General features: G+C 34.1%; 27 protein-coding genes, 1 long non-coding RNA gene and 1 pseudogene across 40 annotated transcripts in view; 14 read left to right on the top strand and 15 right to left on the bottom strand.

Annotated features, from left to right (window-relative positions):
• Positions 1-11,039: 11,039 nt before the first annotated feature.
• Positions 11,040-11,915, top strand: LOC118062245 (protein FANTASTIC FOUR 2). Its single transcript, XM_035075981.2, has one exon. The coding sequence runs from the start codon at positions 11,040-11,042 to the stop codon at positions 11,913-11,915; it is 876 nt and encodes a 291-aa protein (XP_034931872.1).
• Positions 11,916-24,578: 12,663 nt separating this feature from the next.
• On the bottom strand, positions 24,579-30,360 carry LOC118062291 (mitochondrial Rho GTPase 2-like; annotated as a pseudogene).
• Positions 30,361-30,472: 112 nt separating this feature from the next.
• LOC118061700 (pentatricopeptide repeat-containing protein At4g02820, mitochondrial) lies at positions 30,473-32,496 on the top strand. 3 transcript variants are annotated; one of them, XM_035075234.2, is made up of 3 exons: positions 30,473-30,777; positions 30,902-32,167; positions 32,265-32,496. In XM_035075234.2, exons 1-2 carry the CDS (start codon positions 30,499-30,501, stop codon positions 32,162-32,164), a joined length of 1,542 nt encoding a protein of 513 aa, XP_034931125.1. In that variant the 5' UTR covers positions 30,473-30,498; the 3' UTR covers positions 32,165-32,167; positions 32,265-32,496. The 3 variants fall into 3 exon arrangements, with proteins under 3 accessions (XP_034931125.1, XP_034931124.1, XP_073265448.1); XM_035075233.2 differs by having other exon boundaries at positions 30,902-32,496; XM_073409347.1 differs by having other exon boundaries at positions 30,636-30,777; positions 30,894-32,496.
• Positions 32,497-39,309: 6,813 nt separating this feature from the next.
• LOC118062239 (uncharacterized) lies at positions 39,310-41,815 on the top strand. Its single transcript, XM_035075975.2, has 5 exons — positions 39,310-39,524; positions 39,660-39,752; positions 41,061-41,232; positions 41,348-41,437; positions 41,533-41,815. The coding sequence occupies exons 1-5, from the start codon at positions 39,432-39,434 to the stop codon at positions 41,673-41,675; spliced, it is 591 nt and encodes a 196-aa protein (XP_034931866.1). The 5' UTR covers positions 39,310-39,431; the 3' UTR covers positions 41,676-41,815.
• A 163-nt stretch (positions 41,816-41,978) lies between these two features.
• On the bottom strand, positions 41,979-44,658 carry LOC118062238 (uncharacterized). Its single transcript, XM_035075973.2, has 7 exons — positions 44,340-44,658; positions 44,077-44,134; positions 43,694-43,999; positions 43,546-43,594; positions 43,367-43,461; positions 42,741-42,862; positions 41,979-42,301 (listed from the first exon to the last, which is right to left on the bottom strand). Exons 1-7 carry the CDS (start codon positions 44,471-44,473, stop codon positions 42,244-42,246), a joined length of 822 nt encoding a protein of 273 aa, XP_034931864.1. The 5' UTR covers positions 44,474-44,658; the 3' UTR covers positions 41,979-42,243.
• A 1,622-nt stretch (positions 44,659-46,280) lies between these two features.
• On the bottom strand, positions 46,281-55,876 carry LOC118061844 (basic helix-loop-helix protein A-like). The gene is given in 9 exon segments (XM_035075441.2): positions 46,281-46,579; positions 46,704-47,626; positions 50,992-51,544; positions 51,646-51,702; positions 51,839-51,853; positions 52,915-53,011; positions 54,751-55,005; positions 55,197-55,375; positions 55,552-55,876. Coding segments are annotated over 8 exon segments (2,085 nt in total). The 5' UTR covers positions 55,301-55,375; positions 55,552-55,876; the 3' UTR covers positions 46,281-46,498.
• A 19,941-nt stretch (positions 55,877-75,817) lies between these two features.
• LOC118061704 (aluminum-activated malate transporter 14) lies at positions 75,818-78,364 on the top strand. The gene is made up of 6 exons (XM_035075238.2): positions 75,818-76,176; positions 76,294-76,434; positions 76,937-77,209; positions 77,353-77,471; positions 77,618-77,761; positions 77,855-78,364. The coding sequence occupies exons 1-6, from the start codon at positions 75,900-75,902 to the stop codon at positions 78,176-78,178; spliced, it is 1,278 nt and encodes a 425-aa protein (XP_034931129.1). The 5' UTR covers positions 75,818-75,899; the 3' UTR covers positions 78,179-78,364.
• A 2,372-nt stretch (positions 78,365-80,736) lies between these two features.
• On the top strand, positions 80,737-81,138 carry LOC118062292 (antifungal protein ginkbilobin-like protein). The gene has a single exon (XM_035076014.1). It carries the CDS (start codon positions 80,737-80,739, stop codon positions 81,136-81,138), a length of 402 nt encoding a protein of 133 aa, XP_034931905.1.
• Positions 81,139-92,485: 11,347 nt separating this feature from the next.
• On the bottom strand, positions 92,486-94,491 carry LOC118061705 (F-box protein At2g27310). The gene is made up of 2 exons (XM_035075239.2): positions 94,177-94,491; positions 92,486-93,748 (listed from the first exon to the last, which is right to left on the bottom strand). The coding sequence occupies exon 2, from the start codon at positions 93,735-93,737 to the stop codon at positions 92,610-92,612; it is 1,128 nt and encodes a 375-aa protein (XP_034931130.1). The 5' UTR covers positions 93,738-93,748; positions 94,177-94,491; the 3' UTR covers positions 92,486-92,609.
• Positions 94,492-99,176: 4,685 nt separating this feature from the next.
• Positions 99,177-99,975, bottom strand: LOC118061707 (outer envelope membrane protein 7-like). The gene has a single exon (XM_035075242.2). It carries the CDS (start codon positions 99,682-99,684, stop codon positions 99,451-99,453), a length of 234 nt encoding a protein of 77 aa, XP_034931133.1. The 5' UTR covers positions 99,685-99,975; the 3' UTR covers positions 99,177-99,450.
• Positions 99,976-100,702: 727 nt separating this feature from the next.
• Positions 100,703-103,287, bottom strand: LOC118061708 (small nuclear ribonucleoprotein SmD1b). The gene is made up of 4 exons (XM_073409513.1): positions 103,100-103,287; positions 102,930-103,006; positions 101,121-101,312; positions 100,703-101,013 (listed from the first exon to the last, which is right to left on the bottom strand). Exons 1-4 carry the CDS (start codon positions 103,111-103,113, stop codon positions 100,958-100,960), a joined length of 339 nt encoding a protein of 112 aa, XP_073265614.1. The 5' UTR covers positions 103,114-103,287; the 3' UTR covers positions 100,703-100,957.
• A 5,976-nt stretch (positions 103,288-109,263) lies between these two features.
• LOC118061709 (auxin response factor 6) lies at positions 109,264-118,679 on the top strand. Its single transcript, XM_035075245.2, has 14 exons — positions 109,264-109,428; positions 109,680-109,792; positions 110,226-110,324; positions 110,403-110,459; positions 110,539-110,697; positions 110,818-110,902; positions 111,877-111,967; positions 112,360-112,524; positions 112,606-112,728; positions 115,675-115,750; positions 115,868-116,015; positions 116,126-117,288; positions 117,780-117,970; positions 118,177-118,679. The coding sequence occupies exons 1-14, from the start codon at positions 109,368-109,370 to the stop codon at positions 118,388-118,390; spliced, it is 2,745 nt and encodes a 914-aa protein (XP_034931136.1). The 5' UTR covers positions 109,264-109,367; the 3' UTR covers positions 118,391-118,679.
• Positions 118,680-118,820: 141 nt separating this feature from the next.
• On the top strand, positions 118,821-122,312 carry LOC118061710 (protein DETOXIFICATION 41-like). The gene is made up of 8 exons (XM_035075246.2): positions 118,821-119,770; positions 120,093-120,637; positions 120,734-120,820; positions 120,909-120,965; positions 121,134-121,372; positions 121,462-121,580; positions 121,765-121,851; positions 121,943-122,312. Exons 1-8 carry the CDS (start codon positions 119,459-119,461, stop codon positions 122,012-122,014), a joined length of 1,518 nt encoding a protein of 505 aa, XP_034931137.1. The 5' UTR covers positions 118,821-119,458; the 3' UTR covers positions 122,015-122,312.
• A 5,909-nt stretch (positions 122,313-128,221) lies between these two features.
• Positions 128,222-131,181, top strand: LOC118061711 (protein DETOXIFICATION 41-like). The gene is made up of 8 exons (XM_073409365.1): positions 128,222-128,570; positions 128,895-129,439; positions 129,536-129,622; positions 129,711-129,767; positions 129,936-130,174; positions 130,264-130,382; positions 130,561-130,647; positions 130,739-131,181. Exons 1-8 carry the CDS (start codon positions 128,262-128,264, stop codon positions 130,808-130,810), a joined length of 1,515 nt encoding a protein of 504 aa, XP_073265466.1. The 5' UTR covers positions 128,222-128,261; the 3' UTR covers positions 130,811-131,181.
• A 1,786-nt stretch (positions 131,182-132,967) lies between these two features.
• Positions 132,968-137,236, bottom strand: LOC118061712 (polyamine oxidase 2). Its single transcript, XM_035075248.2, has 9 exons — positions 136,702-137,236; positions 135,822-136,029; positions 135,632-135,745; positions 135,123-135,210; positions 134,758-134,843; positions 134,564-134,666; positions 134,306-134,403; positions 133,763-134,192; positions 132,968-133,631 (listed from the first exon to the last, which is right to left on the bottom strand). The coding sequence occupies exons 1-9, from the start codon at positions 136,742-136,744 to the stop codon at positions 133,320-133,322; spliced, it is 1,482 nt and encodes a 493-aa protein (XP_034931139.1). The 5' UTR covers positions 136,745-137,236; the 3' UTR covers positions 132,968-133,319.
• An 11,316-nt stretch (positions 137,237-148,552) lies between these two features.
• LOC118061713 (transcription factor PIF4-like) lies at positions 148,553-153,444 on the bottom strand. 5 transcript variants are annotated; one of them, XM_035075255.2, is made up of 10 exons: positions 153,045-153,444; positions 152,905-152,957; positions 152,241-152,332; positions 151,276-152,143; positions 151,097-151,195; positions 150,951-151,016; positions 150,375-150,440; positions 149,993-150,289; positions 149,726-149,855; positions 148,553-148,820 (listed from the first exon to the last, which is right to left on the bottom strand). In XM_035075255.2, exons 3-10 carry the CDS (start codon positions 152,309-152,311, stop codon positions 148,816-148,818), a joined length of 1,602 nt encoding a protein of 533 aa, XP_034931146.1. In that variant the 5' UTR covers positions 152,312-152,332; positions 152,905-152,957; positions 153,045-153,444; the 3' UTR covers positions 148,553-148,815. The 5 variants fall into 5 exon arrangements, with proteins under 5 accessions (XP_034931146.1, XP_034931140.1, XP_034931141.1 ...); XM_035075249.2 differs by lacking the exon at positions 152,905-152,957 and having other exon boundaries at positions 153,040-153,444; XM_035075250.2 differs by lacking the exon at positions 152,905-152,957.
• A 2,308-nt stretch (positions 153,445-155,752) lies between these two features.
• LOC118061714 (uncharacterized oxidoreductase At1g06690, chloroplastic-like) lies at positions 155,753-158,590 on the bottom strand. The gene is made up of 10 exons (XM_035075256.2): positions 158,223-158,590; positions 157,717-157,808; positions 157,578-157,618; positions 157,324-157,488; positions 157,206-157,228; positions 156,993-157,064; positions 156,668-156,835; positions 156,364-156,446; positions 156,214-156,276; positions 155,753-156,109 (listed from the first exon to the last, which is right to left on the bottom strand). Exons 1-10 carry the CDS (start codon positions 158,440-158,442, stop codon positions 155,924-155,926), a joined length of 1,113 nt encoding a protein of 370 aa, XP_034931147.1. The 5' UTR covers positions 158,443-158,590; the 3' UTR covers positions 155,753-155,923.
• A 3,049-nt stretch (positions 158,591-161,639) lies between these two features.
• On the bottom strand, positions 161,640-164,648 carry LOC118061715 (uncharacterized oxidoreductase At1g06690, chloroplastic-like). The gene is made up of 10 exons (XM_035075257.2): positions 164,318-164,648; positions 163,637-163,728; positions 163,516-163,556; positions 163,246-163,410; positions 163,134-163,156; positions 162,882-162,953; positions 162,483-162,650; positions 162,181-162,263; positions 162,042-162,104; positions 161,640-161,907 (listed from the first exon to the last, which is right to left on the bottom strand). The coding sequence occupies exons 1-10, from the start codon at positions 164,532-164,534 to the stop codon at positions 161,722-161,724; spliced, it is 1,110 nt and encodes a 369-aa protein (XP_034931148.1). The 5' UTR covers positions 164,535-164,648; the 3' UTR covers positions 161,640-161,721.
• Positions 164,649-171,260: 6,612 nt separating this feature from the next.
• On the bottom strand, positions 171,261-172,637 carry LOC118061716 (uncharacterized). Its single transcript, XR_004689623.1, has 2 exons — positions 171,895-172,637; positions 171,261-171,816 (listed from the first exon to the last, which is right to left on the bottom strand). It is a non-coding gene; the product is annotated as an uncharacterized lncRNA (long non-coding RNA).
• A 1,193-nt stretch (positions 172,638-173,830) lies between these two features.
• Positions 173,831-177,283, bottom strand: LOC118061717 (reticulon-like protein B8). 3 transcript variants are annotated; one of them, XM_035075258.2, is made up of 7 exons: positions 177,051-177,283; positions 176,512-176,675; positions 176,209-176,398; positions 175,934-176,114; positions 175,696-175,837; positions 174,556-174,625; positions 173,831-174,186 (listed from the first exon to the last, which is right to left on the bottom strand). In XM_035075258.2, exons 2-7 carry the CDS (start codon positions 176,524-176,526, stop codon positions 174,017-174,019), a joined length of 768 nt encoding a protein of 255 aa, XP_034931149.1. In that variant the 5' UTR covers positions 176,527-176,675; positions 177,051-177,283; the 3' UTR covers positions 173,831-174,016. The 3 variants fall into 3 exon arrangements, with proteins under 3 accessions (XP_034931149.1, XP_034931150.1, XP_073265188.1); XM_035075259.2 differs by lacking the exon at positions 176,512-176,675; XM_073409087.1 differs by lacking the exons at positions 176,512-176,675; positions 177,051-177,283 and adding an exon at positions 176,707-177,018.
• A 5,599-nt stretch (positions 177,284-182,882) lies between these two features.
• LOC118061721 (oxygen-evolving enhancer protein 2, chloroplastic) lies at positions 182,883-184,476 on the top strand. Its single transcript, XM_035075267.2, has 4 exons — positions 182,883-183,247; positions 183,502-183,734; positions 183,901-183,951; positions 184,157-184,476. The coding sequence occupies exons 1-4, from the start codon at positions 183,004-183,006 to the stop codon at positions 184,415-184,417; spliced, it is 789 nt and encodes a 262-aa protein (XP_034931158.1). The 5' UTR covers positions 182,883-183,003; the 3' UTR covers positions 184,418-184,476.
• Positions 184,477-185,136: 660 nt separating this feature from the next.
• Positions 185,137-192,819, bottom strand: LOC118061720 (WD repeat-containing protein 26 homolog). Of its 2 annotated transcripts, none has more exons than XM_035075264.2 (6): positions 192,678-192,819; positions 190,855-190,941; positions 189,484-190,378; positions 188,288-188,389; positions 187,271-187,900; positions 185,137-185,510 (listed from the first exon to the last, which is right to left on the bottom strand). In XM_035075264.2, the coding sequence occupies exons 3-6, from the start codon at positions 190,279-190,281 to the stop codon at positions 185,295-185,297; spliced, it is 1,746 nt and encodes a 581-aa protein (XP_034931155.1). In that variant the 5' UTR covers positions 190,282-190,378; positions 190,855-190,941; positions 192,678-192,819; the 3' UTR covers positions 185,137-185,294. The 2 variants fall into 2 exon arrangements, with proteins under 2 accessions (XP_034931155.1, XP_034931156.1); XM_035075265.2 differs by having other exon boundaries at positions 192,388-192,796.
• Positions 192,820-193,071: 252 nt separating this feature from the next.
• LOC118061718 (DExH-box ATP-dependent RNA helicase DExH6) lies at positions 193,072-201,471 on the top strand. 2 transcript variants are annotated; one of them, XM_073409468.1, is made up of 15 exons: positions 193,072-193,248; positions 193,342-193,510; positions 194,269-194,359; positions 194,502-194,814; positions 195,020-195,094; positions 195,335-195,379; positions 195,993-196,083; positions 196,180-196,238; positions 197,424-197,582; positions 197,923-197,975; positions 198,208-198,241; positions 198,363-198,452; positions 198,547-199,551; positions 199,653-200,744; positions 200,890-201,471. In XM_073409468.1, exons 2-15 carry the CDS (start codon positions 193,360-193,362, stop codon positions 201,280-201,282), a joined length of 3,651 nt encoding a protein of 1,216 aa, XP_073265569.1. In that variant the 5' UTR covers positions 193,072-193,248; positions 193,342-193,359; the 3' UTR covers positions 201,283-201,471. The 2 variants fall into 2 exon arrangements, with proteins under 2 accessions (XP_073265569.1, XP_034931151.1); XM_035075260.2 differs by having other exon boundaries at positions 193,072-193,510.
• A 142-nt stretch (positions 201,472-201,613) lies between these two features.
• LOC118061719 (disease resistance protein RPV1) lies at positions 201,614-207,336 on the top strand. Of its 2 annotated transcripts, XM_035075262.2 has the most exons (6): positions 201,614-202,917; positions 203,698-204,793; positions 204,885-205,157; positions 205,262-206,176; positions 206,293-206,921; positions 207,123-207,336. In XM_035075262.2, the coding sequence occupies exons 1-6, from the start codon at positions 202,433-202,435 to the stop codon at positions 207,175-207,177; spliced, it is 3,453 nt and encodes a 1,150-aa protein (XP_034931153.1). In that variant the 5' UTR covers positions 201,614-202,432; the 3' UTR covers positions 207,178-207,336. The 2 variants fall into 2 exon arrangements, with proteins under 2 accessions (XP_034931153.1, XP_034931154.1); XM_035075263.2 differs by lacking the exon at positions 205,262-206,176.
• Positions 207,337-210,138: 2,802 nt separating this feature from the next.
• On the bottom strand, positions 210,139-211,829 carry LOC118061722 (small ribosomal subunit protein eS12). The gene is made up of 5 exons (XM_035075269.2): positions 211,729-211,829; positions 211,563-211,614; positions 211,128-211,437; positions 210,434-210,499; positions 210,139-210,336 (listed from the first exon to the last, which is right to left on the bottom strand). The coding sequence occupies exons 2-5, from the start codon at positions 211,568-211,570 to the stop codon at positions 210,277-210,279; spliced, it is 444 nt and encodes a 147-aa protein (XP_034931160.1). The 5' UTR covers positions 211,571-211,614; positions 211,729-211,829; the 3' UTR covers positions 210,139-210,276.
• Positions 211,830-212,899: 1,070 nt separating this feature from the next.
• LOC118061723 (photosystem II repair protein PSB27-H1, chloroplastic) lies at positions 212,900-213,661 on the bottom strand. The gene has a single exon (XM_035075270.2). The coding sequence runs from the start codon at positions 213,644-213,646 to the stop codon at positions 213,002-213,004; it is 645 nt and encodes a 214-aa protein (XP_034931161.1). The 5' UTR covers positions 213,647-213,661; the 3' UTR covers positions 212,900-213,001.
• A 2,170-nt stretch (positions 213,662-215,831) lies between these two features.
• Positions 215,832-234,441, top strand: LOC118061725 (BTB/POZ domain and ankyrin repeat-containing protein NPR1). Of its 2 annotated transcripts, XM_035075272.2 has the most exons (4): positions 215,854-217,225; positions 231,918-232,650; positions 233,154-233,342; positions 233,967-234,441. In XM_035075272.2, the coding sequence occupies exons 1-4, from the start codon at positions 216,677-216,679 to the stop codon at positions 234,230-234,232; spliced, it is 1,737 nt and encodes a 578-aa protein (XP_034931163.1). In that variant the 5' UTR covers positions 215,854-216,676; the 3' UTR covers positions 234,233-234,441. The 2 variants fall into 2 exon arrangements, with proteins under 2 accessions (XP_073265580.1, XP_034931163.1); XM_073409479.1 differs by lacking the exon at positions 233,967-234,441 and having other exon boundaries at positions 215,832-217,225; positions 231,918-232,736; positions 233,154-233,336.
• LOC118061724 (uncharacterized) lies at positions 220,342-223,599 on the top strand. The gene is made up of 3 exons (XM_035075271.2): positions 220,342-222,138; positions 222,231-222,407; positions 222,496-223,599. Exons 1-3 carry the CDS (start codon positions 220,342-220,344, stop codon positions 223,333-223,335), a joined length of 2,814 nt encoding a protein of 937 aa, XP_034931162.2. The 3' UTR covers positions 223,336-223,599.
• A 5,395-nt stretch (positions 234,442-239,836) lies between the features above and the next one.
• The window catches only part of LOC118061727 (uncharacterized), a 4,069-nt gene continuing 3,983 nt past the window's right edge, over positions 239,837-239,922 (top strand). Inside the window, exon 1 of the mRNA XM_035075273.2 lies at positions 239,837-239,922. This exon is cut by the window's right edge and continues 73 nt beyond it. The gene's annotated coding sequence lies outside the window, so the exon portion shown is untranslated.

Here is a 239,922-nt window from a genome sequence, read left to right as displayed (position 1 = left end):
GGCATTATTAACCTTTTTATTTTTTAGGAACAACTAATTAAGTCTAATTCTATCTATTTCTTTCATGCCAATGTCAATGAATGCATTGACATCATTAGCCTTCCTATATCCCAAGAACAACTAGTCAATTCCAATTCCATTTCTTTCACTTTTTATTCTTTCATTTATCAATCATTAACAATACATTTTTAAAAAATAATAGTTAAACAATTCAAACAATACAAATATTAAAAAATTAACCACAATCTCGAGTTTTAATGGTTCACACAAGTTGATATTTTTTATTTTTCTTTATCATCACCCAACAATTTTTTATTGATAATTTTTCTTTGTTGTTTTTTGAGTTTACCTTTTATGCAATCGGTCCCAGTCTCATGATCATAGTCACGAGTTTCAATGGTTCACACAAGTTGACTTTGTTTTTTTTATTCCTTTTTAAAAATTAATTTTTATTTTTATTTTTATCATTTATTTTTTGCATATTTATTTTTATGATTTTTTCTTCTTTGCTTCACATATTTTTTTTTTTGTGAAATCAAGTGTTTTAATCTTAGCTAGCTCTTTATCAAATATCTATTTATTTAATTAGGTGTATGTATAAGCATTTTAACTTATACCTGAGAAATTTTTTTTATGTTCCAAATATGCGGTGCAAAAGCTTATTTACTTATTTTTTAATTAAAAAAAAATATTGACTCGTAGCGAAATACGAGCCACATGGCAAATAATGATTTAAAGCTCGCCACATGTGTCAAAGAAAATTTCACAAATATAATTGGAGAAAGAATATAATCCATAATCTAATAATAATAATAATAATAATAATAATCTCCATGGAATATATATATATATATATATATATATATATATATATATATTATCCATCTATTTATATTAAATAACTAATATAATGTTGCTAATTATACATAATCATACAACGAGCACTGTAAAATTTGTCAGTGTGAGGAATAAACATTGCATTGGGTATAATCGTCATTTGCACTGTCGCTTTAACATAAAGTGAGTAACGCGGGAGTGACAGATGTTTTTTACAAATGGTAAGTAACGTGTAAAAACCAGTTACATGCTACGAGCGCCTATACAATTAGTTGATTTAATTTTTATTAAGAAAAAATAATTAAATTAAATTTTTTTTTAAAAAAAATTAATATCAGTTTAAACTAGTTTAACTCGGTTTTGGTTTAATTTTTTCAGTTTGGACTTGATTTGGCTCTGTTTTTTTAATTTGACTTAATTTTTTTTTGTTTAGGTTAGGTTTGGTTTGGTATAGTTTTTTCAGTTTTAAGCTTATAAAAACTAAGACAAACTAGTTTAATCTAACTGTTTTAATTTAATTGATTTTTCAATATCTTTACTCGCTGCTATTTTCAGCTAACCGGAAAAGGGGAATCTTTTGATTCGGCTAGCCCGCGCCCTTATTATTGATGATGTGCCCTGTACCGGGCTCGTTTCATGATGGCCGCATGGCCATATCCCTTGTCCTTTCAATTGTTTTTTTTTTTTTTTAATTTCTTTGTAAAGTAGCTTAGTACTCTGTTTCGATATTTTCTTGTATCAGTGCATGAAACTAATCCGTAAAACGCGTTGACGTGGAAACGACCTCAAAGTTAAAATATGATATTCATGCTGATTGTTTTTTTCTGATATATTTTGTTTTTAAATTAGAAATCAAAATTTAAATATTACTGTGGATCAATCTTGCAAGATAGAGTTCTTAAAAAACATGATGTGATGACAAAAAACTTGAAATCTGTATAACAAATTACGAGTTGAAGTTAAAACGTGTATTTTTTATAAAAACTTAAAACAATAAGAGTTTTATTTGTTTATTTAAATCTATAAAATATATTTTTTTGAGAGGTAAGGTTACCTTAAATAAAAAAAAAAAAATCTTGCAGAGCTATGATTGATTTGATTTCGAGTTTCAAAAATTACAGTCGAGAAGTGAGTGGTTTGGTTTTTGGTTGCCAAATATCATTCCCTCCGTACTTCCCAAAATCATCTCATACACGTACGCTCATCAATTGAAGCAAGTAAACTGTTACCTTCCTCCTGCAGCCTAGCCTCCACATCTTATCATTCTCATCCTCTCCTTTACCGTCCTATATTATGGTTGAGTGTGCAAAGTTGAAATGTTATTTCTTGTGTTTGCGGTTCACGAAGATTTTTAATTTTTTTAAAACAATTAAATTATTTTATTTATTTTTATATAGTTTTGATGTGCTGATGTTAAAAATAAAATTTAAAAAATAAAAAAATATTATTTTAATATATTTTTACATAAAAAAAACTTTGAAAAACATTTACCGTACTTCCAAACGTGTTAGAGAATAATATAAATCATATATTGAGATTTCATTTAATAGTTTAAACTATTGGGATGAGATAATTATTTGACATGGTATCAGAGCCTTGATGACCAAGCGGTCACGAGTTTGAATCTTATCATTCCTATTTATTTAATAAAAATTAAACACAGGGTAATGTGGACTTTTACAAGTTTCAAGGCTTTCACTTGAGAGGTTCTATTAGAGAATAATATAAATCATATCTTGGGATCGCACATAATATTTTAAGCTATTGAGTTGAGATGATTCTTTGACATGGTATCAGAACCTTAATAATCAAGCGGTCACGAATTCGAATCTCACTACACCTATTTATTTGAAAAAATAATAAGCATAAGGTAATGAGGGCATGTGTAAATTTCAAGATCAAATGACTTTCATTTGAAGAGGTGTTTTAGAAAATAATATAAATCATATCTTGAGACTTTACCTATCAATCTAAATTATTGGGTTAAGATGTTTCTTTAACAAAATATACCCGAAATCAAGATAAGGTTATGGTGGCAAAGGAAGGATCATAGTAAAACAGTACTTTACAACAATTTCATAACTTCTATCCTTATCTCCCCGTGCTTAACCAGAACCTGGCCTCTTGGGCAAAATGATACAAGTGTGGATTCTGCCTTTTAGAGGGGTGGAAAAAACGAAAAACCTTTTAACCACAACCGTTGAGAATGTGGGAGGCGCAGCGACCGCGACGCCCCGTTCCCTTCTTGACTTAATGCCAAGTTTCTCTGTACAAGAGTTCTCTATGTGTTCTGCATGTGGTTCTCTCTTCCAAAAACATGTTATATGATTGTTTTGAAATTTCATTTTCATTTACACAAGTGAATTGACAAGAGCAAAGAAAAACCGTGTTAAATTTGACAGTCTTGCTTTCCCACTTCTCAAGCAATTTCTCGAGAAAAAAACAAACATAGTTTTTGTCCAAGAAAAGAAAGAGAGATAAAGAGAAGTGGCATAGTTTTTAATAAAAAAAATATTTATATTTTTTTACTTAGAATTAAAATTTGAGAGTCTCTAGTCTGATTTGCTGTCAATTTTTTATGATTTAAATTCTATTTGGAATTTATATCAATACACTTGAAACAATTTCAAATTTCAAATTTAATTCAATTCCAAGAATTATAAAAAGTAATATTAATTGTTGACAATACTTTTAAAAAAAAAAACCCTTGACTATAACAATAACTATCCTCGATTTTTTTGTTTTTTTTTTTCCCAAAATACCCTTTTCCCTAATCAAATTTCTCTCCCTTGCCCCCTTTCTCCTTTTTTTCTATTTTTTTAAATAAAATTATAAAACAAATTAACTTCTACCTGTTTCTTAAGTCGAATGAAGTTCAATTCGGGGTTTTATTCAAGAAGAGTTGGTTGGACGCCCCTTAACTTTTTATAATAACAATTTTCATCTCTTTAGTTTTCATTTTCCAGTGCAAGTCCTTCAAGTATTTTTTTTTTTACAAAAACTAAGTCAATCTAACAAATATTCAAATATAATCACATGAAGTCATTAAAAATCCCAACATCCCACGGTCAAAATATCAACTAAAATGCTAAATGAAATAATTTTCCGAAGGGATTAAGTTGTGATAATGATGACAATTTTAAATTACATAAAAGTAAAAAGAATATAATAACAGTGAAATCAGGTGATCACGTCATTTTGAATATTTTCTTTAAACTATTTTTTATTTAGTTAATTTACTTTTTCTAAATTATACATGACCAGCATTTCACGGGAGTCAGATAAATGTTTTTGTAGAAAAAAACTGAAATGCAAGACTTTTCAATGTATTTTTTTACAAATAAAATCAAATCATAATCATAAATCAAAAAGACCTATACATGCACTTAATTAAATAAATAAAAAATTATATGTGCCAAAAAATATATAAAAAAATATTAATATGTTTATTTGACTTGCCTCACTGTAGGTGATAATTTTTTCTAACATAAAAAAATAAATGTTTAGGTGTTTTTAACATTTTTGATATTGAGTAAAAAATATAATTGTAAATAAAACAACCAATACTTACGTATAATAAAATAAAGTGAAGATTATATGTATTAATAAAAAAAATATAAGACCTTAAGTTATTTTTAACATTGTAAAAAAAATAAGAAAATAAGGTAATGTTACAATTACTGTAGTAAAACATAGTTTTTTTTAAAAATATATATATAAAGAAAAAATTAAAAAATTAAAAAATACAAATTATAAAAGAATTAAGATAAAAACAAAAAGAAAGGTATAGATAAGTCAAATGTAGAGTAGAGTGATAAATATCATAAGTGTAAAGAATAAAAAAAATAATTTTTTTTAAATAAAACATGTAAAGAAAAAAAAAAGGACAAACTATAAAAAAATTATAGAAGAAAGAAGATAAGAAAAAAAATAGTGGTAATAAGTATAAAATGATAAATATACCAAATAAAAAAATTCTAAATAATTTTTTTAATTAAAACCTAAAAAGTTACAGATTTATCACCACTATAATATAAGAATTACAAAAATTTATAATATGCTACTTTTACTGTTAACAACATTTCTTTTTAGTATATACTAGTTATATGACCTATAGATGCCGCAGTCATTTTTTTTTTGTATAAAAAATATATATAAAAACTAAGATTTAAAAATGTTAAGTTTTTCTGCAAAGCTATACCTAAGAGTCTTGGGTTTGACCGCAACGCATGATCTAAAAGTAATATTTATAATATTAATAATAACATTACACTTGCATAACCCAAGTTTAAGTGAGCTTAGGCTGCAATACGAACCCAAGAATATTAGATGTGGGTCTGGCTATAAGGTCGTGTTATAAAAGTGTGATAATTAAATATATTAATTAAAAAGAAAAAAAACCATTAGGAAGAAAAAAACTAATGAAGAAAAAGAAAAAAAAAAATCTAAATCAACTGGATTAACCCTTCAAATCAGGTTAACCCGTAAAACCTGGGATTCATGTCATGAAAGTTTGATAACTAAATAGAAAAAAAAATTTCAACGGGTTAAACAAAAAAAAATTAACAAACTAAACTAAATGAAAAAAATTGATTGAAAAGGAAAAAAGAAAAAAAAAAATTTTGGGGTTAACTTGTCAAATCAGGTTAAAATAAAAAGTTTCATGAAAGTTATAACTAAATAAAAAGTTTTTTTCACATTAACAAACTAAATTAAACAAAATAAAATTCATTAAAAGAAAAAAAAAACACAAAGAAAAAAGCGCAAAAAAACAAACAAACCATAAAGGTATGAAAAAAACAGGAAAAAAAATGACAAAAAAAAAAAAAAACAGTTAAGAGTTTCATTATGCACTGTGTGCACAGTGAAACACTAATATTTAAAAGGTATGGGAAAGCTACAGTACTTTCCCCACACCTTTTAGAATATTACTTAATAATAATAATAATAATATAATAACGTGTATGATAAATTAGATACAAAATAACATAAAGTCAAAAAAGTGACTGGCGATTTGATGTATAGTTTAAGAATCTTGCATCCATCACAATAAAATTATTAAAACCTGTCTATATGTTAGGTGGTCCAATAATAAAAATTTGAAATTAAAGAATTTATTTATTTTTATCTCAAGCACTATCAGAAAATTGATAAATACAAATAGAAATACTGAGAGAATTACAGTGGAAAAAAAATTTAAAACAAAGCAAAAAAAAAATGATGGCGTGTTATTTTTACCAACGAAATTGCTAACGGAATTTATTCCATCGGTAAATCCGTTGGTAAATTGTGAACACTTTTGATGATGTCAATTACAAAGGGAATCATCAACGGAATTTTCCGTCGGTATTTTCCATATAGCTCCAGAACTATTCACTTTCCAATTGTACTGTTAATTGTTGTTTTTTATGGACAAAATCACCGACGGATTGAAAAGTTGTCGGTGTTATTTGGCAGTTTTTTTAAAAATTCAATTGATTTAAAATTTTCATTTAAATATTATAAACGGAATCACCGACGGATTGAAAAATCGTCGGTAATTGTTGGCGGTTTCTGAAAAATTTTTATGAAATTAAAATTTTAATTTAAATATTACTAATGGAATTACCGAAGGAATAATTAAAAAAATATTAATATTCAATTATCTGTCGGTAAATCTGTCATTAACGCGCCCCCCAATAAAAAACCTGAATCCGCTTATTTCACAAGAGACAAACTCATTTCTTCTTCTTCTTCTTCTTCTTCTTCTTTTTCTTCTTCACTATATGTAAAAAACTTCAATATCTATTTCTTTCTCTTCTTATCTCTTTCTCTTTTTCTCGATGCTCGGGTATGTCTTCTTCTTCTTTCTTCTTTTATCCTTTTAGTTTTTTTTTTTTAACTAATATTCTTTATGAAATTTTCTCTCTCTCCTTAGCTTCACTTGCAAGTATATTAAGGTAAAATTTTTCTGTTTTCTTCTTTTGATTTTTTTCACTATATTTGTTTTTTATTTTATTTTTAATTGTTTTTGTTCTTAATAATTGTATAAATGTTGTTGTGAGATTTTTTTTTTCATATGAGATAAATTTTTAGTTGATTTATTTATAGGATTTTTAAATTTTTAGCAATTGCAACTTCATTTTTTTCATATGAATTTTTTTAGTTGAATTTATTTATTTATTTTTTGCAAATTTGTTTGAGTTGATTTTCTTATTCTTTTTTCCAAAAATTTTGAGTATATATTATACAGTGTTAATTTATGTTAATTTAATTATTTTATAATTTTATAAAATGAATTTTTTTAAATAATTACCGACGGAAATTTCCGTCGGTATATCCGTTTCGTTGGTAAATCCATCGGTAATAAAAAAAATATTATTACCGACATGTCTGTTCAGTCAATAAATCCGTCGGTAAATAATATTTTTTTTATTACCAATGGAATTTACCGATAGACAAATAATTACCGATGAAAGATTTATCGATGGAAGCATTTCTATCGGTAAATTAATTACTGACGGAATATGTGTCTTATGCCGACGGAAAAATTCCGTCGGTAAAACTATTAAATCTTGTAGTGAAGTTCGAGCTTTGTGGTTATTAATATGATTGGCCACTGGAGGCTTACATGTAACTTTAAGAACTGGTGGAAATAATGAAAGTGCATGCAAGCTGACTTGAACATGTATATTAATAATAATAAAAAAATTAAAACTTTCTCAACCACTATCGCAGACGTGTTTTAACTTCTAACTTTAGATTTCATGATTTTTTGTATGTACATCGTTTTACTTGACTAATTGTAAATCAATTGATTTTTTTTAAAAATTAAACCATTTCAATTTGTATCAGATAGTGGTTTCGGGAATGTTATCATTTTTAAAAGTTCAGTTTTCAAATAGCCTAAGCTACTCTCACTGAAATCAATCAAATAAATATGATTTTGAAAAACAATTGTTGGAGGGACCTACATAAATAAAATAAAAAAAAATAAAGTAACAGAGTTTCAGCAGACCAAAAGCTAGGGGACTGTATAGAGAGATGACTTCTGCTACGTCGCAAAAGACAGATTAAATTTTTCTAACATAAAAAAAAAATTAAGGGATTAAAACCTGAGTTAATTCAGGTTAATTTAACTAATATATAAATCGAGATATTAGATTAAGATAATTTTATAAAAAATAAAAATAATCATAAAATTCAATATTCAATAATCTAATGTTAAATGATGAAACATATCAAAAAAAGAATTATTGAATAAAAAATTAGAATCAACTTGTGCTAACTTGACTAACTCACCATCCACGATATGTAATCGAGACAAAAAAATTACTTTTTTAGAAAAAAAACTAAAAAATAAAAGTTAAATTAATAAAAAAATACACAAAAAAAAAACTGAATAAACTCAAGTTGACTTGACTTACCCTAGGATAATATCACATAAACAAATTAAAAGAAATCATAGAGTTCAAGGGCCTATAATTTAATGTAAATGGATAAAATTTAAAAAAAATCAATTAAAAAAATATATCAAGAAAAAAAAATTCAAGTCAACCTAAGTTTAACATGATTTATATTTTATCTAGAATGTGAGATCATGATAGCCTCTATAAAAAAAAAAAAAACCTATTAACAAAGCTAAAGGTCTAATAACTCAATGTTAAATAATAAAATAAAAAAAATATTTTTTTTTTAAAAGGATTGAACTTAAACTGTTCTAATATCCCAAACTAGTGATCAAGGTTATAAGATCAGATTACTTTGTAGAAGACAGACACAATAAAATCATGAAAATAAATTTTTTATTATAAAAAATAAAAAAATAAAATAAATAATAATTAATAGAATGAAGATCAAATATGATATAAAAAATTAATTAAAAAGAAAATAATTAAAAACTAAATTAAAAAGCAAAACAAGAACACTAGGTTTTGACCTTAAAATAAGACCAAAGTATTTTAATTAATAATAATTATTATAATAATAATTCTACGGGTACCCCACGTACTCACACTAGGTTTTGACCCTAAAATATCAACTCACCATATAAAATAAAAGGAGGTAGGGGAAAGGAATCCCATATCAAAGAGAATCTTGCATTTTTGTTTCGGTCGCTCTATTGTTTTCTCATGTCACGAAAGCCAGATGTTTCCTCTCTAATCCAGGAATTTCTTTGAGCAGTTAGCATTTAGAATCCCACCGATTCCTTCTTCTTTTTGTAGTCAAATAGTTTTTAAAATAAATGTATACTTCGTATGCATGTTTTTGATTGGAAGGCACAATCATAAATTTTGAACGGACTAATTTTATTCTTTACAAAAATATAAAGTTATCTAAATAAATAAAAAAAATTCTTTGGATGCATGTCATGTTCTGTTTTTTCTTTAATATTTTTTTTTAAGAGGAATACCAAATAGGGAATGCTTCAAATCCCCCCCCCCGAGAATTTACCCTTTTATTTACAAGAATATTAAAAAAAACTACAAATATATTAATGAATTCGAATTTCTTACCCCTAGCAGACAGTTTTATACTTCTATATGTTTTCACCGCTCTTGAAAGTTTTTCTGCTTTTTTTTTTTGCTGACTGAGAGACCCATGAAATAACTTCACATAGAAATTGGGCTCCTGAACATGAGTTTACAGCATAGACTTTTAATCCGAACCTAATCGTTGAGCTTGACCGGTGGTTACAAGTTCATCCGAAAAAACAAGCCTCTCATAGAATAAAAAACCCTTGTATGCTCAAGCCATTCAATTTACGAGAGAAAATACGAGAAAATATATGTATGAGCTTGAGATTTTTTCTTGCTTACTTGATCATATAAAGTGTTTACAGACATCAATTTATTTCAGAACATAAGAGAGTTGTACAATAATTAATCGGTGAAAAGGTTGGTTAACTCCGTCGATCATAGTATCTGTGCTCTGTTACTGGTGATTATTAATGTCGTGCTGGCAAGACATAACCTTCGCGAGGAAGGAGACACCTGTTTCCCATGAAATACGCGCGGTGCTGGAAAAACGATGGTATTTACGTTGTGCTACTGGTTACAAGTGTGATACTGACCCTGTCCTGTGTAAAAAGTGTGGACTTGCGAAGACTTTGCATATAAAACTTTGTGTATGGAAGCGGTGCACGGCACTGCATCCTGACATTTCAATCTAAAATATATTGCTGTGTGTTCAAATATGGTTTACAGAGCCCGTGAGGCGAGAAGAAATGGAAAAAAGATATGGAAGGAGGAGAGAGAATTTGGATAGGCAAGTCTAGCTATTAGTGACTAGAATCTCTCTGGGTCTCTGGGCTAGACCTAAGCCGCTACATAGAATTATGTAGCCATGAATGCCTATATGTTTTTTTTCTATACCATCACCGAACTACCTCTACCATTTTTCAGGTTAAGTTTCTTTTTTCAACGTGTATAAGACTGGAAAGTTGAATAATTAAAGGGTATAAAAGGGTTTTTTATTTTTGTATTTTTTTGATATAAAAAATAAATTTTAAAAATAAAAAAATATCATTTTAATACTAAAAATATTTTAAAAAATAACTATAATCATATTTTTAAATACCTTCCAAAAGCTACTGATGGAATTTGAAAGAGCATTTATAAAAACACACTACTGCCAATGTTTTTTTTTAACTAATAAATTCTTCCTTTTGTTTTCCTTACAAATCATATCCTTAGCAAATAGCAACTTAGCTGACTCAATATGATTCTCACTTTATTCGTTGATCTATTCACATGGATTATAATGAATTTATAATGAATAGTATAATAAGTCTGACTCACATGATAATTCTCATTGCTAGTCCATAAAAAAAAAAGAAAAAAAAAAGAGGAGAGAGGATTATTTATATTGTAAAAAAAGTTTAAACTATCGTCATGACCTCAATTCTTTCCAACTACTTTTAACTAGTGGTGCCGCCCTGCCGCTTTCTATCCTTCTATAAATTCATGCGCAGCTCCTTACATTTCCCTTTCATCTTCACTCCTAATTTCTTTCTCTCTTGTAATCTCTCCTCGAGCCCCATAGATCATCTCCAATCTCACCAAAACCGAAACGCGGGTTCTGTTTGAAAGCACCTCTTCGATCTCAAATTCATTCCCATAAACCTCCCAAATCCCACAATTTCAATAAGAAAACAAAAGCCTCCCCTGTTTCAGATCATTCATTTCCTCTGTTTTTTACCTTCCACATTTCTATTGTGAAAAATGTCCTCCTCAAGCTCCTGTCCAGGCCTCCAATCATGCCTAGAGCCGGTCTCCCTCGTAGAAACACGTGTTTTGAGGATCAAATTGGCTCCATCCAAATCCAATGATTCTCGCTCTTCAACAAGTGGCAAGCCTTTTGTCACTGACTCAGACAAAAATGCTGACATGGGCGGCTGGAGTTTCCTCCAGTCTATTGCTAACAATACCTCTCAGACCACCAAAGAGAACGACAAAGTCTACGTCCCTCCGAATTTTAAGCGCTCCTCTTCCATGCTCAACGAAAAGAGCCTGGAAATGTGTACCGAAAGCTTGGGGAGTGAAACAGGCAGCGAGATGAGTGAAAGCAGCGACGATATGGCTGTCCTTCCATTAGAAAATGTGAATTATGAGACTAGAGAAACACCAAAATCGCGTGAAGCAAGAAGAACGAGTCGAAGTGTTAGCTTCCCACCTCCTTTGAGCTCGATTAGTGGCTCCAACAATGTCCGAGTGATGCCTCACCGAGAAGGTGGAAGGCTAGTCCTGGAAGCAGTGACCATCTCTTCTTGCCATGCTTATTTACATGCAGAGAGAACCGATGGCCGGCTCCGGCTGCATTTGATGAATCACTGCTCTTCTAATAACTTTGACAGTGAAGAGGAAGAAGCAGAGTCTGGTGAGGAAATTGTAGTTGAAGAAGACGGTGATGATGATCAAAGTGGAGATGATGAAGCTGAGGGTGGTGATGGTATTTGGGGAGAGGAGTTGGAGGGAAGTAGTGTAAATACTGGGGGTGAAATGGGGATGGGGAACTTGGCTAGACCACGAAGGTGCAAGGAAGGTGGGAGCAGCAGCAAAAGCTTGCTTAACTGGGAGCCATTTTGGGTGGCTACTTGAAGCCTTTGTGCCTTGTCTCTCTATTAGTTTCTTTCATTATAAGTTTACTATATATCCTACCTCGTATTTAATTAACTTTCATCAGTGATTAATTACAAGTTTAGTCATCGAACTCCTTGGATTTTGTAAAATATGCTAATGGTAGTTATTGGAATTTATTAGTCTCTCTCCTCGGTCTCTTTATTTACCACCGTGGATCATTGATTCTCTTGTATTAAGTACATATAATATGCCCACTCTGTCTAAAACTACCCTTAAGAAGAGAAATTCAGCATTTAAGATTTGTCAACTGCCATAACCTTAAAAGCATATATAATCATCACCTTCCATGGCTCCAAAGCATAACCAGCTGGTTCCAACATAAATCTTGATCAGGACGTATGGCAGGGAAGCAATATTTCTGGACCATCTTGGGCGGGGAAGGAGAAATTTATGCTTCGAAAGGCCGGAGCATCGAGGCAATAAATTAAATGAACTTACCAAGTCATGCACGTAGGGATGATGGTCACTTTGCAATACACGCGGAGGAGAATCAAAAGATAAAAAGTTGTGTTAAAAAAAGAAGAGGAGGAATTAAGAGTGGCTTCTTGATGATTTATATAAATCAATCTTTGCTCGTTTTTCAATTGAAGTTTTTTCTCTCTTCCTTGTATGAAATGTTAATGTTGATAGTGGCATTCTGGTAGTTTGGATGCTCCAACGGTAAACAGATTGCAAGTTGAGGTGTACGGATAGAGTACGAATGCCCAGTAACTTTCAACAAGACCTAGGTCCCAGTGAAGATAGCAACATGGACCTCGCCTCAGCACGCACATGATCATCCATGTGTCTTTTTTCGCTTTGCTCAGATCCTAACATGCATGGATTGCTGTTTGCATCATCGATTTACACACTGGTTTCATGACTTTCCCCATATTTACAGCAACTTCTCTCCAAAATCAGACGTGCAGAAAAGGCTAGAACGGTCAATTCATAAGCGTATGGGGGTAACCTAACAAGAGCCGAAACTTTTTGAAGTTTCAAATGGATGGTTACATGGGCCAGGCGATTGAGAGAGAGGGTAGGATTCCTTAAAGGAGGAGGGCTAGAGGCTAGAGGCTAGAGGGCAGGAGCACTGTCCAGTCGTGGAGTTTGGGCATCCATACGTTAAGGTTCTTTCATGGGGTGTTGGGGTTAGTTCGGGGAATGGATAGCACATGCATCATTGCGTCTCAAACATCATGTGCTTTGAGAATCTTATAGATTTTTTGTGTTTAAGCACATATTCTCCCACCATATTATGTCATAGAAACAGAAAAAAAAAAAAAACAAATATCCCAAGCATCTTCTGTTCGAACAGCATGCCGCCCCTTTTTCATGATCACATGAAGTATTTTGTCTAAAGAGATGCTCGTATACGAGAAAATTAAATTAGAGTTTAAATTACCCTCACGTAGTTATACTTTGCATCTTTATTGTTCTTTTCTTACCACCAAACTTAACCATTCTCGTTTTAAGAGACGAAGAAATATCAATGTACTTATGAAAATGATGTTTGTGTTAGAAACAAATGTATGATAAAAATCCAGATGAAACAAAACAGCACTGAAATGAGTGGTGGTGAGTCTTGGCTGATATTCTCGATATCGACCGCGATGCAAAGCGACATGGAATTTTTTTTTTTTTTTTTGTATTGGTAAGTTAGTAAGTTTGCCATTTCTTACAGTTCCATATATATATATATATATATATATATATATATATATATATATATATATATATATATATATATATATATATATATAATGCGTGTAAAATGAATACTCACGGTGCCTGACATGTATCTTTGGAGGTGGATTGCAAGTTGCGTTGATGGGTTCAGGAGAGTCCTTTAGCATGCCATGTGACAGAAAAGAGAGAGAGAGAGATGGACAATCATATCAAGGAAGATTGAAAGAGGTTCAGCTTCCATATAATTTGTTCAAAGAAAAAAAGAAGCATATGCATAAATTACTAGTGTATATATGCCCTAGAATTATTAATATAACATGATCAGTTCTTGGTATTGAAGATCAGTTGAGTTAGATTCTCTTGAAAAGATTATGGAATTTTGTGGGAGGTGAAGTAACTTCATAATTCTTATTGGATTGTTACATCTTAATGGCTCAATTAATATATTAAATCCAGATTCTGTTCGAAATACTTAATTAAATTATAGATAATAAATCCTTTATTTTTTATTTGTTTATCTATTCCACAAATGATATATATATATCATCATTATTATTATTATAAAATATACTAAAGAGCTACATAATTTACTCTTTTCTTACACCCAGAGACCCTATATTATGATTCCATTACAATATTTAAACTGACTTTTTTGTTAGATAGCCTTTCATGTTCTTTTCTTTTTTTCATTTATTTTTTTAAATATAATTATAAAGTTATCTCTAAAGACTAAAATGATAGTTTAAAAAATGTCCACTTATGCCATACATTTTTTTCACCCATTCATAATTTGTTTTACTCTGTATATAATTTAAGTCATTAAAATTATTTTTCTTTAAATTAATATTTTTTTTATGTTTTTAGATAATTTTGATGCGTTAATATCAAAAAATAATTTTTAAAAAATAAAAAAAAATTATTTTGATCCATTTTCAAAACCTAAATTTGTCTGCCTCAATGGAATTATTATACAATCGAATTAATTCTAGATTCTCCCAGCAGATATACAGGCAAGACTTCTAAGAAGCAAATCCCTCGATCGATTTTGTTCTCATTATTCGATCTTATAATCTTGTTTGCACCTTTTGTTTTCCTTGCATGCCAAGATTTCTCCAACAGTACCAGTAAGGATGTGTGGATTAATGCAAGTATTAGCCTCTTCACTACCCATAATTTTCCGTGGTCGATATATATAATGATCGATACACATGCAACTTGGTATATATACGAGAAACCCAATTATAATTGTTTTCTCTATTGATTACAACGGTATAACTATAGAGTTAAACTCAAGTAATGAAATGCACGTATGCTTTGTGATGAGCTTACATAAAAATGAAATGGAAAGCTAGTCATCGATCGATCCACCAACAAACAAGAGAAATTAGTAGTCTTTTCAATAGAATTCATGAAACCCCACCACTCTGCCCACCCAACCATGCATGGACACAATAAGCACCACAAACCCTACCAAGCGAAGATACAAAACTTGCCATCCTGTTCTCCATTTTCTGTGATTTAAGCTCCAAGCTCTTCAACGTGCTGACTCATTCTTCGTTAAATCCAATCTGCAAAGCTAAGTTCTGGCTGTCCTTGTCCATATAATATATGTGCATGGCATGCCATTAGCTACACCTGCAATTGGCACCACATAAATATATATCATTTATACACGACAAATAGTATTGAGGAGGGCCGCACCTATTCGAACCTCATACAAGAAAACATGGCTGGTGGTCGACGACCTTGTCATATGCCAACCAGGAAGGTTGGATTTATCTTTTTTCTTTTTTTTTTTTTTTTTTTTGTGGCATTCAAATCGTGCATGCTACCCATTTCGAACAAGTCCTACGTGTTCAAGTGGATTGTTCTCCACACATGCGTATATGTATCTGATTCTGAGTGGAACTTTCCTTTTCATTCCATTTATCAGTATGCAATGCTTTATATATAGTTGTTGGACATCCACGCCATCAATCTACCCAGTCTCTGATCATCTTTCATCAACCCGCCATTCAATCTTGATTTTCATAGGGCAATTAACAAATCATGATTTTGACTGAGAACTTGACTGCCTCAGCAAATTCGAATATGTTTAAGATATGTATGGCCCAAAATAAAATGCGAAATACAATACTGTTCCTCGTTAAAAAAAGGAGACCAATTAATAAATAAGTTAAAATAAGATGAGGTTACATTGTTTAATTTCCCAAAAGAAAACGAAAAAAAGCATCCAATCTCTAATTATATACAATGAAAGAAGCTAGTTTTAAAATTTAAAATTAATTTTTTATATTTTTAGATCATTTTGATGTGTTGATGTTAAAAATTAGTTTTTTAAAATTAAAATCATATTATTTTAATATATTTTTTAGTCAAAAAAACATTACCATACTATAACTATGTATTTGGACTTTATAATATATAGTAATTAATTTTTAATTAAATAAATGGAATAATTAAGAAAAGAAGGGAACATTTGCAATCGATGATCTTTCAGAAAAAGAAGAAATAAAGGAAGGGAAAAAAATTGAAGAAAACAGGGACCATAAAACAGACAAAACACATTAACATGGCCCATGGACACGCTTGGTTTTCGACCAAAACCTATGCGGAGTTCATTGGTGCTTATCTTTTCAACGTCACGTTTTGGTGTTGGCGGTTTTGAAGACGTTGCCAAACAGGACCGATCAAATCTTAACTTGTTGACCTTCCACGGTGAAGCCCAAATATATCAAATTTAGAACACCAATACTTGTTCATAATTGTCAGACTTATCCAGGATTTATTATTTTTTTTAAAAAAACCTTGAATAGCTGAGTTGTTGGGTAAAACGTGCGGATCACTGGGTTAATTAATATCAATTATTTTTATTAAAATAATAATAATAATATTTTTTTTATATAAAATATTGACCCAAATGTATTTCATCTAGAATAATTAAATCATTAAAAATTTAATTGGTTGGATTCATTTGAGATATTAGATATTTAGTCTGATTTAGTTAAGAATTTGGCCTAGACAAGCTCTAATATGAATGCATTACTAATCATTATCAAATATGAGTTGTCTCAAAGAAAATGTTTGGAATCTTTATTCCGCAATTTCAAGTTTTTTATTTTTATAATTGCACCTTCGAAGATCTATTGAATATTTAATAGCGTGTTTGTTTTTTTATTTAAATATTTTTTTAGAAAATTTTTAATTTTTTTGTTACTTCAAAGTAATTTTTTATTATGATTTTATATTATTTTAATGAGGTGGTGTCAAGAATAAATTTTAAAAAATTAAAAAAAATATATTTTTATGCATTTCCAAGCTAAAAAAACACTTTAAAAAAACAACCACTACTATAATCTTCAAACACTACCTTAAAAAACACAATATTTTGAGTTGGTTAACTCATTATAGAGCTTATTTGTTTTTACGTTTCAAAAGCGCTTTTAAAAAAAATTATATTTTTTAATTTTTGTGTTTTTAGATTATTTTGATATACTGATATTAAAAATAAATTTTAAAAAGTAAAAATATATTTTAATGCATCTTTAAATAAAAATTTTTAAAAAGTAATCATTAAACCAATACCAAACATACTTATATATAATGTGTCTGGCTAACTTCTAACATGTTTGAGAATGTGGTTGCGGTTGTTTTTCAAAGTGCTTTTCATACTAAAATTCATATCAAAACGATATATTTTTTATTTTTTAAAAATTATTTTTTGAGAGATCAGTAATCAAAACATTCCAAAACAAACAAAAAAAAATAATTTTTAATAAAAAAAAATTTAAAATTTTTAAAAACACGTATTAACCAGCATTCTCAAACTACCTTTACCCATCGTCCACCATGAATTTCCCGTAGAAATAAAGTTTGCTTAAAATATTAAAAAAAGAAAAAAAGAAACAGAAGCTCAATCAAAATCGAGGAATTACTGGAAACCCTGGGAATCCATGTGGACAAGGCTTATCCTGGGTGTGTGATACAGTCTCCTAGAGGCGCGTGTAGATAACTAGCAACATTTCATTTCATTTCATGGAAAATAATTGAGGGAAAATTAAAAGTCATGCTATGAGGTAGGGGTGGACCAAATTCTGGGCTTTTTTCCTGTGATGGCTGACAAATTAGAGATCACAGAGGATCCATGAAAGTATCCAATCAGGGCCCACAACTCACAAACCTTGAGAGATTCTGTAATCTAGTCTCCCTGTTCGGTATCTTCAGATTTCTTGTCATCTCTCGTTTTCCCTTTCCGTTTTCTTTTTTCTTTTTGGGAACTGGTCATCTCTCAATCATACATGACCCCCAAGTCTCGGCTCGCTGAGGCCTGAAGAAATCCAGAAAGACATGCTTCTTCATATGAGGATGTCGTCTTCACCTGCCGTTCCAAGAAGAAAAAAGGAAAAAGAAAAAGGAAAAAGAGGATGTCTTCATTGGCTGTGGGCCACTAGCAAGACTTGGGTTGAGTGGGGCCAGGTATCAATCATGGTGGGGGATTCCCAGCCGTCCATGTTTCCCACCTGCTTAGCAAGCTACAGGTTATCCTTTGGTAGATGGTTAAAACTTTTGGAAACATGCATTCCATGTTCATGGTTGGCTAACATAAGCACTCATTTATCGTTGATACGGACTAAAACCTTTTGATTTATTGGATCATGCAAATACAATTTGTTTATCTCAAGTAAAAAAAACATATGAAATTTTGATGCTCACTTTTATAATTAATCTCCACCCATTTTTATAACAAATGCTTATTTTTATAATTATTCTCCATCACAGTCGACTAACAATATTTAGTATAATTAGTCTTCATTCAATACAATATACTATATTCTTTATAGTTAGTTTCTGTCCAATCAACCGTCTATATTTAATATAATTAGTCTTCATCCAAACAACCAATTATATTTTATATAACTTTTCATAATTCATTTTAAAACCCGTTGCACATATATAAAGAGATTTTTCACAAAAACATTTCTCAAAATAAAATGTAAATGTGATGGACATTACCTAACAGTCTGTATAATACTCCCTCAACCATAGTTCAACCTTCATATCTTTCCTAATATTCAAGGAAACGTCTAGAATTAGTACCCAAATCAATCATATTATTCATACTTATTAAAATGCATCATCATTCTTTTTACTAAACACATTAATCAAGATCCCAAACATGAAATCATTCGAGTTACAAACTTATCATCAAATTCAGGCATACAATATCATTTAACCACCCAAGACTTACACAAGACTACAAATTTTCATATTTATATTTTTCTATATTTAACCAGCATAGTCAAATTAACCGCTTCATTCTATATAGATTATCATCAAAATTTAACACCACATCATCATCATCATCATACTAATCAATCTAAGCATAATAAAATTATCTAGTTACATAATTCCATAACTTTTCATATTTTTATTTTCCATGTTTAACCCACAAAAGTAATATCAATTGAATTATTCCACATTAATTACCATAAAAATTAAACTCATTATCATAATCCTACCAATCATTTCAAGCATAATGACATTATCTAAAATACCAAACTAACACAATCCCACCACTCTATATTTAACCAACATAATCAATTTTAACCAATTTTATTTCACATTAATTACAATCAAATTGAACCACATTATCATCATTAATTCCATTCAATTAAGCATATAATACATTATGTAGAACACCAATCTTACACAATTTATTCAAATTTCCAAATTCCCCTAAAATATCAAATCATGGCCGGCTATTTAGGTTTTAATTTTCTAAAATTAGTTTTCAATCTCTCCCTTTTGATCTATACACGTGTCTTCACAATCCCTAATTGCTATAAATGAATACAATTTAACATTTCCATTAAAATCTACATAAAACCTAACAATTCAAAATTAGGAATTTTCATCCCCCCATCCAAAACCGATAAAAAAAGTGTAATGTATTTAAAAAAAAAGCCTCTCGCCACAACTAACTTATCTAATCTTGTGGGCCCATTTCAACAATTCAAAATTCCTCCTATTTCTCCTTCAATTTGCACTCTCTTATATATATATATAATATATATATATAATATATATATATATATCTCGATTTATTTCCACATAATGTGTCTCAAGGGCATAATTAGGTTTTGCTTTGCAGGGGCCCGGCGGCATCCACAAAATTTAGAAAAAAATCTCAATTTTGACCATTAAATGTTTCAATTTGCCCAGCACTTGCCTAAATTGCAGGAAGTGAAGAGCATATTATCATATATCTATCAAGTCATGGTCAGATTCTGTCTCTTACGAATATACAATGGAAATGTGTGTAATGTGAAGACAAATATATTTGATATGATGCACGCATGGAGTAAACAGTCAAAAGCACGCCATGCCCATATATCAAGCAAAACATAAGGCTGAGACAATGGTGCAGATAGCGGATCGATGTTTTTTTTTTTGGATCAATGTTGTTCTTGGGAGATGATGGATCGCCATCAGTGAAATGAGAGATCTTCTTTAACTCTTTCTTTGTCAAGTTGATTTACCAGAATCCAACCCTTTCACATCATCCGCTTCTCATTTTCACGAGATGCTCAGTCGATTTCACGCATCTCTTAATTAAAGGAGATCTTCCCTTTGCCCTAGCTGATACCTCTGCTCTCTTTCACTCATCAAAACCTGACTTTCCCTACCAGCATTGATCATATTATTGAAGACGAACACGTTTTAAAGATCCGTATCAGCTGCATGAATCTGCACCCATATCTCCAAAGTGACTGCGCTATGCTGCTACCATGAATGGTGCTCATGAAGTGTTCAATCAATGAACACAACCAAACACTGTGCGCCAAGAAAAGCAGGTCTATGGTGACTACTGAAATAATTATTGTTGTCAAATAGCTAGCCGCATGGTTGATAAGCTCGTTTGGTAGGTTCACCCAAAATTTCTAAGATTTAAAGATCTTATGGGGTTGAGTTTTTAGTTGAAATAAACAAGTTCTAAAAATGGATGAATCGACACTGGGGAAGAAAAACATGCTAGCGTTTTAATAAAATATTCATCTAGATTTTAGTAACCTATATTTTTTTTTTGGGCAGTCTTGGTTTCGAGTCGAGTATGAAAACTATTTCTAGTGTTTGTTTGACAGCCATTTTACCTACTCTATGAAACAACCATCTACAGGTTTTTTTTTTCCCTACGCAGAAGAGAAGATGCCATTAGTTAGTGAAGAGGCTCATCTCTATCTATATTAAAACTCATTAACTTGTTAAGAGGGCTATTAAAAACAGAATAATACTTCAATTTTCTGAAAAATTGGAAAAAACTGGAACTTTCTATTTAAATGCAGTATTTCTCCCTCTGGAAAACTGAAGAACTACTTTTCTAGTTTTCAAATTTATATTGAGTTGGGAAACACACTTTAGAGGTTTTTCATAGTTTTTTCAAACACAAGTTTTTCTATTTAAACTTGTATATATTTGTTATAAATTTAATATTTATTATAAATCTAATTATTATTTTGTGAGTTAATAGTATAACATTTTTTTATGATAATTTTTTAATTTAAATGAAATAAAATATATTCTAAAATCGGCCCCCTGCTTTCATGCTTCAGGCCAATACCAATATAATTTCAAATTCAGATGAATGTCTATAAATGGCCATAAAATTATAAAATGAAGATTTATTCCTACAAATTGTGATTTCAAGTTCATATTTGGATGCAATTTATTTAATTTTAATAGCAATGACTAACATTTAATCTGTAATTTTTTATTTTTATTTTTATTTTTATTATTAATGATGCTATTACCGTTAAAATTGTAAGGGTTGTTAGATGATGGCAAATGATAGAAAATTTACGGTAAACAAGTCCCATCAAGGAAACAAATATGGAAAACAACAAGTGGCGAGCAAAGGGACTGTCTCCTACAAAAATAGCCCGAGGAGGATTCAAGAGTCCTTGCCCCTAAGTACCCCATCCGACGTGATCATCGCTATATCACTTTGTCCAATCAAGTTTCTTTTTCCATGGAGAGGGAAAAAAACAGTTCTTTGATTATGGATTTATGGCAAGAAATTAGTGCTCGAAAGTGCTGGCAGAGGCTCCATTATACCCATTGTTATGCACATGACGAAATATTTAAATGGATTTCATGGGGTGAAAAGGTTGCCTTCGCCATGCTCAAGAACACGATTCGGCCGGAGGAGAAATGAGTTTGGCGTTGATGAATCGCTTAACAATGGTGTGGTCTTAATCCAAAGACAGTTCCAAAAATAAGGAGCTTTATAAGATTCCATTTTCTATGGAGAGAGGAGACATAGATTCATATGAGTTATGAGATGGAGAATTCAATTCCCAAAAGTGAGTATTAGGACATTGGATTTCAGTTCATTTATAATAATTTTACTTAGAAAGACTATGTAATTATTAAATAAAATATATAGATAATCTATAAATAATCCAAATTTTTTGTATTGGGGTGAATGACTTAAAATTATGGCTATAAATACAAAGTACAAAGTAATCAGTAATTTCCTTCCTCTTAAAATGGTGAAAGAGACATTATAAAAAACCCTTAAATCATCAAATAAAATATCTATATTGAATTTTTTCTTTGAAGATTCAAAAAGTCAAATTACACATCTTTATAGCACTCACTGGTAAGGTAACCAATTCAATCAAAACATATGCGCCTGCAATTTCCAATCATGACCGTACAACCACTCAACCTCTAACATCCACATGAAAAAAAGAGAACCAAGTAACATTCTCTATATATCTAAAATTGACAAATTGGATATATACCAAGTCTGGATAAGATTTAACTTGGATTTACAAATAAAAAATATTGGGAGATACAAATAATCCCCAAGAATGGACCATTAAAAACTGTTTAAGAAAGTTATTAGGTATTACTGATCACTTATGGGCCATACTCATCTTGAGGTGATTGGTTTTTCAGATTTGGATTTAATTGATTATATAGAACATGAAAGCCTACTTCAAAATACATTTTTCAAGAGTGTTACTTAATGATTACTTTTTCTTTCAATCACCCAATAATTATAACAATTCATAGCATTGAAATATTAGACTTTATCAATAAAAACAATAAGAAAGTTGCAATAACCAAGAAAAATACTTTAATACCGATATCTAAATTAATCAATGTCAATTTAATAGTAAATTCACTTTCATATGAAGCAAACGTTACATTATGCATAAGAACTTATTCAATTCTTCTAATAAATAAACTAATAAAAATCAACAAATAATCAATAATAAAATTTATTCACTTGAGAGCCTAAAACACCAATTCAACCTTTAATATTTATTTATTAATTTTATTCCCCATTAAATCATTATAAAAAAAAAATATAACCGGTGGACGCAAGTCAGTTTACTTATATAAATAATTACAATAGTAAAGAATATAAAGTGTTTACGACCACACAGTAATAATTACAACTAAAACTACCTTTTCATTTCAGATTTTAATTGTTTATAACTACTTTAAGCAATTCATTTCAACCCTCTCCCACTGAATCAAGTTTACCTGTGTGGCTGGGGGCAAAGGCCCGCCATACCCTCAGTCCGGTTTAGACCACAAACCGTGGCTTCTTAAACACAACCATTACCGGGAAGAACGGAAAGGTGTGCCTGAAAAGGTGATTTTCTTATATACAATATAACACAAACTGAGACGCGCGCACATAGATACAGATTATAAAGAGAGAGAGGTTTGATAGGCCACCACGGCAAAAGGAGACGGTCCACAAGTCGTGTAGTCTTCAACAATGTTCCCAAAAGCCATAAATCCTAGCAATGAACTAAGAGAAAGAATTGACAGAGGAATTAGCAAATTATAGATAGAAAAAAAAATCAGAACATGAATTAGAAGGTTATTGCAGTGTGGTTGAAGAATTGGATGTTTTATAATACACGGGTTCTACCATGAGCTTCAAATTGAAAAGCTTGGAAAAGCCTTCCTTCAAGTTTCAAAGCCCAAGCAAATAGCAGGAAGTTATGATTGGTCAAAATCATATGAACTACCTAGGAGAATTTTTTCTCCTTCCACTGTAGGCATGTAAAGCTGCCCAATTCCAGCACAGCAAAAAGCCAGCGCCAACTGCACATTAAAACACAGTTGGAAGACCAATTCATGCAGACATGGGTTAGCATGATACGAGTGTCGGGTTGTGTTCATGCCATCAAGTGTAGTGAGTTTTCCTTTCTCCCCAGTGGAAGGGGTGGGAAAGCATAACCTGACATAAACAGGAGAGAAGTTGAATTGACAAAGCTGTGGAACTTGCTTGCGTTTCCTCCTGCCACAGTTTTCCAGGAAATGTTCAATGAGGGTGTTCGGCGACTTAAGAATCCCTGCAGAAAACATTATTCATATCTCCCGAGCTTTGAGCTGATAGGAATAGAAGCCCCTATTCCGCTCTTGGCAAACCTGAAAGACGAATTTGGAACTATCACCAAAGCATTAGCTTAAAAATAATAACAAGTGACGGGCAATGTGCATGTGAAGTTGCTAGGATTTTACTTTTGGTACGCTAAAGTTTCGGAAATTGGGCATGCCAAGATGAGGTTTCATGACAGAATGTATACCTTACTGATTTTTGGCACCACCTCATTGGATGTGGATCCAAGTCATCCTTAGCAGCATATAATGAACAAGGCACCCCCATAACCACTTTTCTTCTCCATGCTAGCAACCTCTACAAGAAGTTCATTTGACCTTTTCCATGGAATATTCCATATCCGAACTGGCCAATAAGGAATTATTTATTTGGTCATGCATGATATCTGATATTTTAAAGAGAGGAAATTAAACGAGTATAAGAGAAACTATTACAATAGTATATTTCCCTTGAGATAATGCCATTCAACACAACTTTAAAAGGATATGTGCAGTGGAAACTCCCTAGAGGGCACGTGCATTTTGGTGGAGGATGGAGCAGAGCAATAGTTAGAAGAATTTGGTAAAATGAAGATAACATGCACCAATCAGAGTCATATTATTGAGACAGACACAATACATGGTCATAAAAGAGATCATCTACCAGCTAATGGACCACCAATAAATACAAGGGAGTCAAACTTGCCTTGCTAAAAATCACCAGTCAGATTTACCTGTCATAAACAAATACAGCAACATCAGAGGACGACAGAGATTCTTTATTGGATAGAAATTTTTTCACTCCGTCTTCTGGCATCTCTCGTAAAATAAGAGTCTTCTTATTCCCCTGCAAGGACAACTGCATGACCATATAGCTTATGTCTATGATACTTTGATGAAGATGACCCGGTACATTCCTTAATATCAGATCATAAATACACATTGAAACATAATTTGCATTCATGTTTTGAAAAAGACCTGTTTAGAATGCTATTCTATAGAACTAACCACCCAACAGAGTGCTACCCATACGTACCCCAAGCCGGTCAACAACATTCACTGCATAGCGCTCACCAGCTGTCAGTTCATGACTTTCCGAGAATGGCCTGTGTTGGAATTGGCGGCAGAAAATTACTATTGCTTAGTAGAAAGCAGAACTAAAAAAATAAAACAACTGGAAACAAAACTAGGTTCTCCTTGAATGACTCAGAGAAGTTAACAGATGAAATTATCTGGAGCATATTGGCTACAATGGACATGACATAGGTTCGAGACAATACCTTCCTAAGAATGAATTCAACAGAGTGGACTTTCCAGCATTTTTAGGGCCAAAAACTAAGCAGTGGAAAACATTTCTTTCTGTTTGTTGCTTCTTACGATCAACGGATCTTCTCCGAGTAACATGAAGTGCTGAAGCAGGATTTCCTCCATATCCAATGTATAGCAAATTAGCCAAACTACCTCGTGGATCCAGCATGGTCATAAGAGCCCACTGCAAACAATGTTCAATATAAATAAATTTGACAGATAGCACAAGAAGATTTAAAGTAATGGACTTAAAAGTGACGAGATAAAAAATGGATGTAGACAAATATTTATAAAGAAGTCTTCCATTTTGTAGAGAAAATGAGGATATTCTTCCCCAAAAACACAGAAAAGAGATAAGAAAAGTAGAGAAAGACACAGAAAGAGATAAACAGTAACCGCAGGTCAAATTTTTAGTTCGAGGAAACAATATAGAAGATACGCAATTATAGCAAAACAACTCTGAAGCAGTATTTAAAGATAGGCCTCTCCCAGACAAATTGGAGAAGCACCAACCAAGCTTCCATCATAATAAGATAGCCAGAGTAGAAGATTCATCTGAATAAGGACTCCATAACTTTCACAGAATACTGGCACCAAGTGTTTTACCAAGTTATAAGCATATCATCACCACGGGTTCATTTAATAGTATCTTTTGTAAGACTCCAAAAACATCCATTATTTTTTCATGTTTAAGAGGACTTTTCAGAAGGCTGATGTCAGATGTTTCCACGCATCATGCCTTCACCACCATCAAACAACAAAAGGAATAGAATCGGGGCATGTGGCAAGAAAAGTAAATTCTTTAAGGTGGCCAGAGAAAGCTGTTGTCACATAGTATAACATGTTGGAATGCGTTAAAGCCACCAAGAATGAGCAGGAACTAGATAAAGAGTAGTTAGCACTGCAAACCTCAGATAGAAAACCCTTCAGAGTTAAATTTCCCTGTGTGGTTCTCTCCTGCAGCATCCTTTAAGGAGCCTCAACCCCAAGGACTGAAATATAGAAATGAATAAACATTTACAAGTACTATGTAAACAGAAGAAACCTCAATGACAGCAATTTGCAAGACCCTAGGAAACTTGAAAAAAAAAAAGCAGATTGGAAAACGGATAATATTTAGTCCTTGCTTCCAATGCAGATGCAGTCAAAAGAAAATAACTTCCAACAGAAACTGAGAGGAAATGTAGCTATGCCTAATACCCTCAATGCTATATCCTAGATAATTGTTGGCAATGCTGTGAAGCGATACAGAGAAAAAACAATGTTCTTCTTGTATTTGCAGTTGTCATTCAAAAACAAATTACTGTATTTGCAATCAAAGCTTCCCTTTGACAGAAAAAACAATAAATTTGAGGTCTTGCAGTAGCAGCTGCAACAGGAAAGAGATGACAAGCCAATTTTTCATATCTTCATGCTTGCTTCTCATCATCCTAATATCATAGGTTCCTCCTCATAATTAACAAGATTCAAAGTCCTCCAGAGATTAGACAATCAGGAAGCAGCCCTTATGCAGCATTGCAAAACTACCTTTAAAGAAACAAGAAATGGACGTGCCAAACCTGCTTTGCTTGTTACCAGTTTTCAACCATTGATCAATAGAATTTTGTTTCGATATTCTATCTACAGGAAGCATACCTTAAAATATTTTTTGACATAACAATGAAATATTCCCAAACTCTTAGGAAGGAGGAAAAATACATGCCTAGAAAAATATCCTATATTTTGTTTTATTTTTGTAGAATTTAGAATTGGATCAAATATCTACTCATTAACCGAATCCAGAATAGAAGGAAAACTGCAAGATGTAGTAAATCTGCAGCTATGCTTGTTCATTTTATGATTTTGTTCTGAGATATAAATGTTTATTGCTCTTTGCATTGAAGTGGCATTTTCATGAGCTTTCTATTTTGTAACATTCAGATAAATTTAAATACGAAAAATTTGGCTCTTTCATTCCAATCCTTGAACATATGGTTTTATCATTTAGAGTTTATATGGAGTTCAGCTTTGCATGATTTTTTGCGTTAGAGGCAAAAAATAGTTGAAATAAGCTAACTTGTGTATATATATATAGTACTTGCAGAGATAGGTGGGGCACTCTATTGTTTTAGTGTTGGGTAAATGCTCATGCATAGTACAGGACAATATGTGAATTTCTGCCCCACGTCCTACCATCACCTTGTCCAATCCCATGGACAAGCATCAGAAGTATTTTTTTTCCATACCATCCCTCCCCTTTATAGTTAGAGCCAAAAACACCCTAGTCCTATTCTTGTCTGGATAAGTCCAGTCCTGTCTTGAAATAAAACTAGGCTGCATACTGTTTTCGAAGCAGGTTCAAATTGTCTAAATTTAGACCCACATGAAGCATGGGGATGCAAGGTTTTATTTTGTTCAAACTCCCATTATAAACTGATGACGTGTAAGTTTAAAATGAGAAACATGTATTCTTTCATCATCACATATGATGTGTAAGCAGTAGAATTAGATGCATGGAATTTGTGGATTTATTACTCGTATCATTTTTCACCCAACAGATACCAATGCACCCAAGAAAATATAACAGTGAACAAACACTGGCAAATTATAGAAAAGAAAATCAGGGAACAAAAGCAAATAACAAGACTTACTTTTCTGGAGCAGTTGAAAATAGCTCATCAAGCTGAGTAGGCTTTAAGGCTCCATACTATTAATAGTAAAGATTGAAACATTAGAAATTCTTTTGGAGGTAAATTACATGTGAACGGAAAAAGAAAACAAACTTCCAGGAAGTGGCGATCAATAATCTGGTAACAGTTAATACATACATTATTGGTATCAAACAATCGGAACACCCGACGAACAAACTCTACAGCTTCAATTGTCAACTCTATACTCTGCATGATGACAGAACAAACTCTACAAGAATTAATAAGAGCCAACACCAGACAAGCAGTCAATAATGACATATCAGTCACACACACCACCTGATCAGGAGCATGCTTTGATGGAGCTGGAAGAAAATCATCTCTGAGTTTTAAATCATTGCCGTAGCCAAATTTTCTCAAAACAGCCCAAGTAGTTTCAAGGCGCCCTTTATCTATGAAAAGAGAATGGAGAAACAGGAACCCTTCAAGGGTAAGCCCCAGGTCGTTGACCCCTTCTTTCTTCTTTTCTTGCACAACTCTTCTCACACCCACTATTTCAGCAGGCTGCAGTGGAGCGTCAAAACATTTAACCTGGTTACCATTATTGCACATGTCAGAATCCCCAGCAACAGAATTGAAAAGTAGTTTTGGGCTTCTTAAAGGGTACCCTGCCTAGCATTAGAGGGGTTTTCAAAGAAGTTACTCTAATTGATATTCAGTGGATTGGGGTCCCTCAATTTCTTAATTTCTGGTTCCTTTTTACTAGAAGGAAATCGTATTCTCCGTTTTGGATTATCATTCTCATTATTTTTAATAATATAGTTTGCCATTATGAGAAAAGTGGATATTTAATAATTTTTATTGTTTGTTGTAATATTCAATTTTGTCCATGAAGAATGTAAAAGAGTAGAAAAGGGGGAAACCTGAAAATCATCTCAAACTCTGGCATCATTGAGTGCACCATCCATGTCACTATCACATAGAGTAAATATCCTTCTCAATGCCCTTATACATCGGGTTTGCAAAGCTTGAGTGTCTTGATCAAACAAAGGTGCTGTTGGATGAAGTACAGCTTTTTGAGCATAATAGAAAACGTCAGGGACCTACATATAGTTAACTTTGGTTCTTAAGTTCTAACCTTTTATACTGCTACCATGTGAGTTTCAACGCAGAAAATAATAAGGTTAATGTTCTAATAAAGCATGACAACACCTCTATATGAACCAAAAAGTTCTGCCTTCCAACACAAAAGGCTCAAAAATTTGGAAGCCTGGTCATCAAAACAGAACTAGTTGCAGGAAAAAATCCCTTAGTTCTTTATCCTTTTCTACTTTTATAGCTCTCGACATCACTACCAACTTTCCGTTCTCTTACAACATTTTACAATTCATCATAACAAAACGAAACAAAACAGAAGAGCGCTCTATGCATGTCTCAATAAATTCTTAGATGTAATTGTTTGCTATGAAATTCAATTGCCTCTATCCAGAGAATAAATACCTGCATGAGGGTAACAGCAGAGCACTCTATACAGGTCTCAATCTCCCTATACTGTTGCATGATTGGTCCCATAACCGGCTCGAGGCTAATCGGCTGGTTCTCATCTCTCAAATCTGCTTTGCAACCCACCACTATCACGGTACTTCACCTAAAACAAAAAAAAAACAAAGTAACATTACATTCACCAGCTAATAACCTACATTATAATTACAAAAATTGTAAATAAGAAAACAGAAAAAGAAAAGAAAAGAAACCTCTAATCGACGAAATTCCTGAAGCCAAAAACTACTCAAACGAGTAAGCGTCAACGGAAAATCACACGCGTTAAGTTAATATAATAACATCAGCTCGCTTATCAATTCTTCATTTAGCTTTCTCTACTCTCCAAGCTTTAACAAATTCAAGCAAACTAACTTTTAACTAACATTAAAAATACGTATACAATGCGTATGTGTGTATAAAATACAGAAATGCTTACCTTGCAGAAGTGTCGATGATAGTCATAGGAACGCGATCGGGGAAGAAATCGGCAGGGAGGCGAGTGGGTGGAAGCACGGGAGATAGGTTTTCCGGGAAAGATTCGGTGGCTGCCGCCGCAATCAAACTCGATTTTCCTGTTCCACGGTCTCCGACGACTACGATTCTCACGCCGGTCTTTCCGCCGGCGGCAGCAGAATTCCCGTCTGGCATTGAATCTTTTTAATAATAAAAAAAATAGAGAGCGCGACTGCAAAACGAGGGAATCAAGAAATTAAAAAAGAATAACACGATGGGAGAGCCTGCTATTTATATTTAGTAATTTATTTTTTTAATTCATTTTGTGAGTGGGCACCAAGCTTGGCCACCGAGTTCGTTGGAGATTTGAGATTTTCAAAGTTATCTCGCGCGTCTAGTGAAGCTAGAAGCCTAGAACTAGCTTTGTTTTCTTTCTTGGGCTTTATTGTTTAGGGCTCAATCAATTAAAGCCTCATATAGGCCCATGAATTTTGTTTAAATATCCAGCCCAGTTTTAAACCTCGGCCTGCATTTTGGAAATGTTGGTGCGGAACGTGCGGGGAACCCTTGCAGCCGCCGCGCGGCAGTTCTCGGCTGCAGCAGTGACGGAGAAGGGTATTGTTAGCGGAGGAGAAGGGAAAAAGAGTGGTGGTGGAGACACGCTTGGAAGGAGGCTGTTTAGTTTGGTGTATGGAAAACGGAGTGCAGTAATAACAATAAGGAAATGGAAGGAAGAGGGACACAATGTCCGAAAGTACGAGCTGAACCGGATTGTTAGAGAGCTCCGTAAGCTGAAGCGGTACAAGCACGCCCTCGAGGTCAGAATCAGATTGATTGTCTTTGCTTTAGTTTTTAGAACTGTTTGTTTTAATTTGGGAGGCTGCTGTTAATCTTAGAGTGCTTTTGTTGTGATTTTTACCTGATTAGTTATTAGATATGTAGGTATGTGAATGGATGACAAAGCAGTCCGATATAAAGCTTGTACCGGGTGATTATGCTGTTCATTTGGACTTGATTGCGAAAATTCGTGGTCTAAATAGTGCAGAGAAGTTCTTTGAAGATATTCCTGATAAAATGAGGGATTATCAAGCATGTTCAGCTCTTCTCCATGTTTATGTCCAGAACAAATCGATCTCCAAAGCGGAGGCTTTGATGGAGAAAATGTCTGAATGTGGGTTCTTGAAGAATGCTCTTCCTTACAACCATATGCTATCAGTGTATGTTGCAAATGGGCAGTTGGAAAAGGTCGCGGAGATCATTCAAGAGTTGAAGAAAAAGACTTCACCCGATGTTGTTACTTATAATATGTGGTTAACTGCGTGTGCCTCGCAAAACGATGTGGAAACAGCAGAGAAAGTCTTTATGGAGCTGAAGAAGTCAAAATTAGATCCAGATTGGGTAACGTATAGTACCTTAACCAACTTGTATATCAAAAGGGAATGCCTTGAAAAAGCAGCGTATACTCTGAAGGAAGTGGAGAAGAGAGCTTCAAAGAAAAATCGAGTCACCTACTCCTCTCTTCTCAGTTTGCATGCGAACATGAAGGATAAGGACGGGCTACATCGAACCTGGAATAAGATGAAGTCGGTGTTTAATAAAATGAATGATGCTGAATATAATTGTATGATATCTTCACTTGTTAAACTTGGGGAGTTTGGAGGAGCAGAGAATCTCTACAATGAGTGGGAATCAGTTTCTGCAACTCGAGATTCTAGGGTTTCAAACATAGTTCTTGCTAGTTATATCAATAGAAATCAGATGGAAGACGCTGAAAATTTTTGCCAGCGCATGGTGCAAAAGGGCATCACTCCCTGCTATACTACCTGGGAGCTTCTTACTTGTGGTCACCTGAAAACGGAGCAGATGGAAAAGGTTTTAGAGAATTTTAAGAAAGCCTTATGTAGTGTAAGGAAATGGACTCCTGATAAAAGGTTGATTGGAGATATATTCAAGAATCTGGAGGAGCGGGGCGACATTGAAGGAGCAGAGAAACTACTGGTTATACTTCGGGATGCTGGCCATGTGAGTACCGTGATATATAATTCTCTTCTACGAACCTATGCGAAAGCAGGTAAGATGCCAGTTATAATTGAGGAGCGTATGCAGAAGGATAATGTGGAGTTAGATGACGAAACACATAAGCTCATACAGACAACTAGCACCATGTGTGTGAGTGAAGTTTCAAGTTTGCCTATTCTGAAATAAACGGTATACTCTCTCATCTAAATTCAGCATTAGTAACCTGTGATATTCTGCTATTCAGTTTGGGCTCCTGATAATTTGCATTTGAATTTAATTTTGATAGTCCGCATTTCCCATGGTGCATCAGAGTTCCTTGAAATCCTTTTGGATGGAATAAAGGGCCATGGTTGGTCATCTCCTCCACTCTTATATCCTGGTCTTCCCCACACCGCCTTATTCATTAGGGTTCTACCAATAGATAGTTATTATTCAAGTGGACAATTACTGAATACATCACTAGGCACTAGTAATGACTCTGTTTAAGCATTAATCTCATATTCTGTGTTTTTCTTCCATTTTTTTATCTGTATCTCTGTAATGGAATTTGTCATGGTTATGCCCTTGATTGACCGCCTTATTCAATAAGGTCTGTCCAATAGACAGTTGGTCGGAGTTGATGGGGAGTATTCTTATATTCAACCAGATTAAAACAGAGTTAGTGAACTTTTGAACTGAATTAAGGGCAGAGAGGATCGGGTTGTGCATGGCCGTGGATCCTTGCAGGCTGTTTTATAAACAATGACATTGATGAATAGGGAGAGAGATTGGGGTTGAATAGCCATTTGAAGTGGATTAGTTCCGGTTTAGTTTAGCGTAACATCATAGCAAGTGGTTGGATAATCGAAACATTCGTTCAGTGGTTGGGAAAATATCCTAATAGGAAGCCATAATTCTCTTCAGAAAATACAGTTTCCAGTAAAAAAGTTGCCCCACTACTACAAACTATAAACTATACGGGGAAAGACATTTTTTATGCGTGCTGTCTGTGTTTGATAATGTCGTGTATATCTGGCTCTTAAAAATTTTGAAATCTTTTTTATATTTATTTAAAATAAAAAAAAATTATGTTACCAAATTGTTTTAATATACTAATTTCAAAAATAATTTTTTTTAAAAATAAAAAAAATTATTTTAAATATATTTTTAAATAAAAAAGTATTTTAAACTGTTATTGCAATAATAATCTCAAATAGACCATAATGAATACTAGATTTTTTTTCCCACCCCACCTGCAAGGTGGGTCAATTTGTTTTTTAAAAAAATGATGGTAATGAGTGAACTTGAATTTATGTTAATTCATGATTTGGGATAAAAGATTAAAAAATATATATATTGAAAGATAAGGTTTAATAGCTTAAAGTTAAAGAATGAAAGAAAAAAAATTTGAAATTAAATTGATTACTTTTTAAAACCAGTAATTTTGATTATGAGATCAAGATGATTATACAAAAGATTAAAAAAAAAAATTGAATAAATTTTTTAAATTTAAAAGGAAAACAAATAGTAATTAATATAATAAGAATAAAACAATAAGGACTAAATTTAGCATAAACACTAATGAAAGAAAATAATGAGGGATTTAATAATAAAAAAAAGGGATAAAAAAAAAAAGCAATTAAAAAATGATAACCAAAATTAAAAAAATAAAATGAAATAAAAATGTTGAAGAATAAAATTAAAAAAGTACAAAAACCAAATTAAGAAAAGATAACAAAATCTGAAAAAAGAAGAAGGAAATGAAATAAAAAACCATGAAAATGATAAAAAAAAAAAATCAAAAATCAAGAGAATAAGTAATTACTCTATGCAATAAATATGTAAAAATAAAATTCTATCCTTAATTGTGTGTTCATTTTTTTGGACATTGAATGGCTTATTAGTTGTTTTATTATGGATTGTACTGTGCACAATCCACAATAAAATACTGATGAGTTTTAGTTTTATTTATAATGCTAAAAGTTATTAACTAGTTTAACCCAATATGAAGATAATATGTTTAATTCTTGGATATTAAGTAAGGTTTAAGAAAAAATAAAAGGTGTAACTAAAGTTCTGTTCACCAACATCCATGCTACGGTAGATTACAACAAAACAACAAAACACATTTTTTTTTCTATTCTGGTTCTTTGGTTTTTTTCAATTTGATTCCTTTTTTTTTTTTATTGGCTCCTTTAAAGTTGTATTTATTTGGAATTTGACTTTGCTATTTGTTTTGGATGCCTAGCTTATGGAGTCTTAGGGTATCAAATAAAAGAAGAAAAATAAAATCTCCTCGTGGATTCCTAGTTTAGATCTATCAAATGAAATTTTGTTGATTAAAATGATTAAAGCTACGTGGATTGAATGTGAAATATAGACAAATATACAACCTTTTTTTATTTAAATAATCAAGGCTGAATTGCATGGTCATGTAAAAGTTCAACCTTGATTTTTTCTGATCACTCAATTTCTTGTTTTTTCTTTCAATTTAATCCTTTTAAATTTAGTTTATTTAGGATTCGACTTAACATTTTTTTTGAGTGCTTATAAAAGGAGATCTTGTGGCATCGAGGAAAAATTCGAACATGCGTTCAATGCTTGGTTTTGTAAAATTATGTTCAATTGCATTGGTATAAAACAATTAAGGATTGAGGGACCAAATTTAAAAATAAAAATAAATAAAATAAGGAGTATGGTAAAAATTAAAGACAAAGGCACACACACGTATTAGCGTGTGAAGAAAGTTGTTACACTCTAGTGGTGTATACGACTTCCTCTAGTATTGAACCAACACCTTCCTTGGTGTCTCTAGACACATCTCAACAAACACATTTTGATGATGTTGCGTGTGTTGGTGTTGCAGGTGCGTGGCGGTAGATTTTCCTTTTTTTATCCTCTCTCTTTTCTCTATCCTCTCCTTCTTTTTTACTTCATTCTAAGGGTTTTGTTATTTTATTTTCATGTCAAATATGGTCCTTATAATTTTTTTTTTTGTTATTTGTTTTGTTTTAAATCTTTTTTATTGATTTTTGGTTTTCAATTCCATCCCTTATTGTTGGGTTGATTGAGAATTGAACTTCATGATTATTTTCAACTTGTCTTCTATAAGGTGATCCCAGCCTCACCACCATAGTTATGGGTTCAAAAAGTTAGCTTGTGTTGACTTTAGTCTTTGTTTAGATCCTTTTTTAAAATTAATTTTTTTTTAATCTCATCTTTTAACATATGGTTAGTTGGGGATGAGGCTTCATTTTTTTTTTCTCTTTCTTTTCTATAGGTTGTCTTGATTTCAAGACCTAATTTACAAGTTTGGTGAGTTAATATAAGTTGGCCTCAGGTTTTTTTTAATTGATTTTTTTTTAGTTTCACCTTTCAGCATTGAGTGAGTTTGGGCATTGAATAACTTCATAATTCTTTTCAATATGCTTTTTATAATGTTATTTTGATCTCGCGATCCAAGTTGCTAGTTTGGAAAGTTAGCTCAAGTTTACTTCGGTTATTTTTTAATGTTATTTTTTAATTATTTTTCTTCTAAATTTCATTGTTTAACGTTTGGTAGATTGAAAATTGAGTTTCATGATTTTTTTTTTAATTTGCCTTATATTAAGTTTTCATGTTCTCATGAATTGGACTACAAGTAAGCTAACTCGTTTTTTTTTTTTCTTTTTTTAATTATTTCATCTTTCAATGATGGGTTAAGTGAGAGAAGGGCTTTATAATTGTTTTTTTGTTTGCTTTTTATAAGATATTCTCGTTCTCGTGACTCGAGTCATAAGTTTAGTTAGTTGGTAATTGAGCTTTGTGATTTTATTTATTTATTTTCTATTAGATAATCCTCGTTTCGTAGTTTATTGGCTTAACTTGAATTAACTTAAATTGTTTTTTTTTTTTTTTTCATTTTTCTTTTGAAATTGTTTCCTTTTTATTTTTGTCCTTTAGCAATGGGTTGCTTGGGAGTTGGACTTCAATTTTTTTTTTATTATTATTATTTTGCTTTCTTTAGGGTATTCTCATTCTCCTGACTGAGGTCGAGTGTTTAGTTGATTGAGAATTACGCTTTGTTATGTTTTTATTTGCTTTTGGTTTTTGTGACCCGAGTGAAGGGTTTGTCAAGGTGATTCAGATTTGTTTTCTTTTAAAATTATTTCTTTTATGATTTCATCTTTCAATAATAGATTGGTTGAGACCTTCACGATTTGATTGCTATAAGGTGACATAATTCTCATAACTTAAATTGTAGGTTTATTCAAGTTATATATATATATATATATATATATATATATATATATATATATATATATATATAATTGGCCTTCCTAATTGTTTGACTTTGCATTCTATGACATCATCACTTTCTTATGATCTTATTTGCAATATTTTTAAGTTAATTGGTGTTTGGTATAGATTTATTTAATATGTCGTTGTCTTAATATTTTTTTAAATTTTTTGTCTAATATGTTATTATTTCATTATTGCAAAAGAGTGTTGTCCTATAAAAAATTGATTTTTATTTCATAATTGATTGCTAACAAACATGCTAGCTATATCTTTATATATATATATATATATAATTTAACCCGTTACACGGGATAAATATCTAGTTTATAAGTATCTAGTTATAGTCTAAGTGGCAAACCCTCTCCCTCTATTAGGAAAAATAATGGTTTTGACGTCTAATTATATATATCATATGCAGCTGAAAACTGAGTAGGAATGCAAATCCGACCATGAAAAAATTAGTCAACGAAAAAAATCCACTTCCGCCAAAGACGGCAGACAAATCTCCAAACAACTCGAGAAGAAGAACAAGTAGTTCACCAGTATCGTATGCTTTAGATTATCAAAGTAGATCAGAATAGAAGCCCGAATTTTACAAGTCAAAACATGAAAATTAAAAAGAGTCATCTATAGATTAATTCTTTACTCATTTAGGCTTTTGACACGTGTATGATATCCTCTGTGGGGCACTCTTACCTAAACCAAACAAAACATTTCATGACGCTGGAGTTTCGTGTGATGGTATTGGTTGTTAAGAAGAACAGCTACCAGCTCCAACATGCTAGGCTACTCTTTTGGGATAATTTGTCACCATGTAATAATCTGTTCAACTGATCACCGAATTATATATGTATAGAGTATTTAGCTACTAGTACCACGTTGCGTGTGGAGATGTCGTGTAATCACCAACCAATTAATGTATCAAAACCAAAATGATCATAAATTGAAAAACAGGTTTGTTTCTGTTTGGGAATACAGTCGCATTACCTCAAATTTCAAGAAAAATATTTGGTAAAAAATTGTTTTTTTATAAATATTTTTAGATTATTTTAATATACTGATATTAAAAATAATTTTTAAAAAAATAAAAAAAATATTATTTTATATATTTCTAAACTAAAAATACTTAGAATCGCAATCACTACTACGATTCCAAACAAACCCTTTAATGATAATGGGATAGTGAGTTTTACAACAGGTGTACTTAGGAGTGCGTTCGAACTATGTTTTCAAAAAAGTTGATTTTTTTTTTTATTTTAAGTTAATTTTTATTGTTTTTGGATTGTTTGGATGTCTAGATATCAAAAATAAAATTTTAAAAATAAAAAATATATTAATTTGATGCATTTATGATTAAAAAAAACTTTAAAAAATAATTTTTACTGCACTTCCAAGCTAACCCTAACTGTAACATTATTTTAGAGACAAAAGAGGGGTTAACCAAACTCAACCCAACCCAATCTACGGTCCACTTCTTATTGCTTTTGGTTTCTTTATCGGTTTAGTGATTGAAATATATACCCTTCAATATATATTATCTCAAAATTATATACCAGTAATTAACTACACCATACCAGTACTCGATCTTCAATTTTACCTCTTAGATTCTGAAAAGAAGTACTTTTTTGAGAAGTTAGAAAATATACATACAACATGCATGCAAACGTATATATAATTCTTTGGGTTTTTTTTTTTTTTCTTATTCTGAGCAATAAACTTTTTTTATTGGGACTTACCTTAGGAATTTTTTCGGGCATTCAGAGTTTTGAAATGTACAAAATCAGATAATTAAGAGTGATCTAATTTTATTTTTTTTGACTAAAATTTGATGAAATTTCAGATCAAGTAAAAACGGTCACAATAACTAATAAAACCATCTTACTTTCCAATCAAATAATATACTATTTTCTGGAAAATATATAAGACACCAAAGGTATAGTTTAATAATATTTAAAGTATCTCCATGTGGTTTTATATTGAAGTCATGTAGTTATTAATATTGATAGCTATTAAATACTTAACTGATTGTTAGTTTCAGGATCTGCAAAAATTAATTGAGATATATATAAATTAACCTGAATATCTTATATAAATAAATATAAATAATAATATCAAAAGTAAAAGCAGTTTCACAATGAATTCAACTAACATATTTATAAAACACATCAGGAGAATACAAAACGTTATGGATATATTAAAAGATCAAAGAAGGTTTATTATTTGTTTACCCACACATGATCATATATTTACTAGTATGAACTATGCAAGATTTGATACCATAAATCTATACGACATTGTGTGTGTGTGTGAGATGTATTTAAGACGCTTGTTATTCATGCGAAGATCATAAGAAAAAAAAGTATTTAAAGATGATGATTTGTTTAAAACACGAATGAAAAAAATACAAACCCAAACAATAAAAATAAAACTATTAGGCTAAGTAATTTCTTTAATTATTAGGTTGTTGTTAAACTTAATCCGAGAGATCTAGTCGGCATAAAACACAAAGTTATGAATTACAAAATTAACTAATATTTTTATAAAAAATAATCAAAATAAAATATTTTTAATTTTTTTTTTATAGTCAACAAGTTTTGATGAAGTCGTGAATTAATTCAAATTTTTAATTAAGTTATATTAAATTAATTTTTATCTATTTTTATATTAAATTTAGTCTAAATCAGGTCTAAATTGATTCATCGAACAATTCCAGTTTTTTTAACTATAATAAAAAGGCTGTAGGTGGTCAGATTAGTAAATTTTTAAGTCCAAAGCACCAAATAAGTAGGGTAAATGTCTTAAAAGGTAAGGTGGTTTTATGCTTAAATCTAGTCCGAAATTAAGGGTCAGTTAAAGCAATTGGAGGACGCAAATCATACGCTTACAGGAACAGCAACCATTAGGCAACTAAAAATCGTCATCATTTCGTCCATATCTCTTGGAAAACATTGTGCACGCGCTGAAGAAGAGAGTGATTAATATCTTGTTAAAAAGGTCCCACCATCTATCATTTATCGCCCCCTCTTTCCACGTAACTATTTAGTTAGGTTGCAGGTCAGAAGTTGGAGCTTAAAAGCCTCCATCTCTCTACTCCAGAACAAGAAAGGAACTAAAATTATAATCCAAGCCTGAAGAGTGAAGCCGGAAACCTCCCTTTGCTTTTCTCTCCCTTTTGTCCTTCTCTCTGCGTTCAATGGCCGGTATTGACGATGGAGAAGTTGGATTTGAAGAAGCAATTTCATGCCTACCTTCTCATGTTCTAGATGAGGCTATATGGGACTCCAAGGTATAATATATACACGTACACATGATACACAAATATTATCATTCAAATGAATCACAGTTCAAGTTTTTGTCTGTCTTTACTCTTTAGGTTTCTAAGTTTTTGTTTTTGAAGTTTCGGGGCCATGTTTTGTTTTAGGAATATGTGAAGCAACACCACCACCACCACCACCACCACCACCACCATCAATATCACAGTCTTCCCAAATTGCCTCAAGACCCACATCCACAGGTATGCGCTTCTTTCCTTCTTGTTGCTTCCACTTCCAGAAAGTGTTTTATATATATATATATATATATATATATATATATATATATTCTCAGTTCAAACGTTTGTTTTCGTTTATTGAATATTGAGGAAAATTATATATTGCTATAATATGATTAATTAATGCTACTGAAGTCAGGGTTTCACTTAAGCGAATGCTAGCTTCTGGTTGCTTAAACGTCCATAACCCAATAACTAGGAAATGAAAGTGAATGTATGATTGATTTTGAAGCCTAATGGCCATTCGATCGGTTTTCAACCATTTATGGCCTTGATTTAGCGCCCCCAGCAAAGAGTCTCGATGATGATGTTATCGCTTCAAAGGGTCCTTTGCACGCTTCTACATTTTGGTGTAATTAAGGTGGAAGGAAGAGACGTTAGATGGAATAGAGACATGAATGTTGATGGCGTGTCATTTCTTACACGCATGCATGAAATCTGAAAGACAGGACATGCAATTAATAGAAAGATGGCTACTAGACTGCAGGTAAAACGTGATAGGACTGCTTATAGATGAGTGGGTTACGATAATGTCAGTAGCCTCTTGTCCTCGCAAATAAGTGGTATTAATTTTCAACAGTTACAAACCAAAACGACATGCATTATTTTTTTTTCCCTCTGTCACTCGGGATTATATATGGATAAATTATTGTGGTTGATGGTGAGATAAGCTTGAGAATTTGGGATATGTCAAAAGCGGCTTTCCGAGAAGCGGCTTGCCGTTGGTATCGGAATTCTTCCGATTTGTCATCATACGTGATATATAGAAAGTTTTCTCAAAGAACCAAATCACATAGGCCTATGTACCCAACTCGATCCCACGGATGGTGAGTTAAGATAAAGATGGAAGACAATTTTACACAAAACATCACACAAATTAATGTAAACACACTGGATCATATATTTTTTTTTAAAAAATTCTGAGGGAGTTGAGTAGCCGACCGTATACGTTTTTAACCACGAAAAAGAGGAGAAAACCAAGATGCTTACTGATAACATAGAATAATATCCTGCAGAGAGCAAGACCTTCTAAATGATTTTATTGCACTAATTCGGGTGAAATACTGTAGGGTTTACAGTAAAATGTTTTTGAGTGTTTTCATAGTGGTTCTTTCTTTCTGTTAACGACCGAGGTCGTAAATCTCTTCTCTGAAACCAATTTTGCTAAATAATAGAAGTATAGAAGATATCATCATTTAAAAATATTCCTTTAAAATATCTGTGGACTCCAGTAATGAAACTTTATAACCCCACCTGCTTGTGTTCTATCAGCGCCCAAAGTCCAGCCCAAGACCCGGTTGTAGAACAAAATACGCCACTAACTGGGCATCGGGGGGCCCTGGAATGCAAGCTGTTTTTCTAGATTCGGGTAAAAAATCATCAGGGACTGGAGTTTTTCTTCCACAAAGGGCAGGAACCAACATGCAATCTAGCAAGAAGCCAGGTACTGCATCTTTGATGGAATGACGCGAACGTCTGATACCACAACTGTGATCCTGCTAAAATGAAGAGGCACTGAAAACATCATAACTGATGTCCTGTCTTTCTTGATTGTGCAGCTTGCGCTCCTGTTCTCCTCCCCGCACGTGTTGTTCAAGCTCTAAATATCAATGTGCATGAAATAGGCTTGCACTTATCACCCCGGCAAGGTTAGGCTAGGCTAGCCTTTTTGCTCTTCTCTTCTATGCGTATAGCTTTTCTTGGCTTTATGATTAATTTGTTGCCAGCTATTGTCTTATTGCAGATGCCAAAAATAAATCAAAAGGCAGAGACTGCAATTCTTTCAAGAATAAAAAGAGCAAGGACGTGTCAGCACAATGCGCTGTTGCATTAAATAATGAGAATTCTTCACCAGAGATATTTCTTCCCAAAGAGTGGACTTATTAATCCCCAAAGGGACTGCCATGTCACAGTGCATAAAAGCAAGAGCTCTCATTATGTTGCGCTGTTAAATATCTTGTACAATGTAAATTGAATAATAATAACAGCACGCTATCTCCTTTATTGTTTATCCGAAGCTTCATTGGCATGAGACTTCTTTTATAGCTTGCATGCAAGTAAGATATTGGTAGGACAGCACTGGGTTTAATCTTGAAAAAATTTCCAATGATAGGATTGAAGTCTCTGGTGGGTATTATATTAACAAGCTATATTTTGATCGTCTGATTGATGATCTTGTAAACTAAAAGGTCAAGCAAATAGCATAAGGATAGCATACAAATTTCTAGTCGAGTAAGAATACCAAGGGAAGCTACCAAACATCAAATTTCTAGTCGAGTAGTAATGCATCACAGATCTGCAGAATTTTTTACTGTCAAGGCTGGTGAACAAATTTGACTACAGATAAGATAAGGACAGTTACTTACAAACGCTGCTGCATAGGTGTATTGTATTTTAAGGGAAGCATGATCAGAAGAGGCACAAGAAAAGCTGCTCTACAATGATGAAAACACTGTCATTCTTCTGTTGGGATCTTGAATGCAAGGCCCTTGACTACATGGCGACATTGAAACCTGCGAGAGAAACTCACTTTACTTTATGATGTGAAATTATCTCGTGACCCATACAATCTCATACAGCATCAAGAAGCCGGTGTCAGAAATTGCTTCAATTCTCCTCAGTTTCTAGATTATGAAACTTGTAAAGTTAAAACATTCTATTACATAAAAAGAAAGGGGCCTTTTCTTTTCTGGAATTGCAAGAGGCACAGACCAAACGATGCTGGATTGTATTTTCCCTACCTTACTCATTTCTGACCATGAAGCTGACAAAACTAATCTATCCACTAAATCATTTTGGGGTGGTTCACTCATTATTAATGTTAATTAATTTTCTGCTCTTCAAATTATTCAACTGATATGGGTTGTCAATCTTCTACTATAGAATTGAAGCTCAAGTTCAGATAATAGAAAACCTATTGATGATATCAAAACAGCAGTCATTGTCCCATACCAGATTAAATCATTTGAAGCAGATTCTCTCGAATTTCTGGAGCTGCTGGTTTGAGAACCACATTCAGGAGCATCCATTTCCAGAACTTTTCTACACTTAATTTGCAGCCTGGAAGGCACAATCTGCCCAAAAATGCAATCAAACAAAACAATCATATGATATTAATGCAAGATTGCCCTTGATCTAAAAAATCAGATTAAGAATATGATAGGCGGCCTTCCAATAATGACAACGGCTGAGAAGCACTGATTCTATGATCTCAGAGATATTTTATTTTGGTGACAATCAGAAACTGTTCTGAAGACATCAGTTAAAACATGTAAGATGTGCCTCATACAAGGACGGAACATGCATGCAAAAAAGAGAATGCAGCCAAAATTAACGTCTTTGTATGAAATTCATTGTTTCATCAACATGATTGTTCCATTAGAGTATTGTAAAGATCAAAACATTGCTAGCCAATTCAGCAGTAAGAATAAGTGGATTTATTTCTAAGCAAAGTAGGATGCATGATTTTAGTATGATTGCAATAGTGGTTGTTTCTTAAAGTGATATATAATATCTCAGAAAGTAAAACTCATGCAACTAAAAGCACAACAAAGCTTTTTGGTTAGCTCGATCTATACCTTTTTACTGTATCTGAAGTCACGTTTTGGAAGAAAATGCAGGGGCAAGTTGAAAGAAGATGGAGCTTTAATCAACAGAAACAATTTAGTAGGACCTATGGAAATAAAGAAACACGGAAACATCAGAGTTTCCTCCCAGCAGATTAACTAATAATGACAGGACAAGCTTTACCAGATACCTGGATACGAACTAGATCCAGCACCCTTCGAGATCAATGCACGAACAGCCTGTCAAAAGACATTTGACCTATCAAAATTTTATAAAATTTTGTCAAATTTGCAACTTAATATGAAATTACAAATAACATAGGTACACATATGGCAAACCTTTCTTGAAAGCCCTTCTGCAACTTTGCTTTTAGCAAAACCACCATCATCTCTTGGGACAGCATTTCCACGCGAAAAGCACAATTCATAGACATGCTGGGGCCGTATTGGACTAGCCCCAAGTACTAAAATCACTTCCTCGATGCAAAGAACCTCACTAATTATGAGTTGCAACGCACTCTCGAGCCCACCAACTGTGTTCACCAATTTCTCCAGTCTCTTAATCCCATGTTTCACCTCTCTCATTCTACTAATGTGATTTCTTCGAACAGATGCCTTTAATTCAGTTTTTGTAATTGTCGTCTCCTATACATAACAATTCTTTGGCTTCTAACAATAACAATAACAATAACAATAAAAATAATATGTAGTTGATAACATACCAGCTCTTTATACTCTGTTTGCAAGGAATCAAATTCAAGACTAATATCCTGAAAAATCCTGCATTATCAAGAAATAAAAGATTTCTTAGAGCATTTTCTAATTCCCTTCTCTTAATCAATACCTTCATATTAACAGTATAATTTGGAAAATTTACTAAGAAAAATTATTTCATAAAAACCTGATCGGCGTCTGCAATATCAGTTATCGTTCTTGAGAAGAATTAAAATTGAATTAGGGGAAGCAGAAGAGAGAAGTTACTTACGAAGGGATTTGCTGGTGCATATAGAGAACAAAACCGAAAACGCTTTTGATAACATGGAATATGACTGAGTTGTCGATCGAGTCAGCGTTGGTCTCGATCTCTGTGAACTCCATATCCGATGAGCTTCCTTCCATCGTCGTTCGCTTTGGTTGAGAGATGCTTTCGCCTTTCGGCTTATTTGAATAGATGTTTGGGAGGGACGGGAGCGCCCACGAGAAATGGGCTTTTATTACTGGGCTTGGCCTAATTCTATAAATAATGCTGCTAAAATTCTACTTTATAATTATATATTCGATTATTTTTTAAAATATATTTTGTTTAAAAATATATGATTTTTTTTATATTAACAATAAAAAAAATTAATTTAAAATACAAAAAAATTTCAAAATTTTATAAAACATGATTTAGCGTAAAAAAATAGCTAAATGTATGATTTGGCAAATCAGCTTTTGAATATTTCTCTACAGAATAAATAATGAAAAATTATATTTTATATCATATAATTTAATTATTTTTTTCATTTTATTTATATCCTACATTTTATAAATTTATAAAACCTTACATCCTCCCTTTATTCCAGGGCATATAAAAATCAAATTATTTATAGAATTATTATTATATTTCAATTAATAACTAAAAATCTTTTATATTAAATATTATAAAGATAAAAAAAAACTTTCCACCCTTTACTGTTTTATCCTTCATTTTCTTTAGAATTACCTAAGAAACCATAACCAAGGACGGAACTAGGTGGAGGGAAGCAGTGGCCGGACCGTGCAAAATATTTTAAATTTTTTATTATTTAGTATTTAAATATGGAATAATATATTATTTTTATTTTTAAATAAATAAAATTTTTAATAATATATGTTTGACATTTCTTATTAAATACTACTAACTCCGCCCCTGTCTATAATCAAGAAATTTACAATTAACCTGCATCAAAATTTATTAACTCTCCTTTTATATATATATATATATATATATATATACAACAGCCAAGCGGCAACCAGGTTAGCTGCTTTGAGCAAATCAAAAAGTTTTAAAGTTGTATTATTTTTTAAAGTATATTTTATTTAAAAATATATTAAAATAATATTTTTTTTATTTTTTAAAAATTATTTTTAACATTAAAATAAAAAAAAATTAAAATTAAAAAATTAAAATTTTGACATATATCCATTTGGGTTGCAATCCCAAACGGATCCCGTATGGCTTTTCCCAGAACCAGTAAAACCGTCTATCATTATTGTGCATTTTGCACCCAACTTAACTTTGTTAATCCTTGACTCCACGAACTTATCGTAAAAGGAATCCATGTCTTTTTCTTCAGAGAGAGAGAGGGAGGGAGGGAGGGAGAGGGAGCCCAATAAAGCTAAATTCTTAATACCCAATATCTGCAGAGACATGAAGAGTTGATTCTTGGAATTTACTTGCTAATCTCGTATTCTGTTAATCACTTTGATCAAGTGGTCTTAAGGGGTTTCTTTGACGGTGGAATTAGGGTTTGGAGATGGGTTAAGACTTATGGTGCTTGTATAAGAGAAATTTATCCTCTGTTTTGGTTTTTTAGTCTTTAAGAGGCGTGGGCGATTCGATTTAGAAGAAGAAAAAAACGGGTGTCGGGGCTATTATAATTGTTTTTAGAAATTTCTGCTTGAGGCTACCTCCAAAAGCTAAAAGGATAAAGACCTTAAACAGTTCCCGCCCTGTGCTAAATGCTGCAAACTGGCATAAAATGATGCTCAGACAAGTTGCAATGCTTTGTTAGTTAAAAAAAAAAAAAAGACGTTCCATTTGTTTGGCGCATTTCGAGTACAATTTACAACGCAGTTTTGCCTGTGCTGTTAATTTTGTCTCTCTTTCCCCTTTTCTTTTATCCTGCTGCTTTCTTCTGTGTTAGTGCAGGGAAGAAAATTGGTTGGTCTGATTTACACTATATATAGAAAGCCAATTTAATGTCGGCTTTTCTCGTAATCTGCTGAATATCATACAAGCTTTGTTTACTTATATTACATTTTTCAGGGATAACCACTTGATCATAACGAGGGTCAGAACAATATACTAAGCTATGCACAGCTAATTAGCAGAATTTATCAGAAAGGAAAAAGTCAGCTAGTTGGTTTTCCCCTTGATATATGTAGTAAGAGTCTCTCTACTCAATCATGGGGTATTATTTTATGTATTGCTCTCTTCACCTCCACAATGCTCACCTTCTTTCCATTAACATTCTCCTTCACCTGCCAGCATAAACTCATGGAGTTAGTCAAGGCAGATAGCTCTCATATTTTTGTATTTACAGACAAAAGAAAAGGAAGAAGATGATGATGAAGGTGTTTTGTATGGGAGAAATTAAAGGCATACCTTGGCCCTCAATTCCCCTGCAAAGATCCCATTGTTCAGAGAAGACTGCACCGCGGTGGTTTCTATCCTGAGCTCCCTTAGCATTTGCATTATGTCTAACAAAAGCCCCTCTCTAAAACTACATTCCAACTCTAACAATGCGTCACTCTCTATTATGGACACCTCTACGCTGGTCTCCGGCTCCTTATGGACCACCGGCTCTGGCTGTGGCAAGGCCCCCACCGTTTTGGGCTTGGCAGCACCTCCAGCACTATCCTCTACGACCCTCATTTTCCTCTTATCTGGCACAGGCCCAAGACTGCTCGCCCGATCCACCACTGTGACCCCACTCTTTTGCTTTTTCGAACTATCGGAAGTAGAAGTCCTCTGTGGACGGTCCACCGATCTTGGGCGGTGCTCACTCTCCATCTGTTTATTACGCGTCTCCAAATCCTGGATTTTTTGACGGAGTTGCTTCACGTATTCAATTGTGTCCCCTAATATTGATGCTTTGTCCATTTTGGTCACGAAGGGCACTAGCGACCTTAGCATTATAAACCTCTCGTTTAACTTCTCTCTCCGGCGTCGTTCTGCTAGCACGTGATTGGCACTGAGCTCATCCTGTGGGGTCCCCTTGCGGAACCGACTGGCTGCTTCACCGTCACGTGACTTTGGGGAATTGTCTTCGCGGCTTTTGCTGTGGAGGTGTGGTACGCTAAAGAGAATGCATTTTAGGAGCCACTGAGAGGTTGTCTCTACTGACACGTGGTAGAGGTGGTCAGAGCGGTTTGTCCACCTGGAAAAGGCTGATTGGTGGTAGCGTGCCTCGTAAACAATGGACGATGGCTCTGCTGCCAGCCATTCCGGTTAGCTTTGGAGGATGGTCGATATGGTTTGGGAGTAGTGCGTGTCCTCTTGCGCCAAGTCTTCTAGTGGAGGTGGTCCTGCAAAAATAAAGCTAATTATTTTAAGTACAGTAGCTCTTTTGTTGGATTACGCTGATGATATGGGTCAATGAATTGTCAATACACCGTGAATTTCGGTTTTGCATTGGTTACTTGAAACTTCGCTGGCGGCGCCACCCAAGAATATGTTCAACTTTAAAGAAACGGCAATCAAACAGACGTAAGCAGCTTGAGCTTGCTCAAAGCACACGGAAACAACAACACAACTAAAAAAAAAGTACAAACAATTTATAATTTTGTTATATAATATCATCACATAAAAATTTTATAACTGATTTTTTTTTCTCAACTACAATCTAAATAATTCTATATATAGTCTATCTTGAAGACAAATGAACTCTAATAACTATTAATGGGTTTATTCAAGGGATTTCTAAAATAACTAAATAAAATAAAATTACGGAGCACAATATTTTATACCTTAAACTACATAGGAAAAAAAACATCAATAAAGAAACTATTTGCCTAAACTATATAGGAATTGAAAAAACTAAAAAAACCAATAATTTGTCACAAAAATCCTATTGCACCAGCTTTCTCGGGTGGGAAACAACTCATCATCGAATTCAAAAAAAATTTTTCTTGATTATGTGTTAGTCCAATCAAATGTGGTCAACCCTTCACATAATCAAACTTTCCATTAAAAATATCATACCTTCTAGCAACATGCTCAGTCTTTCTAATAACTGAACCAATCTTATTGTTATGGTGAAAATCATGTGTGACAACTCTTATAGCAACCTTCTCAAACTCTAACTCAACCAGCGCACTACAAGGACCAAACAATCTCTTTTACTTATTTTTAATATTGATCATTACTAACAAGAAATGTGCTAATTTTTCCAAAATAAAAACTTTTTAACATCTGCTTCACATATTTTAATGGAGAATAAAAAAAAATCAACTTTGACCCTATAAGCTCTAGAATTGTCCTAAAACACTGTAAGGTAGAGCTTCCACAATATATTTCATAAAAAATCTCATCTAAAAACCACATCTAATTTGATTCCCTTCTTATGGGTGTTTTAACTATTAAAATTAGATTCTATTTGCTCATTATTTTACTAGTGTTGTGGTAGTGGTGCTACTTAAATGACGTAACATGAACATATTTTCCATACTTAGGGTCATCACATACTAGATTTATGCATTGAAATCTTCTCTTTTAGTATCATCTTCCTTATTCTCTTTGAATTTTGGTTAGTTGATTCCAATACAAGAATGAAATAGCATTATAAAAAAAAATCAATTTCGACATTAGATTCTTCATAAAATTTCTCTTGTAGACCTCAATTAAGAGACCACTTCTTCTACTTACATCTCTTAAACAAGTTCTTAAAATTAGATATGGATTTTTGATCACTTTTCTCATGATATTTTTTTTTCTCTTTCATCTTTGCCCATCGACAAGATAATTTTTCAACTTGCATCTACAAGTTTATCATTATCAATCAACAAGTTAGTTTTACAATCTATCTCTGCACACATATATTCTATTATCAGTTCCAAAACGTCTATATTTTCTATTGTTATCTTCTACACAAGAACATCCCATGCCATGGTTGTTCAATAACATTAGCAGCTACCCATTAATAATCATTACGCTAATTCTGAAACAAGCTCTTAAAATTACTTATGGATTCATGATCACTCTCCTCTAGCTTTCCTTTTTTCATCTCAGCCAATTGACAATATAATTCTCCAACTTGCCTCAACAAGTTTATCTCATAAACTGATGGGTTAATTTTGCATTTTATCTTCATTTATTTTCTATCACTAGTTCCTAAACACCTCTTTCTTAAGGGGAAACCTTCCCATCCCTTTCTATATGAGAATGCCCTATTATACAACCTCTTATGCCCATGGTTATTTAATTGCACTTAACAATAAACCACCAAGAATTGTTGGGTTAATTCTAAATTGGTTCTTGAAATTGATTTTAGATTTATTCAAATTTTTTTTATGTGGGGTTATCTTGACTTTACAACCGAGTTATGAATTTAGCATGCTAGCTTAAGTTAAGTTTTTTTGTCTTTTTTTAATTTGAGTTTTTTTTTCAATTCGTATCCTTCAACATTTGATTCGTTAATAATTGAGCTTTTTGATTTTTTTCTATCTTTATAAGGATATCTCATTTCCATTCAATTTTTACTTTTTATTAAATGAGATCTTCAAGAATTTTTAAGGATATTTAGAGGATGTCTTTTTATAATATTAACAAATATTTATTTTTCTATTAGTCATTGTCATTTTTTTTTAGTTTTTTTTTGTCCTTGGCTTTGTTTTATATAATCATGTTATTAAAATAACCGGACTTCTTGAACCCATTTGAATCAACTCTTTTAAATTTTTTTTTATTATCATAGCATTTTTTTTTTTTGCGCTAAGAAAAATTTAACCTAGCCAACAATATATTGCAAAACACATATCTATTATAGATGAAAGTAGATTTCATTTGCGAGCTTCAGTTTTATTTGTTAATTCTCTGAAAATGTTTTGTTCTTACTTTAGCTAAATATTGGACACAATGACCCGTTTCAATTTCATTGTGCTCTGCATTCTCCATCATTGATGCTGGATGATTTTTAGAGCAAACTATTTAACTAGCCCTGCTCATTTATTTGGACTTGAAAAAAAATATGTTGGATGTTAAAAAAGAAATGTATAGGCATTACTATATCCTTTTCATCTGCATGTAAACTTTTGTTTAGGAAATCAAAGTTCATTGCATATAAAGTAAAAAAAAAAAAATCAAGCATTAACATGAAGATATTTTTAAAAGACCTAAGTCAACCCGAGCTAATTCACAACTCAGACTATAAAACTAATTAGCTCAATAACATTATTTTTTTAAAATAATTTTTATTTAATTATATGATAAAAAAATATGCATTATAAAAAAAAATTATATGAAGTTAAAAAAATAATGATGGACTTCCAAAAAAACTTACTAATATTGTAACTTTATTGGAGAACAAACTAAAAAAAATGAATGGTATTTAATAAAATAACATCTAAAATATTTTTTTAATTAAAGATTTTAACAATTTACTATATTTATAATATTTTATATTAAATCTTTTTTTTTTAATAAATTTAAATCAAAGAAAACCTAAGTTATTAGACCCATCATCAGGAGATATTGTAAATGAGCAGTGAGTGGCCCATGACTACAGGTCCACAACCCTAACCATCAAAATTTAATTTGGAACCCAATTTATGATCATCTCTCCTAGAAAGAATATTTGAGGTATGCATGCACTATCATTCATTTTTTTACCTCTTATTTGAAATTAAGAAGAAGGGAGAAGGAAAAAATAATAATACTAGTACCATTTTTTTACCTGAAGCTGATGGCTGAAGGTTGCCACTGAAAGGGTTGTCTTGCAACATTGTCCACCTCCGAGCGGACTCCGCTTTATGCGAGTCAGCTCGGCTCCGGTGATCCATCAAGTTGTCTGGACCAGTCAAAGGAAAATCCGAGTCCAAGTTATTAGACCCATCATCAGGAGAACCAAGCCTGATATCCTCAGACATCTCAAGTTGCATCAACTCGCTCGGCTCAGCTGCTGCAACTTGATGAGGGTTTTGAGCTTGTCTCGGTTCCAAGTGATCAATATCGCGACAGGTTTCGGCTTCTGAGTCTGAATCATGTTCCTCCTCCTCCTCATCTTCTTCGTCATCCTCATCAATTTGTTCGGCATTGGCTGATGGCTCTGCAGCCACATAGAAGGGAGGAATGGGTGGAGGGTGGAAACGAGGGTGGTCATGAGAGGAGGTGGCAGGGCTGGAAGTGGAGTGCTCGGATAAAGCTGGTTTTGGGGGAGTAAGGTGGCGGTGGTGGTGGTCACTAAAGAAGGTTTTTACGTGTTGGATAAGTCCAAGATCCTCTTGAACCTACAATTACATATTACGATCACCAATTGATATATACAATTTGAAGTCCTTAAACAAAAAAAAATACATTGAGGAAAAATATAGTAGCAGAATTTGTTCACCTTGTCTGTTGTGCCAAATTCAACAACACCATCGAGAAGAGGGATGCACACCACAGTCTGCATGAATATATTTATTTATATAAGTTAAAAATATGAAAAAATGAAAGTTATAACATGGAAGAAGAAAGAAAAGAAAGAACATGACAAGTATATACTTAGAACAGGATGTAATAGCATTGGCAAATAGATTTACCTGTACACGAGCACTCTAGTACAACATTATGATCGATCGGGAAGAGGTTCATGATCAGAAACGAGAGAGAAGATGGTTAGCATTTGTTTTCTAGTGAAAAAAATAAACAGTTTGAAAATTGAAATTGAGAATGAAACGATGAAAAGAATAACATGCGAGCCATTTATTAAAAATCTTGTTTTAGTTTTTTTTTGGTATTTATTTTCTAGTTTAGCTTTTAATCGAGTTAATCTATTTCTTCTGTTTTTTCCTTACACATGATCGATCGGTAAGAGGTTCATGCATCTTGCTGAGTGTGTAGACAATATAGACGCATATATCAAGTTACAAATCTAGCTGGAAAGGAAGGAAAGAATTCAGAGCTACTAATTAGACTGGAATATTTCATAATTGTAAATCATAGAAAGATTTTTGGTGATTCTTTTGAGAGAATCATAGCTGAAAATGGGATGTGTGTTCCCCCATTTTCAGTATAAATAAAGGCCATGAGAGTAGCTAGAGCAAGCAACAGGAAGCAGCTTTGGGCAGCAGCTGCAGTAGCAGCATAGAGATAAAGCGAAGTGTGAGGCAAGAGTTAAGGTATTTCTCCTCCTCCATTACCGTAAATTGTATTTTTCTTTTTATCTAATTCACTAATATGAAAATAAAAATATGTTTGGTCTAAAAAATAGAAATAAAAACATAGAATAAATCTATTATAGGATATTTTTGGAATCAAATTTATAGACTTCCAAAATAGAAAATACATGGAGATATATCTTTTTTATTCCACTGTCTCTATTTCTTCTGTCACGAAATATTAACCAAATATTACCTCAAGTACCATTGATTATTTTTATAATCATAATAATATTTCTAGCTAATTCAATAAATATTGGATATTCAAACGCCATCCCAGTATTGAACTATATGTCGGATTATTGCGTGTAGGATATATATATAGAATTACAAGGCAGGTCTCCATGCACATATATTCAATTTAATTAGTTAGGCTAGCTAGCAGGTTATATAATACCATAAGTTTAAGCCATTAATTTAACTTGGAGAGTCAAAATGAAGGCAGAAGCAAATAATACCTTGGCAAGGATTGCTCTAGAGAAAGTTTTGCTATCAATCTCGTTTGCACCAGTAAGCCATACGTGTTTTCTCCTTGCGTAGGCCTTTCCTGGTAACCTGCACGTACGTAAAATCCATACACATTATGTGCCATTAAATGATGTTTGGGAGTGTGGTAGCTATTATTTTTCAAATAATTTTTCGTGCTGAAAAGTATGTCAATAATATTTTTTTAGTTTTTAAAAATTATTTTTGATATTAGCACATCAAAACGATCCAGAAAGTATAAACCGCACTTAATTTTAGCAAAAAAAAAATTAAAATTTTCAAAAATAGATTGAACGATAGTGCCCAAACAAGCACTAGGTCTTCTTTACTTGCATGAACAGATTACATATTTGCCAGAAAGGGGATATATATTTCTTAGAGACGAAGAAATATATATATATATATATATATATATATATATATATATATATATATATATATATATGACCTGGCTCAACACTTCATGGACAGCAATCGATCGATTATTTGATAACCTAGGTCCTACAAGTTGTTACATTAATGGAGTTCATAATCAAGAGGAGACATGGAAGTATGGGGTGAAATCATGCATGGAGCTAGCAATTAAGCTCAAGTGAGAAGGAGAGTTGCCAAATATACATCCCATTTTATAAGGGCACTGGCTTAATTTGTGCCTTATCAAAATAAATGGCATCTATGGTTAGTACTAAGTATGAAGTTACTAACGACCCAATTTTGAAACTTTTAATTTATCAAAGTTTGAAAGTGTATTTGTTTAAGAGATATATTGCATTACCTTGTAAAAAAAACATGTATTACAGGTTTTCAATAAGATTCACTGTACGACACATCTTGGAAACAAAAACATCTAGAAAGGCAATAATTTTGTCGTTAAAGAGTATTTGAAAAATGTAATAGCGGTCATTTTTTATTTTCAAAACATATTAAAATAATATTTTAAAAAATATATATTTTTAATATTAGCATATTAAAATGATCTAAAAACATTAAAAAAATATTAATTTAAAATAAATAGTGTTATTTTTTTTATTTTTTTAAAAAAATATTTTTCAAACACAATATCAAACACTTCCTCAAATCTCTAGCTTAGCCTTCTTCGACCATAACTTGTTGCACTTTCTGGAACATTTTTAACAAAAATCCAAGATGTTCTTCCTAGGAAATTAAGAAGACGACATTAAAGCCCACTCACCTAATCCCCATGTTGCGAACTGAAAAAGTAATATCTACACTTCCAAAAGTGATATACTTACCAACGATCATAAGTCAGCTTCTTCTCAGGAACTATTAAATCGAAAACAGTTTTTTCTTATCATTATTTTTATCTGTCTGGAAAGCTATCATAAAGGATCCTACGCCCTATCTTAATTACTCCCCTACAATGTACTCTCCAGCCTTTTCGTCATTTACACCCATCAGACGGCCACCATTTCTTATTATGAGGGGAAGGTTTTGGTGTCTATATACATTATTTCTTCACATTGGCAGAAAAAATAAAATTGAATTCAATGCCACTAAATTAAATATTAAGTTTCTTGGATTGGAAACATTTGAATTCTATTGTGCCAAAAGTTTCAGAGAGGTTGAGAGAGAGTATGTTCTACAAGTATAACTAGGCGTTGATTTCTTCATGATAACTAGCATAATACAACAAACGAACTCAATATCACCCACATATATATATTCTACTTCTACTTACAGACTGATTCACTGGGTTTCACTTCAATATCAGGAAATTTACATTGAAGTAAATCAAATAACTGGAAATTAAGAAAAAAGATGGAAAAGAAACAGAAACACAAACTTACCCAACACCAGGAGGGAAAGAGAAGGAAACACACATCAGATAAAACCACTCAGTCTCCGTCAAGTCCTCCGGTGACAAGGCGGCGCAAGGTCGACGTGCTGGCTGGTTGGTCTCTCCTATAGATAATGAATCATAGAGCTCTCTAAGCTGCTGACTCCTTTGCAAGGAGGCTTCTTCAGTCGTAACCTCTATTGGTTGCACTGTTTTTCTAGTCTTGATTGGCCCATTGTAATACCCATCTCCCCACACTAAGATCCTGAACAACAGTACGCAGTTCTCAATAACACAAACTTATAAATTCATTGAGATTGACATTATAATTCTCCAAAACCCAGATTGTATTTGATACATGTGAACATGATGGAATATTTTGGAGTTTTACTTATCAATCTATCATCATACATAAAACATATAAAGGATGCATTATTTCTGGAAGAAAAATATTACCCTTGTTGTGGACACATTTGCCAAAAGAGACTGTATGTCCATTGAACCGATTGCACTGCAGCCTGTAACATAGTCTGCAAGCGGCTACTAGGAGGGGTAGCCATTCTTGCAACTGTATATTGATCACCACCAGAGAGATACCTCTTCTCCTTCTAATACTCCAGCTCCTGCTCTCTACTCTAACAAAATCAGTCGAATAAAATAGGTCAAAAATGAAAAAAAAAAAAAAAAAACAATTCGGTCTTCTTTCTTATACAAGGACTAAAAACACATAGGAAAGGAACTCAATCAGGATCTGAACTAAAATCAGACCCTTGAATACCAACCAAGCAAGGGAGAAAGAATTGGAAAGTACTTTTTAAGGAAACAGAAAGAAGAAGAGAGGAAGGTGCAGTGGTAGAGCGCGGACTTGCAGGTAATTAAGACAAGAGAGACAAACAAAAGAAAGAAGGGCAGATGTGTGCATGATTTTGAGGAGATTCTAGCTCCAACTACTATTCCTACAATGATCACTTGCCCAACATAGATTGCCCCGCCCACCAGACCTTGTCAGATGATGATGAATCCATAAAAGGGTTATGAGTGGCCTTTAGCTACCTTGCTCTGTATGTATGTATTGTTGAAGATAAAGATTCTTTGGGCAGAAATATATATGTATATAAACGCAATGAGAGAAGAGATTGGAAGAAGGAAAGAGAAACAATGTCACTGTTCTTCGATACAAGAGAGAAAATTAGACATACTTTGAGGTTTTGACTGGTTGTTCTACCAGACAGTTTGATATTACTCTTTTCTACTGTTTTATATCTGCCATGATAAGGTGTAAGCGCTGGTTTGTTAGTTGGTGTGTTCGCGAGCGCGTGCTCGTTTGGTGAGGGATCATATTTGTTTAGGTGGCAAAGACTGGGCGTTGGGATCAGTGGTAAAAGGAATTGGAGTTTCTGGAGGAGAGAATGCGGATTGGATTGAAACATTTGCCCCTTCTTTTGTACTAATATATAATCAATTATTAAATCTATGATTTCTTAAACAAGTGTCTATATCCTTGTGCCGTGTTTCTCGATATCGTATAATTAAGGATTTTAGAATATTTGACTAGTTACACTAATTATATCAATTATTAATCTATTTTTATTTAATTATGTAGCAATTAAAATGCAATTTGTTTTTCTTTTTTAAATCAAGATGATAATTTGTAAAAAAAAAATTGAGATAATTATATAATAGATCAATTCAAGTCAACTTTAGTTAACTCATCAAACAAATAACCTGAGTAATGAGCTCTAATGGTTCAATTATAGTTTTTTTTTTATTTAATTAATGATAAAAAATAAAAATTAAATCAAAATAAATAAAATATTAAAAGATAAGATTGAAAAAAAATAATAAAATTCAATGTTAAATAATAAAATAAAAAAATAAAAAAATCCATAAAAATACAGGCTTAGGTGGCCCAACACATCAAGGCCTTAAAAAGGCCTAGTGCATGGGCATTGACAACCCTCCTAGGCAATATTTTTTCTTATATAAGGTTCCTCCACCTTTTATTTTTTTATATAAAAAAACAAGTGATGCGCTGTATGCTGTTTGCTACCTAACCCATAATCCAGCCACCATTGAGGTGGTTAAAAAATTAGAAGTGGAGTTTTTTGGGATAAAAAAATCCATTTTCATCCAAAAACAACTACTAAACACCATAAAAATCTTCCTAAATCACATGTCAACCTTAAAAATATTCATGTATATGCTATGTAGCAAATCGGTTAATTAAACATGACACTGACTTTATTAACGAAAACTCATATTTATTAGTAATAAAGGTTTTTTTATTTTTAATATTCATTGATATTTGATAAATGAATCTATAAATAAATTTATTGGAACAAAAATGTTTTTCAAAGATTTTTTTGGAAGTTTTTATAATTATGATATTTTTATTGCATTAAAGTATTGTTTCTAATTAAATGTTTATGATATAAGCTTTATGAAGACTAGATATTAATATGAACTTGAGACTAGTACATATTATGTTCTTTATTTTATGAAATGAAGTAGTTGTTTTCATAACTAGTTCATTTATTTGGGATATCTAGAACTAATATGAAGGTATTTGTCAAATGATATATACACTAAAACTAGCCTTGCATTGGAATTCTATATAGAGAGATCACTAGTGTCTACGAAATGGCTCATATGAAAGTTGTATAAGTGATACTTATACTTGAGATCACTAAGTTATCTTTTATATATATAAACACTTATGCTTTGACCTTTACTATATGTTATCTTAATCAATGGTAATAAATGAGCATATATTGGATATAATATGAATTATATAAAGGTATTTAAGTGATCAAGAAATGATTCATCATTGTCGTGGGTTGCGCCGAGATGTCGTCGATGACAACAAAGGCTTTTGTCGTGCTTCTCTGATGAGGTGTTATGTTGAAAAGGTTTTTGAATTTATTCATAAAATTATGATTAATGTTCAGGAGTCACCACCTAATTTTATGGTCACGAGGAACCTATGTTCTATGAGAGTCTGGGTAAGGGATTGGTTGTGCAAGATGAAGATGCATCACCCCCAGTGCACCCTATCTAAGGTACGCTGCATTGTTGTTTGATTGTTTTTTCTAAGTCGGGTTTCTATTTGTTGGTTTTTTCTAAGAGTCAAGGTAGATCTCTCTTCATGAAAAAATCTCTACCTTGTTGGGTTAAATCCTAATCGTTTTAAAGTTCAAATTTTAGCATCATTTACACCTTGTATCTTTAATACCTGAAGGGTATACTTTATCATGTAATTTTACACCCACATATATTAAAGTCTACGGACCCTAGGAAAAAAAAGATTGGAAATAAGTTTTTGATATTTTGGGTAAAACCCTAATTGATGATCATAAACTTGGTTATGATATCCTTTTTTTTTTTTTTTTTTGAAAGATAAGAAAGATGCAAAAGTATTTTATGAAAATATACTTGGAAAATTTTTAGGATTTGGTTGTATGCATGAAAATAAAATATATTTTCTTTCTTTTTTGTTTTTGAAATGAGAAATTAATTTAAAAGTTTTTGAGAATTTATTTTTTTGAAAATATTTTGATTTATTTTTTTGAAATATTTTGGAGAAAAACCTGGTATTTTAATACCAGATTTATATTTTACAGTGTAAATTTACAACTTGATATTATACCAAAATTATTAGAAAATATTTGAGAAAAAAAAAACTAGAAAGATATAGTTAAATATTAAGAATAAGACCTAATATATTTGTGAGAGAACCATCACATAATGACGAGTAATTGTGCATTAATGTAATTGTAAAAAGTTTTTCATCAGGAATAAAAAATAATTTTAATACCATACAAGGACCACATAATTTTCCAAAAAATGATTAATTGGTAAGTAAAATTAAAATATAAAAAAAAATATTTTTCTTAAAAAATTATAAAAACTAAAATGAAACTTTATAAAAAAACTTCATTGTGCTACCAAAATCAATCAACATCGATTGAAAATATAGTGGGGTTGTGTTTTTAATTGTTTTTTACTTAAAAATATATTAAATTATTATATATGTATATATAATAATTTTTTAACATAATACATTAAAACAATTTGAAAGTATTAAAAAAATAAAACAAAAAAAATCAAATCCTAAACAAAATAGTATTTTGACTGTACTACTACACATAAAAGGCCCGCGGTCTAACTTTGTAGGCAAGGGACTTTTTGTTGATTTGATAAACAAACAATAAAGAACACCACGTTAGTTTTGTCAGAAGGGTACAATTTTTATTTTTTTTTGAGCATTTATTAATTGATTTAGCTGTGCTTGTGCAAAAGGAGCAGAAACCAATTTGCATCCGACCCGAGTCCAATTTACCGAATTCATGCGCCCTATATAAAGCAACCTCATGGCTAGGGCTCCATTCAAACAAATTTCGAGATCGACAGTTTGGGCCTCGTTTTTCTGAATCATCTTAGCAACAATAAGCCGAGGGCTGGAAGGGGTGGGCCTCGGCCTCTCTCCATTCAAACAAGAAAAAATTGCTTCGAAAAACACGCGAGCTCAAAACATGAATACAAAAAATAGAAAAAGAAATCATATGATGCAACAAAAAAAAAAAAAAGAAGAAAAAAAAGGAGGAAATCGCCCCTTTCTCTATCAAAAAAACTACATGGAATTTCCTTAATTTTGGATGGAAAGTATTACCACCTCTCTTCTTTTAAAAAAACAAAAACTATATGATCGTGATCTGCACAAGAAAAGATCAGATGTTTTGATAAGACATGGAAGTACCAAATACAGAGACATTCAGTAGTGATGAAGAATAAGATCTGAGTTCCTTCACAGTATTCGTTAGAGTGGATCTGAAATGTCTACAAGGCTTAATAAAGACAACTTCCCCGCATTAGCCATGCGTTCCTTCAAACTGACAGCGCTAATTTTATTTTTTTTTGGTGATATCGATGATGTATAATTTTTAAAAAATTTTTTAATGTTTTTCATTTAATTCAAAAAAACTAACTTTAAATAAGATGTTTTTGAGCTTAAAAAAAAAACTATTTAGGTTTTGAAAAAACTATTATGCAAAAAACAGATCAAATTCTTACATTTATAGGCTGGACAACCTAATCAGTTAGAAGAAATAATTTTTCATGAAACAAATCTAAACCTACATTTAAGTTGACAAAAAAATAATATTTTGAAGTATGAAAATTTATTTTACAAGAAACTCAAACATGTGTGTAAAACCTTGACCTAAATTTCTAGTATTAATAAAAATCTAAATTTAACCCGGGAAATAATGGGTTAATTGGAAAATAAAATAAGGATGTATATGTGTGTGTGTAATAATTTTGTTAATTGCCAATATATCCCTCCTTTACATTTATTTTTTTATGTTTCTCAGGTAATATTTTGCAATTCCATCATGTTGTTTTAACCGAATTTAAGCTAGGCTATTTTGAATTTCAATTAATTATATCCCAGTACTTTTTTTTTTGTATCATTTCTATTTAATTTTTATTTTTATTTCTGTATTTTTTTTTTACTTTTTTCTTGTTTTTCATATATTTATTTATGTATATTTTAATCTTTCAGACTCATTTCATTTTATTTAGTATCTCCTCATTTTATTTGTAATTATGCATGTGTGCTACCAGCCTTGAGAAGAGAGAGAGAGAGTAAATTATTCATTCCCTTAAGCTTAATCTTGGGAAAACCTAGGAAAAACTAAATATTTATACAAGTGTAATAAGTTAAGTCGGTAACTTGGATGTTACTATTATAGAGGAAACTCTACTGATATTTAAAAAAAAATAAAAAAATATATATAAAAAAAATTCCATTATTTTCTCTATGAAGATATGATTGTCTTAGAAAAACTAGGATTGATATAATGCGTATTGATTGAAGCCCAAAGCCTTTTATTTAGGTCATCTTTCATCTAAAAACATGGATTCTATTTGGATCCAATTTTAACTTTTTATATTTTCACTAAATAAAACACTACGATGGCTTGTTTCTTTTTAATGTGAGATAAAAGGTTTTAGATAGTTACGAGTTTTTCTAAATTATATTAACCAAAGTTTCTTTAAAATCAATTTTTCATTCACTTATAATTCACACACACAAAAGGAAATAAGAATTGGGCTCCCCTAAAAGCCCATTAGATTGGACCTGGAGTGTTATACAAGGACCAATCAAGAAAACATCTTTAGATTGCTCTTACATCCCTTTTGGACTAATTGTGCATCCTCTTATACAGAATCGAGGAGCATCTCTCTGATCTTATTACAAGTCCTTCACAATAAAAATTAACTGCGTCTTCCCTAACAGGGCTTATACCCATGTATCCAATACTACTACACCTTGAGTTAAATACCCTTGGTTCGCTTGACACCAGCTATGGAAAGGAAACGAAACAAATATATATTAAATGCCCACACATCATCTTCCTATGATAAAGCTCACATAATAAAGGACACTTATGAATCATGATCCCATTATTTTCACTCAATAGTGAACTCCTAACCTTATCTTCATCTTCATGCAAATTAGTGTCATGAGTTATTGATATAAGAACATCCATGAGCCACAGGTAAAGGGTTTGGAGGTTCAACTCATATTCTTTTCTTCAACCTCTCTAACACCATCTCTTTCCTTACATATTATTCGCAAACAAACACAACATAGTCTTGAAGATTTATTTTGCACGTGTTCATAAAATCCAAGTCCAACCATCTCAATCTTACAGTCCATCCATCAGCCTTCAAAAAACCCAAATACATTAGGGTTTTTCCTCAAGCTCGTAAAGTAACTTAGAGGGACTAGCTAGTAACGAGGACAAGGAGCAGCAGCATCATATCAATCTCATTAGCTTTATGAACTAGCTAGCTAGCTAGAAGTGCATGGTTTGGTGGACTCTCCACTTGGGATTTCTTATCTTTTACCAGCTCGTTTCCTTGCTCAGTATTTTGCCTGGATTGACACATTGAAGACAACTGCAAGCGCTTTTTGCTGTCGCCCGCACTCCCCGGCCTGGGAAAGCGCAGCTTCACATGGCCAAGGATTTTCTGCCTTTCACTAATGGTCGACAGCTGATCTCCGGTGAAAAGAAATCTCCCACCATATGACTGAACCTGGTACTATCTTGGTTGCCGAGTAAATGGCTTTGCTTTAAGTCATTCCATAGTCTTGCCGTTAACTGAGGACTCCCTGAATTTTTCTTGCAAAATTTCTATTTTATCATCGAGTTTATTACTACATCAGTTTACAATTTTTAATGGAGTTTAGTTGACGTTACTAGCAGGGGTGAGTGAAAAAATAAAAACATCAATTAAATCAAGAAAATTAAAAAATAAAAATTAATTAAAAAAACTAATCAAAAATAAATTGATTAAAATTAAAAAAAAAAAAAACTGATCGGTTTGTTTTATAAATTTAAAATAAAAAAAATTTAAAATAAAAAAAATTAAATTTAAAAAAAACCAAACCAAACTAAAAAAATTAAGCTAAACTAATTTAAATAGATTTTTATTATAAAACACCTAATGAAAACCAGTTGATATAAATTAATTTTATTTTTTTTATAAAAACATTGATTTAATTTAATATTTTTTGAAAAAAACTGAAACGAACTCAAAATAATACTATTATTATTCCCACATTTTTTTAGACCAATCCCCGCTTGCTTCGACATGCATTGAAAGAAATTTCAACTAATGATGATACCATTAATTAGATTTGACGCAGGTGGTGGTCGAGTCAGAGTAATATCTGATGATTTTGTCTCAGAATGAATATTAACATTGTTCATTTTAAATTCATGGTTCTCTAAGAAAATCAAAATAAAAAATATTATTCCATTATTATATTTATTTGTTATAATTGATCCAAAGGAGTATATACGAAACTTTATATTTTTGTTAAGAATATACATGAAATTATGTATTATATCTTAAAAAATAATATAATTATATTTTAAAATTTCATTTAAAAACTTAATCTAAGATATGAATTTATATTATCTTTATAATATATTCTCTTCAAATAAAAAATATTAAACTTGAAATTTGTACAGACTTAATTATTTTATGTTTAATTTTTATTTAAATAAATAAAAATAATAAAATTTAAAATCATTAATTATTTGATATAAAAATAATTTAAAAAATTTTAAATTATTAAATAAAAATTTAGAATATAATTTATTTATATTATTCATAGTTATCGTAAAAGTTTGTCGATTTTCATTTACTGATGTTACAGTTTTAATGTACAATTTTATACTTTCATTGAATTTATTTAACTAGTGTCTCCTTTGCACTATACATGAAAAGAAAGATGTTACAGCTATCTTATTCCAGAAGGTTTTTGACGTGCAAGTGGACAACCACTTTAACGAGGGCATGTGAAAGTTCAAGTGATTAGCAGAAATGTTCTTGCAATTTGCAGACATCGTCAGTGCAGACAGCACCATCGCCATCCAAGAAATTGTACTGAACAATTTACAGATTATGCCACCATCCCACTTCTTTTTATCGTTGGGATAAAGGATGAGACGTGATCTGGGCTACCTGCAGGGAAAGCTCATTGTCTTCCATTTTCATTTCTTACAATCAAAAATAAATTCCAAAGGAAGAATTCATCTGCAGTCTCCTCTGTGACCCTTTTTGCAAAAGAAGAGTGCTGCTGGACTAATTAATGCACGCCCGCTAGTATAGAAACAGGCCTCTACCCTTTTTGTTTTTAATTATCATTGGTAATTAATATATATATATATATATATATAAAGCCAAAAATTAGGTCCTAATTAATAGACTGTGCGAAGTGCCTGATATCCCCAGCAGCCCAGTGATTAGTGCTCATGTTTGGCCAGCGCGGAGCAGTGAAAAAATGATGGAAGTGCTCTGGGACTGTATCACATTGTGGCGATTCTACTTGACGCGATAACGATTAGGTAGATAGAGCGGCACTACTCAGTTCTAGATGCAGTGCATGGCTGCCCCCATGTTTAGTAGAATGATTATAATTATTTTTAAAATATTTTTTATTTAAAAAATAAAAATTAATTAGTTTGATATTAATATATTAAAATAATTTGAAAACATCAAAAAATATTAATTTAAAAAAATAAAACATTTTAATTTTTTTAAAAAATATTTTTAAAACACAAAAACAAATAATTAAATCATATCTTACATAGATGATTAATTAAATTAAGAGTTAATTAGGTAATCTGGCCTCAAAAAGGTTTCACTTTCTTTTTTATTTTATTTTTTTCATTTTCGGTTTTTGAGAGATTTAATGGATCTTAAACAACAAAATAGAACAACTCTCGTTACAATTAAATGGAAAAAAAAAAAAAAAAAAAAACTAGAGTTTTTAGAAGTCCAATCTAGCAATCACAATTTTCTCCTCTCCTCGACACAGCCCAAGAAAAATTAGTGAATCGCATTAATCAACGAGAATAATCTTTAACTAATATTTGTGTCTTGGCCAGACAAAAGCAGGTTGCAAGCAATACGGGTTAAATTCATTGAGTGAAAAAACGCCGGCGATATGCACTCCTCCTGTACTGTGGGATCAGGTGGATGCCGGTGTATCGAATATATATATATTATATATTATCAGGTGGGTTACCTCTCTTTTTTAAAAAAATGATTTTTAATTAAATTAATTATTTAAATATAAACATGATATATTCACTTTATAATATTTTATTTAATTTTCTTTCATGGTTGTTGCTTGGTGCCACCTGTTTTGTTGTTTTTATGCAAGCTTTTACAGTGGCGTTGCAGTTGTTTAGTAGCGTTGTAATTGTTTTTGATACTCTTTCTAGTGATAGGCTTCTGTACATGATGGAGCAAATATGAATTTCTAATTATTATTTTTTGAATATAATATTGGTGATTTAATATTTTTAAAGTATTTTTTCTAGTGTACATAAAAGAAAATTATTTCTTAATATCTTTATTTTTTAAAAAGATTAAAAAAAATATCTTACCCGTGATAGCTACGTTCAAGAATATAGTAATTTCTAAGCTATATACATGCCATAGAGGCAAAAATGCACTCACACTTTGCAAGATAATATCTTATAAGAGCCAGATATGCACCGTGGCAAAACGGGAGCAATGAAACTATTATTTAACTAATATTTTTGTATTGGCCAGACAAAAGCAGGTTGCAAGCAATATCGTATTTTCTATTATTCTTGATGGGATTGAGGAGGATAAAAAAGGTTGGAAATGCACTCCTTCTGTACTGTGGGATCAGGTGGATCGACTTTACATAATACTATGATATAATATTCCTGATTTATAACATGCTCGACTCATCATATTTTAAATTTATTTTTTTATAATAATAAATTTAATAATTTAATAATTTATATAGTTATTAATTTCATGCAGAATTAGTCAAAAATATCTATTAATTAAAAATAAAATATTCCTGATTTCTTACCCTTCACACACAACACACACAACATCAAATATATTTTAGTATTAGGGTGTTTATAAACATGATAATAATTTTTTTTAATATATTTATTTATTTATTTTTTTATTTAAAAAAATTTATTTTAATATCATCCCATTAAAATAATTTAAAAATATTAAAAAATAATTTAAAATAAAAAATATTCTTAAAACTCAGTCGTGGTCTACCTGACTTGTTATCAGTGTACGGATGATTTCCGTGGCACGGACTTAGAAAGTTTATAATTGGTTGTTGATTACGCGGACCATACACGGTATGCGAAGAAAAATAAATTTCAGCTGATTCACATTGCAATTCAAGTACATTGCTTACAACGGCTCACGTCAGGGACTATAATTTGGACAAGTACCAAATTGGAATTGGAGGTGGCAGGCATTACCTAACTAGGTGGCCAATTGAGTTTTGAGAGGAAAACGTAATTATCCACTTGAATAAAAGATTTTTATCTAATTCCAAACATTTGTATTCCATTGGTCTAAGAAAAAATATTTTTTTTATTAATAAAAAAATATTTTTTAATCGATTATAAGAACATATTTTTTCATATTGCTATGTTATATTTTTTTTTAAATTAATAATTGTTTTATATACCGATTCTCAAGATTTAAATTAAAAAAATCTAAAAAAATAACATTTATTTTTTAATGATCAAACTAACTGATGAATCAATATTTTATATGTTCTTTAAAAACACTAAAACAATGTCTAAAAAGGTTCGATAACAGGGCAGTAACATACCAATAAGTTAGTCTAGCGAGCGGTCAGACTCAACAAACTTGAATTCAACCATGTGTTAATCCCAAATAAGCATGGGTCTTGCAAGCTACCTGATTCAATATACTTGAGTTCGACCACATGCTGAGTTCAAGTAAACATGAATTTGGTTACTTGTTAGATCCAACAAACTTGGTTCAATCATGTACCGAGCCCAAATAAATATGGGTCTAGTAATTTGTCAAATCCAATGTACTTAGTTTCAGCCACATGCCAAGACCTAATTAAGCGTGGATTTGGTGAGTTGTCAAACTCAATATACTTGAGTTCACCCATATGTGAAGCATAAGTAAACATGGATCAGGAAACATGTTAGACCCAACATATTGAGTTCTACCATGTGCTAAGCCCAAGTAAACGTGAGTCTGACGAACCACTACTCCCAATATATTTGGGTTGAAACCATGTGCTAAGCCCAAATAAGTGTGGTTTTGACGAGCTGTCACACCCAACATATTTAGGTTCGAACATGTGTTGAGCCTAAGTAAATGTGGGTCTAACGACTTAACAAACCCAATAAATTTGGATTCAGCCACATAATGAGCTCAAGATGTTAGACTTAACGCTATAAGGCTCGATCAAATACTGAGTCTAAGAAAACATGGGTCTAACGAGCTGCCAAACCCATCACACCTAGACTTGGCTATGCTCTAAGCATAATTGGTTTATAGGTAGTTGTAGACCTGTTTTACGGTCATAAGGCTTTGTTTATTTATTCTTAAAATTTTTAACATTAACTATTCATATTAGGAATATTTGTCTCCCTATATCTATGAGCGTAAAAGGTCTCTCAATTGCCTAACATGTTTTCATCACATTAATGAAGTGTAAGGGTTATTTGTCCCCTAATAATGATGTATAAATGATTTTTATCTCTCATTAATTTTATCAAGAGAAAATAACTATCCAACCCCTACACTCCATCTAAACAACAAGGTTTAAACCCTTTAAAACCATTCCATGTAAAGAATTCAACAATTTCTATTCTCCAAGCATTCATACTTCATTTCTTAAAGCATTTATCATACTAAAACAAGAACAAAAATATATGTTCTTAAAATTTAAAGCTCATTTTAGCATTTATTAAAATTTCTTACAAAAAATCATTGATTTTATCATCAAAAGATTTCTAAAACTTAATAAAAATTTGTTTTGCAAGTATTAGGTCTTTACAACCAATCATCTATTTCTTGAGTTTTGAATAAGAAATTATTGACATGTGTGATTAACTATTATCTAGATATCAATTAACTTTATTTTTGAGCATATTGGATTTTAAAACATCATTACTAACCTTTCAATATTCTTTTTAAAAAAAATATGCACAAAAGTGGTTGAATTAAAGTCCATAGATACATATAATTCATAATTTGAGATTATATTAGGATTGAGTTGAGTATAATTATTGTTTAAAATCTAATTAAATTTGGATAATAAACTGTAAAACATTTTTTTGAAAGTTCTGTCATCTCTATCCATGGATTACAAAATTTTCTAATTTCCCTCTTGAGATTTCGATTTTATTCTCATTTTATTCCTCTATTCTTCTTCGTTAATTTTTTTTTTCATTATTCAGCGTTGATGTAACATAATAAGTAAATTCTCAACTTCTATAATATTCCCCAGCCAAGATTGATGGAGGGCTCGGAGACGAGAACACGAGAAACCAGAAGCTCGAAGAAGTATTTAAGAATACTAATTATAAACATAGGAGAAATTAGCAGATCTCAACAACACAACAGGAAAGTTTTTCGTTTTGCTCTTCAAATTGAAGCCATGTATACACATACAAGGTTGAAATTCTTCTGGCATTCGATCATCAAACTAGTAGCAGTAAAACTCGTTTGAAGCTTTCAGAACACGGAAGACTTTGCTTGTTGCTTTAGTTAAAAGTCAAAAAAGGAAGGCGTATTTGTCGTTTTACTGCAAATTCACCAGCTCTTTCCTTGAAAAGGTGTAGCAGATGTTCCCAGAGAGTCTCGAGAAACGCAAGCTAACTTATATTATTTAAAAATATTAAATTTCTTTTTAAAAATAAATTTTTTTAAAATTATTTTAATATTATTTTAAAAATATATTTTTTAAAATAAAAAATACTTTCATAAATAACCACAATCATATTTTTAAAAACCTATCAGCGGTTTTAGCTGGTTGTTTTGCAGGAATTTTAACTTTAGGGTACTTTATGGTATAATTAAGCTCTAGACCATAGCCCTAATATAATATGGGCAGGGCAGGTTTGTGTCAGTGTCAGCTGGATCTGTGCTGCTACTAATTAATATACTAGCAACGGTACATATATAATGACAAGCACTCAAAAAAAAAAAAAAAAAAAAAATTGTCAAGAGCACTAGTGAAGTGTCGTCTTTCCCGGATTAATTGCAATTGGACCGGTCGCCATTGGTGACAGATAAAGCATAAAAATCCAGAGCATTGTTCCTTTGAAAAGTGGTCATTTTCTTGATCTCTTCCGCTCCATTAAAGTTAATGCCAGTGCCACCATCCCAAACGCGTGGAAATGGAAAGGTACGATCTTCGTACACAAAAAGAAGAGGTAGGAAAATGATGCAATTATTACAGTCCTATCAATAAATAAATAAATAGATTTATAGCCTGAAAAGCAGAGGAGGATGTGCCTTCCAGGTGTCTTCTGAGAAATTATCACAAGCTTTTTTTGTCAGCCTCGAATAAAATAAGACCACTCTAATTAATTTTGAGGGAGCAAAAAATTACAAACGTAGAAGGTGCCATTTGTAATCTGAGGGCACCAACGAATACCCATCCTATCCTTTCATTAGCACGCAAGGGGGGAGGTGTGTAAAACACTCGATTTCTATGGATAGAAATCGGAAGTTGAAGTTGTCAAATCGGAAGCCAGCGGCGGAGAAGACTCGTTAGGCAAAAATTACCAGTAGTGCCATTAATGATGCGCCGTAGAAGGAATCTTAGCTCTTTTACTCCTTTTTTTGTCCCTCGATAATTTTTTTTTTAAAATAAATATATTGACTGTTCTAACATTTTTTATATAAAAAAAATTTTATTGTAAATTGAAAATGTTTATAACCAAAATTTGATCTAGAAATAACTAATATTTAAATATTTAATTTCATAATATAGATTATTTACTCGGATGTATTTAATAAAACTATTTTGTATGATAATTTTTTTTATTAAAAACTCTATTTTATAAAAACATATTGAATAAAATTATGAAACTCAACTATAAAGCAATCTACTATTAAATTGAAAAATAAAAAATAAAAATAAAATAATTTAAAATTAATATGATGTTATAGGATGAAATTTGAAAAAAATATCAATTTAAAAAAAAAATCAAAGTAAACTCAACAAAGAATAACGAATAAAAAGAATTAAGATAACTATAGAGTCATTCTTAGAATTAGTAAAAAAATATATATAGAAAAAAAAACATAACAGAGTTCAATCTCTAATTAAATAAATATTGAAATATAAAATTAAAAAAAAAAAACATGAGCTTAAAATTTTTTTTAAAAAAAAAATCAACCCAAGTGAACCTCTTAAACTTTAATTAATCTTTAAAACTCTCAACTCGTGAAATTCTAGATTTAAAGTCAACCAAGAAGCTCAATTTCAAACCAATTTAATATTGAAGGATGAAACCAATAAAAAAAAATCAATTTAAAAAATTACCAAAATTAAAAAAAAAAATGACAATCAAAAGAATGGAGAAAAAATTTGATAGTGAAAAAACTAAAGATGATGAAATTGTCAAAAATAAATTATTTTTAAAAAAATACATTAAACAAAACAAATAACAATCAAAACAATGTGGACTAAATTGAAGGGGGTAAAATTGAAAAATAATTCTACTTTTATAAATTATTTCAAATAAAATAAATAGTAATTAAAATAATAAGTATCAAATATTAAAGAATAACATATTGAAGGGTTTCTTTAAAATTTTAAAGGGGTAAGCATGGAAATCGAGTACATTAAAGAAATAAAAAAAATGAGGATAAACTCATAGAAAGCAAACAAAAACAAATCATGAAGTTTAATTCATAATCAACCAAATATTAAAGAATGCAATTGAAAAAAAAATACCAATTAAAAAAAAAAACTCTAGTCAACCAGATTAACCCATCAAACCCATAACATGAGTCATTAGACTAAGATAACAACAGAGAAAGAAGGCCACAATAAATTATAAAGCTCAAGCTCAATTTTATGAGGTGGTACACACAATAAACACCACCTCTTTTAGTGGTATCTTGATTGTCAAAAAAATTCAAATTCAAAACCTCAATCCAAAGATTGTAAAAAAATATATGGTTTATAGTGATGGCTTGAGAAGTCAAAATTGGATCTGTATAACACCAAAATTTTTAAATGATAGAGGCCTTAGGTTATATATGCTTCAGGCTTAAACCACACACCCTTGGTTTAGGCTTGGGCTTGGGTTTGGACTCAAGCTTGGATTAATTATAACTTATTTTTTTTGTTAGCCCACTAATTTTTATTTGTTTAATACCTAATCTTAATATTTTTTTTATTTTGGTTAAAAGATTTGGTATTTAAAGTAAATTATGTTGTGTAAAATCTCCAATTTAAGGACAATTAAGTTATTTTATTAATCTTTAAAAATGAAAATGATTAAAAAAAATCCCATATGTAAGCTTTAAAAGATTTTGAATTTAAGGATATAATGATCATTTTACTGTGCACTTTAAACAAAAAAAATTCACAATTACCCCCTTTAAGTATGGTAATGATAAATGGGTTGTTGTGAAATTGCTAAATTATCCTCAATAATATGTTGTTATGTTTAGTTTTTTTGGGCAAAATAGGTGTTTCATTTTAAAATGCGAAAAGCCACACATTTTCCCTATTTTTTCCACTTTGATCTCATGCCTTTCAATCTCACTCCCTTTACAAATCACCCTAAATTAGCCTATAATTTGGTCCTATAAGGCTTAATAAAGAAAAATGGATGAAAACAAATCATAAATAGTACATTTATTGTGCAATCAAGCACAGTGAATCCCCCATGCATTTTAGAGTCTTACATAATTTTCTAGTGGTGAAGTGATTACTGAAGAAGTTTTTTAAAATGTTAGATTAGAAATTGTTAATTATGAAAATCTTGACACATTATATCTACTTTAAAGAAAAATGTGTTGGAATTAGTTTAAGACTAGATTGTTAGCTTGTGATACATTGAGGGTCATATCAAATCTTTTTTCAACATAAAAAATATCTAGGTATTGCAATATTTTTATAATAGACAAATATTTATATCATGCAGGGATTAACTTGATGTGACATATTGACATCATAGTTTCAAATGCAACATAAACGATCGGTAATAACATAATTTGATTCAAAAAAATTATGATGACAATATATTAAATCTACCCAGATTAACATGGGTTAACTTGTCAAATCTATGATCTACATCATGAGATAATGATAACTTCATATAAAGAAAAATAAAACAAATTATGAAGCTCAATTCCTAAACAATCTAATATTAAAGGATGAAGTTAATATAAAAAGACCTAGCAAAATAATATGAGTTTATCCTAGTTAACTTGTCAAACTCACAGCTCGAGTTATGAGATTATGATAACATTATAGAAAGTAAATTAAAATAAATTATGAAGTTTAATCTTCAATCCACTTAAGGTTGAACGATAAAATTGAAATAAAGTTAATTAAAAAAAAAGAATATAAAAAGGACTCGAGTTAACTCGGGTTAACTCATCAAAACTATGACCTGGGCTATTGATAAGGGAATTTTTAACATGTATATTTTCCACTATTCATGCTTGATTTTAAAATATTTTGGATGTGTTGCACAAGATAATTAGAATTTTGGATCCCTTTTTGAACTATTAACCTCGTGGGAAATTAATGTGTTTTCAGATACTATGTTACTGAGCAAACAGAATCTGGCAATGAAACCGAACATTGATTTATTATGTGTTACAAAGGAAGCTATACAACTTAGTTTCAGATGTTCGTCACCATTTTCAAATATCTGAGATAAAGGTCTACAAAACATATGAAGGGCATATAACTTAGTTTTGCTATTTTAAAACCTAAAAGGTGAGTGGGATTGAATTAGACTCGAACTTCCTGCGCTCTAAATATTATCTTGGTTTATGGCCCTTATCTCAAGTCTCAGAGGTTTAAAAATTGCAAGATTGGTGTTGTTGGAAAGAAGATTTGATTTTATATAATTTCTCCAGAAATAAAGATCTTTGAATTTGCAAGTTTCCTACCTCAAATCTGGCCCACAATGTTTGGGTAGGAAGGAATTCAAATCAGAAAAGAAAATTGTCTTCATTCTAGCGGGGGTAAAAATACCACAATATAAAAGAAAAGAAAAGGGGTCTGCAAGAAAAAAAGAGGCATATATAGAGAAACTCTAAAAGAGACTAAAAGGAGGAAAAGGCGGCACAAAAAGGGATGAAAAACAGAGGCAAAAACAAAGAAGATTTGGAGGACACCTATCTGTTCCACTGTCATTCTTTGCTTTTGAGTGATGTCCATCGTATCAAGTTTGTTTCTCTTTAATTTAACTATGGAGTAGACTTTTATTCTGGAATTTTTTATATAATCTTACTATGAATATGTGAACAATTTCTTCGATTGAATTATTACATAAGTTGTTGAGTATTTCATTATATGTGTAATGCTTGTGTATGTTTGACCAACATATGCATAATTTAGAATTCAATTTAAGACTGAGAAGTGATAATTATTTTAGCTATTGTTCAAATACCTTAAGAAATCTGTAGGATAGAGATAACATATGAACTTTTATAATTGTTACAGGTTTTAAGGTACTTAATAAATTTCGACAAGTTCAGAACTTTTGTAGAGTATACGAAATTTGCTTGTTGAAATAATTCATTGATACTCGAGAGTGATTAATATTTAAATTAGAAAAACTTGATTATTAACGTTAGGAGTAATTAATTTAATTGAGAAAGTTTATATAGAAATAGTTACGGTGAGTCAGAAATTCTAGAACCAGTACAATTGAACTCATTAATATTTAATCATTTGATTGTTTGTTTTTTATCATTAATTTTTGTTTCCTAAACTATCTCATTCGATTCCTCAAATAGATCACAATTGAAAAGACTTTGGTAATTATTAGTAATTTTTACAAATCCTCGTGGGACGATACTCTACTCATTACTTTATTACTTGTTATGATTCGTGCACTTGTGAAATTAAGCAACAGTTATAAGATCGAGATAATCTCATAAAAAATAAACTAAAAAATAACCTGAGTCAATCGGGTTAAATAGCCAAACTTGTTACCTGAGTCATTATACTTTGATAACCCTATAGAAAGAAAATAAAAACAAATTATGAAGTTTAATTTTCAATCAATTCATTGTTAAATAATGAAATTGAAAAACAAATCAATGTAATAAAAAACATTATAAAAGGACTTGATTCTACCAAATATTAAAGGATGAGATTAATTAGTGAGGAAAAACAACATAGATTAAAAAAAACAAAAAAAAAGATATGGATAAAAAAAAAATCGTAGTGATCAATATTTTACAAGGTTGTACACAATAAAAGCTCCACCACTTTTACTTTTTGTTAATATGATTGATGGATATATTTAAGGATAAATTAAATATGTTATTTGCTCATATTTTGGATTTTGATTTTGTTGAAAATTGTTCTTCAACACAAGTATTTTATTATAAAAAATAATATTTTTAAAACCAATTATGGATTATTGAGAACTTGATTTCAAAAATCCTTTATTATTAGAATTTTTTCAAATTCATAACCTCAATCCAAACATTATAAAAAAAAAATATATATGGCTTCTATACCTTTAATTTTAATTAATTATACACAGTTTATTGTTTTATGCTTAATGCATTCTGCTACGTTATTATTTGACTCATTAATTAGAGATTTTATGTTCATGCAAAATTTCTAGATCACATCAAATTAAACTAAACGGTAGCATTTTACACAACTAGATATGAATATATAAAAAAATAAAGAAATAACTACAGTGAGTCTTAGGAAAAATCATTTGAGTATTTCCACCTAGCTAGGCTTTGATATAATCTTTTTTATTAATTCAATTTTAAATGAAATTTGAATTTTTATTTTTAAAATATATTTTATGATTTCATTAAAAATATTTTTGTGAATTCGATCCAAATTTATATTTTTTTATTGAATTATATTTTTTGACTAAATTTGCTTTTTAATTAGTTTTATTAACGGAAACAAATAAAAAGAACTTGTTGTGTGAATCTCTTATTCATAAAAATCAAATTAAATAATGATAGAGCTCATATACTTAATTTTTTAAGATTGTAAAATGAAATTAATATTTTAATTTAAAAAAGAAACGCTATCTTGTGATGATTTACCCTAATATCCTCAAGTTGATACATCAGAGGGGCTGGCTCTACATCAATACCTAATTTCTTAGCGATTGTGACACTAACTTAAGTGATTTGTGCAATCAAATAAAGCATTGGATTTTTCTTCAAACGAGAGAAAACAAGACAGGCCATTCAATACCAATTTTGAAGAGCTACTCAATATGATCACGTAAGAGACAATGGAAAGTGGTGTGTGTTCAATATAATAGGAAAAATCCCACTATGGCATGTATGTGGTGTCACTTTCTACTTAATGATCACTAAAGTATAAATTTATTTATCTATCTGCTTTACTCTGAGTCTCCTGCGTTGACTCGTCGTCAAACCGTCCCCCGTTTCTCTCTAGGGCTTCAATATTCAAACCACCCTACGTTTCTCAAGGACATTAACGGCATATATTTCACCAAGACTGTGAAGATAAAATCTCGGCCACTTGGATTAAAAACTAAGAAATTGTCAATGAGTGAATTGCTCTATCGTGCGCTATCTAGACGTACACACACGTGTAAAAATTTTGGGACACTTGAGATGGTCTTAAAGGAATCATGATCACTTATCAAGTACGACAATGCTACTTCCACCCGTTCTTGCAACCATTTGCGTGACATAGTAATCGAAAATGCCTGACTAGATTTAATGAACTAGTACTGTCGGCCTTTGGTTTCTCTATTGCCCTGCAAGTTTAATAAACAGGTAAGACACCATAAAAATAACAAATATGCATAAAAAAAAATCAAACCTGAGTGTAAAAGAAAGGAATAAGTTTCTTTTCCCTCTAGGCCATAACATCAAGTGCTGCAACCGGTGATTTTTGATTAATCATCCAGCAGTATATCTGTATACTAATTTTATACGATTTTCAAGAATTTAAAGTGATATACTTGAAACCTTCAAGGTATAATTTTATGTTATTGTTTTAATAAATTTTGATGTGATGGGTTTTTTTTTTTTTTTTTCTCAAGTTTAAATCCCAGCTATTCTTCTTGACTTGAGTTTAGATGAACTATTGACACAGCCATATCATGGTTCGCCCTATGTCAAAATGGATGGACAGGCTACCTATAATTAACATCAAGTAAATTGTGTTTTCAACCTAAGACAAAGGTTTATACGTCTAGATATATCAAGGTGATGCGAGAAGACGATCCCCCACATTACTACTGTAGCAGAAGGTACACTTGTGTTGTTCAAGGTGTTCCACTAGATCACGCTAGGTTCACTAAAACGAAGCCAACGTTAAGATAAATATTGCAGGCTTGCATGTTTCAGTGCATTACCCCATGGCCATGTAAGTGTGTGTGATTTGAAATGTGAAACCGTGTGTGTCCACTTTGAAGCTTCGGCGCAGTTACTGTTTTTTTCACTTTTTTTATATCTCGAGCGATCGATCCTTGTTGTTATAAATACATGCACCCTCTCCACCTCAACCATCAACAAACCAAGTCATAACTTTTTCGAGGAAAAAAAAATAGCAGAGAGTGCCACCAACCAAGTAATATCATGGGCTCGGTTGTTATCCCTATCCCCGATGGAGATCAGGGATTTACTCATGATCTCAAACAGGAAAAGAAATTCCAAGTTTCTCTAAGTCCTGTTATTTCTTTTGTCCAGAAAAATAGGGATGCCGTAAGAAAAGCTATTCACGCCATCAAAGTTGGAATTGCTCTGGTTTTGGTTTCTCTTGTCTACTTCGTTGACACTCTCTATGAGAAAGTTGGAGACGATAATGCGATGTGGGCTATAATGACTGTTGTGGTCATCTTTGAGTTCCATGCAGGTTGATAGATATACTATATAGTATTGATTTGTTTAAACTGCCGTAATAAATATTGCATTTGCATGCGATGCTATGTTTTCCAAACTTTTTGTTGATTTGATATCACATGCATTTCAGGAGCTACCCTTAGCAAGGGCTTGAGTCGTGGAATTGGGACTGTTTTAGGAGGCGGATTGGGATATTTAGCAGCCGTTTTAGGTCAGCAAGTTGGTGGTATCGGCAACCCTTTTGTCGTTGGTGTTTCTGTCTTTATTTTTGGTAAGGTTTTCATCCTTCCCAGGATTCAAGATCAATAAAAAATTCCAAAACAACAAAAAAAATGATGAATATTGCTACAACAATGAACATTGTTTTTCTTCTTTAACCATATAGTTTTCGAGGCCAATACAATTATAAACGTTCCTCGCCATTCTTCAGCAACATCCCAGTTTCTTGTAAAAACAAATCCCAGTTTCTCTGTGCTCCTTAGTCAAATACGTTGTTCATTGCTTCTAGAATGAAAATATTTTATTGTGATCTCTTAATTAGTTAATGAATATTCCTTGTGTGTGCATTCCTTAATTAGTTAATGCCTAAGCCCCCTGTGACAGCTTTGTTCTTTATTAATTTCTGCCCTCGCTTTTAAATGTACATTTAAAAAACAGGCCTCCGGTTCACTCAAATTAATCTTGCTTTTTAATTACTATCTCAAGAACAGAAAATACAATGATATATTTTGCATATATGCATATGTCCATAGCTAATATTAATTGTGGATCAGGTGGGGCAGCAACATACGCAAGACTGAATCCAAACATTAAGAAGAGATATGACTATGGAGTGATGATATTCATCCTCACATTCAGTCTAGTTTCAGTATCCGGTTTACGTGAAGAGAATGTCATCGAAATAGCCCGCGAACGTCTCGTGATGATTGTTTTGGGCTTCGCAATCTGTGTTTGCACAAGCTTGTTTGTGTTTCCCATGTGGGCTAGCGATGAGCTTCACGATTCTATGGTGTCCACATTTGAAGGCCTTGCAAGCTCCATAGAAGGTAGGCAATATATATTCAAAAAAAACAATCAATTAAGAATTAACGGTTTGTGAAAAATATAAATTTTCGGAATGTATATTGTATATTTTATCCTTTTTGACAGTGAGAACTAGAAAGGAGTTTGAATTTATGTCGTTTTGCAGGATGCATAGAGGAGTATTTCAGATTAGTCAATGAAAAGGAAAACCAGTCAGTTCAGCCGGCGGCTAGTTTCAGGGACTGCATATCAGTGCTAAACTCCAAGGCAAAGGATGAATCCTTGGTATAATATTTCTTCTCTTTGTCTCCCAATAACTTGACAATAGCACAAGTATCTCACTGTCAAACCAATGTTACCATTTAATTTGGTATTTCTTCTATCCCAAAACATGGGAGTCTCTGGTTATTAAAATTGTACTCTCTTCTTAGGTATATTTTGCAAAATGGGAGCCGTGGCATGGCAGATTTAGGCTATCCCACCCTTGGGAGAAATACCAGAAGATTGGAGAGGTTCTTAGAGAATTGGCTGCGGTCATTCTTTCACTTAAGGGTTCTCTTAATTCTCCCGAAGAGGTAACTAATATGTACTAAACTCTCTCTTTCAACATTTCTATTCAAGTTTCCTAAGTTTTTTGACCTAAACCATTCAAACTGTGTTATAAATAGCCATTGCAAGCTTTGAGAGAGTCAATAAAAGAGCCTTGTGAAGCAGCTGGGTCATCACTTGCTTGGACTCTGAGAGAGCTTGGAGAGAGCATCATGAAAATGAGAAGGTGCCAGCCAGGGGCTTTCATAGTACCCAAGTTAAAATTGGTGAGACAAGAGCTTAGTCAGGTCATGTGTCCCTTCAAATTAGGGAAACTTGATAATGCTGAGGGATTTGCAGTAGCAAGCTTTGTGTTCACACTAATGGGGGTGGTAGAGAAGCTGGAAGATTTATCCAAGGAGGTTGAAGAGCTTGGAGAACTTGCTGGTTTCCTTCAAGGCTAAATTTCTAAATTACGCACAACTATTCGCCATTTTTTTGGCTTGGCTGATAAACTATTCAGAGAAAGGCACGCACTGATCACTGCTTGGCAATGTCAGCAGAGCGCATATATCTTGTTTTAACCTGTAAATTTACTGATAAATATTACGGAAATATTAATAGCTATGGTAATGTTATATTACTTTTTATCTTATAAAAGAAAATAATGTAAATATATATATATATATATATATATATATATATATATAGAGAGAGAGAGAGAGAGAGAGAGTAATCGTGCTATGCAATCGTGCCCGCAAAGCTAATCAAGAAATTATAATTACTCAAACCTAAACCGGCAATTTGGATGAAATCTTACTCAGCCATCGAAGGAACAAAGTCTCAGCGTAAACCACCAAACTACAAGGGGGCAAATGTGGACTGCGAAAATTGTCGTTTAAGGTTGTCACGTGTGTAAAAAGCATGCTCCAAAAACTGCCCTCTAAAGTGAACAAAGATGCATGCGCTCTTTGAAAATACGGCCCAAACTATTTTTTATTAATAAAATAATTTTTTATATTTTAAAATTTTAATATGTTAATATTAAAAAATATACTATTTTAATATATTTAAAAAAACACTTTGAATAAATAACATGAACACTCCAATGTAACATGGGTAGAGGCGTCATGCCCTTTCAATTGTGAATCGCCTGGCCCACGATCCACCTTGAAACCAGAGGCCGTAAATCTTGGCCGAAAACCACTTGAAGTTGAATTTGAAGTGGGTGTATAGAACAGTAATAAAATTGTTTTTTTTTTTTTGAAATATATTAAAATAATAATTTTTATTTAAAAAAACTTATTTTTAATATTAACATATTAAAATAATATAAAATATTCAAAAAAAAAAAAAAAGCTACTTTATTTGCGGGTTTCAGACCTGCGTGGCACCATCATTAGCTTTTGGGTTTGGTTAGTATTCGTCGTAAGTGTTGTCCTGAGCAGAAGTGGGTGAGAGACAAAGGCTGCGGTCCCCAACAGAGCTAATGAATATTGTCGGCAATCATCTCAACCTTTTTTCTCCCAGGACAATTCTCGCTTCACTTGTTTCTCCTTTAATATATGATATGATTGATATCCTTTCGTATTTTTTTCAATTTAAATTATTCAATTCGAAAACAATTGTTTAATTATTAATTATTACAAAAACCATAAAAAAACTAAATTTAAATAAATAAATAAAATATTGAAAAAAACTCACTCAACCCTGGTTTAGTATTTTTTTTTTTTATAATTGGTTTGCAAGCAAGCGCTAAAAATTGTGAGGATTATTTTACATAAAAAAATAATATTCAGGTCTTCGAAAAAAAATTTTGACATTGTTATTAAACTTAAATGTATAGTCAATTTGATTTTTTTTTATAAATATAAATTTTCATTACAAATAAGGCTAATATATGTTGTGCTAATAAATAATAATAAGTTTATTAATGTAAACTAAAAATTAAATAAGGAAACTAAAATAAAAATAAATATTAAGATATTTAATCTCATATATATTTTCAAATTGTGTATCTAATTATAGAACATAGTTTTTTTAAAAAATATACATTTAATTTCATATATTTCTCAAGTCTAAAATCAATTTTTATTGATATTTTTTGTGTTTATCTCAGTGAACACAATGTTTTAAAATTATAATCATTGTATAATATGATTGTTAAAGCAAATTAAAAAAAATATGATGTTTATTATTAATGTTATATCTTATTAATGTTATAGCATATTTTATCTTTATTTCAATGTGATGTTAGATATTAATGTTATATCTTATTAATGATGTTAATTTAAATGTGATGTTAGATATCAGTGTTTATATTATCATTAAACACATCATATTTAACTAGTATACATTCAATTAGATGCTTTAACTGCATAAAATAAAATCTAAATCCTATTTAAATAAAATTAAATATCAAACACTAAGTTTCAGCACTCAGAATCAAATGATCCCAACCAAAAATCAAGAACCCACTTTTTCATTCAAGATGGTCGGAAAAAATGTCAGCTCAAAGAAAAAGAAGAAGCCCAGTTCCACGTTTAAGCCACTAAAATCATATGAATTAACTCTCCAAAATTCGAAGATAAAAAAAGACATTAATCAAATTCCAATTAAAGGATCCAAATAACTATTAATGGAGCAAATTGAACACTGTTTTTGACCGAGTCGGAATCAATCCTCCTTATTCAAAGACTTCTAATCCATCTTCTTCCCCAAAGAACTATTAATGGAGGAGACAGACGTTTTTTATTTTTATTTTTTATAATTGAGAGAGAAGCTCTCATATGAGAAAAAAAAAATGAAGAGATGGAGAGATTTCATGGGTTGGGGACCGAACTGTGAAACACGTCATAGGTTTAGGAGCTTGGTTGTATTTATTCTTATAAGATATAAGACACATTAAAAGGACAAAAATCACTCCTTTAATTGTGAAAAATGATGTAGTAACCAATGAAAGCTTGAAATAAGAAGTCAAGGAGAAGCTGCATTTCTGATCAAAATCAAGAGAACAAGAAACATGGGCTTTCCTCCAAAGCTGGCCCTGGTTTTCATGGGATTCTTTGGATTGTGCGTCATTGCTACAAGTGTTCCTGATACCAACGTGACAACTGTTCTCTGCAACTCAGGGGTGTACTCAAAGGGTGATCCTTTTGGTACTAGTCTAGCTTATGTCCTTGCAGAAATTGAGGCTGTAATCCCAACGAGCAAGAATTATGACTACTTCAACATCTCTCCTTATCCTAATGCTTTTGCCTATGGTCATGGTGCTTGTAATCGGAACCTCACCAGCTCCGACTGCTCAACATGTCTTGGTGCGGCTAAAACAGCCATGTTTGCGAGTTGTCAAAGCCGAATAGGGGCTCGTTCGGTGCTCCATGATTGTACGATTAGGTATGAGCAATACCCATTTTCTGATTAAACAATTGGGCTCTCGACAAGATAGGATTTTTCTTCGGCTACCATGTTATCTATGCACACTATGGACAGTGTGTCCAAACTTATCCGTTTCAATGTTCTCGTACTCAGTTTGGCTGATAAGGTTTTTGCTTGTTCTTTCCTGTCACTTGTTATCATGTATTCGTTCTTATTTAGTTATTTTGGCTTATTAGTTTTTCTGGTTTTAATTCTTAACAATGCCCATTCTAATTTTGGATTCTTATGGACTCTCAAGCATGCCTGTTTGTGCGTGAATGTCTCCCCGATTTTATCTTTGAAAGTTATGCGATCATGATTGACGAAAAATTGTCAATGTCATCCACTGCTGTCAAAAGCAGGGGAGCATGGAGTGGCCTTTCCTTTCATCAAGATAAAGGAAGTTAGAGCTAGTGGATAACTTCAAAGGAGGGGATAAGACAGGCATTGTCCTCTTGAATGCTTAATCTCTAAAACCCTCAATCTCCTTTGCATGATCCATTTTGCTCACCCCGCTGCAAATTGCGCATAATAAATTCACAGGGAGCACCTGATAGGGAAGTGGTAATGCCCCATGCTTTCGATTTCCATCAAGGCATGGAAGTCCTTATTTTTGGCCAACCAAATCCTTAATACATAAATTTCTAGTTTAAGTTTCGAGTTTTTCCATGCTCGTGTCAAGAAACCAACACAAATTCAAGAGCACTGTAAGGAAATAAAGGCCCCCAAAACTAGCATAGTATGTACTTTGAGAATTTCCATGCCCTGGATTCTTTGCATTCTTTAACAATGTTAAATTTACAGAGGAGGATAAATCGTACCGTTAAATTAACAGTATTTGCTTTGCATATACAGTGTAAAAGTGGCGTTATCAGAATCTTTCTATGGTTGTTCTGCCCCAATGAATGCACTTTGTATAACAAAAAGAAAAGCATGCCTTTGTGTATCTCTTCTCAACCATCAATTTTGCTTTGTCCACGATGCCTGTGAAATGTCCTCAATCATTCTGGGAACAAAATTCATCAAAAAACAGTGTAACTTAAATTTTGCCAAAGATTGTCGATGGAAACTGTGATTGATCAAGTGGATGACCTGGAAGCGAACGCATCACAGCCAACTCAGCAAATGATGATTTTGTTGATTGGTTCGAGGAAACAGCAACCTTTGATCTATGAACTGCTGTTCTTTAATCACGCTGGTCAAAACAGATAACTTCCTGTGCAGTCAGAGGAGCTTGAGAAGATTCTGTTAGATTTTGTGCATGAACCGACTCCCACTTGAGAAGAAGCGTATAAAGAAGCTCATTCCAGGTGTCAGGTACACCAGGCAGGCACCAATGGCTGCAGTCTTGACGGTGTAGGGAGGGTGGATCTCCACTTGGTCCTAGATAGTGCACGGATGGTGGCCATTACATTCTCGTGCTGGCATGCTTGTCACATTCAACAAATGCAAGTTCATGGCTTGTGATTCATTTGAATGTTTCGATAACACATCAAAGAATATTTTGAAATGGATGTCCGGTGAATCCAGCACTGAGCTTGAGTCAGGAAGCTTTTCCAAATGACAGCTACCATGAGACTTCCGGTCACCACCTCTGTTTCATAAGGAAATTCATGATATAACACACTCACATGCGCACGCACAATTTTGTTAGCAAGTATGTGAAGGATGCAGTATTTGAGACCAAAGGAATCATCTCAAGTAACTCATGAGCTGAAAAGAGCTAGTCGACAGTCTAGCGAGGAAAGAATTCAGGTTAGCATGTGTTAAATAATATTTATGTTGTCTTATTTATTAAGGGTAGAATAGTACTTTCAGTTTAACCTATATATACTTTATTTGTAATTAGGTTAAGACTATGCATTCATAATTACAGTTTATTCAGAATTCTAGCCTCCTTTTTGTGTTTGATTCTCATAAGTTTAACATGGTATCAGAGCTGGTTTTATGGAACGAAGCTTAATCCCAAATACCAGCTTCGCGATCCAACTAGGTATTTCGACAGTCCTCTGCAATTATTTTGGCATTTCGACAGTTTCTGCAATTATTTTGGTATTTCGTCTTCCCTTCAGCTTCTGCAATTTTGGTATCTGCGTTCAGTTTTTGCAAATTTGTTTTGTGTTTTGGGAGTAATCGTAATAATTTCGAGAAGATATTTGTTTAGTTTCTGCAATTGAGTATTTGTTTCCGATGCTTTTGCATTCTGGTTATTTGTGATTGTTGATTATGGCTACTGAAAGAGATGATTCGCTTCAGTCTGTGAGGTGAGGTTGGATGGGAAGAACTATTCTATTGGAGTTATGTAATCGAGAAATTCCTTAAGGGTAAGAAGATTGTGGGGGTATGTTAGTGGAACTTAATGTGATACCTAAGAATATTTGAGGAGGGGGATGCTGGTTTGATAGATAACATGGGAAGCAAATAATGCAAAGATCATTACTTGGATCAACAATTCTGTTTGAGCATTCAATAGGTACGCAGTTGGCGAAATATGAGACAGCAAAAGAGGTTTGGGATCATCTGCAAAAGTTATTCACACAATCAAATTTTGCAAAACAGTAATCAATTAGGAGATGACATACGAGCTCTTCATCAGAAGAATATGAGTATTCAAGAGTTTTATTCTGCTATGACAGATCTTTGGGATCAATTGGCTCTTACTGAATCGCCAGAATTAAAGGCATGTGGTGCCTATATTGAGCGTAGAGAGCAGCAAGATTGGTACTTTTTAACAGCACTTCACAGTGATTTCGAAGGACTTAGAGGTTCAATTCTGGCATCGTTCTCCACTGCCTTCTGTTGACTCTGTTGTCAGTGAGTTATTGGCTTGAAGAAATAACGTTTTCAGTCTATTCTGAAAAAGGAATTCTTTATGCTTCAAATGCCTTCACCCCAAGTACTAAGCAGTACTTCTAGGTCATGTCTCTAATCATTCAGAATAAAGTCCTCACAACAAGGGTTTGGCTTCGATGAGTGCAGCCGTTCTGTAAGCAGAAAGGTCATTGGAGGCTCATGTGTCCTAGAGTTGAGACATCAGAATCAAGCTTGGAAGCCTGGAAATCCAGTCACAATCTAATGCTTTAGACCACACTCAGGGTTATAATACCACTAAACACCACAATTTGAGATGGCTCAGTAAGCTTTCCTCGAGTTATTACCGATCCTAATATGTTTTGGCTGAGCAATTTCAGAAGTTTCTCTCCTTGCAGCCACAAGCAATGTCCGCTTCTTTTTTCATGAGGTCCAAGATGCCCATGTATTCCTCAGGTATGATACATTTGAATGGGTCTGATTCTTGGTGCTCTCATCATATGTCTCCATGATTCCTCATCTTTTAATGAGTCTCTATAGTCCCTTTATCCTCCATTCCCTGTTATGACTGCTGATGGCATCAAATGCTACAGGAACGTGGTGGTTTGATTGTCACACCTCACATGTCTTCTCCCTAATAATGTATTATCTTTCCACAACTCAAATTGAATCTTCTGTCTGTTGTCAATTATGTTGATTCTGTGATATTAAGTCATGTTTTTGTGTTCTTTGTTGAATAATCAGATTCTGCCAGTCTCAGGAAGCTGACTTGGGACAGGCCGTAGGGATAATGGAGCTATATCATTATTGGATGAGTAAATGCAGTTTGCTGTGCTGCCTCAACTGACTACTTATACATTGATTTGGTCTTCCTTTCGTTGAGTATTTCTACATCTTCTATGTTTTTATGTATGGCATTGCCCGTCTAGGTCAGATTTCGTCTTCTCGTGTTGCAGAATTTTTTGGCCAGGAAGCTTTAGCACGAAATTTGAAACACTTGTTGTGACATTTTACTGATTCTTGTAGTGGATGTAATATTGGCAAATATTTTCCGCCTTACCTTTTTAACTCGAAGCTTATTTCTGTTTTCTTCCACCCATTTGATTTTGATTCTTCTGATGTATCTATGTATGGGGGACCTTCTCCTGTGCCCACAAAGGAGAGTCTCGATATTATGTCTCTTTTATGATGATCATACTCGTTATTGTTGGGTTTATTTAATGAAAACATCTCGTTCTGAATTCTTGCAATATAGCAGCTTCTTCCAGAGCTCTTTATCAAAGATCAATATTCTACTTTTATCAAATGTCAACCTAATGGTGATTTATAAGCTGGGGAATATTACACTTCTCTAATAAATTTTGGCCAAATTGCTTGCCCTATGATGAACCATCCACCAAAACTTCATGTACAGATACTCCTGCAGCAAAATTGCTGTTGCTGAAAGAAAACATAGTGGCACATTTCGAAAACTTCGTTCTCTCTTGTTGTCTCTTTTTGTTTTCTAGTGATTTTGGTGAGAAGCTGCTTCTAAACCTGTAAAAGCTTGATTAATACAATTCCAATCTAACTAATACTAATAACTCATTACAATAGTTCTCGGTCTATCCTTTTGAAAAGTTATATGAGAGTCCCTGATTATTCCTCATTTAGAGTCTTTGGTTGATATTGTTTCGTTTCTTAACTTGCTAGAACCGAATGTAAGCATCCTCTCGATCCGCTATTTGTGTTTCTGGCTAATGGTAGCTTAAAAAGGGTTATCGTTGTTTTGATGATAACAATTTATATGCTGTCTCGTCAATTTGTCTTCCTTGCAGCATATACCTTTCTTTTCTATTCCATCCAACTACTCATAACCTGACTAAATCTGATCTTATTAGTATAGATCCATTTTCTGAGGATTCTGGTAATGATAGCTCTCCCCATGTATCGATCAATTTGTACTCATAACTCTGCAGGTACTGTACTTTACTCTCTGGCAACACTGAAGCCTCCATTCTCATCTACAGCCCCTCAAGCTTCATCTGAGATGTGGATCCACCTCCACGCCAGTCCATCCGTATTCGTAAGTCCACAAAACTTACCAGATTTTGCTTATTCTTGTTATTCTTCATCATTTACTTCCTTTTTAGCCTCTATTCATTGTCTTGTTAGCCCTCTTCCTAAAAGAGGCAATTCTTGATCCGCTTTGGCAGCAAGCTATGGATGAGGAACTTTCTGCATTGCTAAAACAGATACTTGGGATCTGGTTCCTCTACCTCCTGGTAAGAGTGTTGTTGGTTTGTCGTTTGGGTGGTATAAGATCAAGACTAATTCTGATGGGTCTATTGAGCGATAATAAAGCTAGGTTGGTTTGCCAAAGGATACTCTCAACAGTATGGTATGGACTATGAGGAGACATTTGCTCCGGTTGCAAAAAGACTACTATTCGTACTCTTATTGCCGTAGCTTCGATTCGTCAATGGCATATTTCTCAACTTGATGTTAAAAATGCCTTCTTGAATGGAGATCTTCAAGAAGAAGTTTATATGGCACCCACCCTCCTGGTATTTCACATGACTCTGGATATGTTTGTAAAGCTTAAGAAAGCATATATGGTCTCAACAAGCACCCCGTGCTTGGTTGAGAAATTCTCTATTGTGATCTCGTCACTTGGCCTTTGTTTCTAGCAGTCATGATTCTGCTCTTTTTATTAAGTGCACTGAATGCAGCGTCGTATGCATTCTGTCTTTATATTGTTGATGACATGATTATTACTGGTGATGACATTGATGGTATTTCAGTTTTGGAAGACAGAGTTGGCTAGACGATTTGAGAATGAAGGATTTGGGTTATCTTCGATATTTCCTGGGTATTGAGGTAGCATACTCACCTAGAGGTTACCTTCTTTCTCAGTCGAAATATGTTGCAGATATTCTTGAGCGGGCTAGACTTACTGATAACAAGACTGTGGATACTCCTATTGAGGTTAACGCAAGGTACTCTTCTTCTGATGGTTTACCTTTGATAGATCCTACTTTATACCGCCCACTTATTGTTGGAGTTTGGGTATATCTCACCATTACTCGTCCAGATATTGCATATGCTGTTCATAGTTGTTAGTCAGTTTGTTGCTTCTCCTACTACTGTTCATTGGGCAGCTGTTCTTCGTATTTTGCGATATCTTCGGGTACAGTTTTTCAAAGTCTTTTACTTTCATCCACCTCTTCCTTAGGAGTTACGTGCATACTCTGATGCTAGATCATGGTAGTGACCCACAGATCGTAAGTCTGTTACCGGTGTTTTGTAATCTTTTTTAGGTGATTCTCTTATTTCTTGGAAGAAGTAAGAAACAATCGATTATTTCTCAATCATCCACCGAAGCAAAATAATCGTGCCATGGCATCTACTACCAAAGAGATTATTTGGTTACTTGCTGATATGGGAGTTTCCTTTTCCCATCCTACTCCTATGTATTGTGACAACCAGAGTTCTATTCAGATTGCTCACAACTCGGTTTTTCATGAGCGGACTAAGCACATTGAAATCGATTGTCATCTTACTCGTCATCATCTCAAGCATGGAACCATTACTTTGCCCTTTGTTCCTTCTTCATTGCAGATTGCAGATTTCTTTACCAAGGCGCATTCCATATCTCGTTTTTGTTTTCTAGTTGGCAAACTCTCGATGCTTGCAACTGCCGCATCGTGAGTTTGAGGGGAGATGTTAATTAATATTTATGTTGTCTTATTTATTAAGGGTAGAATAGTACTTTCAGTTTAACCTATATATACTTTATTTGTAATTAGGTTAAGACTATGCATTCATAATATACAGTTTATTCAGAATTCTAGCCTCCTTTTTGTGTTTGATCTCAATAAGTTTAACAGCATGAACAGACAATAGCTTCACTAGCAGCTCCGAGACAATTAAATCCTCGAACAAATCATATTCTGATTTCTGACCTTGCCTCTTCCTACATGAAGTGTGCATGAGCGAGGATGCAACATCTTAACAGTGTAAAATGACAACTAGAACTGATAAAAGCATGCAACAAGAAGATTGTTACTCTGATGGTATAATGAAATGAAATGCCAGAAGCAACAAGAAGATTGTGGTTTTATTGCAAGGCAAACGTACCAGCTGTGGGTGATTTTATATGCGGTAATAAAAAAGAAATAGATAAAAACCCTTTCATATTTTCTCCATTGTGTCCATAAATCAAGTTTAATCATTGGTTTGAATGCCATACTCCAGTTGAAGACCGCAAACCATCTTAACCCACAACATTTGGACTTTTGGTTTAAAAGTGGTAAAGAGGATTCATTACCAGTGCAAACCTGATAGGTTATCATGGCTTAGGATGTTGGGAATAATCCTCAAATTCATATTCTGTCTTTACTTTATCCCTTCTCGTGCGCTCAACTTTTCATAATATTCTGTTTACATCTACAATGGCACACGCCATCTCATATGCAACTGAACAAACACCAAAGAACTTCCTCCATATGTTGGTGTGTTCAAGCTCAATAGAAAGATGCAAGTTTCGGCAGACTCTGCAGTAAATCTATGGCATTCAAAAGATCTATAATCTCACCATGAATAATTTCTTTACCATATTCATGGCTAACAGAAACACATTTTCTTTTACTCAGCAAAAGTACAATGCATGTTATGTTTTCAAAAGCTCTGCCCTCCGATTGAAACTCTTTTGTGAACAAACAAACTGTATATACCTATCTCCTTCTAAACTTGTCACCTTGGGCCTAAATTTCCATAATGTTGCCAGATGTGTTTTGCCACACGAAAGCATGCTTCATCTCCAAGTTATTCTGTGTATTCACAAGGATTTCCCCCCCCACTAAATCCCCATGTTGCTGAGCTGAGAAAAAACATATTGCACATATACATCAGCTAAAGAAAAGGTTATATAAAGACTATCTTTGCACTCATATGGTCTTATCCTAGTTCTATAGTGCCACAAGTTAAAAAAAAAAAAAAAAAAAAAAACCCGATAGTTTACGCTCTCGCACACTTACACACAAAAGAACCAGGTCATTTTTAAGTGATCAGATAACATGTCTTACTCTCTGCCACTCAGATTGAGACTACATGAATAAACAAGATGTGTGTATCTTCAAGGATCTAAACTAGCCACTTGAGGCCTAAATTTCTATAATCTGGCAGATGCATTTTCCAACGTAAAACATGCATTTTAGGCAGACCAGCTACAGTAACCATATGGCTTATCCTAATTCTATAGGGCAAAGTCAAAAAACCAGAAAGCGTATGCTTGAGCACGTGCGTGTACACACACACAGGAGCCAGCTCATGAAGGTAAAGCTTTACCCTCAAATGGTCTTAATTATGCATATATGCAGACCAGTTGTGCTAAAAAGCTATAGATAATTATTGTGCCCCAGTGTGGTATTCTCCAGATTCAGCGATGCCAAAAGTTGAAAATAGCTACATATAAAGACACAAAGACTAGCACTTAGTGTTAGAAAAAGATAGAAACATATTTTGAAGATAAAGAGACAAAATAAATCTTCTCTAGATTGTTTTGAAGTAAATTTATGTAGTTTTAAAACATAAAGCAAATGATTAAAGGCTACCTTAGGAACCCGTAACTGGATGTGTTAAACTTACCCTCTAATGGTCTTCCCATAGTTCCACCAATGGCCAGAGTTAATAATTCGCACATCCGCATCTTTCCACTTGGGGGAAGTCCAGTCCAATGTATGCACTCTTACAGTCATCCTCACCTCATTCGGAGCTCCGGCAGGGGGGCGACCTTGTACCATTAGAAATGGAGCCCTAAATATTCAACGGTGCAATTTAAGTCCTTGAACATGAACGCCAGGAACCCTTTGTGCTTGGTGATTGGACTCCCATTCACCTCATATATAGAAGAACTGTCAGGAACAGCAGTGGCAAGCATACAGAGGAGGGACTCCCGTTGGTTCCTTCCAATGGAGTCTCGATCTCAAGAAAAGAGAGAGACAGAGAACCCCAGGTATGCTTCGCATTCTTTGGATTACTGTGATCACAGTATTAATCAAATTCTAGTATCACTTTTTTTAATTTTTATATTTTTCTTTAATATTTAACATGATATCAGAACATAAAAATAAAAACAAAATACCACAAATATTCTCAAAATTATATAATCACTCCAAAAAAAAATTGGATTCACAAAAAATATATTCGAGACTCTCATTTCATGAAACTCTCCTTGTTCTTGGGGTTTCCTTCACCATCTTCACGGTTTTCTTTATAGAGTCTTCAATTGAGATGTAGCTAACTGCTAAGGTTCAGCAGGGCAGGGAAGTGAGGAGAGCTGGGGTTCATGTAAAGACAATGGTTACTGTTCCTGCGAAAAAAACAACCTTAACATCTATTTGATGTTTACTGGGAAACTCGAAGGTGCTGTATGAATTGCGCACTTAGTTTGCGAATCTATTAGGTTTGTTTGATGAAAATTATGAAATTAATGTGGATTTTGCGCTCCACATAAAGTGTTTAATGAAATATAAAAATTTAGTTATTTTTATTTTTTTGGTAAAGATTTAATATTAATATTACAAGAGTTTGTTAATCAATAAATAAAAATAATAGTAAATGATTGAACTTTTTTTTATTGATTTTTTTTTTATATTAACACATGTATAAAGTTAAATATATAAATTTTTAAGTTAAGGGTAATTTTTTCTTTCTGATTTAAGGAACCGATGTCACTAAATGCATTAGAGAAAAGAGAGAATATCAATATTTGTGAATTGTTTTTTAAAATATTTTTTTATTTATAAATATATTAAAATAATATTTTTTTATTTTTAAAATTTATTTTTAATATTAGTATATTAAAAATAATCTAAAAACACTAAAAAAATATTATTTTAAAGTAAAATAAATAAAAAAAAAGATTATTTTTTTTTAAAATACTTTAAAACACAAAAATAAACAGGAATTAAATAGAACTTAAATCCTAACATTTCAAATGTCATGGAAATTAAAAAGAGTGCCCATACTGTTTAGTATCATGGTTCAACTATTTTTTTAAAAAAAATTAATCTTTTTAATTTTAAATTAATTATATATATAGTTTTAATATGTCATGTTAAAAATAAATTTTAAATATATATAAATATAAATTATTAAAATATATTTTAAAATAAAAAATATTTTAAAAAGGATGTGTGCTCTAGCTAAATTATCACGTACTGTGATTCTTTAATCCGCGGTAATCCTTCAAAGAACAGAGCATCCATTGACCGGTAGAGGAACATCAGTGGAAGGTGCTCCTGATCCTCACCAGTTCACTACTTCTTGATGGTTGTTAAAAAAAAAAATGAAAAAGAATTCAGACATAGGACAAAAAATGATAATTCAGGCATGTCGGCAAATGGGTTGATATCAATAAATTCCATCTCCAAGTGTTTTTAAAAGTTATTTTTACTTAAATTTGTATTAAAATAGTTTTTTTTAAATAATAACATGTTAAAATTATAAAAAAACTATTTTTTTCAAGTAAAATATATTCTTTAAAAATAATTGAAAACAAAGTTATCCCACTTCAAACACTCTCTAAAGCACAAACTATAAAATGTGCAAATATACACCGATCACAAAGAAACAGCAACGTTATTGGATCCTTTTAGCCATTCCCACATGAAACGAGGCTAGATCCATAGCCATGGGCCAGCATCTGGTATACCTTTTGGATCGCTGAGCATTTTCTCGATCTGGGACTAGAAGTACCTATTCAGGACCTTAGTAAGAAATGAAATGATTTCTTGTCAGAAATCAGAGATGTCATGGAAAACAGGAACGTTGTAACCTGGCTTTGTTTGGTATCATCTGCTGCTTTTGGTTTATGTTTTTGTTTCCAAATATTTGAAATAGAAACAGAAAACTTGTTTGTTTTGGATTTTCAAACCACCCCCTGAGTTATGAAAGGAAGTTATATGAAACGCATCGAATCCTTTCTCAATAAGCTGTGTCCAAGGATCATCCATTGCCTGCTGGAAATACCATAACAAGGAGCATAGCTAGAGGGGCATTTTCTTTGGTAACAGGTTTGCTTTTGTTTAAAGCAACCTCCATAGAAAACAAGTCTAGTGATTGTTGCTGGAGCTTGGAAAGGATTTACTCAGCTATATTCATTTAGAAAACCTGAGTGCAGGTCAACTGATACCATGCTGATATCACATTTTGCAACGCTCAGCAAATGTTTATTGATTCAGATTTACTCGAGAAGCATGAACTAAATAGGCCAAAAAGTTGGGACAATGAAGTAAGACGATTGCTCACAGGATAGTTATGAAGACCAGGGTGCAGACAGTGCCAACAAAACAAAAGAGGTGATGGGCTGAGCTACGTGCTCAGAAAATATATTTAATCAAGCTAGAGAATACTGTAATAAATCCGTGCTCTTACCTTAATGATCGGTTCATTCTCAGTGACCAAGAACGAGAAACACCATGGCGAGGTATGCTTCTTCCGGTACTGCCTTCGTGATACAGATTTATATAGAGAAGATAGTGTTCTCAAACCAACCAGGATAATGAAATCAGTAGTTTTATTACCAGGAGCAAAATTGATTTGTACACAAGGAAAGGTACACATCTGGAAAGTTTGTTAGAGCTCTGGCTAAGAGTGATTACAGTAACAGATGCATTTCAGTTCTCACAAAATGTAGTACCAGAATGTGAGGAAAGCAGCAATGCCAGTTACGATACAAAGCCTATCTAACCTGCTTTCGATTTTCATCTTCTCCTCTCTTAACTCGCTCTGCGCTTTTGAGTACAAATGACAAGACTCGAGAACTTCACTGTGGTTTTTGCTCCTGCGGCAGCTCAATGCTTCCTTGAGAATAAGCAAACTATTTCTTCCATTGACATGAGCGCCTTCCATGTCTTCCAACTGCATGCTCAGCTCTGTTAATTTGAGAGTTGTCTGAACGCCCTCTCCTTCAGTGTGGATCACTCTAAACTTCATGATAAGGATGCATTCTACTACTTGACATGGAAGAATGTCTTTCGCAGAAAGTACAGATCCAAAGCGTATCACAAAATCCTTGTCTGTAGGCCAATGCCTTTGCCCACCGAGAGGGCTCCAGCTAGCAAGATTGGCAGCTTGCTTGATTTTTTTGTTAACAACAATCCAACTAAGTCGAAGCCCATCACGAAGCTCCATCCATAGTTTTCCATCCTTCCTTTCTTTCTCCATAGATAAAATTGGGGGCAGACCATCAGAAACCGAAAGGAAAACTTTCCCTTCATTATCATCATCCCTAGCTGCATAGGTAAGAAGATCAATACGAAATGGACAGTTGTAAAACCAACCATTGAACTCATTGGCATTAGGGATGCCCCACAGTACTTTCGAACAGATTGTTTTATCCTTGTACCTGATATCAACAATGGACACAAAATCCGACGGTGCAACACTCTCAAATTCATCTACATCACCATAGTATTCAGCCTCGGTCCATTCTTCAGGGTACTCTAAGTAATCGTTCCATTGATACTCAGTTACTTCCTTGTTAACAATAAGCGGAAAACAGTCTGCATAAAACTTTCTGAATCCACCAATTGACGATATTAAACTTCTAACATCTTCCCTGTTCGTGGAAGGCCACATAGAAGAACAAACATTATCCCACAATTTCTCTTCTTTTGAAATGGAACAGAACGCAGCACAAGCACAAGCTGCACTGGCCAATGTGGGGCCATCAAGACGCCTCAATATATCATAGAAGAGATCACTACTTAACGATGCTTCATTCTCAACCGGTCCAACCGACATAGCCATAGACAGGAACTCTGAACATAGCAGAAAGGATAAAATTACTGCATGCATATAAAGATAGTAATTCAACATAAGTTATCTTGGTAATCACAGAAAATTAGCAATCCATGATGAAGTTTTGAGGAAATGGTTTTCGAATCATTCAACTTATCCCTGCAAGAATCACTAATATGAGAAAAATCACAGTTCAGTGAGATTTGTAGAGGAAAAAAAAAGGACCATCTTAAGTCTTCCCGATTATAATAACATACAACATAAAAGATACTACAAACAAACCCCCCCCCCCCCCGGGTCACTTACAAACATCATCAAAAATCCACTCAAAGGCATGATTAAGCAATGATAAAACGATAGCCGTGATCAATTAAATACCAAATCAAAACCAGCACTTCAATGAGAAAGAAGAGATAGAGAGGACGAGGACGCTGAGTTAACAACGCACCTTGTAGATTAACAAGCAGGCATCACAAGTGAAACAAAGATAAAGAGAACAAAACGAGAGCTCAGAGAAAAAGAAGCGTTCAGGAATCAGAAAAGAACAGATGAGAGAGAGGTTCTTTGAGGGTTTAGATGAAACTAAGGTTTTGTTGGGATTTAAGGGTTCCTGCCTACTTTCTTGCTGCTGATTTTCTCGGTCTGATAAACATGAGGAGGAGCATAGGGGGTTTTGTTTCTGCTCGGTCTGGTTTGGTCTGGTCTGGTCTGGTTCTGATCTCTGATCCGTTTCCTTGTGGACTTGGTGATTTTCAATGAATATTGCCACGTCATTCAAATGTTTGTGTTGATTGATGTAGACCACCCCATCGTGTCTAGTTTACTTGTAAGTCTTATCTCTTCAGCTTTCCCCTCTCGGGATTTTGTCCCTTGCTTCATCTCTTTTATTTTACAGACAAAATCATAATTAATGTAATTTGAATTTAAATCATTCGCTTTTGCTTACGCGCCTGCAGATGGCTGGTCCAGCTTGGAAATTGATTGTGTTTATAGTATAATAATAGTTGTTTTTTAAATAATTTTTTATATTTAAATATATATTAATAATGTTTTTTTTATTTTTTAAAAATTATTTTTAATATTAATATATCAAAATAATTTTAAAAAAAAAAAAAAAACTTTTGAACTTTTTGGAAACGTGGTTTTAACCGCATTCCCAAACATTTTATCAGTCTATGAAAAAAGACGTTAATTTATATTTTTAAAAATTTTAATTTTATTAAAAATTAGTATTATTTTAATGTTTTATATCGTTGTAATAAATTAATTTTAAAAATAATTTTTAAAAAATAAAAAAATATTATTTTAATACAAAAATAATTATAATCATAATCATATATACTGCTTAATTTTTTTGCATCTTGTTATACTAATTTTTCACTTCTTTTGATCGAGTACGAGGAATTCAAACTATTTTATTGTAATATATTTATAAATAAAAAAATAAATTGTTCCAATAAAATATATTTCGTAAGTTATTCCTTAATTTTTTCAATTTTTTTAAGTTTATTTGACAAACTAACATTAAATTTTGAACTCTTTAATAATAAAAAAAAATCCATCCAAACTTCGTTGTATTTTGTAAATAAAGGTATTTTTAAGTATAAAGCAAAAACTTGTGGTTTCTTTACTGTTAGTTAAATTATTGTTAATTTTCTCATATTTTATTAGGGATTAGAGCACTAAATTTTTTTTAAAAAAAAATTGATCTTTAAATTTTTTTTTTATATACAAATTAAGTTATTTTGAATATAAATTAGAGATCAGTTGCATGTTTTATTTGGGGTTAATTGAAAGAAAAAATAAACTAAAGTGACAAAAATAGATAAAATTGATGGTAGGTGCGTAATTTATTTAAAATATTTTGTCTTCTATGCTTATTTTTTTAAGCAATTAAATATCTAGTTCTTATAATTTTTTAAAAAATATATTTTAATGCTAAATTTTATTTTATTTTTAATGTATTTTGTTTATATTAAATATTTGTTTTTATAATCATATTTGTAAATATTATAGCTTAATTAATTTAGGTTTTAGATTTCAGGTTTAAAAAAAAATTATCAATTTAAATTCCATAAATTTCACAACCATTAATATTTTAAATTAATTAGAGTGCATATAAATTAGTCCGGTTATTCATATTAATAAACAAATAAATAAGAAAAAAATCTATCTTCCAAGCACTCTGTCACGCGGTGGTGGCCAGGAGGCACATGACTTCATTAAATGTCATGTCATATACTTATAGCTAGTGAAGAAGACAATAAATAAACAGGAAACTCTAAATTGATTCAGGAGGTGCTCGTGACCACAAAAACAAGGAGCGCTCAGATATGTATTCGAAGGGTCATCTCTCTAGAAGGTGAACACTGCGAATTAGATATTTTTGTATTCATGGAGAATGCCTCAGTGTGTGGTTGATATTATTTTTTAAAATTATTTTTTTAATTTTTAATGTTAATATTTCAAAATAATTAGAGAATTTCACTCTTGTTTTCATCTTTTTGGACGACACGAACAAGGAACCAAATCAAGCTTAAAACCTTTGAGATGCATGTCGTCTGGAAGGCTTTCAGCTTTTGACATTTAAAAAAAAAAAAAAAAAAAAAAACTCTGTAAACATCACTTTTTTGTTTTCAATGATCGGACATCTCGAGGAAATCTCTCTACCATGTAAAATCTATATATATTTTGGCATTGAATCTATGTCACGCCTTTCTCTCGATTGAATCTGAACTAAAAATCTAATTTTAACGGGCAAATTGTTAGGAGTTATTTAAAAACAAATAACATTCTATTTTTCATAGATCCTATTTAATATTTTTCTATACAGCTCAGTTAGACAATCTTTGTAAAGTATGACTAAAGAGTTGCTTGTTTTTGTTAAACATACCCTTGCACTTTTCATCATTATTCATCTAATTACACAATCCCTTCCTTCTCTTTTTATTTTATACGTGCATACAGCGACGTTTGGAATTCCAGACAGGTCTGTATTGCTTGCTTGATTAAATGGATCGACGGGCGGATGTGATGTGAGCGACAGATACCAGTCAATGTCGTGATCGAAGCTTTTACTCCATCACCCACAGGACCCGGCTCGACTGTTAAATCAAAATGGCTCCTGAATCTAGGTCAAGATATGGCTGTTCTTCTTCTTTTTTAAACCCTCGATGAGGGAGCAAGGTGTACCAGAAAAGAAGCGAGGTAGCAAGGCCGTCCGGAAAAGGACTCGAGAACAATCACTCGTCAGGTCGACTCGTGTGTTTCGCTTTCGAGGATAAACTTTTGGAGCGAGAGAAAGCTTTAGGTTGACCAAACGAGAGGAAGGAACACTAAAATAATGGATGGGCTCCAAGAGAGGTAAAAATTGACATTACACCTACATATTCCATGCACCGACGGGTTTACCATAGTTTTCATGGCGTATGGTTCTTGCTGATGTTAAAGGTGTGGAGATGGAGGTGTGCCAGCTGGCCAGCGCACCGGGTGGTGCTTAATTATTACCTGTGATTCTACCACCAGTCCGCCACCACCTTAGCATTAGGTGCACCTGTCACCATAAATGAACTCGATCATGGCGTGACCTGCAAGGAACGTTCATGTGAAAGTTCAAAGAAGACGAGATGAAAGCACGAGGGACTACGGACAACTACAACCTCGGTAGGAAATTACGCAAGCCGGGTTCCGAATGTGGATTCCAGCTATCATTGACCGCAGCGTTTCTCTACTTGTTTGCGTTTTTCACTTTTTAAAAAAAAAAATTTAAAGTGTTTTTTTTTTAAAATTAATTTATTTATTTTTTAATATTTTAATATATTAATATCAAAAATATTTTTTAAAAAATAAAAATCAAACGGTAAATTGAGCGTCGCATGCAGGGCGGAGCTACTCTAGGGGCACGGCACCAAAGTTTATTTCTCTCCCTGTGGTTTCATAAGTTATTCAATTATATCCTTAAAATTGTAAATTGGACCCTCCTAAATGCTTATAAAATAAATGGTTTCTCGTTAACAAAATTTTAAAAAAAACTATATTGGGTGGTTTTAGCTTTTTATATGAACATTTAACAAGGTTAATATATTTTCTAATTCATTACATAATTATTTTGAGTCCTGGCTCAAGTGATCAGGGACATATTAAAATGGAGGTTGCGCGTTCTCGCGGCATTGGGGGCACTAATATCTTGTTTTAGGTGTCATACAACATGTCATCTATATTTATTTTTTTTCTAAAAACCTGTTGTCCGTCCTTTATAGAAAAAAAAAAAAAAAAAACAATAAGCCAAGCGCATGGGAATTTCTCAGGGCCAAGTGCCTAGTTGTTTTTTTTTATTGACCAATCCTAGCTAGACTAGTATACTTTATTATATAGGACTTACTAATTTATTACTTTGATTTAAATATTAAAATCGTTCATATTATTTAAAATATAATGAATTTTTTTATTTATTCAGATGATACAAAAGTTGAAAAAAAATGTGAGCGAGTAATATATATTAAATTGAAAATAAAAAAACTATAGGCAACACGAAGAAAAGAAACCTGTCTCTATCTCGGTCGCCTTGGATTCGTGTCTTCTCTCATAAACCAATTCTCTTGATTTGGCTACATTGAAAAACCCTAGATTCCTCGCCCATTATCAACAGGTACTAAGAAACAACGTCTCTCTCCCTCTCTCTATCCTTTCCTTTTGCTTTCGAATTCTCTCTTTTCCTTTTGCTTTCGAATTTTGGTTTCGAGTGTTTGTTGCCTCAGATCCGTTACTGTTCTTTTGTTTTCTCAAAATTAAGTGTTGATTTTTCCTGACTGAAAATTATTTAACTTTTTTTCTATTTTCTTAAAATTTAGGATAATGTACGGACATCTACACAATATTTACTCTTTAATTTAATTGATTGGTTACCTGACCCTAATTTTTTATTTAAAAAAAAAAACAAAATGGAATTGTTTTTGTTAGAAAAATAATTAATTAATAGATTGTAACTGAGATTTTAATGAGGTTGATATAATTATTGGGTCGACCTCGATTTTTACTGTTCTTTATTTCTTTTAAACCTTTGCTTGATTCCAGCTCTAACCGGGTTTTTAATATCATCATTTTTTTCAGCACAAAATAATACATGTAGTGATATACAATTACATGATATATTTTTTTTCAAAAAATTGATAAATAGTTTCGATTTTGAATTTAAAAATAACTTGTATCCTAAGATTTAAATTTTAAAAAATCAAGGCCCGTCTTCCTGGCCAATAAACAAACCATTCTGGGTTCATAGACTAGTTAATAGTTAGCCACAAAAGTAGCTGAAAGATGCCCACGGTTAATTGTTGTTATTATTATTATTTTTCCAAATCATGCCCATGATTCATGCTTTATATGATCAAGAAATTTATTCAAATGTGCCACCAAACATCAGCTTAACGAAATCTACCTTAGAACACCGTATTTTAGATGTATGATAATCAGCTTGTAAATTAACCAACTGTAGAGAGAGAGAAAAGAAGAGCAAACCCCTAAATCTTGCCGTCGATTGATGGCAAGAGGAGGTTAAAAACTCCAACATGGTAGAAACAAAAACCCATTCAAATCCCTGGCACCTAAACCCCCATAAGACTATTACTAACACCACTGAGTACTAATCTCCGACTTCTACCCCCAACCCTTTTTTATATATAAATTTAACCAAACAACTAGTATTTAAAAATCATAACCATCATCATCAAGCAACTGCTGGGTTCTCATCAGAGAAAAAAGCATCAGATTCAGAGAGGGAGCCCTTCTCCTTGCGATCAGCAGAATCATCATCGCCATCGGGATCCCGAGCAGGATCAGACTTGTCCATGGCAGAACGAGCCTTGTCGAGGAAGGGTTTGAAAGCTATCTCAATAGCTAGCCACCCAAATGCAAGAGCCCCAAATACAACCACCGCCTGTTTCGCTGGCTTCATCCCCATCTTCTTCTTCTTCCTTTCTTTCCTCAGCCGCTGATCTCTGTGTTGATTAGGTACTGTTTTAAGCTTTCCTTGCAAGCTAAGCTTGATTCCCTTAGGTGGATGTATTTATATGTGATGGGAGAGGGAGAGTAAGAAACGGTTCCTTTTGTTTTTGATATCGATTGACGGTCAGGATTGGGTTTGAGCTAGGGCTATCTGGGGAAGGAAATTTGTCTGACTGTTATTAGGTTTCCAAGTTCAAATTTTGAAACAAATACCCTCCATAGTACACCATTTGTTAAAACAAAATTAATTTCATAAATTATTTTAATAAAAAAAATAAAAAATAAGAATCAAATATAATAATAAAAAAAAATAAAAAAAAATAAAAACCAAATTAAATATAAAAATCAAATTAAAAAATAAAAAAGATTAAAAATATATATAACGATTAAAAAATTAATAACAAAATTTTTATATAATCACTAAATAATAAAATATTTTAAAATTTTTTATAACTTGAAAGTATTTTCTTGTAATATAAAAAAAAAACATTTTTCTAAAAATTAAATTATTTTTTTTATTGACCAAATTTTATAATAATATAAATTGAAATTTAACTGAATTAGAAAATTGTCGTCCTCCTTTTTTTGTCTTGACTATATTTTTGCTTGAGGCTATCGGTATAAACAAGGGGTATACCCCTCCTTTCAAAATCGAGACACGGTTACTGATAAATGGGAAGAAAAAACAACATGCTGGGATTTAATACGAAAGAACTAGCAGTAGCAATAATAATCGGAAACAATTCTCAGGATAAACCTTGCCAGCAGTTGGAAAGCATGCGCAGATGGGTTCTAGGCGATCATCTGATCAGCCAGCCATCTTTGCCATGTATCAGCAGCACAGCTAAGCAATTAAAAGAGACATTCAGACGGTTCGAGCCATCAATTAGGCCAGCGGAAGTGGATTTTTTAACCACTTGCTCCAGTTGCGCAGTACTAGTATCCGCTACATTCAGGTAACTCAAATCAGAATGTTCCATGAATGATAGCATTCCAGCATGATTAATGAACGAGGATACAGAAGAGTAACATGACATAAGCTCATCACTTTTGATCTTCTGGTTGAATTTGAAAAGGATTAACCACGGACAAACTCGTGTACTGCAATTTGCCTTCATAAGGCAAACAGCAAAATAATGCAGTAGCATTCTCTTACTGTTCCTAACTTTATCAGCAGATTCGTGTTTACATAACCAGACGCTGCAAAAATTTAAGCAAGCAAGATATGATTAGCGGCCACGGCCACGTCCACGGCCTCGGCCTCTACCACGACCCAGAGGCCTCCCTGAAATTTTTAGAAGAACTAAAATTATTAGCAATCCGTTATAAGTAGGAAAAGAAATATTATGTAACATTTAAATGTAGTTGAAGCCAAAAAGAAGTTAGCAATACCAGCTGTTGGCTTCTTCGGTTTGACCTTAGGTGTCTCCTCGATCAGCAAAGTCTCAAGATTCAAGCTGTCAGGAAGGATGTAATAACGAATGTTGTTGCCCCTCACACTAAGATGATCCAAAGTTACTGGATTTTTCCCTTTCACTGTTAGTTTCACTGTTTTCAGATGAGTGTTCATACTGATATCAACACCTACAATTGGCAAATCAACCAGTTAGAATTGCCATTGCTTCACCTGTTCCACCATGTGCACAGGAAAGGAAATTGGAATATCAACTAATAACACTCCTCTAAAACCCCTAAAGTTGGAATTCATAAAGGATCAGAAAGAAATTCAATCCCAGAACAAATTTACCTTGTAAGAGAAACTCGTAAAATATTTCAAATTCTCCTCCACCATCAAATAACTACAAAGACAACAGGGCTCCGGAAAGTCTCACAATCTGTCCTCTCCCTCCTCTGGCCTCTAGGATACATCATTATTGCGTCCACATGTCTCATGGCCATCCAAAAGGTAGATAAATATTACATAGTTGAACTCACAATCAATAGACAAAGTTGCCACACTTTAGAAAGTACTATACTCGAACATGTGTTGTTCCTATCACATATTTGGATGACTCATCAATTCATGGGGCGCTATAGTTAGCAATTAGCATACCCAATCTCTAGGTGTAAAAAAGTTTATCACGAATATCGTAGGGAAGACAAGATTCGTGGAAAAGGATGTTGCTCCAAGAAATATAGCAGCTAGCACTTATTCTCCATCACCTAAACTCTGCTTTGTCACTCAAAAGTCAGATGGCTCGACAATGACAAACGCACTGCGAATCATGTTCAGAAATATACACCAAATTATATCTATCCCCACTCCTCATCAAAGCTTCAGAGACCAGAAGCTTCATCAATCTCCTGCAATGGAAGTGCCCTAGCAGAGTTTACTGCACGCTATTCTACAAAGTACAAACAGAGTTCCACATCATAATAATTCTTAGTTATTGTACAAGTGCTGAGACCTTGGAAAAGAGGATGAATAGAAGTAAAGCTGCTACCATCCCCCCAAAAAACTCCAAACTCTGACTTAGGTAAGAGATTAACCTCTGGATTTGAAAATTCAACTGCTAGTTCAAGCTATTAAATTCCATGAAAGAAAATTTCATTACCATAGATTGAATTGCCCATCAGTCCAAATGAGAAGCAAGCTATCTTCTTTTCCTCAATCAATATTCATATAAATTGAATTAATTTACTGTATACTCTAACCACAAGAAAAAAAATCTCCATTATGAAAATTACAGTCTACCCAGTAGTTCATATGCAATTTATCGGAACATGAGGCATTTTACTTTATGGTCTATTTAGTCCAGAATTCTCCAGCCCATCAAACACAACTTCATTCGTTTACTTTTTGTCAACTGACTCCACCCCGGATATTTTTCATTCAACGAATCTACCAAAATCTTTTTGCACAAGAAGAAAACGAAGATTCCAATGCGGAAGAACAATCTGCAGCAGAATAGACATAGCAACCCTCACTTCGGAGTTGTCAATAATCCCATATCACAAATCTATCTTTCGCACGACACTGCAAAAACTCCCAAAATATACCATAACAAAGTGAGTAAATTGTCCATAATATTGCGCATCTTCATCCATAGATCAGCTCCCCAAAGAATCTACGGGGATAAAATAGCTGACGAACTTCTTAAATCTGGAGGTGGACAATAGCCCAGATAAATACAAGGGTTTAACAAAACCCCAGGTAGATAAAACTAAAAGAATGAAGGTAATAGATAGAGAAATAGAAACCTGTGATGGTGCCGTGAACAACAGTTCCGTTCTTCAGTTCAATTGAGATGGTCTCATTGTTCAGCTTCATCAAAAACCTAGAGACGAAAAGGATTGATAAAATAACACAACGATCAGATTATTAATTAACAACAGAGAAGGGAGACAGAGATAAGTTAGTAAAAACTAACCTGACGAGCTTCATTGTGGAGTTGGAAGGGAAGAGAACGCTAGCTCGCTAGCTAGGGTTTGAAGAAGCAAGAGCAAAGGCCAGTGTTGGAAGCGAGAGAGATGAACGGGGACCTCTTGCACAGATGGATCTGCTGCTATTAGGGCTCTCTCTTGCTTCTTTCTATTTGGAAATTTGAAAGGTTTAGACTTTAGAGCTTGCTCTAAACGGTGCCGTTCGGTAGTTTGAAAAAATGACGATGATATTAAATAATTAATAGAAAGCACTATAATTTTTTTTAGTTCTCACGACGCCGTTTGGCTAAAAGACGGTGCAAAATAGAAACCTGCAAATTGCGAAAAGGCTCCTTACTGGCAGGTCTTCTGCTCTTTTAGCCTGTACTATGGTTTTGCTTCTCCATCCTAAAACAATACATCGAAATTAAATAAATGATTGGTCATAGATAAAAATACAAATCATATTTTGAAATTTTATTCAAGCTGAAATAATTCTATAAAATAAAATAATATAAATCATATTTTAAATTGAATAATTCTTTAAAAATTGTATCAAGGCCTTTCATATATTTTGGTTTTCTGCGTTTCTTGATTTCATTTTAAGTGCAAAGTGCTTGCTCTGCTATAACACAAGTTGATGATAGTATGAGTAGTAATGAAGATCTGGGCAGCAAGTGAGGAACTGTGTCACCGACTATCTTAATCACTTACATTTTCTTTCATGGTTGATGCAACATAAATATAACAAAGATTACTTCATGTGAAATTTAATAATAGAATCTCTCGGCACTGAAAAGTTTGCTCTTTTTTATGTAAAGAAGAGGAGATCAACTGACAACTGTCCCCTTTTTCTTTCCTTGTTCTTTTAGTCTTTATGCTACATCGGCCAAGCATTTTGTCAGAAATAAGAAACGGAATGGTTCTTTTATTTCCTTTATGATATGATACTGTTTTGCTCTCTTCAGATGACTAGGATCGTCGTATCTGGAGAATCCATTCACTCCTTTTCCAGTTTTCTTTAATTTTGATGTCTCGTTATAAGAGTGTCCATATTTTAATGTATGATCTAGGGATAATTACTTACAGCCCTTAATGTAGATCTATTACTGTGCCACATAGAAAGCTGACGGAACCAGATATATGATGCGAGTGAGGTGTGCATGCTTGCCTTTTTAGAGCGTGTTGGCATGGAAATAGCTTTTCGTTACATGCAAATGATGTTCTGTTCCTTAATGGAAAGGTTGTGGTTCTAATTGTCAGCATGTTTCATGAGAACTTCTGGGTTCTTTTCTTCGGGGTGTGCCTGAGATGACTCGCCACTATATGTTACTGGATGGAGAGATGATCATAGATACCGATGAAAATACACAAAAGCAAGAGAGAAGATGCCTCATATATGATATGATGGCAATTATAAAAAAGATTGTTTCAAGAGTTTTATTTTGAATATTTTCAACTTTATCTGCTGCTTAGAAGATACCTTTCGACAGAAGATAGTATAATTGAACCTCGAGATATGAACCATTCAGTGTATGTATTACCAGAAGCACTGGAGATTAGCTACCATCCATGTTAGTTTTAGAAGATTTGAGGTTGTGTATTTGTTGAAAAACTGATTTCTAGGTTTATTCTGTCAGGAAAGGAGGAATTGGTTTTAGTTTCTTTCTACTGTTACCAAGCTTTTGTAGAAATTCGAAGCAGATGGTCTTATATTCAAACCGAAACTTTATTTGATTTACAGAATTGCCAAACCTGACAGGCTAGTGGATTAGAGTTAAATCAAATCAATTAAAGCTTCACAGATGCTTTTGCGATGCACAAATCAACCATGTGTGTGCAAAACTTGTCCACTACACTAAAGCTTCTGGTAAAGTCGGTGAAATAGACGTGCAGATTACATGTGAATTCCCGCACTTTACATTATCTGTAAGCACACTTAGGATCATATACGCTAATATTAAAGAAAAATAAAAATCCAGGTGGGAATAGCTTTTCTAAAAGAGCAAGAGAAATTTGGAATTCATATCATTGATATGAATGGATTCAATAATCTTGATTTCATTTAATAACATGATTAAAAAAACAACAATAAAAAAAATAACAATGATTAATAAAAAAAACTAGATATAAAAACAAAAAATATTAATCAAAAGAAAAATGAACAAAATTAAATAAAAAAACTAAATGAAATAAAATATTAAGGATGAAATAAAAAAAAAATCAATTTCAAAAAGTATTGAGAGCAAAACAAATAAAATTAAAAGAACAATGACAAAAATTAATTCAGATAAACTATAAGGATACACTTAATTTTTTTAAGGGCTAGCATGGAATATAACTATAACCTCATCATGCACACATGCCAAACCATTAAAAAAAGAATAATGTGATACTTTCAAAGCTATACCAAATAAATTATTTGATTGCTGAAAGGTGTTACATGATTGTTTAAAAAATGTAAATGCCTTTAACTTTCTGGCATGTGTATAGTCACAAGAGCCAATTCATATCTAGTGTTTGTTTGCAAAGATTGAATTGCCTATAATTGAAATTGACAATAAACTAAAAGAACATAATGAAATGATAAAAATGCTCTTTGAATTTAAAGCCCCAAAAACCCACCGCTTTTTTTAATTAACTGTTTGCTTTTTAAGTGCAATTATAATTCACTTGCTATTTATTTTTGCCTACTGTGGCAATCGCTTGCCAAAAGTGAAGGCGTTACAAAAAACCAAAAAGCTTTCTTTCCGTTTTTTATTTTTGTTTTTAATGTCCCTCTTCAATTCCATAATGATAAATAGACTCGATGAAAAAGACTGTTCTGGCAATGATAGCAAGTTAAATGGTTTTATTTGAGAGTAGTAAATTAGTGAAATACGAATACGTGGAAAATAGGAGTATGAGCTGTTTTAACTTTTATTTCAATTATAATATCCACTCGTTGATTGATCTGTCGTTTTCAAAACATTCTAAACGTCCTGTAAGCTGCAAACCCAGCTCATTGATGATTTAATTAAAAAAAAAAACACATTTAGGTGTTATTAATTGTGATCTGAGTAGGATAACAAGAACCGAATATTTAACCTCCAGTTCGAATGTTTTTGTTCATCAGCATCCTCCATGATGGGATGTTTGGTAGGTGGTTAATCACTATTTATTTTTATATTTTAAAAGTATTTTTTAAAAAAAATTAATTTTTATTTTATTTTTGTTTTAAATTAATATTTATTTTTATTTTTTCAAATTATTTTGATGTACTAATATTAAAATTAATTTTTAAAAAAAAAAATCATTTTAATCTATTTACAATCACATTTTTAAAGAATCATATCATTAAAGTATACAATAAAGGTATCATCTTCAAGGAACTTTTGCGTCTTGGATCATAAAAACAATGTAGGGTCTCTTTTGGCAATATGTTATATTTCGTGACTTCTTTTGGAATTCTTGGAATTTCATCACGGAAGCTCTTGAAAAAAATGCTTTGCGTTGTTCAAAAAAACTACTTGAACTTTCAAATACACTGTGCCTCGATAAGATGGGTGGCACGGGCTGATTTTTTTTTCTCTCCAGCAGATTAAGGCGATGTAGAAATTTTAAAAAAAGTAAAACAAAAATAAAGATTCTAGATATTTACGTCATAAATATAAATAATAAAATAAAAAAATAAAATAATTTTTTAAAATATAAAACAAATTGACTCAAGTCTATCCAAACTAACAAGTTAAATATAAAATTTAATCATGAGACTTGGATAATCATGTGGGAGAAATTAAAAAAAAAAAAGGGCTTAAGATTTTCTCAAAAGCATGGCAAGAAAAAAACCAAATCAACCCCAATAAACCTACTAAATCCATAATCCAGGGCACTAGATCGAAGAAAAGTAAGAAAAAAAAATAAATGATAATTTTTTACCAACTCAATATTGAATAATGAATTTCAAAAAATAACTTGAAAAAACCAAAATCAACATAGTTTAATCTTTCGAATTCCATGACATGGGTCGTGAGGCCAGGGTTACACCATAAAAAAAAATCAACGAGAAAAAAAGGATAAAAAATAAAATTAAAAAAAATGAGGACTAAATTTAATAGAAAAGAAGATGAAATCAAACACGAATAATGAAATTGAAAATCAATTTTAATGAAGAAAAAGATATGAAAAAAGAATAAGAATCAAGATAACGAGGGTTAAATTTAATATAAAAATCAAATGCTAGTTAATGACACTGCAAAGTAAAATAAATTCAATAAAGAATTCAAAACTAAGTATATTACAGTTAAAGAAATGAGGACATAATTTGATTCAATGAACAAGTGATCATTTTTTTTGCAATTCAAAAGCGCTTTTTGAGCAGGAAAAAGAGAAAAAAAAAAAAGGGGGCAAAAATGTGCTACAAGAGCTCAATCACCTCATTTAGAGGCGTTGATCGCACCTTTGTGATGGAGTGGCGAGACACATTTAACGCTTTCTTGAGCAACAATGTTGGAAGACTAGATGGCGCCACACATATCACTAGAAAAACATAGACAACTCCCACTTACTGACGCGTGTACACTCTAACTATTTTTTATTTAAATAATATTATATATATATATATATATATTAAATTACCGAATTAACTTGTGCTTTACATGAAAATTACTGAAAAACAAGAATAAAATAACAAAAAAAACCCCTGCCAGAATAAAATGACAGTGCAAATCCATATTACCAAGACGTGACTGTATACACAATAAAACATTCATTTTTTTTAGCTTAATAAATATAAATTACCAAATTTGTTTTACAACCTCAGCTAAAAAAAACCTAAAAAAAAAAAAAGACAATAGAAAAGAAAGTTTTTTCTCTCTCCAAACATTCTAGTACAGTACTCTTTTAGGATGGGAACTGGAGGAACAGAACATCCAAAATAATGGCTGTCCTTGTACCGCCACACTGACAGATCTCATTCATTCAAAGGTCCTTTGAATGCTAGAAAGGATGGGTGAGGTGTGGGGGAGTGTTTGGACAATCCCCCTTCAACCACCGTCTTCTTTTTCAATCCTATCCCAGATCCATGCAAAGATTGTTCGAGGTTTGGATAATCTTGTAAGAAAGACCCCACCTCAATATCTCCCATATCTCAAGGGCCCCACAAATTCTCAAACGATAACGACCGTCAAATATTTCCAACTCAGATCTAGGAGCGAAAGGGATGGATGGCCAAGACTTGCATGATTCCAATATTTATTGCCTAAATGCCCCCCCCCCTCTCTCTTTTTTGCAGTGCCATGACAGGACTCCGCTATTCACGTTTAAAAAACAAACAAGGTGCGTGCTTGCTTCATTTTTATTATTTAGATATTTAATAATGAAATTTATTATTATTTCTTAAGTACATCAGAAGTGTTTTTAAAATCATTAAAAGAAAAAGACAATTTTATCTTAATCAATGCACACAGCGATTTTTGCCGAATAAAAAAACAAAAATCAACAATCGTGAAGATCTGCTACCGTAGACCGGAGAGTACTAGATTCTACCTGGATTGTTCAATGAATAAAAAGAGAGAGAGATGGACCCCATCAAGCGACAAACAATGACCACTGTATTAAATTGATTGATCTCTCTCTCTCTCTCTCTCTGAGTTTGAAGAGGTGACCAAGCCCTTTTCAAGATAGAGGGATAAAAAAAAAAGCTCTTTCAAAAGCTCTCTCTGCTGTACTATACACGACTATACTGCCCTCCCTTTCTCTCTCTCAGCTTCATCCCCCCCCCCTTCTCTCTCCCCTTAAAAAAGAAAAAGAAAAAGAAAAAAACGCAAACCCTTACAAAAACAAAAAGAAGTCCTTTTCAGTAGTGAGGTTCACTTGACTTGTCTCATTCATTTCTCTCCAACGAAAGATTTTCATTTACCAAGAGTGGGAGAGTTAAGTTATTCTTGTTCTTGAGATCTGAAAGGAAAGTTAGGGTTTTTATTTTGTGTGGAGAGAGAAATGTGGGAGGAAAAGGAGAAGATCTGAGAAGTACATGAAGCTAGTAAGGAGGGTTTTATATTGTGGTTGTGGAACTGGAAGTGGTTTTAGATGATAGTTGTTTCCAAGTTGAACAAGTATATTTTTGGTTTTACTGGCAGTGGTGATGGTGGGACTCGTGGGAGGGTGGGTGGGTGGGTGGGTCTTCTCTTCTCTGGTTAAATAATATTTGAGAGATATTATTATTAGTGCTTGGTTTCTGAGGCTGATAATTAAAGACTGTATTTTTTTTTTTTTTTTTTATATAATTTTTGAAGAATGAGGCTTTCTTCATCTTCTTCTTCTTCTTCTACTGGGTTTAATCAGCAGACTCCAGAAGGTAAAAAAGATTCAATCGTTGGTGTGTTATTGATATTTTTTCACTGCTTTTCCTACACTTGCATGCCGATTTTTACATGGGGCGCTTGCATCTTGTGCTTTAAATGCATTTTTTTGTGAAAATTTCAAGTTTTTTACTCAAAATTAAAATTTGCTCCATATTTGTATGTGTGTGCCCTGATTTCTTGCTATAATTGTTGATGTGCCATGCAAATTCATGCAATTGTGCGAAAATACTTGTTTCTTTTGTAGGGGATAAAAAATGTTTGAATTCTGAGCTATGGCATGCATGCGCGGGGCCTCTTGTGTCTCTGCCTCACGTTGGAAGCCGAGTTGTGTACTTTCCACAGGGTCATAGTGAACAGGTCAGTGAAATAACTTTGTTTAATTACAGCCTTGCTTTTGAAATGTAGCATTAGGAGAACATATATGCTATGTTTGACCACCTATCAGTGATATTACCTTATTCATCACTAAACATATCGGTTCTGGATAATATGTGGTTGTTTACGAGTTATTTCATATGGATAGTTGTTGTAAAAGGAAAAAATATCTTGTATTTCGCAGACTAGCAACTTGCTTCATATGTAATTTTACTTTTGTAATGTTAAATAGATGCTTGGGCTCGTTTTTTGAAAATTGCTTTGTTCATGTACTTCTCATTGTATGTATTAAGGTGCATACTTTCTCTCTTTTTTAACTGGAGAAATTGTCTTTTAACCTCATGTGCATGTAAACATGTAATTTTTGTTTTTCACCATTCTGTAGCAGTTCAAGAGTCTTCCATTTTCTTTGTAGGTTGCTGCTTCAACCAACAAGGAAGTTGATGCTCACATCCCTAATTACCCAAGCTTGCCGCCACAACTAATCTGCCAGCTTCACAATGTTACCATGCATGTAAGCAATTTTGTTCTTAATCTACTCTGATGGGAACAATGTGCTGGCTGCTGTTGAACTCAAATGTTTTAACTACAGGCTGATGTTGAGACAGACGAAGTTTATGCTCAAATGACCTTGCAGCCATTAAGTCAGGTATCTTAAATGCCTATCTTGGATTTTGATTTTCCTTGTCTTGTGCTGTTTTTTGTGCCTTGACGTACTTCTTTTTCAGGATGATCAAAAGGATGCTTACCTATTGCCAGCAGAGCTAGGTACTGCCAGCAAACAGCCGACTAACTATTTCTGTAAAACATTGACTGCAAGTGATACTAGCACTCACGGAGGATTTTCTGTTCCTCGACGAGCAGCTGAAAAAGTCTTTCCTACTCTTGTAGGTCCCACTATCTTTTCACCTGTTTTCAATTTGTATGACATATCTGCAGGTTTTGAGCTAATTGTTATCATTCTTCTTTAATTTAATTTAGTTTGTTCTATTTTGTTGTTCTTTTAGGATTACTCCCAGACGCCTCCAGCTCAAGAACTAATTGCAAGAGATCTTCATGATAATGAGTGGAAATTCAGACATATATTTCGAGGTGAGTTTTGTGTTATGTAACTGGTCAAGATTGCATGTTGACATATTTGGGATAATCATTTTTCGGTATTGTTTGCCTGCTGATCTGTTTTTGTTTGTTTTTAATTTTATTTGCCCATTCTGCTTTAGCTTGGCTGTTCCCATATTTGTTTAATGTGACAAGGTTTGAATCAGAAATTGCTTTCCTACCTCTAGATGCAAGTAATCAGTGACACCTTTGATACTGTTGATTGTGCTTTTGTGAGGACCAGACTCCAAACTGGTTATAAAATCTTAAAGAAAGTAGCAATACAAACAAATTCCTGGATAGGAAACTAGAGTCAAATGCTACTAAATGGAGAAATAGATTGGATTCTGAAATAAGACGTTTAATAAGAATCAAAACAAAACTAAAAATCCTAATGTCAACCTAAAATCTCAACTAATCAAATAAAAATAGTTTCAGATATCAATCTTTGAAGTCTTTCTTGGTTACCGATCACAGATTTATTAGAGATGACAAGTTCATATAGGTGTTCTCATTCACCAAGTAAAACAAAAGTATTTTTAGATAGATTATAATTTCATAATATATTAAATAGAAAAAAGGAAAAGTGTGCTTGGCAATTCTAAAGTTTATTGTTTTATAATCATTGAATATGAAGATTGAAAAGTCTCACTAATGAAATTGAAGAAAAATACATACATAGAAATGATCCCGAGATGGGGTGGAAGTTGAGTTTCTCTCAGAATTTTTTTGGTCAATATTGTTCCTTTTTCTTATGGAATTGGAAATTGAATAAGAACTTGAACTCTGGCAGCAAAATAAAGTAGCATGCTTGCATTTAGTACCAGCTTACGTGTCAATGGTGATAACATTGGTAAAAAGTAATATGAGGGTAGTGGATATTCTTGCCAAAGTGATGAGAAGAAACTGACAGGATGTTCCAAGAGTCAAGTTCCTGCTTATAATGACTTTTCTCACTGAATTTTCAGGACAACCCAAGAGGCATCTTCTTACAACAGGATGGAGTGTCTTTGTTAGTGCAAAGAGGCTTGTTGCTGGTGATTCTGTCCTTTTCATTTGGTAGGATATTTCTCAACCCTGATTGGATTGTTTAACTTGCTTTTACAAAATCTCTACATGGATGGGCATGTTGAGAGTCAATCCTTCTAAGATAGGGATGAATCTATCCTGATGGTAACTTAAAAAACCCAAGAAAATTCTCCTCATTCTTTGCTCTATATTTCTGACAGTGAACTATAGAGATTTAAACTAGAAGCATTCCAAATGTACCTATTTTTTTTTGTTAAGAGGGGTTTAGCCAAGCTGTCTAATGCCTGTTTGCACACTGCACAATGTAGCTTTGTGGCAAGCAACTTCCTTTTGGCTGATCTCAAATCTATTGATGCTGAAAGTTGAATGGCCCTCAATTCTATCGATAATCACATTTTAATAAGCATTTTATATTTCATCAGGAATGAGAAGAACCAATTACTCTTGGGTATTCGGCGAGCGAATCGTCCTCAAACTTTCATGCCTTCGTCAGTTTTATCAAGTGATAGCATGCATATAGGTCTTCTTGCTGCTGCAGCTCATGCAGCAGCCACTAATAGCCGTTTTACAATATTTTATAACCCCAGGTGAAATATCTTCTAGTGCAACTTTGAAAGTATTTTAATATTATAATGCACACATTATTTATTTATGTTTTTTGATTTCAGGGCTAGTCCTTCAGAATTTGTCATCCCCCTGGTCAAGTATATTAAAGCAGTATACCATACAAGGGTTTCTGTGGGCATGAGATTTAGGATGCTATTTGAGACAGAAGAGTCAAGTGTCCGCCGGTAAGTCTCTTAGTAGTTTTACATGGAATTGATTCTTTTAGACAAAATCTTGTTTTGTAATTTTGTTGCTGGTAATTTGTTATGCTGTTGCAAGTGACTGTAATTTTGATTAAAATATTGCGTAGTCAGCAACTTTTTAGAGAGCTATGTACTCAGCTGCCCCTTTAATGTGTTAAACTGATGGTGCTTGGGAGAACTTGGTCTTAAAGTACCCTTGTTGCTTACTCATTGGCTTAAAGGTGCCTCAATTGCACTCTCTTTTCACACTTAAAACCAGTTCTGCAATTTGTTCTTTTGAAGAGATGGATTTGACATGCAATTTTTGGCCTGTAGTGCTTTGTTTATAATGGGATGCCTTTTGGATTGGATGTGTGGTCCATCCTTCACTTTTGTGTGACATCTAAGAATTCCTATTGAGTGATGCCTTGTCGTTCGATTGCAATCCATGCCTTCTAACCATGGTCTATTTGCTACCATTTTTCTATTCCATCTTTGTTAAGAAATGATGCCTATCTTTGGCCTTCACCTGGGAGTTTATAGTTTTCATTTGAGTAGCCATTTAAGATGATGTTAGAGCATAACATCGTGTTCAGGAGTTCATATTGTGGTAACCAAGGTTGTCAAAAATGTTTTTTTGACACGACACGAAAAATAGAATACAAACTCGGATTGTAAAATCATAAGTAATTTGTTTTGAACTAATTTTATATTGACAATTCCAGCCAAGAAATTAAATTACATTAAAATCTGATAAAGCGAGTCATCAATATTATAATCAAGGAGTGATCTAAATAAAATGAGAGATAGTATGAATCAATAAATTAATGACATGGTGAAATAAAAAGTCTTGGAACAAAACTTCTCAATACAAGGGAATCACTGAATGGTAGGAACTAGGAAGTACACATGAACCTAGTGACAACTTGGTTGTTCCCATAACAATAAGTCCTAATGGACCCCTTATGGGTTGGAAGCTAATGAGCCTAAACTAGTAATTAACTAACATAAATTAAAAAATGAAACAAACCCCTAAACAATGTCTAATGCGCGAAGAAATTCAAATTAAAAATAATTATTCAAAATTAAATAAATAAATAAAATAGAATAATAAAAAAGTCATGTCAAAATTCCTCCATGTAGCCCAAATCTCCAATTTTCGCATGTTCTTGGCGGATTTGAGTCCTAATTTTAAACATGTCGTTCTCTCTCATCTGGATGAATTAATGGGCTTATGATATATGGTCGGAAAGCTTCAGATGTCTAGTTTCTAGCCCAACTTTAATCGCAAAAAAATTCCACCGGTAGCTCTAGATATATTCCAAACAATATACGAAGGTCTAGTTTGATATATTTGACAAGGTTCGCCTTCTAACTTTGACCCTTTGAAATGTTATGTTCCCGAACTCCATTTGACTTGAAAATTTACCACTATATTTTCATATGTCAAATATTTTCCTGTAAAATGTCAGCTCTATCCAATATATGGTTTTAAAGATATGCCTAATCTCGCAAAAACGAGTCGGCAGATATTTTAAGGCCAAACTTGGACCTGACTTGGTTCATATCACAAATTTAGTAAACTCATAAAATCAAACCGAGTTTATCGATTTTGTACGAGTTAAGTCTGATTTTACTGGTTTTCTAGTTTTTAGTTTGATTTTGCACGTTAGATGCATGTTGACTCGGTATGATTTTACAAATTAACTCGCAATTTTAACATTTAACAACAATGGTGGTAACGTTTGTAATTTATAAACTAATCCATGTTTCAAGTCTGATAGGGTTTCACATGAAGGTGCTTACTAATAAATACAGCCTGTCTTTGGTTTTCATTTAATAGTTTAAGGTTTTGGGTTGAGTGGTTGTTGATAAGTTTGAGCTATTTCCTTACAATCAAGCATTTTTGCATCTTTTTTTGATTGCCAAGTCACCTAAACCATATTTAATCAGCCTTTTTGTTGTCTAGCAACTGCCCAGATTGCTCATACATCATATTAGGCATCAGTTTCCAATTTTACCCCTAATTTCATTCTCTTTCATTCAACTAAATTCAACTTGCTCATTTTATTTTATTTTATGCATTTTACACTTCTTATTCAAGTTTAATGCTGGATCAATACTTATCCTTTGGAGTGCATAAACACGAAAGCATAAGAAGCATGTGATTATTGTTACATGGAATGCTATTTTATGGTGAAAAGCACAAAATGTATTGCCAGAACACTGCCTTCCTGGTTGGCCTAGAGGTGGCAATCAAGGAAGGGGATTGGATTCAGTTCATATAAATTTTTGGTGCTGATGTGCTAAAACCAAAATTTTCAACAGCGATGCAAATTATCTTTCACATTAAATCGAGGTGATAGATTGATGCAGGCTGTAAGATGGATCAAAATGATGAGTGCATCATCTATAGTGATGGACAGCTACCAAAAAAAAATAAGGAATAGCTATCTGTAGTCTCTCCAATGTTATAGCTGTTGGAAACAACTGGGACATGACCACCCTTTTCCAACACTTAAACTATACCTGTTTTTTGTTTCTCCTTCCTCACGCCTGGTATTGATTTATCATCAGTTTGTGGAGTTAGCACTCTTTTGTCTGATTTCATGTACTTTTTTTTCCCCTTGCTTTGGTCCCATTCTCCAGAAAATATCTTCAACTTTTCATTTGTCTGAATGTCTCTTCTGCTGTCTCATCTGAAATAACTAGTATAGTTATTTTTATGCTCTGTAGCAGTTTGGTATTTGGAATCTTTGATTTGATGGATCAAAAGCTCATAGCATTATCTTTTTTTTTTTTTCCATGCCTCTTTGCTATCTTATTTTTAAAATTTTCATTTTTTCAGATGCATTTTTCTTTCCCGTCACTTTAAAAGATTCCTGTGATGTCTTACCTGTAAAAGTACCCGGTAGATATCTTCACTGACTCTAGCATGTTTTATTCCAGATACATGGGTACTATAACTGGTATTAGTGATTTAGATCCTGTTCGCTGGCCAAATTCACATTGGCGCTCTGTCAAGGTTTGTTGGAACTTCGTTGTTTTTTGTATTTGTATCTGTGAAGCCCTTTCATTAATGATTTATTCATAGTTTTTCTTTAGTGTGCAATTTTAAATAACTTTTTTACTGCTAATTTAGGTTGGCTGGGATGAATCCACTGCAGGGGAGAGGCAGCCAAGAGTATCTTTGTGGGAGATTGAGCCGTTAACAACATTCCCAATGTATCCATCTGCCTTCCCTATGAGACTGAAAAGGCCATGGCCATCTGGGCTACCGTCTTTCCATGGTATGTGTCATTTCCGCTCAAGAATAGGAAGAATGGTTTCGTTGTGATAAATCAAATATCAAGTTTGACACTTAAATGATACCCCATCCTCCTGAATCTGCTAAAACCAGGTCTGAAAGATGGTGATTTGAACATTAATTCACCAATGATGTGGCTTCAAGGAGGGGTTGGAGATCTGGGAGTTCAATCTTTGAACTTCCAGAGCTTTGGTGTTGCTCCTTGGATCCAGCCAAGGTTTGATACTTCTATGCCAGCTCTACAACCTGAAATGTACCAAACAATGGCAGCTGCTGCACTTCAGGAAATGCGAACTGTGGAATCTTCCAAACTAGCTTCTCAATCTCATTTGCAGTTCCAACAATCTCAAAATGTATCTAATGGGCCTACTGCTTTGATTCAGAGGCAGATGTTGCAGCAGTCCAATCTTCAGCATGCACTTCTTCAAAACTTTCAAGAAAACCAGGCTTCAACACAGGCCCAGTTTCTACAACAACATTTACAGCATCGCAATCAGTATACTGGTCAGCAGCTGCAACAGCATCAACCACAGCTGCAGCAAGTTCAACAGCCTAAACAACTGAATGAATTGTCTGCCCCACAGCAGATCCCGAATGTAATATCAGCTCTGCCTCATCTTACTTCAGTCGCCCCATCCCAGTCTCCATCTTTGCAGCCAATTTCTTCCCAGTGCCAGCAGCAGGCCTTTTCAGAACCACTTGGAAACCCAATTGCTGCATCTGATGTTTCTTCAATGCACAGTGTCATTGGTTCATTATCCCAGGATGGAGGATCCCACTTGCTTAATTCTAATGGATCCAACCTTCTCATCTCCCCTGCTTCATTATCAAAGCGAGCAGCAATTGATCCTCAACTTTCTTCTGGTGCTGCTCATTGTGCGCTACCCCAGGTTGAACAGATGAGAACTACACAATCAACTGTGTCTGATCTTGCTACCTTGTTAGCTCCATTCTCTGGAAGAGAGTATTCTACCTATCAAGGTGCTAATGATCCACAAAACAATCTGCTGTTTGGAGTTAACATTGATTCTTCAACCTTCATGCTTCAGCATGGGATACCAAACCTGAGAAATATTGGCACTGAAAATGACCCGTTGTCCATGCCATTCGCTGCTTCAACTTTTACAAGTGCTACTGGAAGTGATATTCCACTCAATTCAGACATGACAGCTTCAAGTTGTGTAGATGAATCAGGTTTCTTACAGTCCTCTGAAAATGTGGATCAAGTAAACCCATCAACAAGAACCTTTGTGAAGGTAAATTGTTAGTCATACATGTCTATGTGCATATGCGAAAATGTATACATAATCTGGCTATAGGTTTTCAACTTGGAAGTGTATCTTTTGTTAACGTACACCCATGCACAGTATGAAAATTCAACCAGGCTGGTGGAACTTGTTTAAATAATTTAGGGCACGCTGAAGTGGTATCATAAACAACCATGATTGCCTTCCTGATAAAGCACCCATTCATTTTTTTTTTTCACTGCCATGACTGTACTGTTTATGTAATTTTTCTGAAAGTGCAGTAGATGCCCATCTCCATGTATCTGAAAGTGCTCTGATTTTGAATGAGCTATATTGCACAAGTATTGGTATTTGGTACAAATCTAATGTGATAAGAGGGTATTTTGTGATTTCTGTGCTTCATAGTTTGCAACAGTTACTTGTAATTGTAGCTCTTGTGTTTGTGGTTCATGACATGCAATCATTTTTGTTACTTATTCAAAGCACTGCAATTTTAACAGGTTCACAAGTCAGGGTCCTACGGGCGATCGCTAGATATTTCCAAGTTCAGCAGCTATGATGAGCTTCGCAGTGAGCTTGCTCGCTTGTTTTGCCTAGAAGGCCTATTAGAGGACCCACAGAGATCAGGCTGGCAGCTTGTATTTGGTGACCGGGAGAACGATGTGCTTCTCCTTGGTGATGATCCTTGGCAGTAAGTCCTTAAAATTTATTCCTGAATTCTTTTTGTTTTTCTTCTATAATTAGTTTTCCAAAATGAGAATTTAGTACAAAATACTTGAAGCAATTCTAGCATATTACTTGTTACTTGAGAGAACAACCATGACTGAAACCTTTTGAGTGCTGTATTATGTTAAATCGGCTTGCAATTCAATGCTGCTGATGTATCTCTTTTTCCAGGGAATTTGTGAACAATGTCTGGTATATCAAGATCCTATCTCCACTTGAAGTGCAGCAAATGGGCAAAGAAGGTCTCAGTCCTGCAGCTTCTGTCCCAAGCCAAAAGCTTTCTAATAGCAACAGCGATGGGCACATGAACAGGCAGGGTTTTAGAAACTCAAGCAATGGGATTGCATCTATGGGGTCTCTTGACTACCAAGGCAGATGCACATAAAAAACCTGAAATCACATGAAAAATTAACTGAAAAGCAAGCAACTATATTGTGGTACCTGTTATATCCACAGGACGTTAACGTTATTTGAACCTTTTTCTGGTGGGTAAAGTGTCGTGCATGGTCAGGTTATCTAGCAGGTTACTGTAAATTGTAATTTACTATAGGAGACTGTTTCTCTTATCACTATACTAGTTACGTCATGGAAGTGTTAGGAGAATGTAGCATGGTAGTGGTTTGTTTGTTACCAGATAAGTTTTGAGAAAGTAAATCTCTATTCTCTTCGTATTATCTGAGGCCAGAGATTAAACAGACACACACACACACACACACACACACACACACACAACCAGTCTGTAATGACAGATAGTTTAACTGTAAAGCAGTTAAAGCTAAACAGATATAACAATATAACAGAATCCTAACAATACAAGGTGGGTAATTTCACAGATTCTTCTAGTTTTAGAATCTCTGAAAGGAAATGCTCCACAACATAAAAGAAGAACATGCTCGACTCTACTTCGTGTAGGTCGACGTTTTCTTCACCAAAAGAGCAAGTGCATAAAGAGTAACCGAAGACGTTTTAGAATCTCCTTTTCGGAAAACATATAGCACTTGCTCGTCCTTGTTATCTCTTTTTCAAGAGGAAGTAGAATGACGAGAAGGCCGCCATTGATGGGGTCGCCAACTAGTAAAATTTGCCTTGACATGCGAAATGATGCCCAGAAATAAAGTTAATTGCTCCTACTTGTTTGCTAATTAAATCTAGGACCGTCAGGTGGTGAAGGGTTCATATATGAGATACTTCTGGCCTTAACAATTTAAGTAGAATGAAGATTAGGTGCACGTGTTTTGACCAACCACGCCGCAGGTCCATGAAAAATCAGGTACCATGCTTGAAATGAGTTAGCCTTAGCTACTCTTCTACAAGCATGTCTGCCTTCACTGTTAGAATGATCCTTAATTTATCTTCTACCTAATTATATAATTAAACCTGCTAGACATTTATATATGAACTGACAAACCCTTCTTCGACAAGCACCTAGCTAGTACTGCTCGCAGAAATAACCATGGGCGAAGAATCAGAGTATCAAACACCGCTACTAGAACATGACTCTCATTCACGTATTCGAGACTTGTCTTCTGTAACAATTGAAGAATTCTTGGAGCACGGGCCTGTGGCTGTCCGATGGTGGCCACGCCTTGTTGCATGGGAATCAAGGCTCCTTTGGATCCTATCTGGCTCATCTATTATTGTTTCCGTGGCCACCTTCATGCTTAGTTTCGTGACCCAGATGTTTTCAGGGCATTTGGGTGCTTTAGAGCTTGCCGGGGCATCTATTGCCAATGTAGGAATTCAGGGTCTTGCTTATGGCATAATGGTACGTCTTTATAATTTCTTTCCGGCAATTGCTTTTTTTCCTTGTTTCAGTACGAGGCATAGCCACCGAGTTGCAAAATGTTGATAGTCTTATCCGATTTACAGGGTCCATTTGAGACCTTCAAATGAAAATCTCAAATCTAATCGTTGAAGTGTCCCTGTGAACCTACTGATTGTTTCTGTCGCTTGGACGTTAGTTTCTTATCCTGCTGAATTAACTAAGAGCAAACTAAAAGCTTGATTGCTACTTTTAATGTGTTCTACAAGCTGTTATCATACTTTATAATCTTCTAACCTTGTGATTATTTGATAATAAACAACAGCTGGGCATGGCCAGTGCGGTGCAAACTGTCTGCGGCCAAGCATATGGAGCCAAAAAGTACACATCAATGGGCATCATTTGCCAAAGAGCAATTATTTTGCACCTGGGAGCAGCTTTCCTCCTCACATTCCTATATTGGTTTTCAGGGCCAGTTCTGCGAGCTATTGGTCAAACAGAGAGCATAGCTGAGCAGGGCGAAATTTTCGCTCGTGGCCTGATACCTCAGCTATATGCATTTGCATTCAGCTGCCCTATGCAGAGGTTTCTCCAAGCTCAGAACATAGTAAACCCTCTAGCATACATGTCTGTTGCGGTGTTCCTAGTCCACATTCTTCTCTCATGGATTGTTGTTTATGTACTGCAATATGGTCTCTTGGGAGCAGCTCTAACACTGAGCTTCTCTTGGTGGTTGTTCGTCATCTTAAATGGACTTTACATTGTCCTGAGCCCTTCTTGCAAGGAAACCTGGACTGGCTTATCTGGCAGTGCTTTCACAGGAATTTGGCCTTATTTTAAGCTTACTGTCTCGTCTGCTGTCATGCTTTGGTATAACAAAGACTTACATCACTTATTAATGGTTTTGTAACAAGTTCTACAATCTGATTATTATTTAATATTTTATACTTTAAATTAATAATGCAGTTTGGAGATATGGTACAGCCAAGGACTGGTACTTGTATCAGGACTCCTCGCTGATCCAACAGTATCACTAGACTCCATTTCTATATGGTACGCCAAAAGCTAGCATCTCAATTTCCCACTTGCACAATGCCATTGTTTTTTTCCAGGTTCTAACCTGAAATTGAAACATCCCCAGCATGAACTACTTGAACTGGGACATGCAATTCATGCTAGGCCTGAGCGCAGCTACCAGGTTTGCCAAGAACTTAAACACTTGGATTGACATATAATCAAGGGATATTATCATGCAGCTGAACCTATTTATTTTGTTTTCATTACCTTGAGCTACTTCTCGGTATTAAATACGAAGAAAATACATATTATCATATCTATACCGATGAATCTGTGTGTTGAATCGCAGCGTTCGAGTAGGTAATGAACTAGGGGCAGGTCATCCGAAGGTAGCGAAATTGTCAGTGATGGTGGTGAATGGCACTAGCATTGTAATTAGTATTCTTTTCAGCGCAATAGTTTTGATTTTCCGAGTTGGATTAAGCAAACTCTTTACAACCGATTATGAGGTTATAGAGGCAGTTTCTGATTTGACTCCCCTGCTTGCCATCTCTGTTTTCTTAAATGGTATTCAGCCTATACTGTCAGGTCAGAAAGCTACATTTTACACATCAAGTTCACTTAAAGGCTATAACTACAAGATCTAGCAGAATAATCATTTCCTTGTTGAGTTTCAGGTGTGGCCATCGGGAGTGGATGGCAAGCTACTGTAGCTTATGTCAACCTGGCCACTTATTATGTAATTGGTCTCCCAATTGGATGTGTCCTTGGGTTCAAAACCAGCTTAGGAGTTGCTGTAAGTTTATCTTCCATGCGTAGCTTCTTTACCGCAACTTTTTTGTTCTCTGTATTGATTTGAGCGTGGGAACTTCTGGTTAAAAGAGAGAGAGGGCAGTGGTCTGCCAAGTCCGGTGCTTGATTTTCCTGTAACTTCGCTGATAGAAGAGAATTCAGATGAACCAATATTAACTTTCTTTCAGGGGATCTGGTGGGGGATGATCGCTGGAGTTCTCTTGCAAACAGTAACTTTAATTATTCTTACTGCGAGAACAAATTGGGATACTGAGGTAATTTAATCCACCTTGTGTCTCTTGCCTTCTTTCTATCTTGGATAGAATTGGGATTCGTTGCCATCATTGTTAAAAAATGCGTTTACAGGTTCAGAATGCAGCTGAACGTTTGAAGAAATCAGCAAATGAAGATTTCTCTGGCTTGGTGGAGGCCATCTAAGGACATTTCAATCGATTCCCACCTTTTCTATTTTGTTTTAGAGTTCTTCTATTTTGTTTTAGAGTTCTTGGAGATGAATTTAATTCCAATAATCAATTTTGTAGCTTTAAATTCTCTAGAGAGGTGTTGATTTAATAGAATTCATTTGTTAGAGTAATTCGACATTAAAAATATCATTAACAACAATGATTGCGATGTGGATTTTAGCCTGCAAATGCTTCACTGCACAATTTAGCCCCGTATAGCACAAATATAATGTAACTATTGGTTTGCTTGGAGTCTGCATGTTCTCTACTCATTAGGGTTTACTTTTGAGTTCCTCTTTGTTCAAGAGGGTTTTTTTTTTTTTTCATGGAAATATTCCACTTTTACGGCCTTTTACCACAAAATAATCTATAAATAGCTCCAATGTTGCTGTTTCCATAACAAAATTTTCTCATGACACATGAAATCATACAGAATTTTTATTTTATTTATTATTATTTCATCTTCATTCCATGTGTTATCTATGCTGCTGTTTTCATATAAATTTTATTTTTGAATTAAGAGCAAAATAATCCTTATTATTAATTCAATTTATTTGCATATATATATATATATATATATATTTCAAATAATATTATTGGATTCAATTATGTAATTTAAAAATAAAAATTATAATAAATTATTAATTTAATAAAAAAACCTAACTTGAGCATGCCAAACTTGTAGCGCATTCTTGAGACTAGAATAACCTTGTACTAAATAAATTGAATAAAATTATGAAAGTTAACTTTTAAGCAAACTAAATGATGAAAAGTAAAACTGAAAAAATCAATTAAAAAAAAAACTCGAGTCAACCCGGGTTAAATCAACAAACCCATAACTCGTGATATGAGATTATAATAACCTCATATAAAGAAAAAAATCATGAAACTTAAGGCCTAATAATCTAATGTTGAAGAATAAAACTGGAAAAAAATCAATTTTTTTTTAAAAGGATTGAAGTTAAATTGGGCTAATCTTTAAAATTCATGACTCGAGTCATGAGACTAGAATTACCTTGTTGAAGGTAAATATGAAAAAAATCATGAAACAAAATTTCTAATCATTCAAAGTTAAAAAACAAAACAAATAGCAATCAAGAGAATGAGTACCATATCTAGTATAAAAAACTAAATTGAAAATTAAAATAAATCAATAAAATAAAAAATAGTAATAAAAATAATATGAATCAAATTTGATAGAAAATTATATGAAATAAAATGCCAAGGAATGAAACTAAAAAAAATCAAGAAAATAACAATAATAATAAAAAAACAATTAAAAGAATAAAAACCAAATTGGATACAAAAATTAAATAAAACAAAATATCAAGGAATGAAATTAAAAAAAAATCAACTTAAAAAAACATTAAAAGAAAAAAAATAACAAAAACAAAAGAATGAAACCAAAATTGATTCAAATACAAATTGAGAGGATACATTTAATTTTTTGAAGGGTTAAGGGTGACCCAAGGTGAGAAGAGAGAAGGGAGGGAAAGAAAAAAAAAATCCAACAAGAACCCAACCACTTCACCACCCTGCACACATGCATGACCACTGGACAAAGAACATTGTGAAGCTTCTAAAACCATTGTGGAAGGTGGTATTTAGCCTTCAAAAGACTCTCACATGCTGTCTAAATATGATAATGACAAATAAACATTATAGAAAAGATTGTATTACTCCTAATAAATAGTTAACTGATTTTATTTTATAATAGTAAAATAATCATTTCTCTATTCTAATCCACGTTAACGAATGCCCCAGTATATAATGAATGATCAATTGCTTTTTTTGAAAAAATTAATTAACCAAATTCTAAAATCTTTACTATTCTAGTTAGATACATGGATTCCTTAGCCATGGTTAAGGTCTCATCCTTTAAGGCTTCAAAATAAGTCATGAACTAAATCAACATTGGTTGAGCTCGAATGCAACAACATCTAACTCTGAGTTGGGTAGGGTACTTCAACGCCCAGCCACATGTTGGGCCCGAACATGACCGCATCCAACTCCATGTTGGACCTAGATGCGTTCACGCCCAGCTCCACGTTGGGCCCGAACGCAATCGAGTCCAACACCACATTGGACTTAGACGTATCCCCGCCAAGCCCCACGTTGGACTTGAATACGTCTGCGCCTCGTTTTCTCTTGGATTTCAGGCGTGAATTGAGCCCAACATTCCTCAGATCGGGTGTGAAACTAAATGATCACTTTACACTAAGCCTTCCATACCTCGAGCCTGAATTAATAATAATGATGCCCATCATAATCCTATTAAATACGAACAAGTCATCCATGCTTACATTAATTAGAAGTGATGGTAAAATCACTAAGATAATAATACCTTACTCATACAAAATTAGGTGATATAAAATAGAGGGAAAAAGGGAGGAGAATCCTCACCTTTATATCTTCTTCTCCAACCCTTTCTATACATTCATGAAAGCTCTTTAATATCTCAATTAATATTGTTCTTTACACAAATATTATTGGTACTAACTTGATCTTTGAAGGGCTCCCCATCAACACTTCCGGGAGACTTTGTGCACGCATTTATTTCAAAATAGTTGATATTCCACTAAAGGAAAATTTGCCTAAGAAAAAGCCTACATGGTCCTAAAGTGAAGATCATTGAATTCATCATAAATGATGTAAAGGGATTTTTATAAATAGTTTATCCCAGAACATTCCTTGTGATTTTTATAACCTTATCAATTTATATATATATATATATATATATATATATATAAAATTAATGTAGCACATTTAACGTTTATTTCCTTCACAGAAAAAAATAATAGAACAGCACGTGGTTTCTTGAGTAAGACATTTAGAGAGAGTTTATCCCGTGAAACAAGCCCATGATAATACACCTCATGCTCCTTGGTATTAACTATATAGCTAGCCCAAGTTACAGTCGGATTAAATTTTTTAACATAAAAAAAGGAATATTTAGCTCAGGATTTATTTATTTTTTGCGTTGTTATTAAATTTGGCACAGTGGATCAAAGAAAAAATCTGCTACATCAATGAGAAATTAAGCTAATTAAAGACATCAAGATGATTACATGCAAGCATCCAAGATTGTTCTTCAAAAGTAGAGTTAATTTAACTGGTCCACAAAAACCAGATTTCATGAATTGGAAGCACAATTATTAAACCCAGATCGGCCTAGCGAGTCGACTCGGGACCTGGTCGACCCGGTGGCTGGACCGGTCTGGGTTTAATAAAAAACCGGCTGTGGCAACGGCCTGGCCAAACCCGGACGAGACATGAGTTTTTTTTTCTTTAAATATGAGATTTGAAACCTATTAATATATATACTCTATGTTTCCAAGAAAAAAATCATGTTTTTTCAATGTGGGATAAAAGAACCTTTTGGTTTAAATACTTCAACTTAAAAGAATAACATAATATCTTTTCAATGTGGGATTTGAAGCACTTTCATATATATACTCTATATTCCCATGAAAAAAGTATGTTTTTTCAATGTGGGATTTGAAACCCATTAGTATATATACTCTATGTTCTCAAGAAAAAAATCATGTTTTTTCAGTGTAGGATAAAAAACCTTTTAGTTTAAATACTTCAAATAACATAGTATCTTTTCAATGTGGGATTTAAAGCCCTTTCATATATATACTCTATGCTCCCATGAAAAAAGTTATGTTTTTTCAATGTGGGATTTGAAACCCATTAATATATATACTCTATGTTCCAAATAAAAAACCTTTTAGTTTAAATACTTCAACTTAAAATGATAACATAGTATCTTTTCAATGTGGGATTTAAAGTACTTTTATATATATACTCCATGTTCCAAAAAAAATATTATGTTTTTTCAATATGGGATAAAAAAACTTTTTTAGTTTAAATACTTCAATTTAAAAGCTTAACATAATATCTTTTTAATATGGGATAAAAAAACTTTTTAAAATATTTTTAAAACTTCATTATTTATAATATGTATAATCTATATTTACATGGATTTTTTTTATATGAAATATTAAAATTTTAATTTTTTTTTAATTTTCCCGAGTTGACCCTGGTTAATCCATGAAATCCGGGACCCGGTTCCTTGACCAGATCAACCCCAGATCAGGTTTAATAAGATCAGGTTTAATAACTATGATTGCAAGTAGCAAATACATTCAACTGAGGAGCCAAAAAATGATGGGAAATTAATGAAGGACCTTACTTGTCTGAGCAAAAGCTTAAAGTGCAGAGCTACGAAGATATATGAAACCCCCAAACATAGCAGGATTGGAATCCTATGAAGCACATAGCCCTACAAAACGCACAAACCCTTCCTTATACGGGGGCGATATGATAGATGATTATGTGAAAAAAAGAGAGGAAAAACAACCCCAACACCCACTCAACAACGCAAACAACAAGGCAAATAATGATACCTGAAAAAACAACAATCTAATGCTTCAGTTAAAACTCGAAATTCATATCTTGAACCGGACCGTTCACCAAGCCAGTTCTAAAATATATGTTATTTACTCGATACTCTTTTTTAAGAAGAAAAATCTCGCTGGATGACATAAATTAATCTTGCATGCGTGTGGTATTAACCTATTAGGCAAGTCTTCCACCCACCTGAATCTGACTCCGTTGAAAAGCTTGAGATCATGCTACTGGATAGGGTTTCTTAAATGCTTATGTGCAAATTTTGCTCGTCTTTTCTTTCTAGCGTGGTGGGTTTAATGTGCTTGTATGCTTCAACGAAAGGGAACGGGCCACACCTTTCGTGGAAGAAAATCTCTCTCCAATTAACAAAATGGGAAGTTTAGGGTTGTTCTACCTTGTAAATTGTTACTAGTTTTAGTAGGAATCGAGGGTGGTGTAGAGAGTACGTCACCCAAGTCAATTAAAATGAGGAAGAGAAACGCTGAGAGGAAATGCTCCACAAAATAAAAGAGGAAGAACATGCTCGACTCTACTTCGTGTAGGTTGACGTGTTCTTCACCAAAAGAGCAAGTGCGTAAAGAGTGACCAAAGACGTTTTAGAATCTCCATTTTGGAAAACATATAGCAATTGCTCGTCCTTGTTATCTCTTTTTCAAGAGGAAGTAGAATGACGAGAAGGCCTCCATTGATGGGGTCGCCAACCAGTAAAATTTACCTTGACATGCGAAATGATGCCCAGAAATACAGTTAATTGCTCCTACTTGTATGCTAATTAAATCTAGGACCGTCAGGTGGTGAAGGGTTCATATATGAGATACTTCTGGCCTTAAAAGCTTATGTAGAATGAAGATTAGGTGCACGTGCTTCGACCAACCACGCCGCAGGTCCATGAAAAATCAGGTACATGCTTGAAATTAGTTAGCCGTAGCTACTCTTGAACAAGCATGTCTGCCTTCACTGTTAGAATGATCCTTAATTTATTTTCTACCTAATTATATAATTAAACCTGCTAGACATTTCAAACAAGCACCTAGCTACTAGAAGAGTAGCTACGGCTTTAACTGACAAACCCTTCTTCGACAAGCACCTAGCTAATAGTGCTCGCCGAAATAATTTTGTGATTCGACTCCGGTCTTACCGGATTATTTATTACTTTGACATTTTTGCATTTGAGAGAAAACATTAATTTTTTAATCGTGTCACTTGAACAAGCATTAAGAACAAGGTCTATGAAAGCTCCAGTTTCTCAAACATTAATAACTCCTAATCCAACATCTATAGCTTTCCCTTAATAATATAAAACATCTTTAGAAAACCAGTTCACAAGCCTCCCATACATCCCACCTGTTTATTCTATACAGCCACCTCATATGGTAGGTTTAACTAGAGAAAAAGATCTAAAGGAGAATCTTGCGGATAAAGCTTATGACAAATAGACAGAATTAGAAGAAAGAATGAAGGTAATTAAGAGGTCTAATCTATATGACCTGGTGAAAGCAGTCGAAATGTGTTTAGTGCGTTGTAATTCCAAAAGACTTTCGAATGCATGAATTTATCAAATACAAGGGAACACAATGCCCACTAAAAGGCATACTATAATAAAATGGCTTAGTATATGAGGCTCAAAAATCAGGTACCATGCTTGAAATGAGTGCTACTCTTCTACAATGTCGGCCTTCACTGCTACAATGATCCTTAATTTATCTTCTACCTAATTATATAATTAAACCTGCTAGACATTTATAAATGAACTGACAAACCCTTCTTCGACAAGCACCTAGCTAGTACTGCTCGCAGAAATAACCATGGGCGAAGAATCAGAGCATCAAACACCGCTACTAGAACTTGACTCTCATTCACGTATTCGAGATTTGTCTTCTGTTACAATAGAAGAATTCTTGGAGCACGGGCCTGTGGCTGTCCGATGGTGGCCACGTCTAGTTGCATGGGAATCAAGGCTCCTTTGGATCCTATCTGGCTCATCTATTATTGTTTCCGTGACCACCTTCATGCTTACTTTCGTGACCCTGATGTTTTCAGGGCATTTGGGTGCATTAGAGCTTGCCGGGGCATCAGCCAATGTAGGAATTCAGGGTCTTGCTTATGGCATAATGGTACGTCTTTATAATTTCTTTCCGGCAATTGCTTTTTTTCCTTGTTTCAGTAGGAGCCATAGCCACCGAGTTACAAAATGTTGGTAGTCTTATCCGATTTACAGGGTTTCAATTTGAGACCTTCAAATGAAAATCTCAAATCTAATCGTTGAAGTGTCCCTTTGAACCTACTGATTGTTTCTGTCGCTTGGACGTTAGTTTCTTATCCTGCTGAATTAACTAAGAACAAATTAAAAGCTTGATTGCTACTTTTAATTTGTTCTACAAGCTGTTATCATACTTTATAATCTTCTAACCTTGTGATTATTTGATAATAAACAACAGCTGGGCATGGCCAGTGCGGTGCAAACTGTCTGCGGCCAAGCATATGGAGCCAAAAAGTACTCATCAATGGGCATCATTTGCCAAAGAGCAATTATTTTGCAACTAGGAGCAGCTTTCCTCCTCACATTCCTATATTGGTTTTCAGGGCCAGTTCTGCGGGCTATTGGGCAAACAGAGAGCATAGCTGAGCAGGGCGAAATTTTCGCTCGTTGCCTGATACCTCAGCTATATGCACTTGCATTAAGCTGCCCTATGCAGAGGTTTCTCCAAGCTCAGAACATAGTAAACCCTCTAGCATACATGTCTGTTGCGGTGTTCCTAGTCCACATTCTTCTCTCATGGATTGTTGTTTATGTACTGCAATATGGTCTCTTGGGAGCAGCTCTAACACTGAGCTTCTCTTGGTGGTTGTTCGTCATCTTAAATGGACTTTACATTGTCCTGAGCCCTTCTTGCAAGGAAACCTGGACTGGCTTATCTGGCAGTGCTTTCACAGGAATTTGGCCTTATTTTAAGCTTACAGTCTCGTCTGCTGTCATGCTTTGGTATGAAAAAGACTTACAACACTTATTCATGGTTTTGTACCAAGTTCTACAATCTGATTATTATTTAATATTTTATACTTTAAATTAATAATGCAGTTTGGAGATATGGTACAGCCAAGGACTGGTACTTGTAGCAGGACTCCTCGCTGATCCAACAGTATCACTAGACTCCATTTCTATATGGTACGCCAAAAGCTAGCATCTCCATTTCCCACTAGCACAATGCCATTGTTTTTTTCCAGGTTCTAACTTGAATTTGAAACATCCCCAGCATGAACTACTTGAACTGGGACATGCAATTCATGCTAGGCCTGAGCGCATCTACCAGGTTTGCCAAGAACTTAAACACTTGGATTGTCATCTAATCAAGGGATATTATCAGGCAGCTGAACCTATTTATTTTGTTTTCATTACCTTGAGCCCCTTCTCGGTATTAAATACGAAGAAAATACATATTATCATATCTATACCGATGAATCTTTGTGTTGAATCGCAGCGTTCGAGTAGGTAATGAACTAGGGGCAGGTCATCCGAAGGTAGCGAAATTGTCAGTGATGGTGGTGAATGGCACTAGCATTGTAATTAGTATAGTTTTCAGCGCAATAGTTTTGATTTTCCGAGTTGGATTAAGCAAACTCTTTACAACCGATTATGAGGTTATAGAGGCAGTTTCTGATTTGACTCCCCTGCTTGCCATCTCTGTTTTCTTAAATGGTATTCAGCCTATACTGTCAGGTCAGAAAGCTACATTTTACACATCAAGTTCACTTAGAGGCTATAACTACAAGATCTAGCAGAGTAATCATTTCCTTGTTGAGTTTCAGGTGTGGCCATTGGGAGTGGATGGCAAGCTACTGTAGCTTATGTCAACCTGACCACTTATTATGTAATTGGTCTCCCAATTGGATGTGTCCTTGGGTTCAAAACCAGCTTAGGAGTTGCTGTAAGTTTATCTTCCACGCGTAGCTTCTTACTGCAACTTTTTTGTTCTCTGTATTGATTTGAGCGTGGGAACTTCTGGTTAAAAGAGAGAGAGGGCAGTGGTCTGCCAAGTCCGGTGCTTGATTTTCCTGTTGCTGATAGAAGAGAATTCAGATGAACCAATATTAACTTTCTTTCAGGGGATCTGGTGGGGGATGATCGCTGGAGTTCTCTTGCAAACAGTAACTTTAATTATTCTTACTGCGAGAACAAATTGGGATATTGAGGTAACTTAATCCACCTTGTGTCTCTTGCCTTCTTTCTATCTTGGATAGAATTGGGATTCGTTGCCATCATTGTTAAAAAATGCGTTTACAGGTTCAGAAAGCAGCTGAACGTTTGAAGAAATCAGCAAATGAAGATTTCTCTGGCTTGGTGGAGGCCATCTAAGGACATTTCAATCGATTCCCACCTTTTCTATTTTGTTTTACAGTTCTTCTATTTTGTTTAGAGTTCCTCCTGGAGATGAATTTAATTCCAATAATAAATTGTGTAGCTTTAAATTCCCTAGAGAGTTTTTGCTTTGAATTCTAAATAGAATTCATTTGTTAGAGTAATTTGACATTAAAAATATCCTTAACAACAATGATTGCGATGTGGATTTTAGCCTGCAAATGCTTCACTGCACAATTTAGCCTCGAATTGCACAAATATAATGTAACTATTGGTTTGCTTGGAGTCTGCATGCTCTCTACTCATTAGGGTTTACTTTTGAGTTCCTTGTGGAAGATGGATACTGGAATCAAATCCATGGGCTCCTTTCATTTTGTAGTCATCATGCTAGAGGTCGGCTTGTTTTTTTGTTCAAGAGGGTTTTTTTTTTTTTTTTCCATGGAAATATTCCACTTTTACGGCCTTTTACCACAAAATAATATATAAATAGCTCCAATGTTGCTGTTTCCATAACAAAAATTTCTCATGACACATGAAATCATACAGTAATTTTTTTTCTTATCTCAACTTATCTAGTTATAGGTCAATCGTGAATGATCGAAAGCCAGAGAGGAAGAGAGATTGATAGGACGCAGGATTGGCAGGAAAATGTATCAAATATGGTCGGAGACAGATCCAAATGAATAGGAAATCAATAGCAAAGCAAAAGAAACAGCCCTTGAAAATTGAAGAGGCAACTAAGAAAAAATACATTGGATACTGCATCAGATGCTTAATCATGGAACAAAATTGAAGAAGCAACTAAGAAACTTACTCTGAAACACTAAAATCAGTAATCAAAAAACGGAATCAAAATGGAAATTTGAAAAATTCACCTAGCTATTGATCTTGTTTGCAAGTCTCGTCAACTGAACACCGCCTCTATCTAAACTATATACAGAATTTCCACCATTAATTTACCACTTGGACTGTTTGAGCTAGTTAGCTAGGAAGCGAAGTTTCTTCTTGTTTAATTGAACGGCGCGCGCATCCAGAACTTGTGTTTTTTACGGGAAAGAGAGACTTTGAGATGAAGGGGATGACTGGTTATGTGGTAGCTGTAGATCGATCATCAGGAAGAGAGAGAGAGTGTCGCTGAAGTGGACTGTAGACGGGAAAAATAGATAGAAACACCGCAATGGTTGCTGTCAGCAGCAGAGATAGGGGCAAAAAGGGAAACAAAATATGGTTTCCATTCTTCCACGTCGTCAAGCAACAAACGCAAAGAAAAAACATTGTAGAACATTTTCTGAAGGTTAAAAAAGGAAGGACGTACCTCTACGTAAATGAGGGCGATTACTCTTGCCTTTTAAATTGGTCGGCAGAGAAAGAACATGTCCCTTGCCATTCTCTCTCTGTTTTCCATTTACTGTCTGTGCGTAGAGCTGATTTTTTCTAACTAAATTCTTTACATCTTAACATTGAATTTCCATCATCCTCAAGTGGAACCAAATCCATTGTTGTTTTCCACGTCAAAAGGGAGCCCGGATTTCTATAAAAGCACATCACTTTTCAATAAAGTTTTGGTGGATTGACTAGAATCATTGTCTCGAGCACGATTCCTCGTCTTCAAGTTTTTTTCCTTAATAATATATCTGCCCAAAACATTTTTTATACAACTAAATCGTTCGAGAATATTGCAACTCTTTCATGAATAGCCAAAAAGACCTTAGAAAATGGATTGTTGAAGTGAGCAACGCCGAGTTGGCCACTCACTCTGATGCAAGCAATACACCTTCTTTTTTTTTGGCAACATGCATCCTCTTCGATTACATGCCTTCAAGTCAGTGCTTGTTTAAAATCAAAATTGCACATATAATGAAGGTTATTGGACACGGTTGCTAAGGAATAATTAGGTACGATTGACGTTATTGTCCACGAGGAGTGCAATCTCATGATATTGCTTTCCCTGCCCTCTTTACACCATAGCCACGTCCGCCACTCAAAGAGGGCACGGCAGTATCTGTCTTCCCCTCACCAGGGACTTCGAAAGAACGAAGACAAAATCTATACATGACATTATCTTGTAAATAACAACAAATGGCGGAGTAAAAACAGGTGAAAAGAGTTACGAACCTACAAGTGGACAGACATCCATGGAACGAGGGAGGGAGATAGAGATAAAGCCAACTCTTTTATTTAAATAATTATGCGAACTTAGTGCCTTCCCACCAAGAAAGTGGGAAGAACATGATACAGCATTCTCGTACAGATAACTTACACAAGGCAGGTGCCACTCAACAACAGGGCTAGACTAGACTCTTTATTTTTTTGTGCTTGCCCAATAACAGTATGTATACATCGAAGGGGGCGACAGGCCAATCAAACCAATCAAGGATGACAGATTAATTTTCCACGACATTTCTCGAACAGCTCAATCGAAACAGTGATGACATGTTAGCCAGTTCCCGTGTTAACACATCTACATCTGAATTATCGCATCCACGAAAGCGGGGCAGCAAAAGAGTTACATTCGTGAGATCAAGAGCGGGACAGACACTGGCGCCTCCTCGGTACCCATGACTGGCTGAAACAAGTCCAACTCTCCATAACGCTCCAGAACACGCATCCTGCAATCTTCTGCGGCCATCAATCCAGTTGAGAATGCACCATGCACTGACCCTGGGTAGCTCACACTTGTTGCCTCACCTGCAAAGAATATGTTATCTACAGGGATCCTCAGCCTCTCATACAGTTCATGGGGTTTGCCTACTGTATCATAGCTATAGGAACCAAGTGAGTTGATATCTGAGCCCCACCGAGAAACAAGATACTGAATCTGCATAATTTTTGAAAAATTAACATCATGTCATGAGTTCCATAGCAAGCCCAAGGAAGCTAGTTCAAATGCTCAAGAAAATTTCATGACTTCAATGAAAAACAAGCGCAAGTTCATGGAACTCAGATTACCGGTGCAGAAGCATCAGGAAGGATCTTCTTGAGTTGCATAAAAGCAAAATTAGCAGCAGCTTCATCAGACATTTTCTCAATGTCTCTGGCAAGCTTCCCAGCAGGCATATAAACAAGGACAGGGTGGCCAGTTGCCTTGTGAAGATTCAGGAAGTAGCTGCATCCATAAGATGTCTCTGCAACCACACCCAAGAACTCTACTTTTGGCCAGAACACCTGTTCGAAGTTCAACACAATCTTATTCTCAATTCCCACTCCAAGGTCCTTGATGGCTTCTTCCTTCCAGTCTGGAAGTTTTGGTTCAAACGTTATGGTCTTAGATTTCAGCACGCCAAGAGGAATGGCAACAACAGCAGCATCGGCCATAAATGTTCTTCCATCTTCCACTGTTACCTTTACTCCATTATAATGCCTCGCTATTTTTGTCACCCTTAAAAATAACAGCGATGAATTGTAATTGCTAGACATAAACAAGTGGGTGTGTTGAACTCATATGCGTGTACAAGCTCAAGCATAACATAGGAAAAGCAAGAAATAACATACCTGTGGCCCAAGCGGATGTCAAGGCCTTTGGCAAGAGTGTTAATGACAGGAAGGTAGCCCCTGACCATAAGCCCATGCCCACCAGGGAGCAGTTCTTCCTACAAAAGATGATGCAAATACTAGTGTGTCAAGACATGATAAGGGTAAACTCTACTACCAGCAAATAAAAGATCATTTCTAATTCTAGCCTGGAAAGCAAATGCTAGTGAAGATGCTTGGGATTCTGAATAATGACATTGTCAATAAGTGAAAACTTACCTGATCCCAGCCTTTAAGTGATATTGTCTCAGAATCAGCAGCAAACCATCCTTCCATTCTGCATAAATACCACTGAAGCACCTTGTGGGCAAGACCCTCCAACCTGTACATCAAAATCAACTTTATTAAACCAAAATTTTTTGTTCAGCAAACATGCAATTTACTATTCCAATATGTTATTATGAGAATATGACCTTAAATCTGGTCGTCTTTCAAAAACAATTGAGAAAGCACGGAGTATAGACATGTCTTCATTGTTTTCAAGTCTTACTTTATCTGTCTGCATTCAAGAAGAGGAACAGCAACTCAGAAACGCCCATGAAACAAACAGAACGGGCTTGTGTTGAAGCGACGGAAATATTTTCACAGTCGCAAAGAAAACCATCCTCTTCAAGGTTTCTATGCTAGAAAAACCTCCAAAGATCAATTAAGAAAACTCAAGATACAATAGGCTTCAGTCAGAGAAAAAGATTGATTAAGCTAACAAAATCTTGTGATATAATACTAGGAAGTGTAAAAAAAAAGAGGTATACAGAAAAAGAAAAGAAAGAATGCGTGCCTCCTTTAAAATGTTCTCAAATGCTTCGCCAACTTTGGTGACCAATTCTTGTGGAACTTGGTTCCCATCCATATCATAGAGTGCATAGCTGCACAGAAAAGATAAAACTTAGAAGGGAAAAAAAATCAACACGGTATTCAAAGTAGTGGCAAAGAGAAAACTTGAGGAAAATGTTACTATAAATTGAGAAGATGCCCAAAAAGAAAAAAACAATACAAGCAAAGTTTGAAACTCAACCCAACCATTGACTGCTATTAATAGGACACAGCCACACACAAAAACCTCTACTAGCAGATGGCAACTTGGGAGATACATAACATCTAAATTATCTTTCTGCATCACAAACTTTAAAGAGAAAAAGAAATCATGATTCAAGACTAAATGATGCTCTAGAATCGGGATCATGCATGCTGTTATAATTCATGAAAGGAACTTTAGAAACATCCTACACAACAAATGCAAAATAAAAGCAACAAATACATGTTTAAATCAGTCAATCAATCGATTACCTTTCAAGATCATGGTCATACAAGACGGAGTTATCACCACTAGTACGGTACAAGGGCAGTCCTAACCTCCCAATCAATGGTGCCAAAGGATTCTCTTTGCACACCCCATGCAACCTGGAACCACAATCATTCCCATTATTTAATTTCTGAATACTAAAATTAATAAAAAAAAAAATTAAAAAATTATTACCATGATGCACCAAGGTCGACAGGAAAACCAAAAGAGAAATCAGTATGAACACGACCACCAAGCCTGTCTCTTGATTCTAACAAGACAACCTCGATTGAAGCATCATGCAAAGCATGTGCTGCCGCCACTCCGGCAATTCCACCGCCTATCACTATAACTGACGGTGATCTTGTTGCTTGCCCCGTACCCTCATTTGAATAACATAGACCTGTTCCCATTACATTACATTAATCCCAAAAAGACAAAAATTAGTCACTAATTAATCATTCCTCCCATCTTAATAGTACTTAAACATTGCTACAGTAATAGGTAAAGCTAATTAATTAGCAAGAAAAGGGTAAAGATTAATTAAAAAAAATTAAAACAATTCATTAAAATAACATTTAAAAAAAAATTATTTCTAACGTAAACACAATTAAAAAAAGAACACTGTATAACCACAGTACCAGCACCAAACAACACTTGAGTGATGGAAATGTGGTGAAATTATTTTTGAAAGTTTTTTTTATTTGTAAATTTATTAAAATAATATATTTTTATGTTTTAAATTATAACATCAAAATAATTTAAATAAAATTTTTAAAAAATAATTTAAAGAATTAAATTTTAATGAAAAATAGATTAACGTTTCATAACAAACAGCCCTAAATCATTCATCCCAAAACACATGCAAATGCAGAACAAAACACGTGCACTGCTTTAAATGTGGGACCCACAGGGTTACTGTGCTGTCACTTTCGAAAATTAGGGCCACAGAAAAAAATATTGAAAAGGATGAGAAAAATACTGGCACCGACAAATTTTAGCTAACCATAATAAAAAAAAGAAAAGAAAAGAAAGAAAGAATAGAATTATGAAGGTTAAAAAAGGAAGGACGAACCTCTACGTAACTGAGGGCGATTACTCTTCAATCCCGAAACCATGATCGTTAAAAGATGATGATGATGATGGGGGAGTGGAATTAAAATCAGAATTAATGGGATTCAAAATGAAAAAAATAAGATTATTACTTATAAGGGGTTGTGATAATAAAGGTTCAGTGGATTTGTTTTGGAATTTAAAAAGAGAAGGAGATGATTGAGGTGAATAATGGAGAATAAATATCAAAAGACACGTTATGAAATGGTTGGAATTGGTCGACGCGAAATAATAACCCAGCTTTCCCAACCAGCTCATGCAGAATCCCTTTGCCGATTATACCCCTCTTCCGATTCTCTGCCTTTCTTGCAGAACTTCGATCGACAGAAATTGAGGGAGATTTTCGAAACCTAATCTTATTATTCTGTCATGAACAGATCGAGAAAGCCAAAGGGGAAGATGATTAGAGAGAGAAGGTGAAACTTCTAGAGAGAGGGGGGGGGATGCTTTCTAGAGAGAGGAGAGGGGTTTGTTTGGTTTGTGTTATGGTTGAGATTCGGGGGGTTTGGATTTCAGACTTTATAGACTTGTGTATGCCAGCTACCCCAGGCCTTGATACGCGCTAGTGTATAAGAAGAAAGCTAATCGCTAATAATATAGCGACACGTGTTTTTAATTGATCAAATCGGGCAGTTATGCTCTGCAGTTGCCATATTGGAAGGGTTAAAACGAGAAAGGAGTGATTGCTTTACTGTGCAGTAAAAAAGGCAAACAGAGGAATTATTATTATTATTAGGTTTGATGACGTGTGACGTGTCACTTCGATTTTGGAAAAAGGAAAACATCTTTTATTGCTTTTCTGTCACTGTATACTCTTTTTTTTCTTCGGTTTGAAAAATGAAATGAAAGGGTACGTATCGGATAAGCACACCTGTTGCTCGTTTCGTTGTAGCGCACGATAGTGACCGTCTTTCTTACATTTATAAATTTGGGCCAAACCTTACTGTTTTTTTTTTTTTTTAATGTAGTGTAGGATATTTTAAAAAAATATTTTTTTAATTAATAATATATAAAAATATTTTTTTAATTAATAATATATAAAAATATTTTTTTAGTTTTCTTTTTATTTTTTTAACATTAATGCATTCAAATTATTATATATAAAAATACATCAATTTAATATTTTTTAAAATAAAAAATAATTTAAAAATAAGTTCAAATAAATAAACACTTGAATACAAAGTACCATATATTAATCTACTTTACAGGTTCAAGCTAATTATTCAAGTTGAAAATCGTTTTCTAAAAAAGATTTTTCCTGATTAATAATTTAATTTAATTTATTGTTTGAATCTTAATTAGATTTTGAAAATACCATCCATACAGGTGTTTGATAGAAAACATTTAATTGTTTTAGCCTCATGTTTTGTATTATCTTGGAATTTCAAGGATATTTTTTTAGTGTAATAACAATTATTTTTTAAAATAATTTTTAATAAAAAATTAGGGTCTTGTCTTGAATCGACTCTTAATTGGAATTTTAAAGCTATGATAATAACTTTTAAATATCTTAATTTTAAAATTTTAAAATTAAAAGATTTATACAGTGATATTTTATAAGTAAAATAAATATTATTTCTAAAGACATATTTTCTATACATATTTTTTATATATATAAATTCACTTTAAAATTATTTTAAAAACATATATTTTTATCTATTCAATTGAATATATTTTTATTTTTATTATTTTTATCATTTATGTAACGTGACAGTTACAAAACACTACATAAAAATTGTTACATATTATAATTCATGTATTGAAAAAAAATTCTCAACAAAAAATTCTTCCAAAATTGTTTTCATGAACTCATTAATATTATAATAATTATTATATTAAAAAATTAAACCATATTAATGTTTTACTACAGAGCAGCACTCGGTGACTTGTATCCAAGATTACTTTGGATTTTAATAATATTTTTTTTATCTTTGTTGGAAAGTTCACTCATTTTGATTTATTTTTTATTAAATATTCACGTCGTAGAATAATATTTTTGCCATTTTTAAAACATGTTAATTGAGCCTGTAAATTTTTGAGCGTTTGAATTATTTCTGATCCGGCCCAAAATGGGGCCCTATCCAGTTCTGGGCCACGGATCGGTCAAAAATACTCACCGAGGCCCTTATGAGTTGGACCATAGTTTTCCAAAAGTACCGAACATAAGTTACATATTATAATTCATGTATTGAAAAAAAAATTCTCAACAAAAAATTCTTCCAAATTTTTTTTCATGAACTCATTAATATTATAATAATAATTATATTAAAAAATTAAATCATATTAATGTTTTACTATAGAGCAGCACTCGGTGACTTGTATCCAAGATCACTTTGGATTTTAATAATATTTTTTTAATCTAATTTTTGGTGATATGACTTATTTTCAATCATATCATCTCATTTCGTGGTTGTTGGAAAGTTAACTTATTTTGATTTATTTTTTATTAAATATTCACGTTGTAGAATAACATTTTTGCCATTTTTAAAACATGTTAATTGAGCCTGTAAATTTTTGAGCGTTTGAATTATTTCTGACCCGGCCCACAACGGGCCCCTGCCCAGTGCTGGACCAAGGATCGGTTAAAAATACACACCGAGGCCCTTACGAGTTGGACCAGTTTTCCAAAAGTATCGAGCATAAGCACGCGTGTGTGTCCATATAGACCTATCCAAATCCATGCTCAATTGGGCTCAAGCGTTAATTTGAAGATGGCCGAAGTCCGAGACCAAATATAGATTATTTGTCTCACCAGGATGATAAGGGAGTCGCTCTCCTCTCTACCCCGGAGGAGAAACGTTAGTTTGGACTGTAGGCTCAGGATCTTGAATGCGTCCATGCTACAGTCATATGAAACTTCATAGATTTTAGTTTATTGTAAATTTGTAACTGTGAATCTCACTCTTGCTGAATATTAAAATTAGCTCTTTCACTACTAGAAAATCAATAAATACAAATAAAAATATCGAGAAATATTTTTATTGGTAAATTACCAATAAATTTTACCGATAAAAATATTTACTTGGTATTTAACGAAGAAATTATAATGAGAAAAAAATAATTAAAATAAAGTAAAAAAAACAATGGCGTGCCATTTTTACCGACGGAATAAATTCCATCGGTAAATTCATTGGTAAACTATAAACAATGTTTATCATGTCAATTATAAAGGGAATCACCAATAGAAAATTCCGTCGATATTTTCTAAAGAGCTCTGGAACTATTCACTTTTTAATTACACTGTTAATTACTGTTTTTTATAGATAAAATCACTGAAGGAATAATTAAAAATATTTGGTGATTTCTAAAAAAAAAAAATTGATTAAATTAGAAATTTAAATTAAATATTTTAGATGGAATCACCGACGGAATAATTAAAAATATTAATATTTAATTATTCATCAATAAAACTATTGATAAAACATCCTAATAAAAAACCCAGACTCCATAATTTCACAACAGATGGGGCTCATTTCTTCTTCTTCTTCTTCTTCTTCCCCGTATGTAAAAAACATCAATATCATTTCTTTCTCTTCTCTTCTCTCCTCAACTCTTTCTCTTCTCCTCCATGTTTAGGTATGTATTCTTCTCCTTTATTCTTTTTTCTTCTCATTTTTTTTTAATTATATATACTTTACGATATTGTTTTTCTCTTCTTAGCTTCACTTGCGACCACATTAAAGTAAGATTTTTTTTCTTTTTTTTCCGTGTTTTTTTTTCACTACATTTGTTTTTTTATATTTTATTTTTAATTGTTTTTGTTCTTAATAATTGTATAAATATTGTTGTAGGATTTTTTTCATATGATTTTCTTCTTCTTTTTTCCATGTGTCTTGAGTATTATAGAGTGTCGATTTATATTAATTTAATTATTTTATAATTTTGTAAAATGGATTTTGTAAAAAATATTAAATAATTACCGACGGAATTACATACGGTATTTTTTCAATGAAAATACCAACAGAATGGAGAGGATAATTGTTTTTTGTGTGCTTTTTCCGTTAGTAAATCCATCAGTAATAATTTTTTTTTTTTAATTACTAACAGATTTATTGATGAAAAACAAATTATCAATAAAAGATTCATCAACGGAACATTTTCATCGATAATTTTAATCGATAATTTTATTGGTAAATTAATTATCAATAAAATAATAATACAAATACCATCAGAAAATTTCATATAGGAGGGTGTGCCGGATAATCAAGCTTATAGAATGATCAGTGGAATCAAGCGTCAAGTAAAGACTAAAGTCCACTCTTAACAGGGGACAAAGGCCCAGCACACAAAGACTTCTTAGTGCAAACTCTTGGCCAGCCACTTCCCACTAAAATCAACCCCCAGGCTGTCCTCTTCAGGAGGGGTGGAACTATAGACCACACCACGCTGCAAGTCAGCTGTTGTCGGGTGATCTTGATTGTATCTTTCTCACGGGAGTTTGGTGGTTATGGAGACATAGTATACGATGACAGTTGTAAGGGTCATCACTGGCTGTTGAGACAAATCTTTCAGCTAGCCAAGGATTGTCGCGTTGCTTGGAATGATATAGAGGTTAATTGCATGCAAAGAAATAACTTCAATATCAAGACAGCGACCAGATCTGGGCTTTGTTAAACTGAATGTGGACGACAACTCTTTGGGAAATTCCGGTCAAATAGGTTTCAGGGGACTTATCAGGGACTGTGATGGAAACTAGGTGGCTGCGTTTACAGGGTTTTCAAGTTATGGCCCTAACTTACTTCTAGAGCTTCTTGCTTTGAAACATGGTTCGATGATTGCTTGGGATTGGGGTTACAGACAAGTCCTCTGCAATTCAGATTCTATGGATACTGTGCGTTTGGTTCTTGAAGGCAACATTGAATTTCATCATTTTGGAGCAATTTTCATGGACATTAAAGTCCTCTGCAATTTCCATTTTGTCATACTCCGAGAGAAGGCAATTCCTGTGCAGTTTTCTAACCAAGCTAGGAGCGGAGGAGAGCAGATCTGAGTTTCATATCTGGGATTATCCCTCTCCGAGGATTGTCCCTCTTCTTCTCGCAAGCTCTATGGGCATCAATCACCGCAGAGGCGATTAGTTTGTTCTTTTTCTTTCCATTGTACTGAAAAAACACGCTGGTAATCAAAATAATAATTGAGTGTATGTTTTAGGTATTGATTAATATACTCTTAAATACAATTGTTTTTTTATGTTTTTCTCGGGTTAATTATATGCCTTTTCCTTTACCTTTTTTGGATTTTTTAAATTTTAACAATGGGCCCTTAAGCATGGACTTTATTGTAATAGGCCACTTAAGTTTACGGTAGAGTTTTGATTTAGACTTTTTTAGTTTACTGTAAATAAATTTTAAATGTATTTTTTTAAAAATTCAACATATTCACATACAAATTTTAAATTTTATTGCAAGATCTCTTATCAACATATTTGTGAATTAAATAAATTCATTTTATCGTTATCAGAAAATCCATTCATAGGACCTCCAATTTTGTTTTCTTTAAGGACTTGTTTTCTTCCGTATTTTACAATAACATGCACCATTTTTTATTTTATTTTTACAATCACTCCCACTATTGTTATCAATCCAAACGCAAACTAAAGAACCTATAAAATCCTCTTCACATCTGTTTTTCAATTCGAACTCAAAATCATGGCTTTAAATTGAACAAGATTTATTAGTAATTTTTAAACAATTTCTTGTTGGTTTAAGCTTATTTTAATGACAACCCCAGCTCTAGAAGGTATAATGATAGATTTGGGCCTAAGTCAAATGCTTAGACCTAATGCCAAGTTTGGGCCCAAACAACACACCTAGGCCCAGTGCCAAGACTAGCACCTAACACTTTTTAAGTGATGTTGTGTGGCTTGAGTCTAGTCTTTTGAGTCGAGATTTATTGTTTTGACCTAACACTTGTTTTCCTAGAAATTTTTACTAACCGAGATTTTTTAGCCTTAATCCTATTTCATCTATATCCCTATATGTATAAAAGTCTCTCATGACCTATTATATTTTTTTCTTATTAATACTAGTGTTAGGAATATTTGTCATTTATTAATGTTTGTATAAGAGGTATTTATCCATCATTAATGTATGTGTAATGAATATTTATGCATCATTAATGTTACCAGAACGAAATGACTTTCCAACCCTTAAATTCAAGCAAAAAGACAAAGTCCATGAGGCATAAATATCATTTAAACCACTTAGATAAATGATTCATAATTTTTTTATTTTCATTATATACACATAACACCATGTTCTTAAAGAGCAATTGTTTCGTATCAAAACAAAAACAAACAATCTTTTTCATATTTATTGCTTTCTCTTTGCAAAGATACCAACTTAAGCATTTAATAGTCCCAAAATCCACCAAATGAGGATTGTCTTGCAAGTATTAAGATTCCTACATCAAACTACCACCTTTCTTAGTTACGGAGAATGGATCAAATAGCAAGAAAACTTGTTTAAGCCCATTATCCAACCATAAAAAACCCTATTCCTAAACTTTTTTTGATTTTGAAACATCATCAATTGACATTGTCTAAGAAAAATTAATAATAAAAAAGCCATAATTTCGAACATTTTTTTCTTATATTTCTAAGACATTCGATAATAAACAATCAAGATACACCTAAATTTATCACTATTCACCAAGACACTAGATTGAAATAATAAAATGATTATTTTTTAAAAACAAAATCATTTAATTAGCTATTGGATGAACTTCACAAGAGAGTCTATTTATCATTATCATATTAACCAATAACATATCGGTCTTTTTACATTTTAGATGCATAGTGAAATGATTTAAATACCCTTAAAAGTACAAAAAAAAAAAAAAAAACCCTAGAATCCATGGGCTTTTCAATCTTTTCTCGCTTTGATTGCATAGTGAAATGACTATCCTTAAAAGCAAAAAATTAAAATTAACATCCATGAGATTTTTTGTATTTTCATCATAGTTGAAAAAATATGATGATTTTTTTAGTTTTTTCATCATAGTTTTTTTAGTTATTTTCAATTTGAACGAGGGACAATTGATTCTTCTAACAAATATAAATATAATTGAAAAAATAAAAGTTGTTGACATGTGCATAGGAAGTGCTAATGAATGGGAGGCACCCTCTTTCTTTAGGAGAAGCATGCGGCGCCTCTTGAAGATCAAACACTTCCTACTGCAATGACATTGAAAACATCATGTCGTTCTCTTTTGATGACCAGGTGCGTGTGCATTATGGAGCAGTGGTTGAGCTCCAATTAACTTTTTTTTCTTTTCCTTTCTCTTTTCTCTCTCCTTGTTTTGGATTTCACGCCAACCCTTTCAAAAATAAAATGCGTCATGTCAATTTATATTTGTATTAATTTTGATCATTATTCTTTTTATTGATATTTGTTTCACTTTTAATGCCTTTTGAAGTTGATTTTTCTTCAATTTTGTCCATTAATATTTTATTTCATTTATTTTTTATATCCAATTTGATCTTTATTTTTTTTATTTCTATTTTTTTATCCTTTTCTTGATTTATTTTAACTTCATCCCTCATTATTTTATTTTATTTTATTTCTATATTCATTTTTGTCTTCATTCTTTTGATTTCTATTTTTTAATCATTTTCTTGACTTGTTTTATTTTTCAATTTAGTAACTTATTATTTTATTTCATTTAGTTTTTATACCATATTTAATCTTTATTATTTTAATTGTTATTTGTTTTATTTTGGATGACTAGGACTTTTGGTTCATGATTTTTTCATGTTTGCTTTATATAAGGCAATCTGAGTCTCATGATTTGGGTTACGAGTTTCAAAGATTAACTCGATTTAACTTCGGTTTTTTTAGATTCTTTTTATTTATTTTTTCAATTTTATCCTCTGATATTAGGTTATTAGACCTTGAATTTCATGATTTTTTTTACTTTCTTTTCTATAAGGTTATCTGAAACTCATATCCCAGGTCGTGGGTTAATCAAGTTAACCCGGATTAACTTGAGTTTTTTATATGTTTTTTTATTGATTTTTTTTTAATTTCTACATTTATCATATAGTTTGTTTGAGAGTTGACCTCTATTATTTTATTCAATTTCTTATGTGTGGGGTTATCGCGGTCTTACAATGAGGCCGTGATTTTATCATGTTGACTCAAGTTAGATCTTTTAGTTTTTTTCTATTTTGTTCTTCAATATTTGTTTTATTGGTAATTGAGTTTCAAATATTTTTTATTTTTCTCTTTATAAGGGTATTCTATTTTCATTGAATTTTTATTTTGTTATTAAATAAGATAATTAAAATATTTTTAAAATATTCAGAGAGTATTTTTCATCATATTTACGATAGTTTTATCAATTTATTATGCAAAGACAAAATCGATCGTATCTACGAATGAGTGCTGAACACCTATATCATCCGTACTTATTCTTCAAAAGTCAAAACTTTTCACCATGTCGGGATTATTACTACACACGTGCTTTTAATTCGGCTTCTACTTTCCTTCAAGTAGAGTGACTTTGCTTAAAGTAATCGCAAAAGTTAAACAACATTTTAAAGTTATTTGTCTTAAAGAAAGGTTTAGTAATTAATCATAAGAGATTAAGACATCATTTTAGATGGTTGAATTATGCAATCAACATTTCCTTTTGGCGTGCGTAAGGACGAATACAGTCGAGGAGTGTCTCTTACCAGCTCGGTTGCTCCAAGTGGGCTGGGCAATTCGGGTTCGAGGGCTATGAAGTTTTTAAACATGACCAAAAATAGTGTGCAACTAGATCATTTACCCCACTATGCTATGGTTAAGATAATTTTTTTTAATTAAAAAAATATTCATAGCATTGTTAATGTATTTTTTTTTTAAAAAAATTAAATTATATATAAATTGATTTGATATAATCCATTAACTTGACAAATTTAAAAATAATATGGATAGCAGAGAAAAAAAAACATAGTTTGACTAAATTTGTTTTCAAGATAAACTTATATTAGATAGACTCGGATAAACCCATATTAACATATAAAATCCACGATCCTGGTCATGAGATCGTAATAATCTCATAAAAAAAACATATTGAAACTCAATTCTAAATCAACTCAATGTTAAATAATAAAATTAAAAAAAAAATTAATTAAAAAAGATTAAAAAAAATCCGAGTTAAGCCTATTAAACTTAGATTATGAGGCCGATAAAAACCCAATAGAAATAAAATTAAAATAAATAATGAAACTTTATTTTCAATAAATCCAACATTAAATGATTAAATTAAAACAAAAAAAACTTAAGTAAACCCGGTTTAACCAGTCAAACTTTTTACTCAAAAACTTAAAAAAAAAAAAAAAAATTATAAAATTTATTTCTCATAAAACCAAATGACGAAGAATGCAATAAAAAAATAATTATGATAAAGAATTTTATAAAAATTGAATCAATTGAATTAACTCATAAAACTATAAATCGAATTATAAAATTAAAATAATTTTATAAAAGATAAAGTAAAATAAATTATAAAATTTAACTTCTAATAAATTTAATATTAAATAATAAAATAATAATAATAATAAAATAAATTAAGAGTTTGGTGAGGAGGGGAGTAGCGGCTTCCCCTCCTCAATAATTCCCTGTTAATTCCGACTTGCATTTTTTTAAAAACTCGGCTACAAAACACTAGGCAAGTTTGCAAAGGCCGATAGGACCAAAATAGTACATCAATCATTTTCAACCTGTCAACATCAAGAAGAAGATAGGGAGCAGATATATAAAATAAAATAAAGGAGTCCACACCATCATCTTTGAATGGCTTCCATATATTAACGCCTTGTATGGTTACATCTTCTGGTGGATCCCACTAGCTCCCCCCACCCTCCCTCTCCCTCTCCCTCTCTAAGTGTATGGAATCACAACTTGCATGGGGAAATTATTTGATTTCAAAAGCATAACATGTTTGGACACAGAAATCCAGTATCCTTTGTAACTCCAAGAAAGAACAGATGAAAAGGTTGTAAGAAGGTAGGATGATGCTGAGTGAGAATCTCCATGGAAAAGGATTACAGTGGTGATGATCGATCGATGCTGGCTCTCCGAGTGCACGTCCAGCTCGGAGAAAGTGAAGAGAACATCTTCGTATATGCAGTGACATCCTTTTTGTTAAAAGAACAAAAAAGATTAAAAAACTAGTACCTATCCATTAATTTCAAAGAAAAAATGATCCTTCGATTACTCTGGCTAGATGGAATTAATATGATCATAGTTTGGTGTTCTAGTATTTCACTATTGTCTTTATGACTTCTATGAATACTTAGCAGCAGTAAGATCTCTTAATATTATTCTCAATGAATTTTAAAATATTTTTTAATTGAGAAAAAACTTAATCATCACATAAATTGGAATATTTACTGAATGGAACGAAGACCCTATGGGATGTAATTACACATGATAACAACTAATTCAAAATATTAGTAAACGTTAAAGGAAAAAAAAACAAGAAGTTTTTCGAAATATTAATTCTATTTTTTCTCATAAAATATTTTAAAAATAAAGGTAATTTGTAATGAATATAAATCTAAACTTTGATTGTGTTGTAGTTTGTGATTCATAGATATATATGCCGGAGTTGAATAACAACATTTGCCTCTCTAGGATTTATTTCATGCTTTGTTGTCAGGAATGAATAAAAAGTTGAGAGGTGCGGGGGCAATATTGTGCTCACGGTATAGTAAAGTGATATTAAAAAAAATTATTAATATTACTTTTTGGATAGTTAGGATTCATTGGATGATTTAGTATTTTTGGGTGATTTAGGATCTATTATAAACACAAACTATGTAATTCTATTTTGATATAGTGAAAAATAAAAGTTTATTATTTATGTGGATGAAGGTACATTATCGAACCATATGTTTTTCTTGAATTATTGCAATATTCATCAATAACCACTGACCACATGTTTTTCCTGAATTCTTTTTTATTGCAATATTCATCAATAACAGCTAACCACATGTTCAAGTTTTTTTCACAACAAATTGCATCCATTTTCAATCTTTTTTTCTTTCTTTCCCTAACTTAATTTTCTTCAAATTCTAAAACCCATCTTACAATACGTCCTCCTCCATACTCTATGTGCATCACATGCGTCCAATAAGATTGACAAGAAAAGAGAGGCGTAAAATTCTTGTAATAAAGACGAGTCCCCACAAGTCGTTTGTCAAAACTCGAGGGACCATTGGCAATGCAACAAAGTGATATAGATATGTGGTGTTCAACATCAAAAAGTAGTTGGCTATCTTTAATTTTGATACTTCCCCCACCACTCCTTCTGTCAATTTGCAGGTTGACTCGCTAGTTTTAGAGCAAGATAAAAGCATTTTACCATGTTGATTGTTGAATGCTATCTGCAAAGAATTCCTCCAGTTGCCAGATTTCGAAATTAACAGCCAAGTACAGCTAACAAAATGGATGGAGAGAATGTTGATTGTAGATCTCGAAATTAGATTTTTTTTACACCAATCGCCGAAAGAGCCTTTAATAGCTCCCAGTCCCACCTAGCTAAATAATTTAATTTAAATTTGTATCCTGCCATGATGTAGTTACTGTTCGTGCCTGCACGCATGCTCCTCCGTTCAAATACGATATCCATGGCGTCGTTACAGCTTATGAACAGCATAAATATGAAGCAGGGCCTTCCTGTAGAAAACTTGGAGGCAGTCGGCAGGGAAGACTGCTCCTCGCAGGAGCAGGACTCAACTAGCATCCTTGAGATAGCAAATCTTGTTATATATGTGTGTGTGTGTGTTAGCAGAAAGGAACAAAAATGGTGCTGTCTCAATCCTGTTAGCAGCAACACGCGAACAAAACTATTACATTCAATAAAAAATGGTTACGGACCAAGTTCTGTGAGGATATTTAATCCTTGTAACAACTATTTCAGGATATGAACAAGGAAAATATGATTGCGTCTATTTCAGTAGGCAGATGATTGGTAAGAGATTAAATGCTTCGCATATCCACTAGGAAGTTGCTTCCACCACCCTGCATCGGTCCCGGTTTATGCATCCAGGGGGACCATAAACACCTGATCAGAATGCATTCACCAATTAACCTGTTCACATCAGAAAAATGCTGTCAGATCAATTTTAAACGAGGTGACATCAGATTTTTTTCCCCTTTCAGCTACATGGGAAGCCTTTTGGACCTTGAGCTCCTGAGGATGGCTCTTCCTCGTCTCCGGTGCGAGAAAGATTTTGGAGGCAGATCACTTGGAAGACGCCAAATGAAATGACTTAACTAGCTAAGCTAAGCACTAAACAGTATCTACTCGCGGCAACAAGTCATACAAGAAAACATGCAAAAAAAAAGAAAGAGGAACGTGAAAAGGGAACGTGCTGTATAAAGCGAACAGTTTTGTCCTGGGGCCATGGACGGTTAGAAAGGGAAATTAGTGGAGGCCATGAATAATGATACCAAAAACAGTTCATATTTAGCCTGACATATGGCTGTAAGTAGGGCAGAATGACACGAAAAGATTTTTGTGGTTAACCCCAACAAGTTGGTTTGGGACCATTCGTTGCTTGAAAGGATGACAATTAAAGATGAGCCAGTAATTGGCTGCATTTGCTTCTTTCGGATCTAATAAATGCCCTCAAGTTGGATCACTATCAGCCACTTGGGAAGACAAATATGCCCAAACAATTAAGACACTGATTGTGTTTGGGGTTGGTTTGCCCTGTAGTTTCAATAAAAATTGAGTTTTTTTATATTTTTGTATCGTTTTAATATAGTAAAGTTCAAGAATAATTTTTTTAAAATAAAAAAAATATTATTTTAATATATTTCCAAATAAAAACTCATTTTAAAAAGGGACCATTATCACTTTCAGACAACTCCTAAACTATACTGGGTTGGGTGGTGTCGAGGGAATTCTTCATCTAGAAATTCAAAAGTTTGGGATGTTCTAGCAGATAGAACTGTATTTTCCGTGAAGGTAAAGAGAATAGAAAGACTTACCCATCTTGTCACTTGTAGGTGCGTCACTGACTGCAGTTCCAGCACTCGGGGGTCCGCCAACACTGCTTGTTGGTGCCATCATTTGATTCTGCTGTACTGTTTGCGAGCCAAACCGGAACATATTCATGGGCTGCAAGAACAAACCAATGCAGCAACATTATTATCACCAAATTATTTTCTGATCAAGAGATCAGAAAGCAATTTACATTACTTTAAAAGCCACACAACAAAAATTATTATCTCATGAATCGAGGAGTAACATAGAACCTGAGAAGCGGCTTGCATATTAAAGCCCATGAAACGTGCATACTGGTCAGCGAAAGCTGGATTTTGCATCTGACTGTGAAAATTAACTGGATTCAACACTGGAGTTTGGCACATTACTCCCTGGTTCTGTGTCGGAGCCATAGAAATGGATTGATCAATGAGTTGGACCCTAGGCAAATGCATTGAATTTTGCATAGAAGGCAGAGGGGGACCCATTCCCATGCGAGACATGAAATGCTGCACTCCTGGAAACAGCATAGGGGCCATCCCACCACCCATCCACATTACCTGAAACACCTAGAAAAAATTGTCAGCCGCCTTGGATTGAGTTGACGGAGAACGATAAGCCCAAACTATGGTTTTACAAGATTCGATACCACACCTGAAGTTGTAACTGAAGTGACTTCAAGTACTCAATTGCCTCATCCAGCATTGATGCTTTATCTGTCTGCAACATTAGGACTAGCTTAACTTCATAGAAGGAGGGACATTTTGGAAGTAAGAGAATAAAAGTCTGGAGCAAAATGAGCTCTTTGTTATACTCCTGTTATGTAATAATTCAACTAAAAGTGCTCGATTCAACTCCACTATTATTTAGGCTAAACACCAAGGAAATTTTGGACAATTCTTAGGCCACTATCTTTGGTCATATATTCTCAAAAGGCCAAGGTGATCATTCCCTTTTTTTCACATCGTGGACTTGCTCTCATCTACACCTACTTTTCCCACAAATGCTCATTTCCAAATCTATCCTTTAATCACTTGCCACAAATAACATCTTAACTTCGTTATCATTATTTCATAAATATATTAAGCTTTTCTTTCGAACACTGCATACCGTGGTAAAGATTTTGGGATAACCACAGGTGATTAGATAGAAAAGTGTCTTAGGCATGCAAAGACAAGAGTAGCAGAGATATATAGTTAAACTTGAACTAAGAAGTTCAGAAAAGAAGACCTTGTAGCAGTGAGGTATGAGCTCTTGCAATGCTCTCATCTTCTCATTAATCCTATCCCTCCGTCTCTGCATACAAGTGGACAATAGTTGAGTAACTAATAATACAATCTTGAATCTTGAAACGTGATGAAATCTAGTATGCCTACCCTTTCTGAGAGGTTGTGCACTTCAGCTGCACGACTCCTGCGGGTAGATCCTGATCGTTTGGTTGGATTGTTTCCTGCCATTGAATCGAGTTCGGCAGCCTGTATCATTCACAACCCATGTTTATCATACAATGTTTAACAAATTTACAAGCAGATGAAGGGAGAGTTTGTGTTTCCACCTCACTTTGGTACTCAGAATCCTCTGTGTCTATAGTTTTTCTTTTATGGCTGCTACTAGGTCCTGCAGATTGCTTACATGTTCTACCAAAACTACTACCTGATCCACCTGAGGATGAGGTAAGAGTAGCCTCAAGTGTCTCAGTTTTGCCTCTCTCACTCTGGGAGACTATTTTTCGTGGATCATCCATGGATGGTCCAGTAGAAAAGGCAGTACTAGTCCCCAAAGCATTACTAGATGCACGGCTCGTATCACGATCATGTGGAATTTGATTGCTTGACCCTACTGTTACCACCGAACACTCCCTGACCTCCCCTTGTGGAGAGTTTCCAGACCCCTGCCCTCCAAATTGTCCACTTGAAGTTCTAAAATCACCTCCTTTAAAGGGGGCGGAGAACTGATAAAAGTTAGCATTAACAGCTTCACCAAATCCTCCTACACCAGCATGATTTTTCTCCGGGACTTGAATTCTTGGAGGGGGCATTGGATTTCCTGAAAATTCAGAAACCACATGAGGTTTATTGTTGTTGAGTTGTCGCTGATGCTGATGCTGATGCTGTTGCTGTGAAGGTGCCGAGGCATCAAATTTAGCCGACTTTTCTTCCAAAATTTGATCAGAAAGTGGAGGTGGCAATTCCGAGAAAAAATTGGAACAGAACTCCTTTTCAAAGATATCTTCAAGAGGGTATTGAATCCAAGACACAGCGTCATCATCTTGAATCAAATGACTTGAATTCAGAATTGACCCACTGCCCTTTACTGTTGGTGAATCATGTTTTTGAACATGAGGGCTTGGTTTTCTGTGTGCTTGGCTATGCAAAACTACCTGCCCATTTCGCCATAGCAGCTCTACTAGGTCATTGCCTGGCCTGCAAAAGGTAAAAGATGGGGCAACCAAAATCAACAATCTGTACAAAGATAGATGCTTTAAAGATCAAGTAATCAAATTTTAGAGAAAGTACAGACTCTATGGGTTTCTTCTGATTGGAGACAGGAAGATCACCCTCAAAATTCCAATCAGGAATACAATGATTCATGGCTGAGAAGACGCAGATATCCTGTTAAACACAATACATAAGGGAAGTTTAAAATAGTTGAGAAAAAGCATTAACCACTATTATCAGTCAAAACAAAGATAACACTTTGTGTCATTATCTGTCTCTTATAAAATAGTCAGATACGGGTACTTGAGAGTAAGCCTGTTTTATTTTAATTTTTTTTTAAGTATTATTTTACTGTTTTTCTGTGTAAAAAACGCATTTAAAAACAAGCTTAAATACCCTTGAAAACACACGAGGATAAACCATTTAATAATAATTAGTAAATTAATTGACTTGTTAATAAAATAACCATGAAATGGAATTAAATAACATCAAAACCGTGTCTCATAAAACAGACTAAAAGGAAAGTAAAGGCAACAAAATGAAGCACCCTACTTGAAAGAGGAGGAGGAGGAGGAGGAAAACAAGATCAGCACCAATTAAAGACAGAAGATTTCGAAAACAAAACTCATTGGAAAAACCTCAAGAAAACACAAAAGGTGCAGTCTTTAGAAGAGGTTTCCAGGAAACCCAATTACTCACTCAAGAACTAAAAAACCCCCCACAAAGGTTTTGTAAAGAAAAAGAACCTTGACAGAGAAGAAGATAAGGAAAAAGGAAAAGAAAAAAACATTCTTCTGGCCTGCAAAAAAGAATCAAACAAAGTGGACTTCAGAAAGTACTCCTATCCCACAAGTGGGAGATGAAATCAAAGCACTCCTGACCTTACCAAACTTCCCTTGTACAACAGACTGAACTTCTTCGACTACTTCCAATATGACCCCTCCCTCTCGCTCTCTCTCTCTCTCTCTGAAACGCTGTGGAAATGGGTGTTATGAGAGATTTGAGAATGGACTGGACCCAGAGAGAGGAGATAAATGAAGTGTGTCTGTTTTCAACTCTCAGTTACAAAGACAAGGACATGACACAGACTCTCAAGGGTGTCTGAGACCTGAGGGAAAGATTCTGTAGTCACACCACTCGTTTTTTTAATCTGCAGTTACTTACATGTTGTCCACCTGTCATATGATCAGTGAGTTAGTTTCTTCTGCGTGGGCCAGTTTGGTGAAATAAATTTGGGGTTACTGGAAATTTGATTTTATGGTTCTTAAAACTGGAGAGGGGTAAGGAGATCAATAACCAGGAAGGAAGAGAGGGTGTCATCTGAAATGTGGAGAAGAGGACGTTCATTTTTGTGTTTTAAAATTATTTAAAATTAATTTTAGGAGGGACCAATTCTGTCAGAAGCACTGTTTATTGCATCTCATCCATAAGGTGGTTGGTTGGGTTTGGATGAGATATGCTTTCAAATTGGCCCAGTTGGATTTTATCAGCTCGCTCTTCTTCTTCTTCTTCTTAAATTTGGAATTAGATTCTATATATATATATATATATATATATATATATATATATATATATATATATCACTGTCATGCTCTTTTTAATTTGCTAGTTGAGTGGCCCCCTCCATCCACCTTTGAATTTAACAAGACTGTAATTCTTCAAGAAAGTTTAAAGCGATAGAATTTATCAGGATGAAACATCTTCAACCCTAGAGAGGGAGGGAGTTAAGGTTTATAAATCATGATGTTATATGGTTTCTGGGCTATACAATTACCAGTGGGGTTAGCTTTGAAGTCAACAATACTTGTTATGTTTGTTTCTGCGTATCACAGAAAGAAGAACAAATCATATCAAGATTTCACGAATGGCATCATGGCCCAAAAGCCTCTTCATTTTGTGAGTTTTCTCCGTGTCCGGGTAGATTTCATATGAGAACAAGAAATGGAAACGCCGATAAATTGAGTAAAGAATGCCTCTAAAGATACCCATCAAGTAACTTCCTTTCTTCTTCTTCTTCTTTTAAGCAAATTAAAAGTTAAAAAAACATCTCAATGGAACTTTTCTTGTCCAAAAAAAACTTATTAATATCAAGAATGATTTTTTTCATGATTGAAATCTTGGCCAATCCATAATTTACCCTTTTTTTATTCATTTTCAACAACTTTATCTTTTTTCTCTCTCAAACCAAACCAAGAAATGAAATAAAGATTTGGTCTAAAATGTTTGATCCTCAAACTTAAGGGGCTAAAAAGAAACTTTGAAAAAAAACCCAAGGTAAAATTTAGCAAAAATTCGGAGGTGCCTTTTATACATATATATATATATATATAGCAGGGCTGCCTTTTTCCTTATCTTTTAATTTCAGCGCTCTAACTTTCAATCACATCCAAACAATAAAATCAAATATATCAAATAACTCTTAATAATATCTCTTCAATTCGATCAAAACAAAAGAGTTGCAACTCATTTCGACAAATCCATCTCTCTCGATTTTCAAGCATTGATGACCAGAAAAAATATATTATTATTGCGAATAAATTTTGAATTTGAACTTCTATTTGCGTTTGAAACTTAAATATAAATGGTCCATGATAATTCTGATCCACATAGCAACAGTCGGCAAAAGGTTGTGTTTGCAATTACAATCCAAAAAAAAGTTATCCTAGAGGTCAAAATGTTCGAGGTCGTAAAAAATAGATTTTTTTTTAATTAAAAGACCCCCTCAAATTGATTTCTGGTTTTTAAAAATTATCAATTCAAGTTTCATAAACTTCAGGACCACTACAAACTTATATAATTGTTAATTTTAGAACCCGTGAAATTAGTAAGGCAAGCTGGCCCGGATATCCATGTTAATTAAAAAAATTAATTTTTTAAATTCCTATTATTTGTTAATTTAAAGTCAAAATGGTTTCAAATGAAACTATAATCATACACATTTAATTTCAACTTGATGAATTAACTTATTTGATTTGAATGAATATATCTTTTTGAAAAGTTATACTTTTATAATGAGATATGATATGAATATAGTCAAAATCAATTAAAAATAAACCAAAATACTATTTAATATTTTTTAAATAATTATATAAAAAGAACATTTATATTATTTAATACAATATAATATATACAAATATTTACATAATACAAGTGTGTGTAACTTTTATGTTTTCATAATTTAATACACACACACGCACTTCTAATATATATCTTACTATTTTATTTTATATTAAATAATAAATAGGTAATTATAAATACTCGAATCCCAAAAGAAAAATGAATATCTAATTTTCTTTTTAGTAGAAACTCGATTTATGGGTTTCTATTGGCATCCTTAGTCGCTTTGATTTTATCTGTCTAATATTAATTGACACCCCATGGCTTTTTGTCCAATTTCAAATTGCCCCTAGGGTTCTTCCATGATTACCTTGTCTAATTTTCCTGAAGTAATTTCTCTCTGAGCTCTAGCTGTTCAATACTCTCATGCCTGCACCTAGGAGCAATTTGATTAATCTCACGCCTGCCTAGAAAACAATAAGATCATTTTTGCTTGATCGCTGTTAATTTCTCTTTCTTTGAAATGGACTCCATGGATAATCATTATCTGTAGCAGTGCAATATATTTATTGCTTCAAACATGTTGATGGATTAATCATGGATTTGAACATGCAGTTAAGTTTATCCTGAAGATTACAATATGCAGATGACAACCGTGACAAAGAAGTCTCCTTCTACAGCTAACTGGGTAGCTTCTGAGACGTAATCTTATTTCCCTATTGTTTGAGCAAACCCTAGAGGAATTATATCCTGCGCCAGGGAGCGCAGCTCATTGATCTCTTCACTAGTGAGTCTCCAACCAAGCGCACCGGAAAATTCCTCGGCCTGTTGGGCATTTTTGGCTCCTGGGATTGGAAGGACATTTTCTTGTGCAAGCAGCCAGTTCAAGATTACCTATACAGATCAAAACCTCGCTTAAATTAAAGCGTTCTGATTTGGAGGTGGTCATGCTTCTTCAGAAAAAAGCTCAGAAAAAGAATTAGGGAACCAGGATGAACCTGCGTGTTAGTTTTACTGTAGCTCTGTCCTATTTCTTTGATTCTTTTTAGCAGAGGTTGAAGCTGCAGAACGCAAGAATGCTTCAGCTTTGTAGATGGGGATTTGATGATCATAGTAATTTTTATAAATTTTAAGTTCTTAATTCCTACCTTTGTTAGAAACTCGGGAGTGTAAATCTTGCCTCGAGGACCAGACGGAGGATTTTCTGGTGTGTACTTTCCTGTAAGAACACCTGCATAAATCCCAAAAAGATAACTTATCGCTCCTCACTAAAAACAATAAACAACGGTGGTTAGATACAATATTTTCTAAGAAAACTGAGAATTAAGTGGCTTCATTGCTCCATTGACAAGAACTTGGAAGGCCAAATAGATCGTTTCAACTGTATGAGATATGGGGCACCGAAGTGAAAACCATAGAGCATGAAACAAGCACCATACGAAGCTAGCTCACCTTGAGCCATAGGGGAATATGCGATCAAAGTGACCCCAAGTTCGTCACAGGCAGCCTTGACACCGTTTTCCTCAGGCTGCCTGTATATAAGGCTGTAATTTACTTGGTTTGCAGCCAGTGGAACACCTCTTTCCTTGAGCTTCTTGTAAGCATTACGGAGTTTGCTCTCTGAATTTAGGAATTAAAAACATCTCATCACATCTAAGAGTTAAAAGAGGAAAAACCTAAAACTCTTCCATATCATGTTCAATTAGAAATTGACGACTGCATGTTGTCTGCTCGTTTATCTTTTTTGTAGTTTGAACTGCTGGAATTAGAAAATTACCATCGTAGTTTGAAACACCTACAGCCTTCACCAGTCCCTGCTCAACAGCATCTCCAAGACCGTCAATATAGCCTGAAAACGAACTGATTTCATTGAGCCAAGCTTCTTCCGAGTCCAAATAATTAAGAATTCGAGTTCTATAAGAATTCAATTCTACTGTATCGATCTATATGCACTCAGGAACAATGAACAATGGTGCAACAAATGAGCCACCTTCATTTCCCCATATTCCAGGCCTGAAGACCAGCACAAAAAACTTGATCAGCAACATGTCTTGCCAAAGAGCTGCAGGCTCAAATTTTAACAAATAACCAGGTTAGAAACTGCATACCAGTGTAGCTGGTAGAGCTCCACCGAAGAAAGTCCAAGGCGAGAGAGGGAGTCCTTAAGCGCCCTTACAACACTCTGACGTCCCAGCCTCCATGGCAAAGCTGCAAACTTGGTCGCAACAGCTACCTCCACTTCAGGATCTTTTTGTTTCCTTTCCTTGATGAAACTACAAGAAACCATTGAAGTCGCATCATAAAAACAATAAGCTGAAAACCATTTGCAATGAAAGGTTATAATTAGAACTCAGCAGTGTACCTTCCTAGAAGAGTTTCAGAGTTTACAGCACCATTTAAGAGCTGCAAGTACAATAACGATAACATTTTCAGATCCACAAGTTTTTTTTTTTTATCAGTCCAGGGAGAAACAGTAAAACTGAATAACATGGACGCCTCACCCAAGAGCCATAAACCTCAGCCGTATCAAACAAAGTTATACCTCCATCAATACTGACATCAAAAGCCGACTTGGCGGCCTTCGTTTTCGCATCTGCCATTGTTGCAAAGCGGAAGAGAACTCTTAACATTGTTCAGCAAGAGGAAAGAAAAGGAGAACAAAATTGATTTTGTGAAGTTAATAAATAAAAGTAGGCGTCATGTATAAGATATCAAACCGGGATCATCAGTTTGAAATCGGCAAATAAATGAAAACAAAGAATTTCTTTATGTTCCTATAGCTTGATTGAACACAATGCCATCAATTTGCTAACAAAAACCAGCACAGTACTTCCATAATTTTTTCTACAAGGACAGAATTTGCTATTAGATATAGTAATCAGTAATTATCTCAAAAAAAGTACTGTAATTCTGTCTACAAGCCAATAAAATACATAAATTTTTAAGTTCCAGACTGAATTTCTTGTTTCATCTAGTTTGATCTAAAATCTTGATTCATAATAATTACCATCCCACTCAGAGTTGTTCCAGTAGCCGGTGTCACCCCAAGACCAAGCACCAAGTCCAAGCCTTGACACCTTCAAATCAGACGCACCCAACTTCACCTTGTCTTCCTCTGTTTTTGAAACGGAAAAATTCTTTGAAGCAAAAACCCTCACACCATGAACTGATCTCCTATTACTTTCAAGATAGAAACATGCACTCGTCACATTCATAGCCGTAGCCATAATTGAGGGTTTTCTCCAATATTCAAGACACCAGAACTTGAAGTTAATTAGTATTGAAAATTTCAGACCAGCTAGGTACTAGCACAAGTTTGGTAGAAACAAAAAGTCTTGCAGATGTTCGTAGTTACTTGAAAGCTAGCTCGGTAGAAGACAAGCGAAAACTACATGACGTGACTGTACTTTCTTGATATTTTCTTGGCCTGGCTAACAATTTCGCGGAGGAGAGCATCGTAAGTTTAATTTAAAATTTTTTTTTTTTATCTTTTTAAATTTTTTTAAAAAAACATATTTTAATATATTTATAAATAAAAAACACTTGAAATCATATGTATTATTACCCTCTTAAACACCTCCATCAACGAATACTAGTTTTTTTTCCTCGTTTTAAAAGTATTAAAATACTTGGAATTATTTTATTATTTTTAAGTTAAATAATTTTTTAAAAATTTTTAAAGTTAATTTAATATATTAATATTAAAAATAAAATTTAAAAAGTAATTATTACTTGATATCAAAGTACAATAATTATTTGGCATCAGGAAATCGTTCCAAATGGTTTGATTGGCTGGTGTTGGATTTTGAAGGAGGGTACCTTATCTGCACAGACTATTACTCTCTCTCTCCTCCCTCCTTGTGTTCTTAAACTTGGGACTAACCTTTCTCTCACTTTCCCTGTACCTTGATCCTTTAGCTTAGAGGAAGAAAGAAAAACAAATTGTTGTCCAAAATATTACTACATTGATATTAGACAAATCATGATAAATTTGTAATTATAATAAAAAAATTATCATACTTGATAATCAAATATATAAACTTGTATAAAAAATTAAAATACATTTCTAACATGCATATTAAAAATTATGCATAAGTGAATGAAACTAACTCCTAGTGTAAATTCTAAGTATATATATTAAAAATATATTCAAATAAATACAATAAAAGATACTTATTTGTTGAAATACTTATTACATAACTTGTTGGATTTGTATTAATTATGGATCCAAATGAAAAACAATATCTATGTATTTAATTTATATAAAAATCTAAAGTTAATATATTTTAGGTAAAGTTTATTCATGAGTACTTTTATTTTTTACATTTTGATGGTTAGAGAGAAAAAAAAGAGTTTTGAGTTACTTTGAGAATTTAGATGAAAGAGTAAAAGCGAAACACTTTGTAATTTTATATTTTTTCATAGTATATTTCTTTAATTATCTTACTTATGCAGGTCTAAATTACCTAACCATGTAAATTTTGTATGTGTTTTGTACAATTGATTATGCTTGCTTTTTTATATTTTTCTACTTACTAATTAATTTGAAATTTTAGGGTTGTTTCCACAATAAACTAAAAATTTCATTTTATGCTATTTCAGTATTTAAATTATATTTTGAGTGCTAAATACTCAATATATATATATATATATATATATATATATATATATATATATATATATATATCATGTCAGCTTATATGGTAGGTAACCGAGACAGAAAATTTAAAAATTAGAAAAACCTTAAAAACACATTCCTCACATCAACGTGAACGTGATACATTAAAAAAATACCCTTATCATCAAACAAGTAAAGAAAAAACAAAAACATCACATCGACAATTATCTTAACCACTTTACTAATTTCACCCGTGAAGGCTTAGCATGTTTGGTAAGTGAACTCACTAGTCATGTTTTTTTTCATAAATTCAATTTCTAAGAACCTATAATAAAATAATTCTTGTAAATGCATAAAAATATGAACGTGGATGACTTACTTAAGATTTAAATGAAAAGAAATTTAGTTTTGATGTGTAAAAATTGACATGACAAATTTTTACCTTAAAACAACTATATATATTTCTTGCAAATCCTTATCACAACCAAAAAAAAAGAATCTTAGGAAATTTATATAAAAAGACGAAATAAATAAACAAAATTATGAGTGGGAATAAAAATAAAATTGACTTCTTCTGCAAATGGTACAAAAAATATGAAACACGACCCAGCATCACCACCCGTTTTTTTTTGTTTTTTTTTCTCCTTCCCTCTAGCATGACAAGATGTGCAGTTTAGGACCCCAAAGCTTGGAGATTGCAGCTACGGCCTCCATGGCCAGTAACCAAAGACGAGGACAGAATCTGGGGACCAACCATCGATGATCGACAAGAAAATCGGTGACAAATCAAGGCATGAAGAACAACGTCCGAACACCATGAAAAGGACATCACACATGGAAATCAGAGAAAGGAACGCACAGCTGATAGCCACAGATCCCCTATAAGCATTTTCTCAACAATTGGAAGGTGTTCCTGTATTCTGGGAGATGTTTTAAAGTTATAGATACCATTTTAACTGGGGTTATAAGTTCATTTTATATATAAACACCTTAATTTTACCGCTAACATAAATCAATGATGCCATGTATGTCAAGAAAAGCATATCCTAATCTGCAATACTTATATAAAACTTATTAGATAATGTTATGATTTATTACAATATATTTTAAGCATTGTAATTTCACATTTAAGGAGTATTATTACATACTCATGTTGAGCATTCATATTTAAATGATAATCAGGATGAGCATATACTATGTAGCATTAAAAGCATGCCTATGATATTCATGTAATACTTGCTTATCGAACCTATTTTACGGTTGCAGGATGTATTTGCTAGCATTGTAAATATATTTCATTTTAATATATTTTAAATTATTATTTAATTTAATTATCATTAAATGTTATATTTTGATGTAGTAATAATTTAAATTGCAAGAACAGACACAACTTGAAATTCGAATCCCACGACTAGTAAGAAACTCTAATAGAATACGATATACAAATAGAAAATTTTATGGTGCTTGAAATTAACATTTACGAGTAGCCCAGAAAGAATGTACCAACTGGAAGCCTTGGCACAAATACCTCTTGCTTGCAATTATCAATTCTGCCGTCGGAATCCTTTGTTTTTGCGGTCACATTATTTATTTATTTATTTTAAATTAATTATTTTTATATTGTTATCAAAAATAAAAAAATTTTAAAAAAATAAAAATAAATATTATTTTAATATATTTTTAAATAAAAAATACTTTAAAAATTAATTAATCAATACCAAAAATAAACACGAAATACACGAGTACCCTCGTCTCCAGGGCAATCAGCAGGGACCATCAGCTCATTTATTTTGAAAATTAGAGTACTGGCACCAGAAAAGTCTATTTCTTCATTATTGTAACTTGTTGTATATGATCTGATTTTACTTTTCCTGATACTTGTGCAAATTTACAACTTTTCAACGGGGAAACCGGTTACAGGTTTTATCTCCATCGCCAAGGAGCGCAGCTCATCGATCTCTTCACTGGTAAGTCTCCAACCAAGAGCACCAGCGAATTCCTCAGCCTGTTGAGCATTCTTCGCCCCTGGGATCGGAATCACATTCTCCTGGGCTACTAGCCAGTTCAATACCACCTATACAGACCGAAACCTTACTTAAAAATTTTAAGCACTGATCAGTTATGACTAAACAAGAATCAAGTAGCTTCTACTGAACAAGATTGAAAGAAAAAGGAACCGGTTACAAGATTAAAAGAACAAGAGTTGACCTGTGTGTTAGTTTTACTGTAGTTGTCTCCCATTTCTTTGATTCTGTTCAACAGAGGTTGGAGCTGCAGAACGCAAGGAGCTTCAGCCATAGGGTAGGGTTTAATGATGATATGTATATTTTTAACTTTAAGTCTCTACCTTTGTTAGAAACTCGGGAGTGTAAATCTGGCCTCGAGGACCAGTTGGTGGATTTTCTGGTGTATACTTTCCTGTAAGAACGCCTGCATAGATTCCAAAGGTTTATCACCTCTCAGTGAAAACAAATATAACAGAGATAATGTCACCTTTGAGCCTTTTATGCCCACCATGTAGTTTGACTTTTCTTAGGTCTTGAACCTGCAACTTTTTAGTCCTCGCCAGATGCCCCGAAAATTCTCACAATTGTATACATAGCACCCAAACGAAAATTATAGAGCATGAAACAGCTATAAGAACCTCACCTTGAGCAATTGGAGAATATGCAATCAAAGTGACCCCAAGTTCATCACAGGCTGCCTTCACACCATTCTCCTCAGGTGCCCTGTAAATGAGGCTGTAATTCACTTGATTTGAAGCCAGTGGAATACCTCTTTTCTTAAGCTTCTCGTAAGCATCACGAAGTCGGCTCGCTGAATTAAGGAATTAAAATCTCATCATATACAAGTTAAGGAGGAGTAATCTAAGACTGCAAGCCATGATGTTCAATTAAAGATGGGCTGTGTAGTAAGTGCCTTCAATACTTTTTGCAAAAGGAGTTATGAGGAGAGGGTGGAGGAAAAAAAAGACAATAGTATATAGCCAAACCTATCAAACTCTAAAATTCTTTTCCGCAGTTCAAACTGATGGAATTAGGAACTTACCACTGTAATTTGAAACACCAACAGCCTTCACAAGACCCTGCTCAACAGCATCCCCAAGACCATCAATGTATCCTGAAAATGAACTTCCATTGAACTAAGTTTCTTCTGAAACAGAATGTGATCGAGTTCCATAAAATTCAGTTATACTAGCTATATGCAGTCAAGAATGAGGCCTAGTTGAGTTGAATTCGAGTGTGATTAGCTGAATGCAGTCAAGTGCTCAATGAAACAATGGTGTAACAGATGAGCCACCTTCATTTCCCCATATTCCAGGCCTGGAAACCAGCACAAAAACTTTATGAGTGGCATTGTTTTGTCAAAAGAAGTTGCACAATGAAATCACATAGCCTGTTAAAGTGCCTACCAATGGAGTTGATATAGCTCTACCGAAGAAAGTCCAAGGCGATTGAGGGAATCCTTAAGGGCAGTTAGAACACTCTGACGTCCCAGCCTCCATGGCAATGCTGCATATTTAGTTGCAACAGCTACCTCCACTTCAGGGTCTTTTACTTTCCTTTCCTTGATAAATCTTTAAGCAACCAATGAAATTCAGATGATAAGATAAACTAAGCTGAAAATCATTGATACTGATCTTATAGCAGATGGACATCATAGCTCAATTTTAATAATGTACCTTCCTAGAAGAGTTTCGGAATTTATGGCTCCAAATGAGAACTGCCAAATACACACTGATGTCTGTAAGTTTCCCATTGCTGTTTAGTGAGAAGAAATTCAAAATAATATCCACTTCTCACCCTAGATCCATAAACTTCAGCAGTATCAAAGAAAGTTATACCGCAATCAACACTTGTGTCAAAAGCTGCTTTAGCAGCCTTCATTTTCCTATCTGCCGTCATTGCAAAGCAGAGGAAACGTTTAACATATTTCACGGAGAAGAAATTCAGACAGCATTTAGTTACAAAGACAAACATGTAGCGCACTTGTGGAGCAAATACATAAAACGGGAGGCCATAAAATTTAAGAAGCATTATCTGTAAGAACTAAGATGTCAAAATGAGGATGGTACTGAAGTTGGGGAAATCAGCAAATTTAAACAGATGGGAGTTCTGAATGTATCCATAAGTTCAATGAGCAATAAAAAATGCAATCATTTCATTAACAAAATCCAGCATAAAACCTGCATAATTTCTTAGTAAAACGAACATGGCAATTCTCAGCGACAACATATATTTTTGTATTACACATAAGAATTGGAGTCTAAAGCAAACCAATATGCATAAAAAAAAACCTAAAAAAAAAACATGTGACTTGTGAGGATACAAAACTGAATAAAGCAATTCATAAAAAAAGAAGAAGAGGAACAACAACAAAAGCATAATCCAATATTAGTCATGATTAATTCTACCATATCATCTTCTATAAAAAGAATTGATCAGTGATTTAAAATTTTGCAGCAGAAGCATATACGTACGTACCATCCCATTCAAAGTTGTTCCAGTAGCTGGTATCACCCCAAGACCAAGCACCAATTCCAAGCCTTGTAACCTCCAAATCAGACCCACCTAACTTCACCTTATCATTCTTTATCTTCGAAAAAACAAGATCCTCAGAGGCAACAGCTCTCACTCTATTACCTGATCTCCTATTACTTGCAACACAAAAACATGGACTAACATTCATAGCCATAGCCATGATGATGGCTTCCCTTTGACTCAAGAACTTGTATGGCCTTTTTCTCTCCTCTCCTTTCTTTCACTTCTGAACTTGGACAGAACTGTCTCTGCGAAGATTACATAACAGTATCTAGGTCCTAAAACTTTCCACGTTCGACAGGTATGTGCCACCAACCAATAGTCAAGTGGCGGGCCTTTCCAAATTTGTAATTTGGCATTTATGAAAAAGGTCCAAATATCAAATATCGTAGTTTATGGGCTGGGTTTCTCTTGAGTAGGGTTGGACTGCTTCGGTTAAAGTTTTTACAAGCCTGAGCCCAGGTCATATACTCCTTCTTGGACTGGGCTTTGGTATCGTTGTATTAAGTGTTTTTTAAAAGTAATTTTTATTTTTATTTTAAAATTTTTGATATTAACACATTAAAACTATTAAAAAACACTAAAAAATATTAATTTAATATTTTTTAAAAAAATTAAAAAAACAACATCTCAAATACGAGAGTCAATGATTTACAAATTTGTTTATGTATATATGGCATATGCCCATAACTGATATTTTTTGTCCTTTTGATTTGATAATAATAATAATAATTTATATTTGTTTTATAAGTGAGTTTTATTTTATTTTATAGTCAGAGTAATTTCAATCTTTATCCTTTTTTTTTTTTAATTATAGAGCCTACATATTTGAAAATTAGGAGTAACAAGTTATGGACATCTAGAGAATTTTGATTTCATAGTTTGATCTAAAGTTTGAATTTTGATGGTTAATATGGACGAACACCTTCTTAGTTGCTGGGCCAATATCCTTCCAAGTTAAAGTGTGTGTGTATCAACATTTATTAGTTTTATTTTATTTTTATGAAAATTCATGGTACATTTTCTTGTTGAGAAAAGAAGTTTCTTTCCATAGTTTATAGAAAGAACGACTCTTATTTTATTGGGTGACCATTACCATTATAATTTGTTTTTTTTTTTAATTATATAATAACAAAAATAAACGATCATAAAAATCAAACACTAACCTAATATTAAAATATTTTTTTCTAGATTATGATAATCTTATAAAAAAAAATAAAATCAATTATGAAACTGAATTTTTAGTTAACCCAATATTTATAGATGAAATCGACAAAAAAAAAAAGTTACACTCGTCAAAACCATTAACCATGTCAACCAGCCATACTTTATAAAATTTAATAACATGACTTAATGGACTTTATAAAATTTAATAATGAAGAAGAAAAAATAAACAATAACAAAGTTAAATTTAATTAAAAAAAACATCCCATCAAACTTGTAAATTAGAGCAATTTGGGTTACTCTAGTAAATCTGCAAACCACTTTAATCTATAAAAAATATATATAAAAATTACAAAACTTAATTTTTAATTATTTTAATATTAAAAAATAAAATAAATAAATTTAAATTTAAAAAACAACGTAGGATTACTACATGTGGGGGAACAGTAGTTTCCCCCCTCAGTCTTTAGCTTTTCTGGCAACGCTAGCATTGCAATCTTATCTATCTTGGGAGAAGCACACAAGAATCCAACCCATTCATGGAGTGCATTTGTTCAATTAGACACCCCTAGCTAATACCTATACCTACCCCTAGCAAAAGAAAAATGCCACTTTACAATATCAACAGTACACAGATGTTTAACAAAGGAAAAGCTTGTGCTTGTGTTTTGTTGTTTTTTTTCCTTTTTTTTTCTGTTTAATTAGAGGAGATCAAGAAGGCAAAAACCAGAATAAGCAACTGAAAAACAAAGGAAACTACGAGCTCCTTAATATCCTACCAGCATGCCAGGCAGCTCGCTTGGGTCAAGCCCTCTGCAAATTTTAATTGCTTCAGTTGCAACATCGTACGTGAAGAGGTCAAGCCATAATCCACACTGCTCTCTCTGCTTTCTTATATACCAGGCCTGCTTCGAACAATCGACTTCTTTGGATGATTTTTCCCGCAAACAATTTGCTCTAGTAACCCTTAGGAGCAGAAACCCTAAATTAACCTTTTGTTAACTCGAGAGGATGAAGATCTCAATGAATATTAAAAGTTTGAATGCTCACGTCGCCCAGCCTATAGCCTGGGCCTCTTCGCCTTGCCAGCCTAAAAGCATCGCCTGCGGGTCATTCAAACTATCGATTTTTATTTTTTTCCTTTAGCCCAATCTTTCTCTTCATTATTTTACATATTATACGTGGAAGTGATAGACGAAGAACGGCTCTCGAGCTATGAAAATAAAGTGTCATTATCACCTGAGTCAGCATAATTAAGCTAATGCATGCCACCAACAAATAAAATGATATTTTTTTTTTATGGTTAATGAAAGACAAAATACAACCCTAAAGTTATATTAGCGTCATTTATGACAGATAAAGCGCCACACTAGTGGGTGACCACCTAGCTATTAATTATCATAATTAACATCCATTAGTGTAAGTTTTAATAGGAGATCCTTCCATTAACACACCATACATTATCTAGAACAAGTGAAAGGGACATTCATTGTCTTCTCAAAAAAAATATATATATATATAATATATATATATCTTGTTTAACACTCGAACTAAAAAACTCAAACTGATGATTTAAATATCAAAGAGTTTGTTTTACATGTAATACCTAATATAAAAATACAGTCTAATCTATTATTACCCATGAAAAAGCATAGGGAATTATTTGAAGTTTTTCCCAACTTCATCAGTAGCGTCGTTTGTGGAAGACTAAATAAAAACGTTGTTTGTTTCTTATCAAAACCTTTCTCATCCCTCACTGGTACTTAATTTGAAATTTTCATGTTTAACAACATGGAAACTCCAAGACAGGAGAGAGTTATTAACCTTGCAGGAACATTTCTCTTGAAACAATTATTTTAGCAAATATAGCACTAGCATATTTGAACAATCTCCACAACATCAAACTACTTTGCAAGCATCATTAGGTGCATAAAAAATTTCCAGTTTCAGGAATAAGATGGATAAAAGAAAAAAAAAACCAAATAAACACTATACTCTAACTCTCTAAATGAAACAACACTCTGCAACAAGCCACAAGCTTGACTATCTCTATCAATCTTCTTTATTTGAGTATTCTCATTCACATGTTTTTCATCATAAAAAACCTAAATACAATGTACACAAGACTACACCAACTGCAACTTCTGCACACTATTATCATCAAGTGGAAGAGTATCTATTTTGTCAACGAGTTCTACACACTCACCTATTCAAAGAATTTGTCTTCGTTAAGGCCAATCTAGATAACTATAATGAACTTACTAATCCCACAGAGCACATATAGAATGCGAGAAGCACCCTGGATTTGTTATAAAAAAAATGATGTTATTTGTGAAGTATTTTCCACAACACTTCATAGATCTGCTTTGGTATGGTATCACAACCTTGAGCCTAGTTCTATTTTGGATTTTTATGATATATGTTTCAAGCTTTATCTCATGTTTAATCACCAATATACTAGCTTAAAAGGGCACAATTGAGCTATTTGGTATCACACAATATGAACATGAAAGCATCATAGCCTATCCCTAGAGATTCAATGAGGAGATATTCAACATGAAAGATCATCTCAAACACATTACCACTAAAGCATTAATAAAAAGAGCTTATAATTATTCCTTATACAAACATGTTCGTCTAGCATACTTGGAACTCTTTACTACAACTCTAGTTACCACATCTATTAAGGTCTTTGTTATTATCAAGGGAAAAGATTTTGTGCAATATCTTTATTCTATAAAAAGTGACTCGAACAATAGAAAACCCAATAAATTCTTTTTTTTTTCTCACCATGATCATGGGTATGCTACTGAAGATTATAATGCACTCTAAAAAGAGATAGAAAGACTAGTCACCAATAGTTATATGTAATAGTTTATAAAAATAACTAAATCAGAAGAAGAAAGGATGAAAGTTGGTACACACCACAAAAACCTACCAGAAATCATGTAATTTATGTTTCTATTTCCATGGCCTTTCAATAAAAGTAATGATTTTTTTTTTATCCTTAACATAGTTCAAAGTGAGCTCTACGTCTCATGGGTGGTCTCATCATGGTCTCTATCATAGCTTCACATGAGCTTTATAGCCTCAAACGTCATTCTATGTTCTTTAACATAACTCCATATCAGCTCTACATCCAATGATCTTCAATATAAATTTAATATAACCTCACATGAGCTCCACGTCTCCAATATCTCCAACACAACTCCATGTCTTCATATAAAAAAATCACATGACTTCATAAATAATTCAAATCGTTAAAATTACAATTGCTAAGGTTTTTATATGATAGAAATTATCATTTTATTTTATGTATGTGAAAAAGTTATCACATGCACTTGCACCCGCAATACCTTTATAGTTGTCACGATGTGGCAAAGTATATCTCTCTCATGAGCACAATGCATTTATTTTTATTTTTCACCTAATTTGTTGCTCACTTTTGAAATTTGAAGTCAGCAACACCTTGTTTGGGCCTTTAGGTGAGGTGAACATCATCTTGTCAGGGTCAATCAGAAGAGTAACCTGGGTTAGCCCGAGCAATTCAGTTGACCCAACTTGACATTTTTTTTCCTTTAGCCTAATTTTTCTCTTTATTATTTTACATGAATTCTTCTATAAAAATATGTATCCTATGATAATTTTTTTAAAAAAATGGACCGACATTTATTCATGGAAGTGGAAGACAAAGAACCAATATACAAGCTATGAAAACAAAGTGTCGTTATCACCTACAAGTCACCATAATTAAACTTGTTCTATTAACAAAAAAACATGGTACCTTTTTTATGGTCAATAGAAGATAAAACATCACCCTACAATTATATCAGTGCCATTTACATTAGATAAATCACCACCTCCCCCGAGCTAGGAGATAAAAAGCCACAATAATGGATGATCACCTTTCGGCTACCCCATTAATTAACATCCATTACTGTAAGTTTTAATAAGAGGTCTTTCCCTCAAGATCAGACAATATCTAGAACAAGAGAAATGGGCATTCATTTTTCTTCTTTAAATATATTTTACTTGCTTAACACTTGAATAAACAAACTCAAATTAACTTAAGCATTAAAGAGTTTGCTTTGTAGGTAACACCCACCATAAAAATACAACCAAATCCATTATTAGCTGTGGAAAAGCCTAATGAATTATTTAAGGTTTTTTCTAACTTCATCACAAGGTAAAAAAAAATGTATACATTCAATGGAATAAACATTAAGTATTCAATTACAACATAACAAACATGAATGAACTTAGGCCCGATTCAATGATCAAATTAAAAGTTATGATTGTTATTATTAGACTGTATATGTGGCATGTCTAGTTTTCATCGTGGGCTTCCTTGTCTATTTGGTCCATAAATGCATCCACAAATTCTTTCACATCAGTATATGCGTGTTTGTTTTGTAAAGAAGATATAAAAAAGAGATTATTAGAATTTGAAAAAGAAAATAATATGAATTGAAAAATTGAAACCCTTAACTCAGTACTTAATGACATTAATGTAGCTATGAGTCACGCCAGCTTCCATAGAAATAAGACAAGGAGGTAAACATTGTAGCACATATCTTAGAGGTCATTATTTAGGATAATAGCCTTTAAAAATGAGTGGTTCACTATTAAGTGAAAAAGGATGATGTCACAAGGCATCCACTAGTATGAATATGTCATAACATCATTCTATGGGTTATAATTATGCTAAGAGAATGTGTGAGCATTCAATGCTTAATTAGTACAAACTATACAAAAAACAAGTAGAGTGGTTAGATGCTACTTGGGTTGAACTATCTATGTTGAAATATGTTTGTTTGGTCCAAGCTTGTGAATTTAAGGAATTAGAACTATTGTTCTACACAAGATGTTGTTATACTAAGCTCTGTAGATGCCCTAAATTCTATCTAAAGATAGATGTTGTGGATATATTAAATCAATCAGAGCTTTTAGAGAGTTAACACTTCCTTTATGAGTTCAATGAAGAAATGAATTGCATGATATACTTTGGCAAAACAAAGATGATTTGCCCTACGACTCTAAATACTCGTAGGAGCTTCATGACTTATTCGAGCATTAGGCTTGAATGTTTTGTGAGCCTTGTATCATGTTATGCCTCGTGAGTGTAAATCCTGAACCAATGCATCACCATGTAACAATTTCCATTTGATTGATTTCATGTTGGCAAATGAGTAGGCCACACATCAACGACATACACAAACATATATATCGTCCATTCTCATATATATATAGCGCAAAAATAATCAGTGAGCCAGAATGCCTCCTTCTTAGATAACATCAATCATTCACAATATAGCACCCATGAGAAGTATTTGCTGCTGCAAAAATAATGAAGCCAAGAAAATGTAAAGCTGTCTTTTCTCGCAACAACGTGTGCTCATCAACATGAAAATTTACTTTGGAGATAATGGTGGAGTAGAAGTTTAGGCTTCCTCCAGTAGCCAAGTGTAGGACGTCTCCAGTCTCCCACCATTAATTCCAAAAGAACCCTAGTTTTCCAATTTTCACAGGGTTTATTTTCTTGCTTGAAAAACAAAGCCCTGGTTTTTAGGACAATGGAAGAACATAAATATATGATCAGTAGTTCATCCCCTGGGCAAGCTAGCTATATAAGGAAACATCTTCATGGATTCTATGCTGATCACAGTGTGTGTGTGTGAGAGAGGGGGGAGAGAGCGAGTGGGGGAGAGATAACATAGTAATATATGTAATAATATAAAGCTGATTATAATGTTATTAATTTCCTTAAAATAATTAGTACAGCAATGTTACTATTCTGCATTTGATACCAGTACAAAGCTAAACTCAGCATGTGCATATACATATATAAAATGCACATCCTAAAATACCTCAGATTTTCCTCACCAATGAGCTCAAAAGGCCTCTCATATCCATGATCCCAATTATATAGGTAGGTAATTATGCAGCAGGTGCTACATCCACGCCATCATCGTCATCGTCGTCATCCCCCTCACGTTGTTCACAAGCATAGGGGCTGATAACAAACTGGTTTAGGGGGGTAACCAGCTTGAAAACCCCAGGTTTCTTGCCATCAACAATCACCATTGAAGAGATATTGAAGAAAGAACCAAAGGCAATTTGCTAATGCTAGGGAAAAAAAAAAGGAAGAAGAAATTTTGCGACCTGTAAAGCTAGTGCACAGTGTACTGTCCTATTTATAGCTTGGAATGGTGCCACCATCATCAAGAAATGCACTCGTTAACTCGTCCTCCTTTTCTTTGCCCTTTCCCTTTCATATCCTGCAAAGCGAAAAAGGAGTGACTTGGTTAACTTGGATTCCATTCATTTTGCCTAAATGGCATCTAGGACCCTATTACCTGAGTTCGACTCATGTCTTTCACGATCGGCACGTGGTAGACAGTAGTCATGGCACGCTCTGAAGTTCCATGGTCTCGTGTTTTCTTCTGCCAAGCTGGCTAGGAATATCAGAACTCTTGGCCCCAGAGGAGCTTGGACTGTTCATGCTAAAAAGTCCTCGTATCTACTGATCGATCAACGGAGTCCGTTAGCAGCTAGTGACGACTACTCACCAAAATGTTTGATCTTTATTCCATATTTTCCGGCAGGGGCCGAAATTCTTACCTTGGCGATCATCAGCTATAGTTTGATTTGAACCCCGTGTGTGTGTGTGTGTGTGTGTGTGTGTGTGATATATATATTTGATAAGCCAATAGATCATCGTAAATAAAACAACAATTCGGAAGCCAAACTGGCGAAAAAGAGTATGTGAATTGAAGTTACCACAGCAAAAGCGGCGGCAGCAGAGACAACTAAATCATGTAAGCCAGAAGAGAAGCATGAGCAAATCCATGGAAAGAAAAGGGGAGGGCGTACTGCCTAAGAAAACATCGAAGGAACTGGATATAGCACATACGGGAAGCAAGAGTCACCGGGATCGATAGGAGAGAAAAACCAGACAGAAGACTGAAGCTCCTTTGCCATCCCAAGTATAATATTATCTGCGCCTCGCTTGTGAGTGTGTATGTCGAAATACTAAATTAGGAAGATTTTTAAATGCAAGTGTTTGACTAATCACCAATGAGTTCCAAGCCAAACCACTAATGTAGAACTAATTTCATGAAAAACATAAAGAAAAAAGCACTTTATTTTCACTGGGCCCACTTGAATTTTGCGTTTTTAATTTTATGCTTTTTTACTGTCCTGATAATATTTTCATGCTAAAAATATTTTTTGTTTGATGTATTTCGTATGTACATGCTGATTATCTTTGAATTCGAACCTAAAATATTAATCTAAGAAATAAATTCATTTATCATCAAAGTCAACAACTTAAAGATATCTAAATATTGTTCCATCAGTCTCAAAATTTTTATTAATCTATACTATTAGAAAGTGGAATTATAAGTTCTATTATTGTTTTTATACTAGAATGAGTATTTCTCGTTCCTACTTGGGCACTTCGTGCAGCTGTTTTTGGGGATACTAACTAATAGGGAGTGTTTTTTTGTTAATTAAGGTCCTAATTGCATATTTGTAAGTATAAGGACCAAATTGTATTTAAAGCTTACGTGAATATCTGAAGATGGCAAGGGCAAAACTGCAATAAAAGGATGGTGTGCTGGCGCAACCAAGTTACATAGAGTAAAGGGTGATGAAACCTAAACACAGGGGTTTCCGAATAATTTACTCTCGATTTTACGAGATATCGAGAAAAAAATGGTATAATTAAGTACTTTTTTGACATTTAACTTCAAAAATGCTGCGCCAATAAATGCATCCTTTTATATATTGGATACATAACTATAGTTACACAATCTTGCAAGTATATGATTTAAATAATAGTTATTGAACATAATTTATATATGATTTACATATCTCGAGTTAAGACTTAGTGTTAATTTGAGTTAAATTAAAAAAGTTAAAACATTGTTTTTTTTATTAAAAAAATTCAACATATTTTAACCAGTCACCTTCAATTTTTACCAAATCACAAGATTAATTCCTTTTATTTTATTTTAAAAAAAAAAAACCCAACATTTCAAATTTACTTACCGGGTAGGTAGACGCTAGACTGATACAGGTTTCATAACAGTGATTTGAATTAGTTTCCTGCATTTTCTTAACTAAATGTAAATTTAGCTAGAATATAGAACAGCACACATTTTTGTATTTGTATCCACCAAAATAGTGCCATGAAGCCCCTGTTTTCCTCAAGTTCTTTGTTTTCAGTGCCTTCGACTTCATATTTAATTTTCCCCAAAAACAAAAAAACCTCTGTCTAAGCTTGGGTGCTTCTGGTATCAGCTTGGCCAAATTATACTCCTTCAAAACATCATGAATTCACAGGCTGACCATTACAACATTCTCTGGCAGATTTAAGTTAATAACATGGCATACTACATAAATGATTTGCTCGATATCCAGCACGTAAATTTGCCAGGACAGCTACCAAATTCACTGATACATCACTAAGTGAATCTATTCATACTTCTTTCCCTTGAACTTTCCTTTGGGGATCTTGCTGAGGAATCCGGCATCAAGCTTCCGGTAGTTGTATTGGAGCTGATCCACCGCCATGTGCACAAAGTCGTCAACTTCATCATCATATCTCTCATACAGGACTGGCAATGTATGGGCAGCGACAAAACCTTGCGAAGAACAACAGAGTTTTCAAAATCATACATATCACAAAACTCATCCATCATCTGCTATTTGTGAAGAAAAGAAAGTAAAATACACAAGATAAACTGAAAAGGGGAAACCGAAATCAGATTAAGCCCTGTTATGGACAAAAGCATGCGAAAGTTATCAAACAGCTTTCTTTCTTTATTCCCCCTGTGTATTTAAAGAAATATTTGTCCTGGGCAGCAGAGATGATTATATGATTGTATAGCTTGTCTTGTACCCTTTTAATTTAAGGAATATAAACATTTAAATGAAAAATGACACAAAATTCAACATTGATCACAACTGCAGAGCTTGGAATCGTCATCAGTAGATGGCAATTGGAAACTCACCAATATATATAACAGTTAGAAAGTTGCACCAGCTCCCAATAATTGCAGCAACCAACAAGCTTGCTACAACCTGCAAGGATTTTGCGTGAACCAATAAATCCTCTTATTAGAATGGCAGGTGCATAATAAAATTATTATTCAATCATCATTGATCTATCGCAACTTAGTAAACCATATCCTTCGGATCACACAGTTCCATGTCCTTTCCACGATTTGACCAGAATTTTTGCAAAAAAATGCATTTTTTCCCACTTGAAGTCATAATGCTGGTAGAGTACTATTTTAATCACAAAGAATATCTTCAAATAAGGATCTCCAGAACTAATCTGAGGAACTGGCAACTACAAAATATAAATTGAAAAAAGACTATATATTTTGTTAAATGCATCATCACATAAGGGAGTATCACCTAAAATAAAGAATGGAGAATGTGATTGAAAAAAAATAGGTGTTAAGTAAAGCAATCAAAACCTTAACTAATCCTCTGTTTTGGAATTTCTGGCAAACATGTGATGGGATGGTTATATAAATAATTTGGAGGGCAAATGCTGGCTTGATGGAAAATGTTAACAAAATATTCCAAATGATGATCAGCATAACAGATTGTTTGGATTTGAAAAACCACTGAAATTATACCACATACTTCCAGATTCACATCACCATCTGCATTAAGATTTTAAATTCCTTGTTTCTTGCAAGAAGGTTCACAGTGAGAACATTCCCAAACTTTCCTAGGAATGTTTTTTGATTTACCTAGCAAATGAATAAAGTGACATTAATTACTGACAGCCATTCAGTTTACAGCATATAAGGAATCGGATGAAGATTCTCTTTGAATTTAAAATCCAAAAGGCAATTGCAGAAAAGCTTTTAAGCCATGTTCTAGAGTTCATAACAGTTAGAACACATCTCCTGGTTATTGATTGACATCCCAAATCCCTGACAGTGTTATGAAACAGTGGAGCCTGAAACATAAACAGAATCCATCTCTATGTATTTGTAAAGCATGGATTTGTAATGAATATTTTAACAATATGTGCTAGAAAAGTTTAGATGGTTGAAGAATCAAGAACTGTTGTTTGGTTTGCAATATGCGCTGAAGGAAACATTATCACTAAAAAAAACACAGTTAAGACCTACCACAAGAAACTTTTTCAAGTTTCCTCCACATGACACATCCTGAAGAAACTGCAAATCACGGTTAACCTCAGAACCAATTGATCTGCCGATGCTGACAAATATATCTTTAGGTAGTACAAGGCGGGGGACCTGAGATGGAGCCCTGTGACAAAGAAAAATCATTATGAAACATAAATTATAATCATGTATTACTGGCATGAACACAACAAGCAGCAAGATGAGAAAACACTCAACTTACCTGTTGATTAGGCCTGAAGCATTTGTCCAAACAAATTGAGCAAGCATACCGAGAACCACAGCATAGCATACAAGAGACAAGAAATTGTAATTAAGCCATTCAAAGAGCACCCAGATGGCTGTTGCCCCAATTAAAACACCAGCTGAGATCTTCTTGTTCCTCCATAAGAGAACATCGGCAGCTGCATGATTCATGGTGAAAGTGAGAAATCGAGCACCAAAGCAATAAGGATTTATTGAACACAAATGCAGAGAAACAGGGAGAGCCGGCCCTACATTTTCCACCTCCCAAAAGATGGTGGATAGGCTTCTGTCGCCCAAATAGACGATTGATACGAGAAGTGACAGATTTGTTTTCTTCCTCAAAAAATGATACGGATTTCTTCTTTGGAACAGTATCAGCAAAAGTTTCTACTAGATTGTTGATAAATTTTTCCGCTGTTATTTTCTCAGGCATGATTGCAATCTTCAAGAGAAATACAAATTATAGTAAAAAAAAAAAATTAGCAAAAAGGATACTTCAAAACAAATTCAACTAGCACGTAATAACAAAAAACAAAGCCACAATAATTCAGTTACAAGTAAGAGCATCATAAAGACTTGTGGATAAATTGTTCGAAAGGGGAGGCGACTACTTGTCACAAAACAAGCACATCCCTACTAAAAAGGAATAAAGTTGAGTCTTATTCCAAGTTCAGGAGCAACAATCCAAGCACAAGAGCAAAAATGAAAGAAGCATATGCCTGTAAGAAAAGGAAAAAGAAAGAACTCAACCCAGTTGATAGAAGATCAGTAGTAAAGTCAGCTAAGAATCTGTATCATCCAAAAAATGGCATCTCTCACAGTATCAGCCATGAATCCTCAATTTTCTTGCAGGTAAATGCCATTAAAATTCATTTCTCAAACTTGAGTACACCCGGTTAACATATATTTAGAGATAAACACAAATCTCCCAAACAAGCATTCAACAAAAGGAGCAGTAATTACAAGTCAAAGAGTAGCCCAATTGAAAAGAAAGAAATCTAATACCGCTACTAGTTAGCAAAAACTTCAACAGGCAGTAAAGCCATAAAAGAAGTGATCAAATTGAGAGAAGCTAGGAAATAAAGAACACTAACCAGAGTCTGGATTTCTTGTTGAGGTTAGACAAGATAGATAGCAGTAGCACTCAACAACGAATGGGTTTTTTACTTTTTATTTATTTAATTGTTGCTGCGTACGGGAGATTGGAATTAAAATAACAGGTCAACCTCACCAGCGTTTTGCTTGTTTAGTTTGAGAAAACGGGAGTTGGGAGGGTGAGGGAGAGATAATACTGGCGCGCGCCTGCCCGACAGCCATCTAGCTTGAGGTTTATTTTAACACTTCAGTTGAACCATGTTTTTAAATATTATTTTAATTTTAAATTTTAAATTAATTTTTTATATCTATTAATATATATATATATATATAATATTATTCTAATATATTTTTAAATAAAAAATATTTTAAAAAAATAACTCGTAATGCACGCCCGAACAAATTATTAACGACATGGTAAGGACTTGTCTTTTTCTTACTTCCTGTTTTGGTTTTTATTTTATTTTAATAGACATTTTACATTGGTTGGTTGGTAGCTAGACACCAAAATCTCTCTCCCACCACCCCAAAATAATAAAAAAAAAAAACACGTAGAGTATCCTAGGAAGCTTTTCTTTATATATATAGAAAATGATAATTGCATTAATAAAACTCAAGTAGAAGCGGACAATCAGCATTAAAGATTTGTTTGGTATTATGATAACAGTAATGATTTAAAGTATTTTTTATTTTAAAAATATATTAAGATAATATTTTTAAAAAAAAAAAATATTTTTGATATTAACATATTAAAACAATTCAAAAACACTAAAAAAATATTAATGTATTTTCAAATAAACCTAAATAGAATTGGGTGAACTAAAAAAAAATACAATAGCTAATAAAAAATTGTGATTAACTGATAAGCTAGCACAAAAGCTAAGAATTAGGTGGTTTTTTAGAGTAAATTTTTTTTTTCTTAATCTCTTTTTTATCCCAAAAAAATTTACTTGTTACGTGAGCTTTGCAGTAGCTCTTTTGCATTCTTCTTTTTCTTTACGGCTTTCTTGACTCATTTATTACGTGAGCTTTGCAGTAGCTCTTTTGCATTCTTACTTTTCTTACGGCTTTCTTTAACTCTATTTCTCTTTTATTCTAGAGTATGATTTCTAGTATTTTACAGAAAGATATTATTTCTTTCTTTTTTTTCAAGTTTGTTAACCATGATTATAAGTGGTGAGATTACTTAAAATTATAAGTGATTTATTGCATTTATTTTGTTTATATCAAGTGATAAGTAATAAAGTATTACAAATAAATATTAATAACACTGCCATAAAATGGGCGAAAACTAACGAATTTATCAACGGAATTATTTTGCCGGTAATTTTTACCGATGTATTTTTTCTCTATTTTTGTCGATCTATACTAACAGACCTTTGTCGTTGGCGATATATACCGATCGAGTCGCCAACGAAATACATAGAATTTTGAAAAGAAGAAACAATGTAATGACATGGATTTTTTTCAAATAATAACGGTCTAGAAAGCTGGAAAGATGGCAGTTTGGCGGGAATTCAAACCACCATTTATATCTGGGGATATATAGACAAAATATATTGAGCACGTGACGTCTAAGCGGTTCACACGACGCTCACAGTTCAATGCCGACAATCAAAACTGGCAAATTCATGATTCGGTGACCACGCACACCAACGGCTCCATCCCGTTTAGCGTACAAATAAAATATATCATTAATTAATTTGTTGGTACTTCTAAATATATTTAACTTATAACCTTTATTTTTTCTTACATGTTCATGCAAATTAGTGCTAGTTAAATTAAACATCATCAACCAAAGTTTGTGAAGAAATATTAATTTTTTAAATGGGTGAAAAAAAGGAAGGTGGGTTTCTTTCTTTCAAGCTTTCAATTTCAATCTACCTTCATTCTGAAAAAAAAAAAAATTCTCCTGGCAGAATTATAAGAGTTAGCACACAGATGTTTACTAATTACTTCCTGATTTATTTCAACAATATTTAATAATTTAAACCAATCCCAGACTTTATGCAAAGATAAGATTTTCCCTGTTAACGCCTTTTTTCTCCTCTTTATACAAAAACAAAAGTGCAATTCTCTATCTTCTTATCTAGTTTCATTCTCTATTATCCTTTCTCTGCTTTATTGCTTTCAAGAAAAGGAAGTGCGAGTGATATTCTTTTTTTTTTTTTTTCCATGGAAAGTTTATTTTAGTATATTTTATCATTATCAGTTTACTTAAAGGAAAAAAAAAAAGTCTTATAAGTCGGTTACCAACAGGTCTTTGTAAAAGTTGGGTCGAGCAAAATGCCAAAATAAATGCTAAAAAAAATCTAAAAAAGTATTAATTTAATATTTTTTAAAATAAAAAATAGATATTTATTATTTTTTAAAAATAAAAAAAATAGAAGTTTATTGTGTGTGTGTGTGTGTGCTGTGTGTGTGAGAGAGAGAGAGAGATCTTGACCCTGTCTACATCTTATCCCTGTCTCCGAGTCAATTGATACAGGAATCAATAAAATAGGTCAATTGGTCACGGTCAACAATTATCATCAAATAAGCGGTTAGAGAAGTGCTAAATCTGAACCTTCTAAAAATATGAGTACCGAGTTGAACTATTTTGAGAAATTCTGTCTCCATGCATTGGCTTTTTAATCACTCGTTCGCCGTGATTCCTGCCCCCAAATCACCTTGACGGTGACCGAACGGCGAGAATCCCGACAATAAGGTTGCTTGAGATTTATAGAAAAGTTCAATTCGGTCCCTATTTTCTTCAAAAATGCAAATCGATCCATTTCCAACGACCTAAATCATGGAAGTTGCTACTGGGACCAACTGACATTTTATTTAGGGTATCGCTCTCGAGATGCTTTTGGAGTCTTAGCTTTTCATACTTTAAATCATGGGGGCATTGCTTGATTTGGAAGAAAAGCAAAGAGGACATGGACAAAATACGAGTGAAAGGCACTTTGTTTTTATCCACGTGTGTTGTCTCTGACGCCGGTCGTGAGGACCGCCACCGTACACGCTTAAAATAAACAAGTTGGTGTATTTAGTATTGTGATTATTGTTGTGGTTGTGATTTTAAAAAAGTTGTTTTATAAAAAGTACTTTTAGTTGAGTTTGATTTGAAAAAATATATGTTTGGTTAAAACTGTGATTGAAATTGAGGTTGAACAAAAAGTAGTTTAATATGTTTGGTTAAAAAAATAATTTTCAAATTGAGGTTATAAAATAATTAATATATGTATATTAATGATTTTAATTTAAATTTATAGATTTAACTATTGTTATTACATCATGAAATAAATAATATTAATATCAAATATTTTTTATTATTCCATTAAACTATATGTAATGTCATTACATACGAAATCTATCAAATAAGGACTATATTTTTTATGGTTTCTTAAGCACGCAACAACAAAAACTGATTTTTTAAATTTATATAGTGTTATTAAATAATAAAGATTGTGATATATTTATTATTAGAATTGCGATCAAATTGCATAAATGCTACGTCATCATGCGATATCTTTCTAATTTATGTAGTGTTATTAAATAATATTAAATACTAGTTTTTCGAGTAAAACACAATTTTTTTAAAAAAAAATTACAATTTCATTACGTACAAAAGTTATTCGACAAGAACTACAATTTCCATGATTTTTTGAGCGTGCAATAAAATTAGGTAAAATATTATCATGAATAAAATTGAGATTATAGTACGAGTAAATTTAATTCACCTTAAACTAATTTTTAAAAAATATATATATATATATTGTTCACGATTAATTGCACTGGTTTTTTTTTTGGGGGGGAATAAACTTTGCTCACTGGTTTTTCAAAAAATAAATAAATAAACTTTTCTTACTTAAAAAGAAGAAGAAGAAGAAGAAGACATGGTGACAATGGAGCATGGCTCCACTGATGTTTGGTAAACCAAACAAAATCAGTTTTGCTTGTTAGGGCCCACATCATTTCTGCTGCCCAACCGCGGGAATTGAGAAGCAGCATTTTGCTGCTTCTCGTGCGTATCCACTAAAATGCTGCTTCTCAATTCCTGCGGCTGGCCAGCAGAAATGATGTGGGCCCTAACAAGCAAAAATAATTTTGTTTGGTTTACCAAACATCAAGATGTGTGGCTGCGAGTGAACCTCACCCACAACCACACTACCAAACAACCACTTAGAACTGACGGTCCCAACCACCAAGCCGAGCAAGGGAGAGGGGTGCCATATCCATGTGTTTATGCTTCAAAAGGGTTCAAAGGCAATTTCCACCGAGGTTAAAATTATAGTTTGACTAAAAAAAATTTTAAACCTACATATTTTAAGAAAATATATTATGGTAAAAATATATTGAATCAATCCAGATTAATTCGGCTTAACCTATTAAATCAAAAACTCAGATCATGATATCAAAATAATCTTAGAAAAAACAAATCAAAACCAAATATAAAACTCAATTCTCAATTAAATCAATGTTAAATAATGAAATTGAAAAATATAAGTCAACGTAAGTGAACCTGCGAAACTTATAACCTAGGTAGTGAGATAAAGATAACCTCATAAAAAACAAAACGTAAATAAAAACACAAAGTTTAATTCCAAATCAACTAAATATTGAATGATATAATTGAGAAAAAAAAAATCAACTTATAAAAACACAAAGCCTAATTCCAAATCAATTAAATATTGAAGGACATAATTGAGAAAAAAAATATAAAAAAAACCTGAGTTAACTAGCGACTCAGGATAAGAAAATCTAATGTTAAAGGATGGAATTAAAAAAATAAATAAAAAATAACCCGAGTCAACTTAGTTTAACTTGCCAAACTCATAACTCAAGTAATAAGACCGAGTTACTTCATAGAAAGCAAAAATAAAATAAAATTATGAAGCCTAAATCCGAATAAGCCAAATATTAAATGATGAAATTAAAAAAAAACTAAAACTGAAAGGACATAAAAAATCCGAGCTAACTTTCTATATCCATGACTCAAATCATGAGACCGGGATAAACAAACCTAATATTAAAAGAAAAAAATATTAAATCTTTTTAAAAAATAAAACAAAGTATTATTCAAGTGAACACTGTTATGCATGGAAGACAATAATGATTTTCTCTTCAATTAGTTTATATTAGATTATTGGATCGTGCTATATCACAAGTTGAATCAACTTTTTTATTAATATATATAAAAAATTTAGATATAGTTTATATTTTTATAATAAAAAATTAAATTATGTAAAATAGACCCAAAATGACTTTATCTACTTAATATATTTAAAGACAACCTGGGCTCGTGGTTTGGACTTAGATTCAAGGCATGTCTGTGAGTCTGATAAATAATAAGTCGGGTCCAAACTTATGTATAAAGATCTGGCTAAAACTTCCAATAGTTTAGCAATTTTTGGGGCAACGACACATTGTTTTTTTTTTCACAGACTACTTCTACCATGGATCTTTTTGTTTCTGGGCCTTTGGCCCCTCGTTTAAACATTACTTGTATGTTAGAATTGTTCGATGAAAAGGTATAAAGTCCGCTATCTTGATGGGCTTAGCCCAGTCTTAGAAAAGAGCCGAAATATCCTGGGCTCATTCCAGGCCTGGTTGTGACAGGCCGAAGGTAGTAAATAGAAACGGATCGGATCCCTTCGAAAATTACCTGCAGTGAAGAACCTATCTATATTCCGACGACGAAGCACGATGGACCCCAAAGCCAGAAGAAGTTAAAGTTGGAGTGTTGATTCCACGTGGCAGCAGTCAGAACCACTACAACCTTATCCCACATCGAAAATCTGATCTCTTCTCATCATACAATATCCAAAACCGTCCAATGGCCTTCATTTATCGCAAGCACAAGCATCCAAACCCGTTTTCTAGACACCACAAAGCCCACCAAACGGAGGTTGATACACAGAACAAACAACCCCCAAGGTTTTCAGGGAGTGAAAAGCAAAAAAGACCATGGCCTCCACTTCATGCTTCTTGCACCACCATGCACTAACCACTCCTGCTAGATCAACTCCATCATCACAACGCCAAGTGGCTAACCTCAAGCCCACCCAGCTGGTTTGCAGAGCCCAAAAGCAGGCAGTACAGGAGGAGGATAATGGTGTCGTGTCTCGCAGATTGGCTCTCACAGTGCTCATTGGTGCTGCTGCCCTTGGATCCAAGGTAGCTCCTGCTGATGCTGCCTATGGTGAATCTGGTAATACATACATGCTATGCTCCTTCTTTATTTCTTGGCTTTACTCTGCTTCTTAATTGCTAGTCGTCTTAATTGAAGTAGGACTCTAAGGGGTTCCTGCTTAAATTGTTGACATCATATGTACGCCATGATTCCTCTCTTTTTTCTTTGGGGATAATCTCCCCAGCTATGGTTTCTTCCAATACACTTAAAGAAGTATCCAAGAGAAATGATCAGATTTTGTCTAACTGGTAAGTTGATATGGTCATTTGCAGCCAATATTTTCGGGAAGCCAAAGACAGACACAGATTTCTTGCCCTACAATGGAGATGGATTCAAGTTGTCAATTCCATCAAAATGGAATCCAAGCAAGGAGAGAGAGTTCCCTGGTCAGGTTCTTAGATACGAGGACAACTTCGATGCCACCAGCAACGTTTCTGTCATGGTCATCCCAACCGATAAGAAATCCATCACCGACTACGGTTCCCCTGAGGAATTCCTCTCCAAGGTAATGCATAACCCCCTTTCCTAATCTTAATCCAGTAGATTAATATAGGAGTTCAAATCCACGTTGAAGATTTTTTTAATTAATATCAAGCTTTCTTTCAAAACCTGAATTATTTTGGAAAGATGGTAGAATATTACTGACAAATATTTTGCTCTGGTCACTGCAGGTGGATTTCTTGCTTGGAAAACAATCCTCCTTGTTTGCAACCGCATCCGAGGTACTGTCGAAACAACCAAGAGAGAGAGAGAGAGAGAGAGAGAGAGAATTTCTTGATAAAGTTGCAGTATAATTCATTTGATTTCTCATGTTATTTGTATGAAATGCTAATAACAACGGACGTCGAGCAATTTTCTGTTTTTATCAACCCACAGTGGCAGTGTATATGCATTCTTATTTGATGCAAATCTGAACTGATCATGCAGGGTGGTTTCGACCCCAATACCGTGGCAACTGCTAACATATTGGAGACATCAACTCCAGTGATTGGTGGGAAGCAATATTTCTTCTTGTCAGTACTGACAAGGACTGCTGATGGAGATGAAGGTGGCAAGCACCAACTGATCACAGCCACTGTGAAAGATGGCAAGCTTTACATTTGCAAGGCACAAGCTGGAGACAAGAGGTGGTTCAAGGGAGCAAGAAAGTTCGTGGAGAGCGCTGCAAGTTCCTTCAGTGTTGCTTAAGAGACTTAACTAAGGAATTGTATGTAAATCATATTTAAATCTATGATGTTTGTTTTGAATTGTTGTCTAGCTCTCCTTTTCGCTAAGATTTTAAAGAGTGCTGATTAAGGGAGTTGGGTGGAGTGTGGTCATTTATATTTGAATTTAAAGAACCATGGGTTCAAGAAACTTGATTATGCAAGGATACGGGTTAATTTTTGTGTTTAAAGCATAGAAATTACTGCCCCAAGACGCTTCACAAAATGCTTCTTGATGGAGAACAAAAACATCAAAAAGTTTTTTCTAACAAAACACATCGAATCATTTCTTGGGGGGGCAAAACACCCTCACACCAATTTACAGGTTCTGTCCAAATGTTTTCTTTATCAACCAGGGCAAAATTAGACCAGCTATCTAATGCACAAGAACGCCAGGTCGGTTTGATGGACGCCCTTAATAGCCAAAATCTACATTCCTTTCAGGCATGGTGCCATTACATATCAATCCCAGATGACTTGAAAACCAACGCAATGAGCTTGAAAACCATTGCAAATTTCTTGCAACAATTTCAGCCAACGAGAACTACAGATGCAAAAGAAATTATATGGCATACAGGTGAATGGAATCAATACTCCGTCTAATCTGTATCTATAATAACACCACCCCATCATATAAATAAATGCGTCAACATTATTATTATTTTCTTAGCCTTTTAATAATTAAGGAAAGAAATCATCCAAGGTTAAAAATGATAGGGAATTTATTATCAGAAAGTCGCTGCACAGTTCACATGTTTGTTTGATATGAATGTCTGCTGGAAACAAATTAAAGTATATACATGAAAGCAATGGTCAAGGAAAATGAGTATTTATCTGAAAATATCATGCTTGGGTATCTTTCAACTCCCTCCATTGCAGTAGTGGATGCCATTGCAGTGAGCACTCTTGTGCTTCACCTGCAAGGCATTTACACCCCATATTCGAATGGTACGATCATCACTAGCAGATGCTAACATGTGTGGATTTGCTGGATTCCAGCTCACGCAGTTAACTGCTCCCGAATGACCTGGCAATGCCTCTACAAGCTCTCTTGAGGCTCTATGCCACAAATATATCTGCAGATATAGATAATTTGCACTTCAAAAAGAAATGATAACAGCACTTCAGAATGTCACTAGAATATAAAATTAAATATCCAAAACCAAAGAGTTTCATCTACCCTTGTAATAAACATTCACGTTTCAAACACAGCAAGCCCAAATTCATCAAAATCCGCTGAACTTAGTTACCTGCATCCCCTATTTATAAACCAATTGCCCAAAATGACAATAGCATGACAAGCAAAGGCTCTTTTACGAGATGAGATTCCAGAATGTTCCAACAGCTTCTTCTTCCATGTGTAATTATAATACCATACAATGAACACAGCACAAACTATGTGGAAACAAATTTCACAATACAGCAGAGAACATGGGCCAGAAATTTCCAAGATTCCTGGGATTTATATTGTGGCGTGTTAACACTCCACATATGTGGCTAAATATTTTAAGACTCTTGATTTCTTACTCTAATTTCCATAGAACAATTACCAATCAAATAATAAGTACTATTAAAAGTATAGTAACAAGAACACATGCAAAAAGAGACAGGCCTAATGTCCTTATTGACAAGTCTAACAATTCCCGGAGTGTTTTTCCCTCGGTTATTCATATGAGAGGCTGTTTATGGTAGGATCTTAACTATAAAATATAAATAGTAATATCCTAAAAAAGGCATAACCCTGATAAATCAGTGTTCTCTGTGCAAGAAAAAAAAACAGCAAAATCCACCAATGGCCTTCTGTTACACATTTATATTAAAAAATAAAACTGAAATGCAAGACATTTTTCCATTCATTCAGATTTTATTTTATTTTATTTTATTATATTTTGATAATGGATGATTTCTTAATCTTGGCTGGTTACTCATTTTGTTTGTGATTTAGTTTTTAGTGTAGAACAAACTTTTTCACAAGTATGTTTTTATCCATATAAAGGAATGTTATTCCTCTATGAAAAAAAAGATGATAGGGACATATGATAAATTTATAAAAATGCATATGAGTATATACAAATACCTGTAACTCTCCATGTGCATCTGAGCTATTTCTAAAGGTTTTTGGTCACAAAACTGTCAATGTAATTTCCATTTTTTCCCTCCAAAAAGAACAGGATGGAATACCATACAGGTATGGCAAATTGTTGATATAATAATATGCAGAAACATCACAGGACATGTACACCAAAACAAAAGCCTTATAAGCTTTTTCTGGGGTTGAAGGTGTTGTTTATGAAAAGTAGATTTCTCTAAATTATTCTCTAGGTTATCAATTAGAACTAGTCAGTATCCATTATGATTTTTATGCATGGTAAGGGGGCAGGATAAATAATTTCAGTGCCATACAAATTTAAAAGAAACTACAGTATGGGCAATCCTATGGCTGTGATCTACATGAGATCTCAACTGCTTAGGAACAAACTACACGATCAGTTACCTAAGAAATGTAAAAAATACTTGACCTTCTTAAAAAAGGCAAGAACTAACATGCAATATTTGATTCAAATAATGCCCTTCTCTTGATTGACCTAACCAGATCATTACCAAACACCTTTCGAGATAAAATGGGTTAAAGAAGAATAGAAAGGGAAATATTCCCACACAAAAGTTTATGGTTTACGCACAAATAGAAGAACAAAACATCTGAATTTCTAGTATACCTTTAGAACTTAAAGAAAAAGATGCACAAGGAAAAGTAATCAAATAGATGAACAAAACCTCTGAATTTCTTGTATACCTTTGATCTTAGAGAAAAAGAAAGCTACCAAAAAATCCATACCTGAGAGTCCTCACTACCACTGGCAATAAAAGCTTGTTCATGTCCCCCAAAACATGATCTAATAACAAACCGGGTACGCTTATGGCCCTTGTATGTGGCAACAAGCCTGATATCACCATCTATATTCCAAAGATGAATTTCCTGGTTCAGAAGATTAACCAGCAAGAACCTATTATCTCTTGATAATGAGAATGAAGTTATTGCTTGATCCTCTTCAATCACTCTCTCAACTCTAGCTTCTCTATCAAGTAATAGTAGTGCAGTTCCTCTACACATACTTATAATCTGCTTCCCATCACTCGTTATCTCTAAATCAGAAATCTTCAGAGTTCGCTGCCCTTTCCAACATTCTACCTCTTTCCCATCCAATTCCCACATGCAGATGCTCTTATCATTGATGCCAGAAAATATCCATTTTCCATCTGGAAACCATCCACATGACACCAGGCCACGACCCACTTTCTCATAAACCTGAAGGCATTCACCAGAAGAAACATCCCAGCGCCTCACAACCTCCTCCACCCCACAAGTGAGAAGCTGATGGTCATCAGGACTCCAAGAAACAGAGGAGACAGGTTTTTGGTGACCAGATAATCTATGCTTCAAAGAAACTCCACCATTTACATCAATCTGGAAAGCATGACAAATTAATTGGCACATATAAAATTGTTTCATAAGCAGAATGACATGGATGCATATGGGCCTTTAGCAGTCCCTTGTTCTTTGGATAAATCAATGGTTGTTGAGAGAGTTGCACATAGTATACAAGGCATACCCTGTGAAGCTTAGAAATAGTAATGGGAATTAATATTTGATTATTTAAGAATTTTAATAGTGTATGATTACTATGGATGCATAAACAGAGAGATTAGTTTTTTTTTTCTGACATCATATGAAAAACCTATTACTGAACATCCCAGGCAGCATGTTGCAAACAAAACCAAACAAAATATGGGAGAAGGGACATGAAAATACAATTGAATAACAGCATAAAATACTAAAAATAAATTATTATACCTCCCATATGATTGCTGATTGATCGTTAGAGGATGAAGCTAAGTATTTCCCATTATGTGAAAATTGTAAGAACCAGACTTCATCTGAATGTGCTTCTAATATCTGTTCCAGTGGGAATAAAAGAAAGACTCAATCTAGTGCTGCCAGTAATACATAGAAAGCAAATTGAAAGCAACTGAAAATGAAAAGGAGTGGTCTGCCCATCGAAATAAAATCCAAAGCAAAAGCAAAACAGGAGGAATATAGAATAAAAGAAAATCATCAGTTCACAATCCTTATGAGCAGACAAGCATGCTCTTCATTCACAAAAGAAATAGCCATTAGGCTAACATTTTAATGCTATTAAGACTAGTATAGGGTGCATCAGCCTCTACATACCGAGTATACCACATATATTATGCCATCAAAACCCAGAAGTAAAATAAAATAAATTAAATGGGAAGAAAAAGGTGAAGAACAAAAGAACTAACAAAGAAGAATCAGGCAGGTGTAAGGACAAAGGCATTAAGAGTAGACCAAGGACAAACGCATTCAAAAAATCTAACATGGGGACTGAATCAAGAAATACCTACACAATGTAGTTATCTTATGAAATCCTTGTAGAACTCAAAGAAGAAAGGGGTCATAAAATGAACTTCATGGAAGATAGAAGTTCAAGCATCTTCCTAGCAGAATTCCCCTCAAAATAACTTCTAAAACTTGCTAGGAAGCACTTTTCTCTAAGCTGAACAGGGATTAGTTAGTTCGATGAACAAATTATTACAAATTCAGGCACTTTTCTCTATTAAGACATTGAACTTTCAGGATTTTCAGTTCCACAAAAATATATATATTTTTTAAGAATGTCACTAAGTTATAAATCTAACCAATAAGCACTTGTTTCAAACTTGAATAGGATTACTAAAAATATACAAATTAATCGCATTAATCAAACTATCCCTCTTTACTTCCCAATAAAAAGATGACGTGACAGATTTATTCAACTTTGATTACTCTTCTGACCCCACAACTTTTTTACAGTTTGGCATTAAGAAGATAATAGCTCTGCATAAATAAAATTTGGTCAAACCACACAAAAACTAACAGTTAACGAAGAGAAACTCTGGAGCATGGAATACAATCTTAAGCCAAAGAATGAAATAGCAAAAGACCTCCATATAAAGCTACTGTTCCCAATCATGAAAATATGCCTTAACCTGCAAAGTTCGAGAAGGAATCTGATCTCTTCCACACTGATGATCAGAGTATAAAGACATTTCTTTATCCAATAAGTTGTGAAAGATGCAAGCATCTTTTTGTAAGGTAAGAGCCTGTTCAACTAAATGTTCCAATCTGTTTTCAGGTATTATAACTCTTGGGGGAAGCAGTTTTTGCAGTTCCTCCAGCAGCTTAGTCCGAGACTTTGTCCTTCCATAGCCCTGATTCGAAGACCCATCTGAATCACAATGTGTAGGAAATACAATGCAGGAGGAAAGCTCCCGAACTCGACAATTGTTAATGGAGAGAGGAGTAATCTCAGTCCTCAAGGTCTTCAAAGCTTCCATAATTTTGTCCCCATCCAAAAGTTCAAAAAACTTCTGCTCCAATATCAGAAAAGATGCTGACTTGACAATGCTTTCATCCTTTAGACCAATTTTATGTAATGTGGCTACACTTTCATCCCAACTGCCATCGAGAATTTGCTGTGTAAATACATCTACTGAAGATGAATACAATGGTATCCCTGACTCTTCCTCTAAACGTGCATAACTCTTCTTATATCCAAGAGAATATAATGCCTTGGCTATTATTCTGACAAATTCAACTCTTTTAATAACTCCTTTCGAACCAAGAACCTCTTCATCCCCTTCAGATTGTAGGGGACGAGCCATCAAATCCCTAGAAGATCCAACTATGGGCTCTGTTAAAGATGAACCGTTGGAAAGACCGGTCAACCTTCCGGAGGCTAATTTCAGGCGTTTTAAGGCTGGTTCATTATCGTCTACACCTCCCATGAAATGTGCACCTCAGCCCATATATTACAGCAAATGTAGCTAGACAACTAAGGAATATAATTTAAAATGCCTCCAATGTATCACAATAAATATTTTCCTGCATAACATAGACAAGTAAAATTTGTTAAATTGGGAGCAAGGATGAGACATAGTCATAAAAAAGTTCTCCCCTTGAGTATCTGATCTTATGGACAATCAACAACAATCTCACTTATATGAGTCATTCTATGGGTCAACTTTTCTCAAAGATGTCTTTGTCAACTCATCTCTTGGTTTCTTTGCACAAGCTTCTGTAATTATCACTCCTACTGTCACTGCTATGAGATTAAGAAACTTAAAATTTCACTATTCAGATAAAATTTAAAATGCTTCTGTTCAAGAGATAAATTGGTGAATCAAGTATAACTTCATCAGAGCATCCATCAGTAAACCTAACTGTGTTTAAGAATAAGAATGACAGAATTTGTAAATGATTGGTAACTTCTGCTGGTTCACAGTTTTAAATAGGCAAGAGAATTGATTTCTAAACCATTTTGGAGGGAAAAACTAAAGTGCAGAGATAAAGAAGCGGACCTTGAGAATAAGTTTAGAATAACTGTGAAGCTTGAAGGAAGAAATAACACCTCAAATGAACTCCACTGATGTTTCACTTTTCATTATCTGAATCAAGCCAAAAGTGAAGGAATAAGAATTTCCCACATAACAAATATTGAAGATGGACTTAATAGTTTCATTTTTCTTGCAACTTGAGGTTTAGTATATTATAATTTTCACTTCCTAGCATCAATAGCAAGCCCTGCTGATTTGAGTTCTGCAAAAACGAACTTGGAAATATGTTGTTATGATGGTTTTGAATGTAGACAGCTACATCAATTAGAGAATATGTTATCATCTAAACATGGGATGCAATGGAAGACTAGTTAATAGCTGGCTTTAAGAGCATGGCCATCTATTTGGATCAGATAATGTAGGCAGATAGCTGCACATTACAGATTATTATTCTTTATCTCTATCAAGTTACACTCTGATATGTCATGGTGCAGAATATGATAATACATCGACTCCAAAGTAATTGAAATTCAATAGCTCATCATGCTGCACTTGTATCAGTTGTTTGAGTCAAATAAAACAGCACCCCACCCCACCCCCATTTGAAGAACTGGGTCCTTGAATTACATTTGATTTTAAACTTTTGAAATGTGATTAAAACTCGTCAATCTTTTCCTATATAAATTTTGAGGGAATAATTACTCACACTTCCATTAACTTCAAAAATCCAATCCACACACCACATTTAAAGACATACATTTGATGTGTGGATAGCTTAAACTTCCACCCGATATTGTGAACTCTTAAGAGACTAGGAAATCTAAAACTTGGAACTTGCATCTTCATTGAGGCAAACCAAATGCCAAGGAACAATATTTATCCTGGACAAAAGTTTTGATTCGGTCATGGAACATGTTAAGCAATCTCCAAGGATAACTAATTTAAGTCCTAAAGTGCCACCGAGACCACAGACATCTAGTGCCCAAGCATTGTCTTTATCAGCATTAATTCTTGACAATGTATGCTCAAAAAGCATAGATTTCAGCAAATCAAATTGACATGTTCATCAATTAGAACCAGAAAAACTCATTTGGTTCCTTAACAAGGAACCAAACTGAAAAATCCGAAACTTTCATGATCAACAAAGGCCATGAAACAAAAATGTTAACGAGTAACCACACTAATTGCACAAGAAACACAAAATAATAATTGAACCAACACATTACAGTAATGATATACAACAAATACTCAAAACCCGTAAAACCATATGAAAAAGCAATTATCTTTCCAGGAAAAATAACAAAATCATTTCAATCTCGGTTCATATGCAAAAAACAACTTAAAACCCAGATCAGAAACAACCATTAACGCAATAATACATCATCACCAATCACTTAATAACACAAAACACCAAATCTACTAAAAAACCAAGCACCCAAATCACAAGCCATCACAAGCCATCACAAACAACAAGAGATGAAAGCAAACAAAAAATATAACACAATCAGGCAAAAAATAAGTACAAATTAGGATTTAAAAGAGTAAAATCTGAAATACCCAGAAATGGAAATCAAGTTTGGTAGCCGATTCGGATCATGAGAAAAAGAAACCGATTGAGAGGACCCAATATACAATAATCAGAAATGGATAAAGGTAAAAGAGAGTCTCCTGTTTGTTTCTCTGTCGGTTACATTAAAAGTAGGATATAAAAGCACGCACTGGATTAACCCAATTTTTTTTTTTTTTTAAAAAAAACTTGGAAATACTTGTTAGTGATTATAAGCTGGAAATAGTGATATTATTGTTTATTTTATGAAAAAAATAGAAAAAGTGAAATGGGCTGGTACCTTTGCTTTGTATATTATAGAAAGAAGAGAAGGATAAAGAGAACGGAAGGAAGAGAAAGAGAGAGGAGGGGGTTTGGTTTTCTCTTTGCGTGGGGGAAACAAACTGAATGGGGTTATGTAGAGACGTAGATTAGATATAGAGAGAGGGCGTGTATGAGAGAGAGAGAGAGAGAGAGAGGTGGGGAGGTCTGCAAATCCTGCTTTCACATGGACTCTTAGCCCTTTTGTGGCCCTGCTACGAAATTGGCATGGCATTGTTTGTGAGAGTGGCCCATTTTCTTATCTTGGCTGGACTGGACTAGGATTATGTTTAGGTTTGGGTAAAACTAACTAGTAACTAGGCTTCGTTTCTTAAGCCTAAAGCATGTTTTCCATGTCAAAACCTAATTACCGAATTTCGAAAAGCTAATCTAGAGAAGAAAACAAAACTCAGCCTTCCTGTATTAATAAGAGGTGGAGGTGGGGGTGGAGGGAAAACCCCAAAGCAAGAAGAAGGTACCCTAAAAACGAAGAGGCGTGCAGCCCTATAAACAAGAACGTAATAAAAGAATCGACAGGGAACCCTCAAAAAGTATACCCCTGTTACGTCCCTCTTCTTTTCGACACTGTGTGTACGTGCGTAAGAAAGACTGTTGTCACACTGAGTCTTACCTTATTTTGACAGCAGACAAAAACATAAAACATGAACAATCAAGAAACCAAAGCACAGAAAGGGAAAATGGGTAAGAAGAACCAGAAGAAAGCAGCGCAGCAGCAAAACCCTAGAGTTGCAGAAGCTACTCTTATTCGAATCTCGAAAATTCTTGAAAGTTTCCGTGCTGCCCCAGATCAAGGTATTATTGACTTTACCACAAACCTCCTGAACATGTCTTGGTCTCTCCCTTGTTTTGTTTTCTCTCCTTCAATTATTTAATCTGGGTGTTTCTTATAGTGGGAATTGTTTAAAACTGAAATTTTTTATATGGGTTTGCTTTGTTTTATAGTTGAAGTAATGAAAATGGTGGAATTCTTTTTTTGTTTTTTTTTTTTAGATTGTGGTCTTTCACTCTTTTTAAAGAAAACATTAGAAGTAATTCACTTGTCACTTTTGTGATGAATGTTGTTCTTTAATTCTAGAAAGAAAAACAAATACCGTTTACTTGGTTGCTATATATTGGCTAGGTGTGTTCTGTTTTTTTCCTGTTTCCTTGTAAATATGCTGTTTAATTTGAGGAAGCTAATATAATTAAACCTGGTAGTATTTGTTCATTAAGTATGCCTATTGATCATGAAGCTAATATAATTAAATTTCGTAGTGTTTGTGTGATGAAATAAAAACAATTTTTCTTTTTTCAATCTGCTGTGAAGGTTTCTTTTCTTTTTTTTCACTATCGGTTTAGAACAAAGAAATTATCATGCAGGCTTTGTCTAGTTCTATATGTTTCAATTTAATCCTGATTAATTAGAAGAACATTAACTTTATCATTACGAGGAAGAACATAGTGAATGGTCTTATACTATCCTTATATTACAAAATGCGGTTATTTGATATCGCCCACTTGAGAATTTATTTTGGAAGATCAGTATATTGATGTTTGGATGCTGCATGCAGTTTACACATTCGAAGCTAACCTATCAAACTATGACCGTGCTGTGGTACATGAGGTGTGCAAGAAAATGGGTATGAAGTCCAAGAGTTCTGGGTGAGTGCTTATTTATGTGTATATGCTTTATCTGACGTTGAATAGTGTAAATATATGCCTGTAGAAATTCTTATCTTTAACTTGGTCGTAGTGATTTCTTCTGATTCCAATATAGTTTCTAACAAACCTGAAATATGTATAGGCGCGGGGGCCAGCGACGTGTTTCTGTTTACAAGAATACAAAGAAGTTAGATGATGTAAAGGGGAAGGAAAACCTCGCTCATTTGACATTTTCAGGGGAATCAAAAATTGTTTTGGGGGAACTATTTTCAAACTACCCTCCTGAAGAAGGAGGCCGTGGAGCAGAGCTAGAAGGAAAACATAGTGGAACTGCTGGTAAAACACGAGAGAAAAAAGATGATATCTTCTCTAAACCTTCCAGAAAAAAAGCAGAAATTGCAAAGAAGGTTGAATCATTTGCTTCTAGAATAGAAAAGGATGCAAAGTTAAAACAGGTTATACAACTTAACTCACTAATTTAGAATTTCGATGCTGTATCTTTATTACTGTCCTCCTACTAGTAGAGCTTAAAGATTTATGAATTCTAGTGATGGCTATTGGTGAAGCTCTATTGTCCTTTCCCGTTTAAAGATCTTATAAATTTTGCAAAGAAGTTGTCTGACAGTAAATGATTTCTGAGATTCCATCATATGTGTGCAGATTGTTGAAGGGAGGTCTAAGCTTCCGATTGCATCCTTTATGGATGTCATTACATCCACTATAGAATCTCACCAGGTAATGTCTAAAGTTTTAGAATCGATGATTTGTCTACTTGGCTCCTCAATTGAAATTGCATTAGACATAACTTTATTATTGACAATTCTTTATGTCTATCAAATATGTATTGAATGTGGATTTAGTTGGAGGAAGGAATTGTTTCTAGAATTGTTTCTTGTTTGGTTGTTTGAGCTACATTTGATGATTGAATTTAGCTTATTTTCCAAAACTTAATGGTTGCTCAATTTGTTTATGCAGGTTGTTCTCATTTCTGGTGAGACTGGGTGTGGAAAGACCACACAGGTTACCAATTCTCTGCCCTGTCTTCTTTATGGTACATCTAATATGGCTTGTAGAAACTGTGTTTCAGAAGTAGCTTTTCTTGCTTTTTATTGTTGTCATAGTGAACATGATATGCAATTATGTTTCCTTTGGGTATGCTCTGCTAGTAGTCTTTTGGATGTCCAAGTCCCATTTGGTTTTAATGGTCGAATGACAATTTTTTTCCTTAAATGTTACATCTATGTTTGATTGCATCATTCAACTTTAGAAACTATCCACCTTGGGCTTCAGAACTTTGGTTTTTGCTCTGCATCAGTCCATCTTAAAAATATTGCACAAAATTTAATAAGAATTGAGATTGACAAACGCATATTAAAACAAGGTTGAAGGCTACCTCAAGGGGAAAAAATCTCTTTCCCTCGACACACACACACACACACACAATATTCAAAGGTGCCCCGAGAGAGATACAACATTTTAGAAAAATGTTAAAGCTCTTAGAGAGACACTCTTTGAAAATAGGTGATACAACATTTCAAAAATATTGCACATGTGATGAGGCATTCATTCCCTTGAATAAACCTATGATTATTTTCACTATCATTGAGTTCTGTACTTGTTAAACATGACGCAGGTGCCACAATATCTTTTGGACCACATGTGGGGAAAGGGTGAAGCATGTAAAATAGTTTGTACACAACCTCGACGTATCTCTGCAATATCAGGTTTGGGTGAAGTTCTAGCTGTTGATATATTTCCAACATATTTGCTTCCCTCGCTTTGTGCCAAAATTTTATGCTCTTGATTATTCTTTTGTCTAGTTGCTGAGAGAATTTCTTATGAAAGAGGAGAAAATGTTGGAGATAGCGTTGGATACAAGGTACTTCTCACAAATTCTTGATGACTGTCACAACCCTGAACTAGGTGATTTGAATAATTAGATGATTAAAAAAAATTCTCTTAATTACTAGTACTTCATAAAAGAGACAACAAGGAAAGTGACAACAAGGTTGGAAATCATTAGGAGACAACGTCTCTAATGGACTTTTGTTGATAGATACTCGAGAGACCACGTCCTTTCCTTATCCTTAAGGACCTTCTTGGTTTCAGGGAATGGAAATGAAGTTTTCATTCCAACTTTAGGTGTTTTGTAGTCAATACTGATAGATAGGGAATGCAAATGTGTATGTTAGGGAATGAAATTTTATGAAATTTTAATATATTTTTCATTCTTGTTGGGGAGGGGTTGTGGGTCTGTAGGAGGATAGGAATGAAAGCCACCCCACATGACCATACCATTGCTAACATAGCAGCCCACACAAAACCTCTACTAGCCACCACCACTATGATAGTCTTCCCTACCACCACACCAAACACCCTTTCCATACCATACCACCACCACTAAAACCACACCACCATCCTGCTACATTGTCCACACCATGTCCCATTCCTCCCTAGCACTACCATCTACTCCACATGGTCACACCACTAGCACAAGCACTCTTTCTTTATTGCCTATCTTTACCTGTACCACCATGGTTTTGTTATGAAGTCTTTTATGGTTTCGAGCTACATGTACCAAATGCAGTAATGAGACTTAATTTGTTATTTCTATTCCCTGTTTTTTCTGTTTTTATTCCTGGCAACAAAATGGCCATCAGGAGTTCACTGGGGTTGGTACCGGGTAGCTGAAGCTATTTGATCCAAGTTAAACTATGTCGATAGTTAAAATTTTAGATTTCCCACTGTTGGGTATTTCTTGGATTGGTTATTTTCATTTCTCACCAGAATTACCCTTGGTATTGTTTCTCAACATGAACTATTAATTTATCTTGGGGTTTGTGGATGTCTCACCATGAACTATTAATTTATCTTGGGGTTTGTGCAACACTAAATCTGGAAAATAGAATATTGTATCCATTAAATCTTGCCCACATGTTCATGCATAGCAACCATTAACAAACTTCACCTTGGATCCTAAATTCTTCATTTGCCATCTTATTTTATGTATGGAATTGGTTCTACATTCATATACTGTGCTGCTGACTCAATTTTTAAATATTAGATTCGTTTGGAAAGTAAAGGTGGGAAGCACTCGTCAATTGTGTTCTGTACAAATGGGGTTCTATTGAGGATTCTGGTTTCCAAGGGCATCACTGGGTCGCAGGATGAAGCTAATACAGTGGCCAAGGAAAATGTTTCCGACTTAACTCATATTATTGTGGTATTTAGCTACAGTCTTCCTAATCTTCCTTTTCAATATCATTGTCTCTTACTTGATTAGGATCATGTTATATTTGTTTGGGGTGACATTGTTTGATTAGCATTTTCTGTTTGACGGTTTTATATCTTGGCAATAGTTAATTGTTGTAGTCTAGTGTGTGTGTGTAAATAATAAACAGAACAATGAAACAGCACTCAGCAGACTCTGATTTAGCATTGCCTTTTCCAGAATAATTCCATGAACTCAGATGATTCTTTCAATCCCCATTATTTCAACTTTCTTCATAAATACATCTCTATGCATTAGGTTGCTCACCAATGACCCAATTTTTGCTGTACAGGATGAAATTCATGAAAGGGATCGCTTCTCTGATTTCATGTTGGCAATTATTAGGTACTAAATACATGATTTTAAAATTTTCAAGCAGTTTTATCTTGCTTTAATTTAATAGCTATGACAATAATTGAGCCTTAACTCGAATCTTTTCAATTGAGGAAAATTTGTTACATTGGATATAACTCTGAGATACTTAGAATCAATACTGTATGTTTGATTACTTTGTGTGTAATTCTTGTATACTTTCCATTATTGGATTATTTTCTCTGAAATTCTTCCTTATGTGCAGGGACATACTTCCTTCACATTCTCATCTTCGGCTGGTTAGTTTAAATTTTTATGTTCTAATTTAAAAGGATCCATCAATGCTTTTAGGATTGTTTCCTTATCTTCAACAATTTGGATTAGCAATTAATTATTGTATTCTTATAATCAAACATACAGATATTGATGAGTGCCACTCTTGATGCTGAACGATTTTCACAATATTTTGGTGGCTGCCCAATTATCCGTGTTCCTGGGTTCACTTATCCTGTAAAAATTATTTCCAAGAGTGTCAGTTAAAATTGTTTATCCTTAATAATCTTATCATTTATTGTTGTTTTTTTTTTTTTTTAATATTATTCAGGTCAAAGCTTTCCATTTGGAGGATGTGCTTTCTATCTTAAATTCCAGAGATGATAATCATCTTGATTCTGCTATGCCAAATGTCCTGGATGAAGGTCATGAATTAACAGAGGAAGATAAAGCTGCTTTAGATGAAGCTATTAACTTGGCTTGGTCAAATGATGAATTTGATTCCCTCCTAGATTTGGTTTCTTCTGAAGGAACCCCAAAGGTGTATGATTATCAGCATTCTGCGAGTGGACTGACACCACTGATGGTCTTTGCTGGAAAGGGTAGGGTCGGTGATGTTTGCATGCTCCTCTCTTTGGGCGCAAACTGCAATTTACAGTCCAAGTGTGGATTAACAGCACTGAAATGGGCTGAACAAGAAAACCAGGAAGAAGCTGCTGAAGTAATAAGAAAACATGCTCAGAATGCCTTGGCTGGTTCTTTGGAACAACAGCAGCTTCTTGATAAATATATGGCAACAATTAATCCTGAACTTGTTGATGTGGTTCTTATAGAGCAGTTATTAAAGAAAATATGTGTTGGTTCAAAAGATGGTGCTATCCTTGTTTTTCTTCCAGGGTGGGATGATATAAATAGAACGCGGGAGAGATTACTTGCGAACCCGTTTTTTAAAGATTGTTCCAAGTTTATTATAATCTCTCTCCATTCTATGGTTCCATCTGTGGAGCAAAAGAAGGTATTCAAACGCCCACCTCAGGGTTGCCGGAAAATCATTCTTTCAACTAATATTTCTGAAAGTGCCATTACTATTGATGATGTGGTATATGTTATAGATAGTGGACGCATGAAAGAAAAAAGTTACGATCCTTATAACAATGTATCAACTCTTCAGTCATCCTGGGTATCTAAAGCAAGTGCAAAGCAACGAGAGGGACGTGCAGGGCGCTGTCAGCCTGGAATATGCTATCATCTATATTCAAAACTCAGAGAATCTTCTTTGCCAGATTTCCAAGTTCCTGAAATCAAGAGAATGCCAATTGAGGAACTCTGTTTACAGGTAATTTTTCTATAAATTCTCTCTTTAAATGCAGGCATGGGTTGTGAAAGCTTTTATGATTGCTTATTTTCTCTTTCCTTTAACTCTTGTCCTCATTACAGGTGAAGTTGCTTGATCCCTATTGCAAGATAGAAGATTTCTTGCAAAAGACATTGGACCCTCCGGTTCCTGAAACCATACGCAATGCTGTTGCTGTTCTTCTAGATATTGGGGCTTTATCAGTGGATGAAAAATTGACAGAACTAGGAGAGAAGATTGGTTGCCTACCTGTTCATCCATTGACCAGCAAGATGATTTTCTTTGCCATATTGATGAATTGCCTTGACCCAGCTTTGACACTGGCATGTGCATCTGATTATAGAGATCCATTTACCCTTCCTATGCTGCCTAATGAAAAGAAGAGAGCTGCTGCTGCTAAGTTTGAGCTTGCTTCATTGTATGGTGGGCACAGTGATCAGCTAGCAGTTTTAGCAGCTTTTGAGTGCTGGAACAATGCGAAGAATAGGGGTCAGGAAGCATCGTTTTGTTCACAATACTTCATCTCTTCAAGCACCATGAATATGCTGCAAGCCATGCGTAAACAGCTCCAGAGAGAACTAATACGCAAGGGGTTTATTCCAGAAAATGTCTCTAGTTGTAATACAAATGCGCATGTTCCAGGTATAGTCCATGCTGTCCTTGTGGCTGGTTTGTATCCAATGGTGGGGAGGTTCCTTCCACCTAAAAATGGAAAGCGTGTTGTGGAGACTACTAGCGGTGCTAAAGTTCGGTTGCACCCTCAGTCCCTTAATTTTAAATTATCATTTTGGAAATCTAATGACTACCCATTGGTTATATATGATGAGATAACTCGTGGAGATGGGGGTATGCACATTAGGAACTGTACTGTCATTGGTCCACTGCCATTATTGCTACTCGCAACAGAGATTGTAGTCGCTCCTGCAGAGAATGATGACGAGGATGATGAGGACGACGATGACGACTATGATAGTGCAGATGGAGCTGAAAGTGATGAAGATGGAATGGAAATACATGGCAAATTAGGCACTCAACAGGGTGAGAGGATCATGTCCTCTCCTGATAATTCAGTTATGGTTGTTGTGGATCGGTGGCTTTATTTTGGAGCAACAGCTCTTGATGTTGCTCAAATTTACTGCTTGAGAGAGCAATTATCTGCAGCAATCTTATTCAAAGTACGTGATTCAGTTTCCTTCTCCTTCTTGTCTTTTCTGAGTGTATAGGATTCGTTTCAATACACACTGATATACTAGGTCTTTCTCCTTCATCAAACCTTATTGTTTAACCTTGATTTGACGATGTCATCCATTTTCTTTTAAGGTGACACATCCTCACAAAGAACTTCCTCCTGCTCTTGGGGCCTATACATATGCCACGGCTTGTATTCTGTCCAATGATGGGCTATCTGGGATTTCATTACCGGGAGAATCCGTGGAGTCACTGACTTCAATGGTCCATGCAACTGAGATTGACGAGTCCTGTTCAGGAAGGAGAGGGATCAGTCAGAATCCAAATAGCTTCCTTAGCTCGCTGAAGAACAACACACAGCAGACCGCTCCTCGTTATCACAATGCTAGGAGTCCTAATCAAAGGCCTCCATTGCAAGGCTCCTCATCAGCTGGGCACAGTATGCAAGGGCCATCGGGTCCAAGGGGAGATTCCTTTAAGCGGCAGCGTGGAAATGCAACCAGACAGCACGTACGCTATTTGTAGGGATTCAGCTTGTTTTATAGAAAGTTCATGACAGTGATATGGGCTTGTTCACTAGGCGTTGTCCCGGCTATATTCTAGGGTAACAGTCCCTTGTTTTTTTGGTTGGGCTAATTCACAAGTTGCCGAGTTGTTGCTCGATATTGTTAGTGTTGTTCCTTATTTTCATTTCGGCCGATTAAATTTCTCTACTCTTCAAGTGTGTTTCTTTTTTTTTTTTCGGGTACCGAACTTATAAATTTCCTTCCATAGACGAGCTTGATCCACTTTGGAAATCATGTTATCGAGAAGCCGCGTATACAAAAAGCTTAAAAAGATACGAAGTGTTCTACTAACAAAACAAAACGGAGTCCGTTTGCAAATTAAATATTTCCCTTCAATCATTTTATCATCTGGCCATTTGGGGCACCTACTCTGCTTGGTTGAAAGTACAGAGGAATCTGTTCAGAGAAACCAATGGCTTTGTGTTCTGAACAAAGTTTTTTTTGAAAAATAAATAAAGAAAGAAAGAAACCAGAAACCCATCTGTAACGATGGCTTCTACCTCAAAAGGGCTCTATCTTGAGTTCTAGAGGCGCTGACACAAGGAAAAGGTTCAATTTTCTGCTTTAGTTCTCTTCTCCATTGTCATCCTCTCAAAAGGCTATGCATCCCTCTGTAACGTACATGCAAGGTCTTCCTTTTCTTTTTCTTTTTCTTTTTTTACGTAGAGAATGGTTTACAGAACATACAACTTGACAGGCAGCAAAAGCCAATAAAGGAAAGTAACATCGCGACGTCACTCAACGAACACGAGATAGAATCAGAACCTAGAAAATGAAGTCCAAAAGCAGAGTGGCGTGGTGGATAGGCAACAAATTGAATCACATCGACACGGAGGACGAGGACGACGACAAGCATTTAGTTACTTTAACTAATCGGTGAATTTATTTTAAGCTACCCCTTTTGTACCATCACCGACAACTTTGTCACCCCTGGTCATGCGAGCAAGCGTGGTGGTGCCTGTTGCATGTAATAAATCCGTAAAGAAGTACCATTGGCCATCTCAAAAACCTGATACCTGGCCTGACAAGTAAACGCCCTAGGGCAGATCGCGGAAGAGCTTAAACCTAAAAGCAAGCTCAATAAAGAAAGCACAAACCCATCTCCACCGATGGCTTCCTCCAACTCCAACTCATCAAAATGGGATTATGATGTGTTCTTGAGTTTTCAGGGTGCAGACACTGGGAAAGGTTTCACAGACCATTTATATTCTGCTTTGGTTCGAGATGGAATCCACACATTTAGAGATGCTAATGAGATCAATAGTGGTGAAGAAATTGGACCCGAGTATCTTCAAGTAATTGAGAAGTCAAGGTTTTCTATTGTCATTCTCTCAAAAGGCTATGCATCCTCCACTTGGTGTCTTGATGAGCTTGTGCACATCCTCGAATGTAGAAAAGGAGGCCATGCTGTTTGGCCTGTCTTTTATGACATAGATCCATCTGACGTTGAAGAGCTGAAAGGGAGTTTTGAAGAAGCTTTTGCTGAACATGAAAAGAGTTTCAAGAATGACATGGATAAAGTGGAGAAATGGAAGGATGCTCTCAGAGAAGTTGCTTACCTCAAGGGCCTGGATCTACAAAAACATTGGGATGGGTAAGTAGCTATCAACTATAAGATGCCATCGCTGATCTCTTGCAAAAATGAAAACATTGACTTGCACTAATCACTTGAGATTTCATGCAATTACATTGATCAATCATTCTGTTTTGAAATTACAGCAAGTACTTTTATTTTGTGTTGGAAAAAACCCATTGAATTTAAACTTTAGGAATTAATTACATAATATATATTTATTACAAAAAAATTATATTCCTGCTCCTCACTATTCGTATTTCACACATCATTTTCTTTCTTGTTCCTTAGTGCATGCTTGTTAAACAAAAAAGGGTTCATCAAAACTTCTACCTCTTCTCACTCTTCTCCTTCCCATGCCGTCTCTCCCCTTCTGTTGCCGATTTTCTCCAGGTTCTATGTCCCTCCCCCCGCCCAAATCTATTAGCAAAGAAGCTTAGCAATAGCATGTTAGTTCTTGCGAGTTAGAAGTCCACGTGTCCAGCATGCACAAAGGGTGAGGATCGAAGCAACCAATCTGCTGCAGAATGGTGTTCTGGTTTTAATGTGTTATATAATATAATATAATATACTTGTGTCACATAGCGAAATGTAGTGATATATTATAATTAAGCTTATTGGTTTATGCTGCTATGTCGTGTCATGTGTGTATTATGCTTTGGATTTATCGCCTTGCTAGTTGCTCCTGCTCGCAGAACGTATTCATGTGCTTTTGTTATTCGTACTGTTTCTATGGACACTTTGGATGCACGTGCATTATATCCTCTACTTTTGGTATTCACTTCATTCATAAAATTGCAGGCATGAAGCAAAAAATATTGACTATATTGTTAAGGAGATTTCAGACAGACTTGACCGAACAATCTTGAGTGTCACTACACACCCAGTTGGTTTGCTTTCTCGTGCAAAAGAGGTGATTTCATTGCTAGGTGAAAAGCTAGTAGATGTCCGTATAGTTGGGATATATGGGATGGGGGGTATAGGCAAAACGACTGTTGCCAAGGAGGTTTACAATTTAGTCTTCCATGAATTTGAAGGTAGCTGCTTCCTTGAAAATGTTAGAAAAGAATCAATTTCCAAGGGCATAGCCTACTTACAGAGGCAACTTCTCTCGGAGACCTTGAAAAGAAAACATGAAAAGATAGACAACATTAGTAGAGGATTGAACGTGATAAGAGACAGGCTGCATCGGAAGCGCGTTTTCATTGTTCTGGATGACATTGATGAACTGGAACAGCTGAATAAGATTCTTGGAAATTTCGACTGGCTTTTTCCAGGAAGCAGGGTGATAATAACAACTAGAATCAAGGATCTGCTACAACCATCAGAGTTGTATCTACAATACGAGGTTAAGGAATTGAATGACGATGACTCTCTTCAGCTCCTACGTTTACATGCCTTTAATGAACACCATCCCGTTGATAATTACATGGATTGCATGAGAAGAATTGTATCTTATGTTAGAGGAATTCCTCTAGCTCTTGAAGTCTTGGGCTCTTCTTTGTGCGGCCAAACCATCGATGTATGGAATAGCAAGTTGGAAAAGCTGAAAGTGATTGGCAACGGAGACATCCACAACAAACTTAAAATAAGTTATGATTCTCTTGATGATACTGAGAAATTTATATTTCTAGATATTGCATGTTTCTTCATTGGATATAACAAGGATTACATCATGAGCATACTTGAAGATTGTGGTTTCTTTCCTGCTGATGGAATTAATACTCTCATGAGGAGGTGCCTTGTAAAAGTTGGACCTGATAATAAGTTATCGATGCATGATTTGCTTAGGGACATGGGAAGAGAGATCGTTCGCCAAGAGTCTTCTACAGATCCCGGGGAACGTAGCAGACTGTGGCGCCAAGAAGATGTCATCGATGTAATAACCGACCGAATGGTAAGAGAATCATTGGTAAAGGTTTTCACATCTATAAAATAAATCCATGAATGCATTCTTGTTTTACTAGCCAATATTTTTCTTCAATCAGGGTACAAAAGCAGTTGAAGGCCTCATTCTAAACCTGCCAGGATTAAAGCAGTCGTTTAGTACCAAGGCATTCAAAAAGATGAAAAAGCTACGACTGCTGCAACTCAATTGCATATTCCTTGAAGGAAGCTATGAATATATTTCCACTAAATTAAGGTGGCTGTGCTGGCTTGAATTCCCTTTGAAATCAATACCACCTGATCTTTGTTTGGAAACTTTGATTGCTCTAGATATGCGCTATAGCAGTCTACACCAGTTTTCGGAGGAAACAAAGGTGGCTTATGATATCTTTTCAATTTTCCTACAAGCATATTATTTAGTTCAAAAGGGTAAACATTTAACATCTTACACATATCTTATTATGTTTTATTATCGCAGTCTCTTAAAAAGCTGAAATTCCTCGACCTTAGCCACTCCCATGAGCTCACCAAGACTCCTAACTTCGAAGGCTTACCTTGTCTTGAAAAATTGTTACTTAAAGATTGCGTTAGTTTGGTAGAGGTTCATGACTCCATTGGAATTCTTGGCCGTCTTCTTTTTCTGAGTTTCAAAAATTGCAAGAGCCTTATAACTCTTCCAGGGAGCATCTGTGCTCTAAGCTCACTTAAGAAGCTAAATGTGTCAGGTTGCTTGAAACTTGAGGGATTGCCTGAAGATTTGGGGAGTTTGAAATCCTTGGTTGTTCTTCTTGCTGATGGAACTGCAATACGTACCATTCCAGAAACCATTAGAAATCTAGAAAAACTTAAAATATTGTCTTTTCATGATTGTCATCTTATCTTTTCCCCAAGAAAATTTCTACAAACAATGAACATCTTCCCAGCTTCTTTACAAGAACTAGATCTCAGACACTGCAACTTATCTGATTCCATGATTCCGCATGATTTTCGAGGCTTATTCCTTCTGCAAACTTTGAAATTATGCGGGAACAACTTTACAAGCTTACCAGCTAGCATTGGAAACCTTCCTAAGCTTACAGAACTTTGGCTAAACAACTGCAAAAGACTGGAGCACATCCCAGAGCTTCAGTCAAGCTTGGAAACATTCCATGCAAATGATTGCCCCAGGCTGGAATTTATTAACATGAAATTCTGGCGAGGAGGAGAGCTGAATTTGCATGGTTGTCGAAACTTAAAATGCTTGCAGGGATTTTTCAACTTGGAACCCTTAGGAGTGGACGTTGTGGAAAAAATTCTTGGAACTTGTGGCTTGGTCATGGAAAAACCTTTCCCAGCTGTTGAAGTGCATATAATTAATAATCTGACAAGAACTGCTATAATTAGCCCTCTACAGGTTTCTTATCTCTCCCTCTAGCTGATGTGACTGCGTGCTCACATGCTGATGCTAGCACACACAGATATGTTTGTTTGGCTTGTTTATGTACTGATCCTATGGTTCTAATGCAACAGGCTCTTTGTGAAAAATCTATTTACAGCATCTTTTTACCAGTGAAGGACATTCCAACATGGTTCAGCCATCAGAATGAAGGAGACACAATATCCTTGCAAGTGCCCGCACTTGATCGTGATTGTAAAGTAACAGGATTTCTTATATCGGTAGTTTATGCATGGGAAGATTCCATTGAATCCTGCTATTTATCCCCTAACATTACAGTTGTTAACAGAACAAGAAATTTTGACTGGATGTATGACCCACGAGTCACCTTCTTTCCATGTGAAGTCGAACAAGATATGATGTGGCTGAGCTGTTGGTTGTTTGAGAATGAAAGAAACGAGAAAGGCGTAGTAGATATGAGCTGGAGATTTCAGGATGAGATGGAAGAAGGGGATCGACTGGATGTCTTGATTGACATGGGTTTTGGAATTGTCGTGAAAAGGTGTGGCATCCACTTGCTTTACCATCACAACGATTTACAGGGTTCCCAGTCAAATGATATACTAGCTGCTATTTCACATGCTTGCTTTTCAAGACACCATGGGAGGTTCATGATGTCAAGTCGTCTGTGGTTGACATTCAATCGCAACTGCCATGTAGTAACACTTACTCGAAGGTGGTATGATGCACAAAGTTTCAAGAGGTAAGCATGGATGCAATAGGTATAACAGATTACAAGTTCATTACATTATTTTGAGATTTTCTTTTCCTCGCTATACCAAAGCGGTTCATTATTACTTGCCCCCGAAAAATAACATTAGAAAGAGTATCCTAATAGACTTCAATAGTTTCCAGAGTCTCCAAAAGCTTTAGTTTTAATTGCTTCTCTCTATTTGCTTGGCAGATGGTCAGACAAAAGGGAGCAAAGGGTGAACGAGCTACCTGGTTTTTATCAATGAAAGAATTTAAACAACTAAGCTTTACAGAAGTTCCAAAGATCACAAAATCTTGTTATCTTTCGATTGTTAATCGCTTCCAAGAAATTTAGTATCCTGTAGCCTTAAGTGGACAGCTTGAACCATATTTTAACATTAATGCTTTCATTTGATGAGCCAGAATGATGCGCCCTCTGAATTGCCCTACAAGATTCTGAACTCCAACCAGAAGCCGTGTTCTATCACTTCGACAAAACTGAAGAATTTGCAGCCATACTCTTTTAGAAAATATACACGTGAAAAAGAGGTGATTTCTATCTTCATCATCTACTTTACACAGGACACAAATAGGATTGACGACCCTTTTCATTCTAATCTTCCTCTCGCTTCGTGGTTAATCTGTCCAAAATAGCTGGCCAAAACTTGAAGCTGTGTTTTGGAATATGTAATGGCTTCCGGATCAACTGCCACTCTGTTCCCCCTTTTCCTGATCTAATCCCAAGAACTTTTGACTGAAAATTGCCCGTCGATGGCGAGCTTCCAAGTGACTAGCCTTTTGTACACAAGTATGATATAGAATACCACCCCTAGCATGCTGAATAGCTTTCATAGCATCTTATCTGGCAAAAGGCCATTTCCATTCACAACCTGTGAAAGCTTTGCCGTTGAGGGCAACCCAGACTCGGAAAAGATCATTTGGCCATATTTTTTAACCGAAGGTCCCACCAGAGAGAGATATGCTCTCCATTGCCCGCTATATGCTCAATTTGATCCCAAATTACAGTTCTCAATTTTAGCAATTTTCTCCAAGTCCATGAACAATCATTTGAAATAGCTAGATTCAAATTGTGCATCATAAGATATAAACCTTGCAACTGTTGTGCTATGTTGCGTTACATTAGAGAGGTGAGAGTATAACCCAAGTTGGATGTCGATCCACAATAAGCTGTTGCTCTCTACGCTGCGCGAAGGAATTCATTCGTTGGTTCGAAGCAGATCAGTTCGGTTCTTAAAAAAAGGAGTTGTGCTTTGCTTGTAAAGAGAAGCAAATCTCATTTAGTTTCTAGTTTTTTAGGGCAGATTATTTTGTTGATTTCTTGAGCTGTTTGTCTTGCTTAACCATGCTCAGTTCCGTAGATGCAGTTGCAATCTACTTCAGCTACTCCTTCCTTCTCATTGATGCCGCTCTATATTTGCTATCTATGTTAATCCTCCGACAGCAAAAACCTGAGGTAGAGTGAGTAAAAAAATCGGAAAACTGATTTAATCAAAAAAACCGAAAAAAAATTAACTGAAAAAACCGAACTGATAAAAAAAACCGATTAAACCGGTTAAAATAGTTAGGAAAATGTCCGGTTCGGTTCGGTTAAGGAATGAAAAAAAAAAAAAAACAAGCTGTCCAAGCCGCGGCCCGCCTCCTCCCCTTACTTTCCCCTCTTAGCAGACCATTTATTTGCTTTCCCTTTCACAATTCACACAACCGCCCCCTCTCTTCCAAACTTTTCAATTTTCATTCACAGTGACACAACCACCCCCTCCGATCACCTCGACTGCCATTAACAGCCCGATCACCCCGACTGCCATTAACAGCCGCCTCCTCTTCACCAGTCAACAAGCTTAGGCTATTCTCGGACGACCATTCTTCGCATCTTAAGCAAAACCTTAGAAGAAAGGGAGAGGATTGTGACTCCTAGTAGATGACCAAACAGTACCCTTAGAAAATTCATTCGGATTCGGGCTGGTTATACCCCCCAAGACGAAGTCGTTGTCTACCAATCCAAAGGGGACCTGATATGCTCCTCTTTGATATGGAGAATCATGGGTTTGGTTCCATTCTCTTAAATTTTCTGCTATATGTGTATGTGGATGAAGAAAGATTGATATGGGTTGGTTTCTTTTATTATAATGTGTGACACAGTGGATAAAGGAAATGCAGACTCAAGAAGATCTTCTGGGTTATGATCATGTTGTTCCTACAAAGCAAAAAACTAAGTTTGTTGAAAGGAATGAAAGAAAGAAGGAAAAGCAGCTTTAGAAAAATAACCATAGGTTTTACCAGTTTTGGACCTCAAAAACCGGATCCAAACCGAACTGAAACCGGTCAGTTTGGACCGGTTCCGGTTCGGTTTGGGTCCCCCTTTTCTTTTCTTTTTTTCCTTCTGGTTTGGTTGTTTTTTAAAGATAAAAACCAAACCGAACCGAAAATGATCACCCCTAACCTGAGGTTATCTACCATCTGCACAAACATCAGTATCAACACCAAAAATGTTACTAGGATAGAAAGACATGCATTCCACATAGCAATACAAGTTTCATTTATGAAAAACGTCATCCACTGAAATCAAACAACCCCACCTGAGCAAAACAATGTTCCATTGGATATAACAGCATCAAGCTGGAGGTTGACCATCAGGGGGAGCAGAACCTAACAAGCTTCCAGCAGGAACTCAAGAATCTTATCATCTTTAACTCTGTTCACATTTTGTAGAAACTCAACCCTTTACTGACACGGTGCCTAGTTCAAGGCTCCTTGTACACTGGGTTTTGCCCCCCTTTTCTCCCACACTGGAGCCATTTTTAATGAACTCGGATTACAACAAAAACAAAGACATTATTGACACATTTGTTTTATATTTATCCTCTTTTCACCTCTTCCAAGTGACAACTCAAGTTTCATCTAGTTAAAATCTGAATTCAACTAGTCAAAACTAACATTAACAATAAATACAATCCACAGGTAATATGTTAAAATAAGCATGGAAACCAGAGGCGGACAATTCACAGGATGTCTTAGGTTAGAAAATCCTGGGCGTAAACATTGCCTGTTGAAATCAATAAAGACAATTAATATCAAACTACAGTATCATTTAGAAAAATGAACGACAAAGTGCTCTAATTCTAACATTTAGCATCCCATTCTAAGTAAAAACTTGGCCTCTCTAGTACAATTCACACTTAACCAAGTAGAGGCTGAAAATATTGCGATGGAGAAAAACATCAAAATATTTTTTGATATACTGCAAATCGATGATGTTTCAACTACAACAGTAAAGAAAAACAAAATACACTCAAAATTCCTTAAAAGACTCAGGGAAAATCCAAAAGGATCAAATCCATAATGACTTAGTTAGCTTTGATATGCTGTTGGACAACATTAAGAGCTTCACTGTCCTCTCCAAAATCCTGCAAACCAGTCAGCAAAAGAATATGATGAATCCCTTTTGAAAGACAATAATTAAATAAAAATGAGATGCAGCGCTCCAAAACTGATTTTTACTACCTTCACAACAACGCAAGAGCAACCAACTACTTTTCTGGCCTTCCCCTCTGAATCAATCTTGCACAACTGGATACCAAGAGCCCATATTAGATAAATCAGTAACTACTATACAAGGAGAAACATTGCAAATTTTCACAAGAGAAAGCAAAATGACCCGTCAATCCAAATGACATTTACCCTATCAGACCATGGCACAACTTTTATTGAGCTGAAACCTAAGGGGATCTACAATTTGAATACCGATATCAACAAATCTAGAAACAAGTTTGAGGTATTAAAGAACATTCTACAGAGCATTACAATAATATGGACTTCACCGCATTAAAATTAAACAAACCAACAGAGAAAATACTGTTTCTTTTGAGCTCCAAATGAAGCTAATTTAATAAACATAAAAGAGCACACAAAAGAGCTTGTACAATCTACCATCTGACCATTTAATTTCAGACAGTAATCACACATGCCATTAATGTTTCCCTTTCCTCGATTTTAACCCCCTCTTTGTAAGAAAATTACATTTTCATCTCTAACGTTTCAGATAGTGATTTCTATTCTCGAGTTGAACTATTACAACTATGACTTCAAGTAGTCAAAACTAACATTAAGAACAGTAATCTCAATACAGAGTTTGCAGACATGTTAGTTAATCAGAAGATATGTAAGATTACAAACAGAAAGCGGAAGAGTTACTCACACCAGCCCACTCTCCTAGGGTCTTTGCACTTGGAACAGATAGCAAGTTCACTTGGTGGTCAGCACAAAGTGCCTTAACAAGTTTGACATAGTCAGGTTGGTTACAATCCTCGGCCAAGACACAAAGTTGAGCAGTATGCTTCTCGATCATTTTGGCCCCTTCATGAAGCCCTCGAGAAAGCCCACCATGAGCAAGTGATTTTCTCAGAACAAGCTGCAATGCTGTCATCAAGTCCATTGGCTCACCGAGGGGAGGTGCATCAGCAACAGCAACAGCTGGAGTCTCATTCTGAGGAACAGCACCTTCTTCACTGAAAATAAATGCAACAGATTGAAAAATCGTGATTCGGATTCTATAAAGACTCTAATATGGAAAAAACCCAAAACCCTTTATATCATTGAACTTTCTTTAAATAAAATCATAGAAAAAGCATACCCTGACATGATGATGATTCTTTTTAAATCTGGAGGCTTAAATTAGTCTTAAGCTGTATAAGAAAAATAAAGAAAATTCAGATCCCAAAATAATGAGAAAACATGTTCAGATATTGAAAAACAATGTTTCGAAGAGAAAGCTAGTGTAAGAGAGAGAGGTAACTTGCCGGCGAGCTGCGAAGGAGGCTCCGTGAGAAGGGAAATAAATGGAGTCGGGGCAGTAACAAAATACGTTTTTATATTAGGGCGTTATGCCCTATTTCTTGTCCTGAATTACAATATTGTCCCTTACCCTGGACTTTTTTTCAGAGTAATGAAACCGGTCCGGCCCATTCCTGGCCCAAAGTTCTAGTATCGAATTGGTAAGGTTACCCCTTATCAATCAAAACGACATGATGTAAAGTAAATCAATATCCCAGCCGACAAACAACATTCAAGAGATGCAGATTCTTAATTACATGTTAATGTTAGAGAGACAGGGAGTTTACAGAAATTATCACTTTCCAGTTTCCACTTTGAAAGTCAAGCAATCGTGGCTTCTTCTGGGACTCTGTGTCCTTTAACGATTATCTATCCATGTGTTGTTAGCATCACCGCTACTTCTTCTTTAAATTTAATTTGATTTTATTTAAAATAATTTATAAAATTAAAATTTTAAATTTTACTCACTCTTTTTATTTTTAATCATGAATTTTTTGATAAATTTTAAAAATATATATATTATTTTTAATTTATTTTTCATGGTAAAAAATATTTTTTAAATTAGTTTTTATAGCACTGTTAAAATATATATATATATATATACCAACTTTTCAGGAATTAATATTTTATAAAAGCTACTTTTAAAAAATGTATATTTTTCAATAAATAAAAAAATACATAAAAAAATGAATATTACAAGCTGCATCTATAAATAAGTTAAATTTAAACGGTAATGATTTGAAAATGAGATCAGCTTTGACCATCTCATCATCATCCAGCCCATTACCAGTTTTTCACCCTATGGGAAACCCGATCATTATGCCACACATTTCAAACACACCTCTTGTCTTCTTCCCGGCTACTTTTAATTCGATTTTTTTTAGAATAAGAAAATAGTCAAATTAAATATATTAAAGTAATATTTTTTTTATTTTTAATATTATCACATCAAAATTTTTTAATATGATATTTTTTAAAATAAAAAATAATTTCCGAGAAAAACTAATAAACTCATATTTTAAAAGATAAAATGAAATTAATCTACAGTTTGTGAAACTTTATGGTGAGCAGTAATTATCAGTGAGTGCATCTGTTAAGAAAAACGATGAAGAAAAAAGATTGAAGAGAAGAAGAAGATCACGAATCTTTGCTCTCGTTATGCGATCTCAAACAAATATAAAGTAATTAAAATTCAGATAGAAGTTAAATAAAAACCCAAAAAGCAAAATCTAAATTAATCTATCTGCCCCTTAGCAATGCTTTCTCTGCAGTGTCCATCTCTTCGAGAATTCTGGCCTTTCTCTTGGATGGGATGGGAGCTGTCGGCCCAAAGCTGATGTAATGCCCGGTAACAGCATTCAAAGCCGAGTAAATATCACGAAAAGAAGCACGGCCGAGTAAGGCTTTCTCTCTTCTATACTTAGCCACCCAAGAGTTGGAAGTTTCTCTTAGAACAGCAACTGCGTCGGCCACGTTAGGATCGCTCTTGTCCATGTTCATGGTGGTCCTGACCTTGTCGATCACTTCTTCTGTGTCTTTCACGTACTCTTCATCCGATGCTGCAAAAGCTGGAGTGACTGGGAGGATCAGAGGGGAAGTCAGAATGGCGGTTGCCAAGGACAAGAAGTGGCGGCGGAGAAGGTGGTTTCGGATTTGTTGCTGTGGTGGTGTCGGCGGTGGGAGTGCGGTGGTGGGAGTGGGTTTGGGTTTGATGGGAGAGAGGGGTTTGAGTCTGGAGGTTGGGGTTAGGAGTGTTGGTGAAGCCATGGATTTTTTTGGTGGAAGGCAGGGAAGACGAGCGAGCATAGAGAGTCTCTGTTTTCTACCGAGGAGTTGTGAGGAGGGGACTGGGTTTTTGCCACGTAGGCTTATCACCTTATCCATATTCCTGGTTCTATGGATGAGACCATACCCAATCACAGTGCATTAGCAGGCCAGCCAATATGAAGCGCAAGTACTTGCCCAAAAATTTGGGAGAAAAAGAAAACAAATCTTACAACTGTCATAAACTAGGTAATATTTTATTAAAAAAATAAAATTCAAGAAACCAAAACAAAGTTTTTTAGTTTTTCAAATTTATACCGAGTTTGAAAAATAAAATTAAAATTCTTCAATATAAATGTTTCAATGTTTTTCGAATAAAAAAACTTAAACATTATAATTTTCTATTTTATACACAAACACTTTTTAGTAATTCAGAAAAAAGTACACTTATCCTCATTCCTAGCGCCCCCTCCTTTTTCCTAAACAAGTAGAAGATCCGTTTTATTGAGGTTGAATAAACAAGAAGAAGAAAAGGTACACTTATCTTCATAAACAAGAAGAAGATCCGTTTTATTTAAAGCCACCCCTTTATCTATTTACTTTTAGCTTGTTTGATAGTAGTTGCAGTTATTTTTTAGATAATTTTTTATATTAAAATATATGTTAATAATTTATTTTATTTTTTTAAAAATTATTTTTAATATTAGCATATCAAAATAATTTAAAAACACTAAAAATATATTAATTTTAAATTAAAAAAAATAAAAAAAATTTAAATTTTTTCAACAATACTTTTAAAATGCAAAAATAAATAGGTATAAATGACCCTTCCGATGTACACTTATCCTCTTTGCGACCAATTATCCATTCAATTCATATATATATATAGTTGCTAATTATAATTTAAATTAATTCATCTACATTGTTTAAAAGTCATCATATCATTTCATATTATGTAAGGGTGATTGAAAATATAATATTAAAAAATGATTTTTATTTAAAAATATATAAAAAATTTATTTTAAATTAAAAATTTATGAAACATTGCGTGCACCTCATTCCTAACGCCCCCTTTTTCATGTGATAAAAGTTTCCAAGTTATATAAAAAGAAAAAGGGTTCCAAAGATAATGTTGAGACTAGATAAGTAGATTCTACACGCAATGTTGTGTGGTTTTTTAATTGAAAACAATGTATTAATAATAACTAAAATAAAAAAATATATATATAAATCAAAGATATTTAATCTAATAAGATGAAATATTTATCCAATTATATTTATTGAATTTTTTTATTTAATAAAAATAATATTAAAAATAAATATATATTGAATTAATTAAATAAAAAAAATATTATGTAAGACTACACATAACAAAAATATCATCTAAAAATATTTCTGATATGCGTTCATTTTTATTCTATGACTAAACATCCCTTGTGACATTATTATTATGACTTTGCCATTTAACCAAAAAAAACCCAAGCCACCACAGCTAACTTCTTCTTCATTGCAATTTGTTGTATCTTCTCTGTCACCTTTTTATCTTTTTCATTCAAATCATTCTTTGCAACATTATATTCAATATAGAAAAAAAGAAAAAGAAAAAAGACCCATTGAATTAGAACACCTAGGGAACACACCCTTAATTTAGCAAACCAATTAATATAGCAATTCTTCACCAAACCCATAAACCTAACTTGCTGCAAATTAGTTATACCTGAAATTAACAAGACAAATTTGTAATACCCAAGTGAAGGATATGGTTCTAGTTCTCTTCTGTCCGTCCGCTTCTTCAATCAAAGAAGATGACATGCCCATTAAAGAATGAATGATAATTTATCTGACAATTAATGGGCACAATCCATGGGTGAGTTGAGGTTGAGATTGGGATTGCTGGTGGCCGGTGAGGGATCAAAGATGCATCAATTTGCATCGGTTTATCTTTATACAATAAAGAGAGAAAAAGAGGGAAAAGGTGGTGGCTAGTGTTGACGGAAAATGGGAAAAAAATTATGGTATTTATGATATATTATATATGGTGGTGATTTAATCATTTTGTCTGATTTAAAGATTTGAATTAATTTGTAATTTCAAAAAATTATAAGGAAAAAGTGAAAATACGATCTGCTATAAAAAGTATTTTATGATTATTCTAAAATTAATATTTTATGTTAAAAAAAAAAAAAAGAGAGGCTGAAGAGTGATGTCCCGTCATATCTTTATGAAGGTCCATGTACATAGCCAACAATCCGATACAAATCTGCTGTTCCATAAGTTCATTCACTGAAATGTGATTGATATAGAACAATGCTCATTTTTAAATCAACTTTATATTTTTTTAGATAATGGAAGAAAGAAAGCGAAGGCAGCGAGGAATTTTCTCGGCAGTGGAGCATAAAGCATTTTCCTTAGCAGGCTCTTGCGTGCTGGGGTAATCGCAAAAAAAAGAAAGAAAAAGAAATTCAATATTGCAAGTCAAACGTCGTACATTTCTTCTTCTTTTTTTTGATCCGTGTGTCTAGCTTCCAACTTTAGATTTCATGAAATATACGGATCCATAGCTGATAATAATTGCAAACACCTATACGAATCACAATCACAGTAATCTTGTCTAAACTCGCCTCTTAAGTATTTTTTTACCCAAAATTTACTCAATCAACTGCAAGCAAATTGGAAATTCAGCTACAAGGTCTCCGATGACCTCTGTTGTCCGCAGTTCTTCATCCCGAGCTGTTTTTTCATCGCTTTCTAAGTGAATCAAAGTTTGTTTTCTTCTCTTTTTGCGTTTTGATTTTTCCTTCGAGTATCTACTCTTTCAGGGTTTGGCTTCATCTGGGTTTTTGCGCAAGTTTTGAGTTTTTCTCGAGTGAAGTGACTTTGTGTAGTTAGTTTCTTTGGTCGTTGTCCCTTTCTTTTTTCTTCTGTTTTTTTTTTTTTTTTTTTGTCACAGCTCTTGACCATATCTGTTCTGTTTTGTTATCCTGATTCCTGTCTGGTTAAAGATAGCTATCTATTTATGGCTATTTTTAGTGAACAATGTTCTTGTGTGGCCATTCCTTCGACTTTGATACTCTCATACTGTCAATTCCATGTTTCTTGATAAATTGAAGTGCTTGCTCGGCTTAACTAGGGACGTTTTGATCCAAAATCATGGAAAATGCCATTGAAACGACATCTTCTTTTAGTTTTGATTCATCTTCTTATTTATCAAACGGGGCTAGCAGCCACCGTGTACCAATGCCAGATGGTCCCGAGCCTGGTGTAAACCTTGAAAACTTGAGCTTAAGCAAGCTTAGTGGTAATCTGGAAAGGCTATTACTTGATGGGGAAAATGGTTACAGCGATGCAGAAATTGTTGTTGAGGGCATCCCTGTAGGTGTCCATAGGTGTATATTGGCTGCTCGTAGTCAGTTCTTTCATGAGCTTTTTAAGAAGGCAGATGGTAATTCGACAAGTGGAGATAAACCAAGGTACCTCATGTCTGATTTGATGCCTTATGGTGGGGTTGGATATGAAGCCTTTAATGTTTTTTTGCATTATTTGTATACCGGAAAGCATAAGCCGTCGCCGCCAGAAGTGTCCCAATGTGTTTACGACGCTTGTGCCCATGATGCTTGCCGCCCTGCTATTAATTATGCAGTGGAATTGACGTATGCCTCTGCCACTTTTCAGATGAAAGAGCTTGTTTTGCTTTTTCAGGTAGCTGTGATTCCGATTGTTGCTAAGGTTATTGTAGACACAATTTTTGTGTACCTGAAATTAAATAAGCACACGTGTACAAATATATAATTTTATTAAATATATGAATGGGTACAATCTCTATGTAATATATTCTATCAAAAGAATATGGCAATCCTCTGATTCTTCCCTTGGATTTGATGTATGGTGACTTGATTTATTTGAGTAATCAAGCCAAGATTTGTGCTTTGCAAGAACACGAATTTGGGCGTGTATTGCGAAGCGAGATGTTGTGATTTGATGCTTTGAAGAGTACCTTGATTTGTCTTCAAAGTGTTGTTGAAGAACTCTTATGGGGCGTTTTGGCTTGATCCAACAGAGCTTCGTTCTTGTTAAACTTCAAGCGTAGATGAAGGAGGCTTGAGAACTCTTTGAGAGAGAGCTTCCTTGCTTGAAGAGAGAGAGAGAGAGAGAGAGAGAGAGTCTTGAAGAAAATTTGTATCTCCTCTGGAATCCCCTCCCTTTAGGTTGAGGCCCTCTATTTATAGAGATCTGTAGGGGCTCTCAGGTCCTTTTCCAATGCCACGTGGCATAATTTTATTGGTTGGTCTTTATTGACGGAATCTTGACTTTATGACAAGATATCTTGAATATCTCATCTCAAGTGTCAACTTTTCATTGGCCAAGAAATATTTGAAGGCTCATTTGTTTTCCATGTCATTTATTTCAATTTTATTTTATCCTTTATTTTAAAGAATAAAATAACACGTGGTGAAATTTGATTGGTGGAAAATTTGTGTTTCTACAGATGCCCCCTCGAGACAAGTTCACTTACTTTTGGAACAAGTGGGTATGTCTCGAAAAATATGGCTGTGAGGGTTTTATATTTCCGACTAAAATTTGATTTGATCATATTAGATTTTCACAATAAACAGATAAATCTTATTGTGAAAATAAAATATAATAATCAAAAAATTGAAAATTTATGGATCAATCTTGATTGAGATTTATCAGATAAACATGATAGAATATTCAGGTCCAATTGCTCATTTGAAACTGCTGCATATGCAGGGCTAGACAAAATTTATCTTTATACCCGAATAGCAACAAACACTTTGACCGGGCTGCATGATTTTTTTCTTTTCACTGAAAATGGTCACTGTAGCATCTTGTTTTAAAGATCTCGTTATTCTGAATCCAATAACGCAATCTGTTTGTGATTCCGAGTAGCGGTTAACAAGTTATGAATGATGAAAGTTGCAACTCCCTTTTCTCAATGCTTTGGGAACCGTGCCCCCATCCTTAATTAATTTCAACCTTTTGGAAGAATGTCCAGAGAGCAAAATAACTTTGCAACGTAAATTGCTTTGTGTAATTGACTTTCTTTTCTAAATAAATTGTCCAACGTGAATTAATTACTAAGAAAGAGACCAACACAATTTCTTGTACTGGAAGCCGACTTTGCTTGCTCTCACAGAATAAGAAAAGACTTTGTTTTAGATTAGGAAAGAGTCACTGAGGTGGCTATAAAAGAACATTACATTGCTCTTTTCTTGTTACCCACCACGCAGCACTTCATGTTGCTTTTTTTTTTTATTAACCGCGTAGCATCCACCAAGTAACCAAACGTCTTGCTTCAAAATCAATATCTAACTTGATGCTTTGCGAAGATTGTGTCAATATCTACGGGCAGAATTGGTGATATCATTAAACCGAGTGTGGTACTGCTCAAGTTTGGATTTAATTAACGGTGCAGCCTCAACCTAGCAATACTTCTGTTTCTTCACTAACAGTGCAGCCTCCACTTAGCAGCTCAGCATCATCGACGGTCTTAGCAGGTAGGCATAACTCTTCAGTATTTGTTTTACAACCGCAAGTCCTTTATATATATATATATATATATATATATATATATATATATATATATATATATATATATATATATTCAGGACACAATTCTGAGTTTGTGCAGGTGAAGTGAGCTTTAAACTTCTAACCAAAGCTCATGATGATAGTAATTCAAACTCCTCTCTTTTATAAAATGCATTTGCATCGTCTTCCTATTTTTTGACCGCATGGAGAAGAGTGAAATTATGCATGGCCTAGAATAAAGCAAAAAAAAAGGAGTGATTGCTCAGCGAAATATTTCCAACAATTTGCCTAGTCTTAAGAGCTGACATGGAAAACTTGACAATCCGCAGTCCTCTATTCGTTGAATTACATAGTGACGCAGTGAAACTGCATTCGGCCATGTGTTATTTTATCTGCCATGGTTGAATTACATGGAGACGCAGAGACGGTGACTGCTCAGTGACTAGAAAGCAACTATTTTCTTTATGTTGACAGTAAAGGTGAACTCTAGATGCCGCAGCGACAACAACAGTTTTTTTTTTTTGAACTTCACCTTAGCAGGCTCCGGACAAGTTGTTTCAAGACTGTTGTTATCTAGATGAAAGAAATCCTTTCAAATCCTTGGAGCACTGCAGAGTTTCTTGATGGCACATCCAAAGAGAGAGCTTGTACTGGATTGGCATATTGTTGACATGCGTGTGTTAACCAAAAGCAACCCTTATCTGTTTCTGCAACTGCATGATGGATGGTGCAAACTTGTTATTGAAATAGACTTGACTAAGCCTGATTGAGTTATTGGTGTGCCTACCTGTTTCCATTAATTAACATCTATTCTTATTGCAGGGTTGCAGGTTTCTTTGGGTGATCTGAATTCTCTTGCCGTAATACTTTACAAGCATTGGTGCTTGACGAGTTGCTCCTTAAAGGTCACGGTTGCTGTTTTTTTTTTTTTTCATCAATTTTGGCCAATCATATATTTCTTAACATTGGAGCATCACTTTTCTTTGGCTCTTGATCAAGGTAAGTTCTTATTCTCTACCTTTTTTTTTTTCAAATATGCATCTAATTCATGCATTTTTATATGTCTTCCTTTTCTTTTTAGATGGTGCTTTTCAGGAATTCTTCTTCTTCTACTAAAAGATTCTTAGTGATTGATGAGAAGTATCGTCGGACAAGCCTTCACGTATATGAACCTGCCATTGGTCCATTTGCTAAGAAGCGGTCTTCCGAAAGCATCAAGCATTTGACTTCCTGGTCATTGGAGACTTCTTATGAACTTTATGGTCATGGGTGGTTTGCCTCAATCAGTTTTACAACTTCAATCCTCCTTTCCACATTCAACAACTTTTCTAGCTGATCTGCCGTCATTAGACTATCATAAACGTGATGGAAATGCTACTTGCAAGGATTATTTCCCAATCTCCGATGCACTTGAGTATACTCCCAAGTATTGGGAATGGACAGAAGATATTTTGAAACATTACGAGCCAATCCTCGAGAGGGCACATATTCGAGACACTATTTTTGCATCCCTTTTTACCTATGACTGGCAGATGAATGTTATCCTTTCTTTTTATAACCATTGGAATCCTGCTACCAACACGCTATCTACCCCGAATGGCGAGGAGTCTATATCTCTTTGGGAGCTAAAATCATGTAGCGGCCTTCCTATTTTTGGCACTTTTTATGATGAAGTCATCCCTTCTGCTGATGAACTTAATGAAGCTGACAAGAAAGGACGTTCTTTTCTTCCAAAGAGCTGCAAGTACCTATTCATCGCCTTTCATAAAGAATGTCAGACTATTGATGGTGACCATGTAATGACCCTTCAAGATTGGGTAGATTTCTGGTTTCGAGATGACTTGAGATACAAGGTACCTTTTTCTGTGGGCAAGTCTAGCGGATCCAATAAGACTAACTATCCTTCTGGCTCAATTGATAAGTCTCGTGTTCGCTTCAGCAAATTCATTCATCCTTTTAAGGAGCTTAATGTCCCTTCTCATATTCAGGATGAAGTTTATTTAGCGGCTTTTCTTTCATGTTGGCTATGCAAATTTGTATTTCCTAGCAAGGATGTTGGTTTCATTCGTCCTAGTACTTTCAAAGTAGCATCCATGATGGCAGCTGGAAGGCAATTCTCTCTTGCGATACCAGTTCTAGCAAGTATCTTCAAAGGTCTAAAGGAAGTCCAGTCTGCATTGAGTGTGACCGCACGAGACATCCCTTTTCCTATTCATTTTCTCAGCAGTTGGCTTGCAGAAAAATTTGGCACCCATCAAACAACAATTAGTCCTACCAAGTTAGTTGGGATGACGAAATATGCCGGTGTGGGGTTGGCAAAACATTTCAATGAATCTCAAGCTCATGCTCTTTTCAGAGATCCCAAGAGAGTCATATTTCCTGCATTACTTCCCCTGGCTAAAGTTGGGGTCTTATATGATGATGGCAACTTGTCAATCCTCGAGAGTGACTACTTTATGTGTATTCGATCCGGCTATTTGACTCTTCGTTATGATGATACTTTTATTTTTGAATCTTACTGTCCTGATAGATTCAGTAGACAATTTGGGTTTTGCCAACATATTCCCCGTGACTTTGGAGGGAGAACTGGAGTCCCAACCTTGGAGGATGTATCTCAACTTTGGCATAGTTTTACCAAACTCAAAACTCATTCCCAGTGCAAGCTTCCGTTGCCCCCAAATGATAAACTTCCTTTGGTAACTAAACGTTACATGGATTGGTGGACTCCAAGGTGGTCCAAAGTTTGTTCTCCAGAGATGAAGATCATTCTTAAAAGTCCTGCTAATGTTGCCATAGTATCACGAAGGACAAAAGAAAAGAAGAATGACCCTCTTTTAACCAAAAAGAAACGATCTTCTCCTACCTATAAAAGAGACAAGCGGGTAGTTGATGTTGATTTAGGCAAGGAAGATGGTACACGAACATCTGCCCACATAAATAGGACACCACTTGTGATTCCTAGTGTAAAGAGAGTGAGTACTTCAAAAGATCATCTTAATAAGAAATCCTCTAACTCCTCAGGGACAAAGGAAAGGAGTGCACAATCCTTTTCTCCACAATTGGTAAATAAATACTCGTCTCCTTTTTTTTTATATATGCCTTATTAATTCCCCTTTTTTTTTTTATTGAGATGCTCATAAGGATATGCATGTAGCAGGAGGAGGAAGATAATGTTGAAGCGATCTTAAATGTTGATGATAGTGAGCATGAAAATAGTGATCATCATTGGAAACGTTTAAAACGTACAAAAAAAGTGTTCAATCCTTGCAGCTCGGGTTTTCTTCATGGAGTCCCTAGTGCATCAATCATGCCAGACAATATTGATGAACTGGTTTGACACTTTCCCTCTTTTTTTTTTTTTTTTTTTAATTCATGTTATTTGTCATATATTAACCCCCTTTTTGATATGTATGTCTCAGCTTGGTCAACAAGACTTGGGGAATGACTTTGATATGTATATTGGGCCAGAAATGAGTGTTGCTTCTGTTGCTAGCCCTAACCCTTTCAATATTTTAGCTGCTGGGATTGGAAACTCTCAACCTTCATTCAGTTTACCACATGAGCAGCCTAAACCACCTCAACCGATCTTTAATATAGCGACCAACTTGCATAATCTTGGACCTACTACTGCCTTTGAGTCTTCAGGAGTCACTAGGTATTGTGCTGATGACATAATAGGAGAGATAAGATCTGAATTTGCTGTCAAGTGTTGGGAGAGCATCAAAAATAAGATTGCTCGTACACCGATCCATTATATTCCTAACCTGGCTGGTGAAGTTGAGAAGATCCTCCTCACCATTGAAGATATAAAGGTTGATTGCTCTTCTATCAGAAGAATGGTGACCGAGGTGATTGAGGATGCTAAAAAGTTTATTCACTTAGAGTCTTCATTATCTCCTATGATGACATCAGAGCAACGAGCCTTAAATGTTGAAAAGCTTGAAGTGCAACTTAAAAATTCAGAAGCTTTTGAAGAGGAGGCATCTACATCCATTTCTATTACTCATGCTGAGATAACAAAAATAACAGGACAATTGATGGAGTTGCAGAGCAAGAAGACTGAGTTAGAGTCATCTCTCAAGGCGTGTGATGCAAAACTTTCTGAGAGACAAATCATCACCTCCGGCATTCGAGTAGAGATCACCACACTATCCTCTTCCCCTGTGATAAGTGAAACTGACGCAGTCATTCTTCAAAAATTAAAAGGATTGTTGGAGACCAAACAAAAGGAGATGGAAGAACATAACTGGAAACCGTAGTATGATAATGGTTTATTATGCTTTGGAATTTTTTTTGTTTTGGTAACATCGGCTTATGACTTTCTATTGAGGCTACATACTTTATGTAATAGAATTCTTCTTTCCATTAATAAAGTCTATATTTTGCCTTTGCTTGTGTCTTGTTACCTAGATTTCCATGTTACGATTGTGTTTTGAGGTTTATTTGTCCCTCTTCTCTACGTGAACAATCATATTAGTTCAAACAACTTTAAAGGATGGTGTGACTGTACTTAGAATAATTTCTAAGTTGCCTACGTACCTTTATGGATAAAGGATCAAGTCACAACGTAGTTCAAAACCTTTTTTTTTTTTTTTTGCATGACTGTACTTGGAATGAATTCCAAGTTGCCTACGTACCTTTGTGGATAAAAGGATCAAGTCATAACGTAGTTCACATTTTTTTTTTGTCTTTTTTTTTTTTTTTTGTGCCTTTCACAGTTTTAGCTCGTGCGGGCCAGGAGCTACATCAGATTTCAAGCATAGTATCTTTTCAAGAATTTGCCATTGATAGGCCCAATCCTCAATCCATTCTCATCAACAATCTTGTAAGCTCCATTGGTGTAGACTTCTTGAACCACATAAGGGCCATCCCATTTGGAGAGGAACTTGCTGCCCATGCGTTTTGACATGATTATCGGGCGTCGTACTGCCAAGACAAGATCCCCTTCCTGAAAGGAGCGTGGTCGCACCTTCTTGTTGAAAGCTCTACAAAGTCGTGCTTGATAACATTCTAGTCGTTGTTGTGCCTCAAGACGTTTTTCATCTAAAGCTTCAAGCTCTTCAAGGCGTAGGCGAACATTGTCTTCATTGGAAAGTCCTTCTTGGATCGCAATTCTTAAAGATGGAATTTGACATTCTAGTGGAAGAACAACTTCAACCCCATATACCAGGGAGTATGGAGTAGCTTGAGTTGGTGTTCGGAATGTAGTACGATAAGCCCATAGCGCCTCCCCAATTCTCTCATGCCAGTCCTTCTTCGAGCGATTCACCACCTTCTTGAGAATGTTGCATAAAGTCTTGTTAAAGGCTTCCGCCAAACCATTAGCCGGAGCATTGTACATAGAAGAGTTATGTTGTTTGAAACTGAACTGTGCACACAACTTGTTCATGGCTGTATTGTAGAATTCCTTTCCATTATCGGTTATGATGTGTCTTGGTACCCCATAACGGTAAATGATGTTTGTTCGGATGAAGCTTACAACTGTCTCTTTCTTGACCTCTCTTAATGCTACAGCTTCTGCCCACTTAGAGAAGTAATCTGTTGCAGCCAATATGTAAAGATGCCCCTCGGAGCTTTTCGGCAATGGTCCTACCACATCAAGTCCCCAAGCATCAAAGGGCCAAGAGGCAACTGTCGGGTGTAAAGGCTCGGGTGGCTGGTGGATCAAATTAGCATGCAATTGACAACTTTGACATTTTCTAGCATAGTCTATGCAATCCTTCACCATTGTTGGCCAGTAATATCCCATTCTTTTGATCCGGAAGTGAAGTTTAGGGCCTGATTGGTGTGCTCCACAAATCCCTGAGTGAGTTTCTTCTAGTGCTTTTGTTGCTTCTTCTTCTCCGAGACAGCGCAAAAAAATTCCGTCAAAAGAGCGTCGATAAAGAGTGCCTTGGAAGTATATGAAGCGAGAAGCTCTCCGCCTCACCTCTGTCTTATGGCGTAAGTCTTTAGGTAGTTTTCCATGTCTCAAATAATCGATAAGCGGCTGACGCCAGTCTTCTCTTTCAATCTCGTAGACAGAAACCACGCCCACTTGTTCTTTCTCTTCTATGTCATGGCTTAGTGGTGGAACGACCCATCTTTGACATACAGGGACTTTTATCTCCTCACTACATGATGCTAGTGTTGACGCCAGATTTGCCAAGGCATCGGCTTGCTTATTCTCTTTTCGTGGTACATGTTCTAAAGTGACACAATCAAGTGATGTTATCAGTTTAAGTGCATACTTGTGATATGGGATGAATTCTGGCTTCCTGACTTCATATAGTGAGAGGAGTTGTCTGATGACTAATTGAGAATCACCAAAAACTTTAAGGCGAGACATTTTTATATTCACTGCCATTTCCAACCCAAGAATCAAAGCTTGATATTCAGCCATGTTATTAGAACAACATTTGGTAAGTGAAAAGGAGAAAGGCAAGACCTCCCCTTCTGGTGTGATGAATATAACCCCAGCACCGGCTCCATCTTGTCGTGCTGCGCCATCAAAGAACATTTTCCATGGTTCTGATAGTTCAATAAACAGAACATCCTCATCGGGTAGGTCTTCAGAAAACTTCCATTCATCGGGAATAGGATGATCAGCCAGAAAATCAGCTAGTGCTTGCCCCTTGATAGCTTTTTGTGAGACGTAGACAATTTCAAATTCTTGAAGCAATAAAAGCCCATTTTGCCAATCTTCCTGATAATACTGGTCTTGAGATGATGTACTTGAGGGGGTCAGCTTGGGAGATTAATCTTACTGAATGCGCTTGGAGGTAATGCCTTAACTTCTTTATTGCAAACATCAATGCTAGACATGTCTTCTCTATTGGGGAATAATTCAGTTCAGCCCCATTTAATGTCCTACTAAGGTAGTAGAGAGCACTTTCCTTGCCTTCATCATTTTGTTGTGCCAACAACACTCCTAAGGAACGTATTTGAGCCGCAATATAGAGGATAAGTGGACGTCCCTGTACCGGTGCTCGAAGGACAGGTGGGTTCAACAAGTATTCTTTTATCTTGTTGAAGGCATTAGTACAAGCTTTATCCCAATAGAATGATGTATCCTTCTTCATTAAGTGGGTGAATGGTTGACATCGGCCCGCTAAGTTAGAAATAAATCTCCGTATATAGGCCAACTTTCCTTGGAGACTCTTCAACTCATGGATGTTTCTTGGCTCCGGCATTTTTAGAATGGCCTCGATCTTAGACTGATCAATCTCAATTCCTCGATGTCGAACTATAAACCCTAGGAATTTTCCTGAGGACACACCAAATGCACATTTTAATGGGTTCATTTTTAGTTGGAATCGACGTAACCGTTCAAACACCAAACGAAGATCCTGCATATGATTTTCCTTTTCTTTTGATTTCACCACGAGGTCATCAACATAGCATTCAACATATTGGTGAAGCATATCGTCAAAAATCTTCTGCATCGCCCTTTGATAAGTGGCACCTGCATTCTTTAAGCCAAAAGGCATAACTTTATAACAATATATCCCTTTTGGAGTTCGAAAAGCCGTCTTCTCCTCATCTGCGGGTGCCATTCGAATTTGATTATAGCCAGATGAACCGTCCATGAAGGTTAATCTCCCATGACCCGTGGTAGCATCTACCATGATCTCAGTAATTGGAAGTGGAAAGTCATCTTTGGGACAAGCATTGTTAAGATCTCGAAAATCCACACAAACACGCATTTGGCCATTCTTCTTTTTTACTGGCACGATATTTGAAATCCACGTAGGATACTTGACCTCACGAATGAAACCTGCTTGGATAAGTTTATTGACTTCAGCCTCAATCTGTGATATGAGTTCAGGACGAAAGCGACGCTGAGTTTGTTTTACAGGTCTAGCCCCATGTTTTCACTGCTAGTTGGTGTACAGCAACCCTTGGGTCTAAACCTGGCATTTCATCATAGGACCAAGCAAAGATATCTCGATATTCCATCAGAAGTTCCATGTAATTCGCTTCCTCTTCAGGTGATAAGTTTGCATTGATGAAGGTTGGTCGTGGGTTTTCAACAGTTCCTAAGTTAACCTCTTTAAGTTCGTCCATTGTAGGCTTATTTTTCTGATTCAAGGGAAGATGGAGCTTCCTCAACATCTTCTTCGACGACAAACTTATCATTATCATCTTCTTCAATAGTGATGTGATTTGAAGTGAGACTCATTATTTCATCTTCTTCTTCTTCATTAGAGGGGTTTGTTATCACTATTGTGCGTGTTTTTCCTTTCAATGTCTCTTCAGCACTCACTACCCATTCACATTGTCTCTTCATGCGTGAAGGTATTTTGCTACGAAGAACCTTTGAATCACCCATCAAACTTGTCTCTTTTGACATGGATTGTCCAAGTCTTGCAAAGACTGGTGTGCGTTTTAGCACCCTTCCATTATTTTGGGTTCCAATCCTAGTAAAAACAGGAGCACGACTTGTAGTTCCACCAAGACGATCCCAGACTGAAGCTCTAAGAGGTGTCGACTGACTTTGTTGTTTGTCCTTCACTTCTTTCGCACTTATGTACCGTGAGGCTTCTTTATTAATATGAAAATACAGTGGTGTGGAAGACTCATATCCAAGACCAGCCCTCAAAGTTTTGCCAGAAGTTTTCTTCTCTCTCCATGCCTTTCTAGTCCTTGCAGAATCTTGTTTATCTTCAAGTTGAGTTGTATCACCATCCTTTGATATCTCGTTGATGTCCTCACGACTATAGCCAGCCCTTGCTAAAAGCTTGTAAGCGTTGGGATCAAAGCCATTTGACCGTTTATCAGGGAGTCCTGTAAGATTTATCACCACCGACTCAGTTTGATGAACAAACCCTTTTAGTAAAGGTTTTGAAACCTTGTTCAAGGCGAGATTAGTAGCTGGCAAGGTCAAGTTTTCAAGCTCTTTATTGATCTTTTCTTCATCCTTTGCAAAAGAAGACTGACCCTCTTTTCTTGCTGATACTGGAATATATCGGAGTGCCGCGGCTTTACGTGGTGGTTTATTGTCAACAAAGTTTTCTACCACCTTTTCTTTTCCTTTATTCTTTGTTGGCTGAGACACCCCTTCATTTGCAGATGACTTATGCCCTTTTGAGCTTTTAGAGTCAATTATTCCCTCTCCTAAGTGGTCAGGTGGTGATCGTAGTTCTTCCATCATATTTGACTTGAAATAGAATTTTGCGTCTGCAAAGTGAGCTTCAGCTATAGTGAAGGGATCGGTGTCTGCCATTATCTTTCTTACTTGTCCATCTCGGCAATACTTAAAACATTGGTGGAGTGTTGAGGATATGATACCATTTTCATGTATCCATGGTCGCCCAAGCAACATATTGTAGGTAGTTTTGGCATCTATGACATGGAAAAGTGCATTGGATTCCATATCTTCCATGTGCATCGCAAGTCTTATCTTTCCTATAGCATTTTGCCCTCCTTGATTAAAACCTTGAATCATCAGATGACTTGGGAAGAGTTCATCCATAGGAATCCCTAGCTCTCTCATGGTCTTAAGAGGTAGTATATTGACCGCCGAGCCATCATCCACCAAGATGCGATTCACTATCTTTTCATCAACATATCCTTTAATGAAAAGAGGTCGGTTATGGAGTTTTGATCCAAGCAACAAGTCTTCATCGTTGAAGGATATCTCTGTTGTGCATACACCGTGAGATAAGTTTGAAGAGTCATCATGACTTTTCTTCATGACATAATCAATAGGCGTTTTCTCTTCATCAACATGATAGCAAGCAACAGGTACATTTTCAATTCTTTTCATTTCTGTTGGCATGTACTCATTCAATGTAACAGGCTTTCTTATACTTCGAGCTGAAAAACCCTCCTTTCTAACTAGTATGGATTTTTGCTGAGTCTTTTTGGCGTATCGGCTCACCAATTAGCTTCCTCACCATTGAGCTCCTCATTCTTGTTGGCTTTGTCATTTGTATGTGTTTCCTCCTTCCTCTTCTACGTGTGACTAAAGTCCATCCTTCATCATCATAATTTTCAGACCATTTAGGCTTCAAGTCGTCAACTTGAGGTGTAAGGGTTATACATGGAGTTTGACTTGAGGATGCAGTGAAGCTCATCGGGAAAATAGCATCAAGTCTTATAGGTTCATAGGAGCCAAAACTTATTGTAGAGAGTGATTGACATGGTCCTAAATTGACCGTGGTTGTGATATTAGAGGCTGCTATTTCATCATCAAAAACGATATCTCCATTCTCGTGTAACCTCATGATCTTGTCTTTCAACACAAAACACTTCTCTACGGGATGACTAATTAAGCGATGATATTTGCAATAATTTGGATTATCTACTTGGTTTGCTTCTTCAGGGCGTTTCACCTCCGGCAACTCAATGATATTTGCCTCAAGCAGATCATCCAGCATCCTAGATATGTCTGAGTCAGGGAATGGATACACTTTTTCTTGTCGCTCTTTCAATGATGGTTTCTTTCTTTCACCCTTTTGAAAAGTAGTCGGCGTTGCATGATCATCCCTCTTAACTCCAGTTGGTACCCTTACAGCAGTCGAGTTAACTACTAAAGATTGCTTTCCCTCGACCTTCAGAGTGCTCTTTCCGAATCTACGACCTTCAGGCTTATTTCTTTTAGGCTCTTGCATAGGTAACAATGAACTTTCAGCCGCCGCAATGCTAAGTTCCATATCATGTGCACGAGTAGCCAATTCTTCAAAAGACTTTGGTTTGATGCCTTGTAGGATATATCGTAGTCCCCAATGCATCCCTTGAATACACATGTCTAGCGCAGAAGTTTCGGTGAGTCGATCTCTACAGTTGAGGCTAAGGTTTCTCCACCGATGAATGTAGTCGATGACAGGCTCTTCCTTCCACTGACGTGCATTAGTGAGTTCAATCATGCTAACCACACGACGAGTGCTGTAAAAGCGGTTAAGAAACTCACGCTCCAACTGCTCCCAAGTATCAATCGAGCAAGATTCCAAGTCAGTGTACCAGTCAAAGGCATTACCTTTCAAGGAACGAACAAACTGTTTTACCATGAGATCACCATTAGTCCCGGCATTGTTGCAAGTCTCCACAAAGTGAGCTATATGTTGTCGAGGATTTCCCTTGCCATCAAACTGTTGAAACTTTGGTGGTTGGTAACTTAGAGGCATCTTTAACAGGTCGATTCTTTGGGTGTACGGCTTCGCATATGAATATGAGGGTTGAATTGAGCTTTCCACCTGGTCTGTGATGGCTTCCTTGATGAGTTCTTTCAGTTGATTTTTGGTGAAGATGCCATCAGTAATACCACGTATATTCTTCACAGCTCCGATTGCAGACTCCTCGATGACATCTAGTTGATCTACTTGAAAAGCCTTGGTAGTTGAGGTTTGGCCTCTTTCGTTCAAGCTCTCAAGTTTGTTCATCAACTTTGCTATCTCGTGGTCTTTTGCCTTGAGTGAAGTCGAAAGCCCCTCGACGAGTTTTGTCAAGTTAGCCACTTGATCTTCTAAAGATGTTGTCTCGGTCATCATCACTGACATGGTGCTAGAACCCGAAGCCTTACTTGGTGATCGACACGGAGAAGTTTCCATAGGTGAATTGTCAAAGTCGCCTTGAGTGCTGAAGACAATTTCGCGCGCCTCACTTGACTTTTGTAGTGGAGTTGCTTGTGGCTTCATCTTTGAGGCGACATCTTGTGCCCCTCTTGCATTCGAAGTTGATATCAACTTGAGAATCGGCCTAGTTCGTGCATACAACTCGACGATGGATTTTGTTTTCAATGGCGGGGTTGAAGGATCTTCAATAGTGTGTTGGGGACCTGAATCAATGGCCTTGTTGCTCTTCGAAGCGACAATGGTGATCATGTTCCTCGTAGTTGCCATTGAGAGTTTTGTTGAAAATTCTTTCTTGAAGGGAAGAGATGAAAGGTAGAGATGTCCCCAGCGGAGTCGCCAGAAATTTGTAGACACAATTTCTGTGTACCTGAAATTAAATAAGCACACGTGTACAAATATATAATTTTATTAAATATATGAATGGGTACAATCTCTATGTAATATATTCTATCAAAAGAATATGGCAATCCTCTGATTCTTCCCTTGGATTTGATGTATGGTGACTTGATTTATTTGAGTAATCAAGCCAAGATTTGTGCTTTGCAAGAACACGAATTTGGGCGTGTATTGCGAAGCGAGATGTTGTGATTTGATGCTTTGAAGAGTACCTTGATTTGTCTTCAAAGTGTTGTTGAAGAACTCTTATGGGGCGTTTTGGCTTGATCCAACAGAGCTTCGTTCTTGTTAAACTTCAAGCGTAGATGAAGGAGGCTTGAGAACTCTTTGAGAGAGAGCTTCCTTGCTTGAAGAGAGAGAGAGAGAGAGAGAGAGAGAGTCTTGAAGAAAATTTGTATCTCCTCTGGAATCCCCTCCCTTTAGGTTGAGGCCCTCTATTTATAGAGATCTGTAGGGGCTCTCAGGTCCTTTTCCAATGCCACGTGGCATAATTTTATTGGTTGGTCTTTATTGACGGAATCTTGACTTTATGACAAGATATCTTGAATATCTCATCTCAAGTGTCAACTTTTCATTGGCCAAGAAATATTTGAAGGCTCATTTGTTTTCCATGTCATTTATTTCAATTTTATTTTATCCTTTATTTTAAAGAATAAAATAACACGTGGTGAAATTTGATTGGTGGAAAATTTGTGTTTCTACAGTTATTTTTCATGGATAAATTGTTAGGTTTTTCCTATGTATCCTAACTTGCAGTGATTCATAAATAGGGAATAATTGACAACTCACTGAATTGCTAGATCAAATGTGTTTCCTTTTCTTTTCATGGATATTCAGGATAATCTTATTTTTATTAGTAATATTACTCAACACATAAATTACCCTTGCAGCGGCGTCTCCTGAGTTTTATGGACAAGGCTCTTGATGAAGATGTAATCCCAATTGTTATGGCTGCCTTCCACTGCCAGCTAGACCAGCTTCTCTCTCACTGCATCGAAAGACTTGTAAGGTCAGATCTTGATAGTGTATGCATCGACAAGGAGCTCCCTCATGAAATTTCAAGTAAGGTTAAATTACTGCGCAAAAAATCTCTGGAAGAAGCTGAAAGTAGCGTTGAAGAGGTAGACCCCGTGCGTGAAAAGAGAATAAGTAGAATCCACAAGGCTTTGGAGTCAGATGATGTTGAACTGGTGGAACTTCTCTTGAGGGAATCTAATTTTACCTTGGATGATGCTCATGCTCTCCATTACGCTGTTTCCTACTGCGATCCTAAGGTTGTCAAGGAAGTTCTTGCTTTAGGCTTGGCTGATCTCAATCTTAGGAACTCCAGGGGATATACAGTACTTCATGTGGCTGCAAGGCGCAAGGAGTCATCAATCCTTGTGGCACTACTAGCTATGGGTGCCCGTGCATCAGAGACTACAATGGATGGACGAAATGCAGTTTCAATCTGGCGTAGTTTGACTAGGCCAAAGGATTATAATGCAAACTACCAGGAATCTAACAAAGACAGGATATGCATTGAAATCTTGGAGAGAGAGATGCGCAGGACTTCAATATCTGCAAACATGTCGATGATATCGCCAGATTTGAACATGAAGCCGGACGACCTGGAAGATAGAGGTGATAAACCTTTATCTGTATCATCTAATTTCCTGTCGCCAGTGCTGAAGATATCATACATTCACTTTTTTGCACGACAAATTTGGGTAATTAGTACTGGATACTTTGCATCTTCGTAATAGTTTGAAAAGAATTTCTGCTGTAGCATGTTTTTATAATTTGTTGAACATTTTTCAGCCAAACCATAGTTTTAGTATCAATTGTCAAGATATTTTCTACTTTACTCTTTATTCATTCTTTTACGTACGTTCCACCATCCTTATAATTTTTTTTGTTCAATTCACTGCTCAAAAGTACAAGTTCACTTCCAATCAAGAAAGAACACAAATGGGGACATTTGTAAAGATACCATAGGGCAAGGCATGATTGTGGGCCTTAAGGCATTGGGCACACACTAGTTTAGTCCCAGCTCTGTCATCTGTAACTTCTTGAGGAAAATGCACTTTAAATCTTTGGTTGATGTCGTCAAAGTAAGTGCTAAATGCCAATCTACTGTGTGGCAGTGGCGTTTGCACGATTGTTTTTCCCTGCTGAGGCCCGGCTAGCTAAGGACATGGCAAATGCAGATTCAACCTCAATGTACACTGGCCTTCCAGCGTCAAAATCAAAAGGCTCAAGTGTTGATTTGAACGAGACACCTTCTGCTCAAGACAAAAGACTCCAGTTGAGACTGCAAGAACAGCGTAAAACAGGTATAATTTACTGCCATTGTTAGAAACTCCAATTTTGTTTTCCAGTAAAACGTGACTCCCAGTTTAGAAGTCAAGCTATAAGATTTTCCTTGTGCATTGTTTTCTTACCGTAAGTGTCTTCAGACGAGTATTTCAGAGAAATTAGTTACGGATCCTGCCATATTCACCTGAATTTGCGGATCCATCTTTCTAGTTAGAGTCTTCAGGTATCACATCTGCAGTGCTGAGGTTCTAAAATAATCCTAAAAACGATCCATGAAGTGGATGAGTGCCGGGTCTAAACATGGGGCATAATAAAGAGTCGCCGTTGCGAATAAGAAAAAAGGTTTCAAATATGTTCTCATGAAGCCAACATGAATGGGAATATTATAGCTTTTTTGGGAAATTTTAGTTCCCAGAACGTTCTCTTTGACAGCTCACAAGACATTTGTGAAATCGAAACTTAGGGGGATTACTGAAAAAAGCTATTTTAAGGGCAATGATTATGGATTAAATCCTTAAAATCGGTCGAGATGAACACTAAGACCCTAATAATCAAATGCAACTTGCAGTAGATAGGCCTAAGTTAGTATATGTATAAACAGGAGTTGCATGATGCGTTCTCTGATTTTTCTTTGATGGCAGTGGAGATGGGACGGCGCTATTTCCCGCACTGCTCAGAAGTTCTTGACAAGTTTCTGGATGACGGTGTGCCTGATGCTCTCTACCTAGACAAGGGTACTCCTGCAGAGCAGAAAATCAAGAAGATGCGCTTCCTGGAACTTAAAGAGGATGTACAGATGGCACTTAACAAGGACATGGAGAAAAATAGATCAGTCCTCTCATCATCTTCTTCGTTCGCATCTTCTCCAAAAAGTGGTGTAACACGCAAGGCTAGGAGGAGGTGCTAAAAATTGCGTTCGCCATTGTTTTTTTCCCTTCCAAGGAACTCCACGAGACTTTCTTTGAGGTGTTTTTTTTTTTTAAACGGCGTTCAACAACAAATTTTCTAGGTTTTCTGTGTATAGTAGCGTGAACTTTGTAATATATCTCGTAGTGGCTTGAAACATCAATGTAGAAACTTAAGCTCTTTGTGAACAATAGCTCTTTTAATTTCTTACTTTCTTCATCTTTTTAACTAACAGGCCAGTTTTGAAGGTTTGTTTCGGAATCAAAAGGCCCTAGAAATACATTTAATTCGGTAACCCTTGCACAAAAAAATTATTATTTGTAAGATATAAATTTCTTTCAATAAAAAATGAAAAAAGATTTTTACATCTAGATTTAAACTAATCAATGTACAAGATTAGTTTCTAAATAAATATAAAAATGAAACGCGCTTAGATAACATATTTCTCTCTCGATAATCCACTAATATTTACGTTTCCTTGATCTTTCGTTTGATATCTTTTTTTTTTAATTAGGATTTGAAAACTGATTTATCATATTTTGATATTCCTCTTTTCTATCATATTTTTAAAAATAAAAAAAATTAGAAAAATTGAAAGAAAAAAAAATAGAGAGTGAAGTGGCAAAGAAAAAGAGGAATCAAAATAAATATGAGACTTTAAGTACATATCCACTATAATTGTAGAATAAAAAAAGAGAAGATCATGAGATTGAAAGATAAAAATAAAGGAGATGGGAGATAAGGGATAGGAAGAAAGAGAAAGATAAGCAAAAAAAGTAGCTATAAGTAGACTAGGAGATGAGAGAAACCTGACAGAAGGAGAGAAAATGCTATTTCAAGAGGTTGCAGCTAAGAAAAAACTATGCTAAAAAAGAAAGAGAAAACCTAGGAAGAGTTGCATTTGTTTTTGTTGAATAATAAAGACCTCTTCCCTGTGATTTAAAGGAAAAAAGAGACCTCTAAATTAGTCAATCTCCGCTAGGCATTAGTCATAACTACAGATTGATTGTAATCATTTAATTTATTGTAGGCTTTCCTTGTATAAATTCACTGTGTTTCCATATAAACAGATCAGCTCCACCTCTTTTAAAGTAAGATGGTTTCCTCGCACTGTTAATTACTTACAGCAACATTATCATGGTATCAGAGCTGCCATAGATTAAGATCTTTCGATCTGTCATCTTCTTCTTCTTTTTTCATTCTTGGCAATGGCAGAAACCTTCTCTTTCAATACCATGGTCCATATGATCACCATCAAACTTTCAGCTACTAATATTTGCTTTGGAAGGGCCGGCTCATTCCCCTTCTTGATTGTCAAAACCTCCAAAGTTTTGTTGATGGATCCCTGTCACAGCCGACTGCTTCCAGTGAGAATTCTTCATCAACAAATCCAAAATTTCTGGAATGGAAATTAAGCCAAGGAGCAACAAATTCTCAGCCTACTTCTTTCCTCCCTCTCTGAAGAAGCAATGGCTGTCACGGTTGGACTTACCACGTCCCGTGATGTTTGGCTGGCTCTTGAACGTGTTTTCAGTCATGGATCAAAAACACGTGAGATAAGATTGAAGGTTGAGCTGCAACTTATGAAGAAGGGCTCGCGAACAGTTGCTTGTGTGATCAGCTGCTGGCCATTGGGCGTCCAGTGGATGAAACTGACAATTTTCAATGGTTCCTTCGTGGACTTGGTACAGATTTTTCTGGTTTCTCTTCAACACAATTGGCATTATCATCGCTACCTCGCTTCCATGACCTTTTTCAAAAGTCATTGGAATCAAACTCTTTCGCCCCTGCAGCTTTCACAGCCACACGAAACTTCTCAGGCCGTGGTTATCAATTTAGAAATCATCGATCTCGAGGGTCTCCAGGACATAATCCTGCTGGTACTGCTGCTCTATGCAAAAATAACTATGACCGGTCAGATTCTTCAGCACATCTGGCTGAAGCCTTCTAAAGTTCTTGTTCTTCAACCACTGGCTCTTCTGCATCTGATTGGTACATTGATACTGGTGCCCATAGGCGGAGGCATGGCAAAGGCTGGGGTTGGCTGTACCCTAGCTCAAGATTTTATCAAAATTTTTTAATTAGTTTTATGTAAAATAAATTTATAATTCTCAATTAAATTATCAAAAAATTTTAAAAATTTATGTGGAGCCTTCCAATATGATGCTTTAGGTTGGGTTAAAATTTCAGAATTTTTGAAGAAATTTAGAAATTTGATGAAAAATCACAATTTAATCAGTTTTACGTTATTGAACGTAATTTTTAATCCGATCATCAGATCGAGTTGAAATTTTACGAGGAATCTTAAAATATATTGAATAAAATCCAGTTAAGATTTTAGGATGAACGAAACTTGGTAGTGCTAACAAAAAAAAAGGACCATCAAATAAAAGCAAAATAACTCATTAAGAGTAAAATGATTATTTGCTATTAAAAAATAAAACAAATCAGCTCCTCCTTTCTTTTATATGTTGCTGACTGAGCAGAAGCAGAATAAAAGAAGAAAGAAAAGAAAATGCGAGAGAGAAATAAAAAAAAAGTAAGGGAAAAACATAAAAAAAAATCCATGGAAAAAAATAAAAAGTGAGAGAATAACCTTGTAAACTAACAAAGTCCAACTTATAAAATACTAATGCAGGGAAGAAACAAGTGAAGGAGGAAAGAATTAAAAGATGAAAAAAATTTAATTACTTTGTTTTCCAATTGACATGAGAATGTTATTTTATCCTGATTGAAATGTTATTACAATATCGATTCAAATTCGATTATAGATGAATTATATTCCACAAAATATCAAAGAATATAACTTTAATAATGAGTTTATTTTTATTTTCGCTTTAATTTTATGTACTTTTAAATTTATTTTTTAATATTTTGGATAGTGTATTTGAATTAAAACTTTGCTATTAATTTTAAAAATTCATGTACATGAATTAATAATTGATCTTAAAAAATATTCATATATTTATTTCATAGTTTAAAATAAAAAAAATTTCTAGCTCCGTCCTTGCTTGCTGGTGCCCTGGTCACATGACACCAGATGTGACATCGGTGGATTCTTCTGAACAACATGATGGCAAAGACACTGTTATTGTAGGTGATGGGGCCTCCTTACCAATCACTCGTACGTATTGGTTCTTCTCATTTCTTCCCAGATCCACCTTTACTCGATGTTTTGGTTGTTCCTCGGTTAACCAAAAATTTATTATCCATCAGCAAGCTTACTTCTGATCTTCATTTCAAAGTTATATTGACTCTTCTTTTGTTGTTGTTCAGAATCGCGTCACGAATCAGGTGGCGGCAACTGGAAGGCGTGATGATGGTCTTTATGTATTGGAGCGTGGTCAAGTTGCTTTTATATCTATCCTTAATAAATCTGCCCTTTAGGGCATCCTATGAAGCGAGGCATGCACGTCATGGACATGTTCATTATTCCATTATATCTTTATTAAATAAAAAAGAGCAGCTTCATCCCCGCTTCTTATTGGGTAGACGTTTTCAGTACTGCGACTTACATCATCAGGCGGTTGCCAACACCATTTCTGGGGAATATTTCCGCTTTCGAAGTTCTCTACGGTAAGGTTCCTCAATATATATCTTTCTATCTACTAGCGGTTACTCAATCTATCTTGGCTCCATTAATCTTGTTTCCTGGAGTTCTAAGAAGCAGCCTATATATAGTCTCTAGGTCCAGCTGCGAGTCTGAGTATCGCACCCTTGCATCCACTGCCGCGGCGGTCATTTGGATACAGCATCTCCTTCGCGATCTTCGTATTTCTCTCTCCAAACCACCAAGTCTCCTTTGTGATAACAGAAGTGCTCTCTTCATCAGTTCCAATCCAGTGTCTCACAAACATTCGAAGCATACTGACTTAGACTATCATTTTTTTATAGTTTTTATGTTTTTTATAATATATGTATTTTAAAAGTCTTATCTACTTTCAACAGTTGCAACCTAATTCTTTTTTTTTTTTAATTGTTGAAGAAAAAAAAATTAACATGCCCAACCTGTACATATTTATAATATTCACAAAAAAATTTATTCAACCTAATATATCTAACCCACCAAATCCAAAAAAAAATTTAACTAAATCAAGTTTATATTTTATAAAATATCCAAAATTAAATTAAATATAATTATCAATCAAAATTCGACTCATTATATCCACAAAACCCCCTGCTTCTCGTGCGTGATTGAGAAATCTTCTTATGCATCATCATCTGAAGGTTGCTTTTTGGATAGTTACATGTGTGTCTGTGGACATATATATATATATATATATATATATATATATATATATATGTTATTGTCTCTTGTCTTTTTTTTTTTTAAAAAAAAAGAAAAAGACAAAAAAGAAATGAAGATAGATGAGGGTGGTCTGGTAGAACCAAAATAATGTGACGTGTCCAACTATAGCAGGAGGGTTTGTTGGAATTTGATGTTCGAGCCACAAAAATGGAAGAAAAAACAAAAGGTTGAAAAATCGAACGTGGACCCTGAACAGACAGACAAGTGTAACCATGTCTTATGATATATAGATAACAAATGAACGCAGCTTTCTTATAACAGTGACTTGTTGAACGTTTAATGCCTTATGTGTTGTGTGTTGGCTTTTCACTAATATGTTAAAAGAATATTTGGTATTTTGGTAATTGTGATGATTTTAAGTATTTTTTATTTAGGAATATATTAAAATATTTTTTTTTATTTTTTAAAAAATTATTTTTGATATCAATACATTTAAATAATCTAAAAACAAAAAAAAATTATTTTATATAATTTTTTATTTTAAATTTTAAAAAAATATGTGATTGTATTATTAACCACTTATAGCATGAATTCTTTGGTTTTAAGTTAATTTTTAATGTGGAAAATATTATTTTTTAGATATCATTGTTTTTTATTACAAAATCAAAATAATTATTTTTAATCCCGTTATCTTTTTATATATATATATATATATATTTTAATTTTTTTTATCTTAGAAGCTAATTGAGCTGTTAAGATTGCATAATTTTTTTTCCATAAAATATAAAAAATCTAAGCAATTCTTTTGAAGCATTAAAAATTAATTGCTATTTAAATAAAAGAACTAGATTATGGTTTTTTAAAAAAAAAAAGAGAGAAGAAATTAATTAAAATATAAATTAAAAATCAATGAAAAGTAAGAAGAAAGAGAGAGTATTAATTAAAATCAATGAAAAGGAAAGAACAGAACTGACAATTCCAAGTCCACTGTAGGAACTAGGAAGCTTATTAAAGTAAGTTAGCGTAACGCGCAAGCGGGGTTTAACTCCGATTGGTCCTTTCCCTGGTTTCTCTGCACACGGTATCCTTCCCCGAACCTTCCAATCCTTCTTAATTAAGGCATCGCTTGGGAGTCAATTTTAATATGTTTTTTTTTTTTTTTAAATAAAAATTTATTTATTTTTATTTTAAATTTATTTTTTAAAATATTTAAATATATTAATATCAAAAATATTTTTTTAAAAAATATTTTTTTCAATTAAAAAAAACTTTAAAAATTAATCATACTTTCAAAACTGACGAGTGACGACTACCACACTACACCCACATCCTTCAAATAATAATTAATTTACTCTTCTAAACAACACAATAATTAGTTATTGAATTCCATCGGAAAACAAAACATAATAATAAAGAGAAACTTAAGACTCTCCCCCTCTTAG

This window comes from Populus alba, chromosome 5 (assembly GCF_005239225.2).
Source record: "Populus alba chromosome 5, ASM523922v2, whole genome shotgun sequence".
Taxonomy (NCBI): domain Eukaryota; kingdom Viridiplantae; phylum Streptophyta; class Magnoliopsida; order Malpighiales; family Salicaceae; genus Populus; species Populus alba.
This window is presented reverse-complemented; position numbering and strand designations above follow the sequence as displayed.

Bases quoted from the DNA above. Each gene is read 5' to 3' on its own strand.
- LOC118061713 (XM_035075249.2), bottom strand. From the start codon at position 152,311: ATGAATCATTGTATTCCTGATTGGAATTTTGAGGGTGATCTTCCTGTC. The intron at 151,017-151,096 runs GTAGGCATACTA...ACTTGTATGCAG, and splicing joins TGCACAACCTCTCAGAAAGG to AGACGGAGGGATAGGATTAA. The intron at 150,441-150,950 runs GTCTTCTTTTCT...CTAATGTTGCAG, and splicing joins TCATACCTCACTGCTACAAG to ACAGATAAAGCATCAATGCT.
- LOC118061712 (XM_035075248.2), bottom strand. From the start codon at position 136,744: ATGGTTTCGGGATTGAAGAGTAATCGCCCTCAGTTACGTAGAG. The intron at 134,404-134,563 runs GTAAGTTTTCAC...CATCTTTTGTAG, and splicing joins CACTTAAAGGCTGGGATCAG to GAAGAACTGCTCCCTGGTGG. The intron at 134,193-134,305 runs GTATGTTATTTC...GTTATTTTTAAG, and splicing joins GACATCCGCTTGGGCCACAG to GGTGACAAAAATAGCGAGGC.
- LOC118062239 (XM_035075975.2), top strand. From the start codon at position 39,432: ATGGCCGGTATTGACGATGGAGAAGTTGGATTTGAAGAAGCAATTTCA. The intron at 39,525-39,659 runs GTATAATATATA...GTTTTGTTTTAG, and splicing joins AGGCTATATGGGACTCCAAG to GAATATGTGAAGCAACACCA. The intron at 41,438-41,532 runs GTTAGGCTAGGC...GTCTTATTGCAG, and splicing joins GCACTTATCACCCCGGCAAG to ATGCCAAAAATAAATCAAAA.
- LOC118061709 (XM_035075245.2), top strand. From the start codon at position 109,368: ATGAGGCTTTCTTCATCTTCTTCTTCTTCTTCTACTGGGTTTAATCAG. The intron at 110,460-110,538 runs GTATCTTAAATG...CTTCTTTTTCAG, and splicing joins CCTTGCAGCCATTAAGTCAG to GATGATCAAAAGGATGCTTA. The intron at 112,729-115,674 runs GTAAGTCTCTTA...GTTTTATTCCAG, and splicing joins GAAGAGTCAAGTGTCCGCCG to ATACATGGGTACTATAACTG.
- LOC118061724 (XM_035075271.2), top strand. From the start codon at position 220,342: ATGGGTGGTTTGCCTCAATCAGTTTTACAACTTCAATCCTCCTTTCCA. The intron at 222,139-222,230 runs GTAAATAAATAC...ATATGCATGTAG, and splicing joins AATCCTTTTCTCCACAATTG to CAGGAGGAGGAAGATAATGT. The intron at 222,408-222,495 runs GTTTGACACTTT...TGTATGTCTCAG, and splicing joins CAGACAATATTGATGAACTG to CTTGGTCAACAAGACTTGGG.
- LOC118061708 (XM_073409513.1), bottom strand. The intron at 101,313-102,929 runs GTTTCTATTTCT...TGCCAATTGTAG, and splicing joins TGTTCACGGCACCATCACAG to GTGTTGATATCAGTATGAAC. The intron at 101,014-101,120 runs GTATTGCTAACT...TAAAAATTTCAG, and splicing joins ACCGAAGAAGCCAACAGCTG to GGAGGCCTCTGGGTCGTGGT.
- LOC118062238 (XM_035075973.2), bottom strand. From the start codon at position 44,473: ATGGAAGGAAGCTCATCGGATATGGAGTTCACAGAGATCGAGACCAAC. The intron at 44,135-44,339 runs GTAAGTAACTTC...TTGATAATGCAG, and splicing joins ATGCACCAGCAAATCCCTTC to GATTTTTCAGGATATTAGTC. The intron at 44,000-44,076 runs GTATGTTATCAA...TGTTATGTATAG, and splicing joins AAACAGAGTATAAAGAGCTG to GAGACGACAATTACAAAAAC.
- LOC118061705 (XM_035075239.2), bottom strand. From the start codon at position 93,737: ATGGCTATGTCGGTTGGACCGGTTGAGAATGAAGCATCGTTAAGTAGT.
- LOC118061714 (XM_035075256.2), bottom strand. From the start codon at position 158,442: ATGGCTACGGCTATGAATGTGACGAGTGCATGTTTCTATCTTGAAAGT. The intron at 156,836-156,992 runs GTAATTTTCTAA...TCCTAAATTCAG, and splicing joins AGGTGTTTCAAACTACGATG to AGAGCAAACTCCGTAATGCT. The intron at 156,447-156,667 runs GTGAGCTAGCTT...GGATTTATGCAG, and splicing joins ATATTCCCCTATGGCTCAAG to GTGTTCTTACAGGAAAGTAC.
- LOC118061725 (XM_035075272.2), top strand. From the start codon at position 216,677: ATGGAAAATGCCATTGAAACGACATCTTCTTTTAGTTTTGATTCATCT. The intron at 217,226-231,917 runs GTAGCTGTGATT...TTACCCTTGCAG, and splicing joins AGCTTGTTTTGCTTTTTCAG to CGGCGTCTCCTGAGTTTTAT. The intron at 233,343-233,966 runs GTATAATTTACT...CTTTGATGGCAG, and splicing joins GCAAGAACAGCGTAAAACAG to TGGAGATGGGACGGCGCTAT.
- LOC118061700 (XM_035075234.2), top strand. From the start codon at position 30,499: ATGTTGGTGCGGAACGTGCGGGGAACCCTTGCAGCCGCCGCGCGGCAG. The intron at 30,778-30,901 runs GTCAGAATCAGA...TTAGATATGTAG, and splicing joins GGTACAAGCACGCCCTCGAG to GTATGTGAATGGATGACAAA.
- LOC118061723 (XM_035075270.2), bottom strand. From the start codon at position 213,646: ATGGATAAGGTGATAAGCCTACGTGGCAAAAACCCAGTCCCCTCCTCA.
- LOC118061720 (XM_035075264.2), bottom strand. From the start codon at position 190,281: ATGGGAGGTGTAGACGATAATGAACCAGCCTTAAAACGCCTGAAATTA. The intron at 188,390-189,483 runs GTTAAGGCATAT...CCACTGGAACAG, and splicing joins TTCCTTCTCGAACTTTGCAG to ATATTAGAAGCACATTCAGA. The intron at 185,511-187,270 runs GTATGGATTTTT...CTATATCTGCAG, and splicing joins GTGGTAGTGAGGACTCTCAG to ATATATTTGTGGCATAGAGC.
- LOC118061722 (XM_035075269.2), bottom strand. The intron at 210,500-211,127 runs GTGAGTAACTCT...CTTGGTATCCAG, and splicing joins CCCTAGGAGAGTGGGCTGGT to TTGTGCAAGATTGATTCAGA. The intron at 210,337-210,433 runs GTAGTAAAAATC...ACTGGTTTGCAG, and splicing joins GCTCTTGCGTTGTTGTGAAG to GATTTTGGAGAGGACAGTGA.
- LOC118061707 (XM_035075242.2), bottom strand. From the start codon at position 99,684: ATGGGGATGAAGCCAGCGAAACAGGCGGTGGTTGTATTTGGGGCTCTT.
- LOC118061717 (XM_035075258.2), bottom strand. The intron at 175,838-175,933 runs GTAAGTTGAGTG...TCTTTGTCACAG, and splicing joins GCTTCAGGCCTAATCAACAG to GGCTCCATCTCAGGTCCCCC. The intron at 174,187-174,555 runs GTGAGTTTCCAA...GTTCTTCGCAAG, and splicing joins TCTAACTGTTATATATATTG to GTTTTGTCGCTGCCCATACA.
- LOC118061704 (XM_035075238.2), top strand. From the start codon at position 75,900: ATGGGCTCGGTTGTTATCCCTATCCCCGATGGAGATCAGGGATTTACT. The intron at 76,177-76,293 runs GTTGATAGATAT...CATGCATTTCAG, and splicing joins CATCTTTGAGTTCCATGCAG to GAGCTACCCTTAGCAAGGGC. The intron at 77,210-77,352 runs GTAGGCAATATA...GTCGTTTTGCAG, and splicing joins CCTTGCAAGCTCCATAGAAG to GATGCATAGAGGAGTATTTC.
- LOC118061715 (XM_035075257.2), bottom strand. From the start codon at position 164,534: ATGGCTATGGCTATGAATGTTAGTCCATGTTTTTGTGTTGCAAGTAAT. The intron at 162,954-163,133 runs GTGGCTCATCTG...GTTCATTTTCAG, and splicing joins TGGAATATGGGGAAATGAAG to GATACATTGATGGTCTTGGG. The intron at 162,651-162,881 runs GTAAGTTCCTAA...TCCTTAATTCAG, and splicing joins TGGTGTTTCAAATTACAGTG to CGAGCCGACTTCGTGATGCT.
- LOC118062245 (XM_035075981.2), top strand. From the start codon at position 11,040: ATGTCCTCCTCAAGCTCCTGTCCAGGCCTCCAATCATGCCTAGAGCCG.
- LOC118061719 (XM_035075262.2), top strand. From the start codon at position 202,433: ATGGCTTCCTCCAACTCCAACTCATCAAAATGGGATTATGATGTGTTC. The intron at 202,918-203,697 runs GTAAGTAGCTAT...ATAAAATTGCAG, and splicing joins CTACAAAAACATTGGGATGG to GCATGAAGCAAAAAATATTG. The intron at 204,794-204,884 runs GTAAGAGAATCA...TTCTTCAATCAG, and splicing joins ATGTAATAACCGACCGAATG to GGTACAAAAGCAGTTGAAGG.
- LOC118061711 (XM_073409365.1), top strand. From the start codon at position 128,262: ATGGGCGAAGAATCAGAGCATCAAACACCGCTACTAGAACTTGACTCT. The intron at 129,768-129,935 runs GTTTGCCAAGAA...GTTGAATCGCAG, and splicing joins GGCCTGAGCGCATCTACCAG to CGTTCGAGTAGGTAATGAAC. The intron at 130,648-130,738 runs GTAACTTAATCC...ATGCGTTTACAG, and splicing joins GAACAAATTGGGATATTGAG to GTTCAGAAAGCAGCTGAACG.
- LOC118061718 (XM_073409468.1), top strand. From the start codon at position 193,360: ATGAACAATCAAGAAACCAAAGCACAGAAAGGGAAAATGGGTAAGAAG. The intron at 195,380-195,992 runs GTTACCAATTCT...AACATGACGCAG, and splicing joins GGTGTGGAAAGACCACACAG to GTGCCACAATATCTTTTGGA. The intron at 196,239-197,423 runs GTACTTCTCACA...TTTAAATATTAG, and splicing joins GAGATAGCGTTGGATACAAG to ATTCGTTTGGAAAGTAAAGG.
- LOC118061710 (XM_035075246.2), top strand. From the start codon at position 119,459: ATGGGCGAAGAATCAGAGTATCAAACACCGCTACTAGAACATGACTCT. The intron at 120,638-120,733 runs GTATAACAAAGA...TTAATAATGCAG, and splicing joins TCGTCTGCTGTCATGCTTTG to TTTGGAGATATGGTACAGCC. The intron at 121,852-121,942 runs GTAATTTAATCC...ATGCGTTTACAG, and splicing joins GAACAAATTGGGATACTGAG to GTTCAGAATGCAGCTGAACG.
- LOC118061721 (XM_035075267.2), top strand. From the start codon at position 183,004: ATGGCCTCCACTTCATGCTTCTTGCACCACCATGCACTAACCACTCCT. The intron at 183,248-183,501 runs GTAATACATACA...GGTCATTTGCAG, and splicing joins TGCTGCCTATGGTGAATCTG to CCAATATTTTCGGGAAGCCA. The intron at 183,952-184,156 runs GTACTGTCGAAA...CTGATCATGCAG, and splicing joins TGTTTGCAACCGCATCCGAG to GGTGGTTTCGACCCCAATAC.
- LOC118062292 (XM_035076014.1), top strand. From the start codon at position 80,737: ATGGGCTTTCCTCCAAAGCTGGCCCTGGTTTTCATGGGATTCTTTGGA.